General features: G+C 40.4%; 4 protein-coding genes and 9 long non-coding RNA genes across 33 annotated transcripts; 8 read left to right on the forward strand and 5 right to left on the reverse strand.

Annotated features, from left to right (window-relative positions):
- Window positions 1-8,653: 8,653 nt before the first annotated feature.
- On the forward strand, window positions 8,654-19,216 carry LOC137472661 (uncharacterized). Its single transcript, XR_010998341.1, has 4 exons — window positions 8,654-8,892; window positions 15,724-15,916; window positions 17,459-17,582; window positions 19,082-19,216. It is a non-coding gene; the product is annotated as an uncharacterized lncRNA (long non-coding RNA).
- A 2,432-nt stretch (window positions 19,217-21,648) lies between these two features.
- Window positions 21,649-34,065, forward strand: LOC137472666 (uncharacterized). 2 transcript variants are annotated; one of them, XR_010998351.1, is made up of 3 exons: window positions 21,649-24,769; window positions 26,776-26,940; window positions 32,732-34,065. It is a non-coding gene; the product is annotated as an uncharacterized lncRNA (long non-coding RNA). The 2 variants fall into 2 exon arrangements; XR_010998352.1 differs by having other exon boundaries at window positions 21,899-24,769; window positions 32,735-34,065.
- A 183-nt stretch (window positions 34,066-34,248) lies between these two features.
- LOC137472665 (uncharacterized) lies at window positions 34,249-50,041 on the reverse strand. Of its 3 annotated transcripts, XR_010998349.1 has the most exons (5): window positions 47,937-50,041; window positions 46,654-46,745; window positions 45,944-46,086; window positions 39,854-39,969; window positions 39,499-39,615 (listed from the first exon to the last, which is right to left on the reverse strand). It is a non-coding gene; the product is annotated as an uncharacterized lncRNA (long non-coding RNA). The 3 variants fall into 3 exon arrangements; XR_010998350.1 differs by lacking the exon at window positions 39,499-39,615 and adding an exon at window positions 34,249-34,615 and having other exon boundaries at window positions 45,944-46,745; XR_010998348.1 differs by having other exon boundaries at window positions 45,944-46,745.
- Window positions 34,611-38,913, forward strand: LOC137472664 (uncharacterized). Its single transcript, XR_010998347.1, has 3 exons — window positions 34,611-34,859; window positions 36,496-36,590; window positions 38,098-38,913. It is a non-coding gene; the product is annotated as an uncharacterized lncRNA (long non-coding RNA).
- On the forward strand, window positions 39,510-60,536 carry LOC137472663 (uncharacterized). 2 transcript variants are annotated; one of them, XR_010998346.1, is made up of 5 exons: window positions 39,510-39,554; window positions 41,645-42,115; window positions 45,521-47,431; window positions 51,333-51,488; window positions 55,980-60,536. It is a non-coding gene; the product is annotated as an uncharacterized lncRNA (long non-coding RNA). The 2 variants fall into 2 exon arrangements; XR_010998345.1 differs by lacking the exon at window positions 39,510-39,554 and having other exon boundaries at window positions 41,401-42,115.
- Window positions 54,636-63,373, reverse strand: LOC137472662 (uncharacterized). Of its 3 annotated transcripts, XR_010998343.1 has the most exons (5): window positions 62,908-63,373; window positions 58,452-61,120; window positions 58,246-58,320; window positions 55,375-56,611; window positions 54,636-54,874 (listed from the first exon to the last, which is right to left on the reverse strand). It is a non-coding gene; the product is annotated as an uncharacterized lncRNA (long non-coding RNA). The 3 variants fall into 3 exon arrangements; XR_010998344.1 differs by having other exon boundaries at window positions 54,636-56,566; window positions 62,908-63,372; XR_010998342.1 differs by having other exon boundaries at window positions 54,636-56,611; window positions 62,908-63,372.
- Window positions 63,374-75,177: 11,804 nt separating this feature from the next.
- On the reverse strand, window positions 75,178-78,516 carry LOC137472667 (uncharacterized). Its single transcript, XR_010998353.1, has 2 exons — window positions 76,729-78,516; window positions 75,178-76,412 (listed from the first exon to the last, which is right to left on the reverse strand). It is a non-coding gene; the product is annotated as an uncharacterized lncRNA (long non-coding RNA).
- A 6,005-nt stretch (window positions 78,517-84,521) lies between these two features.
- Window positions 84,522-138,923, reverse strand: LOC137472668 (uncharacterized). 7 transcript variants are annotated; one of them, XR_010998360.1, is made up of 7 exons: window positions 138,729-138,923; window positions 106,710-106,865; window positions 105,653-105,778; window positions 102,580-104,329; window positions 92,617-92,724; window positions 88,660-88,736; window positions 84,522-85,440 (listed from the first exon to the last, which is right to left on the reverse strand). It is a non-coding gene; the product is annotated as an uncharacterized lncRNA (long non-coding RNA). The 7 variants fall into 7 exon arrangements; XR_010998358.1 differs by lacking the exon at window positions 138,729-138,923 and adding an exon at window positions 106,951-108,102; XR_010998356.1 differs by lacking the exon at window positions 138,729-138,923 and having other exon boundaries at window positions 106,710-108,102.
- A 2,564-nt stretch (window positions 138,924-141,487) lies between these two features.
- MAD2L1 (mitotic arrest deficient 2 like 1) lies at window positions 141,488-143,863 on the forward strand. The gene is made up of 5 exons (XM_068187982.1): window positions 141,488-141,617; window positions 141,789-141,935; window positions 142,018-142,138; window positions 142,462-142,565; window positions 143,050-143,863. The coding sequence occupies exons 1-5, from the start codon at window positions 141,536-141,538 to the stop codon at window positions 143,220-143,222; spliced, it is 627 nt and encodes a 208-aa protein (XP_068044083.1). The 5' UTR covers window positions 141,488-141,535; the 3' UTR covers window positions 143,223-143,863.
- A 439-nt stretch (window positions 143,864-144,302) lies between these two features.
- On the reverse strand, window positions 144,303-175,157 carry RPL7L1 (ribosomal protein L7 like 1). Of its 2 annotated transcripts, XM_068187980.1 has the most exons (8): window positions 175,101-175,157; window positions 173,325-173,430; window positions 147,896-148,004; window positions 146,184-146,347; window positions 145,883-146,020; window positions 145,536-145,645; window positions 145,149-145,361; window positions 144,303-144,900 (listed from the first exon to the last, which is right to left on the reverse strand). In XM_068187980.1, the coding sequence occupies exons 2-7, from the start codon at window positions 173,345-173,347 to the stop codon at window positions 145,153-145,155; spliced, it is 753 nt and encodes a 250-aa protein (XP_068044081.1). In that variant the 5' UTR covers window positions 173,348-173,430; window positions 175,101-175,157; the 3' UTR covers window positions 144,303-144,900; window positions 145,149-145,152. The 2 variants fall into 2 exon arrangements, with proteins under 2 accessions (XP_068044081.1, XP_068044082.1); XM_068187981.1 differs by lacking the exons at window positions 173,325-173,430; window positions 175,101-175,157 and adding an exon at window positions 148,145-148,260.
- Window positions 171,494-181,980, forward strand: LOC137472674 (uncharacterized). 2 transcript variants are annotated; one of them, XR_010998362.1, is made up of 3 exons: window positions 171,494-173,161; window positions 175,328-175,420; window positions 180,838-181,980. It is a non-coding gene; the product is annotated as an uncharacterized lncRNA (long non-coding RNA). The 2 variants fall into 2 exon arrangements; XR_010998361.1 differs by lacking the exon at window positions 180,838-181,980 and adding an exon at window positions 176,024-176,645.
- Window positions 181,981-221,733: 39,753 nt separating this feature from the next.
- On the forward strand, window positions 221,734-280,284 carry PDE5A (phosphodiesterase 5A). 7 transcript variants are annotated; one of them, XM_068187974.1, is made up of 21 exons: window positions 221,734-221,836; window positions 241,075-241,657; window positions 242,352-242,441; window positions 248,669-248,740; window positions 249,839-249,928; window positions 251,128-251,265; window positions 251,712-251,779; window positions 255,132-255,240; window positions 256,958-257,042; window positions 259,791-259,966; window positions 261,365-261,424; window positions 264,771-264,917; window positions 266,268-266,393; window positions 267,561-267,655; window positions 270,888-270,975; window positions 272,093-272,193; window positions 272,288-272,365; window positions 272,712-272,775; window positions 272,996-273,070; window positions 273,544-273,627; window positions 274,964-280,284. In XM_068187974.1, exons 1-21 carry the CDS (start codon window positions 221,754-221,756, stop codon window positions 275,096-275,098), a joined length of 2,547 nt encoding a protein of 848 aa, XP_068044075.1. In that variant the 5' UTR covers window positions 221,734-221,753; the 3' UTR covers window positions 275,099-280,284. The 7 variants fall into 7 exon arrangements, with proteins under 7 accessions (XP_068044075.1, XP_068044079.1, XP_068044073.1 ...); XM_068187978.1 differs by lacking the exon at window positions 221,734-221,836 and adding an exon at window positions 228,387-228,528; XM_068187972.1 differs by lacking the exon at window positions 221,734-221,836 and adding an exon at window positions 228,572-228,766.
- A 4,647-nt stretch (window positions 280,285-284,931) lies between these two features.
- On the forward strand, window positions 284,932-287,077 carry FABP2 (fatty acid binding protein 2). The gene is made up of 4 exons (XM_068187983.1): window positions 284,932-285,052; window positions 285,732-285,904; window positions 286,499-286,606; window positions 286,832-287,077. The coding sequence occupies exons 1-4, from the start codon at window positions 284,986-284,988 to the stop codon at window positions 286,880-286,882; spliced, it is 399 nt and encodes a 132-aa protein (XP_068044084.1). The 5' UTR covers window positions 284,932-284,985; the 3' UTR covers window positions 286,883-287,077.
- Window positions 287,078-288,358: the final 1,281 nt, after the last annotated feature.

The raw sequence follows: 288,358 nt of genomic DNA on the forward strand, positions 1-288,358 counted from the left end.
CACAAGCTGTTGTATGGAACATTTCTTTCTTTATTTAGAAATATTTACTCAAACTTAGTCATTTTTTTACTGTTCTACATGGTCTTTACTGAAATTGATGCAGTGTTTATTTGCAGTATTTTGAAAAATACTGTATGTAGTTTCTTTATATTTTAGGCCTTTTTAATGGGAAGAAATAAGGTAGGGTTTTCTGCATGTTCTGCATTCTCTGCTTTCCTAGGGGCAAGAACTTCTGTGGAAAGTTGGAGGTAGAAGTTGATCCCACAGTACAACAAATTTGGCACGTCCCCATGGCCTTCAGATGGTGTTTTCTCTGGAATATCCGAAGACACCTAAAGGTAGGTGATAACTGTTACTTGTGTTTTACAGTTGGTAAAATTAGACCACTAGAAGTTTAAGTGGTTCACCTGAAGATCAGATAATAAATCCAGAGTGTGTTAAGCACCAAACTCCTCAGTTCTTAGCCTCTGGCAGCATAGCTCCACTTAGAAAAGGAAAAAAATCCACAAACCGTCTAATTAGTCATGGAAGGAGTGAATGTGCAGGAATCTCATACAGTTTCAATCACACAGCTCTTTTTCATTGATGCAAAGCATTTGTAGTGTGTGAGTTCACAGGGAGAAAGGGTGACTGAGGTGAGAAGTGTTCAAACAGCTGAACAAACCACACGTGTACTTGAAATTACTGCAGGGTTTGTAAGTTCATAAAAGCCTCATAACTGTAATGTTTATTAGGCAGCATAATAATTTTCCAAGGGAAATAGGGAGAGGTATGAGTTAATTATCCCTCCACTGTGCTGCATGCTGTAACACTGGAGAAAAAAAAAGATTTTTCTTTTATTTCTGCATGTGATTGACCAATATCGTGGTGATACAGAGAGGTTGTATGGCTATAAAAACAAAGCAAAATCCCCAGCAAACCAAAGAATGACACAGGGGTGTGTCATGTTGAAATGCCACCAATAGAGATAACTCATTATTAATGCTGCTACACACAGCAAGGGAGTCTTGGGGGAACGTTTTTCTGTATGACTGTACCATTTTTCCCTGACTTGCAAAAAAGCTGCATTCACACTGAAGCTCATTCAGAGAAATGAATTTGGCAGATTAGGGGAATGGATTTCAAAGCAAAATCCACAACTTTTAGGTGGATTGATTTATTTTTCTGATGTGAGATTTGTTAGGATAGTGATCTTCAAAAGTGTGATTTCTGTGGCCAGAGTAATATCTAATATCCTTGCTGGGCTTTCATGCAGCTGGGAAGTATGATTCCTTAAAAGTTTGTATTTTAGGGAATTTTTTTTTTTTTTTTTTTTTTTTTTTTTTTTTTTCAGGAAAAGTATTTTTTTCCACAAGACTCTGAAAGAAATTTATAATGGATATAAATGGAGTTTTTTAAGGTTTGGGCAGATCACGACCCACATTAGTTTGTAAAACTCCGCGTCTCATAGCAAGTAATCTAGTGTTCTTGGGTTCAGGTAATGATTCCTGGATACAGTTCTGTGATCCTGACCTCAAGCAGCATATTTTCTTGGACAAGAATGTTTTCTCCAGTAGGTGTGGGACAAAAGCTTATATATTGATCAGACCAGCTACTTCCTGATTGAAGCATGAGAATAACTCACATGTCTGAAGTGGGTAACAAATATAAAAATATCTCAACAGCTGCATGAGCTAAAAAGACATTTGCAAATAATGCCATTTATACATTCATAAAGCCTCCAAAGAGTAAGGATTATTGGTCAGTCTACTAATTTTCTAAGGGAAGTAGGTGATGTGAGTTAACCCTCTGGTACACTGCACCCACTTTGGCAGTGAAGAGAGCACCACATGGAACAATGTTTTATCTTTTTATTTGTTGATGAGAAATCAAAATCACCAGGGGAAAGCACTGAGAACTCAAATGCATTGGGAAATCCCTACATTTTTTTTCTAACTGCAGACTATTATGCCATTTTAAATAAACATGGTAATCTAGCAGACTAGTATTAAGATAAATGTTTTGTGGCCTCAGCTAAGTCCATTTCCTGCCCTCATTTCTCAGTGTGCAGTTGAGAATGGCAATAGCTGGAGCACTTGGGAGGGATCTGGACAGACACTAATAAAGTAGTGAGTAAAAAAGAAGTAGCTGATCACACCCATGGGTGGTCCTTTGCAATGTTTTGTTTACCGAAATCTCTGATATTATTTGCAACAAAAGCATTCTTCTGACAGGAGGCTGTTCAGGTTGTTCGGAAGTGTTCTGTGTCACTTAACAGGCTGATGTCCTAAAGAGGAAGATTGAGAGGGCTGGGGTTAAAATCGGATGATGTTAGAGATGATGCACTTTTCCTGTCTGTAACACAGGATATTTGTCATTTAGAAAGGTGACTGATTGCTAACCTGGTTATCTTACCTGAAAAAAGGAGTTAAAAATGGACTGCTCATCTGGGTGGATTTATTCCTGAGTGGATCCACTTTCTAGTTTGGGAGACTAAGGGGTAATGCATGGTAGGGCTTTGGACACTTGGGGTATCCATGAGATTGAAAGGCCAGGTATTTAGTTAAGCTTTCTTGGGACAGGAAGAAACAAGGCAGGCCTGGCCATACAGAGTTGTTTGCAGGCTGAAGAGAGTTCAAGTTTAGCAGAAGGTCTTAGACCACTCTAACGATTCTAAAAAAGTTTCCAGATAGTGACAGGAGACATGACAGCAAAATACCAGAAACAGCAATTCAGATGAAACAGCCCTGGAGTTCCCTTTTTTGTTTTTAACTTTCTCTTCAACATCTGTGTTTTTTCCAGCGAAACTTCTGTAATGGTGAGGTACAGTAGACAACGATCCCTCTGAGGCAATATTTCTCCTAGACTTTGAAGGAATACTGATTTGGCTTCCACAGTTTATTTACTGGCATTGCCTATGCTGGCTGTAGGAAGACCATAGCAGTGTAATACTGTGAGTAATGATGCACATGGGGGCCTGATGAGCTCCCAGCAGATCATCTGAAGGCTGATGCCATGTTGCAGGAAACTTAAGAGAAGCCCTTCAAATCATCAGGTACTTTTTCCCTCTCGGGACTTGCTGCTGCAGAGTTTCAAGGCTCCCTTTGAATGGTTTATCATTCCTCTTTGTGTCCTGTGGGAGACAGAGAGCTGTACGTAGCTGGTCATTATGGGAATCCTCACAGGTGTCTCACTAGAATAACATAAGAGATGCCATTGCAAAAAGATGGATTTCAGAATTACATGTATACAGTGGATGATAAATGCAGGTGACAACAAAGAAACATCAATAAGAACTCATTGTAGGAAAGCTACTGCACTGCCTCAGTCTCCTTCAGTAAAAGAGTGTGGTCCATAGATTTTGGTTATTCCAGCAAAGCACAGTCTAGCTCATCACATCTTCAGTTTCATTTAAACTTGCGGAAAGGTTTATTGGAGCCTTGAACTCCACATCCAAACAAAACCTTTGATAACTTCAAAACTTTAAGAGGATTTTTCCCCCCATTCACTCATTCCTGTTTAAATCCATTTCTTCCGTCAGCTGAGGACATTGGCAGATGAACTGGTACCCCTGAGCTAATATTCATTCTGGTGGGACCCCAAACTAAGAGAGACCTTGATGGGTGTTCCTCTCCAGCAGCGACCTGTGGTTCTTGGCAGCCCAGGGAAGGAAAGGGGCGACACCAGCCAGAGGAGGGTTTCTGTTTTCAGTGCACCAGCCAGATTTTGGGTGCTGCTGCCAAGAATGCAGATTTTATTAGTGCTGCAAAAAGAAACTCTGTTCAGGGGTCTTTATTTTCAATTCCAGTTTAATTCATGTTAATACTGCAAAGCATATTCTCCACTACCCTAATGCCATTTCACAGCCCCAGGTGGAGTTGCCCTCATGTTACAGAATGGAAATGGGTTCAGGGTCTTTAGGGAGTTAGAGTTATTATACCAGATTTAAAGCATAAATGGGCAAATTATGTTGGTGGGGGAGAGATGGGGTAGGGAGAGGAAAGGCCTGGGATATGTGAATTGGTTTCAGTAAGAACCAGTGTGAAATTTCATCCTCTTCTCAAGAAGACACCAGCCTTTTCAAAGTCCCCCCCATTTTTCCAGGCTTAAAGTAAAAAAGTAAATAGCTCATGCTCCCATTCGCTGGCTTCCAATGGAACCCAGAACCAGGGGGTACAAAAGAGATACAGAAATAATTTAATGGCTTGAAAGGCAATAGTTTACAAATGGATGAGGATGAGGTAGGATTGGTGCTTAAGAATTGCCCCATTTAGTTTCTTAGCAGAGGATTGCAGCAGAAGAATTTTGTTCACCTATTCCTGTCTTCACTATATACACCAAACAGGCTATGCCAGGTGCTTGAGTGAAGAAATACTTAATTACTGAAATTTTAATTTACATTAGCTCTAAACCCTCATTTTGTAACTTCTTTTAATTATCCAAGCCAAATAAACACTGAGGAGTGTGTCTCACATTAATTTAGGCCCAGGCTCAGCAAGGTAATTTAATTAAGCACCAGTGTAATTCACAGTACATTAGAAGTCCCACTGAAACCCACTTCTGCTGTTTTGCAGTTGTTTCGAAGCTGGTTTTCTTGACACTACAAGACAAGCCAAGCTTTTCTTTTTTTCATTTCAGCTCAAGTTATGAGCAGGGGAGAAAGGCAATTTGAGGTTAAGTGGAGAAAAATTTTACAGACTACTTGGGGAAAAGCTGAATTTTAAGTAGAAATTAGGGTAGAGGATCTGAAGCGCATGTGGGCTGGGTGTTTGTCAAGCTGCAGGTGGAGGTCCTTGCTGTGTACCCATTCCCAAGGAGCTGCTTGGCTGGGTCTGCCCAGGAGGGGACAGGAGGCCACTCTCTGTTAAACGCCCTGGGGCTGGGCTCTGTTGTGCCCATCATGAGGAGTGTCATGATAAAAACTTTGTTGATTGCTCACCTTGCTTGCCTGGATAGCTGAGAGTGTGCTGGGGGAGCTCTTTGCTGCTGCTGAAACTGTGGCAGAGGAATTGCCTGGATGAATTTCTGTTCAAAAGTTCTAAAGAAACCCTCACCTTGGCATTAGCTGGGTTGAAATACTTTTAAGATCCAGTTTGCTCAGAGTGTGGTCTTGTTCATGTTGGTATGAGTAACTCCATTATGTAAAAAAAAAAAAATGACGACTGCATAAATTTGAAGAGACTTGTTCCCTGTGCCATTCTTTCAAGAAATTGTGAATGCAGTTGGGGAATTGACAGATATCTGGAATATTAATTGAAAACACCAGACAAAATTTTGTATTTCTTGTTATGGCTACCACAATGTTATAACTCACTTTCTTTTAGCTTTAAATAATTATCTAGATAATTATGCATTTTGTTTTAAACCTATTAAAACCATCCTATAAAAATTAGTGCCAGTTTTCTATAACATGTAGAGGAACTTTGCCCATGTAAAATGGTTTTTAGTTGAGGAAAATACCTTAAACTTTCTGGAAGTTTTGAAACATTTTGACAGAACTTCTGATGTAATGATAGAAAAAATGCTCAAAGATTAGCATTTTAAACCAAATGTTTTCTGTGTAAAACAAGAAGAATTAATCATCATGTCGAAGGGGAGTTGTTACAACAATGAAGCAATTTATCAAATGCAGGGTTATGAATAGACTTTAAAAAGCTCTTAGCTTCTTGTCCAGAGCTGATTTTCCACAAAGTTAACAGTAAGTCACCAACAGAGTTGCTGGGAAACTGGGATACTTGCATGTAGAAAATTGTTTGGAAAATGTTTCTATTTTTGGATTTTTCAACACATAATTGTAAAAAAGACTTTTCTCTTTCTCTCTATACCCACTCCGTCTGTTTGCCTCAAATTTCTAATGGGAATGCTGCTGCCTCAAATGAATAGTGCATTTTAACTTTGCATTTCAATGTTACTGTACAAAGTCGTTATATAAAAAAATGAAAGACATAATTATTTTAAAATAGCACTGCTGTCCTTTCAAGCACTTTCAATTACTACCACTTAACTGAATTTTTTGTTAAATTTGCAACACATCTTCTGTGCAATCTGGTCAGTCTGTAGAAACTGACAGATTACTTCTGTTTCTTTATCTGCTCCAGGGGAAGTGTTTCTGAGTCAGCAAAGGAAGCCCAGCAGGAGGGAAGGCTCAGGAGAAAGACAGGCAAACCACTGATGAGCCAGTAACAGTAAACAGAAAGGAGAAAGAGCAAAGTGGAGCAGCTTGGAAGGAAGGCCCAGTTGGACACCAGGAGGAAGAGCTGAGCACTCTCACTCTGGCAGTGGGGTAAGAAAACTTAAAGCAAGCACACGCAGCAAGATCATGATGAACTTCTCAGAAACTAGCCAAATTATACTGCACAAATTTACAGTCCCTGCTACACTGAAAGTCAAAGCAGGGGTACTTGTCTCAGTCTTGTCTCTGACACTCCTGCTCTTCAGAGAGATTAATGCTGTCCAGGGGCTGGGGATGTGGAGGAAACCCTTCCTTCCTCCCAGCTGCTCCTCACATGTCCCAAGACTGCCACAAGGGGGATTGGGGTTAGGGTTCTGCTCCTCAATGAAATCAGCCCAAGTCTTCTCTGATAGGCCCCTCATTGTCCTTGTCCCTGTTCTCCAGGTTTTCTGTGTTCTGCCCACATCCTCCTGGGAGGTTGGTGCCCACAGCTGAGCCCTCTGCTTCCCCCCACCGAGCTGAGTGCGAGTGTTGCTCCATGTGTTCTACAGATGACACTTGGTTATTCTTCCCACAATGATTTTCCATTTTTTCCCAGCAGCATGATGTTGTTGACTCATATCTGTGATTTAATGTATTATAGCTCAGTAGTGAAATGGTAGAAGATTTGTGGTTTTTTTTTTTTTTTACCTTTCTGACTGCTTTAATAAAAAGAAAAAAGAGGTGCTATAGGACCACTGGCAAACTTAGTTTATTTAATTTATTGGTGTTCTCAATGCTTAGGTTGAAAAGCCACATTCACAAAAGTACCTGCTGACATCATGAATGTCACTAAGACTGGGCTGTCAGAAGAGCTGTACAGCCCCTTTTAATTGGTATCAGCTGAGAGGATTGTGCTTGACTTCAGGTTTGGTTGTCTTCACAAAATAATTCTAATCTTTTTTTTTTAATTGGCTCTGAAGTCAGAGTTCAAAAGTGAAGCTAAAAATCTAGTCCTTATTTCTCTTTTGTTTCTGCGAAGCCAAACTATTGCTGTCCTCTTGCTGTCTGTGATGCAGCAATCTGAACTTGTTTTCAGCTTAAATATTAGCTGTGTGACCAAGCCTTCTTTCTCCTGTCAACAAATTCATGTTGATGGAAGGCTCAGTTTTGTTATTCAGGCTTAAAACTCTGTTTTACCTTGCAGGTCTACACTGGAGGCATTATGTCATGAGAAATATCCAAGATAAGAAATTCTGAAAAACCATAATTTGTGTGCAAGCTGACATGTTTCAACAGCATGGAGAGGGATGAAAAGGTTGTGGGTTTTTAATTTTTTTTTTTTTTTTTTTTGTTGTGTTGGGGTTTGAGGTTATTATTTTTTTAAATTTTAAATACAGTTTGGAAACAGATGAGTGCTTAACCTCTTGAGACCAATCATATGTTAGTGTGAAGTAGCAAACTTGTGTGTTTGTTGCCCATTCCATGACTACAAGCCAAAAATATTTTGACATCACTAGTTAAAGTTTGATAAAAGGTAATTATTGGCATTGAATCACCCAAGATATTTGCCATGTTGGCTGCCTTTCAGTCCATCCCACTGAATGTTGCAGTGCTTTCTAGTCAGACATTAGAGACCATTTCACGGATGCTTACAGCAACCTGTCAAAGTTTCCTGCCACCGTATGTGCACTGACTCCATAAATCCCAGAGTATTTATTGCTGGGGCTGTCATTTTCTTCTTAGAAAAACATTTAATACTCAGACTGTATCTTCTGCACACATTCAAGTGCGAAAAGAAAAGAAAGAAAAAAGGGAGAAAAATAAAAGAAAGTCTTGCAATAGTTCATTTTCAACTCGTGTTTTGTGTTTGTGGATGTTGCAGCAGCTGTGGACTCTGCAAAGTGGAGTGACTGTTGATTTAGTCTGGGACAAGATTTTCCTCATTCTCCCACTGCTTCCTGGGCTCAGCATGTCCCAGTGTTGTTTGGGAGAGATATGGAGTCAGCTGGCTGCTTTTCCAGGCAGCATTACTCTCCCCTTGCCTCTCCCTGCAGACAGCAACTTCTGTGTGATAAGGCTAAGTTTTCAGCTCTGAACATTCATCAAAACACACCATTCCTCTAGTAAGAGCATTAAGCTGAGATCTCTGATGCATGGCCAATTTGTCTCCTGCACAATGTTCCTCTCAGTTTGCAGCTTTAATGCAGCAGGGTCAGAAATAATCAGGCTTTGAACCGGGACTGTGTGGCCAAGCACGCAGAGCAGGAAGCAGAAGGTTTGACAATTGCTTCATTATCTGTGCCATGCAGACAGAGCAGCCCACCAGAGAGCTCTGTATCCCAAATACAGTGGTGGAAATGGGAGTCAGTCCTCTCTCTCCCCATCCAGAATTCTGGGCAGTGGGCTGGACAACAGCATGAATGTTCAGAGCTGCATTGTTCAGCTTCTGAGTTTTTTTTTGTTTTCTTTTTTATTTTTTTCTGCCTCTGTAACTTATCCCTCCCTCTTTGCTACAGAATCCTCAAGGCTGATGTGCTGCTGGTTGAACCAGACACACAATATTCATCCCAAATCTCTTTTGCTTTTTTTGCCAGCTCTGCTTCCTGATTCAAACTGGCCAGGGGAGCAGCGGTTCTAACTAGGCCAAGGTGCATGTTAGGAAGTGAGAACAGGAGACTGTGAGCTCTTACCAGCAACAAGAAAAGGCTGCAGACAGCTTAGCAGCCATCAGGACTGGAGATGGATGGGGGCAGAATGCTGTGAATGCTGCTGGTTCCTTCAGAATTCCACTGGAATGGGTATTTCTGACTTAAGGGGAAAAACCCTCCCCATAAAGAATAGGGTGGGTTTAGTTCTTGGGACATTTAATGATGTACTGGCGCAGAGTAACTGTACTATAAATATAATCTGAAAAAATATGAGCTTAGTTTGGAAGCTGCTCTCAGCTAAATTATGGGGTTTTGATCCTGACCTAAACTGATCCCACATGTTCCTGTATTCTCCCAATATTTGACTGCACAGTAAATCAACTGTAATTTTTGCTTTTTATTGCAAAGAATGAACAGAAGAGATTGGAAATTATATGACTTTGACATATGTTTATCATGTGGTTTGGGATTTTTTAATATCTTTTCGGGTTTAAGATTTAAATAAAGTTTAAAACAGGTACAGAGGATCAAAACCCGTTAACTGGTATTAGCTCAGAGAAAGCAGCCTGAGGTTCACCAAAGTGCTCATTTCACAAACGTTCAGTGCCTCTACAGAGAAGAATGCACTGATTTTACAAGTATTGATGTGCTCTGCTCATATGTACTAACTGTGTGAAGAAATAGTACCACAGCAGGGAGCAGTCAAGGAGGAGGAAATATCAAGTGACTTCTTTGGTAATGATACCCACTGCTTTAAAGCAACAGCCATTGTACCCCTGGATTGTGATGCTTCTCCTTTGAAAAATTAGTATGTTCAGTATTTATTCTTTTTTACGTCTCCTAAGGTCTTCTCTTCCCTCTTCTTCACTCTTCCTTGTTGTACCCATTTCAGGGATGATGCCATAAACAAGTGTCTGCTCTGCAGCATGCAGCTTAGCCTGCCCACTTCAACTTTAAAACTTTTTGCCTTTCTGTTCACAAACACTTTTTTGTTATCTGATTTGTGCCCTCTAGCCTTTTTTATTTTTAAGATATTTCATACTTTTTGTTGTTGTACCTTGTAATTTCTTTCTATTCTTCAGCTCCATTTTCCAATTTCTTCTTTTTTTTTGTTTTAACTTACAAGTCAGTATTTATAATTCTTTTCTGGTACTATTGAAATGTGCCTGAACTTGTCTTCTTGAACTTGGCTTTCCTAATGGACTGACTTTCCCCTCTGAAACCTTAGTCTGGCAGCATGATTTTGGTGAGCTGACTGCCCACACAAGTCTGCTGCCATGTGGGCTGTAGAGTCAGCTTGTCTGAAGCCTTCCTCAGTAATTACCAGGTAATAAAAGTTAACTGCCCCATAAAACCACATGGATGAACCGTGCTATTGCTGGCTTGCCCTACTCAGCCATCCTCTTCCTGTGTGCTGGATCTTTAGGGCAGGGGAAAGGACTAGCCAGGGTCCCTTGTGCCTCTCTTCTCTGTGTTTCTGCTAACTGGTGACCTGGCTACGGGCTGTGACAATTCTCAGAAGCACATCTCAAACTAGGAGCCTGAAGCAGTGAATCTAAGAAGTTCCTATTTTATTTGTCAGGAGGGGGAAAAAAAGAAGTTAAGGCACTCCAAAGTTATCCTCCAATGCTTAACTGTTTCCTAGACACCTTGAGAAATGTTTCAGAGTAATTCTTCAAAGCTTATCTATTGCAGCACTAAATTAGCTGCTGCAGAGTGAAAGTGTCTAACATGGACTCAAAAAGAGGTCAGCTTTGCAACTTGCCTGAATTGGCCATGACTCAAACTGGCAGAACTAGTCTTAATTTTGTAGTTCAGTAGTTATGTATAACAGCTTTATGGAGAATTGGAAATGTCAGGTTTCTGCCAACCTGTTAACAGGATTTATATCACTCTTGTAAGTTGTAATTTTTACTGCTGGGGCTCTGGTATCTTCTTTTATCATGTGTGTCTTCTGCCTCATTTTTTACTTCTTGATGAGATAACAATCCCATTTGGGGTTTGGGTTGTTGTTTTTTTTTTTTTTTTTTGCTTTTGTTATAACTAAGTAACTGAATTTTCAGTCTTCTTCAGGCCTTGCAAGTATGTCTGTGCAGAGCTCCTGGGAGAATGGTAAAGTAGTTTAAAAATTTATACAGAAGGCTGTTAAAATACACGGTGGCAGCTTGGGAGGGGCGTGCTTCTGAATTGTAGAGCATTCAGAAACAACCAGAATATCTTAGGGTATCATTTAATCTATGCTTCTGGCCCAAAGAAGAGTCTTTACACTAATATTCCTAACGGAGGCTTGTCTAAATTGTCCTTGCATAATGACAACCCTTCAGCTTCATTAGGCAACCTTAAACCTTGGAAAGCTTTTCTTAATCTTGTGTCTAAATATTCCCGGATCCCAGGAATAACCTGTTTGGGATAGTGCCAAAAGAATTCAGCTTCTCTTCTGCTTGCTGCACTGATTTTCCAGAAGTGGAGGAGGGAAGCAAAGTATGAAAGGTACTTTCAGAACAAAGTGGGTATTTTCAATCCTTTTTGTCAGATGATTTTTTTTTTGTCATTAACAATACTGGGAATGCCTGCAAACACTTCAGGGCCTTTCCCCTTTGCAAGAGGCATCACAGCTGAGTGTTTCCTGCACTGAAATCAAAATCCTGAGCTTTCTGCAAGGGCTGCACATGGCCACACTGCTTTTAGTTAAAAACCAATGGGCTGAGAGCTAGGCAAGGGAGCTGAGAAGGGGAAGCACTCAAGAAGGCCTTGATTAATAGCATTCCTTAATGACAATGGCTGTTTTATGGTTTTTATAAGTACTGTAGTGTTTCTCATACATAAAAATAGACAAGATGTGGTTGCAATTAATGGAGAGCTCTTTGTTGGAGCTGTTGACTGTAGGAAAGAACCCAAGGGTTTCTTATGCTCCTCAGTTGTAAAACTAACTAAATACATCTAGGGCTGCCTTGTGTCACTCCATGGCATCTTTCAAAGCTATAATTAGCAGATATCTAATGAGTTGTGGCTATAGCATGTGGATCAGATGACTCAAATATTTACTTTAGGCCTCTGATTCTCTGTTTCTACACAAGGGAGAATAACTTGGGTGTAATGTCTAGAGACTCATTTTTCTTGGGTTGTCTTGCCTAGAAACTTCATTTCTTCCCCATGGTCTGTCAAACAGAGTCCTCTCCACTTTCCTCAGTGGCAAGGTACATGTAAAATGTTTACATCTTAAATGAGTCCTTGTTTCAGAAAGACTTTTTTTCATTAAGACTTCATGAAAACCATATTTTCACTTGCATGTTTTAGCAAGATTGTCCTGTTCTTTCCCAGTGCAGCTTTTCAGCATAGGAAACAAATCAAGCCAGGGTACATTTTTAGCCAGGGTTGTCTGTTTGAACAAAGGTTGTTAACAGCTCATGAGTGTCCAGGAAGAAGTTGTTTTCAGGACAAGAGTTTGAGTGTCAGTTCAAACGACCTAGTTTGAAGCCTTCTCATTTTTTTCAGCCCACAGGTGTTTCTTCTGTGTTCTTTCCTTAGCCCATTCGAAACTTTGAATGTAAGCTTTGACAATAGTTTCATATTGACTGTTCTTGGGCTGACCTTGGTTCAGAAATTTCCCAATTGCTCCCTCTGCTCAGCCATTCCACCATAAAGTATATGAGATGAACCAAATATTGAGCTAAATTAAAGATATATCTCTCTGTTAGCTGTGTTTCTACACAGCTGGTTGCTCCTGGAGACCGTTCAAAGCCATTCTTTAAGAAATAACTGCAGGGGTGCAGCAGTAAGAACAAACTACACCTAGACCCATACCTGCAAGTAGTGGGTTGTGGGCAAGTCCTGAAATGGGTTTGTTCCTGCAGTCAGCACTTTTCTAGGCATCTGTCCCAGGAGACCTGAACTGAATGTTCAACAAGTTTTTAATAAAGAAAGAAAAAGCATAGGGGAGGTTAGCATGTGCTGTAAGAGTGTCTGTTTTATAACAGTCATGGTTGTCACAATGAACATGATTGGTGTGCTCTTCATCACCAGCCACTCTCTTAATTCTTTAGATGGTGGCAAAGATGAATAGGGAGCAAGCTTCATCCTTCTGGAAAGCTGTGAATTTAAGCAGTGCCAATGGTTACAGGCAGTTGACTGAATCCCATGGGAGGTGCAGTCAGGCCAGCAGTGCTTTTCCTAACAGGGATTTTTCATGTGCCAGTCTGGTTTGCCCCTCAGCCCAGCTGTATTTCTCTCAGTGATGAAAACAGAAAGTACTTTTTCCTTTATCAAGCTGGCTGTGATCTGTGGGTACTGAGTAATTGGTATGAGTTACGCAATTTATGGAAAATAGGCATTACTTTGGCTCCAAAACAAATAAGTTTGTAGTTGCATCTCTGTCTATAACAATGATTTATCATGCAGTCTAAAGATATGGGGGTTCTTTGGGTTTTATTAACCACACATAAAGCTGTAAAACTAACTCCGGTGACTGGTAGGAACATGAGTTTCCATGAGCCATTAAGTAGGTAAATAATTTTTGGTAATAAGATAGCCTGCCTTATCTGTCAGTCAGGCAGATCTTATTCTTCTGCTGTCTGTCTTCAGACATATTTAATGGACTGAACTAAAGGAAAATGCCTCCTAGCAAGGATCTTGCTTGAAAGCTGTTTGTAATTCTCACTATGAAAGCTTCCCCAAAGTGATCTTTTTAGGATCTGTGTAATGAGAAAATCCAGAACTAAAACAGGTAATGAGAGTCAACTAATTACTTCAAGCTATAAGGAAAGTAATTCTGATGTAATGATTTAGGCTATCGGCCCACAGTCCAGAGCTGAGGACTGCAAAGAGTGATCTGCATCTGGGAACACAAAGGTACAAATTGCCTGAGCGTCCCTACTCCACCAGAGCTCACAGCTTCCAAAGTAAATGGGTATGGTCAGGCAAAGGCTGGAAATAGTGAGCCTGGGAGATGCATGGCATGGCCATGCAAACACTTTTCATTAGAGTCTCCCACCTTTTGGTGAAGCCCCTTGGCAAAAATATTTGTAATATTCCATCCTTTTCTTCCAAAGAGCTGACTCACGTCTGGGATCCTGTAGCTTTTCCTAAAAGGGAAAGAGTGAATTTGCTGTTGTAGAAGAACTGAATTCGGTGCTTTCTCTTCCTTCAGACCAACATTTTTAACTGAACAAGGAGAAAACTGGCAAAGAGTCTATCAGTTTTCTGTCTTGAAATTCCAAACCATTGAAAACAACAAAGCCTGTTCCTGAGTTTTCACTCAGAGAGGGACAGGGATAAATAACACGATTGCATTTGGAGATGAATGTATGAGTTAACCTTCAGGTCTTTTCAACTTGCTTGCAGCTATTCATATGAAATTATTATACAAAAAAAAAAACCCTAATTGTTTTATAATTTAAAAAGCAGCTGCAGAACTGTTTATGAGACACAGTCAAAGGCTGTTTTACTTTTTCCCATTGTGAGGGTCTGGGTATTTGTGCTGAATGAGAGGAGTGGGCTGCTCATAACCTACCAGGGCAGTCTGCTGTGGTGTGACCTCACTCTGCCAGGTAGTCTCCCCTTCATAACCTTGGAAAGGGCTCAGCAGTTTTAACTGAGATGGGATTTAATCACCTTAATTGCCTGTGATGGCTAGGAGCACTGGGAGCTGGATGGAAGGAAAGGATCCCTGTTGGTGCCCATGCTGACGCACCAGCAGAACTCATCAGTTACCTTGTGGGTGTGACAGCAGCTGCTGGGCCAGCCCGTGGCTACAGCTCCACACTGACCACTGCAGGTATCCACTCATTCCCGCAAAGAGCAGATGGCTTAGGGCACTGGAAGGAGACTTAGGGGACAAAAATTAGCAGGAAGTCAACTTCTACTGATTTTGCTTCTCATGGAATAAACTTTTATTGTTGGAGTGGCAGAGCAGCCCCACAGGTCGCTTTTTGTGAGGGTGAGATCCCTCTCATTCAGTTTTCAAATCAGGTTTTAGTTCTTCTTTTCTCTCCTGCAGAAGGCTTGTTATAGATGTAGTCAGAAATTCTAGGAGTTTCTTTCATTTTGAACACATTTACTAAATATATGTATATATAAAATTAGTGGAGCAAAGACATAACCAGTATTTGTGTACTGCTTGTGGCCATCAAAGCATAACCAGACCTGCCTTTTACAGGCAATGTGTATTTTAATGTCCTTAAAAATTGTCTTCAGTTGATTTTGAAGGTGGTCAGAGGTTGAAATACTGAGTAACACTTTTGAGAACATTATTCCAAGATACACAGCTGGCAAAGATAATACAGTAGTTTAATAACCTGGGTTATGTCTCTGTAGAGTAGATATAATTTTAAAAAATAATACATAGTCCACAATTCTTGGATGTTATAGACAGATGAGTGAATGTAGAACCAAGCTGCAGGCAGTAAACTCCATCTTTCATGTCGTCACATAAGCTTGTTTGAAGTCTAATAGCTACTTTTAATTGTTGTTCATTAACCTTTGAATTGGGCCCCTGAATAACAGGTGGAGGCTACTGTGACTAGTGTTTTGGTGAGCTAGAGCTGAGTGTAGTGTGCTGATGTGGGAATATGGTATTGTAAGACGCAGCAGCCTCAGCCGATGGCTGAACTGCAGCTTTTAGCCTGGCTGGGTTTTTTGTTTATTTGTCCAGGAGAAGGGGTATACTGAAGAAATGTGCATTATTACAACAGTGAGCAGTTGGCTGCTGTTCATATTAAGAGACAAAGAAAGTCATGCCTAATGACTAAAACAGACAGCAGGTTGCAAATTTGGACTTCATGATGCATTCCAGCCAGTAACATGGCTGGAATGACAGGAAATATCTTACATGTGCTGCCTTTGGGAAACAAGAGAAGATATGGAGGTCAAGCATGGCTCTGCTACGTTTGCTGATAAATCTTTTTCTAACAGTGCTTTTTTCTTTTCTTTTCCTCCCCTGAGCAGTGGGAAGATGAAGCAGCCTTGCTTCCACCTGCTCAGTGTTGGTCACTGCCTGCGAGAAGAATGGGCCCATCAGCACGACTAAGCATGGCTGTTCATCACCCAGCACGTGCAGAGGTGGGCTTGGGAGTGACCTTGAGCACTGCACCAGCAGCACTTGGCCAAGCCACTTATAATGTCCATCCCTTATCTCCAGGTACAATCCAACAGGCTGCTGCAGGCAGGGATGGCTCTGGAGCAGTTTGTAACTGGTGGCATTTGAGAGCATGTCCAAATTCAATTTAGTGAGACCACTGCAATGTTTGAAACTCCTGGTGTTGTTAGGGCTGACGCAGCCCCCCGTCTGTGCTCCTTGGCACTCTTGTTAAAATAAGGTGGCAGACTTCAGGAGGTGTTGTTATTTCTGTTAGCAAATCTGGGCAAGTCACTAGAAAAACAGTGTGGTAATGAAAACAGTAAAATTGTGGGGTTTTTCTTCATAAATCCTGAAAAGCTGTTAAAAATGGCAACTTTACAGCTCCTATCCAAACACACCATAATAGAACAAATGACATTATGTGGTTTCTAATATGTTGGCTGTAACTATTCCTGCTAGAATGACAAGTTAACACTGGCTGCTTTTAGGTTACTGAGGAGCAGGATCCTTGTACCAAGCAGATGTCATTTAAAAAAGGAAAGAAGTGAAGGAATAAGTTTCATGTCATCAATGGATTTCTCTTTCTCATCTCTTTAATTAATTTATTGTGGTGAGAATGATGAAGACTTTGTATGTAATCATAGTATAAAACCAGCCATTCTGTGTCAGGAAAAATACATGCTGCAGTTAAGTCCTGTTTCAGCAGAAACCAATAACCAAATTCAGAATAACTTCAGCATTATAGGTTTAGGGATGCAATCCCTGGGTTAGAGTGCAATAAGAATCTACTGGAAGCCTAGAGAATCAGCCAAGAAACACTTCAGAAGTCTGGATTTCCTGTGCACAGTGAATTCTCAGAATGTCTTGTGGCCCAACAAGGTAGAAATTAAGCTGTTGGTTTCCAGCTGCAAGTTATCGGTGTGGGGAATGGCATGGATCAACAAATGCTTGTGCACTTCCATATTTCTGGACTTTAAAGAGCTAGTGACAAGGTAATTGTTTGATAGATGCAGTATGTTATGGGACTGCTATCCAAACAATACCAACATCAATGTTTAGCCATATTGTCAGCATATGAGTGATCCTTCCTCAAATTGTGTCTGAGAGCAACAAAACCACATTTTCTCAGAAAAAAAAGTTGCATTTGCATGTTCAGTGGAGAAAAATCTCTGCTGGTGATAACACATTGCGGTCGAGTTGCTCACAATGGCTGAGTAACTTCTGCCAGATAAATGTATACTGAATTTATTCTGTGGAAACCAAGCAGGAGCTTGGCTGGCAGAGCACAGCCTTACTCAGACATGCTTATTCTCCAAAGGAACTCCAGGAACCACTCTTGAAATTCCAGCTCAATTGAAATTCAAGCTCGCATTGCTCTGAGCAACACAAGTTTACTGAGTCAGTGAATAGGATTGGTTGCTTTCATTTGAGCCTTCCTGAATGCAAATTAGAAGAAAAAAAAAAAAACCTGGATCAATAGCATTGAAAATGTCCATTTATACATTATTATACTTTGGTCTGCTTGCATTTTTCTCCGTAATCATATTGTCATAAACATTTTCCACTAAAAATATTAAGTGAACAACCCTTTTATTTTTCCAGGCCAATGAATTTTAAGGAAGATAAACTGAATAACATTTACATAAATCAGAAACTGTTGATGGTTGTGTTTCCATGCATTGGGGCCATCTATGAAGGAAGCTATAAGGCAGCTTTCATGAATGAGGTAAGAAAATGGCCAATAAAAGATCTTAAAACATTTTAGGAGACTTTGACCTTAGCAGTGTATGTCATTTTAAAGCTATAAATTAGAAGTGACTCAGCTCCTGTTATTAACAAACCTAAGTAGGCCTGAAATCTCTGTGAAGTGCCCTTAGAATAAATTTAACCTCTCCAGGTTTTCTCTGGTCTTTTTCAGCTATGGGTGCATGTAAAATATTGCATATTATCCTTTGTTTAGTGTCACTAGTTCCACACCATCCAGAAAGTGCATTTGGCTTCTCCTGGGGCAAAAAATGAGCCTAAATTGTACTTGACACTTTTTCCTGTTACAGGGTCTTGCATGCACACTTTTCTCTTAGAAAATAGTTCAGTGTTATTTGTCTGTCTTTCCATTATTGCCATTTTTCTATTTTTAACATGGTTTTTATTAGCATGCCATATTTCATGTTGAAATGTAATGTGTCCTGTGTTCTTGACTCTAGATATTGCTCTTTGAAGATGCAGATTTTCTGAAAAACAATACTATTTAAAAAGTAAACAGCTTCTTTTTCTCCCAGACTAACATGGAAAACAGTCTCTCAAAACGAGTCAATTCAAAGTTCTCCAAGGAACATGTTTAAAAATAAATGGGAAGACATTTTTCTTTGTAATGGATAGTGTATTTTTAGGTAGTATAAATTTTATAGCAGTCATAAAGTTTTATGAATTTTAACAAATGTCCTTCTCAGAATAACTTGAATCTTACTGTCAGTGTGTTATCTGGGAAAAGGTGACCAAATCTGTTCCTAAAAGTGAGAAATTTGCAAGTGCAAGGTTACATAGGCTTGGGAAGAGAGTTAAAACTCCATCCCTGCTTGCTAGTCTTGTGAGCTGTAAGATGCCAAACCTGAGCTGCAGGAAAAAATGTCCCTGGAATTGCTGTGTGTTTGTGTCCTACATGCTGGCTGGCACCCAGCCCACAGGTGTGCCTGCCCTGAGCTCAAAATCCTCCAGTCACCTTGAGGTGCCTTGCTGAATTTAATTCTAGCTACAGCCAGGGATACAAACCATATTATAATTACTGCTTCAAACCCCATTACGTTTATGGATCCAGCTTGCAGTAGGATCCTGTGCAATGACACAAGGTCTGCTTCAGCAGAAACTGGGAAGCAATGAATTTTACCATTTTTTTTCCTGTTCACTTTAAACTGTTGACATGGTGCTAAATTCAGTATGCTGAAGGTGTTTCCATGTGTCACTTCTAATAGGATACAGGTGTCAGACAATTTGAGATTATTTCAAACCTAATTTTCTTAGAGTGAAGATACAAACAGTTACACCAGAAGCAGATGTTGAGCCTTTCTCACCCCTCCAAAATGTGGTTTGGCATTCATCCAGACTGAGTCTGTGGGGAAGAGGAGAAAATTATATTTAATTTTGGCTTACTTGGTTTCCTCCTTTCAAAATCTACATGAGTGTGTAATAAAAAAACAAACCCATCCCTTTTCCCTCTGCTTTACACAGGGACTGAGTATCTTGTTGCAAACAGATGGAGTACAGGCAGGTTGGGACGTGAACGCTTTTCCACCTCCACTCTATCACTCTGTGGCCCAAAATTGGACATAAATACTGTCTTTTCCTTTTTTCACTCTTACCCATGTCTCTGCCACTTTCTTTTCTGGGGCACTGAAGCTGAACTAACAGCCAGGAAGCAGAGGGGTGTCAAGGACTGCGCCTAAACCACCGATTCAGGGTCCTGCCCCTGGCCCACCTCCATTGACCAACGTAGGGCTGGTCACTGGGACTCAGGAGAGAATCCCTAAAAGAATCTTCTGTCCCTCTGCCTTCCAGCTGCTTCCATTTTCCCTAGCTTGAAGTAAAATCTAAGCTGTACACATGGATACATGAACTACATAACTTGCTGGCACTGGCCTATCCTGAGGACAGCAGGAATTCTCCATCAGGAGCTTCAGTGAGTTTAGTTACACTTCATCAGAACTCATGTGGGTGTCAGAAAAATGGAGCTCATAACCTTGATACTACAACCTTGTAGAAAAAGACCGTACTCCGAGGCTTGTCGTGTGAATTTTGGGTTCTGCTGCTCAAATTGCCCCTTTCTGCAGCTGCTTTTAGTGAACAAATCTTGTGACTGTAAATGCCATGTGTGCTATGATGATATTTAAAGCCAAATTACCAGAAAATGCTCCACTTGAACAGGGAATTTTAATCAGTGTTTGTTGGTCACTCAAATGCTGCTGAACAAGAAATTCTTTAAGAGTTAAGAGCCACACATGTACACTCGGAAGTGAAGGATATTTATATCCCCCACCCATAGGTGCCAGAGGAAGAAGGGCACAAAGTCCTTCCACACATGGAGAGGACTCCACAGTTGGACAGACAGACACAGGGGGAGAAATGAGCAGATGGTGGACAGGAGGCATGAAAGCCGCAGCTCATCTGCATGGGGCCAGTCCAGATTGCACTGGGAAGGTTCCTGAGTCGGCTCCCTGCCGAGGCCGCCGGCAGAGGTGGGGGAATGTGATCAATAGGAGGCATCAAGTGTTGGCTTGGCAATCAAAGGCAAAACTGTGGAAATGCCACTCTGCAAATGGGGTTTCATTCTGCTGCCAGGAAGTTCTCTAGAGGCTTTGGAAGACCAACTCGGTAACAGGAAATTAATCAGAAGCGTTTTTGAGCGGCTCCTCGGCTGGTGAGTGCTGCTGGGGCTATTTATACCTCTGAACTGCAGCAATTTACCCTGCTAAGGAGCTGCTCTGATGTCACACATTAGCCACTGCCAGAACAAGTGACCTTTCTGCACAGTATGTTAAGAACAAAGAGATGAAAATTCCATTTTCCGAGCATGATCCCAAAAAACCTCTGTGCTCTTGTTAAACCAGCTGCATTGAAGAGGAGTGATTAGATCAGGCCTTTTTTTTTTAGCTTGCACCTGTCTCTCATTCCACAGCTGAGGACACACTGAAATCTACTTCCCTCCAGACCTGATCCTCTAAGAGCTTCAGATGGTAATTAAATTCATCGTTATCTACATCTACTTCTACTTCTACTTCAGGGGAAAGCCACCTGAAGGCCAGCAGTTGCTGGAACTTGCAGTAATGAGTCACCCATAGGGGAAAAAAAGCTCCCCCATTTCTCCATCCCCAGATGGGTGAGATTTTTCTTGGTTTTCACTCATATGGAAGTCAAGGCTTTGCAGAGGAGGGAGGATCAATTTGAGTAGCCTTGTGTGTCAGTCTCTTGAGAAGGTGACAACTTCACTCCCAGCTAGGAAGAGAGGTTCCCTGATTGTTCTATCAAGAAATACACAGGAAAGAACTGTGCCAGATTACTGCAGAAAAGACATAAGTGTGATTTTTTTTTTTTTCTGAGGAATTTAAGACATTTTTAGGGGAGAAACCTTGTTTCAGCATTGTCCCTGGAGAAATGGGAGCCGTCATTTTCTCTCCTGGTATATCCCTTTATTGTAAATATATTTGAAGTGCACAGAGTGCTTTGAGGTATTCCGCTTACTCCGTGGAAATGAGCAGTAGCATTTTTAATGAGCGGGTTTCATTTAAAGTATCTTCCCTCTTGCACAGGAATAACTTTTTTATTCTCTATTATTTTGCTCAGGTAATTCTTAACACATTGATCTCATCTGCCTTCAAAGCTGAAGTTTCTCCATATTCCCTCAGTTGCTCTTGCCCTGTGAACATGCACGCTGCCAGCAGTCTGATTTCTGGCAGAGTGACACAGACCTAATGGCTTCAAAATTGTCACTATTGGCATTTTTAAAATCCAAAACCATTGAATATTTCTGCCTTTAAAATGTGATGGGTGCTTGGAAATTACTGGTACTGTACAAGCAAATTATTCTTTGTACAGTCAGTCAGACATCCCAAATAATCTGTATTTCTGGGGAAGCAAAAAAGTCAAAGTAGAATTTGAATTGTTTTGTGTCAAACTGCTGTATGGGGCTGAGGCAAGACAGCATGATGCTCACTGAAAATAACTAACAAAAAACATGCATAGCACTAAAACATGTCAAAACAGGGGAATGATAATTCATTATTGTCATCACACCAGGTTTTATCACGTGGCAATTAGATGTGACGTTCTAAAAATGGTGAATTTTCAAGGGGAGTTATAGCTATTTCTTTTGTTGATTAATTGTACTTTTGTCACCACCTGAAATAGGAATAAGATTAGGTTTTTAAGGCAGATGCATTTAATGTGAACAATATCCCCCAGAATATCTTGCTACAGAATTAAAACCAAATTAAACAAGAAATCTAGAAAACTGTCTTAAATAATTTTTAGAAATTTTAGAAAGATGCCAGATTTAGCAAGGATCTTTTTTGCCTCCTAAAAATTGTTATTGATGTATTTATCTTTTATCAAAGTAAAATAGATTTTAATTTTTTTTTTTTTTATTTCAAGGCTGTACTGGAATTTTGCATAGTAAGATTTTGATTACATGATAGAAAATGACCACTTTTGGCATTCTAATCAGCTTGTGAACAAATTCCCTAAAAACTAGGGCTATGAACCAGAAAATGTTATTCATTAATTTTGTTTATGGTGATTTAATTTTAATTACAATACTTTAAAGCTATTTAAATCTACATTTCCATCATGTGTAAGTTAATGAAGCATATTTTGCAGAAATAATCAAGGCCTGGTAATACAGATCACTATAGAGTCCATAATTAAGTCTTTGAGTGTTTCAAAGTGATTTTGAAATGTGGCTTATATTGTGCTTTACGAAAGCTTTGCTTCTGTCATTGTGACTTCTCAAATGTTCCTCTGGCATTGTCCAGGTTTAATTTCTATTCAAATTCAAAGTGGAAGTGTTTGTAGTGGAGTAACTCCCTTGTAAATAAGTGTTGTCTGTAGGTAAGGAAAACAATTCATTTTCACAGCAGCTTTCCTGTGGAAGTGTAAATAAGGATCCATCTTCCTGATGTCAACGGGCCCCCAGCCCACCTGCCCCTCTGACAGCAGAAAAATGGGGTGGAAAGGTGTGTTCTTGTTGGGTTTTTTCCTGGAATAATTTATTTGTAATTGAATTCCATGTTCAAGACAGGCTTTCAGTGCCTCATGTTACAAGATGGGAGCTCCAGGTTTGCAGTGATAAGCAGGCTGCCTGCAGGCAATTAGGGACCTCAGGGCTTGCAGAGTCTAGTCACTAAAATATGTTCCAGCTCCAGTCATTGTTTAACAATCTGAATCTCTTACAGCTGTGAAACACTCCCATCAAGTGGGTCTCTGGGACTCCCTCAGGAACAGCAGGCTCTAGATATCCACCTGCTAGGAACAAAAATAAATTTCTTTGAATACTTATTTGCCATCACATTGTGTGAAGACTTAGAAAGGCTGAAGCATTTTAATCACTAATCTCCATTCATCAAATCTTGTCATTCTTAACAAAACTCTAAAATAGTTTCAGCTGTGAGCTGGATGTTGATGACACCATACCCTGTCTGTAGGTATCAATTTTGTGGTTGAGATGTGCCACACACAAGAAATGCCTGTTGCACTCAGAACAGCTCCTGCTCATGCAGAGACACCGGGGAGCTTTTCAGAACTCATTATTATTTATGCTCTTGGCTGTCGTGGAGGGAGAGCAGCAGAACTCTAATAGTTACTGATCATCAGCCTCTATTGAGCAGTATTGGAATCTCTTTCATTGATGGTAAGTCAGCCTTTGCTACTGAGAGATGGTGTTGGTTATCTTTGCTGTGCTGTGATACCGGCAGCAGCAATTAAAAAGTGATCACCTCACAGAAATATTCACTGCACAGGTTGGGTTGAAAAAACATCTTAATGCCCCTCAAACTCAGCAAGCCCTGCTAGTCTGGACTTCACTGGGATGCGAAGAAATCCCATTTTTCCTCCCTTCTGAGCTGCTTGTTTTAAAGTAGGAACTGTTTCTCTTTTTCTTCCCCCCAGATTTTTAAATTTTGTTGCTGACCTAAAAAGGAAGGAAATAAAAATTCTAGGAAAATCCATCTGTAGTTCAAACATTCTTGACCTCTTCCCTGCTAGTACTTAAAAACATTAGATAAATTAACAGCAAACGTGCTCACGACTTAAAGGTGAACTCTTAATAACTTAAAAGCTTTTAAGCTGGCAATTATTTCTAGTATATTTCATTAGACTGATTTTCCTTATCGTGTTCCTTCTTTTTTTATAAGCCATGTTTGCTTCTCCCTTCTGGAGCAACCCAGAGAGAATCGATGCCCCACTTGTGACGTTGGGCTGGGCTGTGCAGTCAGCAGAAGGAAAGGTTGCTGTATGTGGGAAAACAAACCCTGTCTCCATATGCACAAATATCCACAAATATCCAAAGTGAGCACTTCAAAGGAACAGCAGCTCCTTGCTGGCCAAGCACATGGATATTGCAGGAACACCCTCGGTGTTCCCTGCTCTTCTAGGAGACAAACTCCCCCAGACTTCAGCACTTCTCTGTCAGAGGCACAAAAAGTCCTCAAATTATTTAAGGACAAGAACCTTATCCCTCTTCAGAGACAGGACAGCATTTGGAGGTACAGAGGTTAGATTGTCTTCCCAAATCAATACAGCATGGGAACGAGAAATAAAACATCCTAGCACAAAAGTTATTTTGGAGGGGTTTTAGTTCTTTTGAAGCACAAGCCAAAGCCCTTTGCAGGCTCCTGTGGAAATGTTCACCTTAACATCAGTTCTTAATTTTTCTGTGTTTGGATCTATTTGATGAAGGGGAGAGAATAATGTTGAAATTGCTGGAAAATTGTGAAAATATTTTGACCTGCTCCTGAATTTTAATATATTTTTTTAAACCGCGTGGTTTTGACTGTGATTTTATTTGTGCCCAGTGCTGCAAGAAGGGAGACCCCAGGCAGTGCTTATGCAGAGTGAGGAGGAGACTCCTGCAGTAACCCTGCTGACCTCACCTTCTTTCTCAGTACAATTTCTCATCAAATATCCCATAGCTTCTGATATTTTTGTTTAATTATTCCCTCCCAGAGAAGATTTTTCCTCTTACCCTTAGTTCCAAGGGCTTTCTGTCTGATTTATCTTCTATTTTCAAGACTCAATGAAGCAGAAAAACAATGTTAGTCTTTGGTGGCCAGGGAAAAGGAGGAAAGCTCATGGTGGTCTCCAGATGATCTGGCCCTGACTGAAGCAATCTCCTTCCACAAGGAGGGAGCAAAGGGCTGGCAAGTGCAGGTAAAGCTGCCTGTACTCCATGTGCTAAGAAATCACCCACACAAACACATTCCAGCTTTGGCAGTGCTCAAGTAATGGCTATTACTGCTCCAGGGAGGAAATAATTAAAGCCATTTCTTGACTCTGACAGTTTGATACTGGTGGTTTTCAATAGCAAATTACCAACATCTGTACAGCAAAATTCAGCTACTGCAGCAATTATTCAGCAGGGCTAACCACAGAGGTGCTGGGAATTTTTCATTTTCTAGATGTCCCCTCGTTAGGTGTGACCTGCAATTGAGACCCAAGCTCCACACGATGGCAAACTTAGAAATGTAAACGAAACCATCTGGAAAGCTGAATATTCTGTGAAAACCCCAGTGGCAACTGCATCAAAGCCAGAAAATGAAAGACTGGAAAGACATCTGAATGGCTTTCTTAATTATGTGACAATTTCAAGTTTCCAGAGCAATTCAGAAGTAAAATTTATACAAATCTTTAGATTCCACAAAAATTAGGGTTTTTCATTCCCACATACTGGTAAACTGTTTTGCATAGTAAACACAATGAGTGTGACTGTACAAGCTGAAAACTCACATCTACAACCTGTAGCAAGCAGCACAGCACTGCAGATTTTCATTGCTGGTGAAAGAAAGATGTAGCAGAAGAACTAAATAAGTTCTATACATCCCTAAATCAAATATTTCTTTTTAAATATTAACTAGAAAAGGTAGCGCAAATACAATCAAGGCCTGTGAAATTAAATACATTTCTAGGACAGACCTGATTTGGGATCGATAATAAAAATGCATTATTTCACTGCTTATGTTGCAAATACTTGTTTTTCAGGGTTTTGTGTTATAATCCACTTTGATCATGGGTTTACTGATGTATAAAACTTGAGTTTAGTTAGTAAATTGGCACTCTGTTTTCAGCTCTGTTTCACTGTTACTGAAGCTGCAGGACCCCATCAAGGTGTAGTATAATTTGCTGTAAAAGTAGGCAGTAATTTTAAAGTAGAGCTTCAGACTTCAGCAATCTTTGGAGTGACTTGGTGGGGAATAAAAATAGATTGTGCACCTATCAGGTGATAACTGAGAGGCTTTAAAAGAGATTATAGTCTTCATAGCCCATGTCATCTAGTTAGGTTGTGGCAAAAAATCACCTATAGACATGGGACAATTAAACCCTTGCTTCCCTTTAGAGAAGAGAGAAACTTGATTGAAGTGCTAGGAAATCAGAGCAAGTTCCTCAGAGTTAGATCAATTTAATTTAGGTATTGATATGCATGTGCCGGTCAGCTCAATAATACCTTTAATTGATTGCTACACACTTATATTTTGGAGTTGATAAGGAAGATCTTACTGTAATGATATTATATCATAACTATCATACAGTAATTTCCAGGCCTCATTGCAAGCTGTGTGTTGTGCAAGTTATGGTCAGATTTAATTAGTATCTATCAGTTTCAAATCCAAACTTCAGGAAATGCAGGTCATGGCATTTCTTGTGGCAGTACAAAAGTCAAGTTCTGTGCAGAGGAATTAAGTGCAAACTAAATAGGCTGGGAAATATTTGTAGAGTTTTGAAAAGGAAGGGATTCTGCTCTGTGTCCAGTCAGATGCATGTTACAGAGGAGAAAATAGTTCAGTGAGTGTTTTCTTTTTACTCTTAATCTTCATTTGCCATGAATGTGGACAGGCCGAGCCAGGGTGTTATACTCACATCAGCAATGCCTTCAGACACTGTCATGACTGATTGCAGTGAGACCCACATGAATCAGTATTGATTGGCCACTTACTTTAAGGCTACTTAATTAAACCTAACAGGATGGCACAGCTTCCAGGCAAACCCACAGCACTGTGATTTATGAGTGTGCTGGGGAGAAAGTGGGAAGGACACAGTATAACAGTTCTCTTTACTCTGCAATTGAGATCTTTTTGTGTAAGGTGAAATTAAAGAGTTTAAAAAGAGGAGCTGAAGGAGTGCAATAAATAAACTAAAAGGGCTGTTTTGTCATTATCTAGGCTGATGGAGAAGACTTTTGGCTTTTTTCCAGGGGACCTGTCTTATTGCATACTGGTATCATCCAGGGCATCCAACATGCAGCTCTCTAATGTTAATGATAAAAGAAAATTACTTCCCTGTGACTGGGGTTGGAGTGAGCAGAAGTGGCACCATTGTTCTGTCAGGTTGGTCTTTTGTATTTCCACCAAATGTATTTAGTTCCACAAATACATCAAATTATAGTGTTTATTTACAGTATCTACATCTGGGGGAATCTGAAATGTGGGTTTTTTTCTAGAAATCTCCATCTCTTTATGCTTGGGGAGCAGTAATTTATTTCTTTATTCTATCAAGGTGTTTTAGGCAACAAGTTGTTCTTTATGTGACAGCCTTGTGTACTGTGTGTTTTTGTTTGACCAGAGATGCAGAGAATACCACTCCCTGTGTCACTAACAAAACCCTGGGGCTTTGCACCTCCAGATATTTCTGTTTCTCAATAGCCAATGCGGAAGAAAAGTAAGAGAAGTCTCCCAGATTGAAATGCCATAAGGAATTGTTTCTCATCTGCTCGTATTTACACAAAAATAAATAGAGAGAATTATGCCTTTAAAAGTTCAAGCCTTTGAATTGTGCTTAGCAGGCATAAGTCAAGAAGTCACTTGCAACACAACTGGGTTTGTTTTTTATCAGCACTTTCAATATCCTGAGTCTCTGCTTGCTATTGCAAACAGTTTGGTGAGGGAGCAGCTGAGATGCCAGAGGACAATGTATTGCTCTCTGGGGGAAAAGTCTTGGAAAACATTAAGATAAAGGCAATAATAGTTTAGAGAAGTGTGATTTAGGCAGTGAATTGGTTTTTTTTAATATTTCTCCCACAGCAAGAAGCAAGATTTAGGAGGTTTTTTTTTTACATCTGATACTAGAAGAAAACAAACTTTTTTTGTTTCCTTATTGTACTAAATGATAGTTTGTGTTTTCTGAGCATTCTAAATAAAGCCAGACAACTCTATTGTTTCTAGAGAACTTTACTGATAATCTCTTAATTGAAGTAATGCACTTGGCTGAAATCATCCACTCTATTTTAGTTCTTTACTTTTGTCCAGGTGTATCAACTTCCAAAGACTGGCAGGCATCAGATCTCTGTGTTCAAAAGATTGGATTTTTTAAGGTTTTAAACCTGAGAAGTTACAGAACTTGCTGCTTCAAGTATTTCATTTTGAAGTTTTGTCAGAAGTCTGAAAAATTATACTTCGTTTCTTGAGTTACCTGCAAGAGACCATAGAGTTCTCCCAAGAAACATGTATTTGTAAGGATTTCTTGTGAATGAAATGGATTTTATTGAATGCAGAGTAGTCCTCACAGAGCTCCTTGAACCATTTGCTTTCTCATTCTTACTCTTCACTCGTTTTCTTCATCATGTTTATGGCATGAGTGTTAAGATTCTTTGAAGGATGGTGTCTCTGACTTCTCAGGAAAGGTTTCTGTTGGAAACTTTTTCTTCTTGGAACTTGTCTTTTCCTGGGTTTTCAGGAAAGAACATGGTACAGTTGAGCTTATGAGAAAAACCCTTCAAAGAGGAGTGCATGTTGCTCCTTGCCTCTCTGCAAGGAGATTAGTGCTGGAAGAGTGTCTGTGCTTTCCCAAACATTTACATGGAGATTTAGCTGGGCAGGAGCCCCTGGACTTTTGTGTGGGTGAGAGAATTGCTGTCTTGTGATGTAGTGTTAACACAACACTCATAAACTGCAGGACTTGCTGGGATGTGTCCCTCTCCTATTAAAAAATATAGAGATATTAAGTAATATTTGTCTCCACTGCCACATAGTGAAGTTATTATGCTCTGTAAAGGCTTTGAGACTCAGCTGAGCATTCTGGTCGGGAACTGTATCTTGGTAGCACAGAAAGTCCAGTTGCCTGCAGAGAGTCTGGTATTCATCCCTGGGATAACAGCAAACTGCAAAATAAAGGAGGTACAATAAATTAGATAATAGAATTCTGTAGTGGCTATGATGATAGAGGCAATGAAAGGATTTGTGCATGTTATCAGCATTGCAGAAGTGATTGGCAGCACCTAGATTTGAGTTGTAAAGAAAGCAAGCACCAAAAACTGCAGGCTGGTGGAATGGTGTAAAATCAGGCATTTTTGGTGGAAAGAACACAAGTTCCCCAGGGGTCCAGATCTGCTGCTTCCAGTCTGTATCTTCAGGCCTGCAGAGTGATGCCCACCAAAATCCTTAGTGGATTTTTAGCCTAGAACTTGAATGTCACTTTTTAAAAAGAAATTTTTGAGTTTTTCAGCAATGGCCAGGTTGTTTTGGGCCATGCATGGAGGGTGTTCTCTGACAGCAGTGCTGGGATGGGCACCAAAGGGCTCATGCTATGAGCACACTACACCTCTCCATTTCTGTTCAGCTCAGCAGCATTGATTTTGCTTAAAGATCCTTGGCTATTTTTGTAACACACAAGTAGGTCAGTCCATCAGTTCCTGGTAGTGGAAATAGCTAAAATAGGACATACAGATCTGAAATCATTATTCTCTTCATGTATTATTTAGTGAGCAAAATCTCTGTCCTAATACTCATGTGAAGCCATCTTAAAATCAGAAGCTGTTCCCAATGGAAGAGACTGAAATAAAGTTGAGAAAAGACCTAATATTAGTATGATTTAGAGGAAGAAAAAAATCAAGAGAAGTGCAAACCAGATCCCTTTGATGGCTGAAATATGTATTACCACTGCCATAGCTGAGCAGTATCTCTGCACTCTGATTCATTTGCCATCTTTCCACTTCACTTTCACAGGCACGATGGAACAGCCCAAATTCCATCTGATCTGTAAACCTGTGCACTTCCCTCTGTAGCTGTAGTAGCAGTGTGGTGGTTTGTTTGTCTGTTTTTCACTTTCCTTCTACCAGGCTTACCACAGAATCTATTGGGCAACATTTAAAGGCAAATTATGTGAATATCCCTCAGCTCTAGTTGAATTATACATTACCTTTGAACAGAAATGAAAGGTGAGTTTATGTTTTAACTTGGGGTTGGCTGCTCAAGTTTGTGCTTCTAGGTGGGAACTGTACATGTACAGACTTGCTTTGTTTTCTAAAGTTCTGTCAAGGAAGTAAAACAAACTGGTCATCTGGCAAATAAAAGACAAATGCAGGGTGGAGTAAGTTTATTATTATTGTTATTTATTTTGTAGCTAAGCATTTTTAAGGTCTTCCATTGAATTGTGTAATAAATTGTAAATTACAGAACGTAATTTCTTAACCTTGTTTGCTAAAATGTGTGAGTGATTCAGGAACCTTTGAAAAATCTGAAGCTTGTAATTCTGAATGAGTTTGCTCTATTCAGTAATTGGAGACATGTTTAAAGAAAAGGAAAATCCTTTATTTTACTTAAGAAAGTATAAATAGGATTGTATTGTAGCCACTGCCCTCCAACCAAGCTGAGTGATTGAGAGAGTTGTTGTTTTACCTGTCTCTTGAGGCAATGAATAAATCTTAAGTAAATCTTCTAAATAATTTTAAATCACAGTCTGCCCAGGCATATTTAAGAGTGCCACGGCAGCCAGACAATGACCATGCTGCTAATTATAAGTAAGCAAACAGTTCGGTTCATTGGCCACTTCAGCACTGACCTAATTTTTTTTTCCCATTTCCAGCCAATTTACATTTAAGCTTCTTTGTTCAAGGAGTCCTTTTCCTAAGTTAGAAGCAATGGCATTTGAACACTTAATTGCATAGTGCCATAATACTTACACTTCATTTTTATTGAAAAAAACCCCAATTCTAAGTAGAAAAATTCAACCTGTGCATTTTGCTTTACTTAGGTTTTCATTCCAAGTGTTGCAAGGGGATGTCATGGAAAGAATATGGTTCCTAAGCAGCTAAGAAAGTACATTAGGAACTTGGAGATATTAAATGCATCAGGAAGAAGAAAAAAATTGAATTACTATGGTCTTTTCAACCGGAATTTTAATTCCTGGTTTTGACATTACCAGGTAAGGTTGTATTATTTTAAAGTTCTCTTTTGTTCTTTCCATGATTGTTTGTGTTGGACCTCACAGACTCCAAGCTTTTTTGTATTTCCCCAAAAACCATCAGAGCTTTTGGATATCCCAGTGGGATGTAAATTGGGGGTCAAAAGCATCATGGCATATGTAATGGCACATTCCCTTTGGAAAAGTAACAAGAAAGAAAATCTGCAGGAGCGCCCAGCCACACAGAGCAAGTTGGTGATGGATTGGGAGCAACAGAGGAGGGATAATCCAGGGCAGTTTGTTGAAAAACAGGAAGGCTGAAGATGGATGACATCCCTAGTTTGTCACAGTGCTCCTTCCACATACACTATTAAATTCAGACTGGAAATTAAGGTAAAATACTGTAGGATGTGCCGAATGTGGCTTTGCGCTGACTTCCAGTGCTGTCATCATTTCATTGCAGTATTGTTTTTAATTCCATCCTGTAAAAATGTGTTGAAAAGATAAATCAAGTTAATCAGGTATATGAATAGGCAGGACTACTGCATTTGGATTTGATAAAGCAATACCAAAGTTTCTCATTGTGCCAGCAAGTTGAAGACTGTCCTATTTCCACAAGAGGAAAAAAAAAAAAAAAGATTATAAAGAATGGGACATCAAGAGTAGTCTTTAAAAAGTTTTCCAGTAAAAAAACCATGGATTTTACTACTAGTCCAAGGTAACATGTAATATCTGCAGAAATAGCTTGTTTGGTCAAACAAAGAGATCAAAAGAGGTTTTTATTGTTGAGTTGTTGATTTGACTTTTCTTAGAAGGCATCCTGGCTGTTACATCCTCTCTTCCTGATTTTCAATTAGGTAGTAATTGCATTCTACCTTCTACACAGGGTTTCCATTTCATGTCAAAATGGTGCACATTAAAATAAAAGCACTGGGGGAAGGGAGAAAGGTCTAAGTTACAAACACCGAAGGTGGTGCTGTCACAGAGTCAGGCCCAGTGTCCACCTCAGCCCTAACCTCATCCTAAAACCACAAAGAGTTAATACTTGGGAAGAGTATAAGTATTCCCAAGCAAATAGTGGTAAAAGGAAAAACTTCTAGGGAAACTTATTTGCAGTCTACCTGTCTTAGCCTCTCTTGATGGACATTACATAAAAGTCATAACAATCACTTCATATTTATAGAGAAGAGCAGAACTCATCAGCCATATATTACTGTGCAAATTTATTTACAGTTTTAATTTTCTTTCCATTTTCTGAAAGAGTAGAATGATTAAGTAAAATTTTTTGAAGAAACAAAATAGTATTTTTTTCCAAGGAGAAGGCATAGAGATATTGCTAATAAGGCTGCATTCCTTTGATGTCAGGCCTCACGCTGCATAAACTTCATGAACTTGTCATTAGTACTTGTCAACTCTTAGGGCCTTTTGGCTTGGGGCCAAACAATTGATATAGTGGAGAGCTTCCAGCTAAAAAAACAGCCTCTGCATCTTTATCTTCCCATCCATCAGATTGTTGGTGGAAGATAGGGCTAATTTGTCACTCTACCCACTTGGAAAAGTTTGATAAATGGCTTAATTAGATTTTTTTTTTTTTTTTTTTTTTTTTTTTTTTTTTTTTTAAGAAATCACATTTCTTGAGAACTAGCGGTTGGGAAAACAAGGGCTAAGGATTGAATTAGAGAAGGAAAATATTTTTTCTTCAGTATAGATCAGAGGAAACACAACCAGGAGAAGTGTGGAGAATAAAGTTGTTTGGAAGGATTTTCATAGACAAAAAAACCCAAACCACCCTAACACACAAATGATCTGTGGGCTGTGCATCTGCCCAAAGACTGTGGCAGACTAATCTCTACAGAAATATTCACCTGCAGAGTACCTTTTTGAATATGCTGCCCCCCAGATTGCAGGGCTTTTCTGTTTAGAGCTCTAGAAAACATAGCCAGGCAGCCTTGTAGCTAAATGAATATTTAAATAGAGAATTAACTAACTCCTGTCTTCCAGCAGGCTATTGACACCCAAGGGAGCTGTGCTTTCCAGGAGGCTCCTGGGGTTAGTACCTACACCACTCAAAGCCAGGACTTTGCTTCAAATCTCATCCATCACTTTGGGGATTAAAAGAGGGCTGCTCCAAGTCCATGGATCAAGGACTGAGCAAGTCCAGGTCACAGTTTTGAATGTTCCTGCTCAGGATATGCTAAAGGTAAAAAGGATATTTGCATCTTCTTTTTTTCTTGAGGTAATTTTGTGACTTATGAGTCAAACAACCTACATTGATTAAAATCATTGGTTTTGGTGTATTTCAAACTTGAAGCCAGAAAAGGAGAGGGAAGCTGAGTAAAATTCTTCTCTTAACTGTTGCTTCCACCACTGTGTTTGGATAATTATCCTTCCACTTTGCATAATTATGGCATGTATTCCTACATGTGGATGTGTTGGTGACAGCTCCCAATCTTAACATGTTAGAGATGTCTGGGCTTTGTATTTCTAAGCATCTCTTTATGTAACTATTTCATTTGGGTCACTGGGGGAATATATTTCTCCTTTCTCTGGTCTGACATAAATTAATAAAGCAAGAGACAAACTGCATCCTCCTTTTTTTGATAAACTGTCCAGAAATTGGATGTAATTCAGAAATAATTTAAAAACTCCTTAACCGCTGGGCAGAAATTTATAATAGTAAGGAAAAGAGAAACATTTTTCAATTAAAAAGATTTAGAATCCCTTTCTCTGCCAAACACTAATCTGCAATGACACTGAGGGGTAATAGGCCTGGTGTTAGTGCTTCCCCAAGGAAATGTCTTATCTTTTGCACTAAATTAATTGCGTCTTTCTCACATGTTCTCAAGCTGTCAGTTTGGGTGTCCTGTGTAAGGAAGCTCATGATTTAAAGTTTCTGAAAAGAAAGGCAAAACAAAAGTGTTTAAACAATAGTGACCTCTTACGCCCCACTCTCCACGACCTGTTCTAAAGAGGGATAGCCATTAACATTAAATCATTCCCATTCCTGGGAAAGTCACAGGGGCAAGTTGTGGGAGCAGCCTCTGTGTGGGTCAAGTCCTGGAGGCGTGATGTGCAAGAGCACTGCAGCAAAATCCAGGAAAACATAGGGATGGGTTGGGAAAATTTGGAGGTCTGGCAAGGGCACCATTGCAGAGTTTTGCTATCCAGCCTCTCAGCACAGTTACAATCAGAAATGGTCCCTCCTGACTCCTTGGTGGCCTCTCCAACACAAAATCATTCCAGTGCAAATGGCGCATGAGAAGGGTGTTGTTCCTCCATGCCAAGGTGACAGAAATGGGACCTTGGTGACCCAGTGCCAGCTGGTATGCTCCTGGCCAGGCGGGATGGAACAGGAGCTCTTGAAATGGCAGAGGGTGGTGGAGCTGGTCCATGCCACCTTGCAGGCCATGCCGGGAGCACGGCTTCTTGGAAGTGTGAGTGCAGACACCTCACAAGCACTGGGACCTGAGGTTTGGTACCTTCCCTGAAGCAGTTTGTGAGTTGCTGACAAATCCCCAGAAGCCTTGTCTGGGCTGTCTTGGCTTGTTCTCCATTGCTGCCTTCACCCAGGCAGGAGGGCTGCCCTGGCCTCCAGCTCAGCAGATGTTGTTTGCAGAGCCACTGTTGCAGAAAGTGCCCCTGTGCTGTTCTGCATCACCCTGCTGCTGGCATCAGTTGCCAAGTGCCCTCTGTTGATGTTGGGAGATCAGAGCTCTAAGGTTGTGCTTGTCACCATGGGACATCTTTAATATAACAGGGGAAAAAAGGAGCTACAAAGGCATCTCGTGCTTCCACGAACTGTGTAGTGGTGATGCCTGGACCAGCTGCTCTGGTGAAGCTGTTCATGGACAGGATCTGCTCCCAAGACAGGAATTTCCCAGATCCCTAATGAAGTGAAAATAAATTGTATTTACAGCTTTAGATCTTCACTAGGAAATCTGATTTATCTAATTGTAGAATCTAAAAGTTCAGCAAAGTGGCTGCACATTGGGACACGAAAAGTGCATTTACAGGATTATTTTTTGCATTGAAGAGAAATCAAGCATTTTCTTCTGTATAAAGAAATGTCTTGGACATGAGGAAGAAAAGGAATATGTTAATCCCTGTGTTACCGATTTGCTATTTTAAAGTAAGTGAATATATCCAATATGTTTTACTTTATTTTAAAAGTAAGAACTGTCAGAAATAAAACTCTCTAAGTCTAGGGTCATTCTTTTTGATTTAGAGCCAGCTGTGGTTATTAATGTATTAAATGAATTCAATATGTTTTGAATTGCTTTGCCACTTGGTTTACTTGGAAACTAAAATCATTTGTAACAAAACAGACTGGTTCTAAGTCAGACCAGTGTATAAGAGCATGTAAAACTAATGGTGCACTTCAGACCATCAAAAAACAGTCTTCTGGACTAGATAAGGGACAATTATTAGAAACCAAAACTAAAACTCTTCAAGTACTTGGAAAAGAAAAATAATTACTTACACTTTCATCTTACAATTTGCAATTTAGAAAAACCCCAACTCAATTGAAAGGAAACTCAAGGGTCAGGATGAGATTTCTGCACACACTGAGCAGCCAGGAGAACTGGCAGGAGTGGACTGGAACTAACTTGAAGTTTTGCTGGAAGTCTGCTGTAAATCCAAATACAGATACAGTTTTCAGCCTGCCTAAATGTGTGCGGTAGGTGATCTCACAAGTGTTGCTTTATTTATGGATTAGATGGTTCCCAAGAACTGAGGGAGATGAACTTGGTTTCTTCAAGCTGTCAGATGTCCTTTTTTCTCCCAGTGGTTTACTACACATAGAACAGGCTCAAACACTTTTTTACAAGCATACTTTTAATACCTTTTGCAAAATGGTTGTAAATCTGCCATCAATTTGCTTGTTTATACATGTGACTTGAGAAGAACCTGTTACATTTAATAAATAGAATAGAGATTAATAAATAGCTCCTAACCTGTGCAAATCACTGTGCAGAAAGCATCTCTGGCAGTTTCTCCTAAGGCATGAAATGAAGCATGCTTTCAATACTTCACCTTACAGTAGACTGAGTTTTTTTCAAACCAAAGTCTTGAGAGTTTTTTTTAGAGCCTGAGCTGAAATCTTTACTCTTAAACTCTTCATAAAATGCTCAGAAAAACTGAGTTTTCAATACAGGTTTTCAAAATGATGCCTTCATTTTTATCCAGTGGAAAAGATTAGACAAAACAGAAGTAAAGGGTCAGATTTATTGAAGTGTAAAAACCTGTACAAATGGATCCCAGGTGGAGTCTAGTCATGAGCAAGAGTTTCAGGATTTGGTCATAGGGATGACCTGTGGGTTGCTTAGCCATGGACCAGGTTCACTTCTGGGAAGAGAAGGTGGAATCTATCCTGAAATGGAAAAATTGCCAACCTTCCATGTCATATCATGGCAAAATGATCTTTGAACATCAGTTTTAGTTATGGGCAGCTCTAGCATTGGGATGTGTCAGATAAATGGGAATTTTGTCTGTGTGCATTGTCAATGGTTTGATCATTCAGCTGTTGTCAGAGGGGAGAAAAAAAACAAAAACAAAACAAAAAAAAAAAAAAAAAAAAAAAAAACCCAAAAACACAGTGACTATTCAAAAACTTCAGTGCTTTACTGTCCCTCCAGTGAATGTGACAGTAACAGATCTTGTAGTTCCTCTGGCCTAATCTACTGACCAATGGATAAAATTTCTGTCTGAAATATCTAGCCCACTACATATTATAATAAATTAACTACACTTTCTTTTCAATACAGATTCCAGTTGTCCCTGGACTCACTAAGAATGTGAGAGGGAAACATAGTGATGAGGGGCTATAAACCCAAGGGCCAGGACATAAAGCAGAGGATATGTATGTACTCAAAATGGTTTATGTATGTTTGCTTTGATCTTTGAATGTAAACCTAATGCTTATCACAAGTTAGTGATTGGTTGCCAGAACCAGATTTGCCTTGCACTGTAGCATCAAACTTGAGGCAATGAAAGCAGCATGAGAAACAGCTTGGTAGAATGAAAAATAGCTTCCAAGCTGTTAGTGCCTTGGACTTTCTTGGCTTTTCTTTGCCTATAGAACCAGAGGTGAACATATCATCCTTTTAAATTTATTTGATAAATCTCATTCCCTTTAGGATTAAACATTCCTGAACATTTTTATGCCTCAGTCAGCTCTTTCAGAGAAACAAAAAAATTAATTCATTTATACTCATAAGACCTAATTCCCCTTGCCTGTAGTTATTGTAGCTATGCCCATTTGTGCAGAGTGACCACACTGTTACTCTCCTGTCTGCTTTGTGTACTTAGATTTTATGTACAGAGATTTTATGTGGCTCTGACCAGTGGGAAATGACTCAGCAGTGTCCTGCAGGGGTGAGTTGCATGGGTAGATGTCAAACATGGATTTAGGATGCAAAGCCAGGACACTCCTGTGCATCCTGACTGTGCAAAATCAGGCTTAACCACTAAGTACTTGTGATACTTGGGGTATCACAGCTGAATCCAGGCTAAGCTGAACACATAGAGACAAGAGTTAGCACCTCATAAATACTCAAATATTTGCAAAGTCATTATTGGCACAATGTGACTCAGCTCTCCTGAAGTAATGGGGCCATCTGATTTATACCTTTGGAGGGGATCTGGCAAAGGTGAACGGGGACACAGCACATGGGGGTTTGAATGGCTACTCTGTGGCTCCTTGGAAGGATATCTTTACTAGCCACAGTCCTTTTGGTTATCTGGCCCTCAGTCCTTGCAAAACAATTTCCTAAGGTGCCTGGGGTAAAAAAGTAAGTTTTGTGAACAGCTCAGGTTTTGTATGATGAGAGTTTGCTGTGAGATGGCTGATCACAGCAAGCAATAGCTGAAGATATTTTCCATTATTCCTGTTTGCTTTTCTGAGAGCCAGCTAAATCAGATCTGTATATTTACACAAGGAGCATCTCAATAAACAGTTCATGTGCAGTATTCAGTATCTGTGTAGCAGCTTAGAGCAGGGAAACAGATGACAGTGTGTGAAGGTGATACAGACTTGGTAGAAGGTGAATTTTTGTCCCAGCAAACCTTTGTTAAAGAAATCAGTGCTCAGGAGGAAGGAAGGAATGAATGATCCATCCCAGATCAGACAAAGCCTGAAGCACCTATACATTAGTTTAATGTTTCATCTTTTCTGTGTAATCTTAAATTACATAGCTTGGTAATGTTGCAGTTTGAAAGAGTGAGATGGCACACCAGGAAATATAACCAAAAAAATCAAGGGAACAAGAAGAAAAGCACATTTTCTGCTTCAGATGACAACTGTTTTAGAAAGAATAAAACTTTTTAAAAGGCTATCTCCTTTTTTCTTTCCTATGTCACATAAACAGATTAGGAATTCTCTGCTTGAGGAACACAAGGCTTTCTATGTGATACAGTACTGAAGTGCTGAGGTGCAACAAAACCAGTCCACAGATGTGAGATAGATCTGATTTGCCTTTTACATTGGACCTACTGCTTGGCTGCTGAACAGCCCTCCTGTAATCGGACGTGTGAAATTACACCCTCATTTCCTTTAGTGTCAGGGACACTGCTAAAGGAGGCCTCTGCCACACTCAGGTTCATTTCGATGATCATCCAAATGCACAGATGTTTGTTCCAATCTCCTCTAGTAAAGGAAGTGGGACTCCATGAGTGTGCTACTGTGACATTTCCAGTATTCTGGACAGGGCAGGATCCATGCAAAAATGCTCTTCCTTGCACTGCAGAATTAGCTCTGGCAAGGAGTGCAAAAGAGGCAGAAAATATATGATAGCAGTCTGCAATTTTTTTTTTGTTTGTTTCCAAGTGGCATGATTTGGGGATTAAAATAAGAAGTTTACATTATCTATTCTGTTCAAATTAATATATACATTTCTAACTTGTATGTTATATGTTTTGCATAGTATGGATCTAATTAAATTTGCAAGCAGATAAATAATTCCAAATGAAGTTAGAAAAAGGTGACCCATAATACTCAAGTGCTTTCATATACTGGCTTCTTATTAGATTTCATGTAGTAATTTTAGAATTTAACAGTGCCATCATCTTTCTGTTCATACTTAAGAGTTACTCCCTCAAACTTAAAATTTATTTATTTTGACTAAAATAAATTAAATCACTTTTTTTTCCCATCTATTATCAACTCAATGTATTATATAGTAAAACTGACCTCCTAAACCTTCCCAGGTAAAAATCGACTAACCAAAACAAACTGAGAGCAGCTAAAGGTGATTTCAATAGCAGACTTTTCTGGCAATTTAATTCTGTTGCTTTCAGAAATATCTCATTAGTATTATTGTCCTTAAAAATTGAACAAAATACTAATCAAGTTGAAAAAGTTCAGCAAAAGCAAAACTTAAGAACAAACAGGCTGTTGAAAGCTCCATATCTAAAATGGTTTAAGTGTCCTTTAAGAAACTTTGCTCTGGTGTTCACATACATTAGCCCCCCTATTATAACTGTATTTTGAGGAGGAAAAAAAAAAAAACTAAATCACCATTTGGGAGCTGTATTTCCTCAGGTAACATTGGTAAGGCCCATAAAATTCCTCCTGCTTAAGCCAACGTAATCTTGTGAAATCTGCAGGCTACCATGAAGCATTTATGAAAATGTGGTGCCTGCACAGGTCCTTGTGTGGTGAATGCCAGAAGTACCACCATGTACAGGATGTATTTTTAATATTGATGAAAATGGAAAAACCAAGCTCAGCCAAATTTGTGCCCCAGGCTTGGAATGTGAACGCTGACCGCCTCTCTTGGCTTACGTCCAGCAGTGGAGGATGGGGAGGTCAAGAAGTGCACAGGCTGTCAGTGCCTCCTGTGTGCCCCTGGCTACCCTCATGTCTGGCAGTCATCTTCCTGCCTCTTCTGTGTGATAAGAAAGGATAAAATTGCAGTTTAACAGAGAAAACTGAGTTTCAGCTTAGACCAGCACTTCCCTCCCCAGTGGTGGAGGCGGCACCACCAAGGAGCGAGTGATGCCACCCACAGCCCAGCCTTGTCTGTCTGTTCCTTTCCCTCCCCACTGAAGGCAGAGGAAGGTGGGATGGGAGGTTAAACCAGGTGCTTCTTTTTTATATGCTTAAATTAGGAAAAATGAATCTACCTTAGCTGACTTCCCCAGCAACATGAACAATGCTTAGCTGGGACATGATTAACTATTCCATCTGCTGGTATCTGAATTACAGATACTGTAACCATGGCTTTTGTCCTGCTGTATGACTAGGGAAGGAATAGACAAAGAATAGACTAAGAAAATTAGGCTTAGCAGACACAAACAATATGGGAGTGGTTTTTTGTGCTTGGTTGGGTTTTTTTTAACTGTTAAAAAAGCAATGTGTTCTACTTGTCCTGGAATGTTATTTTCAACCAAAGTCTAAGTTTTTAAAAATCATAAGTTGTTTAGCTCTTACTATCTTCTAATTGCTTAATTTAGTTTAGTTGCAGCTCTAAGAGTTCTTTATGAATTATAAAAGGAAAAAGAAATCTTTCAGCCCTGAATTGAAACACACTCCCTCAGTGCTGCTTCTCTTGTGGGCAGTGCATTTGTGCAAGAGAAGTGATGAATAAAAATGTCATCCTTCAGGACTAGTGACATCTCACACTGACACAGTGACTTGAGAGAACAATAGGATAGGCTGGCACATCTCCTGTAACATAGTAAATTAAAATAACCAGAATAAATACCTAAAAATGCCACCACATATCAATAAGGTATCACCAATGAATGACTGCAATTCCCACCTCCTTGAAAAGGAGAGGTTTTGTAGTTGAGACACAATTAAATCATAACTATCTTTTACACAGAATTAACTTTTACTGTTGAAATGATTGCCTGGGCTCCAGGCACACTGCCACCAAGGAACAGGCATTCCTTAGTTCTCTGCTGCTGCTTCAGCTCTATCTGGCCTAACAGACAGGATGGAGTCTGGCCTGCAAAGTTACCATTATAATGTCAACATAAATATAATTACATTTTCTCCAGCAATGAAATTAGTGCCACCAGGAAACAACATCATTTCAGGTTTCTCCTGCTGTGTTTGTATGAGCTTGGGGTCTAACTGCCAACCAGGGAAATTTGGCCTTTGTGCTCAAATAATGCAATGCTGTGCTTTCCATTTTGAGATGAAATTACTACTAGTGGGATTTGTGCCGTAGGAAAAGATTTGTGCCGTAGGAAAAGAATGTGTTGCTAAATCTTTTGGTAGTTGTGGCTGCTTTGTGTCACCACATAAAGATAACTATTTAAATGGCCATGCATACACAGATGCACAGCTAGAGCTTATGTGCATGTGTGTGTGTTGGTTTGGGATGTCTTTTAGGAACATTAGTGTGATGTGAATCATTTAAAGTGCAATTTTTATGGCGAAGAATATGAGCCTCCAGGTACCTATTCCCTGTCTCTCTGCACTCATTTTTTAAGGTTCTGGAGGTGGATTAGGGATCTCAGCAGTAAGCTTTGGGATGCTGTTCCCTGCATCTCCTTATTACAGACCCAGGCAGACCATGCTAAGGATTTCCTGGCAGGCTATGTGCCCACATTTTTCCTGGTGAAAGCAAGGATTGGATATAGGAAAAGGGAAGGACTTGGTTAACCATAGACTTTTATTCTTTGTTTTAATGTACAGTCAGATGGGAAATAAATGAATGACTAGAGATTTCTGGAGCATTTCTTGTGCATCAGGAGGTTGGCTTTTCCCTCAGCATTACAGAACACACAGAATTAGCTTAGAGTGATGGTGAAGAGCTAATTCTCCCTATAATTGTGCCTTCTGTGCCAATATAGCAGTGTTCCCAAAATGGTCTCAAATGAGATTAAAATCAACAAACTGAAGCCAATTTCTCTTACACATAGCCTTAAGCCTTTTTTTCTAAGAAATCTGAAATTATACTGCAGGATAAGTATTCCAGCTGCTGCTTCAGCAGCGTCCAACTGCAGTGATTTAGAGCAAAGCCTCCATGAAAGCAAAGGGAAATTTGTCCTTGCCCTTGCCTGGCCAGCTGGATTCCAAGTGCAAATCAAGTCCTTGTGCTGCCCTTATTCTGAGATAACAGTACAAATAGGTGAGGGTAGGTTGGCATTTTAGGTCAGATCAGAAGGGCACTTCTAAAGCAAATTTCCTGATTTCTCCCATTTACCATGCTTTTCCTTGCACCTCGCGTCAGAGCATAGGAATTGGGCTTTTGGATGAAACCAACATCAGAAAAGTACTCCAGAAGCACGCTTGCTAAGCTCCAGCCAGTTCAGACAAGGGGCTAGACTGGAAAATTCAGCCACATGTATAGTGTGGATGTGGGGTCCCCACTACCAGCTGTGGATCTGCTCCTGTTTAGCTTTCCAGTGTAGGTAGAGCCATCTGACACCCAGGTAAAACACTAGTGCATTACAGACTCTCATTTTGAGTAAATTGGAAATTTAGATAAGTAGTAGAAACCTTATAATAATACAGTACTCATCCCAAGTGATTTAAACTCAAGGCTTTCAACTCTCTAGCACAGTTTATTTCTTCCCTTCCTCAGCTGAAGAAACAACTCTGCTTTTAAGACTCTGTATTACCATATGCATGTTAAAAAAAAAAACCCAACTCTTTTTCACTATGATTTACATGACAAATTTGCTTATTTACTCCTAGGTAGATTAATCTTGTCTTTAATTACTTTTATAGAAATTACATGCTTTTAATCTGTGGTTTAGTGATCTATTACTTACAGCTGCAGTGAACAAAATACACACAGGCTGGGGGAAACACATCCCTTGTGTAGGTGGCCACTGTAGGCCTCTTTTAAATTATACCAACCCTCATGAGTTAAGGCCTAAGTAGTTTTCAGGATTTGAACAAGTAAGGACATTTTAGTGAAGGACATCATTGGCAACTCTTTCTTGAAAGTGTAAAGAGTGTAAAGCCCAAAAAACTTGTCCCAGAAAGCTTAAGAATAGAAACTTACAGGACTGTGTTCAAACACTCTGTACTGGTTTTAATCTTCCTCATGTTTTTTTCTCATTGCAAGTGTCTCAAATTACTCAAGTTGGGATAGTAGAAATTAATTCACAAACTTTTTAGGTATCTGGATTTAAATTTCTAGTTGGACCGACTTCTAGTGTGCAAGAAGTGTACACTTGTATTGCTCTTCCCTCCTGAACATCTGAAGATGACAGCATTAAAGAATTAGTCCCTAGAGCATTATTATCCACTTCCAACTGATGGGGCACAAAGAGATTTGATGGCTTCTTCAATACACTCTGGTAAAGCTAGGAAAGAAATCCAGATGTCCTGGTTCCTCATCCTGTCCCTGAACCACAAACCACACATCCCTTCCTTATTAGCGACAATCACAGCACATGAAAACAGACTATTTATATCTAAATATTTCATCTGTTCTCACTCATTATTCCCTAACTCACCAATGTAATTATGTTGGCAGGGCGACAATCTCTTTTTTCCCAGTAAGAGCAAACAGATTGTTAGGTTTTCTGCTGAGATACAAGCTGCACTAGAAGAACTCTCAAATAAATCAGATCTAAAGGACCATGTTTCCATTGAAACATCCTTGGTCAGGCAGCAATGGGAGAGAAGATTTCATAACATCTTCCTTGGCAGACTCAAACAGCTGCATTAAAAGCACTGATCAAGAAAGGTTAACTTTGAAAAGAATATTAACCCAGAATAGGTTTAGCCAAAGAGAGGAAAAAAAAAAAAAAACCAATAAAAAGGGGCTTTGGAAAGTTCTGGTTTTCGAATGTCATGCGATATTTAACAGTCCTCAGAATTTGAATAACAAGCAGCTTTGGATAGAAAAATAAGGTGGTCTGTGCAAAATAAATCCAAGATTCACATTTCATAAATATCATTGTAAGTCTCTTCAGTGATTATATATTCTCTGATTAGTGCAACTGATGCTTGTTCTGGTAAAACACTTGCTTCCATGTATGGGGGATATCAATGCATCTTGGACAGATCACAAGGCTCCTTGAGAATTTCGCTGCTGGAGTCAATGACACCACTCTGAATAAGGCAAGCACCTGGCAGGTCTTGACAGTGCTTGGGCTGCCTCATCTTGAAGTGGCAGCTATACTCTGTGTCTCAGATGCAGGCATTATAGACAGATAATGTGCATAATCACAGTCCTTTTAATTTCCCAGTGACATGCAGCAGTCAGGTTGTGTTTGTTAGCGTGTACACAATATGTACACTAGTCCTGCTCAGTAGGATACCACAGATCATTGCCACAAATCTTCAATTTTCCAAGCAGACTTAGAGCCAAGGCTGAGAGCATAACATGGATTCATAATGTTCAGGTTTCAAAAAACAATCACCAATTAACAGGAATGTTTTGGCTGGGATTTTTTCTCTGCTGACCACGTGCTTCCAAATGTAATCCTGAGAAATCTCCCCTGTAGTGGAACACAACCAGTGGTATTTGAGAACACTGGAGGGAGAAGGCAGCTAAAGACCACCATGTTTTCATCTCTTGCTAAGTCAGAAAGTCTCCACTATGCATGTGCTCTTCTGTTTTCTGTTGGTGACTTGGTGCAGCCCTACTACAGTTCTGAAACCCTCTGTTGTTTAACACCACAAGTGAAATGGGCACCATAACCTCTGTGTGGCCCTGGAGCTGCACAGGAATGATTTCCTGCTCTCTGCAAAGGAAGATGCCTTCAGATTCTGTTAAATGATAACAAATAAGGAAAAGGAGGTCTCCCCTAGTTCTAGCAATCCTATCCCTCCCACTGGGCTTTCCTAGAGGTGGCAGAGTTGAAATTCGCAGGTTTTATTTTCAGAACATGGTCGTTCCTCATTTTGGTATTTTAAAGTAAACAATCTTTGGTTCCCATGTATTATTCAAGTAGAGAGAAGTGGGTATCCAGTGCACAGATAATCAAACATTCAGCCTGCACCAGACAACCTTCTCAAATCACTTGAGAAACTTCCCTATTGCTGTTGTTATCATTCTCCATCCACTTCCTCCAATTATCCAGCACTTCAAACATAGTATCCCATGTTTTCCCCACAGCTGTGGGGTGAAGCAAGCAAGAGCTGTGTTCCTTCCAGCTCCCCTAACAGTGCTTGCCCAAAGGAGGAGAGGGAGCTGCACAGATGTTGCTGGTATCACATTAATACAGAAATGACCTGTTGAAAGTAGATTTGTTTTCAAACCTTTCAGTGAGAAAATACCAGTTTCAATGGAGGAATTAATGATTTTAACCTGCCTATCAAGCTCTTTCATTGCCAGCATGTAAAATGGTTATTGATGTTTCAAGTTGCAAGTAGTAATGTTGAGGGTATTTTCACTGCTGCCAAAACATTTACATGAAACTGCTATTGAGATCAAATTATCTTGAAACTGCAAAGCGTGCGTGGATTCCAAATTACTCAGCTGGAGAGATTGTTGCATATTGAAATTACATGGTTGAAACTCGCAAAACTCCATGATTGCTTCAGATTCACAGGGATGGCAAAAATAGCTCTTGAAAGAACTCTTCTCCTTCAGTGCAGTAAAGAAACAGACACAGGCTTTGGCTATGTTTAAACCAGTATTCCACCAGCACTTCTCTGTGGTTCTGGCTTTGGTTCCACCATCCTTCAGACACAGAGAGCTCAGTGAGAGGGGTGCTGTGGAAGTGATGCATCAGGAAGCTAAAGCACAGAGGCTAAAGAGCTGTGACCTTTTGGGGAATGGCAAACCAAAAATGCAAATTCTAAAAATGCAGTAGGCTCTCGGAGGTGCTCAGTGCTGGTAGGATCCTATTAACTATCTCACATTTGCCTTTCAGGAACACATCAGTTGTGGAAAAGACTCCAGAATATCACCAAAAAGAGGATTGGGCAATTTCAAGTCTTTGATGAACCATCACTCCAGGTATTTTGATGTACTTTCCTTTGCATAATGGTCTAAATGAACTGCTGCTTTTTTGTAAGGATTCTGTGTTGCAATGAAAGAACAATCTGGCCACATTAAAGACATCCCTAAGAAAAAAGTGCTTCCCTCAAAGAACCATAAAGGTAATTTTCCAAAAATCACAGGAAGGACTGTCTAATTTAGCACCAGATGTAAGGGGTCATTTCTCTCTAGCAGAGAGGGGATGGAGAGATGAAAACACTAAATGTAGAAGAATCTTAGAGACAAAACTAAAAACTCCTAGCTGCCGTCAGAAAAGAGTTGACAAAGAAAAGAGAGGACTGTAGAAAGAGCTCACCTGTGAGGAATATTGACTGTGGCACTGGAGCTGGGTCCTTTGCCCTTTCAGTCACTGGTAATTGGAGATTAACATCTAAATTTTGTGTGCTTTTTCCCTGCAAGTTTGTAGTTGATTTGTTCTCATTCTTGCAGTGAAATATCCTGAAAAGCAACAAAAAAAGCAATAGGGTAAGACAGGTTCACCAGATGTGGTGGGCAGTGCTTAATGGGTGTTTGTCTGCAGCAGGAAATAAGTGCCTGTGTGCTCTGCCACTGTGGTGTGTTTTATCATGGCATAAAATCACTGTGATTTCAGCATTAGCCTGATCAGCAGATACTCTGCACTGGTGAGTGTCCTGTGCATAAGTCACAGATGAGGCATTCTGAACGAACAATCTGGTACACTTTTCTGATAGAGGGAGAAGGAATTAAAGAAAGAGCCAGATCAGGAAAAAAGAAATACTGATGATTTAATCAGGGGCTGTACTTGTTCCACTTCTTTTAATGTGCACTCAGTGACATCTCTGTGAGTAAAATACCAGAAGAATGTCCATGAGCTACCACAGTGTACACATTTCAAAACAATCTAATACCTGTTCTCTGTTGCATTCAGATTAAGTGGTTTTTTTTTCCTGAGAAGACTTAAGGATTGAGGTTTGCACATCTTAAGAAAAAAACACTTCTGCAGTACTTCTGACATGGTACATCTGGCAGTGCCCTTCATGTCACCTGGGAGAAGAGGGGCGCAAGGTTTCCCATATCATCTCCTTTCTTGCCAACCCATGAGGCTTCCAGGAAGGAGATATCTCTTTGTTCTTCACCTTAAAGAAAATAAAAATCTGAATTAGTGGCCTTGGTTCAGTAGGGCATTTCAACACCTAGTTTAAAGCATCAGATGGGCTCCAGTGAGTACAGGAAGTGTGGGGGCCGTCAGAATGACACAAGCACATATGTAAATATTTCCCTGGATGAAGCTTCAAGTTGCATTTGGGAAAATGTGAAGTTACATAAAGAAAAGAACACATTAATTCCTTTTTTCCCCAACAGTATTTAACTGTATTTTTCTTGAAGTAGGGATGTGTGAAAAGCTGCACTATTGTAGATAAAAATATATAAAATGAGGTAGATTAAAGATTTGGAAATTAATTTCTCAAGAGACCTTTTCCAGTCTAGACTCTATTGACATATCCTGCCAATTTGTTTGTCTGGTCTCCCTGTGAACATAACATTTGATACTGTAGGCAATGCAAAGATCTCTGATAAGATTGCTGCTTCCTGCAGCACTCTGTGTTCACAATGAACTTCTTAAATACAACTTCCAGCTTCTCTGCATCACCCCCATTCTGCATTTTTTTTCACCACATGCTTTCTCCTTTTTGCACCCTGTGCCTTCATCCCATGTGAGACCATTCTCAGCTTCCAAACCTCCTGTGAGGACAAGGATCTCTGAGCTTCCATCTCCTCATCCAGTTCACCCTCTGCCTGCTGGATGCACACTGCTGAACTGGTAGGATTTGATTGTGATCTTCCTTGTTACCTGTCCTCACCCTTTGCTAGTTTGTACTTGGATAGGAGCTGCTGGAGGGAAAGGTGAACCTAAGGAATTAAAGGGGTTTCTACCAGAAAAATTCCAGAAATGAAGCTGATCTTCAGGGGGTGATGCTGACTCATTAATGGTACTTTTTGCAGTGCCTTTACTGCTTTTTAGTTAAGCACACAATGCAGCTCTGTAATTAAGCTACAGGCATAATATGGGACAAAATCATATATGGCTTTTTTTTGTTTTTAATTTTCTTTCTTGTAGTTATTAGTGGGCCCATTAGATGTGAAGAACAGTTGTGCTTGAATTTTGCCGTTTTAGATTAATCCATAAAACTCATGGTGTTTCCTGAAAATTATATCTTTATTGCAAGTTAGATAAAGCACATTTTTTCTGAATGCCTTCTGTAGTCCAGATATTTTGGATTGAAAAAGAAAGGCAAGCATATTTGGAATTCAAATTAAAAAATGACCTGGGAATAGGAGAAATCTACAAGCCTTGACATTTAGGGAGACCAGGCCAGTCATCCACAAGGCAAGTAATCTCTGTTTGGAAAAGTGTCTTTACACCCTCACCTCTAAGTAATGAATGAAGCTGAGTTCCAAGTCAATATCCAGGCCTGCTTATGTTGACTTTCTGTGAAGAGCCCATTACAGGATGCCAGTAAACATCCATAGGGCTTCTTTAATTTTCATCTTTCAAATAGGCCAGCATTAAGAAGCACCCTGCATATGCTGTCTCATCCCCGCCCCTCAACATCCCTGAAATGTTTGTTCAGTCATGGTTTTCAATCACCTGAGTAGCCAAGAAAGGAAGAGCAGCTGGAATAAGCTCTGTATCTTGGTGCTGCAGAATTAACTGGCTGGTTAAAATTTATTAGGATTCATTTTTTTAGCCACAGGGGCAATAAAGCATGATTCTAGCCTGCCTCTTACAGATGCTGGCACTGGTCTCAAAACAAAACCCCAAAGCCCCGGAGAAAGGCATTCTTTTAAGAATATGTGTTTCTGTACCTTGATCTCACCAAGGGGTAGAAATGTTCACGTTTTCTGTAGCAAGGATGCAGTGTGGCTTGCTAGGAATAACCTTTATGTATCCTTGTGTGCATCTAGCATTAACAAACGCTTCCCACCTTACAGATTTTCTCTGGGAGGCTTGCTTCCTCTGGCTAATAGCAAGTCCCCAGTAAAATCAGTTTGTACTACAGATGCAGAGGAGTCTTTGTCAGAAAGAAATTCCTCCCAAACCATGGATAATCATTATCCACTCTAAATTACCTAATTATCTTTTGGATGTTTTGTTTATTGTGTGGAAAAAGAAACAAAGAGTTTTCTTGCCAGCTCCCTCAGAAGTGGCCTAAATGCTCACTGTCTGAGGGAGATCACAGGCTCAGGCCGCTGTCCCATTGTCCAGCTGGGTGGCTGCAATAGCCTGGCCCCATAAAACAGACATTTAGCTGAACAGAAGCAATTAGCCCTCCATCGTGGCCCCTGCTCACAATAGCAAAACCAGCTGATGTTCCCTTAACTTGAAACAATGGGAGGACAGGCATGGGCTGTGGAACTCTTACAAGCACAGTAACTCCTTCCAGAGGGGGACCGTGAGAAAGTGGAGCCTGTAAAGAGCCTTTCAGTGGATGAACTCCTGAACAGTCTTTTATCCAGTGAACTCATCAGTCAGCTGTCTGTGGGTGCAGCTCTCTTTAGAAAACCCCAGCTCAACTGCACCATGCCAGTTTGTAGTGATAAACCTTCCTGCTGAATGATATTCTGTCTCAGCGCTGTGTTCACCCCAGTATGGATTTATTCAGCAGCATCTTTTCCCTCCAGCCCTCTTTCACATTCCTTGCTGTACTTGTTCCTCTTCCTAATGATCTGGGAATAGCAGTGACCACCAATGAGAGCATGGCAAGAACTGAATGTTGCTCCTAACAATGGCAGTGAGGCTTCACTTAAGATTCAGATGCTGAGAAAATTCCAGCAAAGAAGCTGGTGAGCTCAGAAATGCAACCCTTCCGTATGAATCCAGTAATTCGCTACCCTTTAACTACTTTCTCCTCCACTTTTGCCATCACCCCTAATCAGTGGATACCCAGAACTCAACTGCTAGCAATAAGGCTGTGTTCAATAAGTGGCAGTTCTTTAAAGCTGTGTACAGCACTGTGCCCCTTCCCACCTGGGATGTCTTCCAAGCACCTTCAGGCAATAGTTCATCACTTGCAAGTATGAAACTCTTTGAAAACACAAGGCCTTTGCCAGTGGCGAGGCAAAGATACCATTAACTTTGGGAAAACAGTCCACAGTAAATAGAACCATCTATTTCATTCAGCATCTTTGGCAACAGTCCAGTGATTTGGTTTCCAGCTGATGCCATGAGTTTTCTGTAGGCACACATTCCTTATGAGCATTGTTTCTCCTTGTCCTTGTGCTAAATTTCCCTGTAGTTTAGCAGTTTGGATACCACAGCCCCAGAGTTCTGATTTCTGCCTGGGTAGGCCTGTTGCCAGCCAGCTGCCAATGGATATTCTGTTGCTTTTGGAATTTCTTTCCTAAAACCTCATCTAAAGTCAAATTAATTATTTAGAAATAATAAATTTTAAAATTTATTATTTATAAATTTAGTATCTAATCTAAAGTCAAATTAATTATTTAGAAATTGAGTAAGAATTGTCAGTGAATGTCACAGAATGATTTGGGTTGGAAGGGATATTTAAAGACCACCTAGTCCAGCCTCCAAGATGTCTCACTTCTGCTGCTGTTACCATAGTTTGCATTAAAAAAAAAACTTTCCTTTGTTCAGCCCCATCATGGATCTGTTTCCCCATCATGTCTCCTCATTAAATCTTCTGCAAGAACTAACAGAGTTAGTTCTAACATCCCAGTATAGGATACTGAGAAGACTGGTAGGACTTCGTGGTCACTGAAATTTAACTATGATATCTCCTCAAAAGTGCCACTGGAAGAATGAGGAGTGAAATAAAAGAAAAGCCACTACATTTATGAACAAGTGGATGGTACCAGAGAGTCCCTACCCTTAGATTATCTGTCCATCCCAGGGACCTGGGTAAAAAACCAAACAGATTTACTGGTTTTATGGGCATTCTTCTCTTGCTCACCGATAGATGGGAGCAGAGATTTCTCTACTCAGGAAATGTTCAGGCTACAGTGCTTGCAGTTTTTTGTACACTGTGAGGGGCAAAAAACAAAACCAAACAATGTCAATATAGCTCATTCATGGGTCCACAGGGAGAAGGATATTGTTTTGTTTGGTAGCATACAGATGAGGTTTGTAATGGGAGTCAAATAGAAAGCAGGAGTCAGCACTCTTGTATTCTTTAACATTGGAATGCTCTGGTTTGGAATCTAGAACTGGTCAGAAGGTATTGAGTAAGTTTACATCCCTTCATTGTTATTTCCCAGATTATAAGCGTGTTTTGCTTGGATCCAAGCCTTTACAAAAGCAATTGAATGTGTCCTAAACTTCCATCCCTTTTTCTTACAAGATCAAAGAGGAGAAACTGTCCAGATGTAAATAGCTAAGCCTCTAATGAGATGATCAGTGAATTGTTCCTCTCTTGTGTTAGAAGCATTTAAATTAGACTATTGCACTTCAGGCACTCTGCCCTTATGACTTTTATAGCAGGATTGCAGCACCTAACACAAGCCAGACAAATAACTTCAGCAATTAGCTTTCAGCATAGGTCCCTGCCTTCTGACCTTTGCTGTTCATCAGAGGCGAGCCAAATGCTTTGTTAAAAAAATATTAATTGGGCCTGGCACTCCTCTAGGGCCGGGCACGTCACAAACAGTTTCTAACAGCAAGGAGCTGTTTGCAAGAAGCAATATCTTGTTTATTTTCTGCTCAACAGGAGCCTGACTTAGCCATACTGGAGGTGAAGCAAAGCCTGATCTGTGGAAACCGGGAATGGCAGTGCAGCACCTGCTCAGGTGCCACCTGTGTGACACTGTCAGGACTCCTCCAAACTGCCAGTGAAGGAGAGGAGAATCAGTTTGCATAGCCTGAGGTTGGTTGGTTTGTTTGGGGGATATTTTATTAATTCCCTCTATTCCTGCATAAATATTTTGTGCAAGCATAGTAGGAATATAAATTTAAGTGCCCCTGGAGCTATCTATAAAGACAAGGGTTGGTGGGACAGAGAGTAAAGAAAACCTCTCTCCTGCCCAGCTTTGGGACATGGGCTGGTGTTTACAGCATGTCAGCACAAACTGGAGGTCAGCTCAGTGTGAGGAGCTACCAAGGAATACCAGGGATGTCTGCAGAGGTAGAACACGGTGCTGAGGTAGGAAGAGAGGATTTCCTCTCTGCTTCCTCTCCTCTGTAGCTCACCCCAGACAGGGGCTTTTGTTAGGCAGCAGTGGGGTGTAACCAGGGAGATGCTTTGCCTGAGCTTCTGCCTGCTTCCCAGTCAAGCCCTTTATTCCTTATTTGTTCTTCTTTCACTGATGTTCACTACCATGTTCATAATCTAGAACTGAAATTTCCAGAGGCAAGCAGGATGTAGGAGCATCTGGGAGCTTTCATGAGAGAGGCATCCAAGCTCCTGAAGAGAGCCTAAAGAAAATGTACTTACCTAAACTCATTCAGTCTTCTTTTTGAGACATTTCTTTTTTATATTAAAAGTGAGTTTACCACCCTTCCTATGAACCCAGCCTTTGAAGACATAAAAACCTTCCAGAGTCTTGATCTTGTCCCAGGGTGTGATGTTGGCTTTGAGCAGCATTTCTCAGCTTTTTTCATGTCATATGCTTTACTCAAGGGGAAAGATCTCTCCAGCTCCCTTTCATGACAGGGCTTCTCTGATGCAAGACTCTAAAGTGATGATTTTTTTTTTTTTAATTCTGGCACAAATACTGCAGATATCACTACTCTTAACTTGCACAGCTAGAGTAAAAGTTGCCAAAGCTCTGGGAAAAAAAAAAAAAAAAAAAGAGAAAAATAAAGGCAGCTGACTGCATGCTAACTTTGGAAGTTAAAAACTCTGATTTGTAGTTTGGCTGTGTTCCAAATTTATCAAAGCCATGCCTTCATTCTAGTAATAAGCTCCACTAAAAACCAAACTCCTCTACGTAAAACTGACTTTTGACTTCCTAATTTACCAGTAACAGCAGCCTTTCTGAAAAGGTAGTTTCTGTTAGTGATGAGTTAAAAATTAAAATTCAAACCTTATCCTGTGAGAGGGAGCAGTTTCACACATTTTTAGACTGTTTATGGTTACAATGGGGGAGGAGTACTGCAAAAACACCCAACAAAACAACAGATTAAGATGCCCTAATGATTAAAAATTTAAGGATGCCTATGCTCTTTACCTTGTGTGCCCCTTCTGATCTGGAAACCGACAAAAGCCCTTGTGAAATGCGAGTGCAGAGGCTCCAGGCCCAGTGTGGGCTTTGCACTCAGGTGATTGGGCTTTAATGGCCCCACGGCATTTTGGTTTTAATAATTGGCTCTTTTTGTTATAAACTGTGGACTTCAGATAACAGCCATGAAGAACAATTTCAAGTGGAAGCAGCACCCTGGGTACAGACTGAGACAGAAAACATTAAGAAAAATCAAATATTTCTTACTTTTTGTAATCACCTGTCTTACAGCAATTGAGCGTTGACTGGTGTTTGCTGACAACTTGCTTTGCAGGAAAAACAAATTGAAAGAGACAGGAAGAGAGGGCTTTTCTGCATTTCTGGTAAACCTGTAGTTATGGCCTTCAATGACAGATTTGCCAACAGCAAAGAATAAGACAAATATGTGCAATCTGAAGTGTCTGGGAGCAAACTCACACGTGCCTTCACTGTACTGCTTTTGTTTGGAGAACGTTTCCATCTGGTTGAGTAGCAGGAACAGGAAAGCATTTGAAGCTAGGAAAACCACCATACTGCTGTCTATAAAGCACTGATAGGATTTTTATGTGGAGCCCTAAAGAGAATGACATGCAGTGCTTTTTTTTTTTTTTTTTTTTTTTCTTTTTTTTTTTTTTTTTTTTTTCTTTTTGCCAAGTCAGAGAGCTCAGATGTTTGCAAGCAAAACAAAATAAACTCAGGCATTGAAACTCCTTCCTGAAATGTGGCTGATGCCATGGCACGTCCCCCAGCACATGCACTGTGCACCCCTGGGCACTGCTGGGACACTGCTAATGGCACCCATGGTCCAAACTGGAAGGTAATTAGCAGAGAATGATTATTGCTGCAGCTAGAAAGTAGACAAGTAATCTTTTGGGTTTCAGTCCATTTCCTCAGTGTTTTCAAACCAGCACCTAATCTTCCCAGACCCCACTCTGTGGCTGTTCCTTTCTTCCTTTCTTTTCTTCCTCCCCCCGCTCCCTGCCCTACTTTTTGCAGGGACTGTGGCTTATTCTGATTCACTCCATTTCTTTCTTCTCAAACAGCCACAGGGCAGGCTTGCTGTTGCCAGGGATATGGTCAATGCATGTGACATTGTGCCACCAAAAACAATCCCGTTTATTTCTGGTGTGATGCTGCTGAAATCGGCGCAGCCATGCTGGGAGCAGTACACCTCAGTCAGCCACGAAATTTTGTGAGAAGAATTTTCCTTAAAGGAAGTGTTCTTAAAAAATAGCTCTCAGTGAGAAATGTGCAGGTTTTGCTCATAAAGTGGTTGTTGGCAAAGGTTTCCTTGCCAAAGTCCAGTCAGAGTATCAGTGAGGGATGGTAAACACATGCCATTTTGACAAGAAATTAGTAGGTTACATAGCACTGTGGAAAATATTAGACTTTCTTCTTCCCCTGACCTCAAAAAGCCTGTTAGGAGATTAAGAATCTCCAACTCTCAAAGGTATAGCTGTTGTACCAAAATTCAGTTAATGGAGAATAATATTTTGGGAACAAGAGAAAACACCTCTGTGGCATGTGGGGTGCTAGGAATGGATGGAAAGTTGCCTGTACAAACAGTTCAGCAACTCTGGGATGAATTATAGGAGCATTTGTAGGCGATTGCCCATCTGTGTAAAACAAGATGTGCAGTCACACAGAGGAATGATGTGCAGGGCAGACCTGTGGGGCTGTTATTAACTTGCTCCAGGACAAGTCCTGTCCCGTCACATCCTAGTGTGACCCAAGGAAGTTGAAATAAATCTATATAAGTAAATAAATACAAGAGGAGGCCTCATTGGGAGGAAACTCAAGGTATGCTATCTACATCTGTGTTTCTGTGTTTGGGGTTTATTTATACTCAAGTCAGATTTTGGACTGTTACTTCTCCACTTGAGGTTTTTTTGGCAGTTCCAGGAGGGCTGAAGGCTCAGATCCAGGGGGTTCCTTCCAGCTGCACGGCCCAGCGCAGGCCACGGGCACTGGCAGGGTGTGGGAAGCTGCAGGACTTCAAACCAGGGATGCTGTCAGGAACTCTGCCTTGCACAGCTCCCCTCTCAAGTACCAGCTGCAAAATGTCAACTGCACCTTCCTCAGAGAACACAATTAATTAAATGAGACTTAATTAATTAGTGTCAGGAAAGCAGATGTAGCAATTATGGCAGAAGTAAACAAATGTACATATTGTAAATTGTTCTGCAAAGGATTTGTTCTGGAATCCCTGTAGCCCTTTCACTCCTCCCCAGGATGCTATTGGGAAGGTCGTCAGGGAAAAATGTAGAGATAAACTGCAAATTGATGAGGAACTAATGTACTTTTATAAGTTTATATCTCAGGAAAACAATCAGCAGACAGACTCCTTTATTAACCCCTTGGGACTTGGGGGTGAAATACAATCTCGATATTTAATTTCCAGATCATGCGACATCGTGTGCCACAAATAAGTCTACTGTTTAAAGTCTGTTTAATGTGAGCGTGAAAAAGCAAATGTGGAGCCACCCCAGTCTCGTGTTTGAGTGGAGCCTTTAGACTTTATAAAGGATCTGCACTGAATGAAATCTCCCATACCTTGTAGATATGAGGATGCTCCAAGCTCAATACAACAGACACTGGAGTAGTGAAACACACTTGGAAAACTCAGATAGAAAAATTTCTGAGTTGTCTTTCAAAATCTCTTCAAGATGATAAAGAGGACAAAATAGGCTGGTTAGGGATGTAGCTGTAGAAGCAAATGGGACTAATGTACTGGAAGAACAAGTCAAGATATTAAGAAACCAAGAGTACTGTGTGTGAAAGAAAATGCATTGCACAGCCAGTGCCATGCTGAGGGGAACAGCCCCATAGGCGGCCAGGAACAGTCACTTTCTAGATCTCAACAGTGATTTTTACCCTTCACTCTGTGCTGTTGTTTGCTCTGCGGGTAATGATGGCTTTGGTGCAGAGAGGATGGGAGCTGGGATGTACTTTAGGATGTACCTACTTTGGTGAAGAATTAAAGGATTTAAGGTAGGCAGCAGCAGCCTGTGACCAGGGTGCTGCAAGAGGGAAGTTGCAGTCAGAGGCCACTGCTCTTCCACCTCCTTGTGGTTCCCTTTTCCACCAGATTATACTGATACAAGTCAGAAAGAGGGGCTTCTGTGGCCCATGCCAGGATATCTCCTTTATTTGTTCAGGTGACAGCATTTCCTGGGCAAAGGACTGCCACGTACCACGCTGCTCATGAATGCTGCTCCAGGGCTGTGGGCTGCTCCCCACCATGGTGAGTGCATTGCCCTGCTCACAGGAGATATTTGTGGATTTGGGGTTTTGTATTATGGGCTTTGTGCTTATGTGAATTTCTCCTTGCTTTCAAAAGCCAGGATTTAAAGGTGAAAAACTCTGTTTTATCATGGTGTATGAGTAGCCATTTCCTGAAGGGAATGAGTTTGGTTTCTGTTCACAAACATTCACTTCTTTAGTGCTTGTCTCAAACAATTTTTGTTCCAGTGAGTAAATGAGCAGTGAAACAAGTAATGAGAGGAGTGAAGGTGCAAACAGAATAGCTAGAACAAAGTTTAAAAATCATTCTAAACAAACCAACCCACAGTAAGATGTGTGAGGAGAGGCAGCCTGTTCCTGTGCCCAGCCATAGGATGGAGAATCTGTTCAGGCAGCTGACAAGGCAGATGGATAATCAGTGCCATGGGTTAGGACCTGGGCAGGCACTGCTGGTGACCTGGTAGTTGCTTTTGGCACTTCATTTGGAAATCTCTTCCTCATGCTTTAGGTATTGGCAGAGTAGCACGAGACCATCTTGCATGAGGGACTGGGGCAGCAGCAAGAGTGCTTGACTTTTTTGAATTTTAAAAGGAAAACAAAACCTTTAAAACAATGTTTGAAATCCCCCTTTTAAATTCTCTCTCAAAGTCTGAATTCTCCCCTTTTAAATGGGACAAAGGGCTCTTTTTCTTCCTCTTCTCTCTCATTTAAAAAATTACTTTTTTTGTGTGCATTCTAATGCATTTTAGAGTTTTTACAAGACAGCTCTGCCAGCTGTCAGCTTCCAGCTATAGCTTCTATGATCTGAGCACCTATTCAGGCAACGGTAACTTTACATTAAATAGTCAATGACAGGTTTTACGCAAAAAGAAAATATTAATAATATCCAGGAACTTAATGCACTAAAAGCCAACCAGCTCTCTGTAACATCCCATCCTATTATTGTGCCTCGTTTTGTATTTTAGATAGCACTTAAGAGGCAGGGGGGTAATTAAGGTAGTTGAGTGAAATGCTCTGATAACAAAAAACATTTTCTTGTTTGTAAGAAGTCATTGGTCAAATCATATGTCTACCTACGCAGAAATTCTGAGAGTGAGTCCAGCACCATTACTGCATTTCAGAGTCCAAGCATATTTGTAGACCTTGTACCAGTAGATGTCCACAAGCATTGCCTTTCCTGCCTCTTCCATTTGCCTGTCCTCGTGCCACACCCACACAGCGCTGCCAGTGCCTTTCCAAATCCCTGCTCTTTTTCAGCAGTCAGTGAATGACAAGCCAAAAGCAAATGGTATCAAATTTGGCCAGGCAGGGCAATGTCAAAATGAGGCCCAGCAGGGTGGTGTGGCTGCAGTCTTTGCTACCTGCCCACAGCTGAACAGGTTCCATCCTCATATCCTGTACATTCGGCTTAATTGGCCTGGCCCTTCCAAAGAGAGGCAGCAGCACTGATTTACTGCACTGTATAAATGTGTTTATAGCTTGGCACCAGCACACTTACGCTCACTATTTTCCAACATGGATTTTCAATAAGCCCTTTGCTCAAATGAGTCTATTAACTTTAAAGTGCCTGAAGGTGAAACTGAATTATGAGAGGCAAGCTTTGGGGGTTGAAGCCCAAAGCAGCTGGGAAAGGCTCCCGGAGTCTTCTGTTAGTACCTCTTGTGGTTGATACTTATATTAAGGAAAAATAATGTAGAAAGTAAAAGCAAACCTGGGACACACATGGCCTCAGCCTGAGCTGCCTTTCACTTCAGCTGGCACTCAGACCCATCCCATTCCACAGATTATTAGAGCAGCTCCCGATTTAAGCCAATGTGCAATCAGAACATAACTCGTTCCTTCCTCTCCTTACGAATTTAACTTCCAAGAGTCACATTGCCCTATTTCTGCAGTGGAGCACCACAGCCTGGGGAGAAGCTCATCTGACTGTGGTCCCTTTGGCAGTGAATTTCACGGCTCTGTTTGGTCTTTGGTGTTCTGCAGAGCTGGGACACACTTCCCTCTCCTCTCCCAGCCTGGGGGGCTGCACAGAGCTGCTTTTGGAGACTCTCAGCGCTGCCTTGCTCACTGCCCGAGGGGCTGGGATACTTCCTTGTGGAACACCAATTATCATTCCTGCAGGGACGGGAAATCAGGCAGAAAGTTTTAGCGGACCCCTAAGTACAGTCCATAATTATCTACCTGTACTTGCTCAAGGTTACATCTCCCCAGCTAAGGAATAAGACTGATTTCTAGTTGCTAATACCTTGACTTTATCTGGAATAAGAAAGTAACTCCTTAATACCCGTGGAGGAAAAAAAGATCCATAGAGAATGGAATTAAATTAGGAAAACTAGAATTTTGGATGAATGTCAGGGGTAAAACTGCCATAGTAATGTCTACTAAACTGTGGAATGATCTCCCAGGGTGAGTGAGTGATGGAGGCTCTCAGTGTGAAGAATTAAAACAGCATCAGGCAAAGCCTCAGGAAATCAGTGTCTGAGAAGGCAGCGTGGCTGGGCAGTGCAGGGACTGTGCCTGTGTGGGAATGTCCATTGTCCTTACACAGAACCTGTTCTTCTCCTGTAAAATCTGTTGTATTGCTCAGGTAGCTGTGATCTGCAGAGTATTAAATCCTGCCTGCAATTAAACTATTGGGAATCATATAGGCTGATCCAGCAGCAAGCCCTCAGAGGACACCAGTGACTCTGGCTGATGCTCCCCTGTCCCATCCTCAGCACGAGATGCCTTAAAAATTCTTCAGACTTACATGAGGTAGAACACAGGTATTACTGGACATTTCTGCTTTAAGGAAAAGAAGTCTTCCTTTCGCTTTTACAATTATTTTTATTCCAAGTTATGGGCTGATCCAAGGAAGTATGGCTACTCTGTCAGTTGGGAACTGTTCCCTTTCCACTCCAGTTACTTTTTGTGCCAGTAAAATGTTTATGTGGCAAGTGAAAAAAATCCCTGTGCACCAAGGTCAGGATGCAGTGTCTCTCTCTCTGTGGAGATCAGCTTGCATTGCCTTATTTCTGGATGACATCCATATGAAAGACTTGCAGATGTAATGAGAAGATACAGTTTTTAATTTAAAATTATGATGTGCTGTTATCACATTATTAAATTGAATTTGTGAATTTTTGCAGAGTACCCAAATTTAGGAAATAGTATTTCTTGGTGCAGTATTTCTTGGACCTGCTGTGATGAGTAAATACTGGATTGCATAGACAGTCATTCGGAGTAAAGACAGTGGAATTAGATGAGGGAAAATTCACAAACTTGCTTTGTGTAACACTCGGACACCTCCCACAGTGTGAGAGATTTTACCATCCAAAACAAAGGTGTGGACACATGCTAGTCATGACCCTTTTAGCCCTTCTCTGGAAATTCTTGTTTCTGCATAAAAGAAGAAACAGGAGCAGAGAAGCAGCAAGTGAGGAAATGCTCCGTCTCCAGTCTGTTTGGACTAAGTGTAGGAAACTGAGGTGAGCAGGGCTGGCTGAACCTGACCTAGGGTGTGCAAACAAATCCATCTCCTGTGGCTTGCCTCCCCATGAACCTGGGGAACAGAACTTCTGCAGGTAAGCAGGATTGCTTCAAAGATGCGTGGTGGCAATTCCAGTTTTCCTTTGTAACACAGAGTATGTGGATCCCCTGGATTTTGTCCAGCCACTCAGAACAAGGCATTCAGTTGCCTGTTCTAAAGAGCTCCCTGGCACCAGTCATGAGGCAGTGCTGACAGACTTTTCAAACTCTCGTGGTTTGGTCTGTTTAGGGGGAAAAAAAAGTGTCTTTTGCCACTCACCAGGTATGCTGGAGGGCTCAAAAAATAGACATGGAAAAGCAATGGCCATGGCTACTGTCTGGCTCTTCACAGATGTTGGCTTTCCTGTTCCTCAAGTTAAACTGCTGCTACTTCACAATGCACTTCATCTCCTGGAATGAGGTTGGTGCCATTCATTTGTCATCTGTATTTTTTTCTATATTTGTTGGGATTCTTTATAGTCTGGAAAGCTTATCCCCTCTAATTTTTGGTTTTACTTGACTGGCTCCACTTGCATGGTAACTCCCTTCCAATATTTCCCATCATGTCTCAGAATGACTGGGGGGCTGCACCAGGTGGGAGAGCTAGGATCTCAGTGGAGCTCTGCAGCACAGGTTCACCAGAGATGTCTGATCCAGCAAAACTCTACATCAGCCTGGGACACAAAATAGATCATTGCAATGGAAACTGAATCCTTCATTTGCTCTTTGTATTTTCTCCCTTTGCTTTGGGTTTGTTTTCTTCTCTTTTCTTCCTTTGCAATTGTCAAGGCTACATCTGGGAGTTTTATTAAACAAATGTTACCCATTAAAAGCCCATCACTGCCTGCCAGAAAGGAAAATGGCATCTTATTGAAAACAATATGTAATGGTTATTGCTGTCTTGTTGCAAGTTACGCCCTTGAAAAATATTAGGGGCTTATTTAGTAGCAACTGATGGTGAGGAACAGCCCAACTAAACAGAAAATTAACTGTTGGGTTATCTTTTACACAGCTTCCAACACCATCATACAAATGCCTGGTTTGTTGTGTTCATAGCTGTGTTTACAATTGCTTCAAGGACAAGGAACAACACTTCTACATTATGCTTTTGTTGCCTCAGTGTTGGAGTCACAAATAATTCCTGTCTGGTTTCACGTACTGGCCTTGGAGCAGCGATGGAGACTCTGGTCTTGACCAGGAGAGCAAAACTCCAGCCACGTGAGTAAGAAACCTCCTGCACACACAGCATGCCTTGGGCACTGCCTGGGGGACACTGTGCCTCCAAGGACACTTTTTACCTTAAGTTGGCACCCTCAGCACCTGTATTGCCAGGCCAAACTGCTGATTCACTCACAGGCTGTTAATCTTTTTGATGTTTCCATCTGTATCTATTTTGTATTGCCTTTTATAATTTTACCTTGTAATAAAATTAGGAGTAATAAAATAAAATTAACTGATTTTTACAAATCAAATTGGGAAAAACAGATCTTTTCTCTTCAAAATACAGCATTAATTTCTGCACACTGCAAAGCCCCTCTCTCAGCACAGACTGGAATCAAAACTGGTGGCAGAACTTGTCCTTCCTAAGAGTGAGTTACCATGAATAGGGTAAATTTGACTGAGGGTAATGGCCAAAATCCTTGACAGTCTCGGGTGTGGCAGCGGTGGATTTCCACGTGCCTCCAGCCGGGGACTGGGAGCCTTGGCTGAGCACAGAGCGCTGAACACCGCAGACGGTGCCTCTATACCTCTGGTGTCAGGCACTCTGCAGAGGTCCCATAGAGGCACCTCATCACCTCTGCCTTGACACTTCACAGCTCCTTGTTAACCCTTCTCTTTTTATGGCCCTGTAGGTAAAGGAGTTGATCCTACTGAAATATCCCTGAGGCTGCCAGCGAGGAGCTGTAGAGCTGCCTGAACACAAGTCCAGATGCACGTTCTCCGTGGGGATCGGTGTGCTCTGACAGGGCTGAAGCTGCTCCAGCTCCACGGGACAGTGACACAAAGCAGCCCCAGCACAGGCAGAAGGCTCTGAGCTGACGCCAGGCTGATGGGGAACAGCGTTTGTGCCAGGATTAGCACCGGGCCCCTCACAATCACATTTACACTCATTCTATGTGGATGGGGACTGGCTGACAATTCCCTGCATCCCAGTTTGGAAGAAGGAGTTTTGTGCTTGAAGAGGATTGTAGGATGGAGAGCCGTGAAACAGATACCAAAGCTGCACCATGGAAATTGTGGTGGAAAGTCTGTGTGCAGTTTGGAGGCACTCACCAACATGACGGTAAATGAACAATTAATAATCTCTGTATCACAAAACTACAAGGAACACAAGATACCCAGTATTTTCCTCAACCTCATTTCTGATTCCTTTTGATAACTGTTGGTGCCACTCTCTGGCATCATCACCAATCGGGCTCCATTCACTCATCTCACATCACGATGACCGTGGATGACAGCGGCTGCAGAGTTCAAAGCTGGCTGTGATTTGTCTGCAGCGTTACTGAGGGATGTGTTTGCAGAGGCTGAGCTGGGCTGGCAGGGTCACTGAGTGCTGTCAAGCTGCGTTTAGCAGCAGGGAAAGGGACTAGTTTTTTGGTTTTTTTTTTTTTTTTTTTTTTTGTAAATACTGAGGAGCTGGTCAGCACACAGAAGTGTGAGAAAGGAAGAACTGGGAAACCTGGAATATGAGAGGCAGTGAAAATCCCAGGCAGGGATACCCTCCCAAGCCTGCACTGGCATTGGGATGGCAGTCGAGTGGCACAGAGACATTTCTGGGCTGGGAATTCCAGGAGCAAACCAGGGCAGGGCAGTGAGGACAGGCTGGAGCTGCAGAGCCTTCCTGAGTGCCTTGCACAGGGAGTGATCCACAGTAAGTTCCCATGGAGCTCTGGGAAAGGGATTATGTGTGTTCCAGGAAAAGCAGGGATGCTCTTGGTGTGGTGTTGGTAATGGCAGGAAGTGTTGGAGCCCTTCCCAAACTCCTCTCTGGCAACAAAGTGGCTCCAGGCATGAACAGCCTGGCAGTGCATCTGCCTGGAGCTGAGGTAGCTCCATGGCTCCTTCAGCTCTGGGGCTTTGTGTGACCTCTTCTGTCAGGTAACAGAGAGCTCCGAGCCTCTGAGCTCACAGACCCTGGTGATTTCATGGTGGGAATTGAACCTCGTTTGGGTTCAGCTTTGCTCTTCCAGCTTCATTGGCGCTCCTTGTTTTGGGGTTTGTGGCACTCATCTGATATTCAACCATGTTATTCTCAGAGCAGAGTCAATACTTGGCTGGAGCCCGTTCAGCAGAGCCAGGGTTGGCACTTCTAAGGGGAATGGAGCAAACACAGACTTGCCCTTTTACCCTTGAGAGTGAAAACAAGGCAAGTTTGCCTTCAGAAGTGTGTTTCCTTGTGTTCCTGCAACCCCCTGTCCTTAGGTTGCTCCTTTTTGTCTTTTAACATAAAACAATACTGTCTTGTGCTCCACAGCATAGGAAATAGAGAAGACTCCCTGGATAAAAGCTGGATGGTTCCCTACTGCCTCCAGCCTTGTTCTGCAATGGATTTTCTGTGCAAAGTCCTTATAGGGGCACTGAAAAGGCTGCTGGTGGGAGGGATCCTTTCTGTGCTGTCTGTGGTTTGCAAACCCCTCCCTCCCACTCAGATCAGCAGCTTGACTCAGGTAATTAATGGCCCCAGACAGAATTTGGTGTTGGCCTAAAGCAGTTATTGCCCTCCGGCTGCTGGTTAAATGTATAATTTTTCAGTTCCACTCAGTTCTTTCCTTCCTGCGGTATCAGCCTGGCGGCCACTGCCGCGATTTCCCCTCCGTTTGCTCAGTGAGCTCCAGTCCCGGGAAGTCGGGCAGGGCTGCGTCAGGCACTGAATTCAGATCCCATCACTTCTCCTGAGAAGGGCCAGAGGCAGTGCAGGAGCTGTGGGCTGCCCACTGGAGCAGCACCTTCCATCCTCTCCTCTCCTCTCCTCTGCTCCGCTCCCTGCCGAGCCACAGCAGCGCCGTTGTCCGTGCTGGAGGCAGAGGGGCGGGGCTGCCATGGTCGGTGATGGGCAAGGAAATGCTGCTTTTTCCCTTCCAGGAGAGAACATGTCCCAGACAGAAACAGGAATTCTCCCCTGCTCCCCAGGGGCTGGAGATGCAATGGCCACGTACTGTGGCTTGGGCCTGCGGGAATATTCACCACTCTGGGCAGGATTATTGTTCAGCAGGGCACTGCTGGGCTCAGTGAGTGGGGGTGTTTTAAAAGGGGCCATTTCAGTCCCAGGAGAAACAGACTCTGCCACAGGAACCTGAGGATTTTTGGAACTCGGTGGTAGCTGAGCAAGCAGAGCTTTTCCATGCCAGTTCCTGTAACTCACCTTACAAACTGCCCAAGGCACACAGCAATCCTCAGGGCCAAGGCTGGAATCTTCCAGGGCTGAGGTGCCAGAGCTGCACGAGGTCAGGTCCCTTTGCCAGGGGAGAGAGCTTTGTCTGCACCACTCATTGTTTTATTGTCACCTCTCCTTGCAAGCACAGTAAAGTTCACCAGATATATTGGAGTAAAGCAGGGATTTCTTGGTGTTTGCCACTGCTGTTTCTAGAGAACGGGGTCTTCTGGGGGCCACGAGGAGTGAACTCTCTCTCCCGTCTTGGATACGCTGTGTCACATCTGTTTTGGGTTTCTGATTCATTTTGACAGCACCTGACACATTCCTGCCTTAAAGGTCAGAGCTGCTCCTTGCCAGCGACATCCGACAAACGGGAATATCCGTGATGGGTTAATCTGCTCTTTATCAACTGAGCCTGTGAGGGTGCTCTTGGGAAGTGGCTGGGGAGATTCACCATAAGCACTTCTGAGGCTGTCAAAAGCTCAGCCTGAGCTTCTGCTGAACCAGACTAAAAGTGATCGATGTCATAGCTGAGAAATACTGGGGGATCAAGGCAGATGCCAAGTTTTCCCAGTCACTTAGGATTACTCTGTCAATGAACCTGACTGCATAACTAAGTCTGCACAGGTGCCCTCCAGACAGAACGGGTTTTGCAGGACCTCACTGTCAAAAGAGGTACTTTGTGTTGCTCTAATATTTGTTTTTGGAGCTGAAAAATAGACAAAGGAATTTTTAAATATTTTGAAAACCCCTGAACCAACTCAGTTTATGCCATGTATGCCCACAGTGGCACTGCAGGTTTAGCTGGAGTGTTTGGCATTGTAAAATTAATATGGATGTTTGGGCTCAGAGTTTGGGAATATGTTATCATAGAATCATTTAGGTTGGAAAAAACCCCTTATGATCACTGGGTCCAATGGTGAAATACTAAATGGGCTTTGGGCTGCCTCCAAAGAAATTAATGCCTTGGTTCTTGGCAGCGCCGTGCACTTGAGGCTGTTCAAAGTTGAGCCCGGCTCAGGAGTGATGTGACACATCATCCTGTACAAAAAAAATAATCTCAGTCTATGGAGGTTCAACCTAAAACTGATACACAGGAAAACTTCACTGGGCCACTTGATAGATAAGGCTAAAGCAAACGAGCCATGCAGTGAAATGACTTCCTGTACGAGAACGTTCTGAGGAGTTCCAGCCGCTGCCAAAGCCCTCAGCGCCAAGGCTGAGTGCTGGGTGCAGTTTGTGGAGTCCCTGTGCTGCTGAGGTGACACCCACACAATGCCGTGCCAAGGAATTGCCGCAGCGTCAGAGCCACCTGGGACCCGGCTCCTGACCCCTGGCAGCAGAGCTGTGCTGGAGCTGCAGGGACACCCGAGCAGGTCATTCCCGCCGTGCCACTCCCCGCTCGGCCCCTGGCGTGCGACATCCCAGCAGGGGAACGGGAACTGCCAGGGGGAGTGAGGCCTCTGCTCTGCCGGCTCAGAACGACAGGCAGGGGCCCTGTGGGAACAGCAGGGGCTTCTCTGGGAGAGGAGACACATGGAAAATAGGGAAGGGCACCTTCTCAGCAGTTCCACAAAGGTTCCCTTCAAAGGAGCGAGCTCAGAAGGGCCCAACAGCCCCTCAGCCGTGCCCACTGGGCACCAGAGGTGCCAATGGTGGCAGCGCAAGCCACCCTGCCAGTAACTGGGCAGCACTGACAGTCCAAAGGGAATTCCTGTCCTTGTCCAGGTCAGTTCAGTTGATTTGGATGGGGAGATGAATTCCTCCTCCGAGTCCTCCTCTGTGCAGTCTGTCACAGTTGCCCACAGTCTGTGTTTCGTGTTGCTTACAGAAGTGCCAAAGGCAAAACCTTGAGGAACAGACCTTAATCTGACTCTATAAATAGCTTTAATAATCTCCTCCCTTTTTTTTTTTTTTTGGAGGGGAGTGGGGAAATCGTAATTGACTTTGGTTTTCTACAGCCAGAGTTAATCCAAAATCTGTCTCTTCAGGCCACTTTCTGGCCTTGCCTAGATCACAATACACCTTTTTCCCTTTAACTTTCTCCTTGTTGGTAAGGAAATGAAAGGAGTGGGAGATGATGTGAGAGGAGCTCAGTGAAGGGCAGTTGCAGAGTTCCTCACTCTCACCTTTGGAATAAGGAGGGGAGCATTGCCCAACAGGCAGAGGATGGAACTGGTGGAGATGCCTTGTGAGGAAGGGATAGGGAATTAATATCTGTAGAAGCCAGGTGAGTGCTGAGGGGGTAGCTGCGAGACGCACAACAGACATGCTCCCAACAAAGGGAAGAGGCAGTTTCTCCTATTTCTGGGGAATATCGGGGTGGCTGTTACTGCTGTTACCACTGTGACTCTCAGCCCAGGGCTCAGGCCATCACCAGCAATAATTTCTGCCAAGTTTTGGGGACTGCTGGATGTCTCCTTTGCTGCTCAGTGATGCTCAGCAGTCTCAGTTCTGGTCAAAACAATTTCAGTGGGAACTATGAGGCATAAAAATAATGAGACCGATTTTCACAAGGACACCTCTCCCTCGTGAGTACAGGGTGAAGTCCCAGCAGAGCAGGGGCAGCTCTCCCTGGCTGTGCTTTCTCTCAGGACCTGACCGAGCCTCAGAGTTTGGCAGGAAAGGGGCTCCAGTAAAGTGTCTCCTTTCTCCTCTTAGTGGAGCCCCATCTGCAGAAAGAACAAGGCAATGAGGTGAAGTAATTGTTTAAAATTACTGGAAATGGATCTCGATCCCAGCCTCAAACCCGAGAGCTGCGATCATTGTGTTTGCCTTCTCCTGAAGGCGCGTGAAGTTACTGCTGTGCCCCAGAGCAGACATTTGTGTGTCAGCCAGCCGTACCAGGCTGAAGTGTTGCAGATATCTCAGTGGGCAGGAATGGGGTGCCTTGGCTCACCTGCTCCTAACAACCGGATCCAATATCCAGGGATGATTTTCCAGTCGCCACGTGCGTCAGTCCCGGTCCTTAGGACAGGCTCCCAGCCCCCAGCTCTGCCCTGGCAGTGATCTGGCAGCTCTGGAACGCCAAAGGTTTGGAGCAGCCCCGCTGACCCCTGGCAATGGGTGCAGGGGTGGAGGCTTCCCTGGGCCAGAGTACAGAACCCCTGCTTGTTCACGGGTGGGAATTCCCGGGTGGAGCACTTAGGAGCTGTGGCGGAAGGAAGGGGACAGGAGCTGAAGTGAAACAACTCAGGTGAAAGCAGCAGCTGCCGAGGGAGCTGAGCCAGAGGCAGCCCGGGTGAGGCAGAGCATGGGAATCCTAAAAGGTGAACGTGCCAAGACTGACAAAGGGCAGAAAGCAAAAGTCCAAGCAAGCAAAAGACAACCTAAACCATGAAGATAAAAAGACTCTATAATTTGCCTTTTAGTAATGAAATAACTGCTTTGCCTTCCAGGAGGCCTTTGTGTATCCCTGGGCTTCTCTGTCCTCATCCTGGAATATTTGAAAGGTCTTGGGCCAAAGCAGAACAGTGTTTGAGCTGCCAGGAGCAGCACCTCATGTTAGATGAGCTGATGGGGCTGGGGAAGTGTCCACAGCCCTCGCTCTGGAGGGGCCACAGCGGGTGAGGCGAGGGTGGCCAGGGATGCTGGGATTCAGGTAGCTCTTTCTGTCACACCAAAAATCTCCCCTTAAATCAGAACTGTTTCTTCTCGTGAGATGGGATCGTTACAGTGCCCGCACTCGGTGAAATGGTGTCCGAATGGTGTTTCTGTCCTCAGATCCTCCAGGTCATTATTCCTGCTCACTGTAGTGGTTGGGATGCGGGTAATTCCTTAGAGATGGAGGTAATCTGCCTGACATGCCCAGCAGCCAGGCTGGAACATCCTCACTTTACAATCTGCGTTGCTCTGAACACAGCCCACTCATCAACACTGGATGTAGAATGAAGGGGGAATGTTGCAGGTCCGGTGGAGGTTTGGGAGCCACACCCAGACTGCCAGAGGAGCTGTTCCTCAGTGCCACAGGAGTCAGCTGGAGCTCCACAGCCAGGCAGGAGCAGGCTCCTGATCCCAAGCAGGCACAACAAGAGCCTTTCACTGACTTCACAAGGCTCGGGGCATGCGCTCAGCTGGTTTTCCTTATGGACTGAGGGAAGAGTTCAGGCCTGAGAGTACTTCCCAGTGCTGCTGGATAATCAGAACCTGGCACAGCTGAGCCACAGCAAGACTGAAACAACTGGTAAGGATCAGTATGGACACTGGGGAAACTCTGGGGCTTTTCCAGCTTCTGGAATACCTAAGAGTGACCCTGCTGGGATTGTGCAGAATATCATATCCCATGTGAAGGCTACTAGTCATTTATGGATGGAGGAAGCTCTAGAAATTGAAAAAATACTTAATTATCAACTGATCTTTACATGGACAAAGGTTGTTTTTCCCCTCATTCCCCTGCTATACTGGGGCTTTCCCTTAACAAGAGCAGTCAAGACTCCATCGAATGAATATCACAGAAAGCACATCAAACATGAGGTCTGTGTTTTTGATGCTCACTAGCTATAATGTTGGCTCACAAAAACAGAAGTATTGACAAAATAAATGTTCTTAAACAAGACAGCCATTTAGTGACCATGAATTCTGAACACTCCTGAGTTTGGAGCCACAGGTGACCTCTGAGTCAGTATTCATCATGTTGACAGCTACTCATGAGTAGCGAACACAGAGTATCACCCTGTTTCACAGCTCCAGCTCCCCAAAAGCTGTGCTATTTATTGCAGAAAGAACAAGATGCAATTTGTCTTGCCATTATCTGTGCGATAACAACGTGTGCATGCAAATGTCAGGAGCAGAGATGGCAGCAGGCTTTGGTCTGAGAAGCAGAACAAGTTGGATTTAGGGCATCCTAATGCCATTGGAGTGAGACAAAATCCAAGGTAATAGGAGCAGAGGAGCACGTGGATCCATCCAGGGATTTCTGTAATGGGAAGGTAAATATGCAAAGATCCGGCATCGGGTTTAATTGATGACTGTCATCTTTCTCCTTCTGAAACCTAGTCAGTGGCATGGCATTGGCCAGAGTTTTAAAAAGAGAATGGCATCAGGTTTTATTGATCTTACCTACGTGTAATTGCATAAAAGAAGGAAAGGAAAGCAGTATTGTTTATCTTGGTGTTTGAAGCCTGCAGACATCGTGGCTGTTTTGCATAATGCACTTTGGTATCGGCTGATGTGTGATAGTCTATAAAATGAATATTAAAGCTTCTGGCCATCCCTTAATCCCGAACACAGAGCAAGTTCTCCCCTCAGGACCAGCCCTGTCGGCTGCCAGAGCCAGGCTCCAGCCGGGCACTCCCATCCGTCTCCTCCTGACGGAGGAGAGCAGAGACCTCGCATCACCGAATCCCTGTGCGGGAAGTGAGTCCTGGGCTCGGGCACGTCCCTCTGCTCCCGCTCAGTGCCAGGGGCTCGCCGGCTGCTGCCGAGCCCCGGCTGCTGGGGCTCCGGTTCCACTTGTAAAGCACACGCCGTCCCTGAGAGAGGCAGGGCAGCTGCCACGGCACGGGAGCGCGGTCATCCTTGGGGATCATCCTCCTTCCATGGCAGCGGCAGGTGGGAGCTCCCTCACCCTGAGCTCAGGCGCTGGGGAGGAACGCCCGGATCGTCACCTGCTGCTGCCCGCTCCGGCCTGGGCAGCCGGCAGCCCTTCGGTTCCGTCGGGCCGAGCGGATCCGTGGGTGTTCCCTGCGCCGCGGGAGCGCCTGGAGCCACGAGCGGCATCGCTCGGTGAGGGGGGGGCGGCACAGCAAACCCGACGTGGGGATAACGGGATATCACATTGCTGGGATAACAAGGTATTGCAGATAGGCTACATTTTATGGCTTCGTTTCAAGGGACGCTTCCTACTTCCTTCTCCCACGTGTGTTTTTTTGCTAGTCTGAAGCAGTTCTCACAGCAGAATCACATGTGTGAGAGGTCCATTCCCTGTCGCCATCTGTGGGGATGTCCACAGTCAATTCCACGACCCTATGAAGTGAGACTAATAAATTGGGCATTTTTCCGGTCTCGGAATCGGAGTCTTAAGTCCTGTGGGGTTTTTTTTTTTGGTGGTGGTGAAGGTGAGGAGGGCTCAGGGACAAAGTCCTCCGCCCTTGGCACTTGGACCCAGTCCCATGTGGCCAGGCCTAGGGCTGTGGAACCGGGACTGCAGCGCTGTGTTTTGGGAGTGCAGAAGGAGGCTCGCCCAGGCCTCGAGCGCAGAGCCCAGGTGCTGCATTTTGGGACCCAGGGACCGAGCCCAAATCCCGTGTGCGAGTGCTCGGAGCACGGAGCCCCGGCCCGGCGCTGTCCGGGCCCGGCCCCGGGCTCACGGAGGCGGCTTGGGGCTGAGAGCAGCGCTCAGGCGCTCCCTCGTGGGGCTCCGCAGCGGAGCGGGAGCTCCGGCCGAGGCTCTTCCCGGAGCCGGGACACTCGCGGGGCCTCTCCCCGGCGCCGATGGGGCGGTGGGTGACGAGCCGGGAGCGCGGCGTTCGGGGGCTCGGACCCGGCCCCCGCCGCGGTCTCAGGTGCTGGAGGCGCCGGGGCCGTTCCCGGGGCGGGCAGGGAGGTGCCGGGGGCAGGAGGCGGTGCGGGAGCCGCGGTGTCTGTTCCCGGGCCGGGCGGGTCCCGGCCGGTGCTCGGGGACCCCGGTGCGGGCACCGCAGGCCCAAGCACACGGTGCGGGGGCGGCGCCGGCCGCGCCCGCGAGGCAGCGCCGGGCCGGGAGCGGCGGCGCCTCAGGGGCGGGCGGGGCCGACTCAGGTGCGCGGGGCGGGGCCGGGCAGGTGCGCGGGGCCCAGGGCGGCTGCGCGGGGCGGGCCCGAGGCGATTTAAACCCCGGAAGCAGCGCCCGGCCGCATTTGCTCCTCGGCGAGCGGCGGGGCCGGCAGCGGCCGGGCCGGGCTCCCTGGCGGGGCCCAGGTGAGGCGCGGGAGCCTCGGCTTCCCACCCCTGCTTCTCTCTTTCCCTTGTTTTCTCCCTTCCTTTCTCCGCCTTACCTCTCTCTCCACCCTGCCGCCCGCAAAGCCCCCATTTCTCTCTTCCCCCCTTGCTCTCCTCTTCTTCCCCGCACCTGGTCTTCCCCTGTCCCTCCCCTCCCTGCACACCTCGATCCTCCACTCTGTCTCGCCTTCTTCCTCCTCCTTACCCCACACTCTCTCCCCTCCTGAACCCCCCCTTCCATCCTCTCCCTGTCCTACCTAGTCTGACCCCTCCCAGCCCCCCTTCCTCCCCTCTCCTTCCCCCGGGCACCCAGCCCGACCGCCCCCCATTCCCCCTCTGCTTTTCCTACCTGCACCTCCCTCCCCCGCTTCTCTACAAAAGCCGACCCCGCTTCTGTTCCTCTTTCTCAATCTCCTTCCACCTTCACGGCCCCTCCTGACCCGGCTTCCTGACCTCTCCTCTCTCTGCCCTCTGCCTTCTCTATTCCCCCATTCTGTCTCTGTCCCTGTGTCCCCTCCTGCCCTCTCCTCTCGCTGCCCTCCGCCTCCCTGTAGTCTCTGTGTCCCTCTGTCCCCTGTTCCCCCTCCCTGTGTCCCCGCAGCCGCGGGGTTCGGGGCGCCGCATAATAAAGCCCCGAGGGCCGGTGGCGGCGCCCCTGGCTCGGTTCAAAAGGGCCGGGATCCGCTCTGCGGTCCCCCCTTGCAGATGCCAACTCTGCCCTACACTGCCGGGCTCCGGCTCTCCCTGCATCACACGGGGGTCAGGGCGGGCCCCTCCTCAGGAAGGGTCCTGGGCAGGGCTGGGTTAGCGAGGGCTGGGGGAGAGGGGGTTTGGGACGGGCCCCCTCATTATGAGGGGGTCCGGGGGGATTGGGGAGGTGGGAGGGGGGGGTGAGAGGGAGGGGGGGAGGGCCCCCTCCGGAGGAGGGGGTCCCGGGGGAGGGGTTGGGGCGGGCCCCCTCCGGAGGGGGGGCTCTGGGGTGGGAGGGGCTGGGGGGGTCCACCCCCCCCCCTTAGCCCTTCCCAGCCCAGACCCTCCCCTCCGGGCGGGGTCTGCCCCGACCCCTTTCTCGGGACCCCCCTCCTCCGGACAGGGGCCCCTCGGGGGGGGGCGGGTGGGAGGGGTAGCAGAGGGGGTCACGTCACTCTGAACCGTAATTACACATTTGTGTCGGACAACAGCAGTGTCCCCCCTTCCTGACCCCCCTCCCCCCACCCCCCCCCGAGGGGCCCCTGTCCGGAGGAGGGGGTCCCGAGAAAGGGGTCGGGGCAGACCCCGCCCGGAGGGGAGGGTCTGGGCTGGGAAGGGCTAAGGGGGGGGGTGGACCCCCCCAGCCCCTCCCACCCCAGAGCCCCCCCTCCGGAGGGGGCCCGCCCCAACCCCTCCCCCGGGACCCCCTCCTCCGGAGGGGGCCCTCCCCCCCTCCCTCTCACCCCCCCCCTCCCACCTCCCCAATCCCCCCGGACCCCCTCATAATGAGGGGGCCCGTCCCAAACCCCCTCTCCCCCAGCCCTCGCTAACCCAGCCCAGCCCAGGACCCTTCCTGAGGAGGGGCCCGCCCTGACCCCCGTGTGATGCAGGGAGAGCCGGAGCCCGGCAGTGTAGGGCAGTGTTGGCATCTGCAAGGGGGGGACCGCAGAGCGGATCCCGGCCCTTTTGAACCGAGCCAGGGGCGCCGTCTCCGGCCCTCGGGGCTTTATTATGCGGCGTCCCGAACCCCGCGGCTGCGGGGACACAGGGAGGGGGAACAGGGGACAGAGGGAATGAGGGAATAGGGCAGAGGGCAGCAAGAGGAGAGGTCAGGAGGGGACAAAGAGGGAATGGTGCAATAGAGAGGGCAGAGGGCAGCAAGAGCGGAGGTCAGGAGGGGACACAGGGATAGAGACAGAATAGGGGAGTAGGGCAGAGTGAGGCGAGGTCAGGAGGGACACAGGGACAGAGAGGGAATGGGGGAATAGAGAGGGCAGCGGTTCAGGAGGGGAGAGGGAGCGGGGTAAGGAGGAGGAAGAAGGAGGGGTAGAGTGGAGGGTCGGGGTGTGCAGGGAGAGGATGGAGGGGAGCAGTTGAAGGGAGGGAAGGAGAGATTCAGGAGGGGAGAGGGAGCCGGGTAAGGCGCAGGAGGGGGAGGAAGAAGGGGCAGAGTGGGGGGGTCAGGCTGTGTAGGGGGGCAAGGACAGGACGGAAGGGGTGTTCAGGAGCAGAGAGGGAGCGGCGTGAGGGCTAGGAGGGGGAGAAAAGAGGGAGAAGACGGGGAGATCTCACCTGGGCCCCGCCGGGGAGCCCGGCCCGGCCGCTGCCGGCCCCGCCGCTCGCCGGGGAGCAAATGGCGCTGGGCGCCGCGTCCGGGGTTTAAATCGCCTCGGGCCCGGCCCGCGCAGTCGCCCTGGGCCCCGCGCACCTGCCGGGCCCCGCCCCGCGCACCTGAGCCCGCCCCGCCCCTCTCCCGCTGGGACCGTCGCTCTGCGCTGTGCGGGATCCGGCCCCAGGGGCGCTCTGGGCGGGGCCGGGCCGGAGCCGGAGGTTGGCGCCCGGGTCCTGCCGGTGCCCTGCTCTGGCTGTGGCCGGCGTGGGGCTCGGGGCCCCGGGCGCTGCCGCTCCCGCTCCGGCCGCGGGGAGCTGGGGCTCTGCCGGAGCCGGGGCAGCCCCCGGGCTCCCGTGCCGGGCCCGACGCGCGGGGCTGGGCTCTGCCCGTGGCCCCAAACGCGCGGTTCGGGCTCGGCTCCGAGCCCTGAAACCGTCCCGGGCCGAGCCCCAGAGGCAGCTCCGAGTCGCTGCTTCTGAGGTCTCCACGGGGCCGGGTGAGCTTGGCACTGGGCTGTGCCCAAGGCACGCCCCCAAAATGCAGGATTGGGTCTCTCTTGTGTGAGCCCAAACCAGGCCGAATGATTCTCAGGCCAGGTTGAGCGGTTTCAAGGTCTCAAAACACAGGACTTTGTTTTTAAGGCCCTCAAATAGACATTTGGTCTCTGACTAAAGCCCTGGAAAAGCACAGGGCTTAGTCACTGTTCCTGAGCTCCAAATCCAGCCATATGACTGGTTTCAGTGTCCAAAATGCAGGATTTAGTCTCTGGTTTTAAGTGCTGAACCTGAATTTTGAGACCCCTAAATGCAGCCCTTAAAAATCTACACAGAAATTGCAGCTTATATGTCCATACTTCTGAAGTATTTAATAATTCTTCTAAATATATTTATTTTTTCACATTACTGATTTGAACACAGGAAACTCAGTATTTTCCACTTGACCTCCAGAAATACTGAAATATGCTTTAATGTAGAAACATTTTCTGAGTAATTCTAAGTGAAGCACGGACAGAATAGTGTTGGCCCATCTCCTCCTGCCATTTCCCCATGGGGAGCAAGTGGCGGTGCTGCCAGATCTTTCTCCCTGAGGAGGTACCAAACAGGAGCTGTGACCAGAGCCTGGAGCGGGGCTGGGCTGATGATTAAACAGTGAATCGGCACCAGTACTGCTCCCCAGGATTTCGGTGCTGCATGGTTTGGGCAAGACAAATTCCAGGGGTCTGGAAGCCAGGTTCTAAGAACCCTTGGGCAAGAAGGGAGGCCAGTACATCCACCTGTTACAAAAGGTGGCTGTGAGGAATTTGTCCATGCTCTCCCACTGGTGAGACACTTCTTGGGCACTGTGGGTTGTTACAGCACAGCCTGGAAGACTCGTGGCAGAACTTGTCCTTCCTAAGAGTGAGTTACCATGAATAGGGTAAATATGACTGAGGGTAATGGCCAAAATCCTTGACAGTCTCGGGTGTGGCAGCGGTGGATTTCCACGTGCCTCCAGCCGGGGACTGGGAGCCTTGGCTGAGCACAGAGCGCTGAACACCGCAGACGGTGCCTCGAGACCTCTGGTGTCAGGCACTCTGCAGAGGTCCCATAGAGGCACCTCATCACCTCTGCCTTGACACTTCACAGCTCCTTGTTAACCCTTCTCTTTTTATGGCCCTGTAGGTAAAGGAGTTGATCCTACTGAAATATCCCTGAGGCTGCCAGCGAGGAGCTGTAGAGCTGCCTGAACACAAGTCCAGATGCACGTTCTCCGTGGGGATCGGTGTGCTCTGACAGGGCTGAAGCTGCTCCAGCTCCACGGGACAGCGACACAAAGCAGCCCCAGCACAGGCAGAAGGCTCTGAGCTGACGCCAGGCTGATGGGGAACAGCGTTTGTGCCAGGATTAGCACTGGGCCCCTCACAATCACATTTACACTCATTCTATGTGGATGGGGACTGGCTGATAATTCCCTGCATCCCAGTTTGGAAGAAGGAGTTTTGTGTCTGACTTTTTATTTTCAATGCTATGGGTCTGCCTGCCCTGCTGACATGCGTTCGATCCATCCTATTCCCTTCCATTTCAGTTACAGACGAGAAAAGCTAAAGCAGCAACACTGCTCTTTTTTTCTGTTATGTTTTTGGCTTAGTCTTATCAAGCTGGGTTTAGTTTCTGCATTCATTTCACTGCTTTCATAAAACCGACTTGGCAAGTTTGGATGACTGATAAGGAATGAACTTTTCTCACCCACAGCTGCTCTGATATGATTTTTTAAAATTCCTTTGGACTGAACAAATGCAGAAGATATTACTGACAATTTTAAAATGAGATAATAAATCTCAATAAGGTTTTTGCATGCATATGTACTCCCGAAGTCTGAGTTTTACCAGAATATAATCTGATTGCTCTGAAAATTTCCAGAGGCCTCACAAGTATGAAAATATTTTTCTCAAAGTCACAGGAGGATTAAAAGTGAGAGACAGACATTATCAAGAAAAAAAAAAGAACCAAAAGGAAGAGCATCAAGTTATTTCAGTGTAAGCACCTTAAAAAACTGGCATCTCTTTTCAAGTCTTGTGTAACAAATTGTAGCTATCTGCAATTAAGTCCAGTGGGTTACAGTATCCTGTGAGATTACACATCTCTAAGGAACGTTGACAAGACCTTTGGTGTAGCAATGCAGTACTGCCCCCTCAAAGAACAAAGGCAAGTTCCTGGGATATAATTAAAGAACAATTTTGGCAGCTAGGGATGCAAATACAGACATTTCAGGTTATGCAGAAATAAGATGGAAGGCCACAGAACATCACCAAAATAGACTAAAGGAGACTGACTGATGTTTGTCCAAATGGGCCTGAAAGGAAGAGAAAAGGCTGGGAAAGAGAGAGGACAGGAGTAGCTGTGGTTCCTAAAAACCTCTCCTCTCCATCCTGATTTTTTATCTTTGTCATCTGATGATGGAGACAAAATTAACCAATCTTTTCATTAATCCTGAATCCTTCTCCTTCATCCTGAAAACTGACACCAATTATGACTTTATCTTCATCCTTTACTTATTCAGAATCTTGTTAGAGAACAGTACTTGCATATGCAAATTTGTTATTTTCACTGGTCTGTGCCTATATTCTGTGTCAAGCAAAGCTTTTCTTATGTTACCTTTCAATGGTGTTACAAATAGTAGGGTCTCCTCATTGAGCATGCTTGGTTAGCTCGATACTTCCAACTGTTCTTTATCTCTTGCTACTTTTTGATTCAAGAAGAAAATTTACTGAAAAGAATAACAAGGAAAACCAAGTATTTTAAAATTGATCACTTAATTGCTGATGTCTATCTAACAAAGCCATCTTTGGGTTATTTTGGCAACTTGGTAAATTTAGGAGGTAGATGACCTTAAGTGGGGCATTTCTGGATAAAAAACAGTCAAACTTAAGTCAAGACTTGAAAAATTAGGACACAAACTACAGGGGGGAGCCAAGTCACGAAGTCTCTTTCTCATACAGCCATAATTCACTAAGGGAGTGTTTGAACATTTCTATGACTCCAAGAGTTTGGACAGAAGGAACGGGGAAGGAAATGCATTTTACCATTTAGCCCATACATGGTGGTCTCCTCCTATTCAAAGATGTAAGCCTGAAAAATGAAGAGGTGTGAAGTACATACAGTCCAAGGCGTAAACAAGAGACGGGCATTTAAATCACTTCTATCACTTTTTGCATGTACTGATGTTTAAAACAGTATTGTTTAATGACACTGTATTTTTTCTCAGGTACCCGAGTCCCTCATTACTGCTGAAGCCATTTGTAGGGATTATTCCATTTTTACATAATTTCTGCAGCACAATGAGGAAATCCCACAATGGCTACATGAGCATTCTGGCCATTGCTTGTGGTTTGAGGTGCAGTGAGTTTCCTGGACTGTCGTGAGAGAAAATCATGTGCTGAAGGTGTAAGCCAGCAAAGAATCAGTAAATAGCTGCTCCTCTGAAGATCAGCTTATTAAGAAGCAGACATCTGAATGAAGTAAGGTTCCTGGGGCGTCTGTGGCACCACACATGCCAAAAAGAGAGGCATGAAACCTTGTTATGTGCCATGACCAAGCAAAAGGAATTTCTACCTAGGCTGGATCTGTGGTTAATATTCTGCTCTTGTGCTTTGCCCACTGAAGCCCTGGTGTGCTTTTGTTAATGGTGTGGTTCTTGTTCAGCACATTTCCATGTGAGCAACTGCGAGTGGCTCCGTCACCCCGGGCACAGAATGGAGCCCAGCTGAAATGCCAGAGGCTGCAGCTTTCTTTGTGACATGAAGAAAACCAAAGAAAAATATCACAACTTTTTTTTTTTTTTTTTTTTTTTTTTTTGCTGTGACAAAAGCCTCAACAATAGCTTCCTTCTTCAATAGAATGGTGTTGTATGGATATATTACAGCTGGTCAAAAGACTCCAAGATTATTTAGCTTTTAATTAGCTTTTTTGTACTGTTATTTTTTTTAGTGATAAATAGCTAAATGACACAGTATTTGTGTAACTTAGCAATATCCAGCAATATTCACAGCTTAATTAAATAATTCACATGCCAATCTCTAGTCATGATGCAAAAAGACCACAAGACAAATTATATAATCATAGCTCCCTTGGCCAATTTCTTGGAAAAAAAAAAGCAGGCTCTGTTGAGACATATGGCAAACAATGTTTTCTGCAAAACAGCAAACTAAAACACATCACGACTTCCACGTGGTAGGAAGCACGATGCATTTTCAAAGCACACTCTCACCATGAGCAGCAGATGTGTAACTGAGCAGCTGCACCAGTCAAACAGGGAATTCGACTACCATGAACTGAAACAAAAGGGAGGAAGGCAGGAGAAGGGATGAAATATCACAAATTCAAATTGCAATTTCCCAAGCAATTTTTTTAATTGTTTGGAAATTTGTGAAATGTGACAAATAAAGAAGTGATTGAGAATGTCCACTGCACTGAGATCTGTCTCTGCCAACACGTGCATAAGTAGGAATAAGCACTGTAATTAACTTCAGTTAAATTAGGTGACCATGCCAGTGGGAGTGAGGAACAAAGACATAGATTTAGTTGCTATAAATCTGCCAGGATTTGGGGTTTTTTTCTTACATCATGGCTTCATTATGTAATCACTCTGCTGGGATACATGCATACTGTATGTAAAAAAATATGTACAGCACAAAAATCCAGAAAGTCACTATATATTGCTTTACATTGTGTTTAGCAGACATGCTGCAAGTGAACAACTTCAAATAACAATAGTTTTCTCTTGACCAGGTTCTCTGCTACAGTGATGCTATCTATCCTGGTGTCACACAAGCAGCATTATGCAGGGCAATCTACTGGTAGCAGCACAGTGATAAGTGCGTGTCACCAGTGGGTGCCATTTGTTCATATTTTTCTACTGCATATTTTAAAAAGTGAAACCCAAACAAAACTGCCAAGGTATGATATTCCTTGAGAAGAACGTTGTTTATGTGTCTCAGCTTTGCCAAAAAACTCTGGAAACCAGTGCTTCAGTCTGTGAATGAAGACGTAGGCACAAACACTGCTCAAGCAGGGTGAAGACCACCCTTGGGCAGAAGTGTTTTGGAGCTGCAGTGGTGAAAGGATGGGGGTGTGCTTTGTTTTGCAGAACATTTGGGTGTGTATAACAGGCCTGTCTAAACAGAATTGGTGTGTCTGATGGCTGATCCAATGTTCCAAGGAGGTCCTCTATACAGAACTTTTTTCCTTCCCACTTACCCTGCTTTGTGTACTGTGCTAGATTATACTGGTTTCGTAAGTGGCAGTCACAGTTTCTGTCCATCTGGATATGTTTTGAGGCACTGTAAAGTTTTAACAATTGTGAAGGGGGAAATACTGAAGTATGCAGCCAGCCTGAAGTGGTTATCTTAGGCTTTAACCTACTGTCACCAGCAAGGCACAAAACACCCTTCACAGGCCATGTAAAACTTATTTCATTTGAACCTTAGTAACACAGCAAAAAGCATTCTCTTATGAGATAAGAGATTATCTCTTTGTGTCTGTAATCTCTTCATGAATGAAAATTGTTATAGTATTAAAGTCATACTAATATGTCTCTACATATTGAATCTTGATTCAGGACACATAACTGAATAAGATACTTGGTTAACTCTTGCACTTGTCTTATAGCTTGCTTTTAAACAAGGAGATTTTATACTTGCAATATTTTTTAGTAAAAAAAAATATTAAAATATTCTCATGCTATTTGTTATGGGATGCTAATCAGTTTTCAAAACACTTGTGCTTGTCATGTTTTTTCCATGTTTATTTTCCATGTTATCCCAGACTAAATTACCCTGTCAATCTCTACCTTCTAGCTCTGTGATGACAGATGATGATAAACATCTAGCTAGGCACAAGCATGGTTCTGCACATGAACTGCTCAGGTGCACACCCTGAGTCTGTGCAGGCCTTTTAAGGTCAGTGAGGTTTGGACTGGTCATCTTTAAGTGTTAACATAGACAGGTACCTGTGTCAGGCTCAAAGGGATCCGGGGCTTTGGGACCACGCGTCTCTAAGCTATCACCTGGGCATAGGGCACGGCTGATTTCCCTCGGAGCCCAGGCTGGCGTTTGTTCCCAGCCCAGGCTGACTTCGTGTGAAGTCAGGCCATGGCACCGAGCACAGCCTAGCGCAGGCACTCACCAGCTCTCTCTGTTCCTTCCCTGCAGCCCTAGGGGCACTGGCACTGCTCCCTCTGCTCAGCTCCTGCTCAGGAGTGGGGCAGGCAGGCTGCCCCTGGATGGTGCTGACCGCAGCTCCCTGGCTGCCTGTGAACACATTAATGGGGAACAAGAGCAAAGCTCCCAGTGCCAGATCTGTGCTGGGCTTGCCTCTGCAAGAGATTTATCAGCACAGCAAGTCCAGCTGGAGCTGGGAGCTGAGCCTTTCTGCTCTGTGAGGGGTACAAAAGGATGTGGCACGTGGCCAGTCCTGGTCCCCAGTGTGCCACTGCACTGCCCCACTGCTCCAGGCTTCAGCTCCAAATCACGCTGCTGCCCAGGTGTGCTTTCTGATCTACTGATGAACACGCAGCAGAGGAAAAGCCAAATCACACAAAACTGTCTTGTTCTGATCTATGGGGCAGTTAGCTACCATCAGCCCTCAGAGCAAAATAATACCTGGGCTGGGAACAGGGCTCTTCACACAGCACCTGAAGCAGTGCCTGCAATTCCAAGTGTGATTTAAGTCTCTGTCGTTCATGCACAGCCTTCTGGTACTTCATTCCTTGGCTACCCCAGACAGACTGATGAATTCTTTTCTTTGCCATTTGTAAGAGAGGATTGAACCATGTTGGACAGGAGAAAACCTCTTCTGCTGGGGGAGGGGGGAAGAAGTTACTGCAAGACCATCATAAGGCAGAGATGCTGTTGAAACAGCAAAGGATTTTCCTGAAGGTTCTTAGTACCCATCTGCAATAAATTTTTATGAGGGTTTGGATGAAACAGAGGCCTGGGCTAACCAGCAGGTTAGTGGTTTGGAAAGCTGCACAGCACAGTTACTGGCAAATCCTTGCTTTATCCACCCTGACAGGTCTTGCCATACTATTTATTTTTCTAATGCAATAATATAAATCACTGTCAGGTCATCAGCATTCCCACAGTTTTCCAAAGTATTTTTGTGTCTGCCAAAGGTTCCCGCTGGACCTCTAGGCCGATAGGATGCTATATAAGCTCCTTTAATGGAGCATGTAGTGCTGAGCTGTGCTCTGCTCCAACATTCCTGCTCAGTGGAAGAGGTATAAGGAATGAAGTGATCCCAAGAGTTATGGCTTAAGGACCATATTAAAGACCACCTCTAGTAATAAAATGTCTTAAAACATGAAAGCAAAGCAAAGCAGTATTTTACTTAAACAGAAGCTTTTTTTCCTTTCACTGACCACTTAAGAGAATTCTGTATGAGCATCCCAAAGTCAAGCAAGACACCGCCAGCACACTGGAATCTATGCCACACTCCTGAGGCCCGTGCTCCAGCTGAAAATAGCTCAAGTGCAACATGTGCTGGCCACGTGTCCCCCCGTGCCTTGCTACTCAGCTTTTCTTCTGGGTAACTCTTTCCCTTCTCGTTTTCCTAAACTGTGGTGGAGCACTTCCAAAAGATGTTAAAAAAGGAAATAGAATTCAGTTCACTGATTATTTTGTGAGAATCTTATTTCTCTGGGAGTTGAAGTTCTGCCTTCACCAGCCAATACCATGACAGAAGTCCTGACAGAAGAGGTGGAGTCTCAGATCCCAGGGCTGCCCATGTCATCCCACAGCAATGCCTCAGTGCTCTTGGGCTGCCCTGCTTTGCTGAATGTCAGGAGATCAGAGCTCCAGCCATGCTAAAGTATTTGAAACACAACAGGCCCTTTTCAGATCATCTCAAGGGCTTCTGAGAGTGGAAGGAAACCAAATGGCAGCTAATGGATTGAGGAGGGGCTTACCTGGGGATAAGGTGAAGGGGTGCAATAACCTCCATCCTGACCTTGGTGCTGTGCAGCAGCTTCCCTGATGTGCTTCATCACCAGGTGAAGCCTGGTGATCATCACCAGGTGAACCACTCTGAGCAAACCCCACAGATTTTCTTGCCTACACCACTTCAAGCAAAGCTCGGGGTTCTGTTAAACACCTGAATCCTCCCCTAAAACCCTTGCTTTTCATTAATTAATGACTACTTTCATCCACACTACACTCACTGATAAACGTGCCATATTTCTGTGCACTGTCCTTTCTTTGGTGCTCTGATTTGTTGCTTCCAAAAGCAAAAAGTATTCAATTTTCCAGATCTAAAACATTTCTTACTTAAATTACAGGCTTTCTTCTTTGAAAAAAATTAATGCATAACTTCTCTTTGTTTGGCTTTGTTGTGAGGGAAGGAATGGTCTGGCTGCAGAGCTGTTTTTTTTCAGAGAGCATTGGATGGGTATATCAGTCAGACTTTTGCTTTTCCTTCTTGGAAGGAAAGATAAAACTAGCTAATGAGTTGCAGAGTTTCTCTAGGTAATGGCCTCTTCATGCTTGTTGTTTAAACCAGCATATGCAGTATTATCCACAAACCTTATTAAGGAAAAATATTTTAATGTCCTTTTCTCAGAGACATTACATATAACTTTCCAGTGTAGGAGGAAAAACAGCTGAGCTAAATTTGGACTTTTTCTAAAATAAGAAAGAGACTATCAGAGTCTTTTCTCAAGGGAACCCATGAGGATTTATTCCCTGATTTATTCCCAATATATCACGTCGCATCTGAACGCAGCCATACTTTTGGTATACCATTGGGCTGGAGAAGATCTTGAACTTACAAGACTTAACATCAATACACGAGTGGTATTTCAGTGTGGAGAGAAGAAACAGCCATCCAATTTAAAATAAACCAAACAGTGAACAGAGGCAGGAAAGCTCATCATGATGAAGACAATAAATAAAGGAAACTCTACTCACCATTTCAGGAAGTTCTAAACACTAATGAAAGTAGCTGCACTGAAATACAGTATGTCACCTGAATATTCAACCTGAAATTGAAAAATACAAGGCTATGAGCTGATAACAGGATCAGTTGAAAGAAACACTGGGGTAGGAAACCAACTCTTGTTATGCAGACAAGGAAGGACTTGCATCTGAGCTCTGGAAAGCAGAGGGAACAGAGCAGTAGGCTGTGCAGCCGAGTAGATAGCCAAGAAAAATGGAAAGGAACTGAAAAACAGAAAGGATAAAATAATCCTTCTAAGAAAGTTACTCATCTCCTAGTCAGGATGGAAAGGCCACTAAGGAATGGGTTTGGAAAGCGTGACAGCAGAAATCAAATAGTCTGGTGTATTTGTAAGAAAGGTACACAGATATTCTACTGTGACTTGGCTGTGAATTGAACAGATAAGAAAAGTGCAATCAGAAGTTTCTGACAGATTTACAAAGTAGCTCTCTGTTTAAAGAGTTCATATGGTGAAGGAAAGGTAGAGGGTATATGGAAGTGGATGCAAGTTGTTTATAATACAAGCATTAAAGATAGCATGCTTTTGTTTTGTTGGCATTCAGAAAAGACATTTGAATAACCTGTCATCTCCACCAGTTGTTCCAGCAAACTTATTCCTCTTTCCCAAGGAAGCTGTGTGTGATTGGTGTCTGAAGCAACTGCTGAATTACAGTGCCACAAGTAACATGGAGTTGCTGTCTGTTCTTGTTCTCTGGCACAGCCAGCATTTTCATTTAATTTAGATTGTAATTGACACAGCTCATGCTTTCAGGTCTAGCAATCCTCAGTCTGGCCCTTTGAATTGGCCAAGGGACTCCCTGTATAAATACACTTACAGGATTTTCTGTCAAGGGATTTTCTAGTTCAGTCTCAAAAGGTCAGCACATCTTCAGTTTGGTTGATTTCTCTGAACTGAGAAAGAACACAGCAGTGAAGAAAAATCCCACTTCTCCCAGCCCACAGGCTGGCTAATACTTGAGGTGCTAATGCACCTCATTAGGCTTCCAGACTGACACAGCAGCTTGGCAGGAGAGAAAGGACTTTGTGTCCTTGATGTGTCTGTTTTATGGTACCATCAGACCCAGCAGAGCTCACCACTCTGAACATGCTGTCAGTGTTCATTCCCACAGGCACATCTAAGCACCTTGATTTTAAGTTCTAAAGCAACATATACCCCTACCAGGAAAGAGGAAAAAAAAATCAAAAGTGAAAGAAATAAATTCAGAGTCTTAATAAAACAATCAGAAGTAGAAAGAATAATGAAACATTGGAAATTATTTATGGTTGCAGTGGCTCCCTCTCTATGTCTTTACAGAAAGAAAATATCCAAATTACCTCAGCTTTCATAGTCATATTCCTAGCGACTGCAGATGAGGAACTTTTAAATGTATGTTTAAGACTGGAAATGGTTATAAAAGATCAGAGGCTTTCAAAACTCACTGTGTACCAGGTCTAGAGAGTGCAATGCCAAGAGAAATATATGAAATCTGATCTGACAGTTTAATAATTTTCCTTTGTTTGAGGAGATCCGTGTGCAATGAAAATGTACAGCAATGTGCCAGGACTAAGAGCTAGTGGAAAGGACTCAGAGGTGAAGACCACTAGGCAGTTTCTCACTGGCAAAATATTAAAAAAAAAATAAAATTAAGAAGAATTAACTATATTAAGAAATCCCAGGGAGTATGGTTTAGATTAAAGGACAGTCTTTTCAACCAGGCCGCTGGAAGGCTGATGTAGCACTGTTCCTGCAGATGTTTGGAAACTATTTCATAAACTCTGCTTCTGAAGAGGGCTTCTAAAGGCTGTTGCTCTTCCACTGCTCTGTGCCACCTTCAATTTTTCTTTAACCGAAAACAGAAAAAAAAAATTGAAACAAAAGCTTATTGTTAAATAGGAGGGATGTTTTTAAAGAAACACAGTAGAACATAAGATACTATAGTCCAAATCCCATAGATCCTGTATCTATAATAGGCTGGCACGTCTCCTTTTACCTATATACAATAAAAATGAAGTAATAGCAAATCTGTCAAAACTCAGCAGATTTAATGCAGTCCCTTGGTTCATACTGGCTGCATGTGAACCATGCACAGAGCAATAAATTGCTATACTGAAATCTTGGGAGTTCAGACCTGGTTGTGTGGTTTATCTTTAAAAGCCTGATTCAATATTATGCTCTGGCTATTGATTTTTAGCAGACAGTGTACCTGGCACCTGTTCTTCAGCCCTTCTCAGATATATTCCAAGATGGACCATGTTCCCTTGAACATCAAGCACACAAAAAGGTTACTTAAGTAAGATCTCAAGTAAGAGAGCTTGTGTTTGGGCCAAATTCTGGGCCAATGCTCTCAAGTTCTGTTAATTAGTTGTGCAACTTTTTGTTCAATTCTGACTTTCAATTGATGAGGAGCTTTGAGTGTTCTTCAAGTCAAAGAGAAGAGTTCCATCTTCTCTCAAACGAAAACAAACCTGCTGAGTGGTGCCAGTTCAGCTCTGAAAATGACAACCCCACTCTACTTATGATCTGTCTACTACATTTTCTTGCAGCAGAGGAGAAATTCTCAGTGTTGCTGTTTCCCTGCCTGCTCCCTGTTTCTGACTTCCTGCATTTTTGTGTATCTTTTCTGATTGTCTCTCAAAGACTCTCTCATGGTCTGGAAAAGGTGTTACCTCATAGCAATACCCAAGGATTTCCTTTCCACATTTCACTGTCGCAAGTGCAAGATGTGATGAGAGATGGCTCTTGTCTTAATGAAAGAAAGTGAAGGTCCCCTTGACTTCACCAGGGTCAAAACTTCACCCCTGGGGACCTGTTGAAGAAATGGGAAGGAATTTCCATTTTCACAGAGAATTTGCAACCCTTAATTGTGTTGAAACCTCAAATATTTTCTTCACGGGGCAAAGTTCATCTCTTATTTCAGATGAATGTAGTGGCTGAGCATCATCTGCTGCTGGAAATTCTTTGGAAGTGACTTAGAACTAAAACAGGCAAAAAGAGAAGCAGGGTGGGAAAGGGTTGTTTGCTATTAAACACCAACACAAACCAAGCTGGGGTCTTTGTCTGTGCCCTTCCCCCTTTTTGTTCGCACACTCCTCTTCACCCTCCAGACAGCCTTAGAATGCTAATTTTTCTAATCACTTGGAGAATGAAAACCATTTTAGAAACCAACCAAAATATTATTTTAAACCTGGTTTAATGAGACTGGATCCACACTACAAATAAAGTCCTTCTTAACATTCCCTTCTTAACATTCAAATGTTATTTCCCACACCCTATACAACTTGTCACTTTCAAATTCAAAGCAAATACTTGTAACCATTTTCAAAAAAGGATGTTTATACAAACTGGCAGGAAGGATTTATGTAGAAATGGCTTTAAATAGAAGTCTATTTGTCTATTTTCACAGATATTTAGGATTTCTCTTCACATAGCAGCAGATAATATGGATGCCCAGAAAGAATTAATGCAATGATACTGTACTGATAAAGATCTGATTGTGTTATTCTTTGTTGGGGTTTCCATCCCTTTCTGAACTTTAAGGTCTTCAATTATTTTGTTTTTCTCAAGGGTAAAATATGCATATAACCCTCAGTTAGCATTAAGAACAATGTGCAAACCTTCACACATCAAACATGTGACTATGTGCTTTTGCCTAGCCTAATGGTTTGAGAGAAAATCTTAATAAATCAACATGAGATTTCTTTTCATTTTCCTTTTTTTTTTCTTTTCTCTTTCTTACATTTTGTTGTCTTGATTAGATAAAAAATAATAGGATGCTGTCAATCTGTTTTCTTTTCAAGTCTTCTCTGTCTCTTTCTAAATTAGTTACAGCCTGCTTTTTGTAGCTTTATAGCCAGCCTGACCTAATTGAATTACCATGACTTGTGTGGCTTAAAGATAAATAATTTTATTCAGCCTGCCTACTTTTGTAAAAGTTTTCCCTTTCACACATCTCTCTATATTTTGGCATTCAGGATTCTTGTCCTCTGTTCTTTGGTAGGTTAACACAAGGTTAGTTTATAGCATTGTCCTTATTCTGACAAAAAGGCCTTTGATGCCTTTAGTCCCTGCTTTGCTCTGAGTCTGGGGGCCTTTGTGGGACACGAATGAACATTCACTGGGGATCAGAAGCATGGGATGGAAAATACAGCCCTGTGTCCATCACCAGGGAGAAATCCTCAGAGCTTGTTCCTATGCTGCTACCGCCCAAGATTTTTTCTTATTTTAGGAAAATAATTCAGAAATCAAAGCTTAAGACTTCTCTACAGATAATGATGAACTGACATAAGTGGCTAGAAGATCTCCAGCAACATAACTCTAATATGAAAATGCCTTCAAGCTGTCTGAGAACACAAATTCTTTACACAGAGATGTCCCTGATGCACAGATCCCTGAGGTTCATGCCAAGATCACTGACAAATCTTTCTACCACCCTGTTGGCCACCATTAAATACAGAAAGCAAGCAACCAGCTTATAAACTCCAAAATCCTACTTAAAATAAGGGATTGTCCTTCCTCTCTGTCCAAATGGAGGAAGATTGACCAGAAAACCCTAAGTGATACTAAATATCACTTTAGGTTATGTTCCTGTAATCGCTGCATTTTTTTTTTAATCTCACATATAACACTGAGATGGATGTACAAGGACTACCTCCATATAAATATGTCATGTTTTGGCTATGAACACTAAATAAATTTTGCAGTAGCTTAAAAATAATTCTTTTGAGGCTTATTGCAGTTTTACAAATGTAGATACAGAATCTGAAGTTCCACTTCTTGGGTCATCTGTGTGTCATCGTAATGCTGCTTAGAAGAGCCTCAAGCCCCTTTTTAAACAGGCCTCTACTTGGGTTTAAAAAGAGAATATTTGAGGTCCTTAGCAAAGTAAATTGACAGCACCAATTCTGACCTATCAAAGGTTTTAATGAAAAGAACAAACCGTGAAACTTAAAAGGAAACCCAAAAAATGTGTTTTATGAATACATGTGCAAAATTTTTGTTAAAATCAAATAAAATGCTAATATGTACCAGACACCTTGAAGTTGCTCTCCTGTGTCTAATTCTCCTGAGCTGGATTTAAATTAATCTCCCAGTACTTTGCCTCTTCCCACCCTTGTTAATAAAATAACAAAAGCAATTTCTACCAACCACACCATAAGCAAACAGTTAAATAAAACCACTTTCAAGCCTTTGCTTCACACTATTGGACACCTTTACCTATAATCACAATAATGTTCTATTAAATAAAATTACATGCATACAATTTTATTTCAATATATAAAATGTTTTCAAGTGAAATATTCAAATGCCTTGTTTCTGTATTGTTGGTCTATTTATCTGATGGCAATATTCCACGGAACTTACATAAAACTAACCTGAATAGTTGTAAAGCTCCCAGAAAGTTGATTTCCTTCAGAACAGATTATGACATTTCTGTAGGTGCAGAAAAAATCCAAATTCAGATCTTTCTTATAAACTTTTCAAGAAATATTGCAATCCTCAACAGTTAACACAATTTGAGAAAATTCAAAACTGGAGGGCCTGAGGATATATTTCTCATACAAACAGGTTCACCTGCAAAGGAGTAATTCCAAGACATACAGCTGGAGACATCTGAGTGGTTCAACCAGGCTTTCCCATTGCCCTTTTATTATTTAATGATACTTGGAACTTTTCCTTGACTGAACTGGTGTATAACTCATGAATACAAACAGACCAGTGCTTGACAGTTGAGGCAGCTGCTATCCTTGCCTTTAGCCCTACCTGCTTCCTGTGTCCTATTGCCTGGATGGAAGGAAAAGATGAGCCAGAAGAGACAGGGAAGCACTTCCTGAATGGCTCAGGCTCAGTTTACTATGGTGACTTACACCCACAGTCTGATTATTAAAAAAAAAAAAAAAAAAGCACACTGTATAATAAAGAAGGCACCAGCAGTGGATAAGAATGGCAGAAACAGACACACATAAAATAGGATAGGAAATTTGTGTGGGATATGGAATCTGTGCTGAAGGACTCAAATTGAGAGTACCTCGGCTCCTTGAGAAGTTCTTCTGAAAAAGACAAAATGATCCTGGCAACAGTGACTGGTCACTTCTGCTCTTCTTTCTAGGAAGATATAAATCTGCTTCCTTTATGTGTCCAGAGTATTTTGATTTTAAATGCTTCACAAAAGGATACTAGTATGACAGTACAACGGTCCTTGACCTCATTTCGTGTCTATAGGTAGTTTCACATTGCCTAAAAATAATAAAAGAGCAACAACCACAGATGAATTTTAGAAAATATCATTCCTTATTTACATATTTATCTTTGTTACACCCTGTACAAAAATTATGTCATAAGGAGATATGCCATGAGGAAAAAAAAGAGCACAAATCAATTCACTGGTCTGAATGTGGATCAAACGCCAACTGCACTTGGCAGAGGCACACATCTGATCATTACTTCAGCCAGATTCCAGGAAACAAAGGACAGAACATGGCACAGATTCCACTGCTCTCATCATGCACAGAAAACAGCTGATATGTTGAGGTTCTGAGGTTACAACATGTGGCTCTTCTAAAGAGCAGACTGCAACCTTGAGGGGCTTGTTTTGTTTTCCAGCTGAAATCTGACAAGCATTACATGCGAACATTTGGAAGTCATATTGTTCATTGTGCATTACATATAATTGCTTGAACTTTTACAGTGCAGTCATTAAACTGCCTTCCACAATAATGGAGTACTTAAGAGAACCTTCATCCACATGTGACCAAGTAAAGAGGACTAAGGATCTAATTCTGCAAGCACTTTGTCCTTCAGCGGAGATGCACAAGTGCCCTCTTTAAATCAGGGTGATGCTTGCAGTGGATAGGAAGCAGGCCACCCTGTGATCTACAGACACATAAACACATGCAAGGATAAAATATTTCAGGCACAGATTTACTTCACTCAAGATTCTCTGAGCAGCAGGGAGACATCTGACATGTAAAACAGTAGGGCCCAACCAATTAGGCTGTGACAAGTAAGAACCTTTCCTTAATTTGTGTCGTAGGGTTTCTATGTGGTCTGTTCCTTTGATGATTTCATGTTCCCCTCTGACTTCACTGAAACCCAGTATTTATCAACTGGGATTCTGGCATTCTTTCCAGGTGCAACAAAGGAATAGCCTGTTTGGAAGGAAGGAAGGATGATATGTGTGCCTTGTTTCTGTCTTATGGGAAGCAATGCTTTTGTAGTTCTGTTCCTCAAAAAAAAAAAAAAAAAAAAAACTATCTGTGAACAAGGAAAGTAACTATTTTATTATCCATACAAGTGTACCCTTTCAAAGCATCACAGGGGATTCAACCATTAATATCTAATAGCAGCAAGACTCAAGTATGCTGCTTTGGAAATCTGCCTTGCCATAGTTGTGCAGAAAAAGTTCATATTAAAATAGTCAAGAAAAGTTTTGAAAATCTCCCTCATCATGAATATCTTGCGTTGCCTTTTATATCTGTTGCATTCCTACCTTCCCAAAGTTAAGAAAAATAAATTCTTCTAAGCCAACATCTCCAAGGTGCTCAGAGACCTTTTGGGAGTGCTAGGTTGTTGAGATGGCAATGTTTTAGTTCCTGTTCCAGCTGGAGGAACTTGTAAAATTTTAAACTGGTACTTGCATTATTCCACTACATCAGCAAAACCAGCACCTCACGCTTCTCTCAGTAATAATTTCACAACATGAACCTTAATTTTCATATACACCCTTAAAAAAATTCCCATTCCCTTCAATCTTGTGGCTCTGCATTAAAAGAAAAGGCTAGAAAGGCTTCATTCTACTGATGGGAGTGCAATATTCTGGGTAGCAGATGGAACAGCTCCTCAAACAACTTGGTTCATAGTAAAGTCAGTAATTCAACAAAGGCTATAGAAAATATTAGTACAAATGTTACAGGAAACAAGAACTACCTTCTCATATACTTCTACCTTAAATTAAAAATTGAAAGGCCTGGCAAAAAAAAAACCCAGAAAAAATTTACAGTTCTTTTAAGTATAGGGTAGAAATCACTTTCCCTTACAGGAGGGATTTTTATTTTCTTCTTCTTGTTAACTTGATTTATTTTTATGTATCCTTAGAAGCTGCAGTCAAATTTCACACAAAAATTACTTCCAAAAAGAGGTTCATACTTCTGGACAGAAAACAAGAAAAACTCAGATCCAAATTCCTCCTTTACTTCTGTGACCTAGGGCAACTACTGCTGCCTTTTAAAGTCTGCATGCTTCTCCTGTCCCTGGTGATTGTTATTAATACAGGTTAGGGAAAGTGGTGATAAAGATCAATTCCCAACCCAGAAAAGAAACATTAACTGCTTCTTTCATGTCTTCCATAGTGAATGAGCAGCTACAATTTCAAATGATCCCCAGATGTTTACTACTCCTGGTGCTCAAAAGCAGTGTAGGTTTTCTCCAGAGCCATGTTGGGTACTTCTGGTTATCCTGCAGACTTCAACCCCTTGTCCTCAGAAGAAAATGCAAAGGTCAAATAGAAAGCTTGTGTAGTGTAGAAGTCACCAAGGAAAAATAAACCAAGGATGGTCTCTTACTATTGGCCAGCTTAAGCTGTGCCTCTGCACACTAATGCAAGGAATTCCTACAGAGATGGGTATGGGAACACTACAAGCTTGTCACTTAATTACAGAGAGATTTCATGATTCTGGTAAAAGTAAGATGGCTGAGAATTCTCACAAAAACTATGCTGTTTTTCTGATTATTTACAGCAGTGTTTTCCTGTTTCTTCTGACTCAGAGCTTGGACACAGGATAGTCCACCTACATTTGTAAACATGATAGCTAACAAAAAAATGAAAAAAAAATTTCCTCCTTAGCTAATACAGGATTAAGAATAATAAGAATAATTTTCATTCTACTTCTCTTTCTTTTGCACTTTGTCCTAATTAATCCCCAATGATGTGAAGACTTACATTTACCAAAGCTTAGTCCCACAGGAAGCAATTAATAGTGATAAAAACAGTTCTTCCCAAGAATTTGAAACAGTTTTTTATCTGAAGAGCCCAACAATTTTCCCATTATTATAACCAGGTAAGTAAAGACAGAAGAAGAACATGCCATACAGGACATTCAAGTACTTCACCTTCTTCAATGTGAACTTCTGCCCCATTCCTCTCATCTTCTGAGGAACATTGGCCAAAAGATTTAGTGCTGCATGAAGAGATGGAGAAAAAATACTTCAAACCATGGAAGGATTCAAACCCAATTTCTTACAGCTGCTACAGCATGTATGACTTAGAGAATGAAAAACAAAATGAAATTAAATAATAAAAAACAAAAGCCTCTGATCCTCATTTCAGGACAATAATTCTGATTGAGCACTTAGGTAACTGAGCTGGGCTCCTCTTTTTAATGAATAAGAAGATGCCAATATGCCCTAATTGAATTAGTCCACATGGAAATGAAACATTTACATGTATTGTTACATTTCTTCTTTCATGCCAAATAGGCAGGCCTCAAATTAACTTCTCTGCTCACATGTAATGGTCAGAATTAATCAAGTTGTTCAGTCTCTGCAGGATCAGAATCAAAATACTCTCTGAAAGACATTTTGAACAGAGGATGGAAATATTTGACCCTATTTCCTTTGCTGATAACTGAGAAGGTGGTAGGATGGCCTTGTAAACAAAAATGTGTTCCCAGTGGGAACAGCAACTTTTGGGAAAGATCATGTTATAACACAGCACAGTTCTCCCAGTCAGTGCCCTGGCTCAACATGAAGTTAATCTATATTCTACTGCAAAAATATTAAACATCTATTTCTGAACAGAACAGCACCTAGTTCACATGTGAAACATTTTCATCTGCTAGCATATAAATGCTGATGAATGTTGAATTAATATTCTGTTAATCCCTGGGTACTATTAGCCATAGATTTGTTCAAATTGAACTGAAAATCCACTTATTGAATAACTCCCGACTACATGCAATCTTACTTTTATCAAAGTCATGTTACTTACAGATCAACTTCACCCAGCTTATCAAAAACAGGTGGAAAGGCTCTGAAATGCAAACACCACAGCCAGAGATCTTCCAATGTAAAGAGGCCAATCCTTCTGCTGGGAAAGCTGAAAAAGACAATAAAGTGCATCACTGAATCTCTATTTACCAGGGAAGGCATATCTATAAGCCTTAAGAAGTAAATACAAATTGAAATCTCTCTTCCATAGCCCTGAAATGCGAAAGAGACATTAGAACTATGCTGACAACTTGGTATTGTGCTTTGCTGAGAGAAAATGGTAGAACAGCTTGAAAACAACTTAATAATTTCCTCACTGTTTCTCCCACTTGCAATTCACTTTATTTCAAATTTTCTTTCCCCATTCCAAGTCTTTAACCTTTTTGTTTTAGCACTTAAAGAAATCTTTAATTTACAGATTTCCCTTTCTTTCTCCCCTTTTTTGTAATCCAGCAATTGTTTCTGTCCCATTTCACCTTGGGGGAAGTCAATTTTCATAATGGGCTATATGGTTATAGAGGAGAAACATGAAAACACATGGGAAAAATACACATAATAATTTAAAAAGTATTTTTTTAACTTTAAGAATTGCAGAACTATCTTCATCTGAAAATCAATTTCTTTGATAGGGATCCTGCTTCCAAGAGAAATTCTATTGTTAATTAATAACATTTTGCTCCAAAATTACAAACAGTTATAATTAAACATGGCACCACTTGGTTACTTGTAACATCAAGGATTTCCCAAGTCCTCCTGGGGTAAATTGTCTTAAAAGCAAGATGGCCTTCAGAGTTTACAGAGTTCTTGTGTAGCCACCCAGTGAGGACATCCAGGGAAGCACAACAGAAACAAGCTTCCAGCTGCAAATCTCCTCAAGATTATCTGGCCAGTAAAAGTCAAAGGCAGGAATGCACAGTCCCCTTCTGCCCTGAGCGCATTACACATTGTGGTTCTCTCTAGGGATTAAGACACAAGGTCTTCATTCACTCTTCAAAAGTAGATAAAAGCACACCTTAACTGGCCATGACAAGAATGAGACTTAACTGCATGCACAGAATCAAAAGAGGATTTACAGAATTCCCAGAAAAGGACCAGTTGCCAAAACAGCATCCTTCTGTTTGCCCATCACCAGGACAGGTGGTTACAACTCTAAGATACCAACCTGAGATACTGTGGGAGACTGTGGGGCTTTTTAAATATTCTTTCATGTCCAAGATTATTAATGTATCATTCTTAGGTGCTATTTTTGTACAGATTAGGTTGTGTTTTCCATCTGGATTCTCAATGAGATTGCAACAGCAGTGTGACCTCAACCTTTTTTTTCCCTTCCTTTTTGAATTTTTTATTACTTAGCACAGATTTTAAGATAGGAAGTAATAGCAAGCTTATTGGGCTTGAAGACAATCCCTAGTGGTGCAAACTTTAGCTGGGGTGTAGCTGTTAATAAGTCTGTGGTCTAATTCCCCTGAAGTCAGCCAGAGAGCCCACTTACCCAAAGCAAAATAATCATTACGGTAAATATCCTGGGATCTGTAAAAACCATGGTTTCTAAAATTAATCTCCTTTACTCCACAAAAGAAGACTATGAGGATTATGCATCTGGGAAGTTGCAAAGAGCACTCCACTATAGGCAGTTCTACAGACCAAACTCTTCCCTCTTGCAGATTACAAAAGCAGTGGGTTTCACCTGCAGCATCTGCTGGGGAGCTGGGGAGCACTTCCTGGGGACACTTCATGCAGTAGGATATCATTTAGTAACAGCTTTTAGCAGTAAAATGACACCTTGTACCTTTCAAACACTGTGTTTTGCTGGCATAGTCTGACTACTTCCACTTGGGCACACACAGTGCCAGAGGAACTGAGCCCACAAATTGCTCCATTGTGTGACCCAACTACACAACTGCTCCTAAAATACAAAGAGGGGACAAGTGTAGACACTGTCCTGAGACAAACTGAAACCAGCTCAAACAGATGGACAAAAGCACAGGTGTAGTACACTCTCTTTCCACCTTTCCCACATTTCCCATTCTTGAGCATCCATTGAAGTCTTAAGGATGAACAACACAGTATAAGAGTGAAGAATTATGTTTTGTGTCCTTTAGATGAAATGCATAGTAGTAAATGGGAGAGCTGCTTGTTTGTAGGCAGATAAATTTTTATTTAATCTGTGATAACTGCATCTCATCAAACCACACCTGATTTAACTACTTCCTTAGAAAGTATAGATTTCTAAAAGAGAAATCAGGAAGAGTTGAAGGAGCACATGATTGTTTCTGTTTCATCCTTCCTGCAATGTTCTGGATGCAAAGCCAATTCCCTGCTTTTCAGCATGCTCTCTTACAAGGTAATGATTCTAATTTCTTAAAATGTTGTTCACCTCTGAAGCTGACCAGGAATGAAGGCACAAAGCCCTGGCTGGTGAAAGGCTGCAGATAAAGCGAGTGTGACCAAGAGCCACCAGGACACAACCTGTGCCCTGTGCAAGTGCAGTCAGCCAGGACAGCAACCAAGCAAGCAGAAAATGTGGTGCAGATGGGCAAGACAATTGCAAAATAAAATAAACAGGCTTTTACAGGAAGCAGAAAAGCAGAATGCTTAGCTTGTCCTTACATAATACAAGCTACATTTGCCAGTGAACATGCTTTCAACTAATAAAGATCTCCACTGACCACATTTTATAAGAAATTGGAGAATAATCAGGTTTTTTATGATAGAAACGAGTACATTAAGTGCTTTGCAGGAGCTCATACAATCTACTGTAACACTCTTGGCTTACTGAACACTTTGAAACAGAAACTGAGCATTTCAGCAGAAGTTAACCCAGCTCAAGAATCCTTGAAATCGGCTTTTATTCATCACCTATAGATTATCTACTCTCCTGACTACTCCTCCTTTTCTGCACTATTATTATTATTCATGATTTGGCAGCAGCCAAGAAATTCCTCTGGGCTTCAGTGATGAAGTGCCTCATTTCGACTAATTGTTTCATTTACTTTAAAAGAACAAAGAAATATGTCAAAGCACATTTACTCTTTTGAGGCCACTTTTGGATATCTGTTCCCAGTTGTTAAGATTTTTGGAACTGAACATTGTAGACTGAACTTCCAAAAATATTTTAAGTCAGAGTAGCACATGGGAGACAAGGTGAAATGAGCATCAAAGCTGTTGCATTTGTGCTGCTGCACATTTCACCTGGATGTCACTAATTTTCCCAGATTGCCTTGGCAGATCTCAGATATGACATGGGTTGTACATCATGGATTGTAAGAATGTGGTTCAGGTTAAGCATACTCTGTTTGGTCCCCCAAAAAATCAAAAATCATTATTTCAATGTGCACTTTTCCTTGGCCTGGACTGGTATCCATTTACACACTGCTCTCCAGTCTCCCCCATCCCAGTGCCTGTGTGGCTAACAAGTTAAAGCTTTAGTACCCAGAGAATGTAACGTACCTTTTTATTGTATATTTTTATGGCATTATTTCCTTACTATATCAGTACTCAAGAAGAATGTTAAGCACCATTTGAATAAACTATTGGAATCTTTCTGGAGACTATACAGTTGTTAAGGGAATACAAAATAGACCTCTGTCATTCTTTAAGCTGAGCTTCTTGTCTCACTGACAAGCCACCTGTGATGCTAATTCTGTGATATATTATAAGCTTTTGTGCAAGAATGAAAGGAGTTTGTTAGGTGCTACAGATGATTAACCACATGACAAGTAGAAAAAATAAATTTTCACCCCTTTAGTATTTACCAAATTTAAGACTAATTTGCTGTCTGTCAAACTGATATTTAAAACCAGAGGACACTTGAATTTTAAATGGCATTACTTTGAGAATTAGCCTGTTACAATAAAGAGTAGATGAATTCATTTGATATTTTTTTTTTGCAGACCACAAAATAAATAGTATTTTGTGTCATGTCCTTCCTTTACCTTGAAGCCAAACAGATTATAGTTTTTTCCTTAGTACTTGAAGAAAGCTGAGGAAAAGCTTTCATACTGTCAGTTCTATTTTCTCTTGGGAATTCACAGTGAAAGTGTCTTTCACAAACCACTTGGGCTGTAAAAAAGACTTGAGCTCCAGCTCATAGTGTAAGAAGCAAAGAGGATTTTGACACTCATAACATAACTGGAATGGAGGTGTCCAGGCTCTCTCCAGTGCCCAAAGGAAGATGTGAAATAATGGCCAAGAGCAGGTGAGGCAAGTCCCTATCTTGCATAGGTCAAGAAACAACAACAACAAAAAGCTGATATTGATGATGGCAGGACCAAAAAGAAACTCAAGTATTTCATTACAAAATGATCACTCCAGCAGCAGCCTAGCACCCTCCCTGATTCTAGGCCTGCTGGCCAGTCTAAAGATTTCCCCACTGGTCAGAAAAAAGAGTATTGAGCACATAAATTATCATTTACCCAGAGAGTATGCCCCATAAAGTCTATTTATTGCAAAGGGAGCTCTGTGAAGGCAGATCCTATAACACCATGTTTTCAAAAGGTATTTACCAAAAGCCTGTGGCTAAAGTCCAGGAGTGCAGTTCAAGACCACATGCACAGGCATCTGACAGGCACTGCATTCCCCATGCCAAGCAATCCATCCAGAGGAGCGAGCACTTGCTCCAAAGAGCAAGAACTTTGCAGTCTAGTAACCTCTCCCACATCCCTCCATCTATCCACCCTTCTCCTATTTCACATTGCTAGAGACAAGGAAATACCCCACTTTTCACTGTAACTTCTCTAGGTCCATGATTTCCTCCAGTTTTCTATTATTAGGTTTACTCAAGGCAGCTCCCCACATCAACCACCATTTTCTGACAGAGGAGAACCAAGAGCCTGAGGCTCCAGTAAAACATGCTTGTCCTATCTCAAAACCTTGCCGAAAACAGGTTTCTGCTTTTAATTATTATTCACATTACTCAACGAGTTTCAAGCAAGTAATCTTCTGTACTCGGGTACATGACACCTTTTGTGCAACTTTTGTTCCAAGTCAACAGGTTTCGTTTCTTTACCAATTTTAGACTCTTTTTACACCTCTTTGGTTTTTGTCTTTCTAGGCAAATTAATAGATCCCCTTCACTAGAGTTTGTCAATGTTTTTGTTTTCCTTCTTCTGTGTCTTTTGTACAGCCTAACTCTTCAAGTGGTGTCCCTTGACTTGATTTCACACTGTAGTTTCCTTCACATAGCATTTGCAATGCTTTGATCATTCTCTGCCCTCATCATTTTGTTCCTCCACTGGGAAACATATATTAACACCAGAAACTTTCCACTCTATGTAAAGGGCAACTTTCTCCTTGGAGACAGACACTGCCTGTCATGTTCGGTTTTACATTTTGCCGTGTTATAGACATTGACAATGAATGTTGGCTGCTTGTGGAAACTGGGGACATAATTCTCACCATAAAACATTTACCAGAGTAAACTCAACCCCACAAACAAATTGATGCATAAAAGGGGAAAAGTATAAAAGCTACCAGCAGGGCACAGGCTTATTTTATGCAGATGTACAGTTTGCATATTATGGGACTCAACAGCACTCAAGTTTCCAATAACTTCTCTTTTTCGCTTGACCAATTTTGTTCATTACTTATAGGTCCCTGCAGAATTTTGAGCTGTTATTACAAACATATACATTACAGAAGGAACACGGCCTGATATGCATAGCTGTTTAATAAGGTTTTCATCAGCTGCTTTTACTGACATTTTTCATTTCTCTCAAGCCTTGCTTTTAATGTCTCAGTCTTCATTTGATACCATGAAACAAAAGGAGTGGAATATTACACAGAATGTGTTCATGGCTGAATATCAAAAGAATCACACAATGTACTTGAAGCATGAAGCCTCTGTAGGCAATTTCCATTCCTGTTTGCATATGCAATCTAGACTGGAAACGCTTTCCTCTTTTCCTATATCAGATCAACCCCATTAAAAAAAAAAAACCTCAAAGAATTGAAAGTAATACTGAGTTATAAGTCTAATATTCAAAAATAAGCATGCCTGTTTGCATCAATTTGGTGACATTTTCCAAGAAGTGCACTTGTGAAAAAATCCACCTCAAGCTGATGTTCAAAAACCACCCATCACAAAGAACATGAGCCAAAACAAAGTGTCCCTTTATTACTGAGGAGCGATTGTAAAGTTCTAAATTTTAATTATTTGAGCTAATAAGTTTGGCAAAAAGAGAAAGCGGTTGTCTATCTTACCAAGATGTCAATAAAGTGAGGGTCTGATGGCTAACTAAGGTCCACTAGTGCCCGAGGCAAGTTTCTCCTGGCTCAAGGGCACAGCTCTGGCTCATATTAAAAAAGCACATTTTAGGTGGGGCTACATTTACAAAAGAGGGGTCTGTACTCAAAATCAAATTGTTTGTTATGATCTAACCATTAAAAAAAAAAAAAAGAAAGAAAAAAACCCTGCTAATTTTCTCAACTCACAGGTCAATACTAGTGGTGTCTCTACAGCCCTGTCAACCAAGCTTTCCCAGCAGAAAAGAGGTTGGAAGAAGATCTAGTACATTTTTTCTAGACATTTTTCTACTTTGGTGGGGTGTAACTCTTCAACATGAGATGCTTCATGATATGAAGGGAAGAAAAAGAGTGAAGCTTCGCAGCCTGTGGTCAAAGAAGGTGAAGAGAAAGTTTTCCTAAAGATGCAGTCCTGCTGCAATTACACTTGTGTTAACTTCAGTGGATTTCTATTGATGGCCATTCTTACTACACCTCTCTTTTCCTCAGCTCACAGCTTAGCTCTGCTGCATGGGGTTGGCTTTATCCCAGCTACACTTTACCTCCAGCAGCTGTGATGGATGAAGGACCCAGACACACAACCCCTTTTCCTGCATTTGGGATATGCCACAACATTCTGAGCAAATTCGGTTTCTTTTTTGGATCCCCATAAGTATCAGCAGGCACCATGAAACCTGAGCTGCTTTTGCTCAGATCTGATACCCAGCACTGCCAGAAATGGGTTATGCTGAAGTGTCCTGGACAGCTTTACAGATTGAAAATGCCAGTCCCAGCATGCCTCAGAAGAATCTCAGAAGTTGACTGTTGATACAATAAATCTGAAGACATATTCAAAAAAAAAAAAAGAAAAAAAAAAGCTGTTGTGAAGGAAGCTGGAAGAAAAAGACCAGATAGGCTAAAAAGTTTAGAGTTGGTGTTCAGTATTAGAAATACTGCCTAATAGTTTTGCCAAGACCTCTGCATTCATAGGTCATGCAGAATGCTCCAGAGAGTCTGTCAGCTAAAACAATTCCCAAAAGCCTTGCAAGTAACCCTGCTGCTTACAGATATTCCTTTTACTATCTGGGGGGTGATGCTGATGCTGTCCATACAAATACCTACTGGACTTTGTAAGTCATATCCAGTAGCAGGTCATTGCTTTGGGGCCTCATACCAGTGTGTAATCAGAAATAAGTGCACTGGTAAAACACCCATCATTCAACAATCCAACTAGATTGTCACAAAGTGATGATTAAAACAAGGCCCACATACCTGCTTTGTTGGTCACTTACTCAGGAAAGGAACAATTCTGAGCCTCTTTAGCCTTTGTTAAGGGATTAACAGTCAGATTCCAGATTTTATCTGCCTACAATGGAGTTAGTGTAGCTTCTAGGAGTATTCAGTGACATTATTTGATGCCACTTAGTTCATTTATCAGAAGGAGCAGTATTTTTGTTATTACATTTTAATTTGCTATAGCATCTATGTAAGACTGCCAACTGCCAGGTTTTGTATATGTGCTAAAACAATTCTTCTACAGTAAGGTCTAAGTCTTATTAAAATTAAATGAATATTTTGAGCATGTTGTGAGTCACCTCTGATTATTTTAAGCTTTGGTTTGTATCACCAGACCAAAAAAACCCCTTAACCTAAAAATAGTCAAGAAATATATAATAATTACTTTTTTAAAACCTGCAATTTACAGTGACATTTAACCAATTTTCCAGAGCTGCAATTTGACAAGTATGTAATTACATCTGACCAGTAACAACCACAGACACAAATAAAATGAGGCACATTGAGGCTGACCTTTCTTAATTGAACTTCGCAATCAATTATCTATTGTCTCTGTATTATTTACAATCAAGAAACAACTTATAATAATCTTCTATGATTACATCCTATTTTTCTAAATGAAAATTATATAATGGGTGCTTTAGTTTCTTAGTTGTTTAGTCTAAAGAGACTGCTCACTTCTCATCACCTTCACTCCTGCCAGGAAGCACAATCCATAGGCCAGGTGGGAAACCTGGGAGACCTGAGATGGCTTTAGCCTCCTGTACTTCAGACCACGGCCCCCATCATGAGAATGACAACACTAAGCTTTCCTCTTTAGTTCAACTAGAAACAATGGATGTGCTTTATACCTGAAAACAGCTAAATATATACAAATATATAGCTAAACATATACAAATATATAGCAAAATATATACAAAGTGCTACTTACAAATACATGAGAACAGTTATTAAGGCAACCTATGATGGAACACTTATCTCCAAGAAGAGCTTCCATTTCTAATGGAGAAGTATAACTTGCCTCCCTAGTTTGTTTTCCCCACAGACCTTTTTCTTCCATCCCCAGGTTTATTTTAGCAATTAATGAAGTCATTATAAGTCTTTCTATTGATTTCAATAGCCTCCACTAAAAGACTCCAACCCTGGCTCTGGGAGCTACTTTCAGTTCTCTTGGCTAAAAGGAATTTGTTAGCTGTGCAGCATTACACATTAATTTATACCACCAGGTCTGACAGTCTGCCTGGGAGGCAGAAAGGCTGTAATTTAATATTTGAAGGTATATTATGTTCATTAAGTGATATGTGTACATTACCTGACTGTAGACATTAACAGAAATTAATTTTCATGTAACAGAGTGCAGTATAAACTAATGAGAAATAAAGGAATGCTGGTAACCACACAGTAACAAAATATTCTCACATCCACATGTGCCCCCTGAGAATTGTTACCTCATGCCCTGCCTGATAGAGGTCTATCAACAGTGGGTTTTGTTGTCTGAGGTGACTCACCTGGAATTAGTTAATGCTTCCAAGTGAAGCCAAGGAACATTTTAAAGAGCTCAGTGATACAGTAAATCCTTACACTAGATTTACAGTATTGGCATCACATTTAACTTTAGTATCTGTGATGTTTTTCCACATTAGGTATGAAAAATGACAGAGAGGTTACAATTGTACTCTAGGACATGCCTATACTGCAACTAAAACCTCTTTTTCCTCCTCTAACCCCAAAGCTAAAATGACTTTGTCTTTTGTACTGATCCACCAATACCTCAGGATAAATATGTATATTTAAAATTCTATTCTGTAATATGCAAATTGGCGCACCACATTAAAAAACCTACTGAAATGACACAAAAGTAAATGAAAGAACAAGAGATTCTTACAAAGCAGATTGCCATTCCTAATAGATATCAAACAGCTGACTTTTTCATGGGCATTTTATTCCTTCTTTAGTGTATGCTCCTTAGGACAGATGATTTCTTATGGCAGCAAGCTCTGTAAAAATTTTCATGCCATAAATTTAGGCAAAAAGTACTGGAAAAGATCCCTAGGCCTAAAATCAATTGAATCACAAAGAAATATTTAGATTCAAGATTCTTTGGATCAGTACATGAGTGCAAACCACCTTTTGTAAATAAACATTTTAGAAAAATAATGTAATGAAAAAGAAAACATGAACACCCTGTGACTCATTTCCTTCCTTATATTATTCACCTGCCAAATTATGTATCTATATAGACGTAGATGTATCTAGAACCTTTTCTTTCATATTGAAACATCACAGCTTTCTTAGTATCCTTCATACTCTTCCCTGTTTTGCTATTGCCCCCAGTGACCTATTTCTGTCCATTTTTAAGAGGCCAACTAATCCAACTGCACCTCCTGCTAACACCAGATCTTTACAAATGCATTATAGTAACTCTGAAATTCCTGATTCCTCTCACCTTTGACTGAGATCCAGGGTTTCCAATGGCAAGTCCACGTTCTCACATCAGAAAAACAGACTGCTCCTTGGATGTATTTAGGCCTCATACATCAAAAGCAAATATCTGGCAGTGCCTTGGAAATTGTACTCCATCTTATTAATGTGAAATGGATTTTTCTACAATGTCAGCAGGAACTCACATTTTTAACAGCTTTGTGCTCCACTGGCCCTCAAGAAGAAAATGTCCAGGTTTTAGCAATAAGCACAATTAATGTATATTCCTTAATTATAATTTACATAATACCTGAAGTAATACACCTTAGTGTAGGCTTAAAAGCATGTTCCATAGAAAGCATTTAACTTCCACCCACACTTGTGTGTGTATCATGCACATGACTGAATGCATGGAACAGAAAAGCACCAATGAAAAACTACCAAACAAATAACCCTCTAACCACCTACGTGTATAATAATTTACTTTATAATAACTTTATGCAAACTTAAGCACAGCCAATCTTACATAAGCCTTCAAACCCCTGCTTGTGGGATCTGAGGATTCTCTGACCCTCATAAGCAATTTTATCAAGCAGTGAGAATTTTCAGAACTTCTTATCCTCAAAATAAAACTATGAAATCAAACTGGATAACAGAAGCAAAAGTCAGTAAAACACTAAGACTAGAGTCTAAATATTATGGAATTATTTCCATTTTTCCCTGGCTGCTTTTTCTTTTTTATTATTATTATTATTTGAAGAGATTTCACCTGGTGTAAAGTAGAATTTATTTTTTTCAGTCTGGAGCAGAACGAGACATTACCTACTCAACAACAACAACAACTAAAAAGTCTCTCCAATGTCAGGGTTTATCTGCTGGTTATCATGGAGGGCTGTGATGCTGATGGAATGTGAGTGGAGGTCCTGCCACTTTGACCACGCTGCTTTTCCAAACCTCATCCCAAATGGAAACAAAAACCAGTTATGACATCAGAAACCTGATTAATTGAGAGTGGCATTCTGAGCCTGCTGCTGGTGACCTAATGACTGGGAATTGCCCTGGAGGTTTAAAGTCTCGTGTCCACAGATATAACAAACCCGTCCAGTTAAATTATATTAGCCAACCACTGTTTACAAATGTGGGCATCACATAGGGCCTGCCCATTGTTTGGCACAGACAAGCAGACTCAGCCTGGCACCTGAAGCTGCTGACAGATTTCCAGCCCCTGGTGCAGATGGTGGCAGCTCGAGAGCGCTAATTACCGATGACATTAATGATGAGGTAACCTGTCTCCCTTCAGCTAATAAACACATGGAATATGTTTCCTATTAATTTTTTTTCCCAGATAACAAATTGTTTCTTAGATAACAAATTGCAGCTTTAATGATGGAGAGCAACAAAACCAAATTAACTGTTCTTTGGAAAAATTTGTTTTCTGCTAATTGCTCTAAACAATCAATAAGAGAATTACAACTGGCATCCCCCACTGAAAACAGAAGCAGAGGAGTCAAAGTCAATTAGCTTCCTGCAGTACAATGCATTCAGACGGAAAGAGTCATTACAACAGAGTGTAAAAGTCAAACTATAAAGTGTGCAGCTTCAGGAACAAAGCAGGCTGAGATAAAAAGTCTAACAGAGGGCTTTTACATACCTGTGAATTGTTCATGTATCACTGCAGCTTCCAGTTTTCCTTTAGATGCTTCCATGAAAGGATAAAAAACAAGGTAAGAGGGAGGCTGTTAGTCTTCAGAAGTCATGACCGAGAAACATCTCATCTACAGAATAAAAGGAGCAGATATCAGCTCTGTCTTCTGTCTTACTATAAAAATGGTAACTGCGGAAAAGCCAAGAGCTCCATGGGGGCTAGTGAAATATTCTACAGGTGGCAGTGTTAGGTTTACAAGTGAACTCAGTGATGTTAGAGGTCTTTTCCAATCTAAATGATTCTATGACCATCCATATCAGAAAAAAAATCAAGAACAGAAGACTGACCTATTCTGCTGGAATGAGTTCTTACTGCTGGTTTTTTTCATTTTCCTCAAAAGCATGGAGTTTTAGATGTGCTTTTATTTTTAGACATTATTCACACATTATTTGGTAATTCTAGTGCATTCAATTAGAAAGTAACATTTTAACACACTTTGTGCTGGACATAACTCACTTCATGTGTTGGAAGACTCAAGTCCCCAGTATTTTACATTAATTCCTTGTACCCTACAGTGAAAAAATGTGTATTTTGCCCTTGAAAACTGAAATCATAGAGCTCTATATGAGCCCCTGACTGATTTAACTTCTCTTCTGGGCCAAGTTCCTCACTATTAGTAAGGAGTGGCTCTGGCACAAGCTACTTGAATGACAGCGCTTGCCTCCCCCAGGCCTATCCATCAGGACATTTTCCTGCACAATTTCCCTACAGCAATGTCCCAAGTTTTATACAGGGTAAAAATTGCTGGCCACCCAAGATCTTAATCAACTGAGCAATGTTTTCAGCAGTGATGTAATGCTGTTTTTGCAAACACATTCTCTCCCCACTTTTTACTTTATGCTGTGGCACACAATGGAGTCTGCTCACTTTTGCATGCAAAGGCATCCAAAACTTCTGTTTAAGGCCACCTACCACTGCTTTTCCATGAGTTATCAGAAACAACACAGCCAGCCTATTGAGAAGTGAATAACAATGAATGGCTGTTCAGGGCTGGGAAAGGTTTACACACATCCTCACAGCTCTTTCTATTCAGAGCTTGTAAATAACAACAGCGCACCAGCCCTACAGCCACTCATGCAGCACCATGTTGTGACTCCCTCTGCTTCCTTCTACTTGCCCCAAGCAAAATAAAGTTCTAGTGACCTTTTTGACTACTTTATATAAAACTGGCGTTTGTGACCTCAGTACAAAGCATTACATACCTTGTAAAAAGTGGATAGTACAGTTTGTTGACCATCAGATTCCTGTGACAGGGCTTATGGTGGTTTGTCTACACATTGATGACTAATTAAGATTGTTGAAAGGGAAAACAAATGTTTTGTTTTGTTGCAAAAAACTACTAATTCAGAGACTATTCTGTTGCAAAGCAGAAAAAGGAATGAAAAAAAATTACCATATTTAACAGTTCTCAGCTCTTCTCCTTGGCCAGGATTCTTGCGGAATGAAGGCAACATTCTTCCACAGCTGTATGCATAACAACGGTAAGCTAAGCCACCTGTATAACATGGTCCATTTTCCTCTGCAAAAGAGAGCATGTGGTGCTTGGAACGGAAACTTGATACAGGAGGAAACATCGCTCATACAGACTCTTGTTTACAAAGCCACAGACAAAATTTTAAATATTGCTCCGAATGCCTTGCTTACTTTTCCAGCAGAAATGTTTTTTTTCCTGTGCTAACACAAGACAGATTTGCACGGAATGCCAGCTGAGTGCTAACATTTGCTCTTTACAACATATCCCACTACAGACGAGACCAAATTCTGCTTTCCTTCTCATTTTGGCAACTACTGTATAAGTAATAGTTGCATTGTGTCGTTCTAAATCACAAGTTTTGCTTATAATTTTTAGCATCTATCTCATGTTAGACAGCTTTTCTTCCTTAACACTGCAATCTTCATACTTTATTTACAGATACACAGGGTGGGTTTCCAACAAAACTTACGTTAGTTCTCATGACGCAACTTTGGTTCTTCCTTCATACACGTTAAGTGTTTACAGAAATGAAAGGAAATCTCTCCTCATACTTTTTGCTCATCTGGGTCCCCTGAAATGCACCGTGGAAAATGAAATTCCTACAAACTGAACTCCAGTTCATCCCTCTTCCTGCACTCTGCTTCACACTTCGCTATGCACACAATGTGGTAATTGCTTTTGCTTGACTTGTTCAAACAGCCATTTTCATGATGTGACAGCCAGGGCACTAATATATTTATGCCCTTTGTAATCGGCCAGCACTGCTTGTAATTAGGTGCAAAGTTAATTAAGTGCAATACATCTAATAACTGCCTGCCAGTAACTGTAAAGTCTGATTTAGCACATGAACTGTCAAGGTGTCAGAATGGTGTGCTAAAAAATAAGTTGTTAACAGAGAAAAATCCTGTTACAAGACAGAGAAAAGCACAGTGACAGTGAGTGAGCCGAGGAAAGGAAAAGCTAAGTCAAAACTTACTATTTCCAACAATGGGACATGACCCACCTGCATGCTGATAAATTGGGACAATGGGAAAATAAATTGAAGTATTCTTTTATTTACCAGTCACTGTCTTCTCCTATAGACAACCCTTCCCTTCAAGAGCTATACATATGACACAGAACTTTTAAAAGTCTGGAAATAATAGTAAAAGAACAGATTCTATTTTTAATAATGCATAAAAAGGGTTATAAGCCAGAGGGTCTCATTTCATGTTCACAGACCTAGTTTTGTTTCTTTTATTGCACAAAACACAGCTTTTCCTCTACTGAACCTAAAAGAAAATTCTATATTCTTCTTCTTACTTTAACTTTGATTTGCTCAAAAGTTCCCTACCCCTCCATCACTATTTGGCCTGAGATGCAAAATGTTCTTTTCCTCACATTAAGCATTCAGGGCAGCTGCAGAAGGAAAGTGTAGCTAGTCATGAGGGGCAGAAATAAAAACCCAACAAGCAAGTGACATAAATTCTCAACAGAGAATAATGCAGGATGATCTGTACATCAGGTTAGAAGATTCAGGAAGCACAACTGATGAGTTGCACATGTACCACAGCAGCACAGGGTACCTGCAGAGTTCAATAATAATCTGATTATTAGCACACACAGAGATAGATGAAGCTCACAATGTTTCCTGTAAGATAGGAAGAAGGACAGCATGGGCAATGTTCTCAAGGTATTTCAGGCCAGCAGATGCAAATAAATTGGTGGAATTTGTATATACAGAGAATAGCTCAAAAATCTTCAGAAATCACCTAAATTCAAGGGCAACATTTCTACCTTCAAAGCAATCTCCAGTTAAGCTCTCTTTTTAAAATACTTGACAGAAATCCATGCCAGAGAAGTCAGTCTTGGTAGTTTGTTATTATGAACTGATATCTGATCAGGGAAATTATGCTCTGGATTGACATGAAATTAATAATGCTTGTTGTGTGGTGCCCAATGACAAAGGTAAATGCTAATAGCTCTGAAATCCTAATGAATGCCAAAGTACTCACCCGAGCTTTGATGAGTGCTTGTGTTGTGCAATTATGCTTTTCTATAATTACTGTGAATTACCATCATGATATTATTATTCTCATATTTTCTATTCCTCTGAAATTCTCAAAATTTCCTGCAACTAAAAATGGATTTCATTTGCATTATCACAAGCTTTGATTGTTTAATGAAAAATAATTCCATGCAGACTCTCATGTTAAATTGTGCATTTAAAATTTTCCTGTTACCTAGATTATGTTGAAGTGTCCTTTCTTTAATTTATCATTTCCCTCTATTATCACAGTCACTGCCCTCACTTCACGCTACATTTCAGAGAGAAAGAAAAAATGAAAGACATTTTTACTCATATCCTCATCTTTTGCCTGGAAGCCCTTTCCTCTGCATGTTCTCCCTTTTCCATAAAATTCTTTATTTGGAAAGCTTAAAATGAAAAAAGAAAGAAAAAGAAAAAAGCTTACTTGTCAGGAAAATGTGGTAGCTATGCTAAGAAAACAATTGTTTTGGTTTTTGATTGCAGTATGGTCTCAGGATACCTTGGACTTGCATGTCAAAGTGAGTGCAGTATTAGAACCAGCAAAATCCATTCAAAAGCCAAGTCGCAAAAACTGTGGGAAATGTAGGTTTGTAAGAGTATGAAGGAGTCTCAGAGGTGTTGAGTTGAATAATTTTAAAAAACAACCAGACAGAAATGACCCTCAAAATTTAAAAGTATGAAAGTGTCCCACAATATAAAGAAGTAACCTGATAATTGAAATATTTCTTCCTGTATCTATCACTGCTGCATGAAATGTGTTTATGTTTAAATAGGTGGAGAAAAGGAGATAGAAATAGCATTTATACTTCAAAATCTAGGTCAAGTCTACCCCTAAAGTTAACTTTTACTCCTAAAGTTAACAAGAAAAAGTTAACTTTTTCTTGGTTTACATTGAAAGTTTTCATTTCTATTACAACAAAAATGGAAAATTATTTTGACCTTTGCACAGTTTTGATAGTTTCAAGAACTGATATTTATGTTTTTCAGTCTCTCACCATCATTTTGCTGCCTGCAAATTAAAATAATTCATTGCAGTATTTCTACAAAGAGCAAATCAGTTATTTTTCAAGTAGATTATGAGCAATTTTCTGATGCATTGAGAAATTATGGACTAGAAGATAGCCTAGATAACTAAATTTATATTACGTGTTTCACTAGATACACACAAAACATTATTTTCTTTTTTTTGTCTCCCTTATTTCTTTCTAACCTTTTCCAACTGCTTCCATTTTCACCTCATATATGCATCTGATTTTCCTCTCACATACACAATTCTCCTATACAAAGTGTTAATAGAACACGTGTGGTCACGATTTCACACTTGCAATATTCAAATAGCTTCCAAGTTAGTCAGAGGAAGTTTGACCATGTCCATATGTATGCTTAAGGAGATGAAAGCCTGGATCAGATGAAGGAAAACCACCTCTTTTAAAAAAACCAAAAATCTTATATGAGGTTATTTATGCTTTAATGATTTTTTTTCTTAATTTTCACCATGGATAAAAACAAATGGAAATACTTAATCTCTAACTTTATCATGATGTGGGGGAAATTGAGCCCACATTGAGCATCTGCAGATTGCATCTTTCAAGGCAGTGCTGCACCAGGAGGATTTCATAAGGACAGCTAAAGAATGTTGGGTGTCGAAGCAGGGATGCGCACTTATGAAACCACAGCCTCTTTTCCTCTGTTTGTCAGCATCACCAACCTGTTCCCATTGCTTCCTACACCATCCCAGTGGGCTGTGTAGATGTCCTGACGGTGACACACAATCCTCTCTGACTCTGCCATATATCCCAGTTCTGTGTCCAAGGCAATAGGCATGGCCGTGACACTGATCACAAGACTGGCATTTTGCACACTCTAAGTCACACGGAATGAAGAAGGGCTGTTATTTTTAGGTACCCAAAACAAGGGCCGATAAACAAGATGGAACAAGACAGGGATCAGGGACGGGACACTGCCCTTGCCAGTGAACCAACCTTCTGCAACTGGAACCACTATAAATGGAAATCATTCGAGAAGCTCCCACCCATACTTTATGGAAACTTCTACTCTGCCACCCACATGGTCACTGCCCAGTCTTACCCCTCATATGGGAAGGTCAGCAGAGATTCTGCTCATTTCAAAATTTTTCTTTCATATTACAGATCAGCTTCAAGGGCCTAGGAGAGGAGCTAATCCTACACACATGTGCCTCTGGTGAGATGGCAACTGCCCCTGGCCAAGGAATTAACACCCCTTTTAAAGCTGTCCTCTTTATTCTGAGCTTCCAAACAACAAATCAAATCCAGCATTTAGCAATACATGTTTCACATCACCAAAAGCCCTTTCAGATCTCAAAGCTGTACACACTGTCTGCTGGAATGACCCCAGGCACTCTGTGACAATTGAATTATAAGCAGTGACACCCTCTTTCCCACCCCACTGCACTGAGTTACCTCCACTGGCTACAGAGAGGACTCCACATGCTTTCACGCAGCCAGCAATGTGCTGGACAACAGCAGGAACATATTATTAAATATTTCTTTTATCTTCACTTACAATAGCCACAGATTTAACCAGCCCACAAATATTTTCCATTAGAGTATTGCAGCCACGAGGTTTCAAGCCTTGGAGACCAAAGGGGTTTTAGGTGGTTATAACTCTCCAGTCACTTTTATCTGGCCCAACCCATTTTATCCACAAAACCTTGAAGAAAATACCCAGTCACAAGGCACAGCATAAGATGAAATGCACACAGTCATCTGGGCTGCCCTGTTCCCTGCTAGATCTCTAAGATATCACATGTTGACCTTTCACTACAGTTTAGATTTTGTTTGAGGATGTCAGAAATATTTCCTGTGGTTGGAGAGACTGCAGCCAGTGAGCTGGGTGGTCCTCTGCAGTTCAAGGCTTTCTGGTCTCTCGGGAAGTGATTGAGTTAATCCATCACTGAACTCAGTGGCCTGAGCAGCCACACTACTTCACTATCACTGCAGTGTGGAGGGGTTTCCTTTCTGGATGACCTGGACTGGCATTGAGACTGGATCCTGCCAGTAAATAAATATTTGTCTGGCTTTTAAAATTATCTTTACATTAGTTTGTGCAATGCTTTACCTGTATGCAGAAAGCACTTTATTTCCTTCCCTCTGGATGGTCTGCAGAGAATGGAAGAGCAGCCAGAATGCAGAGATGTGAAGAAATTACACAGAGTGCTGCATCCAAATCCCTTCAAACATGGAAATGGTCTGATGGGTTCATACCCATTAGCACATAGTTATTCCATTTATAAATTCTTTTAAATCTACCTCGCTATGGCTAATGCAGTGACTTTGAACTGCTTTGTGGATAACTCCTAGGGATTTTGAAGAGAGAGATCTAGTCCAGGATCTGTTGCTTAGGTTATACACAGTCTTGGACTAATCACTTTCCTCCCTTGGTTACTATTTTCAATTGCTAAGTACAAAGTCATTTAAGCACAGGAAGCTGTACCAAAAAAAGTAATTATTATTAAATGATACCTTTCTTTTCAAACTCCACTAAACTGCAGGAGGGTTTTAAAACTGTGCTGCTATAATCAGTCAAAAACACAATTTTCTTGCACCAGGATGGTTCTTCCTGTCACCAACTAAACCATACTATGAAACTGTGGCCAAAAAGCCTTTTTTTTTTTTTTCCAGCCAGCTACATACAAGCTTGGAGGGATGCATGAATTGTCACTGAGTCTAGCTAGAAAGATACCAAAACACTTTGTAGTTGCATATAACTCTCTAAAATCCTTACTTGAACAACCAGGTACTATAAGGAGTAATGCACACAGCTTCAATTCCCTGGATCAAACAGCTGTGAAGTCAGGAGGAAGCTCCTGACTGGTTATTTGAATAATCCTTCCAATGGGAGTCAGACATACGGCACATACAATCGTGGCTGAATCTGTACCATGTTCAGGTTGGCAGGTGATAAGATCTTCCAGACAACCCAAGTTATGCTGGAGATGGTAGCCCCAGCTGCCTGCTGACAGAATGGCACTGGAGTCACACATTTTGTTAGTCAGCTCCCAGGCTGCAGTGTCAATCACAGGGTATGATAAACTAGGCCAGTCACTTAATTGCATTTCAAAGTGGGTAACTAAAGAATGTCATCTGTCCCAGATAAAACCTGGACTGTAGCCAGCAATCCATAAATCCCTTTGTCCTATCCTGAAAGCAGTATGTAGCAACATTTTGGAGTCTCTGCAATGATCTTTACCACAGAGATGACAGATGAGATCCTGTTAGGCAAACACCACTGGCCATGTGGCTACGACACTGAAAGAATACTGTGCCAGGACGTGTGAGCAGGACTGAAGATGCTGAAAGCTTGAAGGTCTGCCTGTCCTGCATCACATTAATCCAGTCCAAATATTGGAAAGCAGATGTTTGCAGCCTTAGACATGACCCAAGGTTACACAAATAAACAATCAGTAATCCCAAGCACAGCACACAGTTGAACAAGCCAGCACACTGATTGTCTTCCTCTGAGAAATACCTGCAAGCATATGAGTGCGAAAAACACTTACAGTCCTCCACAAAGTTAGCAATGATCTTCCCATGTAGAGAAATTCTAGGTAGTTATTTGATCTCACCTTCAAATAGTTTTACAGTTTAGGAAAAAAAGCCTTTTGCCTTAATGTAGCTATCAAACAGAACCAATATGAAACTTGCTCTGTACTACTGCATCCAAACCTGCATTCCAGTTGGGATCTTCAAAACTAACACAGAGTGAGCTGGAATGTGTGAGGACTTGTTCCATCAGTTTGATTTTTTTAAAATTTGTATTTCCCTATGTTTCCTGCAGCAACTGCTCTCACATGTAAAATGTGCAGAAATCACATAAGGCAGATCCAGGACCAGCTTATTCCTAGATTGTGACATCCCAGCTCTTGGCTTTCTAAGCTTAGCTTCTATCAACCATTTAAAGATAAAACCAAGTATCCTGAAATTCAGAAACAGAGCTTTCTAACACAAAACATCTTTCTTGCGTATCTACACACACTAACAGCATCTTTAGAGTATTTCCAAATGACACTGTAACACTAATGGCAAGGACAGCAAGTGCCTTTCAGAGCCAGGAGAGGTTGCTTTGACTCTGGCACCACCTACTGACCTAGAAATAAAAGCGCCTGGACTACGACAGCAAGAAAGGCCCCATTAATCAAGGAAATACACCCCAATTTCTTCTTGCAGTGAATATTTCTATTTTTTCATCAGCGAGACAGCTTTAACTTACACTCTCTAAAAATATTTTCTTAGCTTCTCATTACTGTTGACATTCATCAGAATGCGATGATATAATGTAATAGGATCTTTCCAGTCTGTAAGATAACCAGTACAAATAAACAAAAAGCTGCTTGCACTGACTTTGCAAGCAATTCTTCACCACACAGACACTGAGGAGGAACGAGCTGTTTAGTGTAACTGCCAGAAATGTACTTAGCTGTACAAAATACATTAAAATATGAATGCAAAAATAAAACCTCACACAAAGCTTTTGTTTAGAAAAGTTTTCTTATTCTTGCCTTCCTAAATATTTGATTTTCCCTTTCTAGACAGAAAATATTCTCCATGCATTAACAAGAAAATCATAAATGATAAGGGAATGTATTTTTTGATTTATATTTAGGCTGAAAATATTTTTCTGTAAGAACAAATGGCAACTTATCTGGATTTTAAGGTTACTGAAAAGCAACAAAGCTGAGTTTCATAGATTTTTGCCACTTTTGAAAATCACCTATTCAAACAGAATATTTGTACTAAATATATATATTTTAATATTGAAAACTACTTCTAAATGTTGTTTAATTTTTGGAGTTATGTGGAAAATATTTTGCCTTTGTATGAATATACTGACCTCACTTGGCAGGGAAACAGAATTTAAACTTCAATCAAAATGCAGAAGGACAAGTAGGGGTTACAGCAAATTCCAAAGATGAAGATAGAGGCTGGTAAGTAAAAACTGCTGCAGAATAATAAGAATTGATCACCTGTAGCTCTGAGGAATGAAATGAAGACAATGAATACTGTCTTAAACTTGCTGGACATTCAGAAGAAGAGAGCTGTCATGCTTGCAGGGCCCACTGATTAATGCTTGGCTTTAGTGTAACGTAAGATTTACTGCATTTTGCCTTAAGTGGGTAATGGAATAATCCCTCTAAAAAGCAATAATTTTCCCATGAAGTTCATAAAGTTAATACACTTAAAATCTCCAAAGAGCAGAAAAGAAACAGCTACACATCTACCTGTGGAAATCACTGGGTATAAATCATCATGGTCAAATGTGACTTCACAGAAGTTTGTTACAACAGTGTTTTACAGGAAAAAATAAATAAATTATTTTTAAATAGTGCCTAACTATACACCCAGCATGACTGGCTGAATGTGAACCCTGATTCCTGATCTCCCATCTTTTTATATCATAGTAACTTCATTGGATCACTGAATATAATTCTCACTTTATATGGACTAAAATAAAATTGAAACTCAAATGATCCTGACTCAAAATCTAGTTGTTAGTCTTATGGGAGAAGAAGCATGTACTGCTTAGACTCTTAAAATCAGTGGGAAAATGGGGAGAAGGAAAGAAAATTAATTTTGGCTGGTGGTGTGTTTGGGGTTTATAGACAATATGCTATAAAATGCAGATAAGGCTCAGACAATGAGCCAAGAAAGCAGAACTGTATCGTTAGGAGTCACCGCACAGATGGAGAATGAAATCTTTATGCTTCACAGTGCAGATCCCCAGAATGAAGATCCTGTCAGACCAGAGGAAAAGCAAGGTGTCCTTTTCTAGTTTGTCCTACTTAAACCACGTTGAAGGGCCTCCAAGAATGACTGTATTCCATAGGGATAGATTTATAAGTGTACAAAGCTCTAGGTTAGACTAGTGCACCAAAGATATGTCACTTAATATACACAAAAAAGAAACTGACTTAAAGAAAATTGAAAGCAGCATTTGGAAACAATGTGGTGATCAGAAATTTTGCCTCCGATGATTATAATAATAAAGGAATCGGAACTCACAGTGTCTTTCAAAACCACACAAAGTGAGCTGAAACATCCTCAAATCTACTAACAGCAAACCTACCCAAATCCTCTAGATTATGTACTTAGAAAGTATCACCTTTAGAGCATCAACTCTTACCACACTCTAGACAGTCTTCTCTTGAGAAAGCACTGAACAGATACTGGGTTTGGAGAAGAAGAAAATATCAGACACTTAGACTGCCACACTTGAGGACACCGCTACAACATTCTTAATATTGAACACTACAACAAAGGTAGTGAAATATTTCAATCTTCAGTTTCAACTGAAATTTTGACCTCTGAACCTGCATTTTCTCTGCAAACCCTTGGTAATACTACAGGTCAGAGGTGAAGAATTATCCACTTCAACACAACCATGAAGACAACCATTCCAACTCAGCTCCTCAGTGAATGCAAACCAGTAAGTTCTGGAGTCATGTTGATGGCTCCATGCACAGCCACAACAGATCAGTATCTGGACTCCAGGTTTTCATATCACTTCTCAGCCTCTGGGTTCCACCTGGCCGTGATAACAAAATGGCTTTCTTGCTACAGCATGCACCTTACACTTCCCATATTACCCTCAGTGGGTTACAGCTGAGAAAACTGTGATTTCTTTTGCACTAATGAAATTATTCTCAGGCTGGATTGCAGGGATACAATGCATTTCAGACATTCTTCTTCTCTGAATTAATGCACACGGGGCTACTAATGTAAGTACTTTTGACATCAGAGATATTTTTTGATGGTGCACTTCATGTTACATGGCTTCACTAGGAACACCAATGGAAACACTGGAATTCTCTATTCATAGTTTTAAGTTTCACTTTGAACCATCTGGCAATCTCAGCCAGGTATGAAGTAAATTATGGGCCTCCAATAAATTTTCAGGACATTACTACTTAAGACTAGATAAAAAGCACATTTTAAAAATATGATATAGACATTTTGAATTTGAAAGCAATGTTATCACAACATATAAAGGAAGACAATGAAAGAGGGAGGGCACATTTTGGTACTGATGTGTACTTAGAAAGAATTATGCTTTCATCCTTGAACCAGTTTTAGCATGGTACTGCCTTGGGAATACTGTGCTAAGAAAAAGGCCAGATGGGACGACATATTGGCCCAACAGCTCTTAGGGAGTAAAGTGATTTGGGGTTACTCCTATTAGAGTAGATTAATGGCATATCAGAACAGCTATGAGAAACAAGGGAAATGTTGGCTGAAGAAAAGTTACTCAGTCTTGAGAGCAAGCAAGCAGTGTGGGCTGCCAGTGAAGCAGTCCTCAGGGTATGGCATTACACAAGCGATTTCCTTTGCTATGGTTTAGGAATACACAGTTCTTACCAATGTTGGTCTGAAACATGATAAACATTGATTTGTGCTTCCATAAAAAGTCATTTCAGTATTTCCTAACTGAGTAGGAGAATTGCTTGGATAAAGTGTTATGCCATATTCTTCAAGGCTGCCAGTGAGCTGGGCCTGATTGGATGTGAAGTATTTGGGATGCCAAATTTGCATTGTCCATTAACCAAAACACATCCTTTGGTGTCAAATTTAGGAATTGTGTTAACGCAGCACCTCATGTAGGAAATTCTGTTCCAGATAGCACAGCAGATACTAACAGGGAAAAACTGGAAAAGGGAAATCCATGACCTGTAAGCAAATTACAGTGGGGCCCAGTGGATGGAGGATTGGAATGGCTCAAATATTTTGAGGAGTGAGGAGGGGGATTGAAAACTGGAAGTAATGCGAGAGAGCAAATCTTGCCAAAATATTTATGTCTCTGACCAAGGCAGGTTAGATCTTCAGATGAGAATCTGTTTGCAACCAGGGGCAGCTAATAAAAAGTAAAATTTATGGCTTTCTCATCGTAAATGCTGCCCCAGATGTTCAAACACAAAGTACATAGGTTCACCACCAAACCAAATGCAAGGAAGAAGATCAATAAAACAACATCAGAGTATCCTTTTACTGGTAAAAGTAGAGTATTTGTCTAAAGAGCAAACAGTATATGGTATCTCAAGTGGCTCCTTAAAACTCTTGCCATAAAGTTATTGACAATGTTAAAATGAGAATTGCAATATGAAGACCAAAGACTACATTTTTTACTCTTCATCTTTACAAGGAGAGAAACAGAGCAAGTCTCAAAACCTGGACAGGACTGATACTGTTCCTGAAAGATTAAGAGAAGTTCATTTAATAAGAGGAAACCCCTAAAACATGAAACATAAACTCATTATGTCCTTTTATTTGATCTGACACAATGCCACGTGGACTCTGATGTATACTCTAGCAATGAGCTATTTTCTGAATTTCTGCACAAAGAGTGACACTGCAATTACTTTACATGTGACCTCAGTGCTGTACCCCACACAGTCCTTGGCTTCATCCTAAAAGCTGATTTTGAGGCAGACATTGCTGTATCACATTTTATTTTCACACAGACATTGCTATATATTATGTATAAATACGATTAATCATTGTGCATTCTTCATATTCTACAGCCAAAAGCATCCAGCGCTGTAACTGCTGAAATGCAAGATTTCCCTTGCTGTTTGCTGAGCAAGTCCAAAAAGCTTCAGTCATAGCTGAAAATGCATGTTTCAGCTGCAAATAAGCTTTCTGCTATTATTCATAAAGTTTAGGGCTCAATGCATGATTATGCTAATCCTCATGATAAAACAGCAATAAACTTGCAACCAGTGAAAAGGTCCCTGCAAACAGTGGAAGACTAGAATAGGCTGGTGAATGTTTTTGTGGTCCAAACTTTCAAATTTTTTTTTATATTTTCCAGCAGAGTTTTCTGACTCTTTCAGTTCTGAGGATTAGGACTTCTTTGTTATATTCTACATAAAACCCAGCCTTCCCTGCTACTGTTTATTAGCTACATTAGAGAATTTTTGCTACCAAATATTCAGAGATCATGGATAATATACAGATTAAGCACATCTTGCCTCTAGTAAGTTTCTGAGGACACCATATGCCTGGTTCTCATAGATGGCTTTAGCTGACAATCTAATAAGAAAGAAAGATGACTTCTTACTTCCTGTGAGAGACTTTAAGAGTGCATCTATGGGGGAAACAGCTTTGGAAGCACATAAAAGTTGAAAATTTTGGTTCTGCTTTGCAAAGGAAATAAACATAAGTACTTGTCATTTGCTGAAAAGCTGTAAATAAGCAGACTGAAAAGAATTAGAAGACTTCTCTCAGATTTTTCAAAGCCAAGTTAGAGGACCAAAGGATGCAGAAGGCTGAGCAAGGCATGCAGGGATGAACAGCATTCTGTGGCAGTGGTTTGAGGCCCCAACTTTTGTACCATTTCTGACATTTAACATTACAGAATTATATTAACAACATTTCAATTGCTAACACTTAGTCCTATGAGTACTCACATGCATGATGTCTCCATCATTTATGTCTCACAGTGCTCTCATTATCTATAAAAAGAAATGTCAGAAATTTAGGACAGAAAGCCTGATTAGTTGTTTTATCCTTGCTGCTTTCCTCTATCTACTGGTGTTCAACACATGAGAAAATCATCTCTGGTCAGACCAAAGGTTCACAGCTAGCTGAGTAGCAGATGCTTAGGAAAACAAGGTACTTAGGGATTTACCTTTCCCTTGAGATGTCCTCTCAGTCACTCGAGAATGGCCTGCTAGCATCTACTCAGGTGCCTCTCTTCTCTTCCTGGAACAAGTACATACAAAGTGGAGTTCATTTCTCTGGGACACACAAGAAAAGGATGGGACAAGGGGGATTTAAAGACAGCTGAAGCCTACAAAGAAGCTGAGCTATAACCCTTGTTGTTTTAAGTTAAAGTAAATAATTTATCTGATCCTTTAGGGATTGATAAAAAGAATTTTATTGATTACAGCAAGCAATGACAAGCAAACAGCGCTGGGTGCAGCCGGGGAGTCCATACTCCACCAAGGCTCACCCCGCTTCCCTTTTCCCACGGTCCTTTATTCTCCCCCTTCTTCCGCGTTTGTGGCTTTTCCAGGAGTACTCTGTGCGTGTGCCTCCAGTTGCTAGGGGGTCGCCGTCTGCTCTCTGGTGGTCGTCTGGATGAAGGCTCTCCTCCTCTTCCCCTCTCGGGGTTTATGACCCTGTAACAATCTTTCCATATATGGTTACACACTCCCCGACCCTCGTTGTACAATCAACTTAAGGAGTCAGCATATCCTCGGGTTTCCTGTTATTCACAAAAAACCCTCTTCCTTTGCCTGAGTTCCTATTTAATGATGAACAAAGAGACTTCTCTTATCTATTACACTTGTACTAAGGGTTACATAGTAGTCCACCACACTGGATTTACTGGTAAAACGCTTTCTTCATTCACTTTGAGTTTCAGACTTTCCTTTAAGCAGCAGTGCAGTGCCTGACTTGAACAGCCCACGTTCTGGATCAAAATTTACTGCTCTTCCCCGAAGAACACTATTCTTTGTGATGTCACTTGTAACAATTGCACCGTTAGGCTAATTTAAATGTAGTCCAAATTTCACTTCCTTTCACATTCCATTTTTGCTGAAATGAAGTAGATGAGACAAATACAGAAACTTCAACGGGAATAGTCTTGTGCAGATGGAGGAAACCCAAATGTGCTTACTAGAGTAGGTCTTGGTCAGAGTCAAAAGAGTCCAAAGGACAGATGCGTCGTTTGTTAATCCAGCAGGAAACCCTTGTGATTACGAACTCCTAGATCTCTAAAAGGCCAGCCAACTAAAAACCATACACTCTGCTACAGCACTCAGAGTACTCCATTTGGGAGAATAAGAGGATTGCTTGGCCAGATATAAGAAAGAACAATGAAAATAAGGTTGTTATACATAAAAATCAGAGTGCATGCCCTGGAGGATGGGGAGATTTCAGCTCAATAAATCAAGTAGGAAGATCTGGCAAAGTTCTTTGTCCAACTGACTTAGAAATTTAACAAGATTACTAGGCCAGCCACTTCTTTAAGAAGGTTAAGGAAAAACAGAGGTAGATTCAAGACAATGTATTAAAACACTACAAAAGGCAAGCGAAAGTCATTAGAAAGAACCTGAAAGCAATTCATTGTGACCCCCAGAGACTATCAGCACAAGGATGGAGGAAAATCAGAGAGTATCCAATGAGAGCTAACAAATAAAAGCATAAAGTCATGTGGAATACAGAAAGCATTCAGATTTTACTAGATTTTTGAATGGATGAAAATAAATGTCTCCATTTTCTATAATTCTATCATTGTAATTTCTATAACATATGTGATACCTATACTGCGTTTAATCAACATTAACAACATTAACAACATTATTTTAAAACCTTTTTCTTATTAATAATTATTCGTATTACTGAGGAGACTCCAGTTCACAAATACGAGGAACACAGCTGCTGTCTCTAAATATAGAGAAATGCATAATTGTACCAAAAAAAAAAAAAAAAATTAGGCAACAGTACAATCAATTGTTTCAGCACACCACCTACATACTTGCTTTCAATATTTCTGTAGGCATCATGACAAAGCAGATACATCAAAGGGTGAAGCCTCTCAAGTGCCTTTGCTAACTCATGGGGAGCACCTTCTCAGCATAAAGGACATCTCAGAAAAAAGTACAAGATGTTTCTTTGGAAATCTCTGGGTGAATCAGTCCAGTGGAAGCAGGCAAAGCAGCAACTGCAGCAGAGGAGAGGAGCTGAGCTGCTGAGCCAAGGGCTCATTCAAGAACAGAAGCTGATGGAGAACAATGAAGATTTCAGTCTGGACTAAAGGAGTCACTGAACACCCTTGTTGAGAGATTATCCAAGGCTAAGTCATAGAAGTAAAAGTGGAGGAAAACAGGGGCACAAAAACCCTGCAGAAAAGGACAAGGGAACTGGAGAGGATCTGCTTATAAAGTGCTGAAGGAACAAATAGGAAAGTAGAAGACAAACTGGGATAAGACAGAGGCAGGGCAGCCAGACCAGACATGGTCTCATGCAGACAAATGCAATTGGATGGGTTAAAGGGAATGAGCAGGGACATTGACCAGAGAGGCCAGGAATGCTGGATGGAGCTTCAGTCATGCTGAATTATGAGGCAGCTGCAACAGCCACCAACAAATACTTGGCTCAAATAAGCACCATATTTAAGTACTGGAATTCAGTGGAGCAGAATGGCACAGTATAGCAGCATAGCAAAAGAATCTCTTTCTTGTTACTCCTAGGTATAAGGACTGAGTACTGAACAGCTTTATGACCCATCTGTGAGATAACACAGCAACTGGAATTATATGTGGACAGTAGAACCCTGGTTTCCAAAAAAAAAAAAAATAGTAATACTAATGCTCTCTTCATTATGCATACTCACCATCCTGAATGATTATATAATGATCACATCATTTTCTTGTTTTGATTCTTCAGGACAAGCAAGATTAAAATATTACCATCTAGAATGTTTCACTCTTCTATAGCTACAATCTTCCTACCTCTGTTGGCTCAAGAGTTACAAGGAGTAGGGAGATAAAGAAATTAAAGTTCTTTTTGTTTTCTACTTATAGAGGAAACAATTCCATGTTCACCCATGCTTGGTCCAAGGGCAGTTCTGTCATTCCAGCTGCAGTGCCAGCTCACTCTTGCACACTTATGAAAAATGCACCCTTTTTATGATGGCAATTATTTTTCAAACACCACTGAGGGTTTTGGACAGAATAATGTTTACACTAACAGTGTAATACAAAAAAACCCATCCCTGTACTGATAGTTACAAAATGACATCAGCTATCACATCACTTGGTAACCTTATTAGTTTTGAAGATCCAGAAGAGATTTGAAGAGTCACAAGCTATGTAACAGACTCAACTTTGCATCTGACACTTAGCAAAACTGAGACTCGGTTTTGACACAAGGGAAATTGGAATTTCACACATAAATGGCTGCCCAAACAAATAATCAACTTGCCCACAGTCAGATTTGATGTGGGAGGCCCTCTCAAGATAAAATCATGACTAATCCCAAAATTAAGAGAAATATGTTTTCATTTACTTATCCACATTCTGACACTCCATTTTTTATAACATAAATAAGTGCAGAAGTTATTTTAAGAAAGGAAGTAAAGATTACTAGGGGTCTATCAAGAATTACAGAAGAATGTAAAATATTTTGATCACAGGATTAATTTCTGGCTAATTCATTTCAACACTTAGGTCTTTATCATTTCTGGTGTAGCCTGAATTAATATTATATGTTTAAGAAAGCAACTCCTGTCAGATAAGTATTATCTGCCAAGAAAGTGCACTTTTTAAATATTCTTTAGTGTGCAAAAGAAATATTAGATTTCCATGAACTCATTCTTATGTTCTTACTAACAACTGTGGTGGATAGCACGTAATAACAGAGTCAGGCCAGCACAGCAGTAAAATATGTGAACACATCAATTTATAAAAACCAGCATTTGGTTATTATTGTTGGTTTTGAGGAGCAGTCTTGCCAGCTGTCACAAAATGCATAAACAGTTCATAATCTATAATAGTTCCTCGGACAGCTGCAAGACCATAAGGAACCAACTTTTATTCCTTGAATGAAATATGTTATTTTGGTCCAAAATGGACAGATATTTTAGAAAACATATTCCAAAAATACTGCAGAAAATCAAGACATTTTAAAATATTTGTGGGGTTCCAACCAGATAAAATTCAAGTTAAAGTGCTTATTACTTTCCAGAACCACTCCAGCTTCCTGTCCTCTTAAAACTGTGGTTTGCAGCATATGAAGGCCCCTAACAGCCATAGCATTAAAAAAAAAAAAAAAAACAACAAAACAAAACAAAAACCAAACAAAAAACACAACAAACACAGGAAAATCACATAAATATTCAGACTATGCAACATAGCTGTTCAGAGTTGATGTTTTCTCTTGCAAGAGCTTGTACAAACATTCTGCTCAATTTCCTATCTGTGGGAGTTTGCATCCCCCACATCCAATTTTCAAAAACAAACTCTCACAAAGCCTTATTCTCATAACAAACATCCCCAGCTACATCTCACCTAAATTTTCCATAGTGCTGAGTTTAATAAAATCTGGATTTAGCACCATTACTTAGACAAGAATTGTTAAACAGTTTCTTGTAAAGAACCCTTTTTTCCCACCTGCACTAAGAGAGGCACAAGATTGGGTGTCTTATGATTCTTTGCACAACTACAGAAAATGAGAGATTTTCTAACACAAGGCAATTTAAAGTTCAGTGATTCCAGCACATAAACCCATTCTTTTGCAAGGGAAAAGCCCCCACTGTCTACAATAATGCCTTCTATGTGTAGCATCAAATGGAACAGTTAGGGAAAAATGCAACACAATGTTCAGAAATATTTTGTTTCTGTGAACAAGTTCTAGGATTGAAAGTTTTCTAGCATTTTGATGAAACTGAAGCAACAAGTGCTTTACAAGAGCTTATTTATGACAGTATGCACATCACAGAAAACAGTTTCATGCCAAGTATCACTGTTGCAACATTTGTATTCATGTCTGAAGAATGCTATAGCTCCTGGTTTTCCAGCCTTTTAAGTATAGTAGAGAACACTAGATTGTGATTCTTTTACCAGAAACTTTGATAACAGAGCCCTATCATACTTCCTTGCTGAAGTTTGCATTGCCTTAGGCTGATCTGGAAGGCCATCTGGAAATTACCAGTGATTAATTAGCTGTGAGCCTATGGTGTGAAGAGGGCAGATGGAACAACACAGCACTTCATTGCTCCCATCCCTGCAAGCCCTACCAGTCCAACGCCCAATCCATGTCAAGGTCCCCGTCTCTTTCCAGGAAGATTGAGAAAGATTCAGAAACTCTCCAGTAATTGTCTTTCTTCAGCTGCTTTTTCCCCCAGCTCTGTTCACAACATTCTCAGTGGTAACAAACAATGTCTAAGAACCACAAAGGAAAGGAGCAGCAATGGAGCATTTTCACCAGAAGTCCTGCCTTCCTAGCCACAGAACTTAGACAAAACCATCTTGGTTTTACATTTATTGCTTCTAGACATATTCCCTAATGAAAAAAACTGCAGTATTAGAAACCTTTTTTTTTTTTCCCCTCTAATGGAACAATAGGATTTGCTTATCCCTCCTGGCTCCTGTGCTTACACACCAGATTCACTTGTCCATCACAAACACACACACATATTTACTGCCCGCGACTTTCTGGCCAAGACACAGAAGTTGTTGACCAATATCCTGGTCTTACAAACATCATAAGTACAAAGAAGCAGTTTTAGACTGAGAAGGGGAGAAAGCAATTGAGCTTTACTAATCTTTACTAATAGTGAATATCACTATCGTTATGCAAAAAAGCAAATTATTCTGTCATTCTCTCCTTATTATTGTAAGCTACTTACACTTAAAAGTTATGACAGATAAGCAAAGAGGTATCAGCTCTGCTATATAGCTTTTTCCAGCACAACAGCTTGAATTTAAGTCTCACTTCTTTCAGATTTATGTATTTAATCCATATGCATGAGCATCACTGAAAACTGCACTTCCACAGGTTTTCCAAAAAACGTGGTCATAACCAATGTCTTATGATTAACTTAAGATCAACAATATCAAAGTCTGGCCAGAAGATGGCTGGCTAAGAGAGACATTAATAATTATAGTACATTTACTATTAATGTTGAGACAGAATTTAAGACAGAAGTTTTTCAATAAATGTTTACAAATATTTCATTTTACTTGGATTAAAATGATATTTTGGTCCATATTAACATATAAGGTTCAGTACCTGTTCATCAAATTCTTTTTCTCCCTTTAAATTACTTGAGAGCCCCTGTTTTGAAACACCAAACTCCTGACTAGGAACACAAAAAAAAGCTATCTGATGTCTGCTCAAAGAAACCCTTCCTTCTGTACTGAGACCTGTAAACAGAGTTAACCACCAGCTATTTTGCTCTGTCATATTTGCTGCTATCAGCTGTGCAAATTTCAGCTTGTCAAACTGACTAGCTGTTTCAAATTAAATTTTAAATATTCCAGGAGCAGCCCAAATGTAGATCAAACCACTATATATAGTTTGTAAAACCTTTCCAGCTCATCACTACTTTCCAAGTGAATGAGTGTAAAGATCTTTTTTCCCCTAACAGGATAAACGACATACAGACCCAGTTCTGAGTCCGTACATTAAAATACTTAAGCTCGTGACTTTTCCATTAGAAGGTGAGACATTCAAGGCTTTTGCTATTAGCTAACAGTAATATACATGTATGCAAAACGTTGTTTACTTCTCCGTCCTATTCTTCTTTCCTATTCTGCCTTCTCCAAACCCTCTGAGTGGCCATGTCTTGACACACTGAACTCCACAGGTTAGACTGCTCTTGATTTGTGAGGAGAGCTGCAATAGTTAATTACAGAGCATGGTCTTCTGCGCCTCAAACATTTTGCATTTATAGGCTCCTGATATAGTCCAGAGCAAGAGGCTAACCCACATTTAATTTGTCCAACACGTTTCTGGTTAAAGTTCCATCAAATGGGTGACTGGAATCCCTCCGATTCAGCTGGAAAAGTCACTTTGAAGGAGGCGTTTATTAGCAACATTTGCCTCAGCCAGAATAGGAGGCCCTGAGGGCCTGGGTAAAATCAGTGCTTGCCTGTAACAGTCAGACTCGGCCACTCCCCACGGGCTCAAGTGTCAATAATGGGTTAGATATTAGTCGGAATTGATTTTACAGCGGGTATAAAATTAAAGCAGTGAGGTCCTTTCTAAAGGCAGCAGAGGCCTGTGCTTGGCAATGCCCTCGGGAGGGGCCCCGAGCCCGGAGCCCACGGGAGCTCCGGCAGCGCAACAGGGACAAGGCACGCAGCACACAGCACACAGGCCTTGGCGTCCTCCTGTCCCCGAGGCTGCTACAGCAATTCCGGTGAGCGTTTAGCCCTCTCCGCCGCCCGAGGTTCGCATGAAAATGTAATGCGTGCGTGGCTTTGACTGCAAAATCCCGAACCAGAATATCATTAGCTCACAGTTCTTTCAAGTGAAATATCCAGTAGTTAATTCTGAAAGGCTCTCACATTAAAACATTTTCAGCAATAGTGTGAAGGAACATAATAGGTAGTCTGTAACTACAAATATTTATTTCTCTCTTCGTGCCAAAGTTCCTCTTGTTTAAGACAACCATTATTATCCTTTCCTGGTTACTTCATTGTCCCTGAAAAATTCAATGGATATTGTTCTCAAAAGCTTTCTTGTTCAAATTTTTCACGAAACTAAAGCTCCTCATCGGAAAATATCTCTAAAATTTAGACTAAGTCTTGAAATGCTACAAGCACTTTGTAGCTGAAGTCTCAGCGAATCTCTGGTACGGACACTTTCTAAAAACAGACTAACTCATAAATCAAGGAACATTGTCAAAAAAAGTGAAACATTTTTACATTTTCCCCCTGTAGCAATCAGGTACAAATTCACTAGTCCAACTGCACTTACACCCGGCAATATCAGGTGTAAGTTTAATCTACCCTATGGAAAACCTTGAATGTCTGAAAATTATTTTCTTTTTCTTTTGAGGGATTTGTGTGGATTCTCTTATTTTAGTTTTATTTTCCATCTTTATTCCCTTCTGTCTTTGCTTCCTTTACAGCCTCCTTCTATATTCTTTGCTTTTGTTAATGTTTCCATCTCCATTTAATACTTCTTCATGGTACCTTTTGCACAAGGCTTCAAAAATTGTTTTTAAGCATGTTAAAACCAAGAATCTAGGACTTTAATCTCATGGTGAACACAGTATTTGAAAAAAAAAAAAAAAAGGTCAGACTTCATCTAGAAAAGATGGTACATGATTTTTTTTTTCCTGCCTTACTGCTCTCTCTGGGTGTGAGAGTGGAAATCACAGTGCTCAAAGGAGGATCTAGGATGTGCATGGACTGATGGACCCTGGACCTGCCCACTCCTCTTTTCATGCAGCCCAGGACAGAGCTGATATTCTGGGCTGTGAATGCACATGGTTGGCTCATGTCCTGCTTTTCACCCATTCTTTCCAAGAGTGAAGGAAAAGCTGGGCACTCTCTTCATGCGTATTTGGAAGTCCCAGGGATAAGAACACAAATATCAAACCTCTGTCATCCAGCACTATTCCACACCTTGATGTGGCCTTTCTTCTCATACTATGCTTGTGTAAGCAAAAGGTGTCCTGTACTTTCTCTGCTTTTGAGTTGCAAACTAATTTTTAAATCTTTGTTCCAAATGTGCCCTTATTTAGTAGCAGAGACCATTCTCAGTCGGTTGATGTCTTACCTACATTTTATATTCACCCTCATTCTCTTCCCTAAGCTGTCATTAAACTATGAATTGCGGGGGAGGATCTTGATAAATTTTCCTTACTGTCAGGATTAGGCAAATTTTGAGGAAACAGTGCTGGTGTAAATACACACCTGACTTTAGTGCTACGGTGCTCAGCTGGCATGAAAGTTGGAAGTAAAAAATGGCTATTTTCAGTTTCACAGTTATGATACAAGTATCATCCTCCTACCATACACTGAAAGCAAAATAAAGATGTCCCAACTTTCCCCCTCACTCCCCAGTATCTGTCTTCTACATTAAAGAAACAGCTCTGATGAGACCTTGATTTGATTTACATCATCACAGAACCAATACATTCAATAGTTACTGGAGATGATTTTTGCCGTGTCCTTGGTGCACTGCTTTCTGATGAAGTGAGCACAACACACACATCTGGTCTAACAATCTATGGAAACGCTGTGTGAGCCATGTGCTAAGGGCTGATGGAAAAATGAGACCACAGAAATCATCTGATTCTGGTCATAGCCAGCACCAAGCTGGGGTAATGCAATTAAAAATATGTGATGTTACATGAGTCCAAACACAGCAGTGTGAAATTTAATGTGCCACAAGAAATGCTGAACTTCAGTAGGTGAAGCTTCTAACAATCAAGTGACGTTTCTAAGAAAATAATTTACGGATATAACCCCTGATATGGTGAAACTGCTTAGGTTTCCGTGTCTGTTTTTTAAAAAATGTACCCATTTAAACAGATTTTCCCACTCTTATGAAATGAAGATGCTAGGTTGCTCCCTGGGATTAGGATGTCTGATTAACAAATACCTGAAGACACATTTCATTTCCATAGCTATCCCTGAAGTATAGCTTTGTAGCCAATTTTACACCTAAATATCTCTAAATATGATAAGAGCTGTTTTTCAAGCTAATAATCTAGCTAGGTATATTAAAGCAGTTTGGAGTATTTTGGCTGAAGGAGATAAACCAATAGTAATTTTGAATTATGTAAAACCAGTGTATTGAGGTGGGTTCTAAACTAGTACTTTAAATTATTAATGCCAAGACTCAGGCACAGCTTTTCAAGCTTTCAATTTGATTTCAAATATGTGGGGTTTTTTTGTTTTGGTTTTTTTTTTTTTTTGGTTTTTTTTTTTTTTTTTTAATAGGAGCAGGTAGCAGTGTTCGGTTCTGGTATTAATTACATATGGAAACAGAAAACCCGAAGTAGACCTGGTAGCATTTTAAGAATCCAGCTTTTGTGAATTCATCTGGAATTCATTGGGCTACCCCAGGCCATAATAAATTCATGCTGTATTAGCAGTAACATCATATGTACACTAATAGATGTTCTACTGAGATCAGTATTATTTAATTGACTCAAAGGATTACATTAAGATCAGTTTTCTTCTAACTGTATTTTTAACAGGGCTTTCTCCCAAAGCACAGCTTCCCACAAGACAAAATGATGACATCAGAAGAAAAACATGCATAAGAAAATACACAAAATCAGACTATTTTTTTCTCCTTGGGAAAGACACAAAGAGAATTAGAATCATAGAGTTTATCCCACATTTAAACAAATCCATGGGTTTATTATTTTCTCAGTGGGAAACAAGACATTTAACTCTCCAAAAGCGAACATATGCAGATTCAAGAGTGGTATTAAGATGCAACTTAGTGAAAGTATGTATCTTACTTAAACTGAAAAAATTATGCAAGCAATCTGTCTGTAAAGAAGTACTGAGCAGTATCACTTGCATATTTCTGTTTTGTCATGCACACTAAATAAACGAACACAAACAACATGCAGAAAACTTCACTGGTAATAGCTGCATGACTGGGAAATGGTAATTACTGGAAAAACAATACCTTGGATACTTTGTGTTGGAAAGATGTTTCTAACTGTTTTCTGTATCTTGTGAAGTGTACAGAATCACTGATGTGACTGGTGCTACCCCATAGCAACCTATGTGCAGTTCACACAAGTCTGTATTTCCTTCCTGAGTCAGCTGCTATGATGGACAGACTGCTCAGCCCTCAAGGCTCAGATCCATTTAATAGAATTATTTCTCATCACTTGATGAGAAAAAACCCCAGGTCTTCCTGGGTGTACTGGTTGGGCATCACTGAATGAAGCACAAAAAGTAAAAGTAAAGTTTTTATGCCATCCTCAGTGATGCCCTGAGCCAATGCTATGCCATAGCAGCACAGAAATGCAACCACAGACAAGGACACATGGCTAAAAGGAGACTTTGTCTCCTGACAAGTGTGTGTGGGCACACAATTAAAAGCTGATGACAGAACTTTATTGACACAAATCTTGCTATTCCAACTCATATTTTTACTTATTCTCCTCTGGATATCATGAAGAAAATAAGGCATTTCTGTTTTCCCCCGACTTTGAAAATAGCTTGGCTCTTCTGATTTTTTCCTCTAAAGAAAGAAACCACTGCAGGGAAGTGGGAAAAAAAAAAACAAAAACACAAAAATACAAACTCAAAAGAGATAAATAGAGAATACTTGGATCTGGCAATTCTACTTTTCTCAGACAGAATATTCCACCCATGGACAGCAAGCCTTGGAAGCCATCAACACTCCTTAAGTCAAACAGCTGCACTTTCTTATTGTTTTATTTCAGATCATCATCCTCCCTGATTCTATCAATCAGCTGCAGAAACAGCTCTTAGCAGAGTTCAGGGCTGTGATCACAAAATAAATAGTGTGAAGACCTAAATCAGGATTCACAAAAGCTGCTCTCTTAGGAAGCAGGAGTTACACACTCATGTATCGTGTATATATCCATTATTGAGCCACCCCTCACAAGAATTTTAAAGCTCTGCCAGACCCCTTCAAACATTTTTATCAAAATAGCAGAGGTCAAAAAGATGTTAGAGCTCTACAGTTTTCATGAATGGGGGAAAACTTACAAATGTCCATGTGGAAAAGGAATGGTGTCTCCCAATCCTCGGTAGACATCAGATAATTTACACAGGGGTTATTATGAATGTCCTAAACGGAGGAAAAGGTTGAAGGAGGCTTGCAGCTTAGCAGACCTCACTTCATCCATTTCTAAGCCATTTAAATTGTCCTGTGGAATTTTTAGAATCAATTTCCAACTGTCTCATTTCTCATTCCTTTTCTCTGTCCAGATTACCTGGCAACACTTCCAAGAATGCAGTTCTTACTACTTCAGTATCATCTCTTTCACAGTGACTTTAAATAATCAGAAGGTACAGCAACATACATGCATTTAAGGGAAGTGTAACAGCAATGAATGCTGTGGCTTTACACTAATCATCCACAACATTTCTACATACAGAAATCTGCAAAAAAATCTCAAGTGTCCCCTGGGTTAGCCTTCATGTAAAAATGGGTACATTGGAAGTTAATTAGAGACAATCTGTTTTTTATACTGAGCACTGAAAAGGCAATTCGAGTTAATGGGAATGAAAGTGATTTTTATTGAGACTTGCTTAATATGGTTACTACTATAATTCCATTTTTCATAGCAAAATAGCAAAATGGACATTAGAAGGGAGTGAACAGTGAAAGAATCCCAACTTGCTGGAATTCAATTTTCTTCCAGCAAACTCAGCCCTTGTGTAAGAGTTGTGAAGGCACTGGGGATTAATTAAACAGCATAAAAAAAAGATCTATTGAACATATGGACACAACAGAGCTACAGAACTCGCTAGTATTTACCAAAAAATCATTCACATAGGGAAAGGAGACCTCCTTTGTGGAGCACATGCGGTAAAGACCCTTGTTCCAGTGCCCTCCCAAGACACATCAACAGCCAGGGAACAGCACAGCTTCCCTTTGAAAGCAAATCTACACAGGAGATTCACTGAACTGGAGGGGGCAGAAACAACGGAGCAGCCACCAATCCAATGCTGTAAGGAAAATTTCACATCTCTGCACAACAGAGAGCAGTGAAGAGATCCTTGAACCATCTAACACATTCCCATGCATCAAAGGGTCATGCAGTGCTGTTGGCTCTGGACCCCAGCTACAATGATCCTGTACAGATCCCCAAGGCTGTTCTGGGACATGTACCCGCTTTTGTTTGTAAGCCAGCTACTGGCATGCAAGGAAAAGAGGCTGCATTTTGTGGGCAGCTAGAGTGGGGCTGTTGCAATCATATGTATAAAAGCACCTGAGTAATTAAGTGTAAAATACATACATTCATTCAAGTATCCATTTTGGATAAGGTACTAAAAAGAGAAGTCTCATGCAACAAACATCCTCCATTCTTGTTGCTTCTGATGAGTTACTGACAGACATGTGGCTCCACAAGTATTGTGCCAAAGCCTCTTCCCATTTTTATAAATTTATCCTGGTTTCACTGTTTAACTACATGATCTTGCCCTGCTGGACATTCCCATAGGGGAAGCACCATCCCTGAAGATATTCTGATGTGGGTTTTGTTGATAAAGTAGGGCTGAAGGCTTTCACTGCTTCATAAGCACATGCAATAATATTGTGTTGGCTGTGTTAACTCACCCAACTGTACAGAAAAGAGACTTAGACAGATGATGGTCAAGCCCCAAACCTCACTGACACCCAGTTTCACACACCATTATAAAACTAGTTAGGATTCTTGCCACTGCTGAGACACCACAAAGGTGAGGAGTTCTGTTCAGGGCTTTGCTTTCTTAGACAGAAGCAACCAAAGGTGTCTTCACTTTACCAAGATGCCAAACTTTGATGCCAACCCTGTGCTGAAAAACCAGATGCTGAAAGCAGAAGAACCACTGCACTCTCACTGACAGAGAAAAGGTCACTGAGCCTAACTCTAAAGAAAAATATTAAAGCAGATGCATCTGGCAGGCTTTAGTCTTCTACAGATCCCTGAGGTTTCCCATTCTGCCAAATTTCATGAGAGAATGAAGGGACTTGGAGGCTTTCTGTGATGTGTAGGAGATGGCTGGGACTGTGAATGCTTTAATGCTGCCAAGACAATAAGATTGCTTAGTCCCAGAACCTTCATGCCCAAAGCCAAAGCCTGTAAAGGTGCCCATGGTGTAGAAAGCCCAAAGAAAAAAACTGCAATGCTTGTAGAAGAGTGAAGACACAAAATTAAAACTATCAAATTGCTAGGATTTTGAGGCTTCATTCTCAGAGAAAAAAAACCTATTCGGTAAAGTTCTTTATCCAAAGCTTTCCTATCACATTTTTTTTTATTGTCTAGATGATGGGGCAGGGTTACCCTCAGTGGCTTTGATAACAGAAAACAAGGAGGAACAGCTGATGCACCAGAGGGCCATGCTGCCATCCAGAGGGATCTCAACCACCTGGAGAAATGGGCTGACAGGAACTTCATCAGCTTCCACAAGGGAATGTGCAAAATCCTGCACTTGTGGAAGAATAAAAAAAGCCTCCATGCAGCAGGATATGCTGGAGGCCAACTAGTCAGAAAGCAGCTTTCCAGAAAAGCATCTGGACAGCAGGTTGGACATGAGGCAACACTCAGTCTCCTATGAAGGAAGGCTGAGAGAGCTGGGACAGTTTAACTTCAAGATCTCCAGCCCTGAAGATATCCAAAAGCCATGTGGACCCAGTCCTGGGAAATCTGCTCTAGATGATCCTGCTTGAGCAGGAAGGGTTGGACAAGAAAACCTCCTGAGGTGCCTTCAACCAACCAACCATTCTTTGTTTCCGTATCTCTTTCAAAGTGCTGGAAAAAAACGTGTGTTATGAATAAGCACATGTTGAATACCTTCTCCCTTCTGTTACCTGGAGGCATCACAGAAAAAGGAAACCACCAGAGCAAGTGTGTGTGAGTGTGTGTAGATACACACACACACACACATATATATATATATAGATATATATATATAAAAATGTAAAACCTTGTGTGAGATAAAATAATGGACGAGCATGTAACACAGTAAATACAAATGACAAATATTTAAAACTTGACTTGCTTGTGACTATTTCACTTCATGTAAATTTACACATTTCCTACTTCCTTACATTATCCAGAACCTTGGTTTTCATTTTCCTCAGATATGGACAGATTTTGATAATTTATAAAATCTGCCAGCAAGCCAATATCAATTTTAGTATATACATGATTTAGACCTGCTTTTAGTTTAATTGACATTTTACTTATTTAAAACACAAAAACTGGCCACGGAGGAAAAAGCAGTCACTTTTAACAGGATCATGGAAATATTAGCAACAGCAGTCCGTAAATCACTAAAAATGATTTTTAGATTCTCAGGGAATGAACAGCCAGTGTGTCAAATAGAATGGAGGTTTGATGGAGAAGGAATGTGTTTTTTTGGGAACAATTATTTTGCTTCACAAAAACTAGTCCTCTTATAAAGGGCAGTCCTATTCCAATATAAGCATGGTTTTTAGTGTTCCAGTTAATAATATAGTAAGCCAAATATAAGAAAATCCAATCTCAGGCATATAAGCAAGTAACAGCACCTTTACCAGAAAAAAAAGACTGACCCCACAAAATGTCACCTTAGTGCTGTTAAAGGTACTGATAACTTCATGCTACAAATCTCAAGGGGAAATAAGGGAGACATGCAGTTCTAATGTCACACTCCCAGACCATGTCCTTCTCTTCCACTCAAAGACTGAGAAAAGAAAGAGGGAAAAGGGCCATGGCAGGGCTGAGTGGGGACTGAAACCGCCTACTCTAGAAACACCAAGAGTGATTTAACACAGCAGAAATACTCTGTATAAAGAAAAGCAAAGGTAGCACTACATAGGTCAGTATTTTGTTTCAGACTAGCTTTTATCCAAATCAGGCCATAATAACTTGCAGTCACTATTACTTAGTAGTGAGTAGTGACTGAAAAATGGTTCAGGAGCCCTCTGCAAATTAGAGGTCAAATTAAGTCAAGTTTTCTAAAACTCTTCTGAAGCCACCACATCAAGAACTGGATCGTGAAGGTGAAAGGCATGCACACAAACACAAGTTACTGCCTTGTCGCAACAGCTCAGACACCAACTACTCCGTACCTAGCAAAGAAGGTACAGCTGGTTCATTTGAGCCTTTAACATATTAAAAGTTGGCTAAATCATCCTTATTCAAAATTCATCATCTTAAGAGATGGGGCCTTTTTTCAGGTAATTTAATTATTTGCCAAAATCTTCTGAGGGTGTCAAAATCTCACACAGCTAGTAGTTTCCCATTTGTGATTTCTTCATGTTACTCTCAAGTCACTAATTTTCCTATTCTTGTGCTCAGTAGCTGTAAAATTCCGTTTATACTGACTACACATCCCTGAACAACTCTCTCAAGCAGGGGTGGCTGATGAACATTGCCCAAACACTACAATATTTTACACACCTATGTCATTTGTGGTACCATGACTACTGCAACCCCACCTTGAAGTACATGAAACTGAAGAATTGAATTTGTTACTGCATGTTTTAAAGTGTTATACAAAACTTTTGTTTACAACACTTACCCACCTTTGGCTTTACAGCATCCTGTTGAATGTTGGAGAATATCTACATAACATGTCCACTACTGCTCCTTTGCTACAGGTTTTGTTTCAGTCTAGGTTCAGTTTTGCTACTATCAGCATTTTAAAAAATATTTTTTCTTTTTTTTTTTTTTTTTAGGAAACTGCAGCTGAAACAGGAGATGGGAGTGATCACGTGCATGTCCTCTGCCATCTGCAGGGAATTTAGTTGGATTCTTTTTCCCCTCTTTATGAATAACAGTGCAATTTGTTGGGTAAGTATAATGCAAAATCACCAAGGGTAACATGTAAAAACCTGCAGGTCAGCACAGTTTTTTACAGCTTCTAAATTTGTGCACAACCTGGTTGGCCAAAATGTGCCCAAGGACAGAGCAAGATTAAGACTGCCATGGAGAGGAAATCTTGAACATCATCAGAGTAATGCAAACCTCGTGTGTGGCAGTAACTGGAGACAGCCAAGCACAGCGAGATGGAGCTTTTGGCAGGGAGAGATCAGCAATGGGGCCATGCTGGCGAGAGAAAGCTGCACAGGAGAATGCAGGGCATTCTACCCAACAACCCAGCACAGGCAACAAGCAGACAAGGGATGTCATCCTGCAGCATTTTAGGAGATTATTTAGGTAATAATAACAGGAGACAAATACCCCTCATTAACCATCCAGGGCAACACATCTTTGTTACCATTTCCCACTAATATTGTTTTGTGGGTTTTTAACATAGTTTACAATGGAAGTGTTATAGAAAGAAATGTGACTATCAATAAAAAGAAATATTAAAAAAGGTTCTCTGTCACAAGTTTCATTCAACAAAAGAAACCCCACTGTTTAAGTTTTATGGGTACTGAAAATCTCATACAAAGTGAAAATATATGAAAAATAAAGTAAAAGAAACACAAAGTAATTTGACAGCTGGACTGTGGTTCTGCACTCTCTTTGCCAGGTTTGACCATTAAAGCTCAGTCTCTTCCTCTTCCCTGCTGTCTCCAAATAGATTTTCAACTCCCTTCTGTTCTGTGGCACAGTTTCAACCGGTGGGATAAGGAATGCTGCCCAACCAAACTAGCTTAAAGCCTGGTGATGACAACACTTCCCTGGGCAGGGGAGATGAGGGTTTGGATTTCCTCTGGATGTTAATGTTACTGAACCTCAATTTTCTCACTGTTAGATGACTGTTCTTATATCATAGTGTTAAATGAGTGTGGGCTCTTTCTTCACTGTCAAACCTCTACCAAAAAAAAGTTAAAAAAAAAAAAAAAGTAGAGACTCTGTTCTTGAAAATAAAAGGATGTCAGTGCACAAGGCATCTCCATGGTTGAAGCTGCAGAAACTCAGTGTACATGAGCTTGGCAGGGACATTAAATCCTTTTGTGGAAATTTGAAATCTACATCCAAACTGATTAGCCCAAGTTCATACAAAGTCCCAGGCAAGCAAGGATGGAAAAGGAGAGTGCTGCCTCCCAGCTACTGCAAGGGAATTTCCTCAGTAGCCAGAGTGACCTGACCCTTCAGGTAAGAATCTACCCGTGGCCTACCTTCCACTGACTGTGAGATTACAACCAAGGAATAGGTTACCTTGAGCAATAATGCCATGTTTTCACTCAAATCGTATTTCAAGTAAAGAAGACTGTAAGGAACAATTAACATCAAACTGCTACTCACATTACCAAGCCATCTGGTTTCCATTTTTACACTCCTAGCAACATCAAATCATGAGGTCTGGATGAGACCATCCACTGTGCATGAGGTACAGGTAACTGCTTTGAGTTTGAATTTTGTAATTGGACTTTCAAATAGTGTTATAACTTTCTCTAGATTTTCTCCTAAAAATTCTGCTGGTGTTGACTAACAGCAAGCAGTGAATTGGATGTCCTTCTGGGCTCATGAATTACTTAAAAACCAAGTGCATTTTTTCAAATTGTACCAGCAAATCCTTTCTTCACTTTTCACACGTGATGCAGAATTGTATAAGCTTTGGTCTGTACCTGATACTTCCCACACTTACCTCAATCCTGTTCTTGTGCAAAGGCAGCTTCTTTAATGGGTGTTAAGCCATCAGTGCTAGTAATCAAATATTGCTCTGATTTCCAGATAAAGGCATTTTTAACAGTTCATGTTACTTCCGGACTGCTCGTGTTTGTTTGTGAACCAGCAGAGCAGATGAGTTCTGATTAAGGCACACACAAAGTTTAGGAGTGAAGCATTTGTCTCCATGCTATGGAATGAGACTTCCCAAGGAAGCAGCATGCACTGAGAGATGCAGGTATGGGGTGAAGAGGAACTGCTCAGGGTACAGTCCCAGCCCATGTGGCCTGTGTGCCTCATAAAATATTTTAACTCTTTTCACTATTATGACTCACTGGTGACAACTGTTCCTTTTTTTTTTTAAGAGTGGTAAGTATAAATTTCTCAAAACATACGGAAAGGGAACTTGTTCTTGAAATAAATTATGTTCATTGAAGAATTCATCCTACCACATAGGAATAAACATCCTTAGAAAGTTATTCTTTGCCATTTTCTGTCCAATACTTTGGAGAAAGATTGTGAGTATTTTTATGCCTGTTCTCAGTAATGATTATCATTCTGCCAACAGAACACCTAACTTGCCTGGAGATTTAACTCTAGGGAAAAATGCATAAAGACTCTAATTTTCAAGTGGAAATAAAAGAAATATTCATCTTTTTGCCTCAAATATTTCTAATGCCAATGACATGCTTTTCACAATGTATTTCCCTCTTCAGACATCCCAATTCTCAGGCAGTATGTAAGCTGCACTGTATTCCTTGCTGCACAATCAACTGAACAAGCCCATCGTGGTTATACATCAGAAGTGACACAATTAGAAAGCAATCACAAAGCAACAATTCCCATCTAATATGTTGCAACCACACAACAGAATCCTATCAAAATTCCCTATGGTACTGCCAAGCCATATTTACTGTGCTACCAATCTTCAGGATCCTTTTCTCCTCAGTTTCTGATGACCCACCAAAAGTCCCTGTTGATAAACCTATAAATGATAAATCAATGTTCCAGGGTACTTAAATACCCTGGCTCATTTTGAATTTAAAGCTAAATTTCCAGTAATACTGGATTAGTAAATTTAAGCTACATGAGAACTCCCTAGTTTTCCACTGATTTATTAATATGAAAACTTCAGATGTGACAGGAGCTAAACTGAACTGGATTAACATTCACCTTTCAAACTATCAACCTTTAGGATGGGGATTAAGTCGTGAAGGGGATTAAGCTGTAAAGAGCAGGATTCAGTGGATTTCACATACCATGTTACCAGTGTATCAGGACATCATTCAGCACTAAGAAGTTCTCAAGGTACAAAAAAGCTCAATGAAGTCCTGTTCTTCCCAATTCTGAAACCAGATTCTTGTCCTCCCATGTAATGTTTAAAGATAATAATTCCTCTGTTAAATTGTCTCTAATGCAACAGCAACCAAAGATAAACACCAAAACTATGAATTAAGTATCCCCTTCATTCTGGAAAAATTATTTTAAAGCTAGAAAAAGGTGTGAAACTAGTAAAGTACCTAACAGTGAAACCAACTCGCAGTACTTCCTGCCAAAACTGAAGGGGTGCAGATAACGCGTGTGCCTGCTGCCATCTCCTGGTAGTTCAGAGGTAAAACCGTCACAAATATTAACACTTTTTCTTTAGAAAAATGTCAGGTCTCCGAAGGAAGCCCTGCCCCAAAACCAGAAAAAGATACCACTTTATGTTCTACAGAAGGAGCTTTCAAAACTCTCAAAATCTACAAGAATTTATTTCACTGTACAAGGCAGCCACTACCTGGATATAGCTACTTTCAAGCTAAATGGAGTTCTAACACTGGCTTAAGCAAAGAAACATCAAAGCTCTTTCATTTTATAAAGGAAATAAGTACTCACCCGACTTATTCTAATTTCAAAATACATTCAGAAAATTAACTGTAAAAAATTTCCACATGGCATTCAAAACCAAAGGAAGTTGCTTTGGGAAGCCTACTCATCATATTACAAGTTATAGTGCAGATTATTAGCCCATACTGACTCATTTTAATATCAATTTCTTTTCATGAATACTTGAAGTTCAAGACAATCTTTCACTGTTGCACTACTCTCATTGCCTTTGGTGAAGGGCACAGCATTGATATTTGTAATAATATTCCATGTTTTACGTTTTAAAAATAAGATTAGCAAGCTTGAAAAGAAATTTTATTTTGACAGCTGACAGAAGGCACCTGTACTTACCCTGCAAAATTTAGTGCCACAAAGACTGTTTTAACTTTAATTTCATAGGCTATTTTGCTGTTCTGGAGAGAAGAGACCTGTCCACATCCTCCCAAATGTTAAAAGATAAACAAATAATGGAAATAAATTTTACAAGTGGATTATGTCTCCTAGTGTGCTGAATGACTATGGGAATGTGACCTGGTGTGCCTTAAAAAAAATGAAGGCATACCAGTGATTTGGATTGCCCATGGTTCACTGACAATTGCCATGGGGAAACAATCATTGAATGTTGCAGAAAAGCCAAGCTAAATATGGAACATTTCCCTTCACAGAAAGAGAATCCAAAAAAATTGTGTTGCAACACCAAGCTGTAACTGAGAAACTGAACAATGACTGGAGAGTTGCAAGACTTAAATCCAACTGGGATTTTACATTCCTTATGAAAATGCAGGTTTTATCGTGAGATGATTAAAGCAAGGATAGCCAATTCCTAGTGTGCCAGAATGTACAACTTAGCCTGTCATCCTGGTTCATGAGAGTCCCTCAGAGCTGGTCAGGAAGCAGCCTGTCACAAATCAGCCGCTCACCCTCAGCAGGATCCCTGGCAGAGCTGCAGAACCCTCCTCCTGCTGGACATTACCTAGCCACAAACTGCAGGCACTGTCTATGGAGCGTGGTCAGGAACACGAGGAAAGACTTGTGCGCATGTCCCATCACACCTGGCCAGGCCATGGTCAGATGGCAGCTGCAGGTTACTTACAGCACAGAAGAAACAACAAATTTCCAAAGGTTGTGCAAATTGCACCAAATGCAAAGGTGTTGGGGATTTGTTGTGGGGGAGAAGGGAGCACATCAGGGCAGAAACTGGTGCTAACCACAGCACAGAACCAGGGAGAGAAAAGCAACCCAGAACTCCGAAATGCCAGGTGCAGGAAGCTCAGAGCTCTAACAGAGGTCACCAACCACTCTCAATGCCTGCCAGGTGAATCTTGTCAGAAGTACTGAAGAAGCAATTAAGTCTGTCACTGATAAGCACATGCACCCGTGTGTGTGTGCAAACCATCCAAACTGAAGCACAGGGACATTAACTTGGTAAACCAAGAAACACCTGGATTCCTTTCTTCTGTCTGATTTTACCAGTAAGACAACTAGAGGACAAATGTGTCAAATACTAATCAAAAGCTCTGCTATTCTTGCCTGGTCTCACACTTTCAAGTTATTCTATTTATCACAAAAATGAGCAGCTCTGCAAAATGGACAAGAAGCCAAGTGTAGAAAAAACACCAGAGGGCTGGGACCATTTGGGGACAGATAAATAAGAGCACCATAGTACATAAGGTTTTAAGCAAAACAGCTGATATTCACAGCAATCCAACTTCTAAAAGTTAGGCTTTGGATGAAAAAGGCTTCCATTATTACAACCTTGGAAATATACCACTCTTACTCAGAAAATATTTTATTCAGAAGACTTATGTATAACACAATCACCAGTGAACAAGATCCAGAATAAATTTCCCCTGGTTAAATTAAATTATTCAGACCCTTTCAGAACTTCAGCACATGATTTCAGGACTATACCATTTGTTTTAATCACAGCAGCCTGAACCCTGAGGAAAACCATACTTCCTCTTAGATCAAAACTGGAACCAAGACAAAGACTAAACTTTTGTGAAAGTGTTTTATTACAATAAATAAGCAATCACACCATCAATTCACTCTCTTAGCATCTGGCCCACTGTACTGTGTATTGACTACATGGCTTTTATTCTCAGTATAAATATTTCTGTTTTGAATGCAACTTTATTTTACGACTGATCAATTTGTTTCTTTCAAGGGCAACATGGTTATCTAACACAACTATACCTTAGATGATAGTATCAGATGATGCTTTGGAAAAATCACATTCAGGGAAAAATTAATTTCATTTGCAGCTCTGCTGTGCCCAGCAAATCCATAAAGTTTCATTTTCTTGTCTATAATTGATTTTATCATCTAATTAGCTCGCCACCTTGCTACTATCCCAGCAGACTATAACTTCCCCTCTTCATATTATTAACATACTTCAACATTTCCTTGTTTTGCTCAGTCTCTCTTACCTGTTAACCTCTGCCACAGCTTCCTCCAGGTGACTGCCACTGCTGGTTGCAACATGTTCCTTGGTCTCCCTGCAGTAACAGGACTAAAGTTGTTTGACCAAGTAGCAAATTCCCTTCACCAAGGCAGCCCAACAACCCAAATGGTTCTTAAACCTTTATATATATATATATTTATTTATTTATTTCTGGTGTTACCATGGATTGAAGGAAAAATTGTTTATCCAGCTTTCCCACATTCTCCCAACCTGCCTCTTCACAGTGCTTGCAGAATAGTATTTTTTATTTGAAACAGCTACTGCATGACTTACATCATGAAAGCCACCAATAAATCATAAATGAAGTATATGTTGAATTCATACCTGGAAAGTACCATTTTTAGGTTCGTAAGGTCGAATACACCTAGGCAAAGTGAAACGCAACTCCCCACAGCTTTCCCGCGGCAGAGCGCCTCACTCGCTCCACCCCCGCTCCGCGCTCCCCTCAGCCCCGCCCAGAGAGGCAACGGCACCGGGAACGGCCGGGCAGTTTAACATAGAGGAAAAAACCCCTTCCTTTCCCGCCAGGCAGCCACGGGACCCCGCAGGCTGCAGCCCGTTTTCCATGGGTAAGGGGCCCAGGGAACCGCGATTCCCGGAGGGAAAGCCGCTGGGGCTGCCCGAGGCGGCGGAAGGGGCGGGGCCGGGAGGGGGCGGGGCCGGATTCGAACCGGGCGGCGGGGAAGCGGCGGCCATGGCGGCGCAGCAGCAGCTCGGCCGGGAGCACCAGGGCATCACCCTGCGCGGCAGCGCGGAGCTCGTCGCCGAGTTCTTCTGTGAGGGGGCCGCGGGGAACCTCGGGGACCGCGCTGCGACACAGGGAGGGAGAGAAGGAGGGTGGGAGGGGAGGTGAGCGAGCGGGAGGCCGCGTCTGGTGGGGCGACATGGCCGCCAGCTGGGGCGTCGGGGGGGCGTGGTACACATCCCTTTCCATCTAAATCGTGCAGCCTATGGAATCAACAGCATTCTGTACCAGCGGGGCATCTACCCCCCCGAGACCTTCACCCGCGTGCAGAAGTACGGGCTCACCCTGCTGGTCACCACGGACCCCGAGCTGGCCAACTACCTCAACAACGTGACCGAGCAGCTGAAAGGTGCGGGCCGGCGGCGGGGCCCTCCCTGCGGTGTCCCTGCCGCTGCTTCTCGCGCTCTAAGCGACTGCCCTGCTTATTGCAGAGTGGCTGTACAAGTGCATCGTGCAGCGCCTGGTGGTGGTCATCTCCTGCATCGAGAGCAGCGAGGTCCTGGAGCGGTGGCAGTTTGACATCGAGTGTGACAAAACTGCGAAGGATGACAAGTGAGTACCGCGATCCCTCCGTTCCCGTGCTTCCCTATCCCGAGTACCGGGGCAGGCACAGGATCAATGCCATGGACTTGTTCCTTCAAAGCTCTCTCAGTGCCCTGCCCTCTGTTTGCCTGCAAACCAGACTGAACACACAAACAATAAACGGAGAGCAGCTATCACTTAACTTTTCTAAGGACTTAAAAGTGTCACTACTACTCTATAAATACTGTAGTTTCAAACAGACTACCAGAGCTTAACAAAGATAACTATATTTAGAGGAAACAGTCAGTGCAGTAGTCGTTTCTTCTCTTACCAGAGTTTTATTATTTTTCCAGTGGACCACGGGAGAAATCTCAGAAGGCAATTCAGGATGAAATTCGCTCTGTCATCAGACAAATAACTGCCACAGTAACCTTCCTGCCACTCTTGGAATCTGCCTGTGAGTATTCCAAACTGCGCTAAAGAAAAAACACTTTTGAAAAAGCTCAGTAACTTTCCAACTTCGGAAAGTATTTTCTGGTTTTCTGAGGCTTTTTAATTATTACCCATTGTGTAGCCATCAGGTTTGTGAGACAGCACGTTGTTAGACTGAGATCAGGACAGAACTTGGTGTGGCTTAACGAACTTGAGGAAACTTAACAGGTATGCCCTGAGGAATGCAAGTTTTCATGAATAATTTGTTCCTATGAAGTGTTATACAGAGCTCATCTCCACAACATTGTAACACGCTTAAAAATTTACAACACGATTTAGTTTGTGAGAAAACACAAATGGCCTCATGTGAATATAACTTATTTTACCTTTTTTTCACATAACTAGTATCAGTGTAACTTCTGAAAACCTTGGTCCTTGTCTCAAGTTCTAGAAGATGCACTTCAAACCTGCCATGTCCTTATGGTGAATTTGTTCTCTCTTGCTCCCAGGTGCCTTTGACTTGCTGATCTACACGGATAAAGATTTGGCAGTGCCAGAAAAGTGGGAAGAGTCAGGACCACAGTTTATAGCCAATTCAGAAGAGGTTCGGCTGCGTTCCTTCACTACCACAATCCACAAAGTCAACACCACAGTGGCTTACAAGAAGGATTCTGTTCCCTAAGATGCAGGGGCAAGTTTTGTGTGTGTAAATATCCTCTCACCTTGTATAGTTTCTGATCATCACACAGCTAAGCTATGAGCACATCATTACTGTCCTCTTGATAAAGTATGACACAAAGACAACGTGCATGTCTGTGATAATGTGACACTAGACTAAGCTGGCATTTTTCAAGAGATTTAAAATGGCATTCATGGTCATAGTTCAAATCTTACTTTACTGTATGAGCTAAACTAATGGTGTGTTAAACCACTGCCTCTGCTATAAAAACTGCCTAAATCTAGGATTAGCTGCTAGAGTGGTATTATTTTTAAACTGCATTCTGTTAGCAGTCTTAAATGCTCTGTAGCAACTAAAATAATCTCATTCCTAGTGTGCCAGTTTTCATGTTAGAACCCTGGGCTGTTTTATTACCAGAAATAACCCTAAAACAAAGCAACCAAACAGTTCTTGTACTGCCCTACAATGGAAGCAGCTGTTTATCAGGAAAACTTTAAACACATGAAGCCTTTTTTTTAATGACCACTAGGCTCTAGTTCTGGGGACAGAGTTGTTCTGTGTACGTCTGTAGTGTCTGTCCAGCATTTTCTATGTTTCTATTCTTGTTTACAGAATAAAGCTTCGGGTTTTATAGTGTTCTCTAATTCAGAGTCTACAGTCCTTCATATTTCAGACGGTTTCATGAATGCTACATCCCAGTTTATAACTGTCACATAAGTAACACCCAAAGGGCATCCTCCTTGTCTTGATACTCAACTGTTTCCTTCCTGAGTCTCCAAGTGGTGTGGAGTCCATATGAAATCCATTCATAGATTAACAGTTTGCTCCCACCTAAGTCTTCAAGTAACAGTTTAAACAGTCACAGTGAACTAATGACAGTGCCTTCCATATTTGTTAAACAGCACTGGACTCTTCATGTGTTCTTACCCATTTCTGTAGTGGAAGAAATTAGGGATTTAAATCTATAGCATTTTCAGACTCTTCCATGGTTTTGTTCACTTCCTTCACTAAATTCATTCCAGACAGTGTGTTTAACTGGTTTTTCCACTCATTTACAGTGATGTAGGACTTTCTGTTATAATAATATAATTTCAGAAGTTTATTTAAAAAATATCGATTACATATACCCTACCCCATGACTGTATTACAACCTTTTTGGGTTTTCCTATTTCCAGGAAGTAATTCTCCCCAGCAGTCCCAATCTAGCAGAAGGAAAAAAAAAGGCTCTTTAAATCAGGAGCACAAAACCCTTAATTTTTAAAAATAAATACAATCCAGGTACTTAACAAGTGACATTATTCACGGCTAGGGTTTGTGCTGCAGTAACAGAGCATGGTGTTTTCTTTTGCCTGTCAGCACAACTGTGACTGCAACTACCCCTTTCACCCCCAGAAGCAGTTGCACATCAAAGAGTGAAGGCTGCAGTAATGAGCATAAAAAACACTTATATTATAGAGATGCAAAATGATCCAAGCTCATTCTTGTACCAAACAGAATTTATCTTCTTCTTTAAGAAGGGCCAGCCCAAAGTCCATCTCCATCATCATCTCTGTCTTTCTTCTTTTATAGAGGCACCAACAGTCAAGAGAAGTTGCATACAGATCACTGCATGTAGATAATGTCCATGAAAGGTACATGTGAAAAGGAACAGGTCATAGATCCTGAAGTTTTCACAAAAACCCTGCAGAATAAGGAAGAAAATATACAAGTCATATCGCCCAGGAGCCAAGCCTTCATGGAGGTGTCCACCAGCATGTGCTGATCCTAAAGGGATCACTCTTGATTAGTGTCCCCTCCTCTGAAGTCAGTTTTGCAGAGTGACAATCAAAACCAAGTGAGCACCCCCTTCCTCTTCAATGGCAGTCTGGTTGTCCTTAGGACAGGGAATGAAGGGTAAGCCTCAGAACTAACCCAGCAGGCACTGCTCACCTGACTAGTTGAGCTGACGGATGAGCTGGTTGATTGCATCACCTCTGTAGCCAGGCTTGCCCATCTCCTTGAGGAAACCCACTCTGTTCCGTGATGCGTGGCGAGCCACTGACAAGTGGAACGGCCACAGAAAGCTGGTTACTCTTTTGAAATACTTCCCAGTTGAGTAGATTTCATGAATAAGGTCTTCCAGGCAAATGATACCACAGCCCCCTGCATGAGGGGAAAAAAAAGAAGAGATGTCCAACTGTATCATCTTTCCTCACACTGCTCCAAAATTGCCAGTCCTCCAGTTTGGCAATACTTTGTCTGTCCCCACCCTTTCAGGTCAGACTGTAAACTCTCAACACCTAACTCTTTCCTCAATTTTCTCACCCTCTTCCTCACCTAAATGTTCCTCTATCAGCATGTTGTCTGTCAGAGGCACCCTCTTTTTCTTGATCTTGGCTTGGCCCCGTTTCAGGATGAGCTCTCGTACAGATTTCAGGTTAGGCTGTCTGTGCAGAAACAAAAATCAGATTCTGTAACAGAAAGACATGATGCAGAGGGAAGCCCATCCCACTTCCTTGTGCAGAGGTGGGAAAGTAACTAAGTTATGTCAAGAACAATGAGAACAGAGACAATAGCAAGTTTTTTATATAAAGATTAAGTTTTGACCATGACTGGAGAAGCAATGGATCTGTGATAGCAGCTGGAGAATCCAATGACCCCCAGGTCACAGGAAGGGTACGTACCCCCACGCCACATAAGGCTCCACGATCCGCAGCATCTTCAGCGACAGTGGGCTCAGCTTCACAAATATCCCGGTGTAATTCTTCCTCAGCCGCAGCAACTCAATCACTCTTTTCACCCTCTTAGTCACTCCCTTAATACTGAGGAAAAAAAAATTTATTAGTAACCAAATTTCTCTAATACTGCAACTAAAGGCCTCAGATCACCAGCAAGGAGATATGTCTGGATTGATCCCACTGCCTTGGTGTGGAAATGACACAACAAAGGGTAGCAACAAGGGAAGGAGTAGAGGAAGGCTCTTACTCCACAATCCTCACAACAAAGGCCAGTTTGCTCTCCTGAGGTGCCGCTGCCTGGCCAGGCCTCTGTTCCATGCGCCTCAGCCGAGTGTCATCCCGGCGTTTGCGCCACGAATCCCGAACAAAGGTCTCCAGGCGCCTGAACTGGATCTGCTTCCCCTTCTGCTGCTACAGAAAAAAGGCAAATGAAGTGAGGTTTACATCTGAAAGGCCAAATGAAATGCAGAAGTAGTGAACAATGTCCTTTCTGCTTTGGAAGCAGTAAGAAAATAAATTTGATTAAGCCCAAGGGTGACAGAACTGAGGGACAACATGAATTTATACACAATTATTATTTATGAACAGTGAACAAAGAGTTTTTCCCCAGGAAAAATGTAAGTTAAGGAACAGACCTGGGATACTTCTAGGCATAGCTACACACACAGCTCAGCAATGGCTGGGAAAGCCAGAAAAAACATGCGCGCAAAACAGATGTCACAGCAACACCCTAGTGTGACTCAAAATTACCCTCCTGCATTTAAAGCCAGTTTCTATAGTGGCAGACATGTAAAAAAAAAATCAAGCATTCAAATAACTATTAAATATTGCTAATTTAAACAGAACATCTGGCTCACCTGATAAAAAGTCTTTTCATTTTTACTAGGAAATGTAAAGGTCCTTTTTAGAATTCAACAGATATTTAAATGTCTCTCTTTAGCTTAGGAATGAGTACATCCACCAACACTCATAGTGTTTTCTCATACAAAGAGGACTTGAAAATGCACAGTATTACACAATTATATTTAAGATACTCTACTGGTTAAATCAGCAGGCCACTTTAAATTAAAGAATCTAATGTTGTGTGTCTTCTGTTCTATTTCACCTTGTAAATCAACCATGAAATTCGTTTGAATTTTCAAAGCAGGCAGACCTAATCAATTTCTCATCACTAAGATCCTTTCTGAAGTGAGAATCTTAAGGATTGACTATTTAATATTATTACTTATGCTCCCACCTTGGAAATACAGCAAGCCACTGATGCTTTTACAAATGTAAACATGGTATCAAACAAAAATGGCAGGAGTTTTGCACATAATCCTACAAGATTCACTGGAAAGCTTTAAGACAGACACGTACTGTATTAGCCGGGATACAGCAGAACAAGTCTCAGATTTGGAATTAGAAAGGTTTGCTGTGCTCTGCCAGTCTGGAAATGGCACAGTGTGCACAGTGTGTAGGACATGTAGGACATGTGCCACCCCACACGCAGAAAAAGGCTTCATGACCTGTGCTGCTCTAACCGAGAGAAATAACTCTAAATGCAACCTCAGAAAAGAACGGCTTCCATGCAGGGTTTCAACACAAAGGTGGTTTCAGACAGGGAAATCCCAGGGCAGCAGAGACAACTCAGCAGCACTGCAGATTCCCACATGGGGCTGCAAACACCTGACCACCACTGATCCAACAGGAACAATTCAGTCTTCCATATATTTCTGTTTCGGTGTAATAAGCTGTACAATTCTGTCCTCTTTACAAGGCTCAAAGGCACACGGAGGAGATGCTGAGGGAGTCAAACCCCCCTGGGAACCCCGGAGATGATCTCTGCCCATCCGCGGCGCTCGGGCACCCCCTCTCTGAGGGGCCCGACCGCTCGGATCATTTCCCAGGAGCTGCGATTCCCTTCTCCGGAGGACGAGCTGGGGCTGCAGGCGCACGCTCTGCCGGGACCCGCCGTACCTTGCGTTTGTTGAGCAGCGCCTGCTTGGCCTGGGTGGCCTTGATGGCCAGGTACGCCTTCCTCTTCTTCAGCAAGTTCTCCGGCACCAGCGGGATCCGCCGCCTCGGCCTGCGGACGGGACAACCCGGTCACATCCCGACCCCATCCCGCATCCCGACCCCTCCCGGGCCGGCCCCGTGGCCGCCCCCAGCCCGCGGATGGCGGCGGATCCCGCGTGCCCTCCATTCTTCCCTCTACGCCGCACTTACTCCTCCAACTCCGCCATGTTGCCGGGCCGCTGCCGCGCACGCGCGGGGATGGGGCGGGGCCATGGCCGCTCCCCCTCAGCCGCCCCTCGCCGGCCCGGGGATCGTGGAGTGCAGGGAAGCGCCGGGCCCGGAGGGACAGGGACAGGGACAGGGACAGGGATAGATGCGCTGCTGGCCGGCCCTGCGCTCGCCCAGGGGCAGCCACGCACGGCGAGCCCGAGAGAGGAGGAGCGGTCGCGGGGACGCGCGGTGTGACAGCCGCAGGCAGGTGGTGCCAGAGCCTCACGCTCAGCTGGGTGGTGTTGGGGTTGTGCTCCTGGTGTGCCGTGCGGGATGGAGGAGGGATGGGACTTTACACTCTGAAATCATTCTCATTTCCACTGACCGCAGTGTCCTCTCACCGGTGAGGAGCTCCAGCCTTGCTGGGAGGTTCGGTGCTGCCAGGGTTTCGCTGCTCACCTCGGTAATGCTGCAAACATTTACCACACTCTAGATGAGCCCACTTCTGTTTTGACACCTAAAACGTGAAAATCTGTATTTAGCAACTGGATCCCAAATGCCAGGAAGAGCAGGCCGTCGGTGAGCAAACCCAGCTCTCATATGCATTTTTTTATATGAGACACAAAGCAACAAGCTTATGCAATAAATAATCTGAAACTTTTCCCATAACTACACAAATTTCACCCTGACTTACAAAAATAGCTGGAATCCCTGGTAGCTCACAACAGAGAAAGTGGACAATTTAAATCTACAAATGAGCGTGCTTTGAACAGGAGGGACACTGCAAACAGGCTCTCGGGTATTCCGTCATTAACGGCCAGGAAACAGTAAGTAAGTAAATATTTGAAGCGCTGTTGCTATGAAAATCTCCCAGCACAGCAGCATTCCGAGGCTGACTTGCTAAACTTTAACCAGTAGTTATATTGTTTTAATGAATGGGTATTCAAATGTCCCTGTTTGCAGGGATAACCAAGAAAATTGTTCCCACTTTCCTAGACAGCAACCTGCTGTACACTGGCCTTCAGCACTCTGGACTCCTGCACACAAAATTTTAGGGCTCCGATTCCAAAAGCCAAGTCAGGAGATGAGGTGGGATGTCAGAGGTCCATGAAACTTCTTGACTTATTTTCTCATTCCATGGGTACAAAACTATGTAATTAAAATTAATTTCAAATCTCACAATATCTTTATTGACGCTGTGTGCAGTCTCAAAACAGCAAAAGGGCTTTAAGTTCATCACTTTCATCATTGAACTATGCCTTAGTCTGAAATCTGTCTGTAATAAATTCTTTATAAAAAAAGCCAAAGAAATTAAATTTTGCTTATTTTACCAATGATCTAATCTTGAGAATATTTTAATAAGGAAAGTACCTTGTGATCTTAAATGATGCCTATTTTCAGATCTTTTAAGGAAAAAGTTTATACAATTTGAAAAGATGCCCAGGAACTACTCCATGCACACACTATAACCAGTAATTAATAGAGAGAAAAGTTGGGTGATCCAAGACTTTCTTTCATGAAAATAGCAATCATACAGAGATAGACTAATATTTCATAAAAATATTTTTTAGAAACACTGTGGATAGATGCATGAGTTTATTATTTTCAAAATAAGCTTCTTTAAGATGGGCATTTTTGTCAGAAATCCTGCAAATTCACTGCAAAAGGAGCAATGTGGGTATAAGACTAACATAGATGGGTACTCTCAGTTAGTGGCACCTAATATGTCAAATTGAAAAGGCTAAAACATAAAACTTGTCTTTGTGTCTCCCTAGAAAAAAATGAGTGGGGCAAAATAATTCAGTCATTAGTGCCACTAATTTATCAGCATTAATGGAAAATATTCCAGTTTCAAAAGCTCAATTTTACAGTAACTGTTGTGAATAATTCCCTAGAAGAAAAGAAGACTACTAATAAAGCCCTGGCACTATTTGCAATTATTGTCCCTGGAAATGATATCTGGAGTTTTATGTTATGGATTTTAAATTACAGATTTATATCTGTCAGAATCTTCTGAGATATTCTAAAAGAGTGGTGGTACCTACTTACAAGTTTCCAAAGTGAAACATTTCTAAGAATTAAAATGTAAATTGATTTTGTTTTACTTCTAATGCACTTGGTAAAGGCCTGGCTAATGAACCCAAAATAGAAAAACTGGTTTTCTATTACAATAAACAGCAATGAAAATAATTTATTTTTCTGTCTTGTCTATAAGAGAGTGCACATGGTGGCTGCAATTTGAGTGTACAACAAATTTAATTGTATCTTTAAAAAACAGTGGAGGTAAAAATAGACATCATTATATGTGGTCTCTACAGGTCTTCATGACCTCTCTCCTTCTTCCACAGGGATGAAAAGCTGCATTTTATTTGGGAGAAAGACCAATTATGTTTGAGATGAAAGACAGTGAGAATCAGAAAAGGATTAAAACATCATAAGTGACAAGTGACCTGCAGTAATTAATACAAAATCACAGCAGAGTAGTTTTACTGGTTTGTAGGAAGGCTGAGCCCTAAAGGAAGGTGTGGCCCTGAGTGCTGACAGTGCAATAGGGCTATAAAGGTCCTTTCACTTTTTTCCCTGTTAATTTATGCAGGGAAAGTTCTGATTGGAATATTTGATTTTGCCTGCAATTATTAGTGACAACTGCCCAGTCAAGATAAAGCTACAGAGCGTCGGTATTTGGCCAGGAAATACCAGGCAGGGAAACACAGAGAGATGGAGAAGGAGGGATGAAAGTGGTCACATGTAGCTTTATCCCAAGGAAGGGGCTGTGTCCCTACACATAGCAGAAACAAAGGAAGGGAGGAGGTAGTTGCAGGATTCTCCTCATGGCACAGCAGATGTTATAAGGCTGAGTGCTAAGGCAGTGAGACAGCAGATAAAAATCAGTAAATAAAAGTGCAGCAATGTTTCACAAATTTTTCTATGAAATTATGAGCTCAGGGTGAGATAATAAGACTGGGAGTAGGATTTTGGAATTATTAGAAATAGATAAAAATATCAGCTTAATGCTCAGGACAACAGAAGAGTAATTGAAAATAATTAGAGAAGGGGTAAAGAGCAAAGCAGAAACTGGTTCCACAGCGTAGCCTCTCACACCCACATTTTGGATGCCCAGCTTTGGTCAGTCCTCTTTCCTTCATCTGTCCATCTCATACCTCCACCCACCTTCCCCCAAGACAGATTTGGAAATGATTCATAGAAAGAAGATCAAACACAGGGAATAGTTTCCATCTGTGGAGCAGTTACATAGACTGGACCTGCCAGCTGGGAGAAAGGTGCCTGAGGGAAGATAAAATAGTCAGTAAAATGATAAATGCTGGGATTCCTCTTTCAGCACAAGAGGAAGGGAACCTCAGATGAAGGTAGCAGGAGGCAGGTTCACAGCTAATAATTTGGGTTTTTTTCAGCACATGAACTTGTATTGAAGACCCAGACCTCTTAGCCACCAGAGGAGTTACACATTCCATGCGTCCCCACGCACCTCCCCCCCCCCAGCGGATCTGGCCTTTCTGCTAGCTCAGCTCTAAATTTTCCATTCAACTGAAACCTATCCCATTTTATATTTGTCCTTGCTATTATAGCCCAGCATCAGAAAAGGCAGACAGAAATCAGTTTCTTTGCCTGAATACAGAAGGGCTTATTTAATCTGAATGCATGCCCTTCTCCCCTGCTCATCTGCACTGTGTCCCATTTTCCTGCCTTTGAAGTCCATCCTTTCCAGTTTTTAAAGAGCTTTGGATAAATGAATCCTGTTCCTGCAGTGATCTATTATCAGCACTGTCTAAAAGCTAGAAGGATGAGGCAAATTTGCCAAAAACCTGAGGAGAGGTGGAATAAGTGAGAAGGGAATCAATATCTGTGTAGCTCCAGGTAGCACTGCCCGCACCACAGCTGTGGGGAGCACCTGCAGCAAGCAAAGCCCAGTTGCTTGGTTCCAGCAGCTTGGAGCATTGTTGTCCAGTTGTAACAGTGATCCATCAGCTGGCAGACTGAGACTGCAGGGGCACTCCATCACCTGGGAGAAGGGGTATGAGATGAGGGGAATGCCTCAAAAGGAATAAACCACATAAATCCAAAGCAACTGTGCTGCTCCTCTGTGATATGCTCAGCAAGACTTGATTCTTCCCTGAGAAGTTTTCCATAACCCCTGGTGGGATCAAGGCCTTTCTATATCAGGTGCTGTGTTCTCACATCTGAGAGAGTTTCTGACTCAAGAGACTACCTTAGGAAGAGCTCCTGAAGAAAAACCAGGTCCTGTTTCTAAACCAGTAAGCAGGATAACAAGACTGTCTTGCTAGTTCCAGTTTTCTATTCACATATGAATTATACTGTAAATTATTTTTTATGTATTATATAGAAAAAAGTAAAATATTTATCTTCTTTTTTTCCTTTTTTTTAATAGTAAGAATAAGCTTCTTCCTGTCAGTACACAAATCCAATAGTGAAAGAAATCACTTGGATGCAGGTGTGCTTCAAACAAATGTTAATTATCAAAATTATCAAATAATTGTCAAACTGTTAATTCTCAAAACAGCATCTCCTGCCTTGGCATCTGACACACTGAAGTTGTAGCTGAAAAATGCTGAAAAATACATGCTATTTTTTTCTTTAAACCAATTTTGTCAAGGCACTGCCTAGTCTAAGAGTTGGTGCTATGTGACGAAGCAGAGCTAATTAGGCAGGTAGATTTTATCAAAGAATAGAAGGCTCTCAAATCTGCAGCAGAGGGAAGAACCTGACCTACTTTGTGTACACCCTGGTGCTTTTATTTCAGGTGTTTTCACAGTCTCCCTAAATTCTCCATATAGCCAATGTAGAAAGGCTTTCTGTATTTTCATAGTGCTTAATTTAATTGCTTTAACTCAGGTTTCAATATCTCCCTGTCAAAGAAAAATCATTCCTCACAGTCTTTTAGACAGGCGATGGAAATGAATACCTTCAAACACATTCCCAAATCTTGAAATCTCTATTCAGAAACACTTTAATATGAAGGAATGGGAAATGATGGCTTCTGCATCTCTCGTTCTCTTCAGCTCCAGACTGGCTCCCTTTCTGGGAGATAAGCTTGAATTAAAACACGTTATCTGCAGGATTCAGTGTAGAGATAACAAGGTGCAGCATAATGATTGAAATGCACTGCTGCAATGAGATTCTGCTTCTGGTGTCAGGAGGAATGTAGGGCAGGAAGAGGTGCCCATTCTGAGGCTGGGGCTGGGGCTCAGCTCCAGGTATATACCACAGCTGTTTCCAGCTCCTGGCAGGGCAAGACCTGGCACAGTCCTCTCCTTCCCTTTGTATTCTGATTTCTATGTGGAAAAGGTAGAGGTGCAGGGCAGGAAAAAGCCAGGAAACATTCCTGCCACATCCTAGTGAGGCTTAAGAACTGCAGACTACATTGCAGCACAGACCTGTATAGCCCAGGATATGTTCTGGCCTGATATCAGATAAAGATTTAATTCAAAGAGGTCACTTCTTCATGGACACTTCAAAACCTGGAAGGCATTGCTGTAATTCAACCCTGTTATCTGTTTGCAATCCTTTGAAGACACCTGGATTTAGTGGTGTTTTTTTATTATTATTATTATGGATCACCCACCAGATGGTTTCAATAAAAATACTTTGGATGATGAATAGCTCATGAATTCCTGACATCACTTTAAAGGTTTGCTTTTCTGAATTTGCATTGTGGAAGTGCTCCCTTGGGCTCCCTTGTGTTTTTTTGTTGCTGATTCTCTTCTCCAGTTTACAAGACACCACATCTACAAGCTGCTTTCTGAATAATCACATCTACCTTTGAGGTGTGGACATTTCTGCCAGAACACATGGGCCACTTTCACTGCTTTTTCTTTCTACAAACAGAAATTCACTGACAAATTAATGGAAGGTTTCCCATATGGAGCTAAAAGGGAAATTTGGGGGATTTAGTGAAAAAAATGGAAATATTTTTTTCTTCATTCACCCTAATTAAAATTAATATCACTTTGGAGCCAAGTAACCCCAGTGACTGTAAGGAAATGAGTACTTCACACCAGCAGCTCTCTGAGCTGAGACACTGCTGCACCTATGGCCCGTGTGATCATGGACTGTTCCTGAGAAGAGCCCAGATGGGTTACAGCAAGCAGAGACAGCCAGCCATGCTTTAGCCCCACTTGTTGCTGTTACTAACTTGTTTCTCAGTTTCACTCTACTTCTAACTATGAGATACTTGTCCATTGTCTATTTTCACCTTAGGCACAGTCTCTTCAGCTTGACTGTAATTTCTCAGCACTTTCTTGCAGCCCCTCTTTTAATGACACAAGTTTTATTATACAAAGAAGTCTGACCAAGGACTGTGCATCTTTAACAGACTTTTCCAAACACATCACACCCTTACTGCAGCAGTGGCATTAATATTCCCTGTCACACCTCACAGTCCTTTGGGAAACTGCACTATCTGCCAGTAAAACTTTTCTTCACGTTATTCCCTAAGTGGTCACTGAGTGCTTTACACAAATGCATACAACAGGAAACATTCTTCCTGTTCTTTTTTAAATTCGATTTTGAATAGAAATATCTGTTTTGTTGTTTGTATGCTTGATAGGTTCTGTGGCTGCTGCTCATAAGCTGTGAAATATTCTCTTTCACCCCTTCCAAATTCTATTAAAATCTAGTGCTTAAGTTACTGTTCCCCAGAATTTAACCCATTTTATTAAGTTTTAGATGCTTATTTGGTTTCTAAAATTTATCATCCATCTCCTAAATCTCTTTCCTTGCTCTAGCATACCCTTTGGAAGACACATGGCCAGAATATATTAAGAAAAATAATTACCAGTGGTGCAAATATAACAGTTTTTCTTTGTTAGTCATTCATTTGATGCCTGCAGTTCTAATGCTGGTGTTGAGCAGAAATTAAACATGGTATCTGTAGCAGAAGGTTTATTCATGAAGCATGAGAATATCAGTCCATTGCAAGCCAGCATACTTTTGTACCTAGAAAACACCAGTAGCTTCTTATATTTTTGTATTTGTGGTATCAGAGCTCTTCATAGAGATTTCACACTGTATTGACTGGAGAGAGCTTCCCTTCCTCCCAGAAGTGCATTTTAAGCTGAAATAGCAGCTTTGGCCACATGTTCTGACAGAGTGTGTATTTCATTACTTTCTGTCATCAAGCGCTGGGTCTTTATTATGCTGACTGTAAAAGGGGATAAAAAATAGGACTATGCTAAATCTTAGTTTATATAACACTAATTTAATAGGGAGCAATTAAAGCACAGCTAAAATAGAAACATGCCCTTTAGCCCAAAACTTAATGTCAGCTGAACTTGTGTTCTTTCCAATATAACAGGAGGCCCATGCTAATTCTGTAAAAATGAACTTTTAAAGTTACACTTACTTAATAGTAGCATATTCATTAGGACTAACAAAAAAAAAATAAAGAAAAGAAAAAAAAATGCTGAAGCTTAAATCTTTAAGCAAAAATATTCCCACAGATATATTACTTGCCTAGGAAATTATTCACACTTAAAAAGCTATTACTTATTGGGATAGTCATAATTCTTTGTGAGCTTTCCTTTTTTCATTTTGGTTGTTTTAAGCATGTTACTTTTGAGAAACTTAGTCTCTTGATTTCACTGAAATCTGAGTTAAGCAGTTTCTTGGGAGATAATTTACAAGGCAACTAGTGTTGTTGTTTGTGTTAAATTAAGTGTATGCAATACAGGTGATGCCTCGATCAACATGACCGTTGGACTCAAAGATCCCATCTCCACAGGTGGGCAGTGAAATCCCAGCCTGTAATGAACAAATTTATTGCACACAGTAGGTAAATATTTGTTGTACCAAGTCCCATAGTTGCTCCTCTATTATTTTTTCCCCAGTCTCATTAAGACTGCATTATAGCTTAATATTGCTTTATTGTCTGCACTTTGCCAGCACAGCAGCACAGCAAGACTGTTACTTGAGGTTTAGAAACACTTTCACACTGACATAGATGAAAGCAACTCTCAATTCTTGTGGAGGCAGAACAAGAGAAAGAATAGATGACCACAGAAGCCTGGCAAGCATGAAAATGATCCTTGGCTTTTACAGTGGGACTGAAAATTCAAAAAGGCACCAAGGAAGCATGGAAGAAACAGCCCTAGAAATGCATCTTCACTTACCAAATGTTACTGCACCAACTTCAAAAATCTTTGCAAAAAAATAAGCACTGTCAAAAGAACTCTGTTTCTCCAGAAAAGCTCTCCACTTCTCTGAGTGACTCAAGGGTTCACTTGCAACTGAGGAAAAACCTCCTGTGGTGGCCAGTTCTGTGCACTTTATCACCAGCTCTAGGAACTTCCCATAATTATGCTCTGCAGGTAAATTACCATCAACATAACAAACACATCCAGACATTAAACATGAACTGAGAGGCATCTGGGATCTTTGAAGAGACAGAAAATGTAATTTGATTAGACTTGCTCTGAAGACAGCTATGAAAGAACTTCCTGATTGAGAGGATTTTGCCCACATGTCCTCCCAAGAATAATACCAAACAATAACTGACATTTCTGCAGGGTCTTCGGACCAAGGAGCTTATAGAACAGAAGTGGAATTGCTTCCAGTTACCCAAGTTTTTTTTTTTTTTTTTTTTTTTTTTTTTTTTTATGATCAGGGCCTCAAAATCAATGCTCCAGCTTGAAGCTGTGCCTCTTGGTAGGGCAGCATGGTGCTGACATTCATGTCACCCATGGCAAAATTTGGGAAGACTGTGCCTGACAGACAAGATGCCCATGATCATTCACCCACTATGATATAATCCAAATCCTCTGGGACTTGTTCAAGGAGACTTGCTTCACCTCCTGTGCTTTTCACACAGGAGTTAAAGGCCATAAGAGTAGGACCCAGATCCAGCTTCTTCCTCCATCTCTTTCCAGCAACCAAATTTCAAGTCTGAGCACACTCCTGTGGACTGTTATCTCTGAGAGCAAATTAATTACAGGCACATTGGAAATGTGAGCAAATTAAAATCCTCTTGCTGTATATATTTGTGTCCTCTGGTCTGAATTTCCTGAGAGAAAATGGACAATTAAAACTGCACAGAATTCCTTAGCAACTGCAAGTAGCCATGCAGGAGCTGGCACATGGCTGTGAGGAGGCAGCCAGAAGCTTGTGAAGGAATAATTGAAAGGACTAACAGGGAGTACCATATGCTCACAATTCAGATGTGGCCACAGGCAGCACAGAGCATGTAGCCAGGCCAGTAAGGGCCACAGGTACCAACAGCTCTAGGAACCAAAATAATCCCTAAGGAAAGAGCAGCCATATCTAGGACATGGGCATCACTCAATGAAGAATCAGGACAGATGAGTCCTAGAGGATTTTGCTGCATCTGTACAAGATATTTCTGCAAATCCAGCTGTGAGTGGCTGGGGATGAACCAGGGATTGTTCCTGTGCCATAGCCACCACTGTCTGCAGTGCAGTTTTAAAGCTAGAACACCCCACTTTTGTGGGGTTTGTGCTAAAAAAAGGACTTCTAACTGGCACATTGACAATGAAGATATGTATCTTGCTCTGATGCTGTGACAGGCAGTAATGGAATATTATCTGTGGGCAGCACTGCCAGGAGCCCCTGCCAGCTCAGCTTTTAGGGTCCCATGTGAGCTGAAAAGATGGTCTTGTTAGGACAGATTCCTCATGGGAAAGGAATAATTTTCCAGGTCCTGCTCAGAAACACCAGAGCTGTTCAAAGCCTGGCCTGGAAAAGAAGAGTTATGCTCCTTCACACTGGCTTGCATGTTCTTATATCTTACCATATATCTAGAAAAAACACACTTGAAGAAATAAACTCAATTTTAAAAAGCCAGAGGTGTGGTGTTTACTGTTAGTATGTCCTTTTACTCAAAGATAAAGGTTAAACTCTTCCCAAAGTATCTGAACACCAAAGAGAAAGCTGCTTTTGTGACAGCAAGTCAGTGAAGATGTGAGACTTGACTCTTCTGGATACTGAATTCTCTTCTCTGAGCTTGTAGCCAAGAAATGGACACTGGGAGAGCCTAAGCCCTGACTGCACAGCAGAGGTAAAGCACTGCTTACCCACTATATAAGGAATAGATCTCCAGGCCTGCAGCCTCAGCAAAAGGAGGAAGACTTACTAATTAAGTACCATAAATACAGAAGTATTTATGGGACATGTTATATAACACTCCTTCTTGAGCTTTGTGCCTTCCCCTGCGCTGACAAACACCATGAATCGTTTTATCTCTCTGCCTCTTTATATTAAAGGGAATCTAATTTTAAGAACAGAAATTGGGCCAGTATCTTATGATTTAAAGCTATAAATTAGCATTCATATGAGCAAAGGGTTTGCATCGTGTTCTGTTTCCTGTTTCTATCCTACCTTCCCTCCCCCCAAGAATATTGTGCTTTTTTTCTGTTTGCAGACTAATGCTGGAAGCAAGAGTAGTTCCACAATTTCAGAATGCATTTAAGAGAGAACAAATATATTTTTCAAATGCATTAATTGGAGAATTACACAAAAAGGCTTAAGTAATTTTTATGATGGTTGAGGTAATAGATGACATCTGCTTTTCCTTGCAAATAAATGTCACATAGCAAGCCTAAAATCCTAAAAGATGCGAACAACTGCTAACCAAAAAGAGGCCAAAAGTTGCAGTGGAACAAAGTATTTTCTTAATATGCTGTAGGGAAGACAGTCTGGCTTTGCCTGGTTAACATGAGGAGATGATATTAAATCCCCATATAATCCTCAAGTTGAAAGAAAATGCAAATACAGGGAAACCTCATCCCAGCCCATCCGGAAGAGTGAACACAGCAATGATGCTGCTGTCTCAAATACATGACAAATGTAAGACAAATGAACATGACAAATAGAAGACAATAACACATATGTTTTGGTACAACAAAGGTTTTTGCCATTTTCTCCAGAAAGAGGAGTGTTATGATAAATAAAATTTCTACCTCTGGGCTTTAAAAACAGTCTGTGTAAATCATTTGATTTATAGTTGCTGGGTCCTGTGTTGGAAAGGAAGAGAGGGCTAGCCACATAGGAAGTATCCAACAAAAAGCCCGTGCTCTGGGAGCGCATCCCTGGAGTACATGCATGGGAGGGAGCCAGCTTTGTAGCTCTGTGAGAGGTTCAGCTGGCAGCACACCAGGAACATTTTGCTCCCAGCTCGGAGTGAGTATGTGAAGAGGTTGGAAAATAGAGCACCTTTGCAATATGTCATTTCTCAGCGTAACTAAAAGCTGTCATGGCTTGAGGGAAGAATGTAGGGGGAAAATGGAGCAGGAAAGAAAGCATTTGGAAAATACAGGAGGAGAAAGAGTGTGAAGACATGGAAGAAAAAACAAGAAAAGGGGGTTAGAGTAGGTGAACAAATTAAAAGAGAATAAATAGGAGAAAAGACAAAGAAATAGGAAAGGAGAAAAACAAAGATTTTGGAAGTGGAGTGTCGGAACACAGAATGTCCCTTGGACACTCTTGGATGTTCCGGGCCCAGGTCAGAAGCATTTGAGACCCTGAAATGCAGCCAAAGACCCCTGTGGCTTTGAACCTGATCCATGGAACAATTTACCAACTTTGCAGGAAGAACAAGAAGTCACAAAAGATTAGATATTGTAGTAGAAGTAGTCACAAAGTGACAGGAAGAGTTTTTGAGTGCTGTACAGGGGGGTTTTAGGCCTTGTACAGAGGGGTCTGAGTTTTGTACATGGGGGTCAGAAGTTCTAAGATGGAGGGACTTGGGCAGGCCCTGTCCTCTTTCCTTCTTCTTCCTAACCTCCATGTTCTTGGTGATGTTGGCACTCACAGATTGGTTTAAAGTAGAAAGTCACTATTCAATATAGGTGATGGGCATTGGAGAAAAACTATAAACATTTAACATGTAATATATGATATAAAAGAGGGCACCAGCCCCTGGGTGTTGGAGTGTGCCTTTGCCTGACTGCTGAACGGACCACAGCAGCTCGGGGAGAAAATCTTTTAGATAACATACAATAAACTACCTTGAGACCAGACGACTGAAGACTACTGAGTCTTTCTTTGGAGACACGGGTTGGAAGAGAGACTTTACCACCATCCCGGGCTCACCCCAACCAGGGGTGAGTACCGAGAGTGGAGTGGATCAAAAACTTTGGAAGTGACCATGTTTGGGGCCCAGCAGGGCTTCTTGCAGGAGCAAGTCTTTACCTGATCAACTCAAAGGGCCTACCTGAGTTGATTTTCCCCCAGCCAAGCCTTATGTTAGGTTTTGCTGCCCACACATGTCAGGGTCTTCATACAAGGAGCTCCATGAGGGAGAACGTGTCAGGGCTGGGGCAGGGTCTCAGCCAGGAGAGGACACACAGCCATTTGCACCTGTGTTTTATGGGTTATTTCCACTGTACACAATAGTCCTGCCCTTTCACAGATAGCACAGCTGTTAATTTGCACTGCTACTCCCAATCTACTCTGCCTTTGGTTTCCCTGTTTTTCATAGGACTCATTTCTCCATCTCTTCAGTGGATACCTTTCCTTTCCTTACCATCCCCTCTTTTACAGCCTGGAAAACACAGCTTTAGAGAGGAAAGTAGAGCAGTTCCCCAATACCTACTGGAAGCACAAGTTTGTCTTTCCTCCCTAGGCTGTGGGGAGCACTGGTTCCCAGAATAAGCCCAGTCCAACAGGACGGGCAAGGAAAGCTGGGCTGGGGCAGCAGCAAGGCCTGGCGTCTGGCTGGAGTGCAGAGCCACCCAAAGACAAATCCATCTTGGGATTGCATTCAAGGCTTCAAAATCTGCTTTTGTTTCCACAAGGAATTAAAACAAACTCTTTCAAATATTTCTATGACACAGAATTGTGTTGAAACATCTGTTTTCTAGATGAAGATATTTTTTTTACTCTCTTAGTTTGGATATGACCAAGGACTTTGTCCTAGATCCTTCCAATTAAATATTTTGTTGTGAAAGACCATGGCTGTTTTAACTGACCTTTTCCTCAGGTCACTGCTCAGATATGATACATACAGAATACCCAGTAAGTAACTGAAAATTCTCTTTGTCTCTTCTATGTATTTGCCTACATATAAACTACCTTACCCTCCCTCAATAATGAAAAACACAAAGAAAGGTGCCATTTATTAAATTGTTAACTGAAAAATAATTTGGCTGATGCATGATTAAAAGATACTTCACAACCTTCTATTTCTTTATTCAAGGAAGAAAGGAAACCTGAAACATATTTCAAGCTCTATTTCACAAGGGTTAATTTAATTCTTGGCAATGCAACTGAAAATTATTTCAGATTCAAAGAAAAGCTGGGCTAGGAGAGAAAGAACCAACTTGCAGGAAATGCAGCTTTTGGGGTGAGACCTGAGAATGTTGTCTTCTGAGCTGCTGAAAGCATTCCACATACGAAAGGAATACTAGGTATTGGGGTTCTAGCCAGCACCAAAAATATGGAAAATGGAGATTCACTGGGGGTATAAAAATTAGTTTCATGCTAATTTTTTTTTCACTTATGTTTCACCTATAGAAGTAATTTATCTTCGTAAAAACCTTTTTTCAAGAGGTCTGTTTAGGCATTCACTGTTAAAACCAGCAATGTTAACCTACTTATTCTTACCACTGTTTTAGTTCAAGTAAAATAAAAAAAAAAAAATTATATTTCAGATTTGTAAGCTTTCCAAATGGAAAGCTGCTACATTATGATGAAAGTTATTTTGAAATATTAAAAAAAATTATTGCTAAGGATTAAGAATCTGCAAAGCAGTGAACTGAAGACTCCTGTTTTTTCTTATTGAGGAGACTGAACTTTAAATTTCCACGGCTGTTTTTCTTACCCCCTCATCTGTGGAAGTCTTTGGAGTCCTGTAGGGATTCTAAGGATAAACACAGTGAACATTTTGTCTTTGCTATTTCCTCAGAAGAAGAGAACTAACTTTAGAGAAAGCATTACTCACTTCTGTGATCTATCATTTGAACATAAGGAATAATATTAAACATTTCCCAGAGGAAAACAGATTTCAAGTCCATTAATTTGGACAAACTGTCACTGTGTCTTCTTGATGTCAAATCTCATGTAGGAGCTTGATTTCAAGAATGGTCTTTTGTGGAACCTGCTCAAGGAGTTGGAATTTGAGCTGGACAGAAAGAAAATGTTTAAAAGCTTTCCCAATTTGTAAGTATTATTTTTGTAGCCGATTTCCAAACACTTATCCATACAGCTTTTGTTGATGCTTCACAGCCAAGCTGAGCTCACACAGTGCTGGGCAGTTCCTCCTTTCCCTCATGTAGAGGCATGGAGCCAATGGAAAAGAGGGAGGAAACCAGCAGGAAAATCAAATACCAGGTTTGCTTCTTCCCTGCCCCTCCATGGCCAGCTGACACCACACAAATACCTCTTAATGGTACCTCCACACATACACCATTCCTAGTGCTTCTGCTGGGAAGTGCCACAGCTGCAAGCAGCACAAACCAGCATCGCTAAGGAATGATCTGTGTTTCTGGAATACTGGAGAATTTAGGAGCACAAGCCAATTCCTGAAGTCTTTGCAGAAAGCGGTTTCACTGCCAGTTGTGCTGGACTCACGATACCCTTGTTGGACTTGCAGAGAGATAACCCAAGTGGAGAAGAGAGTCTGGGCTTTGCCTTAGGATCAGAGGAGCACTGGGAAGAGTCCCTTCCCCACAGGGGCACAGCAGTCACTCACCCAGATCCATTGCTTTCTTCCTACAGTGTCCCTGTTGGGACTGCATGACTGCCACAAGCTTAAATCTCTTGTGTGCCCCACACAACATTCCTGGCAAAATCTTCCTTCTCAGGGAAGAGTGTGATAGGCAGATAGATCAGAGATTGATTTTGATATCCCAGCCTAAGCTGAGTAAAATGGGAAGGGTTTAAAGAAACAACAACATAAAAAGCATTTTAATAAAATAGGCAGCATCTCTACAGGTCAAATTTCTACCTAGATCTCCCTTTCAGAAAAAGATTGTTCAGAACAAAAGGCTGTTGTTTCTCCCTTGTGTGCACTCCTGCTACTGAAAAAGCCCAAGTCAAAATTTCCAGACCTGAGTGCCTAAGCTCATAAATGAGAAGTCAGGCTCCTAGAGCAGATGTGAGGAATTTGCAAGTGACCCCAGGCAGGAGGCACTGACCCCACGGAGAGGCAGGCTGCAGCTCCAGGTGCCCCAGGTGACTCTGCACGAGGCTGGGCCCTGGCACAGAGCTGCACCCACTGCCAGGGCAGCCCTGCCCAAACCCCCTGCTCAGGACAGGACGGTGCCATTTATTTTGGCTGGAAAGGAAGCTGAAAAGAAAGAGCCTAAGAGATGTCAGAAATTAATAACTTCTCCGATCAAGGCTCCAACCAGTTCAAAAAGCTTTTCTGCTGACAGTAGGTTGTTTTCAATGCTAAGAATGAAGTATTTATCTTTATCCTTTGATGCTGTGCCATTCATACCAATAAAGACACAAGAGTCCTGAAAGGGATACTTACTAAAACAAAATGCCTGTACAAAATTAATATTTTTTTCTGTTTGAAACCACATTGTACACACAGATCCTTTGGAGCATTTTAGAGACAAAAGCAAGAAAAATAAAGAAAAAAAATTTGAAACCATTCTGTTCCTATGCACCAAGCAGTAATAAAAAATAGAAAATTTATGTCAAAGTGAACCGCTAAATGGGTAAGCTTTCTGTAAATCAAGCCAATACAAATTTCATAAAACTTTCCTTGTTAGAGGTACAAACCATCCACTAAAAGAATAACATTGTTAGGTCATAATATTATCATTTGCACTGCTCCAGCTGAAAGTGAAGTTGCCTATTGCATTGAAACAACAGTATCAGGTATCACAAGGCCGTGTCCAGCACCATGACAGCACACTCCATGAAGGCAGCCTGACTCTGGGAGGTGTCATCTTAATTACAGAGGTACTGCTGAGGTAGTGTTTTCTTCCAAGCATTAGGTTACTGGTGCACTGAAATTATTAAAAGGGCATCTACAAAAGTGAATATCAGTTTACTGTGGTTTCCTAACAAAAATAATAATTAATCCTTGTACACTGTGCTTATGTGTGGAAATTTAACTTGGTCATTCAGATTTTTACATGGCGCTTAGGAATGGGTTAACCATTGCAATGGGTTGGCTTTGGGGTGTCCTCATCTTTCGCTTAGTATCTGCTTAAAAGCAGCATATTAAAAGTAGTTCAGATTATGGATGTCAAGATCAAGATCAACAAACAAACCAAGACTCATTATTAAATTCCCACAGTGCTTTTATCGTCAAATTTCAGAGTCAACAGACTTGTGAGCATCTGGCAGCTGCACAAATGACAAATCATGACACAAAGCTTTAGCTGATATCACATGAAGCTGACACTCCAGGGCATGGTGAAGGTCACAGTGGCAATTTATCAAGAGTGTAACTCTAGTTGTTTTCTGTCATATTTATGTATTTGGAATGTTAAGATAAAGGAAGTGAATGCTGAGGTTGTTCTTGAGCATAAAAGATAAAACATTTAGAGGGACCACTCTCTACCTGCTTTGTAATTTCCAGAGAGGTCACAGAGGTTATCACAGGTCTCTGCCTTGTGCCAAAAACTACCAACTTGTTATTGCATTTAATCTGTAAGAGACATTTTTATGAAGTGACCCATGTTCAAGTGCTCCCAGATATGCAGTAGTAGGTTCTGACCAGAGTGAGTGATGTCTGTGTCCACCTGACTGAGTCAATCTTTCTTCAGAACTGCACTGACTTAGGGCCATGTTTTGAGAAAAGCCTCATACCCAAGAACTTTAACTGAAGCATGTAAACAAAAGCATTTTATGTGGTTCATGACAACACCACCTTTACTCACTTCTAGAATTAGCTTGAACAGACATCCACCTTGAATCCCAGTCCTGCTGCTGCATTAACCAATCATTAAAATAAGGATGCATCTAGAGATTTCATGCAGCTCATCCTGAAGTTTTCACCTCCTGTCTCCTGCTGTCATTCCTCATTAATGCAAGGACAGAAGCTCCCTACTTCTGTGCCTTAAGGCATTTAGTCATATATCAAAGCCTGTTTTCCTTTTTCAGCCAAGAGAACTCTTGAAAGATACCATCATGGGAATCAAAGTAGGGCAGCAGATAACTTGAGGTTGTATCATAATGTTCCAAGGCCACTGTTTGTAGCTTGGCATTAAAAGATACAGTAAAACTTTTCATAAATAGCTGCAGATTATCTATTACCTCTCTGGAACCTAAAGCACTTGCACACACTGGAATGATGGATAATTTCTTTTCCAAATATTTTCTAATTTTTTGGAAGAGTTTTTATAAAATCCATAATTTAGGTATTACAAACTAATATACTCTTAAAAGGAAAGGAGGAAAAAATGTCTAAGAAGACACAAAAATCATTCACAAATGAGCTTGAAAAGGTGTCAAACTGTAGAAAGAAATGCAGTGCAAAAGTAATTTACTGTTTGCACTGGGGTCTAAAGATTAATATTTCAAATATGTACGAGTGGAGCATTCCACAATGTAAACTATCCACATCCACAGAGTGGTGTTTGTCCTATAGTAACACATGGAAAGGTCAATTCCTATTGTGCTAGTATGGAACAGATTGAACACAAGCTGTTTGAGGAGAACAACAAGTTTGAAAGGTTTTCATCTTCAGCTGCTTCTAAAATATGTCAGCTGCTGGGATTGTTGTGTTTTAGTATGACTTTCTGATTTATGCCTTCAGAAGGAACCCATTACTTCTGCAAAAATGCAATGACGTGCCAGCTCCTTTGAGCAAGAGAAGGCTGCAGCATGAGCAGGAGAGGAAGCCTGAAAAAAAACCCCACATCCGAATTCAACTGGTTTCTTATACAAGGCCACAGGTCATAGTTACTCTCTATTAAACAAGAGAAGAAGAAAACTCGGGTCTATAATGAGCATTATTTTAGAGAAACTATTTTTCTAGCTATTCCAAGGAAATAAAAGAGCTGAGGATAATTAATGTCCTCATGTCCACAGAGATTCACCGGTGCTCGAAGGTAAATACAGTCTCAAAGGCAACTGGAGGGCAGGCCACTAATCCTCCCCTGCACACACCTTTTGATCCCAGCAGTGTGGAGAGCTACCAGCAGAAATGCCCAGAGCCTGCATTTCTCCACAGGGTGATTAGGATTTTATATGCTCTGTGGGAACCTCAGTAAATGGAACTCCCTCCTACCCTCATCTCTTCATCCATCCCCACAGAGCGGCACAAAGACTCTACTGTGGCTGTATTGCTGTTTTAGTCTGTCACAAAAGCCTGAGGGCTTACAGTTGTTCCTTTTCATATTTTCTTTGTAGACTAAATTACATGACAATTTATGATGTAAACTGATGCAGAGAAACCTCATTATCTGAGGTGTGCCAGGAGCCAATATAAATATCAAAGCATAGAAGCTGTTGCCTTGTTTGTGATATATTAGTGATAAAGCCTGAAAGCCAAACCCGCACCTCACAGCACAAAGGGCTCATAGAAAAGACACTACAAGAGACTTCGTCATCAATTAATTTGCATGCTAATTTACAATAAAATTGCTTACTGGAAGAAAGGAGAGGACACATCAATACAGGTATGTTACAAGTGCTGTGGTGAAACCTGTTGTTCACTGTCATTTGAAATGATGGGACTAAGGCTTTCTAGAGGGGCACATGTGGCAAAAGACAGTTTACCCTTCAGAAAGATCTTTCTTTCCTAGCCAGAGAACACTCTGGTACAGGTGCAATTTTTGAAGCAGCCTTCCCAGGCCCTCCAAGAGCAGCACACGGGCTTTCCACCACCAGCCTGCTGTGATTTCTCTCCAGGTGCCAGCACCCGCACACAGTCACAGCCGTGTTTTCTCAGGATGACCCTGCTTCTCCCAGCCCGTGGCCAAGGCAGTGCAGAGGACAGAGCCCTGAAAAGCGAGACCTGCCCTGTCCTGCTCACCATCTGTTGGTGGATAAAGCTGTAACTCCATCGGCTTTCAAGCAGGGGCCATCTGCAATTCAAGCCTGGCAGCACCTCGAATGCATCAGCAAAGCTGGCTATTTGCTATTCAACCATCTTTTCAAAGCTTTTTACTTTTCCTAGAGATTGAATTATTTGCCGATTCCTTTTTAATTATTATTTTATGTTATTTAATTTGACAGTTATCTCTGATCAAAGCCTGTGTCACAAGGCAGGACACGGAAGTGAGAGAAATGTTGTTGGAGCCAGAGCAGAAAGCGTTTTTTTTGTAATTCTTTCTTCTACTATATTTTTTTTGATTAGCTTTTAGTGTTGAAAATTAACTTAATTTGAACAAATCCATTGCACTCCTGCTGCAGAGAATAGCAGTAAATAGAAGAGTTTATATTTTGGAAGCAGTAAATTCAGATCAAGTGGGGCAGCAGAGACTGGTTAACTTCTGCTTTGTCTCCAAAAAGTGGGGTTTTTTTTAGTAATGAGGTGGTTTCACAGAACAAGCCTCTAAGTCTGTACAAAATTTCACATAGAGGACCAAAAAATTCTCTCAGTTCCAAGGACAGAGATGAGAGCAAATTAATATTAATTTTCCCTTTCATTATCACAGTCCACCTAGAGCAAATACGAGCAAAATGGAATCTAACGTGGCTCATGAATTCAGGATTTCTACCATGACCTCTCCCACACACCAGGGAGCAGCAGCAGCACAGGGAAAGGAAGTAGGAACACCTCTGCCAGGTGGCAGCTTCCTCAAGGCCACTTCTCTGCAGCAAAGAGCTGACTTGGTAGTGCCTCAGCTCATCAGCTTGCTCAAAAAATACCAGAGGGAGCAACAAAATTTTTCCCTGGTATTTTCAGACAGCATCTCTTTTGAATAACATCTCCTTTACTTCCAGTAGAGAAATCCTAGTCAAATATGCTAAAGTATGACACTTGACTGGGAACATAATCCATTGGCCAAATCTCTCCTCATGGTTTTATGGATCTGGTGGAGACATTTAGCTCACACCAGCACCTGATGGCCTCAGGTGAATAATAAGTGCATTATCCCCTCATCCAATACGTGGTTTGATGGGCAAAAGTGATTTTATTTAACAAATCCTGGCAGAGGATCTGCTTAAGAGCTTACTCATCTCATGGAAATCTAAGTAGAAACTCATTAAACAAAACCCAATGTATAATAATCATTGGCATTAATCAGTGACTTCAATGAGAAGATATTTAAGAAACAGTCAAAATAGCTGTGGGTAGAGTAAGTACAGGATTTTGTGACAAAAGAGAAAGGGAGAATCATGCTTGTTTATTGTATATTCCCATGAGAACCTTCTCCCTTGGTAAAGATACCCATATTAATACAGGTTATAGAGGGGTGGAAATGCAGAGCTTCCGAGCTCATTACACCAACCAAATTCTGAAATAGCCTCAGCCCTGTGTTTTATATGAACAGTGAATGCTCCAACTCACCCAAAGTCTGCAGACAACTGAAGACTGAAGAGCAGGGGAAAACACACTGCACTCATACATTTACTGATGGAATGAGTAGAACTGAAAATTAATACTGATAAACTCTTTTTTTAGGCACATGCTTCTTTATCTGGGTCCAAAGAAACATCAGGGAGGAACTTCTGGTTAGAAAACTAGGCCAGAACTAAAGCAGCTTTTCAGTTTGCAGTAGATGCAAAAGTAGGTTTGATCAAATTGCTCCTTTTGGAATATTACACAGGATATCTTTTACTTTTGTGAGCTGCTTGTATTATAATCAGTTTGACCACGGATTATCTTTTAGCATATATAATGCCTCACAAAGTGAAGCTTCCCCCTTTCCCCCAGATATGATGGCATCTTCCAAATTTTATATCAAGGCTAACAATGTAATCTAGATCATACTGGAAATAAGAAAAGTGCCCTGAAAAGATGCAAGTCTATAATTCCAAATTATAAAGTCCCTAATTAGGGGAAACATTCCCCTATGGGTAGATTGTTGCATGTAATCCTACAATAGCATTTCCTACACTTTACAGAGCATTTGTTACTGCTCACCACCATCTACAGTAATGTGGCTGTGGTGCAATTCAGCACAACAATGCACTTATTTTACTGTACAAACATGTTAATCCTCTACATTTGCATTATGCAAGTGAATTAAGAAAATTTTTTTTTCTTTTTTCCCAGAAAGGTTCATTTACCTTAAGCAACACATAAATTTTACCATGACAGGGAAGGACTGTAGTCACTTGGCACCAAGGAGTGCATGGTGTCAGCCTTGTTCCCACTCTGAAGCCCTGCTGACTGATTAGGTGACTTCAGCAAGTCTCTGAGGTTTTAAAAAATCTCAGATATACTCATATTTCCTTGACCAAGGGATTTGCTCTTTCTCTGGAGGTTTCCAATTTTAGATGGCTCTGTAACACTTCTCAAATATTCTCCAAGTAAAACAGGGCTGTCACTCAGAAAGGGAAGTTTCTAGGTGCATGGATCACTGCTGAGCTGAGGAACACATGTGATTCTATGGAACAAATGACATGCCATGGCATGGTGAGCATTTCATTGGCATAAAATTGACATAAAACAGCATATTTCATTGGCATAAAATAGCTTCATCCTGCTAAAGGAAAGAGCTGCAGTTACCTCAAAGAAAACTTTGAGTGCTTTGCTTCCACATAGTAGCTGTCTTTTCAATAAATCAAGAAGATCTTTATAGGATTCCCTCTGTAGACCTGTTATGGACAGGAAGCAGCTTCTATTTTAAATTAAATAACTGAAAACTGTAAAGAGTGAGAGTCCCTCAAAGATTTCAGCATTTTCTGTTGCTAACTTAAGGCAGTCTCTTTTGATTAAATAATCAAATTGTAGGGGCAGATTCTTCATCCAAGGTCTCTCAATCAATTACCAAATAGGTCTAAGAATTCAATTTTTCACAGGTAAGCTAAGGAGGTTATCCAATTGTATTTCTACACACACATGCACTGGCACACAAAATTGGAGCATTTGTGTGCATGAACTCAGAAAGGGTAAGAATGACAAACAGGTTCACCTTCCGTTATTTAGACCTGAAATCTTTGGTCCTTTGTCATCATTGGTCCACAAAAACATGATTTAAAATTGCAATGGAATGAAACAGACTCATATGAAAGAGCAACTAGAACTTTGTTAGTTTATTTTCAGCACACACCATGTCTCTACCTCTCTTCTTCAGGGATCAGAATAGATCAGAATAGACCATAATAGAGTGAGAAGCACTTCTTCCACTATTCCTTTCCTGCCTGAAGTCAGGAAACACTGGAAATCTCAAAGGAAAGACCTTTTCCAACAGCAAACCTTTAGGTATGCCTCAAGTGGAGAGTTTTGGATAATTACCTGTCCTTGGGCCAGATTTCCCTAGCAACTCATTGAACTCTACTCTGTTTCTGAGCTTATATTTGCCTTCATCTAGGTAAGCATTTCTTCCTTTACTCTAAATATATCAGAAAGCGCAATAGTCAGAAATACTTGAGAGACCGAGGAGCCCAAGACTCCTGAAAATGGGACCTAGGTGTTTGATAATTGATTTTTTTTTATTAAAATCCTAAGCATGCAAAGATTAGCTTTTAAAGGTTTTTATCTCTTTTGCATGCAAAGCAGTGCCTAGTGTGGTTTTCAGAAAATGTCTAGGTAACTAAACTCCTTCAGAAATGTTTTTATTGCTGGTTAATTTGTTCTGAAGTCACAAGGAAATCTTCTGGAAAGTTATTTATATCAATAGCTATCACACTACTGAAGTCATCCAACCTAATCATCCCCAGAGAGCTGCAACAATGGGAATTATAAATAGCAAAAATATCCTGGATATCATCTCCACTATTTTAAAAACATTGTTTTCATAGAGAACAGTAACTAAGAAGAAATCTCAGGACATAAATTATCAGAATACATGCACATTTGTCACTGCCAAGAGGTCTTTCCAAGGGCCAGGCGCTTTCCCCTGAGCTAAAGCCATTTCATGCTGCAAAGGTGTAACAATGGTCTGTCATTCTCTGCCTGGCTCCCGGATTCTCTCTCATCATATTATGCAAGGGGAGAGCTGAAACTGTGTTGATAGATAGCCTGGAAATGCAATCGGTTAGACAAGGTAACCAAAAGCACTGTCCTAGCTTCTGGATAAAAGGAAAATTGCATCCAAGGAGTTGTTTATTTCCAGTCTGTTTGCAGATGGATTCATTTTGCCATTTTCTGCACTGAAGTTTAAGGGTGTCCAGGACAGACTGACCTCCACAAGGTCTCTTCTATTTGTTTTCTAACCTGCTTCCCCACACAGCACAACTCCAAAGTGCCTTAGATAATAGAATATGCATTATTTTAATAATTTAAGCATTTCTTTATTTTGGTGGAGTTACATACTTGCCTTCTCTGATGAGCACTGCCTGAGAAAAGCTGGGATCTTGGACCCTTTTCACTGTTTTGATAGCATTCAGAAGATCCTCCAAATCCAGATAAAATCAACCAAAGATCTCCATACTTGTTGTTCCTTACATTAGTGTATAAAGTTTCTAATGCAGACAAAAATTGGAGTGGTTAATCAGATGGCATGGAGAAAGCCCTAACTCCATAACGTGTGAAAAGTTATAAAGCCAAACTTCAATATCCAGGTTGAAATTTCTTCTTCGAGTCGGTAATTTTTTTTTTTAAATGAAGTTTGGTAGAAAATAGTGCAGCCATTTTTGGAACAAACTTAGTGTGGGGCGGTTTCGCCAACATTCATATATTTCATCTGTTTTCTGAAGAGCCATAGTGATTTATAAGAGGAGCTTGAAATCTGGCAGTGAGACTACCCCCAAGCTAGAATGGTATCTTTGTTCTTAGGAAAATCCATTCCTTATCAGCCATGTTAGAGGTTACAGAAAAATCCTGGTTGGTATTTACAAAGCAGAAACACATTTTGATTTTCTGAGTGTTTCAATGGGAGTGTGCAAGCCCTGAGCCTGCTGAGCTTCTTGTCCTGGACAGGTACTACAAGTCTGTAGGCACAGCTCAGGGCAGGTTTATCTTGAACAGAGTTTTTGTTTTCTTACAGCAAAACTCTGACATAAACAAAAAAGCATAACAGGGAAGGAAAAGCTAATTAGGAATTAGTTGGGTATTAGAGACTCCTAACATTATTAGACAGCATTAGAGCTTTTGAAACTCAGCCTGCACAATAATAATTTCCCTAGAATTTAAGGACTTATTCTCCAGTTGTTCTAACTCATCTCTATTAATATCACTGGAGTTACATTAGTTTGCCCTGACTAATATCCTTTAGTTATGCAGAGCAAATAAAATTATATAACTGTTCTTTTAAAGTCATTCTCAAACACCATTTGAAAGGCTCCCTCAGTACAAAAAACAAACCCCAAGCACAGGACCTCGATACAGCCCTGAACTGGTTGCACATTCCATATTAAGGGTCAATAGGAGTTTCACAAGGATACCCTCGGTCACTGCTTCCTCACAGCCACTTTGGAGGGAGGGGAAGAAAGGGTTTCAAAAACATTCCAGATTTCAGCCGAGTTTTTGTAGCTCTGCAGACACGGAAGTCGCTGAAATGTCCAGAGGGACAGCCTCAGAAAGCCTGTGACCTTCTATGACAAACTGGACCATGGCATTTCAGAAGGGATTTAGCTGGGATTGTTAAATATGTGCCAAAAAGAGAACTGCTTCTTGGATTTTTTCAATCAAGTAGCACTCTATTTGGACTGGAAACAGCCTGTGGATGAGCAGGAATAACCATTAGAAGGCAAGTGAAAAGTTTCAAGCAGATACTACGGTCAAGGAAGAAACAACACAAAGGTATCCGGGCAAGTTTCCATACTGACTGAAGCAACACTTTTTCCCATGACATCAGACTCAAAACAACCAATATATTATAGTCCATATGTTGATTAAGGAAAGCCCAAGCCGTGCAGAGCCATGCACCAGCCTTCAGAACAGCGGCTGAACAAAAGCTGGATCGCTTGCAAGCCATGGGAGTTAATCAAACAAATCAAAAGCCTCAGGTTTTCGGGATAATGCACCTGGGTCAGACTTCTCAGCACGATGAGGTTGTGAATCCTGAGGTAAGACTGAAAGCAAACTGCCTGGATCAAAGCTATGCAGTCTGACTAGATGACAAGGGCAATAAGTAAACAGTGCTTTGAATATGCAGCAGCCAAAAGACTCAGAAAACTGTAAAGTTTGTCGCAGATAATGTGCTCAGAGAACCTAGAGTTCTCTACCTACCTGAGGTCATACGGCATTTGCATGAGAAATTTGGACTTTGGAATGGTTTGCAGTCAGAGTTCAGAAGAGCTTTTGGCAGGTTAAGCATGTTCCCAGTAAGATGATGCTGAGGATAAACATGCAAGAGAAACATATAAATGCTGTTTTCACAAGAATAGTGCCGCTTTCTTAGAACTGCCTGTATTTTAGGGAGGAAGGCTAGAATGCAGTCCTGATGGGATGCCAATACAATCCGTCGAGAACAGTTTGTAAATCACACAGCTTAGCAACTGAAAAGGACATGGTACATTTTCAAATATGAGACCAACCAGGACCACGTTCCTCAGGAAAGAGGTACTTGTTTAGCACGTATTTATGCTGTTCACAAAAGGATTGGGAGTTTAACTCTTACTGTGAAATGGCCTAATAACATAATAATTACTGCATACAGCTGAATTCACTGAGATATTTTATCAAACCTTCAATTATCTGACCCATTGATCCTCTGTAATAAGGAACAGAAGGGCACCTTTGATCTTTCTCATAGAATTTAATAAGTCAAAATTAGAAAAGAGCCCTTTCAAATGAGGACAAATTTGACTATGAGGATAACTAGGCAAGTTGTTAAATTTTAATTGTGTTTTAACAAAATTATCTATGCTCATAGGTTTCATAGTCACAACAAATCAGGAAATAAAATGCTGCATTGTTGTCACTGGTAGATTAAAGTGGCAGAACATAGGTTTATAGAAATATTAAGGGAAAAGATAATTTCTTTTTTTTGCACAGTACTGAACAGATTCACACATCCAGCAAGAAATGCCTTGTTCCTTAGCCAGACTTGAGAAAATGCAATTTACTTAATGATTTTTTTTCTGTTTTAAATTATGGATATAGTTAAAAGAGTTGTCTTCTAGTTCTGTACATCCATTTTTATTCCCTTATACTGTTTCCCAGTGCTTAAATCCAGGAATGACTTTTTTTAGTGTCAAACTACACAGTTAAATTCTCGGCTAAAAAACCCATCTATGTAAACAAATTTGGCAAGCACAATTCTTCATCACTTAATTTGGGTCTCGGAAGACATTTCCTTCAAGATAGTTCCTTCTCCACAGGAATCTTTAGACAACAGTAGACTAAATTAATCCCAGGTATTGTCAAGAAAAGAGGCACTGAAATGTGTTGCTTCCAAATAACAGCAACCCTCTGGAGACAGCTGCTACAGCAAGCTGTTATCTGTCAGGAAGATCCAAGACTCTTAGTATTAGTGATGAGCTCCCACAGCTCTGTGGGCTTCACTGTACATCTGCCACAGTTATTTGGAACACACAGTCTTTTAAAAATTGAATCTTCCTGCCAACTGAGGTGTGTTAACTTCTGCCTGCTTCTGCTGAGCTGATCATCAGTGCCTAAATCCTAAGGGAACACTTAACAGCTTTCTTCAGAGATCTCTCAGTTCTGCTTTGTGGGAAGCAATGGTGGCATATTGGCCAAAGTTGTTGCATGAAGATCACAAGGGTTTTGAAGAGAAAGAATTGCACATCTTTATAAAATTACCTGGATTTTAATTATCTGATTTAGTCTCTAGGTCCAGTCTGAAACCACTGGTGTAGAAATCAAGGACCTGCCATTTTTCCATACTCACTTGCAAGTTACGCAGGGTATAATGCATATCAATGCTGCTTTACAGCTCCAAAACAAAAAAAAAAAAAAAACCAAAAAAAAACCAAAAAAAAAAACCACCAAAAAATCCAAAAACAAACAAAAAAAAAAACCACTGGGTATTTAACAGCTTACCTTAAGATATAGCAAACAGCAACTTGGCTTTCACTCATGACATCCATCCCATAGGTTCATGAAATTCTAGAAGGAAAAAAAGTAAACTAGTCCTAAGCTAATCCTTAGGAAGTCATTCCTGTGAAACTATGGAAAACAAATATGAGTAGTCTGACAATTATCAGCCACAAAAGTTATCTTTTAGCCCTTGCTCTTAATTTTAAGTTGTTGTTGTACATTCCCCTCAGTGTGAAGAAAGAAGAAGAAGGGAACTCAGCCAGACCCAACTGGGAAGAAACATTCGGAACCTGGTGACAGGGACTTGTATGCAAGACTGACAGGTCAGTTGTGTTTTCGACAGTGCTACACTTCTGGTCTTCGATGCTTAATTCCTGATGTATGCACAAGGGATGCAAAGGTAGAGACAGACATGGTGCAGTTTAACCTTGCATTTACTGCGCTGCAGTGAGTACCCATTCCATAGGAAAAATCTACCTTTCTAATCTTTTATATGATTACCTTATTAGGATCTTGATTAGGGCCTGAAAAAAGCACTGATCACTATTACAAACACTTTGTAGGAGCTTTCTCTGTGTTCTTATTCCAAACTCAGGCAAGTAACCTCTGCTCATTTAACAGTAAATTGTTTCAATCACAGCAAGAACATTTTTCATTAATAATCAGCACAAATTACCCCAGTTTTGTTTCACTGGATGTATGTAAAACATCTCTGTGACTTTGTTTTGCTTTCAGTAGTTATGCCATTGGCCATTAAAACCTTTCAGCTCCACAGATCATAGTTTCCACAATTTACCTAGAGATTCTGTGAAACTTACTTGAGTGTAAATGCCAGTATGATTTAATAGAAAAACCAGAGACTTTCACATTTTGTTTCCTTGTATATTTTATGCATATGATTGCTTTTCAGATAATATTTATTTTAGTGTAGGAAAAGCAATTGAGTGGTAGTAAAATGTCAGGAAGCACTGGGCAAAGAAATGTTCTGTTGGGCTGCAGCAGCTGTCAAACATGTCTTCTCAAAAATCCTGAAAACCATGTTAGCTGCTACATCTCAGTTTTTGTGCACCTCAGCAGCTCTTCGTTCTGGCTGGAAGCATAATGCTCACAGCATTCCGAGTTTGGCCATAGACACGTTGTCCTGGAATTGTAACAGTGTATTCTTTGGGGTCTAGTCAATGCTAAACTAAGTTTCCAAATGTTTCTTGGCTCAGCAGCCATTAACTGGACCTTGAACTTCCCATTTGTATTCAGTGGCAGGGGGCTAAACCTGCCATCTGTTTTGACAAATGTTTTCCATTGCCTCTGCATAGCTGACAGAAAACGAGTCATATTAGAAGTTAAAATTCTCTTTCTGAACCACCAAGAGTCCTCAGAAATTCCATCAGAACACAGCTAATTGTAATTCTGTTTGCAAAAGATTTTAGCTTTTCAAGAGCTGCAGGTCTTAATATCTCCTAGATCCATATCACTTGTTCTCTGAGCATCTGCCTACTCTTCATTCCTTTGGGGCAAAAATCTTTACTGAGTGGAGAATCATAGCTGCAGGCATTCTGGGGAAAAAAAAAAAAAAATGCCAGCATCACTTCTACTTGTGTTTTCTGCACTTTTCTCCAGCCTGAACAGTCCCAGCTTTTGGCAGAACCAGGAGAGTTAAAGAAGCTTGGTAAGAGTTGCCAGTTATGATATTAATAAACAAAGAAAGTGTCCAGAAAAAAGTAGTAATAAAAAGCTACAGTTCTTGACTTTTAGTGAGCTTTTCTAGAGTCTGAGGAAAATATGTCATAATCAGACACAATTGGTCTTGCATAAATTCTCCTACAAGATGTGCATTTAAAATATTTGAAATGGAGCTGAATAATTAATTGACGCTACCACTACAAGAGAATAAAGGAAAGATGAAAAAAAAAGGATGCCTAGCTAAATGAGCTCTTTAAGTTTGAGCAGATGAACCATGTCAGCATGGAAAAATGCTCTTCTTCATGTCACATGTAACAAGACATCCTACCTGTGATTGCTGCCATGTGCCACAGAGCCAATGTGCATATGAATAAATCAAATGCTATGCAAGACATGCAATTAAGTTCAAAATATTTGGTTTCAGATCTGTTTCAGATGGGAAATTTATCCACACAGATGTAGCTGTCACTTTTTACAGACTGGACTGTCACTAACAGACTGTAGCTAACAAAAAGCCAGGAGAGAAATATTCCACATCTTTTTCACATGGTGCATTCAGGTTCCTGGTCATACTATAGGTTCAGCCATTGCATATGAGCCAGGAGTCTGTCTGAAGTATCCTGAGAGACTCCCAGGCTTCCCCTGGCAATCACCCACCCTACCAGGGCACAACAGAGAGGGTTTGCTCATTCCAGATGCATCAGTGGTGTCTGTGCCATCCTGTGCTCCACGAAGCATTAATGGTTTCCAGATGTTGGCTCAAAAGGCGCTGACAACTCTTGCACCATTAGAGTATCACACAACAATATTATGAGAAGGATCAGAAACATGGGAGAATTTTACAGCCTTTGGAATCTGTAGTGACAAGAAGAGCAAAATATGATGCTGCTGTAACACTGAACTTGCTCAGCATTACTGCCTAGCATCTTGTCCAGATCAGGCTTGTGCTGCAGCACCAGAAAGGGAGCACTCTTTGAATTCACTGTGCAATTTCTAGCATTAGTTATCATTCCTGAAATGCTGTGTAATTACTTAAGTAATATCATTAATAAGTATTAGTAGCTAGGTCTGGTTGAAAATGATACATTCATTTTATATAAAATAGTGAAACTTCATTTTCTCTTTCAATGTATTTAAACACATCAGTTTCCTTTCTGAAACAAAAAATTCTTCCATATTTGCCTTTCCTACTTGTCTTCACTTACAAAATCACACTGAGAGAAGAGAAAAATAATAAAATTTAAAAACTGGTCATATCACTAATTTTTAATCATTATCAGATTAAATGATAAAACTTTCTTTAGAAAAAAAAATATTGGCAAACTTAAAAGTATAATCTAGAATTTGAAAATACAACAACAATAGTATTTAAAGATTTGAAACAGATTTTAAGAGGATTAATTGAAGCTTCTCCTAGCATATCTGAAAGATTTTAGACCCTGGGAAAACTGCTATTTTTCAGAAATATCTCAAATATAAAGAAGAATATAACGAGTTCTTCATTCATCCCATTTAGAAATTATTCCCTCTTCTATGAAAGCAGAGACAACAACTGTTGATATAAATGACAATAAAAGCAGCCGCTGATTTGTGGCTGTATTTGTATTTAAAAAGGTGACTATGTAACAGCCAGTAAACACAAAACATGAGAAGAGGAGGGAAGCCCAGTGATAGTAACCATAAAACATTTAAAGGGCAAAACTAAGAAGAAATATGATTTGATCTGTTTTCGTCCATCTGACATTTTTATATCCACTTTTAACTAACAGGTCATTAATATCCACACAGATGTAAGCAAGGGAATTTTGAGCTGAGATATCTTGTTCAAAGCAATAAAAGCTTTATTCACACTCTGCTTATACCTCAAACATTTCATAACTTGGCAGCCCTGAGCAAGTACTCTGAGAGCCACCAGTCCAATTGCACAGAACGGAATCAGTCAGCATCTGTTCAAAAAAATCCTTGCTCTGCTATGGAAAAAAGCAATTATCATTAAAGTTTTTCCCTCAGAAAAATCTGGCTACACATGAGGGGGAAAATCAGATAGCAAGCTGTATGCAATAGGGAGTTTTATTTTTCCCTTTTTGCCTTCTAAGTAGAAGAGATTCCTTCAAGTGAAGTCCTTTTGCAGATTATAACTTCCTAAAGAGCCACAAGAGGATTTACTCATCCAAGTTCCCTTAATGCAGTCCTGTCCTATCCCGAAACATTTTTAAATGCTGAGATCAGCAGATAGCAAGAACACATGTCAGAAGAGATGTGTACTTTTTCATTCAGGGGAAGATACCAGGGAACACTTTTTCAAGTCAGCTATTTGCAATTTGTCAGAAAGTCTCAGCTTCCCACTTCAAACAATGGTTTCTGCAGCTGAATTTCTTCAGTGCAGACTGTGCTTAGAAAACAGAATGTAACAGAAAATAAGGAGGATTAAAATGTTAGAACAGTATTTTTACCAGCATAGTATTTTTAATAATTTTTTCCATTTTCTTGACAAATAAAAGGGGAAAACTTGTTTCTGAGATGACCCTGTTTTTAAAAAGAAAAGAAAACAGAATCCCAAACAGAATGGTGCCTTCTCAACCCTAAATCAGTTTGCTTCATGACTTTAAGTTTGTAAAGAATATTTCTATAAGGTTTGCATTAAGGCATGACTAAAGTTGCGATTCTCACAATACTCATAAGACTAAAAATGTCAGTGTTCCAAATATATGCAATGATTAAATCTTCAAGAATGGCTTCACTGACTTTGAGGTCCCCAGCTCTGATTTTCACAGCTTTTTATTCTAAAAACAGCACTATGGAGCTGATGCTGTAGTGAGTCTTATTTTGAACTGGGCTGAAACTAGTTAAGGCTTCTTTTATATCTTTCCCATACTAAGAAGAGGATCCTATAGTACCTAAATCTCATGTGATTTTATGGCCTGTTGGGAGAGTCCCAGTGTTTTCAGTGGGAACAACAATTTTAATGCAGCATTCTTTAAAAATTAAAGATTATTCCTGAGGGTCTTTAGCACAATAAACAAATGTTAATATAAAATACACTCCATGTACACAGAATTATTGTAATACAGAGTTGGATCAGCAATAATTCAAAGAAAAGTATGCACAAAGAAGAAGCTGATAGGAGACACAGGCCAGGCTTTGGGGAGCCTGACTGAATCAACAACATGACTAATGGTGTGAATCTCAGAAGAGAACACATCTTTGGGAAGTGCTATTTTAAAGACCACTGGTGAGAGCAGGAAAACTGATGACTTACTTTGTCAAAAACATCTCTGAATGTCCATGCAAGTAGATAGCATTTTCAGGGTATATGAAAATCAGATTGTTTTCTGGGCTGACATCAGTCACTGTCCACGGATCAGGCTGTGTGTTGTGTGTGCCCTTGGTGAGCTCATCTTTCCACAACTCCAAAATATGTTGTGTGATATTGTGGCCATAGACATCCAGTTCAGCAAATATTATTCAAGGTCGAACACTTTGAAACAATGCGAAGACAGCCACAGCTATCAGAAAAGTCTGGGTTTAATCACAGACTGCTCAGATAATTGACATCCACATCAGATTACTTAGGGTCCATGACTTACCTTAACATTTCTATAAGTGATGTTCTGTGTTTAACAAACTTAGCTCATCGTCTGTGATTTCAGTTTTGCTTGGAAGCCTCCTTGAAAGTTTGATTTCACTGCCACTTGTACATGCATTTTCTCTCTGTTAAATGCTAAGTTAAACTGATTTGCCTCAGACAATTCCTGAGGCTAAATTTCTGCAGGGCTCTGGGCTTTCCCTGTCTTAAAAATTTATGGTCTCACCTACTTAAAATCTAAAGTGGTTTCTAGTCACCATGAAGTTTTTCATGTGCCAGTGTTATCACTTAAATAATCTCTTCTCACTAGCATTTACCTTCTGCTATGTAATATGTATGACACATCACCTGTCTTCTAATTTATTAGCCTAAATATAACAAATTTTTCTATCTTTTCTTATGTGTCAGACGAGCTGGTAGATTCCATCAAGCTATCTTTAATATTTCATTTTTATGTTTTTCTCCCATTTTCAGTTTCCTGCCAGGTATCCAGAATGAGTTTTGTAGGCAAAGTCAGCGGCAAGACTTTTTGTCTGTGGCACATGGCACGGTCTAAATAGATCACCAGTCCCAGTCAGGAAGAAACAAGAGAGCACTCAGACTTCATGATCTAAGTGAATTCAGAGTAATATCAATAAGTCAAAGGTGAAAATAAAGGAATCTTTTTCCTTCACAGAATTTATCAGTTCTTATCCTGAAAATTGTTATCCCTCAGTTCTCTTGCTGTTCTTTGAGACATGTTCCTGCAGGAGAATATTTTGTACCAAATGATGAGCTCATGTTGAGAGCAGCCCTCAACAAAATTTCCAGATGGCATATGAATTATAACCTTCTATCATGGACTTAACAAGCCGTGGGCTGCTGTTAGTTGTCACTTCCAGGTTTCAGTGTTGTTTATATGCCACTAATAAAACCTGCTGTTCTTAATAACAGAGCAGAAAATTTTAATTTTTAAGGGATACACTTGGCACTCTACTTTCCTTCTCCCTCCAATTACATTCCTGCCATGACTCTCTCCTGTGCTTTTCAAATATAATCAGCAATAGGTCAAATCTTAATATTTTATTGAGATTTTCTTCATACCCTTTTCAAGCAAAATTCTTTGAGGGAAGAACTACATGCCCAAAACCCTTCTGCTGTATCTGTTCATTACTGAGAACATATTTTTTTCCTTTCGTGGTTATTATTGTGAAGCAAATTCAGAGTCCCTTGTGAAACATATGTAAAGAGAACATGCACAATATGAAAATGCATTTAATGTTTTATTATATTTTAGCTGCCTGTTAGGTATCTCACCCCAGCCAGCAATTTATAATCATGTGCAAGAGGCAGCTTCCTGAATTTTGCATAGTTTAGAAATAGCAAAGCAGAAACAACATGGTGAGGGCAATTACTTTTAAACAATATTAGAGCAGAGCTTAGCGGATCAGTGTAGCATCTGCAAAGTTCTGCCCATTAAGAACTGCAAAGCCTTCAGATGAGGCCCTGAAGAACATGAGCTACATGAATTCAGCCTGTTAATTGCAGAGCTTTTATTAAATTAGATGTCGGATAATTGTAAAGCAGACATTGGAGTTGTGTCTTCCAGAGCTGCTTGAGAAAGCTCAGGGTATATAAAACAAAATAAAACATTCTGGTTTACTTGACCAGAAACAAGACCCTGGTGTCAGCACAGTCTCAGCCCAGGACTCCTGCGCTTCCCCAGAGTTAACGGGAGCACTCAGCACCTCGGGCTGGCAGGGCCCAGGCACGGCCCCAGCTCCCTCTGGGCTGGCCAGACCTGTCCCCATGGACTAGGAGAGCCCCGAATGCAGGCAGTGTGTGCCAAGAGAGGTGAGGGTGCTGAAAGGCACCCCTGCAAGGTGAGGATGTGCAGACCTCCCATCAGCACATTCCTCCCCCCACAGCAGCATCCGGCACAACAGGCCAAGATTCGTGACCGCAAAACAGCCTGGCCACCCCATCTATGGAGGGGATCTCCAAGGAAGTAATTTTAACCTCAAGGCCACACGTACAGCTGTAAAACATCTACATGGCCTGGAGGGAAGGCTCCCTCCTTCAGCCCTCAAGGCTTTTCCCAGCACAAAGTGCAGCTGCTTGGGGTTTGTGCTGGGAACAATTTGGAGTTACAGCTTTGAAAACCCTTCACTTTTTATAGCTATTTGAAAAGTAAATGCAACTGGAATTCACCACAGAGAGGTCAGGTAACCCAGCAGTGTGGTTTGCACGCTTCCTCTCAACACACATCAAAGGCAAACCCAAACAAAAAGGCTTTTCTTTGCACTTATAATTGGCACTGGGCAGAGGCCTGCTCTCTTATGCAGGCCCCTGAAAGAAAAGTAACCTGATAATGCAAGCTGGAGACGGACAATTCAAAAGAAGTCATGCACCCCAGCAGCTACACAGATGCCTGGCGTGGCCATTGACCCCTTCAAATTGATTAGAAAGTAGAGGAGAGAGGCACATTCAGAGCAGGTTACATCAGCACAGCCTGGCAGCTCCAGGAGGGACAGTGTCCCTTTGTCACCAAAAGCATCCCCCTAACAGCCAGCTCTGCTCAAGCCTCAGTCTCCTCACCTACATGGTAGGAAAAAAGTTATCCTGGCTCCAGGAGAGACTATACATCATGGACTTGGATCCCTAAGTTCCAAGTGGCTCTTTTAGGCTCCAACTGCAGAGTAAACCTTTTTCTCAGAATGTTAGTCATGCTTAAAAGACAAATACTGCATGAATACATATGAGATTCCAACATGCTACAGCTCTGCATGCAAAGTAGAAATAAAATCCTAGTAAAGCTAATTTTTAGACTGTCTCCCTCTCAGTTTCTGGGAGTAACTCCTGCTTTGCCTTTAGAAATCTCTTCTCTGACTCTATGCACTAATACAACTGGAACTATATGTATATTAAGATGTATGCACAGTACATTCCTTTAATCACACATAAGCTTCCTGAACTGTATTATTTTTCATCTGTTTTTTTGAGTAAATAATACAGGAAAAAAATGCTGTGTTCTTCCAGTGTTTTGGAATGTGTATTTTGGGGTAAGAAAGTATTATGTTGGATTTACTGTACTTTGGTAATTCTGTCTCAGTTACTCATGATCAAACTCAAATTCCCCCAGCCAGGGGGAGGGTGGAAATCACAGTAACATGGTTACATGGGGTTACATGGTACAAATGGTATTTACAGTTAGCTATTATCAAACAAATCCTACCATCAGTGAGACAACCAATCACTGAAGGATGCTAACCAAATTCTGTATTTTCTGTGAATTAAATCAGCTGTCCTGGCTTTGTTTCCATACACTGGCAGACGTTATATACCTACTGAATTGGTATTATTAGGTTAAGTTTCAGCATTTGGTTCTTCAGGATATTTTGGAGCAACTGCATTCAGAACAGCAGAGTGTAAGTTTTGGAGTATTTTCCATAACGTTAGTGATTTTAGTCAGATTTTAATTCCTACAGGAATGGTGTTATTTCATTTAAGAGGAACATCTCTGCAGCAGCTCTTCTGGCAGAGACAGCTCCTTCAGGAATCTCTTGTTTCCATACATATTGGGTCAGCTTCTCTCAGGGGTCAGTCCTGCAAACTCTTTTTGGGCCTGGGGAAAGCAGTGTTCTCTTTTTTTGGACAGTAAAATCAGACAACTATAACCCATTTCTTGATTTTTATTTTTTTAATAATTTAACTCTTTCCTTTTGCAAACTGATTTTTTCTCACATATTTTTCTGCTGTGAACAGGCTGTGAAATATTTTATGTCTTCAACACACATCACAGGACATCACATCACCTGTCCCTAGCAGAAGGAATTTTCAGACTTTCACATCCTATTCAAGCCCCTCAGATTTTCATGCAAGTAGCTTCAGCAACTACTCTGATAACACCAAGCTTCCTGAAAAACATACCAGCCAATAGAGAGAGTTTCCCCAAAAGTCTCATTCATTCACCCAAAAATTATCATTTTCCTCACTCTTTCAGAAGTTTGAATCCTTACATAATCCAAATTGCACAGAGCAAAAGTGATCCTGTGCTCAGAGGAAAGCAGAGCTGAAAGGTCAAACAAATCTCAAACTATGCTGCCTCAAGCCTTTCTGCTTCCAAAGGAGTGGCTAATGACTTGTTCTTTGGGAAGACTGGAAAGAGTTCAAATATGAAGGCATGATTAAGAGAAGAAAAATCTTCCACACAAATTACAGCTTCCACGCTTTTGGCCAAAATCCATAACACAGCTTCCAAGGGCAGCCCGATGACTTTTCAGTTGCCTTATGCTACACAGGGTCAAAAGGATAGATGCATGCTATCAGCTTGCTATTTTATAAGCTGGAAAAGAGAGAAATTGGATGGGCAGGCTGTCTCGGAAATTCTTTTGGAACATAATTGGCACTAAAAGTTTTCCCAGAAGAAAATTATTCCAGTTTCAAAATTTTCTGAGATTGAGGACTGCATGCAAACTATGCTTCTCTCCAGCTCATCATCACTACTGTCTCCAGTGCCACCACAGCTTCAAAAAAACCTTCAATAGCACAGGAAATTAGAATAAAGTAACAAATTCCAGCACTTTTTAAGCACCATGCTCTGCATGCTCTCATTTGGCAGCCTTCTGCCTTCCAGCACTTTTTAGCATGCTTTTCTCTCTGCATTTGTTTGCTGCCTTTTTGGCTGACACAGCCAGAATTGCTCACACCCATCCCAACAGCATCCACAGAGCTCTCCAAAGTGAGAGCTTGTGCGTTTACTGATGGTTGCCCAATGATGTGGAGAGTTTCAGACCCTGACAATCCCCTAAGTATTGCCAGGTGAGTGAGAAACGTGTGAATCTGTGGTGAGGGCATGAGAATTTTAGTGAACAGAGCAAAGATACACAGTAACAAGGCATTGTACTGCAATACTCAGAGCTGAAGGAATAAATACAGAAATTTAAGAAGGAAACATCAGGATCACTGTTACAATTAGGTCCCATCCATCTTTCAGGGTTTGTCACCAATTCAGTGGATAAACCCCACAGCTCTCATGATTCTCCTTTGTGCTCCTGTAGGTTTTATTCTTTACCTTCACACTACTTGATCCCAGGAGCAATTCAAGGGTGAGGCAGGAGGAAAGGGTGCAGAAAGTATTCCAATGGCTCCAGCTGGAAGAACAGCTCCTCTGAGAAAACATCAATGTAGCTGCTGTATTTTGCATTTGATAACATCTTGTTCCACAAAACTTGGAGAAATGATCCCGTTTCATTGATGTGATAAAAAGTAATTGGAATCACACCTGTCTTTTTCTGCATGGATCATGAACAAAAAGAAATTGGGCCAGTGTTTGAGGTTTGACAAGCACTTGCTGGTTTTTCAGTCACTGGCTTTATACAGCTGTGATCAGCAGCACGTTAGGGAAGAGTGGAGCTGATATAGATATTTCCAGTTCACGAGCTGTAGTTAGATCTGTAAGCATGAATATAAATCTAAAGACCTGACACCCAAATGGCCGCTTTTGGGCGTATTTCTGTTTACTGTCTCAAGAGCCTTCTTTCATCTCTTGTAAAACTGTGTATCTCATTCAGATTAAACCCTGGGATAAATTCCTTGTCTTTCCACTTCCCGCCCATGGAAATGATTTAGCTGCATTATACAGCAGCTCCAAGGACATGATCCAGAGATATCAGAAATGGCAAAAACTTACCTAAGTAGCAAACAACCAGCGCAGCCAAGGTCACACAGAACTTTAGCTTAATTTAAGTGCCTGGGCTTCAGTTTTGCCCTCCAAGCAGACAACCAAATATACAGTTTGCCTTAACAGAATTGAAGACACTTACAAGTGGAATTTCCTTTTGGATTTCCTTATTTCCTCACAAGAGCACTAATAGATTATTTCTCAATTACATTCTGCATTTTGGCACAGTTTAACAGAGTGGGAGGACAACAAAGTCGGGTCCTGTGAGGGAGGAATACAGCAGGCAATGATCAGAACATGGATGTGACTGCAGCCCTTTGCCTTTTTTTTTCAAAGCAAAAGTTTGTCAGAAATAACTGGGAAACGGAGAGTGAGAGGATGAACAGCCTGCAGGAAGACTCATAAGCAGGATAAACAACATAATGCAGTCAAAATCTGGCATGTTCTGCTATTTCTTTACCCATATTAAGAGTCAAGTATCGATTACATACTTGACTCTAACAACATACAGCACATTTTACAGAGTAGCTCCAGGAGTCCTCAAATCACAAACACACCCCTGACATTCTCCTGAATAGAAAGATAGATAAGCGACTATTCCTACAAAAAAAGCAGCAGTGGACCAAAACAAAGCTGAGAAAAATAAAGCCTTCTATAATATCTTTAAAAATTGGTTTTGAAACAAGGAATGTTAATATATTAATCATAAGTTAAACTTCAAGTAAAAATACCATCAAGGAATGTTGGAAACTCTAACATTTAATATTTTAAGAAAAAGACAAAAAGAAACTTTAAAGTTTAAGGTGGAATACAAATTTGTTTTGTGACTTGGGGCCATGTCTTGTCTCCTTTGTGCCTCTATGAGCCCAGCTGGAAAGTGTAATAATAAATTAAAAAACACAAAAACAAAACGCAGGCCTGCAATGAGATCCAGATGCTCCATTAAACTGCTGTTCCCCTTAAACACCTTCCAAACCATAGCTAAATAGAAATACGCCTGACAGCTGGATTTTAGGCATGCCTGTGAAACCATGGAACAGTCTTAATCTGTTTTCCAACAATTAGAAGCTACCATGCCTCTTCGGGAACTGGAACCACATCAGCTCCTTCTATCCATAATAAGGTAATTAGAACAGAACTACAGGGATGCCACCTCAAGATTAAAGGATCACACACTTCATGATTCTCTGTTTGCACAGTAACTTACTGTGTGGTTTACCTTGGCCAGGCAACGTGCACGCTGAGACTGCTGTGTGTTACGTGAAATTCAATCTTTCCACTGTTCGTATGTCTTTTCCTGGCTTTTTAATTCCCTGCCTTTTCTGAACTTTCTATGGGGTTTTCTCATCTTTAGCTGTTTAGATCACACCATTTTACCAAAGGCAGTATGTTGTTATTGTATGTACTTACAAAATGGTGATTGGAGCTGAACCTGGGCATACAAGAAATTATGCTCAAGTGTCATTTACTCAAGATATTTTAGTCAGAGCGTTAGCTGGATATATTTTAGCTGCACAAAAAAATCAGCAAAAATGGGAGAAGACTGTAGGACTGCCATGTAACTAAAGACTGATACCATCACAGACACAGAAGAAATTAAACTTGCATGAGTGTCTGCAACACCACTGCTTTGTGTCTGTGGTGTTTGGCTTTGCTACAGCAACTTCCTTTCCAGTATCATTTTTGTAGGAGGCATTTGCAGTACATACTACCAAACACTAGACTTCCTGCAGAACATTTGTCAGTTCAGCTGGCTCAGATTGCCCTGCTAGGATCTCAAAGTGAAGAAAATAGCATGGGGTTCCTTCAGAAGCAGTTTCTTCTCAGATGTTAAGGATGTGTCTGTGAAGCTCTGAGTGCTGTTGAAGAAGTATTCCACTACTAATGAAAGTGCTCAGTTAAAGTGTGACAGCTACAGAGGAATGCCTTCCTGCAAGCACATAAAGGGTTCCCAGAGCATCCCATAAAATGAGGAATTCCTAATGCTGACCTTACTGCAACCTGGGAGAAGTGCTGATGAGCTCTGCTGGTGTCCTTGAAGGTTATTTTCTTGCCTCGATAGAAAAAAAAAATCCTAGTGAATAGCTTTACCACTTTTCTCTGCAAAAGTTACAACCTCAGCATAGGCCAGAAGCAAATATGTCTCTCAGAACTCATTCTTAAATTATCATCATCTCTTTTCTAGGTGAGCACAGTGCCCCACACGCTCTTATTTCTTGTTGCTGGTAACAGGATACACTGGCTCCAGGAGATTTCAAGCTCAGCATAACGGCACATGATAATTGCCATTTTCTTTAAAATATCCATCACCACTTCAGTAGATTATCAGGCTCACAGCTGAAATAACAGAATGTGGTTGCTTCCCAAAGGACATGGAGAGTGTTAAAACATGACATTGCTAAGTGGCAAATGACAAAAGACAACCAAGGGAATGAAAACTGATTCGCACTAACTGGAATGAAAAAACTGCAGTCACTGCCAGCGTGCCGAAACCCATCAGAGCCCTGAGGCATGTGATCCATAGGAACATGGCTTCTCCCATGCAATTCCCAGACTCTGCAGTGGATGGGCCTGTCGTCTCCCCAGGCGCAGCGCCACAGCTCATTGCCACCTGGTGGCTGAGAATGTTTAATACAGCCCACCTTGACTCCTGGGCTTTGCATCGTTTCAAGAGTGTATTTTTAAAGTTTACTCCCTCGTACAGACCAGCCCCTTCCCGTAGTATTGCATGGGAATGCATTAAACACCCACATCAACAACTGCAACCGCAGCTGAATTTCTGTTTACTAGAAATGTCTAAGGTAGCATGTTGCCAAAGTGATTCCCTGTTTCCAAAGCAATGTGAAATCACAGTATAAGTTTACAGCTAAGAATGGCATGCAGCTAAGTACAACCACCTGAACTGGGACTTGCACCTCAGCAGTTGGCCGATGCTTATATTTTACAATGAAAAATGTCATAGAATGTTTTAGATTATTCAAAATATGGTCACAGGCATTTACTAAGAGACTTTCATCTCTGCTCTGCATATGGCTCGCTAACTTAAAATTAAAGTGAAAGAAGAAAATTGATACAGGCCAAAAATGAGCTCTATTTTTATAATAGCCTAAATCTTGATCCTTAGAATCTACTACAGCTTTGTTACAGCATCCTAAAAATTACTACATACACTTTTGCATCTATATTTCTCTAGCTGGCCTACCCCTAATCTACCCCATCCAGAACTGGGCAGCTGTATAGCTGTGGCCAGACAATTGCCAGTTCAGATGCCAAAAAAATGCCCTTTAAAAGAAAAAGCCAGATGTGAATACCAAAATGTGCAAGTGTCCAAGTGAAAATAATAAAATCATAGGCTTGACCTTGCTCCATCCATTCATTTTGGGCAGAACTTGCCTAGAAAAGCTAATGGGTTTGACCTCAGTTTCAAGAGATGAAGCTAGATCATGTGGAGCAGGGCTTTTGATGTCAGCAAAGTTATGCCAGATTTACCCCAGCCTAGCCAAAGTTAGAATCTAGCCTGAGGGCAAAAACATCTTTTAAATTACCCAGGCTAGTCCTCCCCTGTGCAGGTTTGTAGCTGCATCACAGTGGCTGTTCTCCTTTCCCTCTGACTTGGAGTATTTCATTGCTTCCTCCTGGCCACAGTGCAGGAGAGATGCTCAGGGTCACAGTTATCATGGGAAAGTGAAGGGAGCTTTTCTTACAGACTTCTAATATGATCCCTTTTTCCTGCATTTTCTTCTAAGTGTTTACATCTTCCGCTCAGCAGAACCAGGGAAACTCTGGAAAGTCATCGAGCAGTTCTGAAGTAAAAAAATATGAGAGATACAGGTTGTATTTACTTTGGTGATCTTGAAAATTTGGGTTCTCCTGCCAGTCAGAGGGATTAATGCAAGCCTAACTATTCAGGAAAGGAATATATTAGTGACAGAAGGGGTGATGAAGTAGGAGTAGAAAAATCCCCTAGATCAAGTGAATAGAAAGCAAGTTCATGATTGGTTTTGACTGCCAAAATATCTTCCTATACCTGCCCCTGCTGATAATTTAGTTAATTACATCCCACAGTGGTTTTAGTCCCTATGGAACCACACAGAGCATTTACTTTCCTTTGCCTTGAAGCACCAGCTCAGCACAGGAAAGCCGAGTGTGCTGAAAAAGGCTTTCAGGCACACACTGGCAGATGCACAATCACTGGTCACAGCAGCTGGGACCCAGCTCTGGCCCCAAAGCCTTTTGAAGGCTGCCTGGGAGTTGAACTGAGTGGCTGCACTGAGCACATTTCCCTGGGGCTCAACAGAGAGGCACTGGACAGGCTGGGAAACCTCGAGTCAGACACCAAGAATATGACTGCAAAAGGCCACGAGCATCCTGTTCTAATGTCGACATTAGCCCAGCCCGGAGCAGGGGAATGGGACTAAATCACTTCCTGAAATCCCTTCCAACATAAATATTCAGAGATATTACCAACATCTTTAAAATTTCACATTTTTTTAAAACATTCGTTAAACACAAATAGCAGAATGGAACCTCTCCAGAAATAAGCTGTGCACTCTTAATAAGCATACTGTAATAAAAACTTTAAGTGAGCTTTGAGTGACCATTAAACCCATAATAATGCACTTTCCTACAGACAGCAATAAAATTGAGCACTAAACACTACAGGCAGAACAAAATCATTTAGCATAGATGCCTTGAAAGTTCATTATTAAGATAAAAACAAAGGACATTTGTTCTCCCTACATGGGGTGCCATATGAAGAACTCATTCCCACATTTCTACTAGACACTGGTTTAGCTGAAATTAACTCCATGTTTAGGAGAGCAGAGTTACATATAAAGCTTCTTAGAAGTTGCAGGAGAGATCTTTGCCTAATAGAGAATATTGTAGTAGGCTCACATGCTTTGTTTGCAGCTTTTACAATTAACAACACAAAACACTGGCTACACAATGAGGAAGTTATACTGTAAAGAATATTGTTTTCTGGCCAGGTAGACAAAGTTCCTTTTGTGATACCATAACCTTGATTTGTTTGCTTTATCACTGTTTGTGTACTCTGCAGCTCTCTGTTTTCAGACTTTTCCAATGACTGGTGTGACTTACAGCATTCCTGCTGCAATCACAGATTCATGGATGAAGCCTGCTATAGGAAGTAAAAAAGTCCATGATCAGTTTTCTCAACGTTGCTTTGCTTCAGGAACAATACAAGCCAGTCAGTTAATAACTGCTTCCAAAGATGGGTAGACACCTGAGGGAGGGAATGGAATATTTATCTTAATCAGAGAGGAATATTTATCTTAATCACAGAGAATTCATCTGTCTCATCCAGAAAGGCCAGTATTTCTGTGACAGAGGTTCAGACATACACCCCACCCCAAACAACCAAAAGTTCCTGCTGACACAGAGCTACATAAAATCTAAGAACAAATTCTTTCCATTTTCAATTTGATCAGCAGATGCATCAAACTTTTTTCTCCCGTGTGTTTACCCTATTGGTCTACACCAAAAGTGAGGTGATGTACCTTGCACTTCCAGCCCCTTGGTGTTCTTTCTATATTATAAGTCCAATTAGCCTTAACCCAATAAATAAATATTTCCAGTCCTGCTGCCTTCTCTGTGTCCTGCCCAACTGCGATGACATCACAGTGACAGCTCCCGGCACTTCGAGATGATGGGAAAGTATAAACAGTGCTCCATCTGCAGTTCATTTGCTCTTGCTGTGAAAAAGGGACCAAAACAAGCTCTTGACTGATGGTTGGTTTCCACAGTTTGGTGGCAACAGCTTTGCAAATGAACTATTTCAGGCAGGAGCTGGTGGCAGTTATTTGATAAAACGCAGCAGTGCTGATAATACATGAGGGTTTTTTTAACGTGGACTTTGTAAATGATAGGATTCAAGGACAAACTTGTCAGGTCAAATCTGCCCCAGGTGCTGAATGTGTAAAAGCTGAGAGGTAGAGATTACTGCAGGGAAGATTAATGGCACTATTAACATGACTCTGTGGAGCTACATAGCTCTGCTCAGAGGAAAAGTTTGGGTTGCAAGCATAGTATATTAAGTCTGGGTATGCTCTAGGCATATTTTTATTCCCTTCTGTGTACAGAGATGTTTTATTTCAGAGTTATTCAAATATACTCAAGCTGTATATGTGAACTTTAAAAATTAACACATTTCAAAAATTCTTTTAGCTAATGAATCAGTTACAAGGTAATACAAGAAGTTTGCATCAATATACCTTCTATTTAACATTATCCAGCTAACCTGTACTGAAAGTGCAAAATACTCACAGCAATTTGCACAGCTGCGCCCTGTAACAGAACATGTTTTCCATGCAGCTGCAATGCAATTAGTGTGTGATATTCTTAATTATTATAATTTCAAATGTGTAAAACTGAGCTCTGATTCTCCTCAGGAAAACCATTCTAATAGCTCATCAGATGTGAATAGAGAGCACACTTTTTGTGTCAAACAATAAGAAAATTTGAAGCCATTGTGGACAATATTCTTTCCTTCTGAAATCAGCCAAGACTCTTCTCATTTCATTACTTCCCTCATTTACATTGGCTGAAGGGATGGCACCTGGGGGAGGCACCAGAGAGAAGGGCAAAAAGGTTTTTGTTCCCCTGACTTCAATTCATCCTTAATTTACAGCTGGTCCTGTTGCTGCCAACACGGTCAAGAAAAATTTTGAGATTTGCTAAGAGATTTTAGCTCATCTTTCTGTCATTCAACCGTATCAGTTTCAGGGACTAGAAGCAGTTTTGGGGGAAACTGGATTGTGAGAACACAACACAAATGTTCCTGAGTTTAATGGAAAGTTCATGGAATTCCGTTCACTGAGCTATTTTTCAGTCATCCCTATGTTTGCAGAGATGGATAAATGATTCAGTCAAACATAAACATAATAAATTTTGTAATCTGTTGAATAAAGGAGCCTTTTTTTTTTCCTGATCATGGCCTGAGGTTCGTTTGGGGTTAGTGGAAATGTACTGTGATTAAAGCACTGCACATCACCAGAGCAACATCCTGTTCCTAGGTCAGCCCATGAGGATTGTTCCTTGCTATCAGTTTGCAAAGTTCCTGAATATTCATGAGCTTTATTCTCTTCAGATTAGGCTGAACTCTTGCACTAACTCTGGAGGCCAGGCTGTGAATATGCAGTACTCAGATTTCTCATCTGCAGAACAGTTTTCTTTACATCACAGAGACCTGAGAAGCATGAATTAAAATACCTCCCAGGCAGGGAAGGCTTTTGAAGAAAGGGGTATGTAGGGGCTGTGCAAATTCACCCAGTGTGTGCAGGGGTTCTCGTGCCTTTTTCCCCCACTGGAAGTTCCTGGCATGTGGTGTGTCCATAATTGTATGGCAGGACTTTACTTTTGATTGGAGCTTCTTCTATTTCAGAATATTATAGGAAGGTAAAGAAAGAGCTTGTTGGTGTGTAAAGTTCATCACTGCTTCTCCATTTATCTCTCAAGTACCTTGCAGAGCTCCTAATTGAAAGCTTGAACTTCTGTACTAATTCATTGAAATATTTATTTTAGAGCCTTTTATTCCTTCTTTTTGCAGTGAGCAACTGGAATTGCATCTTTTGTTTTTACTAAACCTGTATTGATAATGGCAGCCTGGATATAATCTCTCCTTTCCAGCTGGTAACTGCTTGTTGCAATCCCCTTGTACACACCAGAAATGCAGGAAGAATGAAGGCCGTGACAATATTAAGCCATGTGCCATTTTTTGTCTGGGTATGAAATTTCAGGATATCTGCTGAAACCCAAAATGGCTGAGTAACTCCACCCATCTCTCCTTTCCTCATAATTATTTACATGGAACCATCAGGAGACAGTGTGTCATAATATCCATTCATTCTTGCAAACCCCAAACAAGGAGAGAGCTGAGCCAGGACTAAGTCAAACATACAGAGAAAGAGACAAGTACATCTGGCTGGGAATAAACAGCCAGCTTTTTGCTTCCTCTCCTGGAAGCCTTCTTGACTTTTGTTCTATCTCAGTTTATCCTCTCAGAGATGAAATGGCCTGCTTTGCCATTTGTGCAGCAGTTCAAAGCATCCTCAGATTTGGGTGTCATTAAAAACTTAAATGTTCAAGAGCAAAAGCAGAACTGATTTTCAGAGCTGACAACCCATTGCTGTATAGATGAGCACAGGCTGAAGGAAAGAATCCTGATTGTATAATCAGTTCTCCATCTACAAAGCCAATAGCAACAGGGGTGAGAATGATGAGCATTCCTCACTGCTCTTTTAATGTTTGAATCACCCTGCATCGTAATGAAAGAGAGCTTGGGGAAATATACACAACAAATTGAATCAAACTGGAAATGCTGTTTGTCTTCAGAACAGACTTGGGAAATTAATGTTAGAAACCTTAATTTATTTTATCTGTCTCCATGCCATGGTAACTTGCTGTGTATTTTTAAGTACAATAAAAAGTTCAGTTTATTCTTCTCTGAAGTTATTCTAATGGAGTCAGTCATCCTCTTTTAACAAAATTGCAACAGAACATCACAAAAACATTTACTGGGGAGGCTGAAGAATGGTAAACAGAAAGAGACTTAGGATTTAATACTAATATTTGTCATATTTGTCTTAGATGAGTAGGTACATTAAGTTATTTCTACTGACTCCTCTAATTCTAAACTTATGTTCCAGACAGAGTTCTCAAAGATATTTTTACCAAAAGGAATTAATTTTCTCAAAATTCACTCAGTCACATTTAAAAACTTCATAAAGAAAAACTGTTATAGAAAGGTAAAACAAAACCAAGTTTATTCTAATGTTTTAAATAAAAAAGTTTCTCTGATTGTAATTGATTATTCTAAAATTAAATCATACACAGCAGAAACATGAGGGGTATTTACAAGGTAAATGCTACCAGAAAGATAAAATCTAAGTATCAGTGGTTACTTTCAGTGGTCTGTATATGACCTTTATTTTGTTAATTACAGTCAGTTAATTAGCATTAACTCATAGAAATTAATTTTATAATTTTATCTTTTACATTTCTTAGTTATAGCTCTCATCTTTCTCCTGGCTGAGGGGACTGAGCCTTCTTACAGAAAGGATTTCCAAAGGTTTCCATAGTTCACAAATCCTGCAGCAGCAGCTCCATGTCTGCTCAATTACTCTACAGTTTAACTAAAAGAGAATTTCAAGAAAAGGTGAGAGTCTGCTTTTGCAGATTTCCTCTGCACATCTGTCCAGACTAAATCCAGAGTTCTTTTGCTTTTAGCACACAGGCTTGGAAATAAAAAGCTTGATAGTCAAAAGGTCACAAATATGAGTGTTTTTCTAGAACCAGACCTGTGTGGATAGGCACTCACTTTTACATAACTCTTCCAAATTTGAAAGAGCTCCCAAATGTGTAAAATTAGGAACCTTTTTTGTCTGGTGGCCTTGAATGAACTGGGCTTGCCCATAGACAGGGTCCAAAGATTGAAGTTAACCATATTGGGAGGTTTTATATTTTTTGTATAAGAAAACTTATCTTTCAGCTACATTTACCCACCTCAAACAATGAGATCACCACAAATGTATCTGCCTTGCTTTGGGAGTAAATCAGACACTATTTATATCGAGAGCTATGAATTTTTACTGCCGAGTAACACAGGACAAAACAAAGGAGATAAAAGAAGAAGAAAGTAGTTCATAGCTTCTGATAGTTTGTGCCTTTTCCCCATCCTGGAAAGTTTTACAAACAACTGTTGCTTATTGCTTTATGGGTTTGAGAAGTGAAATCAGTGATTTGAAATTTGGCTTGAAGACACTTCCCAAATCCTGTACTTAAGCTTTAATGATGCAACAGTAATGAAAGGGCAGGAAATGCATAGATCATTGTAAATAAATACTATGATGTGCCAGGAAAAATGTGGAAGAGAAGTAATGAAAGACAAGTGTTCTATCAGGATTTAGTGAGTTCCATCTCAGACTGGCACTAGCACAGTGAAATTCACCCACTATGAACTTGAGTAAAGCTGCAAGGAGCAAAGCTGTGAGCTTTTCTTTTGTACTGAAAAGGTTTTGAGAAGATACTTTTCAGGAATTTATCTTAATGAAAAAGAACTACGTTTCCCTGCTTGCACTCTCTCATTGTGATTTTAATAAATTAAGGTAAATTGTTCCAATTAGATATTTTTCTGAGGATTTTTTTCCATTTAGGGGGAAAGAGATGACTGTTCTGAGAAGGATTTTGTGCAGGCGTTTCAGCTGTGCTGCTGGAAAGGATTAGAAGCAAGTGAAACAGATCTTGAATGTCAACTCATTCTCTTTATGTTTCAGTGCAGTTAGGATTGGATAAACCTGAGCAAATTGAAGTGTGTGCATACACACATCCTTCTGCTTATGGAATGTAAAACTCCAGGAGAGCTGAAATATTGTGACGAGAATAAATACAGAATGGCATAAACAGATTTCATTGCACTTGGTAGTCCTCAGTTAAAGCTTTCGTGTATCCACATAGTGCCAGCCCCAATAAAGACAGCATTTAACAAAACTGAATGTAAAGTCCAAACCTAGGATCCAATTACATTTTAATGTATAAATAAACTCTGGATGCAAATATTTCATTGCTAATCTGGGCACAAAAAGCTCAAGATCTGACTCTCTTGCTCAGTTTCCTGCAGATCAAAGAATGCCCTAAACTTTGTCATTATTATTTTAAAATTCTCTTAATTAAACTCAGAACAAGCTGTAGCTAAAAGGCCATAATTTAAGTGCTTTAGACCACGGAGATGCAGCTCTGAGGAAAAGTGTGTTTTTCTGTTGCTAGGGGAACCCTTAATGTGCTGTGGCACCAGGAATGTTTGGAAAAACAAGAAATGAAGCAGAAGTAAGTATTCGGTAATGAAAAACACGAGAAGATTAAATCAAGGTCTAGAACTCCAAAGGAGGGAGAGCCTCAGCATTTTTTAAAGAGTATTTTAGAAGAGTGGTATAATGTCTGTTTAAAATACTTATTTAGAAAAGTAATATTTAGCTATTTCAGGGGGAAAATTTAGACCTGAACTATTGCCAGAGATTGCTTAAATTAAAGGACTAATGGTGCTCTGAAGAGTCTCAGATGTCTGATGTCCAATCTGTGGAAAGGTGTGGACTGGGATGTTCCACAACATTTTCTCAGAAATCCAGAAAACGTTTTCTGAGAAAACATTTTTCTCAGAAATTCATAAATCTGAAGTTTTTAAACTTCGGAATTTATTATAAATCAGATCTCAAGAAATCTGTCAATCTTATATGCGTGGTTGTGCCGTTTTGTACAGTAATCTTCTCCCAGGGAAATACAAAAATCCTTTTGAACTTAAGCCTAAACAAAGACTTTCTCCATTTGTTATGGATTGAAACCATTGCTCTAGATCAGAACCAATAGTTATGGGGGCATAGCTGAGCAATGCCATTTATACCCACAGAGTAGATAATCCATAAAAGATAGAGAAATTAATGTCAAGGAAACAAGTTCTTGTATATCTCGAGTAGAACTGTGTGAATAATTGAATTTTTGGCCAACTAATCACACTGTGTCACTTAATGTCACTGAAGTATTAAGTAAATATAGCTAAACCTAATCTCAAGCATAGTTTGGTATTCAAAATTACACTATCTGAATTTTGAAATAAAACATTTTGACCGGTCTCAGAGAAATCTACTTGCTTGGGTCAAAATTATTTGAATAAACAGCCTGAGCTTACCTCATCCTTTCATTGCCCTGATATTATTTTGCTACATATATTTGAAAATATTACCAAGCAGAATGGTAGGAAAGCAATTGTGATTCAAAAGTATTTTATACCCAAATGATTGACATAATATATGTTTAATCATACAGGAACTGAGCACTGCTTGATAGAAATCTTCCTGTCTCTCACAGCATCCACAGAGCAATGCTAATTTACACCAGATGCACATCTGGTCTGGCCTGTGTAAAGAAGTTCTTGAGGTGGAAATTTAATATTTAAACTAGTACAAACCTACAGACTTCTGCAATAAAATTAAATTTGGGTAAAGGATTAGTTGCTACTTTCATTATCTACTAACGGAGGCTTATTTTTACAGCAGACAGAAATTGCAAATAATTGGAATTGATATTTTTGCTGCTACTGCAGTGTCAAAGTCATTACACCCTTAAAGTATTTAGCTCTGAAGTGGGTGAGTGACATGGCTAAATATGGTGACAGAGTGACCCAGCACCTCAGGTTTCCTCCCTGCTTTTCTACAAAAGCTGCACACAGACACATCCATGAACTCTTTATAAAGAGATGAACTTCGATATATCACAATGCCCTTAAGAAGTCATAAACCCTGAAAATCAGGGAAGGTGAGAATAGAAATATTTACCATATCAGGTTTTTTTTTATGAATCAAGTGCTGCTGAAGATACTTTTGGGACCAAGGCTTGAGCTTAGCAAGTTCTTAAAGAAAAATAGCTTTTGTATCAGTCCCTTTTCCTCTCTAACTCCCCCTGTTCTGCTGCTTTTTCTTCCTCCTTCTTCTTCCTTCCTTCTTTTTATCCAGATACAAGGGGGGGAAGGATAAGATGAGGCTCAAATTATGACTTTTTTTCTGCATTTGTTTCTGTTTTCAAAAAGTGGGACTAGTCCTGAGGACAGGTGACTGGCATCCCCTCATTGACTGAAGAGGATGTAGAAGAGCAGCATGGTTCACTCCCTACTGTCCTGCCTTTCCTAAGCAAATTTTATCTTCCCTACCCTTAATGGAATTTGTCTGGTGTTGCTATTGATGGGTCTGAGTGATCACAAGTTTTAACATAAGACCTGAAAAAGATAAACAGAGAAATAGAATATTCAGCAGCCTTGTAGTTTTCTTTAGTTTCCACCTGACATTCCAGAGATTTAATTAAATTTCTCCAGTTTTGGCCACTGTTGGGAAGTGTGATCAAACAGGGAGGGATCACTGGAGTTTGTGAAGTCCTTGCCTGACCTGAGGCATAGCAATGTGAGAATGTGCTGGAAAGAAAACTCCTGTAGAGAGCCAGAGGATACAAGGAACAGTGTAGTGCATCTTCACCCCCACAGCAATGAATACCTACAATACTCTCCTCATATTATTTCCCTTGGATTAGTCCAACCTTTTTTCCAATGTGATGGCTGTTGGGTAATGGGGGCATTTAGATAACAGCTCTTATCAGCCTTACAGCTCCTACTTTTCTCTGTAATGGTCTCTGAATGGCACTGCTTCCATATCCACCTTCAGTGTACTCTGAAAAAAATACATTGTGGAAGGATGGTGGTGGGAGAAACAAAAGGTATTCACTATCAACAGGAAAGGAATAATTCTGTAGATATTTATTTGTTAATCTATCTCAGTCTCTATGTGCTGTTGCCTGCCCAATGAATGAACCCATGTAGAATTAGCAACATACTTCCCAAAGCTTAGAGATGAGATAATGTTGCACTGGAAGTGTGACTAGCACGACTCTGGGTGCTGAAGAACACTACACAACGAATTGTTTATGCACTTTCAGCAACAACAGCAGCTGGAATTTTTACAGGGATGACGAAATGCTGGAATATGAATGGTTTGATGTCCTTTCTTAAGAATGGATTTGATTAAAAGACATCAAAGCACAGACAAGGACTTCATTCTGTATTAACACCCCTTTGTTACCAGGTTTGAAATATCAGCTGTTCCTATTCCTTTTGGTTTAATAATTTTTCCTTACATTTTAGGCCACTAACTAATTAGCCCTAGATTTGATAAGGGATCTTCTAGCACATATCCCTATCAGTTTGTCCTTCATGACTAACTATCAGGGAACATTCAGCACAACCTGACTTCACAATTACAGAAACCTATGTGGGATATTAAAAAGCAGTCTATGCCCTTATGTCATTAAGATATATTATTTTCATGGAGGTCTGAAAAAATCCTTGAAATATTCATGGAAAAATGTCTTTCCTTTTGGATGTTTTGAGCAGTTATTATTCTGTTAGGAATATCTGTTAAGTGTGATCAGCATTCCAAGTTCCTTTTTAAAAAAATCCAGAAGAGTTCACCATAACACTAAAAATTCTATAACCCAAACCTGATAATCCTCTAACAAAAAATTGTGGAATTATCCTGACTATGGAAGATTTCTGCCAAACAAATAGAATAGAATACAAAACAGCTACAAAAATTATAAAGAAGAATTGACCTTTATGTGGACCATTTGGCTAATTTTTCATGGTATTTTCCCATGTTTTCATGCCTCATTAGTCCCCATGATTATGGCTTTAAATCTGTGCCCAAGGCCATAAGAGTGAGTATGAAATAATGAATCTAGGTCATGTCAGTGGACAGGACCAGACAGGAAATCTATGTGAAATGCACCCAATTTAGTAGAGTTTTCAGCACCTTCTATTATTGAAAACTATGAGAAAAGCAGTAAGTTACAATTAAGTTACATTCTGACAGATTAAATATGCAAACTGGATGCTCAGTACTCTCACTCTCAGCAGATGGCTAAAGCATTGCCAGACAAGTCATATAATATTCTTTTTTATTTGGTATTTCTGGATCCTCTGAAAGAGATGTCTTTGCTATTTAGTACCAATGTGTCTTGTGGAAGAATTTCCCCTAAATGGTTAAGAAAGAACACTGTCTCCTCTGAAAAAACAAGTATTTGCTAGAGGTACTGAGAAAATGGCTCTCCAGTTACCTGAACATAATTCCAAGAACCAGCACAGAACTTTGGATAGTGAACCTTGTGCATTATCTAACAGCTTGGTATATTCACCTATTTCAAAGCCTATATTCCTTAGAGAAAACAATATTTTGTCCTAGTTTATTATAATATTGCCAAAAATCACAAGAGATTACTTTAAAGAAAAAGGGCACAAACACAAATGAGGCATAAAGCCTAAGCAGTATTTTGCTATGTATTCTATATTTACACGGCAGCTATACTATAAACACAAAGTACACAATTCCACAATCCTCAAAAGAAAAGGCAAGTGATCTGGTTTTAATTTTAGGTTTTCTACATTTATATCTGGGAACTGTATAATTCCAGGAATTACAGGTTAAGTTGGAGGAGAAACAGGAGCAACTTGCTTTGCCAGTTTAAAATAGAGTTCACTGATTTCAGGAATAGTTTCTTTTTCACATGCTGAGACTTCTCCTGAGGGAATAGCTCACTGATACAGTAAGGACAACAGGAGCAAGATGTCTTCCTACAGTGTAAAGTCAGAATAGCAATGACTAGATACAAAAATTTGTAATTTAATGCAAATTTAATTGAAAGGACAAACATGTAATTTAATTGAAAGGACAAACATTTTGAAAGCATGTTTCCAAAATACATCTGCAACATAACTTGTCCTTTTATTTTATTCATTGTTCCATGAGACTCGTGGCATTATGTTTTATGGTTGTTCAACTCCAGGTACAAACATTTTCCTGATGAAAAACTGGCGGTTTTTTTTTCAAAAAGCATAAGCCAAAGCCAGTGTGGAAAGGATCTCCAGCATGGATCCAGTAAAACAGTGCACTGCATCTCTGCAAGTGACAGCAGTAGTGAAATATGATAAACATCCTTCCTCCTCAACCAGTGTTGCTTCAAATGAATTGAGATTGTACATGAGGTATATGATTTTCATGGTCAAATCTCAGAATCGTTATTGTATATATTTCAAAATCTATGAATAACTTATCAGCTGCTAAATTCATGGTTTCTGTGCCTAAATTACACTCTATACCTCTTCTGGTACAATTAATATCAGTGGTCATGGTAGTTCCAGTGGAATGGAAAAGCTGTGGAACAGCAGCTCTGGCAGAAACAGACACAGCAATAAGGTCACAATGTATGGAGGGACCAGCCAGCACTGGGCTTGCTGCACAATAAAAAGCAGAGTTTCCATAGGAAATGGAAAAACACCCAAAGAAATATCTGTTAGCAGAGAGGAAAGAAGATCAGCCAGGGCCTTTAGGATCCCTATTTATAAGAGCCTATCCCTGAGTTCTCTTTTGTGAAGGTGGCTGTTTTTAATAGGAATGACAGACAAAGGTCTAGTCATATCACACAAGAAGATTTGTATACAAAAAAGTATCTTCAGCGCTTCCTTTTCTTTGTCACAGAAAGTATGGAGTTTTGAGCTATGCAAGATGGATGAATGAGGACGTGGTCTTGTCTTTGGAGTTTACACTGTTCAGCTTAAACTGAGGATATTTTCCAAAAGCATGTGTTATGTATTTAAGAAAAGAAGTTCACTGTGGGGTGATGGAGATCAACTTTTTTTTTTTTTCCTGGAAGAAGCTTTGTTTAGTTTCCATTAAGTAATGAGCTGCTAAAGGATTTGCTGCTACAAGAATCTGAAAAAAAAGACACCTTAAACACACTACAGCAAAGTATTGTCCTGTGGGACAATTCCATGGTACAAATTGGTGCCAGTAGGCATTCCATCACCGAGATATCAACTAGAAATAGCTAAGCACTGAAAATTTGTTCCAGAAACTTTCTTGAGAAAATTGTTTTCCTGAAATACATAATCATGCTTATTTTTTTACATTCCAGTGTTTTTACTGGTTTGGTAGTCTTCACAGGAGGCATGAATCACAAACTTACAAACAGAGAGCATTTTGCATTCTTTTTTGTGGAAAAGTTAGGCCCTAATGTTTTTTGCAAGATAGACCAAGGGAATATGCAACATGAAGATTGCTTATTTGAGTTTCATCTACATGAAAATGAGAAAATTGGATACTTATATGGTTAGAGCTAAAACAAAAGTTGTGTCAAAAATATGTTCTTTATTCTTCACTTAGCAATGTAGTAATTTATTTTATAGAAACAATTATTTTGACTGGAATACTCTATGAAGTGTGCATGACTCAGAACAGAGGGGCAGTGGAGTCAGTTGAATTTCATTCTGAGGAATTATTGGTCAACATACCACCCAGCCTTTATACTTCAGGAAGTTTCTCTTTGTTGCAAAAAGATAACCAATGTCAGCCTATATGAAATTTTTCTGAGTGCTCAGTATTCACAATTCAGCATCTAAGTTGTTTGCTCAACTTAGTTCCTTGATATTGTTTCCTCTTCCTGACCGGATAGCCTTCAGGACTAAAATTGTTTCAAATATACTCAATCTCATCATTAAACTAATCTCAATTTCAAGTCCTACAGTCACTTTCTGCAAACATATTGTCACAACAAGCAAATAAAAATGAGTGCAAGCATTTGCTGGGAAAAGGGTGAATATTTTCCTGTAATGCTGTTGCATTGCTCCAATCATCTGGTCTCCCATAAAATATACCAGCAGTAAAAAAGTGATAAACAATTGGCCAACACTTATCCACTTATTTAGAAACAGTTTCTTGGTGAAGATTTGTGATTAAGACTCTGCATGTGTCCTCAGCTGTAAGTCAGGATATGTATTTTATGCAGCCACACAAGAAGATCTCATCTTTAGTTCCTACTTGTGGAAGTAAATCGGGTGTGGTGCCAAGACATAGATCCTTGCACACACCCTGTTCTCTGAAACCAGGTCTCTGAGGAGCTCACAGCACTGGGTTTGGCCTTACAGGAATCTTGTAGGGTTCTAACATCAAGCACTAGAACCAACCCCAATCACCGAAACTCCACATGTGCTTACCTTGCATTCTGTGTGCTCCAGACTTGCTGGAAGCCCTCAAATTTCAGGTCAAACAAACTGCAGTGAGCTACAGGCTGGCAGAAATAAATCTGGCTGGCTTCAGATTTACATTTCACTGGAACAGCTTGGCCCTCAAAACACTCAAAGGGAGGACATCAGGTTTCAGGGCTCCCTGCTGACAGCCTAGCCTTCCACACTGGAATAGTTTTCAAGCAGTTTGAACAAATAACTTTGCAAAAAAATTACAGATTAAAAGAGCTCTTCCTTGCCAGGGCATCACAAGAAGCATGATAACAGACCCAGTTCACTTGTTCTGGAAGTGAAGAGCTCACCAGCTCAGCTTGTGACACCTGTGTAATGGGAACAGTGCTGCTAATTTACCCATTTGCACAAGGATTTTCCTGGGTGAGCTCCAGGAAAGCATCTACTGTGAAGACAAAAGATCAAGTTCTACATAAATTTAGTTTAGGTCACTCAGTATCACTCCAAAATCTTTCTGCAGGACAGAAACACAAGTATTACTTGTAAAAGGGCCATGAGTATTTGTACAAAGTCTGGGACTCCTTCACCTCTGGGCTGTTCTAAGTGCTTGCCAACTTGTAGGATCAAACCTGATATTCATATAGAAGACAACCTGGAGCTGAGACATCTCTTTCTGCTTTGAACTGGGGTATACAGCTCCGTCCTCCAGAGACAAAGTTTCAACATCTGTCAAAAAAGGTCTGAAAGTACTATTTTTCCCTAAAAGGAGAACTACAAAGTAAATTAGTTAACACTTGGAAAGGATTTAGGGTTTCAGTAAACTAAGTACCATGGAAATACAGGGTGCTGTGATCCCTTTCTAATGGAATATTTTACCATCCAAAAGTGTAAATTTCCTTACAAGTCAAACTCTATTCCACTATTATTCCATGATATTCTTAAAAACAGACACCATAGGTTTTTCCTTGCATTTCTTACTTCACCCAGATAATCCTCCACTCCTTCTGCTTTGAAAATAATTGAGTACACTAATGGTTCTGCTTCCACCCTACAAAACACTTGGAGTTTTGCACTTCATTCTTGGGATCTTGTTGTATAGGAAGTTCTAATGGTGACAGCAATGAAAGGAAACAGCCCTTCCGAGTTGTGAACTCCTAGGTGAGCTGCCTTTGTTTTCTGGAGTCAAAGCATGGTATGAATGTTCTAAATTAAGAATCAAAGCATTCCATATCTCTGAGTACATGCAGAAATTAAAAGCAGGAGTTTATAAAATACTTCAAGCCTTTGAACAACAGGAGAACATCACAGCCCATTCCACAATTTTGGACTGGTCCATTACCATTTTATGTAATATAAATATGCATATATGACATATATCTGATAAACACCCCCACATAACTGTGCCTTTTTTAAAAAAAAGAAGCACTTTACATGTTAAAACAAAGATGTAAGTAGCAGGGGACAAATCAAAACACCAAATGCAAACACTCGTAAATTTTCAGAACTTTGACATCTTAAAAAAAACTTGCATTCTGGATCTAAGCATTCTCATACTGGCCTTGAATTTACTGGGTGGCTGGAGACTTTAGAGTGGATGAAATCCAGTCAGCAAATGCTCCAAGTTTCCAAAACTCAAATACTTACCTGAATTTGAAGTATATCATGAATTTGTCTTCATACTGTAGAGACAATATATGTTGCATTTGGTACCTAACCATTAAATTATGCAGACTTTTAAAATGCACAAGTTTATAATATAAGTTCCTCCAGAACATCCAGACCAAAAGAACATTTCTTGGTATTTTAATTCTATATATTGAAGAAGAAACAAACCAACATAAAATATGTTATTTTAAATGTGTGCTTTCAAATGTTCCCCTGTTTACTGTATATTAAGCAATTTTGTTCAAAATTGTATTATTGAGAAATAAAGCAGAAAGTAAAACTATGAATCTTAGATATTTAGCATTCATTAGTGCTATGTCTGTAATACTGTCTCATATCACAGCAAGTTAGGGAAAAAGGATGTCCAATGGGAGTACAGAGCTGAACAGTTATGTATCTTATCAAATGGGAGGATGTATCAAATGGATATTCCACTCGGGTCTGTCCCAGCGCTGTTCAGTGCTTTCACTCCTTACCCAAAGGTCACATCACAGAAGAAGCTTGTTTGACCTAGAGACAAATGAAGCCTCATACATTGCCAGTACTGGAGGTCAAGAATAGGATTCCACATAGTTGTGACAACCTGGAGATATAAATGGAAAACTCTGTATCTTTTTTGATTTCTATAAGTGTTATCACCACCCTCAGGAATAATAACCTGCACAGAAAATGTGGAATAGCTGAGGAGGGAGAAATTCAGAGAAAAAAGAGCATAGAAATGACAGCTGAGAGCAGACAGGATGGGAGTTAACAACGTCCTGCTGCTGCCAACACAGAGTGTCATTCTGGAATGTGGATAGCAGACAAGTTTGCAGAGGAACCCTTTTGCTAGAGCAGCACTGATAAGGCTTTAGCTGGATGGCTGTGGCTATGTCAGGGACCACACTTCAGGAAGTCCATGGACTGGTCAGACACAGTCCCAAACATAGCAATAAAAATGATGAAGTGATCTATAAATTATGAATTAGGGTGGAATATTGGAAAAGTGGAATATTTAGCCAAACAGACTGAGGAAAGCCTTGATAACAGTCTCTCAGACTTGTAGAAGGCTATTTTATGTGTCTGCAGAAGTAACAAGACAAAATTCAAGAAATACTCAGGTTACATCATCAGAAACATTTTGTAATGAAAGGGCCATGAACAGCAGGAAAATTTGACTGAGGTTTTGTGCATCTCTACTGAAGATTTCAAGACAGGCTGACAAATGTCGGCCAGGAAGCACCCAAAGGTTGCTGCTTTTGCCTTGTATCAGGTGATTTCTTATTCTTTCCAGCCCTACAGTCCTGTGGTTCTGTTTGCTCTTTATCCTGTTTAATTCAAAGCACTAAAAGTTCTGACACACACCACACTGTGAAATACATTTGATCTCAGTGAGCCCAGAATATGTTTCTACTTATCCACCTTCTACTTTTACTGTCTGCTGAAGGCAAAAGACAAATTATTATTGTTCTCATTCACCCACTTGTTTTAGTGAAATGTCAGTTTCTCAGCGATGATCTAGAAACTGAAAGGCTCAAGCCTGTGGGATGTGAACATTGTGGTCCTAAGTCAGATGGAAAATGAAGGTTAAGAAGAAACAAACACATACTTGCTATTTCAGGAAGCATTTCAGTGTCTGGAAGCTTGTTCAGAAGGCTTGTTTTCTTGTATGGAGAGACTGAGCTGTACGTGTTTCACTCAGGCAGAAAGACAACAGAAAATTAATCTTGAACACTGTCATAAATATCTCCAAAACATTGTTTGTTGTTTAATTTACAATTTCATATGACTGGTACAGCTCAGACTGAAAGGACAGAAATGATGCAAATAACCACAAGAACTAAGAAATGCCAGCAATGGTATCAATCTTTCTGTGGAGATTTTCTGGAAGCTTCATAGAAAAGTTGGATTGTAGGGAAATATGTACTTTATTTCTTTTTTTTTTTAAACCAGGCTGAGTTTTATATCAAATGTTCATCCAGATCTCATTTGGAGCTATTACAGGGATTAGGTGAAAGGCATAAGCTGTAATTACAAGACAAACCACACCAAGCCAACATGGGCATTGTTCAGGAAGTCATGCCAAATGACATCCCAAGAGCATACAATGTGGAGAGAGGATTTGCCAACAGTTTTAATTTGTGAGAAATGTTCTCAGTATTTTGTTTCACTTTGTTTGTAACATGTTTTTAAAAAATGTCAGCCAGTTACACAGGGGCTGGCTGCAGTCCAGGGGTGAAACTCTGATGAAGAGGGCCATTAGTGAAAAATGCCAAGCTCTGGGTTTCATGTCATTAATATTTATGACACAGTGTGAAGAATCTTATTTAAATGCCACTCTGTGTGTGGGTTGGGGTGAAGGAAAAGAGGGATGCTAGGGAAGGAGAGTTACAGTATTTATGCTAAAGTTTGCGGGCATCTTGACAGGGAACAAAGCCCTTGACAGACACTGGGTAGCAATAATTAGTCTAATGTTTGGATAGTTACACTTTAACTGACCTCTGATTTTAATGGCACAAAATTATAAAAATTACTGTTCTGTCAAGCTGCCAAGTAAAATGCATTTAGCTGTGTATTTTGGAAACCAAATATAATTTTTTAACCATCACCTATTATTTTGGGCAAATCACCTGAAGTGGATTGAACTTCAAATATTTATTTCATGCTAGCCTGCTCATTCTGAAATTCTGTTGTGATTTCAGGCAGACAATATGTTTTGTTCAGTACAGTGCTATAACTCCTACCAGTGCCTGCTGAAGTCCTGGTACCACAGAATACAAGTTCCAAAGTGACAAATTCCTCCCTTTGCAGAGAGTGGGAAAGAAACCCTGCTGCCAGGGAGTGCTGCCCTAGACCCTTCCTGAGTCACACGAGGTGGTGAGGCACTTTCACATCCAGAACTTCAATAAGCAATGGGGTTTGTGCACTTACTCGATTCATATTCAGAATTTGGGTTTCTCCACAGTGAAACTCTGTCCTGTTTGTGTGACTGCCCTGGGGTGACAATGCTCTGTGCTTTGTCACATGGCTGCAGTGAGTCCCTCTCATGTTTTTATAAAGTTCACATAAGATTTGCATGAACTGTGTAGCGAGTCGTTGTCTCTCTGTTTTTAATGCACATTGTCTCCTCCTCTTGACATAAATAGACCGTTTAATTTCCTAACTTAATTCCTACAAACTGCTGTGTTTTTTCAACTTATGTTGTTATGTCAAGAAATAAATGAAGTGCACTGTACACATCATATTTTTCACGCAAGTGTCTGGCATGCATATTGCTTACATAAAAATACAGCAGTGTTTAAGAAAGAGAAGAATTTAGAGGGAGCTGGTATACGGGATCCATTTTTTTAAATCCTTGGAGATTCTTTTTTTTTTTTTCAAATTACAGTATTTCACAGGCTAAAAAGAAAAATCTGCTGTTCAAAACTCAGAAAACCATCAAGTGAAATCAAAGTTATAATTTTATACAAAGGAACACTGCTATTTGTAGCACTAAAATATAAAATGAAATACTATTGGGATTAACTGCTGAAAATTTATTTGAATATGTGCTAACAGAAACTAGGTCATGCACTGTTACCCAGGAAATGTATCAGCTTTGAAGTCACTATCTCCTGTTTCTATTTAAAGAAGGTCAAAGCTAAGGTTCAGCAGGAATCCAGGAACTTTTAAGGCAAGGATGAATTAACTCATGTGGCATGTTGTCCTGAATTATTGCTTTGTAACGATATCCATCTAGAGTATGCAGTAACATCCAGAAGTTAAGGATAGGTGATTGCACTTTGCATCTACACAATCAGCCCTGAAATAAGAAAGAGCTTGGTTTCTCATTGACTTTTAACAGATAAATAATGACTGTGGAGAAATTCCTCCTAATTAATTTTAATAAAATTCTAATTAGTGGAATATCCCCTTTTGCACTCCTCTGGTGGCTCTTTAAATCTGACTTTCATACATTTGCCAGCCTCATCTCAGGGTCCATATTGATAAATTTAAAAATGCTTCTGGCCTTCCACTCCTCAGTGGAAGGAGAAAGAGCCCTATTTGATATTCCTGGGAGGGCCATGTTCAAGGGGCAGTGAGAATCAGGGCTGACTGGAGGGCTCACCCAATGCTGCTACACTGCAGCAGTTTAAAGTTAAAGGGGAGGCTGCCAAGCATCTGGAACTGCTTAGCTTTTAGTGAGCTTTTTCTACTGAGCACAGAGATTATCTTATCTCCTTTCGACCTCAGAGCAACATAGAGACGTGTTTTTCAACACAGCTATTGTTAGTGGGATTGCTACATTCACACAATTGCATCAACCGAGTTCCTCGGCATTTGATCCATTTCCTGCAAAGAGGGAAGGTCTTTGACTTCAGGCCTAACGAGGGAGGGTGACTGCAGGCTGATCCCAAAGTTGCTGAACACTGATGATCAGGACATCTCCAAATCAAGAGCTGAGGTGAAGAGTTCAGCTAAGAGGGTCCCTGACTCCCAAGAGCTGTGCACCTCCTGGGAGGCACCAGGCCTCTCCAGCTGCCCCGGCCATTAATGCGAGCCGAGGGTGCCCAGTATTTTGCATAACCCAGCTATAAATGCATTACACTTAACTGCATAATCTCAGGGATAAGGGAACATCTGTCATCCAATAGCAGCAAACACCATCTGCTTTTGTATCACCATATTTCTACTTACTTGAACAAATGGAGCTCAAGGCACACTGGGCACTGCTTAAGAAAAAGCAAAATGTATTTAGACTTGTTACTTTGCCCTTTTGCACATTTGGAATAGCTATAATGAAAGGCTTTGCTCACAAAAGCTTTCATTAGAGTAATTTAGTATTTGTGCTTTCTCTGCTATAATTTCAGAATTATATCATTTTTCTCTAACCAGCTCATGGAAACTATCCGAACTAGTTATGAAATAACTCACCTCCCATTACTCCTGACCTTAGCCAGTAGCCTACATCCTTTTTCAAGATAATAACAGGAGTCTTTCTTGATCTCTTCAGCTCCTGCCCAGAAGAATGGCTGGTCCAGCCTTCTGCTTCTCTTTGCTTGCTGGTACTAAAAGAAAAGAAATGCAAAGATGGCACAGTATCAGGCATAAAAATCTTCCCTAGAAGACCTCTGGAATTTTGCCAAAAGAAATTTACAACTGAGTTGGTCTGAACACTTTGTACTGTTCATAATTTATAGTGATTTCTTATTATTAATAATTTTAATGTCTGGAGGAAAATGGAATTATACTCTACTGCATTGTGGAGTCAAATTTTAAAGATGTTCAAATTATCTGACTAGATAATTGTTCCTCTTCTGGCTTTTGACTATGACTGTTCCTTCTGTTACTTGATTAAACAGATAGCAGAGCATGTGTCCTGGTCTGAAGTAGGAAATGGTTCTTTAGGAAGCTTTGGGAAATCTATCACTTCTCTCACTACTCCAATGTACTCCAAAGGCAGTTAATGATAACAATTGATGCTGTGCTTTCCAAATTTAGCCCCCGAGGGATTGATGTGCTGAGTGTCCCCAGAAGAGTACTTGACTGGAAAATCAAACTTAAGGACTGGCATAGAAAAGGATGCTCGAGTAGGCCAAATGAACCAAATATAAAAACAGCTCCAAGAACTAAGAGGAAATTAGTGGAGAACTAGAACAGCTCATAAATCTAGAGAGACAAAAATATATTTGTCTGGAATCTTGGAAATCAAATTCAATTTGTATCTAGCACTTGGTTGAACTTTTCAGACAACATTTTACAATGTTTGCCATTTGCTATACAATTTATACATTTTATTACAATTTATAGAAACAGTCTCTGTTTCCCTAAATATGTACAGAGGCAAGGCCTGTAGAGAGGTTTTGTGCATTTTTGACCAATTAAATCCATGCAAAAACCCCCTGAAAGGATAAAGCATTTTATTTGAAATGCCTTTAAGCTCACAGATGAAGCCTTAAAGCAAACAGCATTTCTAAAGCCCCAAAGTCTTCATCAGAGTTCCACATCCACATCTCTGTTCTCACCACAAAAATGAAAAGTGATGTCTCAAGGTAATGTTTAATATTAGTTATGTCTCACAACAGCACTTGAGAACCTGAATAACTGTATTTAGGAACTGTGCAATATCTGGAATATGAGGCTATCTTAGAGGTTTAGGTTATTAGCTCCTAGCAGACTGGGGGTAGGAGGAGAAATAAGTTCTGAGAGATGAAATGTTAAAGCTCTGGGTTGAATTCCAATCCAGCAAATGACACAACAGAACATGTTAACTCCTAAATTATCACAGAAACTGGAGCAGCCTCTGAAGTGAGACGCATGTACTTGTGTGTCATTGTTCAAAACTATCTTCTAAGTCTGGAGAATGAAAGAAAGCTTTGCATCTTCTTGCAAGTTGAAAGAAACTAGAATTTCTTTAAATTCCCAATGAGCACATCTGGAATAGCCTCCAGTATTTTGCTGCCAAATTTCAGAGCCAGACACTGTGAGGTTTCTCTGGTTTTATCTGCACCACGAGCTGTGGTACAGCATGGACATAATTGAGCTGTTCCTGACCACTCTGCCTCAGCTGCTGAAAACAGGATCCTTATTAGTGATGACATTAGTGCAAGCTTGTTTATCTCACTCTCTCTCTGCTGAATTACTACCATGCTTCTCAGAATGTCTTCTCAGCCTCAAATTAAATTGCAAATTATAATCTAAATTAAATTGTTCTTCTTTCCTGGCTATCTTTGGTTTCAAGAAGGCCCTACTTCCCAAACAAACAGTACCATAAAGCCTTGGAAAAAAAGACATGGGGAGAAGCCACTGGTCTTCTTTTGGCTGAAAATCAACTGGATAAAAAGGTTTCTGTCATGATCATACTTCTAGATTACCATCCTCTAATATTTTTTGACATAAATCAAAGGTAGTTAAACCCTTAGAACATGTACTTCAAAATAACCCAGGTTACTTTAAATATTACTAAAAGTATTTGTTGGTTTTGGTATTTTTTTTTCTAAATGAATGCTCTTTAGCACAAATTTCATAAATACTTATGTCATCAAGTTATAGGGATCAGTAACCTCTGCTGAAGAAAAGACAAGTCCAGATGAGAAACTTTAATGAATCTGCACTGGGGGGCATTAACCTCATTGCTGTAGTTTGCTGGAGCCTGAGCAGGGCCCAGCTCAGCAGCCTTACTAAGGATTGGCTGACAAAAACAAGTTCTGTGTATGGGATGTGAAACAAGTCAGGAAAACATCCTTTACAAGGCTGCATGGAATACAGGCTATTCCCTTGGATAATCTCCCATCATAAACCATTTCATTAGTATGGAACCCTTCAGGGCCTCTCAAGCACTCTCCACCGCTGCACAGCCACCAAGGTATGTTCTATATGTAATGTGTGCTGAGGCTGTGCCACGTGGGGCTTTTCAGTGTTTTCCCCTAAATAGAAAATCTTCTCTGAAAACTTTTTTTGCTTCAGTTCCTGGAAAGAATTATAGGGTGCTTTGTTTTTAACTTTTCGTAGAAGAGAAGTTCCAAAGTGACAATTTCATTCTTGCAGTGGGTAAAAGGAATTTGAACTTGCCCTAATAACTGAGTACTTTAGGGCAGTGTTCAAAAACTTTTGAGATAAAGATATAGATAGAGATGATATAGATAAGAGCTTTTCCAGACTTTTCAAAAGACTTAAGGAATCTTTCAGAGATCACATGCAGTAGATATGTACTCACTGGTAATGAAATAACAACCTGTTTTCTCCTGCTTTTTGCAACTAATACAGACTAAACCCCTTCCCCTCTTTCTCTAATGCCCCTTATATTCTTTTACACCTATATTACAAAAGCAAACAAACTTCTTTGCAGTACAAGCCATAGGTGGATGATACACTTTTAATTGTGCTTGCTGGGAATATCAAAGCAGGCAGTGCAATCCTTCTTACTTCAGCAATAGGAATAAACCCTTGTTTGACATTTTGCTGATTCCTAGATGATCTCTTAGAAAAGATAAATTGCCAACTTTCTCCATTTCCAGTCACTGACATATTTGTATATATCAAATGAGAATAAATGAAAAAATAATGATTCAAAATCAGACATCGGTGTTCTAGCATAGAAGGCAAGCAAAATATAACCTATGACAAAGTAGATCCCACATATTTATAGTGCAACTTCTGACCAAATTCCACTGGATGACACTGACAGGCTGGTGCTTCAAATCCACGTTCAGTACATGTGTGATTCATTTACTTCATCCATATGGGATTCTGAATTTTTATTATGAATTAACAACACTTTTTTCAGTAATAAATAAATAAACAGTTATAACAAAAATAATCCTAATTTGTGACAGGGTAAAAATGGAAGTAAGGAATTCTGACTCTTAGTCTATCAAGTCAGTAAAATTAGCCAATTACACAAAATGGCAGGAAATCAGAAGGAACTAAATCCCTACTTGTATCCAGGAAGGAATTGCCCTGCTAGGAGCCCTGCTCATGTAACTGAGACCTTGAGCCACTACAGAACTCAGCCTCTTTCTCTGGTTCACAGCTCCAGCTTTTCCCCCCTCTTTCCACAGCTGTATTATTTCTGGTCTGTGCACAGCAGATGTGTTAACAGTGTTAATTAGTGAGATGGAAACTCTCCTTTTCCATGAAGAAGCCAATTCAAAGAGCAAGTCTTTGAACAAGAGCAGGCTGGGTGAGAGTGGAGTTCTGGCCCACGCTAAGCCCCTCATCCCGCGTTCCTCCTGCTATCCTGGCAGCATGAGTATCAGGACGGAGCTGATGGCCAGGCCCCACCACAGCTTGCCCGTGCCCCTTGCACTCTCCCTCCTCCCAAAAGTGCACGGCAGAGCACCCTCTGACTGAGACCAGCCCTGGCAGCTGTGGACATGGAGGGAGAAGAGCTTGCTTGGGGCGGCCTTGCCGCCCCTCTGCCGACACACGCCTCTATCAGAAGGTGACAGCCACAAAATATCAAAAACAGTTTTTCCTCTAAAAAACTCCCTGCCTGTTGTTTTTTTTCTCCAAACATAAGTCCATCTGCGTCTTCCCAAGCGATGGACGTGCGGTGACATCTGCGTCACTCCGAAAAAAGCATTTGTGTGTTTGCCTCTCACGGGAAGTGGGAATTGCCAAGAAATACTCATCAAGCCCCTTTGTTGTTTTTCCCTTTTTGTACCTATTATTTCTGAGCAACCTCACCAACGCAAATCTGATTTAAGCTCACAGAGTTATGGAGAATAAGTTTCTTGAAGCATCAGAACAAATATTCTTGATTCCAGAGGGTATCTACCTACTTCCTTAGATCACATCGATAACCCATATCTATACTCAGCTCTCACTGACATTACTGTACTTCCTGTGTGGTAGCAAAGTTCTCAGGGCTGCTCTTAGGACTCATACAATGTATTAGTCACTCAGAGATATTCAGACTGATGGACACCTCTAAGTATTCCCAAGACAGCACTGGAGACACAGACGAGACCATTTCTGTAAACTATTGTGGGACAGAAGCAGTAAATATGTTATTTTAGAAAAAACTGAATCTGGTGGTTCAAGAAAAACAGTAACAGCTTTTAAAGCAAAATTGCGAAAGTGAAATAACACATTACCATCATTCAGATTTGGTGCTTCCTCACAGTTTTGATGGAAATACCACTTCAGGTGCAAATCTCCCAATGAGAGCAAAATGTCATCATCAACAAGCTTCTCCTTCATAGCACATTTGCATAAACACAGAGAAATCCTGGTGAAATTAGTCACTCTAAACATACAGGGTAGAGAGGAGAATTTGACCCACAAATCTGCTTCTCAGATTTAATGTCTTTTGCAGTCATGAAGAGAATATGATGGTGAAAGGGATAGCAAAGAAGTATCCAGGTACCTCTGCAGCCATTTCTGCCCCTGAGCCTGTGATGCTCCTACTGAATTCTGCACTTAGTGAGGTCACTGATGGGCATGAATCTGCACATCATATCCCATCCTGATCTCAGAAAGATGAAATAATGGGCCACTCCTTGCCATAAAATACCTGCCTTTCACAATTCCACCTCTTTTGCGTCACTATGATAAATTTATTTCAAGGCAGCTAACAAGTACAAAACATTTTGCTTCAAATCTGCAAAATATGTGAGATTTTCCTGAGGAAAACCAAGCCACACAGTGACAACACTGTTGATTAAAAACACAACACCTACCATCCAATGCAGTTTATGACTTATCACTTCTGTGGCAGGAGGGACATTATTTTGATAGTGGGGATGATAAATTATGGAAAGAAATTAAAATCTTTTATCCAAACCTTTCAGATGTATCCTTAAAAAACCCCCATCAATTCTTCATTGATTTTGCTTTTTCTTTGGAGATTGCATTTGTGAGTTGCAGCTCATCCTTAACTAATAACATTTTACTTAGACACAAGGTAATTGTAGCATGAAATATTTGAAATTATGAGATGAGAATAAAAAGTTAACAAAATTTAAATATTTTGACTTATCAAGACCAAATTATCTTTTCATTCACATTTAAAATTTTCTTTACGTTCCCTGAAGTGAGAACTTCTGGCTCAATAGTCAAAATGGGCATGGAGCATAATTTCATAAATATTGTTGCTTATATGCAAAATCTTCCAGATTAGTAAGCAAAGTCACAAGTTTATCCATCAAATGAAAATCTATAAAATCTTGGCTAGCAGTGGCATTATGTAGCAGGTTGATATTATCTGAGACAGCTATCTGGTGGAAAGAAATCATCTTTCTACAGGAATATTTTTGGTGTTCACAAGACTTCTGTTTTACAATCACATTCCCAAAGCACTAGAAAGTTAGGGGAAGAGACCGATTTCCTCGGAGGGATTCCTGTCTCTGGGCACTAGTAGCTTTTTCTTCCAGACAGGATTACCCTGTGGGAGTTGTATGAACTTTATTTGAAGGACACAATTTTTGATTCAGAATAGCTCAGACTGTTCTGAGCTGCAGGTATTTTGAAAATAAAACTAGGTTTCCATACAAGGTTAAAAATATTCCCTAAGCCCTCTCCCACATCAGATTGCAGGAGTTGGACACTACTGTCCTGTCAATACAGTCAGTATATTTTTCAGGAGCAAAATACAAACATTGAGTTAGAACACTTAATATAAGTTTGCTAAGTATTTTTACTTCCTTTCTTGGTCATGGTTCTGAGAGTGTTTGTTTAAATGAGGTGGAAAATGAATAGATTCCCCAGACTTCCCTCCACTGCCAGCAAATACAGAGCTCACCATCGTCCTTTGCATAACATGTGGTAAAAGGAGAAAATTTAGATTCCCCTGTTAAAATCCTCATTGTTTATCACTACCTTGCTTTTTATTTTTCCTATAAAGGGATAATTATGGCCACTTCAGTTTGTACCGACTCTTGTAGAGACTTTGAGAAACATCTTTGGTTTAAATTCTGTGCTCTCATGAGCTGGCATTAGTCCCGAGCTTTCCTACCACCCTGACAGCAATGCTGAGGAGGAACAGGGACATTGGCAGTGTGCTGTGGGACTGGCCCAAGGGTGACAGCTTTTATTGGGGAGCAATTTATACACAGCAAAAGTGTAGTGTTGAGAAGAGAAGGATGCCACTCCAGCCTCCCGTTTCTGCTGGGCTGTGCAGCTGTCTGGAATGGCACATTAAAAAGCTCTCCGAAGAGCAAGCTGTGCACCGTGCTCTGTGGATGAGGATCATCCTGCTCTGTGGGTAAGGATCTTGGCCCCAGCACTGACAGATCAATTCCTTTCAAAGCACATTAACACTCTCACTTGCAAATAAAAAACTTCTTTCCTTAACTTCTGGGATATATACCTTCCAAGAAGGAATTTTAATGCAATGTGCACATATCATTTCCTACCAGATTCATGGAGATACACTTTACAGAGAAAGACAACAGTATTAACGATGCATTAACCTCATATCCCTTTTGTATGAATTTCTGTGTCATCCTGGTGTGTCAGACATCTGTGAACGATTCTGCTAAAGCTCTGGAAGCTGGCTACAAACTAACAGGCATCAGGGAAAGCACCTGTGCTCAGGACAGCAGGGTGTATGAATGGTGCTGCTCCTCTGCCTGTGGACCCCAGGCCACGCCGGCTGTTTGACAGGATGAATTGGAAGGCAGATCAATGAGAGGCTCTGTGAGAGAGGCCATGGCACACTCCCAAACCAGTTTTTTTTCCCTTCACTCCCCTGCTTTTATGCACTGCTCATATTGCTTCAGTTATTTAACTTCTTTAATCTGATAAACATTAATAAAGAAGCAAGTTCTCCTCCCAGCACTGAATTTTTTAATCATTTCTGTAGGCAGTGAGCTTACAGTCTGTTCCTTTGCCAGGGTCAGACAGCTCAGATTACACAGCCACCTTCCTGCATTAGCACCCAGGGATTTATGGAGAAAGTTTCTATTCTGCTTTGTAGTCATTGAAAATCAACAGGACTGGCAGCACAACCCGCTTTGTTGTAATGACCTGTTCTGAAGGGAACATTGTTGTTGATTACTCAAATGTTTTTACCTTTAATGGTTTTCTTTAAATTGCTTCATTTCATTGTGTTGTGCTTAGCTCACTGGAGCTTACTAATCTGCTCCGCTGAGGAAAGAAGTATCGGTTGTATTTTTCTCATTTTTGAAATAAAAACAGATTAGGTTGAATTCAAATTACCCATTTTACCAAGAAGGAAGAATGTAAATATTAAGAAAGCTTTCCTCATCATTTTGAAGGCATTTTCTTCTCTATTTACAGCTCTTTTTAATTGAGCTCCATGAGCATTTGTGTGGGCAAAGCTGTGTTGGCATGAACAGTACACAGAGAGAATATCAGGCCTGTAACAGAGAGTTGCTATCTCTGAATTACATTCTTGATTAAATAAACCACTTTTTGACAGCCTTAGAGTTGCCTATTAAAGGTCAAGACATTCAGTCAGAGAACAGAAACACTCTGTACAAAACACAAAGGCCTGGTCCGTGTCCCACGGACCTTTGCTAAGCAGCACAGGTCTGTGAACAGAAGAGAGTGAGATCAAAAGGGCAGCAACAAACCAGAAGCAGCAGCATAGTCAGATAATGATGGCTGTTGCAATTGACTCGTGTCTCTGAGTGCTGCCAAAGAAGTTTCCTGAGGGAGATGTGAAGAGGAGAGGGTATTTTGCTCTTGCACTAGAGTGTAAGGTATTTTCACGTACTGGTGATGATAAGAGCAAGGACGAAAGGGAATATGGTGAAATGTGGTGAGGACACCAGACACAACAGAAAAGATCTTTACTCTGGAGCTGGAAGCTGGAAGGTCGATGTGCAGCGGGACATTTCTCCAATTCCTTCCAAAAGAAACTAAAACTAGGAGGGCAAAATTAGGCAAGGTAACAAAGTTATGCTGTCTCCACACTCTTCTTGCAAGTAGTGGTTAAGATGTGTAAGCTTGATGTTAGCAGAGGAAAAGGACCAAGAGAGCAGAGTCTGAAGCAAGAGAGCTGCTTGCTCTGGGAGCATCAGAATAAACCCAGCTGCATTTTTTCTATTTGTATTTTGTGGCTGCCAGTTTTTTAAGTGAATCATATTAACACCTTCCTGGGACTGTGCAGAGCTCCAATTGAAGCACCAGCAGGCTGCTGGTTCTCTGCTGCCTGCTGGTGCTGTCCCCTCCTGAGATGGTCACTGACACCCTTACTCTTGATGAAGGCATGAAAACGTTGTCTCTTCTCAACAGGACACCTATTTTGTTTTGAGATGTTCACAGTACTTTGTTATGTTTGTCTTTCTACTAGATGTGCTTGATGCTGGCTAGTAAATTTGAAGGGTCCTGGAGTTGCAGGAGCTGATAGATTGTCAAAGAAACAGATAAATATACAAACTGAAAGATATTTTAGATATTTCACCCCCATCTTTTGTTAATTACCTTGTACTAAGAGCTTCAGAAATTATTATATTTTATATTACTATTCATGAACACAACTCTTCAGAAACAGCAAGAATCCTGGGGGAATTAAAAAAAAAAAAAAAGAAGAAGAAGAAGAAAGAAGCTCTGTTTTTGAATAAGGGAGGTTGTGTCAATCCAAAGCTTTTCTACTGAGATGTGAAGGGGCCAAACAGTCCTAGAGCTTTGAGCTACCTGGAATGAAAAACAGCCAGAACATGCAGGGACCCCTGAAGCAAGTAAGGCCTGTTAGCAAATGGAAACAACAGTAACATGCATGTTTCAGCTCGATGCTCAGCTCGGCTGTATCTTTGGTAAAATCTACTTTCTGCAAGTTTTTCTGGCTGGAAAGCACTTGGGAGAACTTGCAGCGTTCACTTTCAATTTTACCAGCTTGTTTAAGAACAACTTGTATTTATTTCCTTTCTTTATTAGTCACTATAAACATTATAGAATTCCAGTTCCTGTTCCTTTTGTTTCTATAGATATATTTATATCCTTTTTTTGTTATGCACTTTCCATTCTAAATAATTCAACCTCTAGCAAGCAATAGAATTACAAGATTACAGGAACACTAAAATTTATTTTACCTGGTTGCAATATTAAACTCCATGTATCAATTTAAATGAATATTAGTCCATAGAAAATCAACATCTTTCAACCTCACAAAAAATTCAAAACCACCAAGAAGATTGATTTGTTTTTGTTTTTTTTTTCCTTTCGAAGGTTTTCATTATGTATAGCTCTGTATTCCCTTACCTCCCCTGAGTACTTTTAAGTAGCAAAACAAGGTCAGACTTTTATTCCCACACAGAGATCAAGAAATTAAGAGTCAGCCACTAAGTATTTAGAGGGAAGACCTGTGATTTGTCTCCTATAAACTAACAAAAATATTTTGCCTAAGACAGAAATGCTGGAAGGATAAGTCAATCCACATCTGAAAGACAAAGAACAGATTAAAAGAAGACATACATGTATCAAAAGAGCTACTCTGGTGAATTGGTAATTACACGTATGGTTTCCTTTACACTGAAAGAATCTGTGGTGGCAAATGCTTCCTGATTTCTCTGGGTTTTCAGGGCCTTAAAGCAGAGAAAAATATGTGATTTAGGGAGCCTGAAGTAGCTGTTTTCCTGTTAATACAGAATGCAATCCTGTCAATACAAGTTAAATCAGCTGTGAGGTTTTCCTTACAAAACCCATAATTCAGCTGTCACAGAAAAAAGAGATGTTGACAGTTCTAATCAAAAGGCACATACTGCAAATTCTGACAACAGTATAAACGAATCTGAAGTCTGCATAAATGTACTGAAGTCCAGTACTGCAATACTTCCTGCCCATGCTTTTATCTGGTAATGTCTCTATACTGGCAGTGTGTAGGCAGCGTAACATACTCATAAAACACAGAAACTCTTCTACATCACTAACAAAGGAAAGCAAAATGGCAGAGAGATACTATGCCCCCACAGCAAAATCCTGCTTTTCAGTCCATTTTACACCTCTGTCACCCAGTCTCACATGGAAAGGAGGAAAACAGCAGGGAATATGTATATGCTCAGTGCAGGATGAACTGAGGAGCCAGGCCGCAGCCTTCAAGCACTTAGCTGTCCTCACAGGCTGGCCCATGCTGTGTCACTTTCCATTTCCTCGGGGGTGCTCGTATTACTGTTTGAGCCCTGAGAACACCACACAGACTTGTTTCCACATAAACATTTTACTCTGGAAATAAGTAAAATTAATTCAATAAGCTCGAATAAAAACTGGGTTTTTTTTCAAGGTTCTAAAAAGAGACCAGGCTTAGAAGCCAGAAATCAGGAATGTCAGGCACAACTGGTAGCTCACAAGCAGCTGGAAGAAGTTTTAGGCTCATCAAGAGCCTCCTTAATATAGTTCCATATTGGAACATTTTAGTAAAATTATGTGCTTATTTCCATCCTGCTGCCCCCATATTCCTCACTCTTTCTGGCAGCTTTCTTCGCACAGAGTTCAATTCTGCCCTGCTCTAAAATCTGCAGTGAATGCCTCAAAAGTGGGATGCCACAGCAATGAACAGGCAGGGCTGAACCAGCCATTTTTTGTGGGGGCTGAATGGCCGAGGTTCACCTTCACCAAACCCAGGGCAGCAGATTAGGCAGCCACCAGTGAGGTACACACTGTTTTCAGATACTCACATTATCCATTTGGGAGCAAAGGTACCAAATGAAATCTGCCACGTTGTTGACACAACTCCTCCTGCCTCTCCTAGGAACTGATACAAGCTGCCAGAAGTGAGTGTGCAACCCTTGTGGCTGTAGATAGAGAGATTAAAAATCAGCTCCCTGGTGATTCAGAAGACTAAATGTAATACTAAAACCAAGAGACTCATTTGATGTAATTTTAGCTGTGATAGAAACTTCTTCTATACCTTAAATGAAATCCCATAAACTTTCTATTTTGCTATAGCTACCTATAGTACAATACCAGTGACAACTATTGCTGTCCTCACTGATCTAATGGAAGGACAACAATTAATATAAAAGCTCATAAACTATACAAATGATATTTGGATTCCAACAAAAATGGATTTAATTCATCCCTTGCATTGGTTTTACAGCCTCAAATGAAATATCAACTATGCTAAAGGCTGCAGAAACACATGGCCATGGAAAGCCCCTGCCTCAGAAAACTAAGGGTGTGCAACCTGCCAGTGATGAAATGTAAGTAGCAATTTCAGAAATTGTGATAAGTACCACAATTATTGTGGTAAGTACCACATTTGGTCCCAAACGTGAAACCAAAAAATTCTCATAAAATTCTCATAAAACATAGAAACTCTTTGACATCACTAGCCCATACACAAAACCCTGCTTTTCAGTCCATTTTGCACCTCTGTTACCCAGTCTCACATGGAACCAAATGTGAAAAGCTAGGTACTTATCACACTTTGGACCCAGCACCTCTTGCAATACTAATTTCCTGAGAAATACAGCCTCACTTCCTCAGGAAGGCAGGGTGATGCTGACTCCAAGGTATTTGATGGGAGAATCTAAAAATCCATTCCACTGTTTTGCTCTAATAGTTTTCTTCCTTTATTTACCAGAACTAGTTACCAAGTATCAAAAAGGTTTTGAAAACTCCAGGTGCTCACATCAGCTAAAGCTTTAAAAAAAAGAGATGAGGAGGAATGAATAGGCACTGTGGGGAAAACCCCTCCATGAGACTGCTGATGATTTGGGATCAGCAATGGTACATTGTGAATACTCTCATTCAGATTCCCTTGGCCAAACAAACATCAACATCACAGATGTCTTCAGGGATAGGCATGAAAAGCAAAGGAGAACATGGAAGTATCCTGAGTATGCCATACCCCTCCAAAAAAAAAAAAAAATCAAATGGGATAGTCAGAAACGGACACACACTCCTGTTTCTCCTCCAAAAAAAAAATCAAATGGGATAGTCCAAAATGGACACACACTCCTGTTTCCCCTCCAAAAAAAAAAAAAAAAAAAAAAAAAAAATCAAATGGGATAGTCAGAAATGGACACACACTCCTGTTTAACAACCTCTTTTCAGTCTGACTGTTCTCATACATTTTCTTCTTGAGTATAATTAAAATTCTATGCAAATCCTTTATATTCATTTAGCAGTGCTGCAGTGAGCCTTAGTTACAAACTAATGTCTTACACATTTTTCTTTTACATTGTTCAGAACAGTGAAAATTTAGTGGTTATACCCTTAGGTTATAATATCAATGTTATACATAAATAAATTCTATTTACTGTATTTACTGTTTAATTTTTTTGTTGCTCTTTCACAATGAGATTAACATTTTCCTTCAATACCAGAATATGTCTGTGCATTCCTAAAGTGCCCTGAAAACAACTTTTATATCCACTGCGTAATACTCTGTACCACTAAAGTATTCCTCATGTGATATATTAAAAAAGAAATTCATATGTTCACTACTAAGATTCCAAAACATCAGAACTAAAATAATATGTGTACTTTTTGTATGTGTACAGTTAAACAGGTATGAACCCAAAACCTAAACCCTAAAGGACAAAATTTAAAAAAACCAAACTAAGCAAAATATGTCTTGAAATTCCACATAAGATCCCCAAGACAGAGGAGAAGCAAGCATTGTTCCATTATTTAATAAGGAAATTGCACATCATTTTGCCTGACATCAACGTCAGGGAAACTGATGGAGAGGCTGGTACAGGAAGAAATCAGTGTACAATGAAAGGATGATAGTACAATTAACGCCAGTCAACACAGAAAATTAGTTTTGTCAGGAATAAAAAAACCTGCCTATTTTCCCATAAGACCATGAATTAGTTTGATAAAGTAAACTCCTGTAAGATTTCATTAGGGCTTTGGCTCACAAGTCTACAGGGTTTTTGATAAAAGCCCCAGCAGTGTATACTATCAGTCTGGTCCATACTAAATGGACCCAAATTGTACTGAATGGTCTGAATAAAAAATATAAAATTATTGATGGAAAAAGCTGCAACTTACAAAAAGTTATAGAGATAGAAATAACATGATGGGCAGACCCTTAAATAGACCAACTAAGAATACTTAGTGAGGTCTGGCCTATATTTTAACAGAGAGAAATCTAAGTTTTCCATTAAAGGAACAAAGAAAATTTCATTTAAAAGACGGGAAATTATTTTTGCAAAGAAGTTACTGTGAAAATAAAGGAATAGTACTCATAGGCCCAAGCAGACACATTTCCAGAGCAAAGTGTAGGCAAAATTTTTCTTATTGTCCAAGGTGGATTAAACCATGACACAGGAGCTGGTGCTACTACACCTCTCTGTTGTTTCAAAAAGATCATTACTGGGAGAATGTCCTGAAAAAACAGCTCCAGAAACCCAAGGGTTTTACTGAGAGAAATGATACTCATTTGTGATGACAGGGGGCCTTCAGATACCCCACTTGTTAGGTTAACGTGTGAGAAGTCCAACAGAAAATTGTGGTACATGAGTACAGAAACAGGAGAGTGAATGCCCAAATTGCAGTGGTATGTACTTGAAAAAAAAAATCTGACTAATTTTTCATTTATATCATTTGCCACCGAGTCTCCATCTCCAAACAACCACAACTAGGAAAACAAGCCCCTTATAATTTGACTCAATATTATCTGTAAGACTGAGTAGAAACCAAATACTTAAATTCAAAATCACAATTACTAGTAAAAGTACTAGTAAGAGCAACTGCTAATTGAAAATTACTATGTTACAGCTAAGAAGTTCTTTAAAAATAAGCTAAGTGTCATTGTAAATGAAGAAAGGGTTTGATATGCCATTGACAAGGGCCTGGAATGAATCTGCCCTGCACATTTCCTACTTACCCTCCATCTCCCAAGCAAAATCCTCAAACCCTATGCATACATTATCCACCAACATGTTCACCTACCTGCACCAAACCCCATCACTGCCCAGACTGGCGCCCTTCAGCAAACATGCACTAAGCTTGGCCAAGTACACACTGCAGGACAGGCACAGAATTCAGCTTGATAAATTGGAGATGTATTACAAGCACAGGATGAAATTAAAACTGTTTAAGAGAAAGAAAATACAATTAGGCAGAGGTAAACATACAGGCAGCACCTGAGTACATGGCAAGTATATAAAAAAAGGGAACAGAGAATACAGAAGTCAACAATATCAGGCTGTTGCCAAGAAGGCATGAGCAAGGGTGACAGTATTAGCAGGAACAGAGTTTGCAAGGAACCCAAAATATTCCTTCCACTTCACTGGAATTTGATCTGTGTTCAGATGGATTACTTAATCCTAGCTTAGTGAGACACTGCAGGAATGGGAGAGATGATCTAGGGAATGCCCAAAGAGAAAATGAATGATCAGAGGACTGGAAAACATGATGTTCAAGGAAGAACTGAAAGATGGGGCACAACTTAGCTTAAAGGAGAGAAGGCTGAAAAAAAGAGGGAGACTTTCTAACAGCTTTCCAACTTATCCTTAGACTTCCAATAGAAATCAGAAAAAGTTCAAATTTGTGCATACTGGTAGATTTACATATCAAATGATAACATGTTAAACTCAAATCCTAACTTACATTTTTCAGGAGATAAAGTTTCACAGTGTTTTCCAGACAAATATCCATGCATTACAAACAGTTTTGAGAAGCTGCTGCTTTCCTGACACAAAGAATAATTTTGCCTGGTACTTTGATTGACTCAACAGCTCAGTCACATTTAAATCAAAATAGGAGGAAGCTACTATTTTCCATGGCTTCCTGTAGGACATATGCACTGTTATCCCAGAGGAGAGGGCAGGTTATGCAATTGCTGAGCAGCTCTGAGGAAACATTTCCAGCAATTATTTGGAAAGGACCGAGAGAATAAACTTATAAGACATTCTCATCATTTAGTGTTTTCATCACTAAATAACTATTAGATTTTAAATTAATTGGATTTTGGTTACTATTTCACTCTCCTTATGCAACGGAATGGAAGGGGAATGGAAACTTGCCTCACTAGTATTAGGATTCTTCCACTGCATGTGTATGAAAGTGGTGGCTAATAAAGAACTAGAATAGTTTCCTCCGCCTTATCATATTCTAGCCTCACTGGTCATATAGTACAGTCCTAAAGCTGATTTAGGAGCCAAAATGGACCAACTGTTTTCCAGATTTAAGAGATGGTAGAAAGACAGCCAATTCCCACTTCATAGCAAAGCTAAATGCTGCTCCAGTTCATCTAATAAGTCAGACAAGTTAACAATGTTGACATCTGAAACGCTATTTTTTTTCTCTTTTAAAGGGAAATGAAATAGAATTCTATTACTTTCAAATCAATTTAAATAAACATAGGGTTCTTTGAGCATAAATTATCACATAAATACTTTTATTCTGGTTACATTCTTCCTTATTTATTCTTACTAATTATCCTGAGTTAGCAGAATTCCTAATTTGTGTGCCTTGAGAATACAGAAAAAACCCCATTTTTTTATCTCCTTACGTGAAAATATTTGCAAAACATCCAATGAAAGATTTCAGCTAAACAATTTCTCCATCCACTAGTCCTGCAGTAGCATGGCCTACTGATGGAAAAGCTTCCTGGCTTTGACACTGAGCTGTCAAGCAGCTTCTAGACTTGAACTAGACATTTTTATTTGTGTATCATAACTACAAGCCCTTCTCAGGTTTAGAGCTACCCCACATCAATTCTATCCTCTGAGCTCTGGAAACAAACTGGAAAGCTGGGAAAGAGCTAAGATACACAAAGCTTTTTCAGAGCACTTGGGAAGCCAAAATTATGGAAGACTTTTTCCACTTCGACCATTCATTCTTTGTTATGCTTGGCCTTCATCCCCTCCTGTCACCTTAAAAATGAAAACAACATGTTCATTATTATTCATGGAAATTCATTGGATATGGGGAAGGCATCCCTTTCCCCCCCCCCCCCCGCAGCTGTTCAATTTTTATTTCTTTTGGGAAAGACTATACTATTCTTTGCTTGGGTAGCAATCCTTTGAACTGTTGCTTTGCCACAGAATTCACCACTGATCATCAGGAAGATATGCATTTGCCTTGGCTTCACTGATTCTTATCTGCAGGCTAAATATGGGCCCCAGCAGCAGCAGCTGCAGCCACGGGTCCCAGCTCCTTGTGGCACAGAGTACAGGGATGCTGGATGCGCCTCAGCTGGCCTGGTATTTAATGTTACATGTTTACAGTGCTCCTTGGTGCAACCTCTGTTCCTGACTGGGGCGTACTGGATGTTACCACAGGATAAATGCTTATTTCTATTAGTGCTACTCCTAATTACATGAAATGAGATGCTATCTATTGCAGCTGACATAATTGCATTGACTATTACCTTGTTATTCTCCTATGAGACAGAGAGAAAATACTATCCTACTTTTTAAATACCAGTAGTTAAATTATATATTTGTATTTCTCCTTTTGTAAACAAACTCTTTCTACCTCTTTACAAAAAAGATATTTCCATGTGTGTCGGTCCTTGTGTTTCCTGTCTAGATCACCTCTGATGATTCTGCAATTACTTTTCAAGACTGGATGAGCAGTACCATGATCAGTATTCCATATGAGACCATTCAGGGAATGACATTTCAGTTACTTATAAAATCTGCATTCTGTAATTGTATGTTTTACCTACAATTGCTATTACACTTAAGCATTTTAACACAGTGTCATTTTCCAAAACCTCTGCCTAGCTTAGGAGCTTTAACTGCCATATCTACTGCAGCCTCAGAATTCTTTTTCTGAAATGAAATGGTTAATGCAGAAATTTTTGATTTACACAATGGGTTTGTTTTCTTTTTTTCTAACATACCACCGTTTCCAGGTTTTGGCACTAAACATCTGCTTCATTTATTGCCATGTTGTCTGTTTATGCAGTTTGCTTGGTAATTCTGTGTTTCCCTGTTGAAAGATTTGTCTTTGCCTTGAACAGCAGCTTGACTTGTGCTGTGTGTAACTGGCTTATGCTTTATCTTCACATTTGCTCTCTGGTCACCATGCACAGCATTTCCCCTGAGATTGCCTTTACAACATGTTCATGTAAAACCTCCCTTTCTGTGTGCCTCATATTACATACAAACTCTCACAGCCAAAAGACACATATGTCCAAGACAGTGCTACACACAGATGTGACACAAAGACACAGAAGATAAAACTTTTCCCTTGAGCTCATGGACAGGCTTTGAATCCCTTTGCTGTGAAGTTCCTGCTGCAGCCCCTTCTCAAGCTGCAGAACCCCACCTCTCTACATATGGGAGATGTCTCTGTATCAGAAGTCTATATACACCTGAAAGGGGGCTAAGAGCAGCAGAAAATATTTCATACAATAGCTCTCAATTGACTACACAGGAGATTAATTTGCAAGACTCTGTATATTCCCTTCCCCTGAAACATTCTGCTATTTGTTATCTTACCTTCAAAGACACTGCACATGTGGCAACACAGGAAGCCATAGATACGCATTAGACTTTGTGAAAGGTGTTTTGTGAATGCAGAGTATAAATTATTATAAACGTCTGCACATGCATATCATAGAATGGAACTACAATACATGAAAGTGGTGCTCAGTGTTAACCAAAATCACAGTCCCAGCTGTCTAATTTTGAGAAAGTAGGAGCTGTGTGTTGAGCATCCTCAAAGCTAGGCTGTGCTTGTTCAGAGTCTAAAAGGGATCTAACAGCCGCTCTGTAGGCATTAACGACTGTAAAGCCAGGGGTTTAGTACTCGTATGCAGGCTGAGGTCTGTCAGAGGTCGCACATTGACACCCGACAGCGGAACCCTCCAAAGTGACGCTCGATTTGTCAAAAAGACACTTTTTCGAAGCAGGCGGGGCCGCGGTGGGGGTGGAGCCGGCTCTGCCCGCTGCGGGACCGGCAGCCGGGCCGGAGATGCGCTGAGGTGCCGCGGGCCGGGCTTCCTGCAGCCCGCACACCTGGGAGCGGGGCGTGGGCGGGGGCTGGGAGCTCAGCGCACCGCAGCTGTAAAGCGGGCCGGGCCGAGAAGGCAGCGCTAGCAGCCGCGGCGGCGGGAGCATGGAGCGCTGCGCTCCCCCCGCGCTGGAGCAGGAAGCGGTGGAAGCGTGGCTGGACGATCACGGCGACTTCACCCGCTCCTACTTTGTTAGAAAAGCTACGAGGTAAGACCGGAGCGGCGGCGGATAGAGGCAGTTCCCTTTTTTTTACAGGAAAACCTCAATCTTTCCCATTTCACTTTGCTGCCTCCAAAGAAAATAAAAAGAAGCGACTCCCACCCCACCCCCGCCGCCCCCGCTCTCGAAAGAGCAAGAACTGAAACCACCACGCAGCAGCTCCGTCCGGCTGCCACCGAAGGACACATGCGGCTCTTCCCGCCGGGCTCTCGCCTTCAGCCCCCGGTCCGCGGCCGCTCTGCGGCGGGGAGCGCCCGCCCGGCACCGCGACAGCTCAGGGAAGTTGTCCCAGCCCTGGAGCTCCCTGTCCTGGGCTTTTAATTATTTGTGTTCTCCTCGGTTCAAAACAGACATGGTCAACTTCTCGTGAGTAGCGAGCAACTATGTATTTCGCCGCCCTGCGAAGTAGGTAGAAGCCTCAAAAAGCATCCGATGTCTTTGGGGAGGGCGGGTTATGTCAGTGCTCAGTCATCTCAAAACAAAGGGCTGCCCTTCAAGGGCTCCGTCACCCTGTGAGTTCATCACCTTTTTGTGACATGAGGGCGGCCCCCGGAGCAGCGAGGGCCACGGGTTAAGCGCTGATGAGCCGAGCGCAGATATTCGAGACCGGAGCTCCGCCCGAGGAGGGAGGCTTAGTAGCCCGTCCGGTGGGGAGAGCGCCTCTGGGACGCTGCGCCTTCCCCTGGGAGGGAGGCGGGGGTGCAGCCCTGGCAGGGCTGCGGGAAGGGAGGGGATCGCTGCCCGGATGAGCGGGGTGCAGCCCGGGCAGGGCGGGATCGCTGCCCGGGGAGCGGGCGCGCTGCCGGCAGGGGGCGGCGCGGGGCCGGTGGGCGCCGCCGCGGCTCGGGGGCGGCCGCTCCGCGCTCGCCCCTTCTCGGTGACGGTTCTTGCAAAGAACCCAATGTTGAGGACCTGAAGAACTCGTCTGGGCATTTCCCCCCCTTGGCTTGACATGCTGCCTTTTGGAGATAAGACGAGGTATTTGCTCACTGTTGTCACACACTTCAACAACGGGACTTCAAGTTGACTTGGAGTAAATTCGGCTATTTTTAGAAGTGGAGTCAGGTTTCCATTTTGAATATTTTCCGATAAACAAAGCCGTGGGGATGCAGAGCCAGGGCGATCTGCAGCTCCCACGGTATATCTTAGCAGGAGCTCGGGTTAGTAAATCCGTCGGTTGGCTCCTCGGACACGGCGTCTCCGCGGGCTCGCTGCGCTCCCGAGTCGCTCGCACCATCTGCTCACCGATGCTGATTTGCTTCTTCCCCGTGTCATTTGGCGGGGATGGATGCATTCTGAATGAGGTTTTGCTGCTGCTGCTCCTCTCTGCATGGGATGGGGCGGTAAGAAGAGAAATCCCCATTAATAATTGACTCGCAGAGAGCTAGAAAGCTTCGGGGTCACCTGCTTGCTTGTGACCATCTGTCAGGCAGCCCCCTTTCTTCTGCTGCTACTTCCTTAGGTTTATTAAACAGGGGGAAAAAAAAGCCTTTAAGATATCACTTAAATGTTGAATTTTTTTATTTTTATTTTAAGTCTGTACATAGGTGTAGCATGCATAGATAGAAATCGTTAACCTTGATGCTCTCCAGAACACCAGTGCATGGTGTGGCACTGAAGGGCAGCTTGTTTGCCCAGGAAATAGGGTGCTAGCAGCTTTGAGAAGTAGCATTTTCCCAGTTCAGCCTATCACACTTCCTTTGGAAACTGGCTGTAGTATTGAACAAATAGGAATGCTAATTAATAGTAACCACTGTGTCAGATTTGTTTTCCCCATGGACAGGATGGGTTAGCTTTTTTTTTTTTTTTCTCCCACTCTGAGGCACAGTTTTGAGTTCGTGCCGTTCTGAAAGAGGCAGTACTTCAGAAAATACAATTCAGTCGCATCTCCATGATGGCAATGCCTCTGCAGTTAGAGAGGGGTTTGTAGAAAGACTGTGGTCTTTTGAGCCCCGGCTTTGCCAACAATTCTGTGATGTTTCTGAAATGATGGAAATATTGCAGTTGTCCCAAAACTCTCTTCTCTGCTGTCTTGCATGGAATGTTCTTTGTCTTTATTGTATAAATAGAAAACTATATAAAATAAGGAATACCTCTGCTATATGTAAGTTTGTACTTGAAAAGACAAATTACTTCACTGTATATTGGTTCAAAGATGATAAAATGTAGAGCTGAGTGGTTTGAAAGAACAGCTGTACTTTTTAAAGAGGTTTAGTGTTCCACTAGGTAGTGTTATTTAGGGCTTGAAAAGAGAAAATCCTAGCGTCTAATACTGCGCTTTGTTTTAGCTGAGTCTTTGCAGAGCAGCAAACATTGAACAAAGACTATGCTGTTAATGTTTTTCTACTTAGCATTGTATTTACTCTCTCAAGTAAAGCAGGGTTCCCTGAGCTAGTTTCAACACTTTTCTGATCATAATTTACTGCTTCTTTTTTTTGTTTTGTTTCATAATATGCCAAAGTTCTCACAGGTCCTGGAAGCAAAAGACCAAGAAGTTAGTTAATCTGGTATTTTGCAGAGCACAGAGGCATATTCAGCTGCATATTGTGAGGCACAATTGCTAATGGATAAAGATAGCTTGTATGTCTGTTTCACAAATATTTCCACACAGGAAAAGATCACCTGCTCCATCATTTATGACTGTGTAATACAGGCTGTTTCCATTCACATGAATGAGCTTTGAATTAGAACCTAATTTAGCAATTTTATAATGAGTGTTGAATTGTTAATATATTTTTTCTACAATTAATTAATTACCACAGTGTTTTATATGGTAGTTCTGTTGGTAGTTTCCAGACACAAAGAAGTTTTAATTAGGTGTTGAAACAATACTTAGAAGATGTATGCTTTATGATTTTTTTTAAGTATGGTGTTAGGGTTATCATCTCACATAGTTAAGTAGTTGCCTTCTGATCCAGTTTGAATAGAGCAGTTTGAAATTAGTATCTGTTGTTGTGATTTGAATAAAAGTTGTATTTTTGTGGTGAGGTGGCACTTTAAAAGATGTTTCTTTCTATTCACAATTCGTTCATAAAGTGACGACTGTTGGAGTCACTGTGCTCCCCAGTCCATGTCCTGGATTCTTGGAGAGAAGGGCTGCAGGTCATCAGCTTAACAAGTGTGCACCTGTGTTCCTCTCTCTCCTCCAATATGTTGCAGAAGATGAGCACATTCCAAGGGCTTACACCAATTATTTTGATCTGCAATGCCTTGAGGTTGGTAGTGTCTGCAGGAAGGCCACATGCGGGCCTTCTTCCAGGCTGGGCTGGCTTTATGGATATTCTCCAATAAAACTGTGTTGATTGACTTCCATGTGAGCAGTGCGACGCTACCATCCTACAAGTGTGTAATCCAGGTGAATAGCTTTGAGTCCTCCCTCCATTGAGTAGGTGAATGAACTGGGATCCCATGAGTAGGAAGGTATGGAATCAGATATTTATTGCTTTATTTTGTACCAGGGAGGTGAATGGCATGTGGAGGCAATATAAATAGCTGTTATCTGTGAGGTGCTGTTCCAGGATGATCAAAGTGCAACACAACAAAGGGGAAGTGTCACCGGCACACTCGGGGACGAGATGAATTTGGTTCACTCAGGCTGTGCTGGCTGACTAAACTTCTGGCTGGAGAGTTTGGTACCGCGCACCTAAGGGTCAAGAGTTTTTAAATGCCTTGCTCCTATGAAGTTTAAGCTGCTTTTTTTTTTTTTTTTTTTTTTTTCCTCCAGGTCTCCTTGTTATTTTCCCTTTACAAAGTTTTAGAATTGCCTATCATATTCTGGCTTCACAGAAACATTTTCAAGTAAGGTGATTCTGCTGTGTTGCTGCAACTATGATTGTTCTAACTATATGCTATAAAGTCATAATCTGCTGGGTTTTGGGGTCACACTTATGGCTAAATTCATTAGCCTTTTTGTCTTACTGAAGTTTTTATCTTTTTACATTCCTTTAAAAAAACAACGCATGCATTGCCGTGCTCTAACATCACACTTATTTCAACCCGCTATGGAATATTTCTGTACTTCTGACTTCCTGTTTGTCTCTTTTTTTAAAAATACGGGAGTGATTCTTAGTCCTCCTTGCACTCAGAAACAGCAGGCTGCCAAAACAGCCAAAGTAAAATTTCTCCTCTCAATTAGAAGTAACTGTATTCTTACAGGCAGATTTTATCTGATACCATAAATGTATGGTATGACGAAGGCAAATTATTGACCCAAATCCTATATGCCCTTCAGTGGAAATAAGATTATTTTGTTATAAATACATGACTTATTAGCAGGTTTGAGAAATATTTACAAATTAATTAAGGTGGGGCTGTATTTGGAAAAATAAATGTTCTTAACAGTATGGTACTTCACAGTGCTTCACTGAGGATTCCAGAGCTGGTGTTTACTGGGAAACTGTGCTAAAATTCAGGTATTGCATTACTTGAATATATCAATTACATTTATTACTTGGAGAAAACCCAAGCACAGTTGTTGGGGACTTCTTTTTCTTATTGATGGCTGGTGGACGATCAATTTGTAATGGGCTGCCTGCAGTACTACATTAGTCAGGACATTTACCTTCTAGTCTCTGTCTAGAGGGCTTTTTAAAATGTCTTTCAGTCTGAGCCAGCTATCTGAAGTTGAATCTCCTAAATATTATGTGTCATATGCATTCTGTGTATTGGTGATGTGTGTCTGCTAATTTTTTTATAATTGAATGAAAATTCTGATTTTCAAAGACAAAGCTATTGGAGGTTTTCTCTACTGAAATGTGCTGTGGCCTGTGTTTTTCTTTAGAAGATGTTGCATACAAAAAAAAAAGTAATAATCCTAAAAAGGCACAGATATGAACTATATGCACTCCTAACATGAGCTTGGTGAGTAGACAGTGGATTGAAGGACCCCAGTAGCACAGAATCCTGTGCAGATAGTTGGGATATGCTGAAAGGGGACTGGCTTTTCCAAGTTACCCAATGTAAAGCATTTACAAGAGGTCTGCAGACCCACTGATTCTTGGGACCATGGCTTGAAACCCACAGGAAGCAGTAGTGTTAATGCAGGGGATCAGAATATTTTTTCCCATTTACTTGGTTTTATTGGATGTTTACCAAGCTTTTCTGAGAACTAAGTACAGGAAAAAAATCAATTTCTGTGTGAATCTTGCAAAGTTTTCTTGTTGGTATAATGATGTTCATAGTTATCCCACTTATAAATAATGTATCCATATCCTTCCTTATGCCTTTCATGAAAACAGCAAAGCTTTAAGATGGTCCCAGAATATTTTTAACTACTGATTCAAAAAGCATTCAGGAAGCTGAGGAATGTTACCCGTATTCATCAAGTTGCAAATGTGATTGACTACTTCTGGCATTTGTTGTTGGAAATAAAGTGAGGCGAGTGCTGGAGTATTTTGAAAACAGTATCAAAAACAGCAATTACTGTAGACTGAAGAAATTGTAATTTGAGAAGTGATAAGAAACCATTTACTAGCAATTTACATCTGAAATTCCTCCAAAGCTCTAAACTGAACTCCTACACAGAATCTTTGTTATGGAGATGAACTAGTCAGCAGAAACTGTGAGGAGCTACAAGGAGAATGTGCTTTCACTCAGTTCTGCTTGCCCTATGCGATAAAGAAACAAATGGGTGTGCAGAATACATGAATTAAATAACACTGGTAAACCTTAGAGGATGGGTAGAAAATAAGATGGGGCAAACCACCCTGGCAGTTAACATCCCCTTTTTGCCTCCTTCTCTTTCAGGCTGACTATTACCATATTACAGTACTTTTGATCTTTTGATCTCCTCTGCAGGAGACTCAAGAAACTTCAACACCTTTCTTTAATTTCTAAGTTATTGAGAATCATAGAGGTTCTGTATTGGAAATCTTATGAAGAGTCCTCATGTGTGGAGGATATAGGCAGTACATCCTTGACTTGAACTAATATGCTACCATCTATTTTCATTTTCACTATTAAAAAATTTTAGTTTTGTCATGGAAAAATATAGTTAATAAGAGCACAGTATAGAAGTATTTTTCCTACTGGAAAAGAAACATACATAAATTTATATTGAATACTTTTTCATTTATATGATTGACTTTAAGAAAACTGTATTTTAAAAAGGTCATTAAATACAAAAAGAGCTATTTGCAAAGTGCCGGAAAAGAAGGCCTACTCAGTTAGCCCTCACGGATAACACAATGGTTGTAATTTCACATTGGGTCTGGCACTGAAAATATCGCCACAAAATTTGCTTAGTAAAAGATAGATATTTTCCTACTTATTTGTGCTTTATGGATAACTCACCCCAGCAGAGAGAGCCTCTGCACCTCTTCAGTTATACCTAACCTCTGGTTTAGGAATTCAGGTGGAAATGAAGTAGTGCTGAAGATCTACGTGAGGTCTCAAAGCTCGTGTGAATTTAACTCTTAATCCATTTTTCACTGAAATTACTGGTATTGTCCTACTGCCTTCCCAACAAAACCATTCAGTACCTAGTTATTTTTATTTTTTTCTTTTTTTGGGCTTGGAGCTAGAAGCAAACACAGGAGAAATAAAGGTCAGGTTATAGAATTTTAACTTTAATCCCCAAGGGCTTATTCTTTCTTTATAGTGCAACTAGAAAGTCTCTTCTGTGGAAGAAAGCTTTCTTGTAATAAGTTAGTTGAAGTTAGATTATTAAAGAAAACTTGAAAATAGCCAAGAATAGCCTGTCAGTGTTAGTTTTCCAATTTGAATACTTTTGCTACAAATAATAAAGCAATCTCTGCCTTCTATTTAAAAAAAAAATGAGCATTCAGACAAGATGAAAACTGCATCATTCTAAAAAGTTATTTCAGTCTCTCATGAGCATGGTTTGAATCAAGAATTAATGTTCTAAATTAAGAACTGTATCCAAACAGAAGTCATTTGTGCCAATTGAAATGTTTAAAGCTAAATGTACGCTAAATTTAACCGAGTTGTGCTGAAAAACTGGCACTGCCATACTTGGTATTCCAGAACTGCTTGCCTACCCCTGTGAGAAATGGCATCTCCACTAACTGTAATTGGGAAGGATTTAAGGAAAAACATTTAGTGTTTTGTCAATCTATGCTTTTAGTCAGTTTGAAAACACTTCTTTTACAGTCAGTTTACTGATTCCATCTAATGAGGCCTTATGCAATTTATTTCAATCTTTCCATTGCTAGAAAAGAGACAAAGCCACTTAGAATGTGATTGTGGAATAGGAAATACTAGAAACAAAATGGGAAGGCAAGTATAATATCCAAATGGCTTTGCATTTCAAACTCCTTTGCTAAAACCGAACAGTTTTGGAGTTTTTGCTAATGTCTAAATTATGTCAATATGCTGGGGAGAAACCTGAAGACATCTAGTGGTTATTTTATGGAAGGCAATTGAGAAAGCACTTATGAACTTTAGCCTGAAATACTGATTTCAGCATTGTCAGCATTAGGCTACAGGAATTCAGACACTTGAAAGCTGGCATTTTCTAGTAGGCAAGTTTGTAATCCCTCTCCTAAAGTGTTACAAATAACTGCTGCTTTGAATGAAAAATTAGAAGAATGGTCCACACAGCTACTAAAACATCATATGTATATATGAGTGGTTTGTGAGTGACAGAGAAAGCGGGATTATTTGCCATTTTACTGAAAACTACTTATCGCTGTGTTCTGTTATGGAACTGCAAGTTTTATGCTTTCTTTGTGCAAGGTAAGTAACACGCAGCTTTTACTGTTGCTGTTGCATCTCAGTGTTACCTTTTCAATCTGTTTTTTGTACATCTTCTCCAAAGGTGCCAAGCAGTTGTGCTGAATGGTCACATTGATGAGTTCTTACGTAGGCTATATGTAAGCAAGACAATCGCAACGTGGCTGTTAAACACCTTCACTGTGCTGGGTTGTTTTTTTTGGTTTTATTTGAGAAGTCTGCTGTGTACTTTGAAGATAATCACAGTGAAGCAAAGATGGGTGCAACAAATTATTTAATATTCCTGGTGTATGAGTAGCATAGTGATTAGTGTTGTGTCAGTATGATTTGATGAACATGGCACAGGAAATACAGCAAAGTTGTCTTCAGCTCTACATGTGCCCTCCTGCATGACCTGGCTCAAGACATGTTGCTTCCTTGTGTCTGTGTTTTCTCAACCATTGATTTTTTTTTTTTGTTCTTATTGACTATTAATACTGAAAAGCTCTTGCTCTAGGGACAGGTCTACTTTCTGTGCAGCATTTAACAAACTGGGGCCAAAGTCTTAATTCCTCTGAAGCTTGCAAGGTCTCATGTACTGCAGATTACGTGTTCTTGTATATAAACAGTGATAGAGGGGAGGATCACACCATCTTTTTCCTTTTTTCCTTCAATGTTTTGCCTGCTATTGCATTTTTATCCCCTTCTTAGCACAATCGCTTCAAAATTCCTCTCCAGTTTTGTCATCTGCTGATGCAGTCACCAGCCAAATTCAGCAGTCACTACTGTCATTTTTTATAGAGGAAAGATTGAATTTGGCGGATAGGAGTGACTAAAAAATAGTAACTTCATATTCTACTATTCCTTTTCATGAGCTCTGGGATAAATTGCATCTGTCTTGAGTGAAGGTTCATATTAAAGGATCATAGTGCTGAGAAGGTTGCATCCTGGTTGTGAGGCATATGGGTCCTGTAGCTCTTCAACTCACAGTGATTGCCATGGTGGGATAAGAGACACTGCACTGAGATTAACTGTCTGCATGGATCACTGTGGATTGGTATCTGCTCCTGCAACTTCTAAACTACAGCCAGGATCTTGTCCTTACAATCAGCTCTTGACAATGCCAATGCTTACTGAAGACTGCTCATATGAATAGTCCCAAGTGTTGGTTTCTTCCTGTAGTCCTTTCAAATGACATCTTAATTGTACATGGCACTCGTTGCTAATTTCCAGGAGCCTCACTCGTGGCTCAGGATGTCTGGTGTCGGATATCTGCTGAGCTAATTCTGTGCTATGAGAGTACTTGTGTTAGTCATAATACCCTTCTTGTCATGCATTGTTAAATAGGACTGAGTGTCAACAAGCAGACGCATGTCAAGACACCGAGAGATTTTAAATAGAGTTAGAATACGTCAGCTCATGAGAAATGCTGGTTCTTCCACCCATGTGTGTAACTGGGTGAGTAAAAGGAGCTAAATAGTTTCCTTGTTAGAAGAGGCATTTGGGAAAGGTCACTGCACACTGTTCTTTTACCAGTTGAATTTGAATGGCTTTCCTGTTGCCCAGAGTAAAATGCTTAAAAGGCTTGAAGTTGAAAGCCATGCTATAACCAGTTTAGTTAAGGATTTGTTGTTGTTGTTAATCTAAAGAGCTTTCTGAGAGTCATGCACTATGTTGGCAAATTATTGAACCATCACCCAAGAGAAAATAAAGGACAGGAATATGTTACTCATAATTATTCAGCTCCACATACAGTTCTGTTCAATGTTTAAGTGCTTCATAAACAGTGCTGATACCCAACAAGTAGTTCAGTTCTTGTTAAACATAATTCCTTTCATGTGAAAGGTTTTACAGCTGTGTTCCACATCCTTCAATAACCTCCATAAGAAATGGAGGTTATTTTACACAGTAAAAAGGCAAGAGGGTAAAAAATTAATGATCTCAAGGCCACAGTTTGAGAACAGGTATTAGCATTCAGAGTACATTGTTCTTACTGATTGCTATTGCTACACCATTAAGGCCTGGGGAAATCATAACACGACACTGCAGAATAAATAAATTGACAGGTTTCTACTGATAAATCAAATTTCTGCTGTAGTTTTTTCTTTATGCATGAAGGGTAATGGATTCTTTCTCTGCCTTGCATCTTGTATCAACATATCCACGTATGTAAATTCAGTGTAAAACAGGAGAAGGGAAAAGGATAGCTTTTTATAGTCTCCTTTCCTCAGGAATAAGTAGGCAGTGAATCAGATTGCTCTGCAAATTGCTGTTGCCCAACAACAGCACAGGTTCATTTCCAAACGTGCCTTCAAATATGTGCATTTTCAATTGCATGGCTTCTGAGCCTCATCTGTTGTTGGAGAACACCGTCCATCTGGTACTATGTCATTACTGCTACTTTTCAGTCTTACCTTCCATTAATGCCAGTATTCAGAAACTAAGTCAGCACACATGTGAATCTGGGTCAAGTCAGCAGTCTTCTATAAACTGTAAATTTTTCTATACCTACCTTCTTGTGTCGGAGGTTTACATGCCTCCAGCTGGTATTTGCAGGTTCTTTACTGCAGTCTTAGTGCTGGATGATAGTTTTCTTTTGGAGAAGCTAAAATTTCCAGGTAATTTTTTATTTTGAAGAGATCAGAGTAAAACAAAAAGGACCCACATATATAACACATCTGCTAACAAGAGTTAGCAGCACTGATTTGAGAGGCTGTACTGTATCTACATACAGATGTTGGTATCTTTAGCTTTTTAATTTTCTTAAGGATATTTTTGGTCATTTTTGGTCATTTTAATTGAAAAGGTTTATTCTTTCTCCTTCAGTCTAATAAATGAAAATTCCAAGTGCAACCAAATGCTAGCATCTTATTTGGACTCTCAGTGAAACAACTTTTGCACATGTGACTCTGTCCTATGCAAATCATATTAGGCATTGCAATAATGAATGGTCACAGTTCCCACATTTAATGTTTATCCTGTTTAAGTAAAGGAAAGTAATATTGTTGAAGTCAAATTTCTTATAATATATTAGTTGTTCTTTGCTTCACTGCAAGAAACACTTGCATGAGGTTATTGCACAAAAATAGGTATCACTGCTTTACTAAAGGAGGATCATTGGTTTTTAATAATTCAATTTTATAGCATTTTTTTGTTTTTTCAAATTTTATAGCATTTTGTTTTCCTGCAGTTGAGGTCTCCAAATGGTATGTGATTGAAGGAACTCTTTCAAGCTTTCCTAATATAAGTCAAATGAGTTTCCTTTTGTAGATGGCTTGCTATTAAAAATAATATTGTTGGACTTTGGATTTTAATTGATCACTTTGCTTTAAGGGTTAATTGTGCTTGCAATATTGCATCTTACAGCAAAGATAAAGGTGTGCTGTAAGGAAAATAAGATTGTACAGTCCTTTTCATGTGTCATGTACACCGATGCGTTGTAACTGATCAGCGGCTGACTAACCTGACTCAGTTCTGTGGCTTCATTCAGCTTCACTCACAGAATTCCTGTGGTCTGCTGAGCAAATAAAAAATATCCCAAATTTAAAACATGACCACCATGAAAGGTTTCCAAAAGATCAGACTTGTTAATAGGATTTTTGCTGTTCCTAGGCTTGTATGTTATGTAATACAGCAAAAACCCATTTCTTCTAAGAGTAGGGCATTTGCTGTGAGGAATCCTTGACACTGAGCAAATAAAATAAAAAGCCCTGTATTTAAAGGAAACCCAATCAAACAAAAGATAAAAAAAATCTGAAAGAAAAACCCCTCCGATTTTGGATGAGAAAATGGTATAATGATAAAAAAAGTACACTCATGTTATGATGATATGCAGTATTTAGCAAGGACATTATTAGGGTTGGCTTTCTAGTGCTAAGTTAATTTGAGAAGCACAGTTAAATACTTGAGATGCATGGCACTTTTTGATTGGTGGTGAGCACTTAAAAATACAGCTGTAGGATTTTTCAGTATTTGGGGTTGAGTGTCATCTGCAAGGAAAGGAAATAGGAGAGATGCATGAAAACAGTCTGTTCTTATTTTGGAGGGGGTTGAATTGGTAATAATTGTTTCTTTGATGGTTTTTAAGCAAAGCTTTTATGCTTGAGTCCAACCAGCATTTTTTATTAACTTGGAGGGCAGGGAAGTTAACTTAAAAACATTATATTGGCAACAGAAATATAGGAAGGACTGCAGGTCTGAGAGAATTAAAGTTCGAAATTATTTTTTAGAGGCTAAAACCAGAAAGTTTTGTCTTCACATGAATATATATGTCTTATACAGAAATCCAAATCTTAGGAATGGAAAGGACTGGAACTTTTCAGTCACAAAATGACGGTGTAGACTTCTGATCTGTACTCTGAAAGCTACAGCATAAGTGGTCCTCCTCTGCCTTATTCAGGTATTTTGTCTAGGCAAAAATAGCTTATTTTTAACATTTTCTGCCCTGTAACTGCTTAATCTGGGCTAAGTGCTGCATAAAATTGGAGAATATTGATATAGAGGAGTCTAAAGGTGCATCAGTATCCTCTGTGTGAAAAGGTTTAGTTATCCTCTCAGTGTCAGCTTCCAATATGTGCTAGAGGACTTTCAGTTCACGTCATTTGCTGTGTTTTTTTTTTTTACAGAGAAATGGTTAATGCATGGTTTGCTGAGAGAGTTCACACCATCCCAGTCTGCAAGGAGGGAAGCAAGTCCCAGAGCGAAACCTGTGCTTGTCACCAGCCTGCCTGTACTGAGACCACCAACTCTGGGACACCAGCAAGGAAAATCTCCGCTTCTGAATTTGACAGACCCTTAAGGCCTATTTTTGTCAAGGACTCAGTAGGAGCAGTGAGCTTCCTCTCTGGCTCTGACAAGAAGGAACAGATGCCTCTGCAATCTCCAAGGATTGAGACCAGTGCAGGGGATCAGTGCTCGAGACTATTAGAACTTGTGAAAGATATTTCTAGTCACTTAGATGTCACAGCGCTTTGCCATAAGATCTTCCTACACATCCACGAGCTGATCGCAGCCGATCGCTACTCGCTGTTCCTGGTGTGTGAGGACAGCTCCAACGAGAAGTTCCTCGTGAGCAGGCTGTTTGACGTGGCAGAAGGATCCACCCTGGAAGAGGCTTCCAACAACTGCATTCGCCTGGAGTGGAACAAGGGCATTGTGGGTCACGTGGCAGCCATAGGGCAGCCTCTCAACATCAAGAATGCCTATGAGGTAAGCCAAGAAAATTTATCTTCAGCAATTCTTGAAAAAGAAGCTGCCACATTATTAGCTGCTGAAATATTGCCATTTTAGTGCCTGTATTTGGTGCTGTATTGACTTAAAAAGGTCAAGATGCAAACTTGACACTATGGTTTTGGTCATAATACATGCATTATAGATGCCTGTGCACACAGAAACATGAAGCCAGGACTAAAAAATGAAAGTTCTGTTGAGGTGATTATTCAAAGTTCAATACTGAGGTGAAGAAATGAAACAAGCAATCTCTGATAAAAGCAAAACCACAAACCATGTTTATGAAACTGTTCCTCTGTGGGCACAGATCTTTTAATTTATTTCTGTAATTCCTTCTAGATGATAAAAGGTAAACTAGGGATGGTTAATCCATGAGCGTATTTATTATAATGATGGTCTAGGCTCAAAAACAAGGCTTCTCCCAGGGTTTGGGGTTTTTGTTCTTTATAGCAGCAGTCTTAATCTATTGGCGCTCATTCCACACAAATGCTTTTCTGTTGTTAACACACTGATAGGAACAATTTTATATAATTTTTGGCTGGTAATGAAACCTTTGTTATCCTGGGTGACAGTCAAATAAAATATTAAACTTTTCTTAATCTATTAACCAAGGAAGAAAAAGAACTGGTCTTTATGCTAGTAGTCTAATAATTTCAATTTTTTCTTGTATCAGGATCCAAGATTCAATGCAGAAGTTGACCAGATCACAGGATATAAGACTCAGAGCATTCTCTGTATGCCAATAAAGAATCACAGGGAAGAGGTAAGTTGCAATCTTGAGATCACTTCATGTAATATTATTTCCAGTCATGCTGATGCTTTAAACTTTCATTAGCTGGCAGTCATCATCTTCCAACCATTTTTTTTAAGTAAGATGACTTATGTTTGTTTAGACTCTCATTTTATCTTATCTAGTTGAGTAATGTAAGCCAGGAAGAGTTTAATCCCAAATGCAGCAGTAGAATATATGTATTTAACTCCAGAAGTGCTGTTCCTGCTTCCTGTACTCGGTATCTGTCAGCATTAAAGATCTCTGCACACTTACTGGTCTATCTCAAATTGTGATTAAGTCACTGTACTTCAGCTTAGCTTGTATCTATATTGCTTAATTAAGAGGGCATAAAGTGGGTTTTATCATTTTCTAAAAACCTTATTTTTTTTACACTCTTTCAACTCAATATGGTTCTTAATTTATTACTTATGAGCTAAGTGCCTGACATCAGGCATTGAAAAACACATGGTGTCAATGTGATTCAGAAAAGTCATCCTCAAGTCATAACTTAAATCACTCTTAATTTGAAACAATGTGAATCTGCTCACTGAACTCTTGCCCATATTTCCTGTTCATGCTGCTTCTCATGGGAGCTCTATCATCCTGTCTCATGCTATTGTAGTAGGGAGAATTCTTATTGTGGGCTAACAACACCTTCTTGCCCTGAGTATTTGAAGAGGGAATTCAGTAAAGTCCATGAAAGCCAATGAATGAGGAAAAGAAGAGATTCACTCTTTTGGAGTAAGGAAAGTATGGTTGGGTTTTCTTTGATCCTGAATGTAGTGCCCTTTAGCCACATCACCTGTTCCAGAATACTCATAAAATATAAGGCTCTCTACACACTGTGGCAGAGCTTTGAAATGGAGATTTTTCTCTCCTGGAATTCATTTATTTTTCAGAGCATTTATAGTTTGCTTCCAGAAAGCTGAAGCTCCCAAAAAGAAAGGCTGCCAAGATTGATTTGAAGACATCATACCATCTTTCACTCCTCTTCTAGAGTGTCACCTTGACTTCTACTGCATTGAGCCTTTTTTTTTTTTAATTAAATTAATGTATTAAACTCCTGCATTAACTTGTTTATTGAATCTTATTCTAAACGACCCAGATGATTGGCCAGTATTTCCTTTCTTCACATACTGCAAATTTCAGCTTAAATTATTTTGTTCCATTCTTCCAAGGACAGCACTTGATCCTTTCCTACTCCCATTCCTGCTTAAAAGTCTTCCCCTTTCTACCTGGCAGCAGTCACTGCTGGCCCTGGGCCAGGAAATAAACAAAGCAGATGCCATGTGAAGAACTGTCAGGGATCAATGGTCCATGTCAGGCTGATGCAAGGCTTCCAATTTCACCCAAGCCATGCCATTTTCTTTTTGTCAAATGGAAAAAGATGGCATGCCCCACAGAACCGGGTACAGTAATGAGCTACAAAGCCCTGCTGCCTGGGGAGTGTGGAAATGCTCACTTCTCACCAGGTGCTGGTGGTGGGTGGGGAAGCAATGAGAGCTGCAGTCTGTTTGTCCAGTCCACCATGACTTAAGGGCTCAATAAACCTGCAATGGGCCATGTCTTCAGCCAGCTTCCTCCTTCTGGGTGCATCAGCAAGTGGAAATGAAGTGGGAATTTGTTTATTTTGACAAGTTCAGCCAACATGAAGTTTGAGGAGTCTTGTATTCACAAGCAATAATTTGAAGGTGTTAAACTGTAAGATTTCTTACTGGAAAGGATGGCAGTCCCTATTTTTTTCAGAGTTCTACAGTCTCTACCAGAAGGTTTTTCTCATTCTCGCTGTAACAAATGACTGACATGTTTTTGGAGAAACGCTGGAGTCAGTGGATCAGTCCTTAATTTTCCACTTGCATTCTGCTGCTTTTTCTGTTTAAAAATCCCCCAAACAACAAAACCAGAATACTGGCTCCTCTCTGTTAAAATAATAAATAGATAAAATTTTAAAATCCCCAAAGCCCCTCTAGAAATATTGAGGCTTGTGAATGCTGTCTTAGCCCAGGATGTCAGCAATCACAGTCAAAAGATGATTCTGGAAGACATCCAAAAACAAACACTGAGAAAGAGGAACAACTGGGGCTTTCTGTTTGTTTAGTATTCGTTCTATTTTTTTAAAAACAAAAGAGTCAGTAATGGAGAGGAGGAAAATCTCATGCTGATTACTAAATCCTCTGGGCCTGCTGAAGTACGAAGATTTTTCCAGTAGATGTTTTTCACATTTGCCTATATTTCCACGAGGCATGTGAGAAACCAAAGTCTCATTTAAAAATAACAGCTAGTAAGAAATTCCATAAATTAAAACAATTTGCTTCACAGAAGAGCTCATGGAAAGGACCCAGGAACTAGTAACAGTGAGACACATTGCAGTGCAGTAAGAGGACTTTACCTTTGATGTAGTTTTGTAGATACTTGTAAACAAACAGTCATTTTGACAGGACTGGATAGGGAATAGACATCCTTACTCCATTCCTCAGCTTAAACCAACTTATGGAGCTCTCCAGCAGGTTTGGGATACTGGGAGAATGGATGGTTTCTGAAGCACAGAGCCACCACAGCTACCGTGCATCTCCAGGAGTTACACAATTTTCTGTTACTGATGCTTTTTTTTTTTTTCTCCTTTGAGCTGGACATAGTAATTTTCATAAAAGGTAATCTCAGTTTAATTTCTACTAAAATCGGTAGGATTTTGTCATATGGAGCTTTTAGCTGAATTAACTGAGATGTCTCTCCCAGGCTGGGAGCATGTAAGATTGAATTTCCCAGTAACTGGCTAGGGAAATGTCGGGGTTTTTTCTGGCAATGTTTACTCAGTTGTTTGGTTTGTTGTTTACTGGGCCCTATCTCCTGTCACTGGGAAGTTCTTCCCAACAAATCAGGGGTGCTACTACTTAAAACAGCCTTTGAACATCCCCTGTTGAATTTTATGGTGTAAAATGGGACCGGGTACATCACCTTTAGCCAGCTAAGTTATTTTCTCCCCCAGCAAACCCTTCAGATAGCACACATCCCAGTCATTGAAGGATAGAGCAAGCCTAGCCAAGCTGATTTTAAACAGACTCAGTTCCAGCAGCAGTCTTGCTGCAGGATTATGGAGATGAGTAAGTTGCTTCTTGGATGGATTTTCAGCTTATGCTGAGACGCACATTATAGTAGCTGGACTGCTGCAAAGCGTGGAGGCTGCTGCTGGCATGAATGATAGAAAGGGATGTGAAATTTTTGTTGATAAAAAATGAAAGTCTGTAAATACAGTTCTGTCATTGCCTGATAATTATAGAAGCTTGAATCCAACCTCTACAAGTCCAGGTAAGCAAAGTCAACACACTTTGTCTTCTGTAGTGGGTATGTTCTCTTATCAAGAATGTCAGGTTTCCCATTTCTGTTACCTTTCTTTGGCTTTAATGTAATTTTCCTTCACGTGCCAGCAAAGTAAATAAAAAATATATCTCCTTAAGAAACAATATTAATTACATCAAAAGTCAGCTCAAGTAAGAACCTACTGAAAAAGGCACCAGCTGCCTTTAGAGCTGGAACAGCTTTTACAGAGTTAGGCCTATAAATTTAATGTGCAAAAAACTGCAGCATGAAACCATCCATATAAAATCCAGAGCACAGTCATCAGCATTGAAGTCATCAGTTGTCACCCACTAGGCACTCTAGGTAGCCTGCTACTTTTAGAGGCAAGACTCAGCTATTGCAAGAAAACAGTAAAAATTAAGTTATCTGATGATTAGAAGAAATATCTCCTTGTAATGTGGATCAGGATATATTAAATTGGAGACCTAGCACAGCTAGAAAGGAAAGGCTAAAGAACAAGTAGAGTGCTGGAAGATCACCTATGTTACCAGCAAGAATACAATCAGAAAGCTGTGCTCAGATGTGGTAAAACACACGTGGGCATATGAATCAGCAGTTGATGGAAGGTTTGTTCTTCTTTGGGACTGAAAGTAAGGGAACAATTCCATCATCAGAATTGCTTTTTGTCTTTGTGGTCTATGTCTGTATTAGATGTTCTGAATGGAAAATAGCAAAGTACTTGGTTTCTGATTCAAGGGGAATTTCCTTCTGCTCACCCCTAATGCTCTTTCAATAGGGCAAACCTGGAAGAAGGATCTTGTTGGGAACTGCAGGACTCCTCTAGATAAACTGTGTTCTATAAGCCCACCTGCCTAGTCCAAATAGGAGGAAAAGCTCAGGAAAAGGAGCTTGTAGCACTCCACAGTACACTGCTTATTCAGTGATTAGGCCATAAACTCACAGGTGCCAAAGCATAAGCAGCCCCTAATGACTTCAGTCTTTCCCTTAGCCTTGGTATTATTCAGTCCAGAGTATTAACTGAAGCTTTTTTAATTCTGTCTAGCTAAGCCCAGAGCAGTTGGTCACTTTTGATTGAGTTTTTCTGCTTGTGCAATCATAACTCCCAGCTAGAGATCACAGATTTAGCCTATTGTTATTTGTGATTTATTCAGAATAAGTTTTAAAAATGAGGATTTGAGTTTAATACTGTGCTTAGTATTCTCTAAAATGCAGGCATATGTTCTCCGTGGCCCCAAATGCTACCACATGATTGACTTTTGTCCTAATTACATAATTACTTTAGTAACAGGAGCAGATCCTCTCAAGTTTCCTACATCTTCTCCTAATTACCTGGTTGCAGGCAAGACTCCAATGGCTAAAAAATGCCTCTCTGAAATTTTTTCTCATTACTGTCTCTGCACAATATTCTATGGAATTTTGAGAAGTGCACTGAAATTTTAACTGACATAAATGAAGCCAGAATTTGGGCCAGTTTCAATTTTAAAACTATTCACTTTGTATGAAAAACAAATGGGCACAACACAAAGTTGTTTGGAAGCTTAGAATGCCACTGAAACAGCAACTAAAAAGAGGAAGGTTTGCATATGCACAAAATTTTCATCTTAATCAAGTCAACGTGAATTTTTAGCAGGTTTATTTTCCTCATTACTTCCTCCCCCTTCAGTTAAAAGCCTTTATTGAAACACCTTCTCAAAGATCTAAAACTGATCATTGCTCTTGGAACACCTGCCTTTGTTAATGTATCTGAAACCTGGAGTGCTGATGAAAGGAGCCTAAATAGACTTTTTTTCTGTATTAATATGGTACTTCTACTGTTTTGTTATAACTTTTTTTTTAGCACTGCACACTTTCCTTTCATGGAGGGGATGTATTTAAACAACCAACATGAAAGTACTCACCTTTTGGATGAAAATCCTCTGGCCTTGTTAAGATTGTCTTAGCTCATACTGGATCAAAAGTGGAAAAAAAATTAAATCAGCACCCAGGGAAGACAGTGGCATGAGAAGAGGTCTAAGCATTAATCTCTGCACATGTAGATTAACATAAAAGCATAATCATTGGTTAAGGGGTTTGCTTTCATTCAAAGTCTGCCAGAGGAGAATTCATGCTGGTGGTATACTGTTATTTACAGAAAGGAAGTCCATTGGATGAGAACTATTCCTCACTGAACTAAGAGGTTGACTGTGGGAAAAATGGGGTTGTATAGAATGGAGCTGACAGTTGAGCTTTATTTCAGACAGGCTTTTTTGAGCCCACAGTTGGCAGTGATTCATGTTAAAGAACAATGGCCTTACTTACAGCATCAGTATTTTGGGAATGCTGGGCTGAGAGACAGTAAATTGTCTTCTCTTCCATTACAAAAATAAAACCACGTCTTCCACCAGTTTAGCAGTTACAACTTTACCATGAATAGTTAAATACAACTCTTTAAACATGCTCACCACACAGTGATAAACACCTCTGATAGTGTTTATCCTGAAAAAGCAAGATGAAAAAAACCAATCATTAGCATTTTGCACTGGTTTTACATTAATTACACTTCAAACAAAGGAAGTTCTTTGCAGATTTTTCTATCAGTTTTTGTAATCATACTAAAAAATTGGAAAATATCTAAATATTGCATAAATATATTGCATTATAATTTGTCAGATTAATACTTTGTCTCAAAAGAAATGGAAACACAGAATTATATTGGGGAAAGTCTAAGGTCTTCAAATCTTGTAATCTAGGAAATGTTTCTGCATGGGAAGAAACATTTATTATCCTAACAATTTGATTTAATATTGAACCAAACAAATACCTGTAGTGATCATTTATTATCTTGTATAAATAGGTCTAGAAATGGAATCCAGTGACAGACACCTAAAAATTACATTATTTCTCCATTTTGAATACACTAGGTTGTTGGTGTGGCTCAAGCAATCAACAAGAAATCTGGAAATGGCGGCACTTTCACTGAACAAGATGAAAAGGTATAAAAGCTGGATGTTTGTCTCTTCTGTTTTCATAGGGGAAGGGGGATGGATATATTTTTAATTTTCCTGCTGCTCAGAAATTTTTAAATTATTAAAAATGAAACATCTGTGAGAAAGTGAACATTCCTGGAAATAGTGCAAATATATTTCTTTATAAGGCCATGAGAAATGTGGATGTGAAATAATTTAATTTCTAGATCACCATGTCATATATCTCTGAAAGACAGGCTTACTCTACTGGAATGCATTGTAAAACACTTTAATAAATTTCAATGGATATAATTTTTAATTACTTGGTTCTAACTCCCCTGGCAAGCCCAAGAAACACAATTTGAACAATGACATTTGTGGAGTGATTCTCCTTTAAATACCATGTCACTTCTCAGTATAGCATTTGCAGGAAAAGAAAAAGCTTCAGATAAATTATGAATATATGAGAGAGTCAGGAGAGCAGACATTGAAATGGATGCCTAATTCTCCCAGTGCGGTTCCTTTCCAAAAACTTTCAGACTTCACGTTCAAATTGGTGGGGGAAAACCCAGGCTGTGCTCAGGCTGAGGAAGTTGACTTAAAAATCAGCAATAAAAGAATCGGAATTCATCCTTTCTCTTTGAAAACTTCCCCTTTAAGACAAAATGCACTTTGAGTATTTGTAGGATTATCAGAATTAATGTCATCCTGAATGAGTAAAAAACTGTGGGTTTGCTATGTTAGAAAACTTTTATTTTCACTTCCCAAGAGATTGAAGTCCCTCAGAGAGGCTGGTTATTCTTGTCATCAGATTTTCTAGCTAAAATATGCATTTACTGCACAATTATTTTTTCCTTGAAGCTGCTTTTCAGATGAACCCTACTTGTACCAAGATAATGATCTTCAGATTTTAGCTTAATAAAAGGAGAAGGGATTCTTGAGGAAATATGAAAATATGAGTAGCTGAAAAAACCCAGATCCTGAAGGTGCAGTTGCCAAAGATAACAAAAATATAAATTAATACTTCAGAGTGAGAACAAAACGTTGCAGTAGCTTATCTTTGAATAGAGTTCAAATGCTGTGGGACATTATCTCTGTGAGATGTTGATGTTCATTTGTCTCTAGGATTTTGCGGCGTATTTGGCATTTTGTGGAATTGTTCTTCACAACGCTCAGTTGTATGAGACGTCTCTGCTTGAGAACAGGCGCAATCAGGTAGGGCCAACAGGTTTGTCCCAAGGATACACAAAGTAGGAGGGTTTGCAAGTAATCAGCGCCTTATCTTCCTGTTTCTGATGTGGTAGTTATTCCTTGGCTGCTTTTAATCCCTGTGACTGAATGCTGTGTGTCTGATCAAGCTCTCACGAGCTGCACTGGGAAGAGGCTGGGCACATTCCAGCCTGGGCTATGACAAATAGCCTGTCTAGGGGAAGCAGGTAGAGCCATGTCAGAAGATTCATTCTATGTTAATATACTTGATATTACCTGCAGTTATCCTGCGGTTCACCGTATGTATTAAACAACCAGAGGTGTCAGATTCCAGAAATTACAGGCAGAAATATCCCTGTGGAATAGCAGAGGGCATTACAGACTGTTCTTTTAGGCTGTTACCACTATAAGAGTCACTAAGCATATTTTCAGTAGTGATCAAATGGAAAACTGAATTTCCTTCTGATTGCTCTAGCTCTCCTTTGCTGCCAGCTTGGTTTTGATGGGTTATTAATGCCATGGCCTTTATGGGTGAATATGCTTGCCCTGTATCATGTGATAATGTTTCAGAGAAAAGACCAGATAGCAGTTCTTTTAAAATTTTCCTGGTAGATCTGAGTTTCCAACTATCAGTGTTTGTAAATTGGTACAAATTTGGATAGTTTATTAAATGCCTTCATGTTTCTTGTGAGGGGAAAAAATATGAGCTTATATGAGCAGCTAAGACTTTCAACAGCAGCTTTGAAAAACGGCAGACTGTATCTAAATGATGTTTTCACCAAGTAAGTTAATTAGGATCTGTTAGAATTACAACCAAGAACTGTGTTCAGAAGTCTTAAAAAATATAAATATCAGTGGTTTGAGAATACACACATGAGCCATAGGAAAATAGGTTTCCTAAGGGCAAGTAACTCTATTGTCTGGATTTCACAGGTTTCATTTGACCTATTAATGCCTAAATCTATTCTGCTTCTCTGACTGAAAAGATCAGACAGCTTATTGTGCTATTTAATTCTTCCATAAAAAGTGTCAAACTGCCTAATACTGAATGTTACCTTGAAATCTGTGAGAGCCAAAACTTATTTCTGGTCACAGGCATAAAAATTGTCTTCTCTGATTCAGGGGAGAGGAGAAGACTCAGACATCGGTAACAATAACTATTGCATAAATCACAGTCAAACCCTCACAAATGACCTTTTCTTCAGGTGCTTCTTGACCTTGCCAGCCTGATTTTTGAAGAGCAGCAGTCTTTGGAGGTGATCCTGAAAAAGATAGCAGCCACTATAATATCCTTCATGCAGGTGCAGAGGTGTACCATCTTCATAGTGGATGAAGATTGTCCGGTGAGTATGTTTATTCTGTCTGAAGGCAGAAGTGTTTATTCCCTGAGAGTGATGGTGGCTTCCCTCTATTCTCATATGTTCTCTTGTCATTTCATTTTCAATCTTTTCTTTCATGACATCTGCTCATGAGAAGCTCTGGCCTTTGTTCAATTAAAGAATTTCTGTGCTGACATATAAATTTGGCACAGCATGTAAATACTGGCATTTCTTCTCTGCGTCATGACTAGATCAAGACACTTCAGTGATACTTAAAGTTGTATCAAAAGATACCTTTACAGTAAGATCCAGTATGCTTAATGACATATGTGGAATTAAGCTAAATTTTACACTTGTCTTTAGTACAGAATAGGCCTTGATAACTGCAACATGGTTTTAATGAGTAATACTGTTCTAAATAATGACAACCTTATACACATGTGTATTCAAGCAGCCTCTTGATATTCCAGAATACGTTTTCTAGTGTCTTTCACATGGAATCTGAGGAATTGGAGGATTCAGCTGAAAATCTGAAGAGGTAAACCAATTAATTCTGACTTTTGTCCATCCTAGGAGATGCTTTTAATATTATTTACATAATAACGGGCTTATTTCTGCTGGATCCCATGTATTACCGCTATTTTTATAGAGCAGCTTTTTCCCTGAAGTGGGCCAGCTCTCTTGCCTTAAAAAGGTCCCACTGAGCAGAGCAGGAGTAGGGCTTGATCTATCCACTTTGCCAGTCTAAGAACATACTTGTATTTCAAGGCTAAGCTATGGAAATGCATAGAGGAGCTGCTCTAAAACTGATTTCAAACAAATCTGTGTGGATAACCATGTTAAAAAGGGGACATATGCAAATTAGTAGATAATAACAAAAATAATGCTTTTAATAAATTATTTTAATCATTATCCTCAACTCATAGATAAGGAAGATGACTCAAAGAACATGTCTGACTAAATCAAGACTAGAGTCCTAAAGTTCTAACTCTCACTCATCTTTGGGAAACCACTAAGGAGTTCAAATGGGAGGAAAAAGAAGAGATAAAGAGCTGAATTAAAATGCCCAGATAAAATAGCTCCCAAAGTTAGCCTGAACCTCTGTATTGAAGTTTGAAAATTACTGTCTCTGTCATCAAAAACAGTTGTTTCAAATACTGTCAGAAAGAGACACAGTTGTGTATAAAATACTCTACTAAAGATATTTTGTGCAGGGAGGAAACAGATTTTGAGCCCGTTTGATGTTGTTTTGCAGTAAATATTTGAATCCAATTCCATATATTAGAGAATGATGTCCAAAGTGTGTGACTTGAGCAACTAAAAGCTGTTGAGCTGTGTTACAGTTTTAGACAGTGTTCAACCAGAAAGTACAGAGGTACAACAGCCTTGTAAGATTACAGGTGAAAAAGAAAATTCCTCTTGAGTCCTCTTCTACTCTGTAAGAAGGGCGCCTTCCTCCTCATTATCTGTTTTATGGTGACTAGTTAACAGACTTAAAATGTTATTTACTGCTTGCATGGGCTGCCAGGAGCTTATTTCTCATACCTGATAGGGAAGAGGAATCTTGGAGGCTTAGTTGCCTATCAGACTCTTGTTCATGAGACAATGCAACTAGGCCTAGGACTGCACTGTGAATCAACCATTGCAGTTACAACTTCTACTATGCTTGAAGAGCACAATTTCAGGCAAGAGCAGCAATATAATGACATGGATTAGATGGGAAGTATTATTTCACATAATATTTCAGGCTTGTTATGCAATCAAGGACACTGAATCAAGCCCCAAATCAGACTGTTTTTCAGAATTGTGGGGCATTACCTTGTATGTGTGATAACAAAAGAACAATTCTTCTCCTCCAGCCCTGGAACCATCCTTACACCAGGAGGATAACTGTCATGGTTTGACACTGGCGCCATGCCAGTGCCCCCATGAAAATGCACTTTCCCAACTAATTGCTGTGAGATGCGATCAGGAGCAGAGCAGGCCCAAGCTTGATAACAAAGGAAAAAAACTTTATTAAACTACTACCACTATAAAATCCACAGACACTAAATCCAGGATGAAGACCTTCCAAAACAACCCTCCTCCTCCCACCTAATTGCCAAACAAACCCACAATGAGACACCACCCAGGATCCTGATCAAGTTGCCACCCTTCAGATAATCAATACTCAGTCCATCAAGGGAGACAGGAGTCTCTCCTGTGCCACAGACCCCCAGGAAACACAATTGCCACCCTTGTGTTTCCATGTCACACATGGCAACCGCCCAGAGAAAATCTGCCATGGTGACACTCTCCTTTCCATGTCACAGTGCTCTCACCACCATGCATGGACAGACTGTTCATAGGGTTTCTTTAAGGATGCTTTGCCAAGAACCCAAGAAAAACAACAGTTCAGCATCTCATCTTGGGACTACAGTCCCCCCCATTTCCCCCTGGGGCTGAGGGTCTAAGAACAGAGATCATCTTCTTCTCTTCTTCTTCTGTGAAGACAGAGGGCCTCTCCACACCCTCTTCAACTTTCCTCTATTCTCTCCATTCCTCTGTTGGTAGCCACTGAAACAGGTCTCTTGGCCCACCACCGCATCCCCCTAAGTGCAGTCTCTGTCAGGAGAATTTGGTTCAGTCTATGGCTAACAAGAAAAGTCCAGCCACAAGCCACTCCATCATCTCCTCCCACCTAAAAAATTCTTCTTCTAACATCTCAGGTCCCAGACTGTCTCTCTTCCACTATAAATCAAGGAAGAGTAATATTTTACAAAGCCTTCATTTTCCAGGAAAGGGTTAAAGGTTCAGACTCCCCGGTCGGCTGAAATCTCTGCTTGGAAGCCAATTCCTAAGGCCAAGACTGGGCACTTCCCCCCTGCTTCTCCTTCTCCTCCGCTGGCAAAGTTACAGGTGCCGTCCGGACTTTCTGTCTCTCTCCACCCTTCTGTCCAGAGGAGCTGGCTCGGTTCCAGTCCTTCTACCCCTCAGCTCACCTCGACCAGGCCTCATGGCTTCCCCTCCCCCACTCAGCCCATGGCTGGGCAGGGGAGATCTGCACAGCACCCTGACCGGAACCAAAGAGAGCGAGCTCTTGGGAGTTCCTGCTTTTAACCCCCTGTGTTCTCAGAGGCGTATCCATACCTTCAGTGGTCACTCCAGGTGCCAATATCCAAACCTGACCACTGATTGGTTTGACTCAACTTCCTGAAAAAATTCACTTCCATGTCAAACCACGACAATAACGAAAGTCAAGCCAAATGTTGGAGGGAAACTGCAGGAGCTTGATGGGAATAGGTCTATAAGTAGGATATATGTCCTCCTCCAAGGCAGGCGAAGGGTCTAAGAGAATTAAAGTACCTTAAATAAATTGTGGCTAAGAAAGAGGAAATGGTTGTTTCTGTAAAGATAATTTATATTCTGATTTGGAAATGAACTTGGCAGCACTTAGCAGCACAAAATTCACAAGTAATACCTGCTGCAGTCTTTTGAATTAATATGTGATGTTCATCCAGTATTGGTTTTTCAGGAGTATTAGATTTTTGAATGCAGTTTGTTTTCAAATAGTTCTGTTTATTTCTATATTAACCCAGCTGTTCATTCTTTATCCTTCATCGATGTAAACTGTAGGGAATTGCTTATTTCTTCAGTTTGATGTTCAGTGTTAATGTTGAACATTAAAGAAATGGTGGAAAGCATGCATCAATCCTGCAGTTTCTTGATGACAGCTAGATTAGGATACAGTATTTGAACTCAACTCCATTATATATCTATTGGTTGTATCTATATATCCTTCTCTCATATGGGAAAGACATTCCTATTACCCGCCTGGCAGGTAATAATAATTAATAATGAAATTACTCACTTTTATACAAAGCTCATCATAATAATGTTGTATCCTTCAGGGACCATGACACAAACAAAATCAATTACATGTATGCTCAGTATGTCAAGAATACGATGGAGCCACTCAACATCCCAGATGTCTGCAAAGACAGAAGATTTCCATGGACAGTAAGTAAAATAAGCTTAAGTTTGAAATTGAGAAATGGAAAATGTTGTTGTTTACTATTAAACCTTTTTTGCTTTCCTCTTATTTCTGTCAAGTTGGCTCCAGTTAAAATGGTGTAAACACACAATGAGTATTGGGAGGCTCTCAGAAATTCCTTCCCTTTTATCCTTTTCCTTTCCCTTCTAGTTCTGACAAAGATTAATGTTATCGATGCAAGTTCTTTGCTGCAGTGGAGATGGATCAACTTCACTTTCCTTTGGAAGCTTTTGCCTAACACTTCCTCAAGTGTGAGCTGGTGATGCAGTGGATGACTGAGCTCAGGGATACTGGAGGGTGAGAAGGGAAGGTCACTTGACAAGGTTCAAGTTCCAGTCAGGTTTCCTTCATGGCCATCATCACCAAAAAGCAAACTTTTAATTGTTTTTTCCCATATTTTCAATGCAGAAAATAGAAAGATGACTGACCTTACTATTATGTTTAAGCCTGTTAGCAAGGGGGTAATGAGAGGGAGAGGAGCTACTATGGTCCAGCATATGGCTTTTTACCAAAATTTGTTCTGAGATAGACAACAAAATGATCAGAAAAGACAGTGCTCAGTGTGATTGTTCCAGTCAGTGGAAAGAAGGGGCCAGCTCATGGTGGGGAGCTGGGTTGTTTCTCTTTCTTTTCCTGTGCAGGGTTTCTTGGATGTTCTGGAGTGGGTTTCTGTGATGGATTGAGTAACACAGGAATTGAGTTCTCAGACTCACCCTGTCTGAACAGCAGGACTGGAAGTACAGACAGAATCCAATGGATATACTTTATAGATTGATAAAGAAAGAGATGATGATTTTGAAGACATTTTAAAATAAAATTAATACCCTGAGAATCATCCAAATAATTGTTTGTTGGAAACAGGCTGTTCAGTAGGGTTAGAGTTACTAGAGTTACTTTGATTCTTTTTTTTTTTTTTTCCTGGAATTAACCTTATGTATGTAAAAGAAACCCATAAAAGAAAGCAATAGGGCTTTTAGAAGGAATCTGGAAATGTTTTTCAGCAACACTGAGACTGCACTTGCAGTACGGCAGGAGCAGGGCAAGGCAGGGCAGTAGGATAAATGTTTTGAAAGCTGATGCAGCCTGACATGAGGGAAATACCAGGTGTTGCCAGTGCCTTAGAAACCTTGGCTTGCCTCATTCTTTGGAGGACATTCAACAGCACATTTACCTCATGAAAATCCTGCCAAGATACTCTCTATAGTCCTTGCACAGCAGCAGAGAACAAAGCAACAATACAGAAAAAAGATAACCTTTTGATCAGAAATATTAGTGTGCCCATTTCTGTTGGTGCCACACACAATTAGAGGTCAGACCAAATGTACTTCTCAACAACTGCCGCATGATTCCTGGGGCAGTCAGAGCAGAGCTGTGGCCTTTTCTCCCCAGGTGTTTGAAAAATTATCTCCTTGTTCTGTCCTTCCACTCCCCCAAAAAAATTAATTTTGTTCTGTGGGAGAACAGGACATGCCTAAAGTCCTGGGAAGAGTGCAGAATGCTGACTCAGCTGTAGTAGTTTTCCTGCCTGCTCTTTGTGGGCAAAATCATTGATCACCTGGTTGCTTTTTGAAGGAAGATGTAAGCCAAGAGTAGTTATAGAGCCCAGCTCTACAGCTTTTTCACTTCAGCCGCCTGAAAAACAGCTTTTAAAATTGTAACTGTATTTTTCTGTTTGTTTAACAGAATGACAATGCAGAAAATGTAAGTCGGAACATAAAGAGTTTGCTGTGTACACCAATAAAAAATGGGAAAAAGAATAAAGTGATAGGTAGGTATCTTAACAAAAATAATGCTGTACATTTCATAGATAAATTTATTTATCCATAGTAAAATCACAGCAACATGCAATCTCAAGCCAGGAGAGAAGATCCTTAATTATCATGTTCTCAACTAATAAATCTACTGCAAACTTGAATATAAATTACTCGCCTAATAAGCTGCCAAAGAGTAGAGAATGAGTGTCAGCCTTTGTTCTTGGCATCAGTAAGCCCCACAAGCAAATAAAATAAAATATACTGATTCTTAGATAGGAGAATGGATCCAATTTCATCAGCTTTAAAAAATTTGGCAAGTAAAAATTAAGAGTTCCAAGCATGCCTTTTTAATGACCTTAAAATAATTTTCTTTGAGAATGATGACAAAAGTGCATGGCCCAATTTATAGTAGTAAATATGATGCTCCTTTTTTGTGAAAACAGATTTAGTTTTTTAACATCTGAGGCAGAAAGAGAAACCTCATCTTTACCTAACAGAGTTCTCTGAAATTTCTTTTGCTATTAGCTTCTTTCATGAGTTTTTATTACTTTATTTAAATATTCTAACAAACCCTAGAAGACCAAGATGAAGATTGAACTGTGGAGCTCTAATTAGGGATGTTTCACCATGCTGTGAGCTATTGATAAAACAGTTGCATCTGCTTTTTTTTTCTATTGAGATTTTCTATTGAAGTTCAAACTGAAAGTTTCAGTCAGGCCATTCATTTAGGTGGGCTTTTCAAATCTGAGTCATTCTCACTGGGAAATGTTCTTTGAAGTACTTTATGGTTTCACAGCTGCCTCATGTTCAATTATTTAATAGGGCAGGGTCAAGAAGTTGTCTTTGGGATAGTTTCCAGAAGTTCCTTTACAATACTTCATAGCAAGTATGACTATTAAAAGTCTGGTTTCTTTTTAAAATTATTTTTAAGATTAGGATACCCCAAGCCAGAATTTGGGAAGTGGGATGGGGGTGAGAAAAACTGTCCACATCAAACCTGAGCAAATCTAGTGAGAAAGATGAAAAGAACTTTATTCTCCTGACTTGTGCATTTCTCAGATATGTGGTAAAAGCTATAGAGAATCTTGCTGTGATTTTATAGCTGTCCCAGTTAAAGACTTTGGAGTTCCTTCATTTGTAATCAATGGACCTCTCAGTGCTTTGGGGAAGCTTTTGAAAGAGGTTAAAGAGTCTTAAGTAACACACAGTATATTTACTACAGTTGTCCATTTTTTAAAGAGACATTTATGTGCAAATACTGTGTCTTTTAAGAATTTATTTACTTTTATGGCATATTAACTTTTGAGTCTTAATCTTGTGTTCATTACATCATAGTTGCTATGGAAATAATTATAATGTCATAAGCTGAACTAAACAGAAATCTGAAGGTCAGTTTCATGGGATTTTCCTGAAGAAGTCAGCTTCTTTTTTCCCAGGGAAAGTTAATCTTGTTCCTTATTTGAATGAATCACTTTCTAACGGGATTATGTGGTTCAATGATCCATTCCATTCCATCTCATTCCATAAAGGTTCAGAATTCTGTTTGCCATATTCAAATACCTCAACCCCTGCCATTACACTTAATGGCTACAGCTGTATTGGTCTTGCTCTTTATAGAGGAGACTCTGATACAAAGTTCCCCAAACAGTATGCCATTTGGAAACAGGACAGTGTTGCATTGTCACCAGATAGCAAAACTTGTGAGGCCAACATTCTTCTAAAACCACAGTTTGTGCGTGCTGCATTTTTTCCCTAGTTTTATTATCAGCTGTAATAGGGAAGATGCACATATGGTAACTTTTTTTCAGAATTTTTAATTTGCAGCTGGGCTATCTTGGCACTTGGCCAGGAAAATGTAGCTTTTATGCTCATGGGAGTGAGAAAATATTTGGACTCTGTTAAGACAGTACTCATCACCAAAGACAACATATTCCTGTAAATCAGGTGCTTTAATTTATATTCTGATCTTAGCAGGTAAAACTAAGGGCAGGTGTATTTCTCTATTTCCCCCAGCTCACGGTGGTGTCAGAGATTTAAACTACTGCAGCAAGGTGTGGTAGAGGTTACCTGTCAGACTTCTTCAATGACACATGTGCAGAAAGGCCCAGAAATTCTTAACAGAAAATTAACAAATGTAAATATCAGCATGTTTGAACCTAACAAGCTGAATTCAGTCAGATGCTTCTCAAGGAGTTCAGTAGTGTTTGCAAGAGGCTGTAATTCAACCACATCCTCAAAAAATGGCCGAGTGTACTTCAGCTTTGAACCTCAACTTGGGTATTCCCTGTTTAGCTCATTTACTTGAAAAAAAAATCTGAGTACTGGCTCAAATGAGGAAGTGAAAACTCTGTGTACCACTGTTCTGACTTTGATAAATGTTCTTTTGGCATGGCTGCAAAAATTTAATTAGCCTCCAAAGGACAAATTGTCTTTAGGGATTAAATCAATCTAGAATAGTATTAATAATAAAAGTTAGGATGAAAACGACCCTAGAATTTCACAGGACAATCAAGTCTCTAAAGCCCTACATTTTTGGTTTACAAATCCTAAGAAATACTTTTGAATTTACTATGTACATATAATATTTTAACATTTAATTTATAATACATTGGAACTACCCTTGAGGGGAAAAAGAAAAGCATTCCTATGTGTCACTTATGTATGTTGGTAGTTTAAACTGTAGGCTTATCTGTCCTAAATTTAATTCCTGATGGTGATACATTCTCTGTATTACTTCCTTTTGTTTCTGTGTCCTGACATAGGGGTTTGCCAGCTTGTGAATAAGATGGAACAAAACTCAGGAAAAATCAAGGCTTTCAACAGAAATGATGAGGAGTTCCTGGAAGCATTTGTCATCTTTTGTGGCCTGGGGATCCAAAACACACAGATGTACGAGGCTGTAGAAAGAGCCATGGCCAAACAGATGGTCACACTAGAGGTGAGCCCAAATCTAGGTGGTCCTTAATGAGCCCCAAACAGATTCTAATGTTCCCCAAACCCTCTCTATTCTACATGTAAGTGCAGTTACTCACAGGGACACTCAACAGAGATTGTTATCCCTCAGGAGAGCAGCATTTGGACTGTTGAGCTGCTCAGGAATTTTCTGCTTGTTTCTGACTCTGCCAGCAGACTCTTTAATTTGGTATTGTGTCCTAACTTCACTCCAGAGATTTAGTGGGGAGCTGGAGGCATGTCTTCCTCTCCACAAAGCTGCATGCTGGCAGCACAGTGGGTGCGTTCTGTTGCGTAGGAAGAGGGAAATGGTTTGGCAGATTAAGGGGCTTCCTCTTCTTGTCTGAGGGGTTTTGTGATGATTTTGGCTCAGTCCTTCAGACAAACTAGTGTGAGGAGTTAACAGCAGCATTACTGTAGGTTCTCAGCAACTTTCTCAGACTCCATCAAACCATTATCAAGATGAACATCATCTGGTCACAGCCTTTTAATTGGTTCCTGTTAAGCTTCACAGCTGAAGAGGGCTTTAATCTGAGAAAATGAATTACTCAAGGGTGATAACTTGAAGCTGAAAGTGGAAAATGTGTAGACTTTGGATCTCCTAACATCCATTATGTAAACAGAGTATTTGCAAACTCCTAAAATGGGATTATGTGCCCTGTGGCCTCTAAAAGAAACATTACAGTTCTCAAATAAACCTGAATTAGGTCATGTTAAATAAAAACCTGGTAAAACCATTGTCCAAATCATTTGCTTATAAGGTAAATTAGCAATTCTGTCTCCCACTGTAGCACTTTATAGATAATATAGGAAGTTCCAGCCAGATTATAGGTTAGCATATAAAATGCATCCTTTACAAAAGAATAAAATTCTGTAACATTTTCATGTTGTATGTTCTCAATGGTTAAAATATGAGCTTTTTTTTTTTTAAATTTAAAATGAATGTATTGTCTTTCAGACTTTTGTGCCAAGTTTCAGTTAGGGTAAAACTTTCCTTTTATGTCTGAATGAACTCTTGAAAGAATTACTATGCCTATAATGTCAGGCTCATAATAAGAGATGTTTTGTGTATTATTTGTCTTTGAAAGTGGGCCATGAAAACTTTCCAAAGAGAAAATCAGAGTTCTTTGCTTTTTCATAGAAGCTATTTGTTTTCTTGGCCTAATTATCTCGAGACGATTCTGTGCTGTGGGAGATTTGTAAAAGATGCAGATATCTCCTCATATGCATTCAGAGAGCTTCCCTAAAACTGGCTCAGGCCTTGCATGGACAGTAGATTTCATCAGAAAATGCAGTGGAATTCTGAAAAATCTGCTCTAGGAAAAGTACCTTGTTATCAAATGGCTTTTTTGTTGTTCTAAGGGCTGCCTTTTTCTTTCCATAGGTTCTTTCATACCATGCTTCTGCTGCTGAGGAGGAAACGAGGGAGCTGCAGGTAACAGTGGTAATTGAATTTTTTACTATTACTTTAGAAATACTGCTTTAGTAGAACAACCAAGAGCAGTCCTGTATACAGATGTCATCCCTAAAGGGGCAGAAGCATATGTTACAGAAATAAAAATGACAGTGAAGCTCATACTGATGGTTTCCTGAGCTGAATCACATAAAAGGGAAATATTACAATGTCTACAATAAGAGACAAAAGCTGGCCAGAGCACTGTGAGACCCAGACCTGTACTGACTGATTTTTCTCAGGAGTTTGAGACACTCACTGGTGCAATGTCAGTATCAAGCTCATAATGAATAAGTATTCCAGAAGGAAAATGCTGAAAACTCTCCATTCTGCAGCTAAGTCTGAACGCTGTATATCTTACAGCTTTGGTACCTTTCAAACATCCCAAGTATGGGTGCAGCTTTATAGCCTTACATATAAATTCTGTATTGAATTTTTAATGCGATGATGTAATTTTTTAATAGTTGCTTTTCTGTGCAGTGTCCTTTTCTGCTCATGTTTAATTCTGTGTTTAGAAGCCACTGCCTAAGGAATAACTACAGCTAGGATTTCAAGTGCATATCAAAGCACAACATGTGCTTAGTTTCTCCAAGCCTTGAGCAGTTATTCCAGGGAAATAGCATCACCCCTGCTGCACAAAAACAAACAGGAGGGATGGAGAGGAAGGAAGGCACAGGGACTACGAGCTGGGTAGCATGGACTGGTCTGGCCAAGAGACACAACAAGGTGTGAGACTAAGGATATTTCTAGAATGGTGTCACGTGGATTTCTGAACCTAGCTGAACTACAGCTAGGATTTCAAGTGCATATCAAAGCACAACATGTGCTTAGTTTCTCCAAGCCTTGAGCAGTTATTCCAGGGAAATAGCATCACCCCTGCTGCACAAAAACAAACAGGAGGGATGGAGAGGAAGGAAGGCACAGGGACTACGAGCTGGGTAGCATGGACTGGTCTGGCCAAGAGACACAACAAGGTGTGAGACTAAGGATATTTCTAGAATGGTGTCACGTGGATTTCTGAACCTCAGTCCTACCACACTACTGTTCATCAATAAAGAACCATAACAAGACCAGAGTGCAACTCCTCTCCTAAGGTTTCTCTTCAAAGCTTGTGATTCCTCTGTTACTGCTCAGTGAAACAGAACCACAGCAAACCTAGAACTGGGCCAGTGTCCACTGGCATGGCTTAACTGTCCACAGCTTCCTAGCACAGTCCTGGCCCGTGTCAGCCACCATTCTCTAAAGTGATACCAGAGCACAAGCACAGGCCTTTTATCTGCACTCATAAAATTTTTATTTTAGTTTTTAGTTTTTGCACTCGTATTGTCATATAAAGATGGCCAAAATAGTTTGATTTTTTTTCTGGATATACCTTTTGCTTCTAAATAATCCAAAAATAGATACTTATCAGGCAGTTGGACTAGAAGATGGTTGTAGGGTTCTTTCAACTGGCAGTATATTCTATTCTATTAATTTTCTGCCTTATGGAATAGGCTGCAGTCAAATTTTTTACTTTAATCATAATTTCCAAATACTATAGAACTGTCCTGTTGCATCAGTCACCTCCTTTGAGCCTGGGTACTGTCTACAGCCTGTGTTTTATCATCCAAAGCAGGTGAAACAAAGCAAAACTCTTTATAGTTGCCACACAGTGATTCCACGTTTTCCGTAGCCTTCTTTTTGCTGCCAGTGTATTTACAGAAACAATAGCTCAATAATTTGAAATTAAAATAGCTGGTGAACTTTCGTGCTGTAAAACAGGAGGCAGAAGGCTCCAGTGGCTTCCTTAAATGAAAAAGGAAATAGCTAGTTAAACAACACTATAAACTGTTATGGAGTGCAGGTTTTTATATTTCAGCTGAAATGAAACTTACTGTTGTGGCTGTTAAAGACAGGAGGTCAAGGAAGGGAAAGATAAATTATGAATGAAGTGCTCTTTGAAGCTCCCTCTGTGTCCTTGCAGCCCCTTTCCTTGTGAAATCTCAGCCTGCAGTTGCAGTTATTCAAAATTATGTCAGTAGCTTTGCTGAACAGTTGCATTATTTACCACTGAACATGCAGGCTTTTCACATGCTCACAGCTGAAATCCCACATGAATCCAATCAGGGACACAAAATCAGTGGCAGAAAAAATGTGTAAGAAGGGTGCATTTTTTTTTCCCCTGTGTTAATACTCTTTTTCATAATCTTCTGTGACTTCCTGATTCTGACACACAAGAGAGAGGACAGTGAACTGATATGGAACAGAAGCTGCCAGCCATAATTCTATGGATTTGCTTGTTACATGCACTAATATTGTAGACGATGACAAATGCTTCCTTTTCAGTTCCTCAGCCTTCTGGGACACACTGGAGAAATGTTTTTCCCTAGAATTACAAAGAGGAAGATAAACACAAAGGTTTATTTACTTCACCATCTCAGATTTACCTGATTTTCTTTGGACCACACTCATATTGAGGTGAAACAGCTCTAAAGTAGTAGCACTGAGAACCCCACCCTTTATTCTACTGCAGAAAATGATACTAAATTTTGTTATATACTATAAGATTTAACATTTATTTTGTTAGTATGAGTTAATATAAGACTTAGCATAACTTCAACAGTGGTATTTTGAAGGGCAACTCATAAATACTCTGTATTATATTAACTAGAAAAGGGATGGAATATATTAAGATATTACTGACAATTAAAAACTCAGATTTAAAAACATACAGGACAGTGGGTGTATTGTGTACCTTGTAATTTCAAATTTCACATTGAAGATTTATGGTTGTATGCAAACTGCACTAAAACCACTGACCACAGGTTTTAAAGATTATTGACCACAAACAAACTCTAATTTTTCAGGTTTCTAGCCCTGAGAAAGCTCTGCCTGTGGACATGTTCTGACTCCCATTGTGCTGAATGTGAATTCTGTTAGCAAATCTGTTTTACTGACATCTCTTTCCTCACCATTTTTAGAAAAATGCCAACAGTTACAGATTTTGCTGTCTGCATATCCATAAAAACAAATATGTAACTCCACTGCCCTATTTTCTCCTTCTCCCAGTTTCATCAATACTTGTGGTTACAATTTGCCTCTGGTGATTTAGATAACCAGACTGACCAGGTAATTCTATCCTTGTTCTCTTGATCTATGGAAAAGTGCTTGTGAAATCTAAGGTAATAAGGTAATGTTACACAAGAGAGGCATGGGAAACTAAATGAGAAGCAATCATCAGTTTTCAGTTTCACATGAAGGTAAAATTGAGTGTCTCTTTTTAGTCTGTTGAAAAAGCAGGTATTTGTTCTGCTTTCTCTGCCCTACTGCTAAGCTGTGTTCTCTCATTCTTCTCCAGGCTGCTGTAGTGCCATCTGCACAAACTCTCAACCTGACTGACTTCTACTTCAGTGACTTTGAGCTGTCAGACTTTGAAACAACACTGTGCACAATTCGAATGTTCACAGACCTCAACCTGGTGCAGAATTTCCAAATGAAACATGAGGTATGGTTGCTGCCAAATACTGCCCCACAGAAAGAGACAGCTTAATTATTAGGTATTCAGAGCAGTGAGATGATCTCACTGTAAATAGAATTGGACATCTGTATTAAGGAGTAAAACTAGAAAGGCATATGAAGAATTGGGGTCTGTCCTCAGTTTGGTTCTACTGAAGAATTAATCATTTTACAGTCTATAATTAATGGACTGGAAAACAGAATACGGAGAAGGGAGAGGATAGCAACTTCTCAGAAAGTGAAAAACTCTTACAAAGAGGACAATAACATTGTTCACTATGTCCATATGAGGTAGTAATTATCTTAGTCTTTCCCTACAAAATAATAGATTAGAGATTAGGAGGAACTTTGTGGTTATGGAGACAGTAAAGACTGAAGTAGATGATAACTGAGATGGGCTGTGGGAGTTTCTTTCCCTGAAGGTTTTTACCAATGCATCTGTCAGATCAAGACAGGTAAATGGAAAAATCTCTTCAGCCTCTTCCACTCAGTGCGCACAACATCTATTTGTAGAAACCTTCATTTTTAAATACCCTATTTTTGCTTTATAACCTTTTCAACAAAACCATCAAAATTTATATCAAAATGCAAGATGAATTTGTAGGGCTTCATAGGCAAACACATTAGTTAAAGTATGTATTTATTTTCTAGATCAGCATTTTATAGACCAATTTAGATTAGTAGTGTTCAAGGGCCACAAGTGCTGTATTACCTAATCTGATCTCTTGAATATCCTAGTACTTAGCTTATATAAAATTTTATAACCCACAATTTCTAATACTGTTGAGTAAAACATCCAGGACATGCTTTTTTCCTGCATAGAAAAGAAACTACCCTGCAAATATAGTAATCTTTCTATCATACTTATTCGCTTTCCAAAGTCCAATTCTGCTTGGGTTTTGACAAGCTGAGAGGAGGGAAGAGCTGCCTGTTCATTTTCAAAACATGTCTTAAGAGGATTCAATAACTAAATAAATTTCCTCTATCAAATAAACATAAACATATGGAATGTCATCATAAACAAGGGTTATTTTCTCCCAGCTATCTCAACATACCTCAGTTTCTGAATTAACAGCAGTGCTTCTGACATTAACATTTATCCCATAGCAATAAAACCCCAAACCCACAAGTATTACACACTCAATTAGGAGCTGTACTAGTGAGTGTAAGCCTGTTCTTATCTATGTTCACAGTTTACAAGTGTGTTAGATTTGAACTTGAAATTGAATTAATTGGGGTTTTTTTTAGTAAGAGATTTTCCAAGTGGGATTAAGAAAGTTTGAATGTATTAGAAATCTGTTCTTACGAAAAAACATCTATGTAATGCTGTTTCTTAAAGGTTCTCTGCAGATGGATTTTAAGTGTGAAGAAAAACTATCGGAAAAATGTTGCTTATCACAATTGGAGACATGCCTTTAACACAGCACAGTGCATGTTTGCTGCTCTGAAATCTGGGAAAATTCAGGTACATTTCCAGTTCCTCTATTAGGACAAATTCTGTAATGATGCACAGCTCTGATTGTCATGTCAGTAAGATGTTCATTATTCCATGATACTGTCAGTGGAATCTTCTGCTGAAGACTTCTGGATATGAGGGTTTGGTTTGTGAAACTGCTGCCATGGTTTTTGCTCCGTGGTTGAGTTAAATCCTCTGGAAGTGATTATTGGGATGTTCCCAACGAGAGTATCTCAAATAAGGCATGTATGTGGTTATGTCCTTTTTTAAAGTTAATGCTTATGCTACAAAAAAGTCAAAAAAGAGAGAAAAAAAAGCTGACCAATTTTCAGGATGTTTCCTTAAAATTTTCAACAGGAATTTTTAAAGTTTAAATGCAGAGCTGAGTACAGCTTTAGATACACAACAGAACATAGAAATAAATATTTAAATGTTCTTCCCAAAGCTTTTGTACAAATTTTCAACCTTTCACTTAAAAAAGACACCTGATAATTAAAAAAAAAAAAACCCTAATCATTCTGATTAGGGCTAGATGATCCTCTAAATAAATAAATTTTAAATGCTTCCAAACAGGTTTTTAGGTTTTGGTTTTATATTGTTGTAGGAAACAGAATGTTTCTGTTCATTCTGAGTAAACATGTCTTTTAAACATTTGTAGGCCAAAACCCAGTACCAATGAGGAAGAGGCATTTCTTTCCTCTACAAACTTTATCTCATTAATGAAAATGACAAAAGGTGCTGAAAAGAGACCAAGGCAAGGACATCCATCTTCCATCCCTTTTGGAATGGACATGGTAGTTTTGCTCTGTGTGCAGTCAAGCAATCTCTGATGATACTGAGAGTTTGCCTGCTATTTTTGGAATCCTGACAGTCTCCATTACATTTTCCATAAATTGTTTATTCTTAACTACACTGGATTCACTCCCTGCTGATTCTCATGTCCTAGATTCTGGAGTCTGAACAGCATTGAACATAACTCAATTTTTTCCTCATTTGAGGGAAAAAGCAAACATTGAGAGATGCATCTTCCTAGCAGAAACACAAAATCAATCATTTCCAAACCGAGTTGTCTTTTGACTGTACTAAGAACACGTCTCATTACTTAGAAAGCAGGCGTAAAGCACATTGTACTAAATAAATCCATGACTCACTTCTGGCATTACTCTTTGCATACAGAGCAAACTGACTGACTTAGAAATGCTGGCTTTGCTGATAGCAACTCTGAGCCATGATCTGGATCACAGAGGAGTGAACAACTCCTACATACAAAGGTAAGTGGGTCTGAGAGAAGTTAAATAAAAACAAGTGAGTGCCAAACACAAGCACAGAGCTAAATTAGGTACAACCTGACTGCTTTGATGTGGGGCTGTGCAAAGGAGCAGGTTTTCACAAAACAGAAAGTGTAAGAACGGGCAGAACCATTCACAAGTCCACAGATGCAGATGCACAGACTCAGTTGCTGACTAACTATGATGGCAGATGAAGTGAACCCTTTGCTGTGAAGGGACAAGATCTTCCTACTCCCAAAGTCCCCTCCCCGATTTCCCATCAAGTGACAGCAAAAGGCTGCAGCGTCCAAGGGACAGCATGTAGGAAATGGGCAGCTTTTCAGATCATTCCTCCCCAACCCAGCTGTTCGCTTCTTGTCTAGGCCAACAGAGCACTGAGGTCTGCACCCCTCTGGTTCAGAGATGTCTCCCCACGTTTTGAACTCAGATTGTTTTGCTCTTGGTTAGCCATGTTTTTCCAGAATTCTAAGTTGTTTAGAATAATAAAGTCACATCAAAAATGTATGGTTGTTTTGCATTGATTGTGGGTTATCTGTACTCGTTAACTTTGATCCGATCTGGAACTACAGAAAGGCCTTTACAATACAAAAAGGCAAAATATATTTAAAACACTGAAAAATGTTTACTAAACAAAATATTTTGGTTTGAAAGTATCAAAATAAAATATCAGAACAAGTCTAAAATTTTCCCCATATTTTAATTTTTAACTAAAGATACAGGGTTTTTTAGAATTTATCAGTAGTTTGAAATCTGCCCAATCCAGTGAATTTGGTATCACTTCAAATAACATACAAGTCTTCAGCTGATTTAAAGCGTAGCTTAATGTGACTCCTGTGATATGGCAGTGTGTCCTGGTCTCACTAGAAATGGGCAAAAGATACTCAGAAATGTGCATCTTCTTCTGGCAGAGCTGGAGAATGGTTTTGAAGTGACCTGTGAAGAAGTGATCTGCTGTTCTCGCTATGTGTAAAGTAAGATAGTAGGGGAGGAAAAGCTTGTTTAAGGTACAGAACACTCAAAGGCAGAAAAAAAGTAAGCTGAAGCAGAACACCTACGTTTCAGATTTATGTGTTTGGAGTAACACTGACTGATGTGTAAAGAAAAAAACAAAACTCCACAACATTAGAAGAGTGATCTTTTCCTAGCTTGGTAATAGAGGATTCCAGCAGTAACTGTAGCCTCACAGTGATTTGAACTAGTTAGCTATTTTTTGCTTTATTTATTTAAAAATAAATTTCCTGGAAGACATCTGGAGATGCGTCATCTCCTCTCAAAAATGTCCTGGGAAAGTGTCGTAAACAGCAAAATCTAACATTTACACATGCTGTAAAGCTGAGATGGCTGTAGCCTAATAATTCCTTTCTCAATAGAAAGTTCCATAAAGTTATTTTTTTTAAACCTAAATATAAAAGTTATTTCTGGGAACAGATCCCTTTTGTTCTTTCCTTTAAAGCAGGGAGGGTGGATATTCAGTGTATGATTCTTTTCTTAAGCAGCTGGGTTTCAAAAATTGAAATGGTCCTGGCAATAGAAGTTATAGAAAGGGAACTGCTTGAAGGCCTTCTGGTAGTTATGGAGGGGGGGGTTATTTTCTTCTTGCTCCAATCCCATATGCAAAGTAGGAAGCACAGAAAGCTGCATAACAAAACCCCTGTGTTCAGAAAACCACAGTGCCCTTTGGCCTGGAGTGGGGGTTTGACAGAAGTGCCATGACAGGAATTGGACCTGAATTTATTTCCAGCCCCAGCCGTGGTCTGCGTGTACTAAGTAAGCTCTAGTTTGGAGCAATACTTGGGAAGATAACATAAGAGATTTCTCACATATTTCTCTCTCCAGTCAGGATGAACTCTGGGACACACAATATGCATCCCACTTCATTCAGTGGGAATTTCACCCAGCATGTGTTGGCACCATCCTGTCGTTTGTTTCCTTACAGAAACACATGAGTACATTTGCTCTACGCCCCTTTCGTGGTGGTCTCAGAGGTGGTGCTGGGCAGCCAGCCCATATTCCTCAGGGGCTTGCATCCTTTAATCTTCCTTTCTGGGTTTTTGTTTGTCTTTCCATCTTTCTCTCCACATTTTTGTGCTTATTAAATCCCCAGAGTCTCCTCTTATGATTTTTATTTGAGCCTCTGTGCACTCACTCACACAGGCACACAGGAACCCAATCCTGCAGCCACTAACTCTTGTGAATGGTCTTTAACCATATAAAAAATCTCATGGAATTATATGCCAAAAGAGCTACTGACATGATTAAACATTTGTAGGTCAGATTATAATTAGAGTAATAGATCCAGGATCATCAGCAAAATAAACTTCCAAAAAAAAAATCCAGATTTAGTTGAAGAGATTACATGAGCAATGTGGGACCAGGGGTTGAAAATTAAGACAGAGCAGCAGAAACCAAGAACTGTATTATGCAACAAGGAACAGGGAGAAATTGGAAAACCTCAAGAGAGGAGTTTCTCTACTTTGAGTAAAGCTATTCAAACAACAAATTCTATTTTCTAAACTAAGATACTTTTAAGTTTTGCACTAAAGTATTTTTAAGTTCTGCACCTACACAATTGGTTTCCTGCTATTTTTCGCTGCCTGTAGTACAATCAACATCACTGCTGGCCTCTAAGCAGTTTCCCTTTTGGATTTTACCCTGGGCAAAGGGTAGGTAACAATGTTACAGTAGTTTGGTCATGATGATAGTGGTGATGAAATACCAGTACAGTTACTAACACAAGGAAATTACTTGATTAGCATTTTGGGCCCAGCACCATATTGCACTGAGGTCAGCAGGAATTTTTTCATTGGTATCAGTGGGTTTCCTATTAGGTTTGCATTACTACTTATAAGCTCAGCAGCTGAGCTGACTAAATATGCCAGGCAGGTTAACATCTGGTTTAAGAACATTTAAGAACATGTTGCAGAAACCAAAACTGTCTCCTAAACTGCGCTTGTGAATTAACTCTTCGGGTTACCTTTGCTTTCTATAAAGGAACTTTCACTCCTTATGAAACCTTGTATTACATGGTCACTCCTTGTGTGCAGCTGGTCTCTACAAGTAGAGCAGGCAGAACACCAGAGCTGCAAGTGCTGTGACAAAGGAACAACATTATCTTTTTATCCATATTCCTACAAAGAGGGTGTTAAAAGGGAAGTTATTTCTGGATCACTAATGTTTGTCTAATTTGAGTTCTCCATCTTTTTTTTTTCCTCAGAAGTGAACATCCACTGGCTCAGCTCTATTGCCACTCAATCATGGAGCATCATCATTTTGATCAATGCCTTATGATCCTGAATAGTCCGGTGAGTGCCACATTCCTATGTATGCTGAAGGAAACTATTTTACTTTCTATGTTTAGCTTATGGATAGAATCCCACCCTTATATGTTCTTAAGTGCTCTTTATTCCTTTTTGGGTAAAGAAAGCAAATGCAGCCAACATGGAAATCACAGTTCTGTTGCTGAGAGCCCCCAAAGCCTTCCAAGTGCTGCCTGATAACAGCAGCCTTTCTAACATCCTTCTGAGTACCTGCTGCCTTGGACCAAAGGAAACATAAAGCTTTGTGCCATTTTCACGACCTCTTGCGAACCACCAAACAAACCCCAGTCCTTCCTCTCACTTCAAAAAACGTTCCAGGCTACACATACACAAAGCAGCCCTGATGAGACCAAACCAAACACTGCTCATGTTGACATTCCAAAGTGAAGCCAAACCTAAGTTTAGTAAATATGCAAATAAAACTACATTCTTCTGGTTTGATGCTATTAACTAATTCTCAAGACCAGTTATTTAACATTCACAATCCTTTCAAAGAACTGCTCCTTTTGTGCCACAGGTTGTACTTCTGGCATCCTTTGTATTGTAGTGATCCTTTCCTATTTGGGTAGGCAAATATGGAAAAACAATTGAGGCGAGATCTATTTCACCAGCTCTATAACACTTTGGTTTAATAGGGGGCTCCTGAGCTCATATTTCTATTTAATAACTTGTTATTTATGCTGCTTCATAGGAGGAAAATACTTTCATTTACTAGAGGTGTATGGGCAGGTACAGGAATCTCCTATAATTCCTCTGCTTCAAGGAAGGGAAGGAAGAGGAAAGAGAAGCTGTGATACAGCCAGTCACAAATTTAATTTTAATGAATGAAATGTACTTGAAGGCTTTGATGTTGCTCTGCTTGCAGTTTCATTTTGTAATAGTCAGTGATGATGTTGCTGCTGTGCAGCTTTCTGCCATTACTTGAGAAGACTGGAAGTTTTATTTTTAAAATAGGGCATCTGCAAGAGGAAGGAAGGTAAAAAAGAATGACCTCACATATCAGCAAGCAGCTCACAGTGATTTGGTGACTTCGAGACACTTAAGCAAACTGGTGTGCTGTTGCCCATTTTACTGATAGCACTGTTTGGCTTTTTTTGCAAAGGGAAATCAGATTCTCAGCAGCCTTTCCATTGAAGAATACAAGGCTACATTGAAAATGATAAAACAAGCCATTCTTGCCACAGACCTGGCACTATACATCAAGTAAGTCAGAAGAAACTTTGGCTGAATAATTGCTGCTGGGTACTGGCATCATGTCAGCATCCTGCAAAATCTTTTTGTTTAACTTCTTTTTAAGGAGGAGAGGAGAATTTTTCGAACTTCTAAGGAAGAAGCAGTTTAGTTGGGAAGATCCCTCACAAAAGGAGCTATTTCTGTAAGTAAAAGCAGAATAATCAAGAAATCAGTTAATATTACTGGGTACCTAATTTCCCATGCCATGTTGCTGTGGACTTCATTAAACCCAGGAGGTCTTTGTGCTCTGGGCCTGTACAAGCTAGCATTGTTACACAGATCACTGGACTCCCTGGGTCTGAACTACTAAGTGCGCAACCTGTATAAGAAATTTTGTTTACTAGCATGTGGAGTTACATTTGCTTAAATTTCACTTGTTTTTTCTGATTTGCTGTTCCTTGTAATTCTATTTTACTAGTCACTTGACTTGGTGGCTACATACATTTCACATAGAGTAATTTATTCCTTTCTTTCTGTTTGTTCTGCAGAGCAATGCTGATGACTGCTTGTGACTTATCAGCCATAACCAAACCATGGCCAGTTCAGCAGCGGGTAAGTGTTTAATTTTTGAGATTTCCTAAATGCAAACTGCATTAAAATTTGTTTCCTCCACCCAGTCCTTATTGCAAAGGCAGTGGTGGAATGCTGAGCTGGAGTCTCACAATGTGTGTAGGGGGCTAATATGATATATCCTAAGGAGAGATAGGAACCACTCTTGTGTGTAGGTAGCAAGCAAACTTTTAGACCTCTCAATGAGTGAAATATCTTACAGATTGCTGAGCTTGTGGCTACTGAGTTCTTTGATCAAGGAGATAAAGAGCGGAAGGAACTCAACATAGAACCCACAGTAAGTGGCAGAATCACCTCTTGCAAAATGTCTTTTGTAAAGAGCACTTAAAATTTCTCCCACTGACCACACTATAGGACCAGCTCCTTCCCTGTTTTCCTAGTAGTCAGTTTTGTTCTGTGGTTCCAAAACACCAATAGTGTGTCATTATCTCTGAACCAGAAGAACAGACCGTATGATTTTCTTTAAGTCGGTATTACTAAATGGGCTACGAAATACATTCCTAAATTGGTACCTATATGCAGCTATACAAACCCAGTAAGTTTGCCTGGTTATTTGGGCTCTGTCAACCCAAAGCCAGTCTCCCGAGGGAAGTCATGCAGTCCAATTCCCTTCATTGTAACACCTGTAATGATACCCCACTGTGCTGAGCTTGCTGTGCTGCTTTTTAATTTCAGACTCTCTCTTCGGTTTTGGTTGGGTTTTTTATTTAATGCATTTAACTACAGAGCTTGTTCACTTATTATCTGCAGGATCTAATGAACAGAGAGAAGAAAAACAAAATTCCCAGCATGCAGGTTGGATTCATAGATGCTGTTTGTTTGCAGCTGTATGAGGTATGGTGCCTAAGGAAGAACAGCAAATATCTGAAACTAGAGCTGCTCACTGGCAGACACAGCTTTATAATTAAAATAAAAATCAAATTAAAAACTAGCCCCTTAGTTAGAAAATATTTTTATTTTATATTACATATGGTTCATTATTCTGTTGAATAAATTATTATTTTAGTATTTATAATTAGTTGTATATTTGTCTGATGTTTTTTGTCACATTTTTGTTAAACCTAGTTAAAATGCTATGCTCTGTGCAATTGGTGTTATGTCCTTAGGTTGTATTCTGGATTATCAGGGAAAGTCACAAAACTAATGCTTTGACCTCTAAGGAAAGAATGGTATCCAGGTAGTGCATAGACAGAAGATGTTTAAAAGTTTTAAAGAATTCAGAATTCATTATACAAAAGGTGATATGCTATGTATAAGAAATTGACCCAATTATAACACTTCTCATCCCATTCTTTTCCTTCTCTTTCATCACACACCAAAGCATTGCATGAGATAATTCATTTAAATGCTTTTTACAAACTGGTCACAAACTGTATGAGAAGCTGCTTGGTCAAATGCAGTGTGAAAAACAACATAATGATTTCTGGGGTTTCTTTAAGCCGGTACAACATTGGAGTGAAAGTCTGTTTATTTGAATTGTACCAAGTATTTTATAGAAACCAAGGTGAGATTAACAGAAAATCGAATCCTTAAGAACCTCGCAGTGGAAGGAACACGATGATTACTTGAATTTTTCCCTCTGACAAAATTAGCTTTTCTGAAAAGGATGCACATTTCCCAGTTCAAAGGAAACAGGGATAGAGAAAAGGAGCTAGCTGCTACTAGCTGCTGTCCCTGAAAATCAAGTGCTTCTATGCTGTAGAAACTGTCAGGAAAATAAGGCAGCCTTTGCTTTGAAGCCTCAGGAAACTGTTTCCAGTAGGCGGTAGGTCATTGAAAGAAGATTTAAGTTTCTCTGCAAAGGTACAGATTGGACAAACAGAAAACTTTAACAGAATGCCTGAGCAGACTTGAATGCCCATTCTAGAGCCTGAACATCTATATTTCTCCCTGTTAGGGGGGAGCTTTACCTTTCTATTTATGAAAAGACCAGAAAAACTGGAATTATTTACTCTGAAATATGCACCGCTGCTTGTATCTACAGTTACCAAGTGATCCTTGTCCAAATTGTACCCATGTCTTGTGTTAGCTAACCAGTGCATTTAATGATCTACAGGTCTTCCTCTAAGTTCAGAAATCTGAAAAAAAAATACAAGAGATGTGATTCATCCTTCATTTTTAAATTAAAAATTGAATGCAATCTGATTTCTGTGTTCTCAATTTATTTCAGGCCCTAACACACGTGTCAGAGGCCTGCTCCCCTTTGCTGGATGGCTGCAGAAAAAACAGGCAGAAATGGCAAGCCTTGGCTGAGCAGCAAGAGAATCTGATTAATGGAGAAAGCAACCAAGGCAAACGGAACTGACATGCTGATTTCACCACCACAAGCTCAAGTTCATGTAGGGGACACAGTAATAGGGGAGTACTGCATTTTGCTAAACACTGTATGAATCTGGCTTATGTTTTGCCACTGCTGTATTATTTTTTCCATATTTCAAGATATAGCATGACTGTGAGAAGCCAAGGTTATCTGAAGACAGTGTGTTTCTCTTATTACATTTGACTGAGATGGAAGAAGACCTGCAGGGGTGGTTTTTGCTACCCCACCCCACAAGAAGGTACTGGTGCAGGCACTGACTGTGCCCAAGAGCCTGTTGCTTTACAGATATACATAGTTGTTTTTGTGATCATGTTGTGGCTAGTATCTGAAAGACTACTGCATTTTGCACCTTTTCTCTCCCTCTTCCCATCTTGCTGTTTTATGTTACAAAAGTATTGAGCAGTCTTGCCTGTTCTCTTTCCAGAGGTTCAGAGGAAAGACTGGAACTCACTCTGGGGAGCCTATTCCAAATAAACTATTGCTAACCTCTCTCAGAAAGCAGAACTGGGCTCTGAGGTGAAAAACCACAAAATCTGTGCACCCAGTAGAGTTTGTTTTTTTTCCATATTAGATGGATGTCTTAGCAAATGTGTTATTCCAGCTGGAGAAATTTCTAAGACCCCTGTGAATTACTAGGCAATGGGAGTCTCAGGAGTTCTGTGGTAGAGGTGTCTGAGCTCTCCATGCCCAATGGAAACTGCTTGAGACCAATAAAACATCCCAACGTAACGACAGGCTGCCATGGAAGAACAGCTCCCATAGAAAACTGCAAGAAGCACACACAGAAACGGAAACAAAACAGGATTGGTTTTGTACGCTGGCTTTAACTTCATTTGGAAGTTGATTTTAACATCATCTAACCAACAGACTGGATCACAGGCAGAAGAGAGTGACTGCAAGGGCAAGAGGTGAAAAGCTGAATCAGAATGATGCAGGAAGAGCACAATCCTGGTGACCATCAATGACTGATTCTTCAGGCCAGTGTTACTATGAAATGGCTGTGACCACTTTCAAGAAAGTTTTATGCTAACATCTCCTAAAAATCATTTTAACATTAGTTAAAAATGATGAATCATAGTGTCTTTAAGAAATAGGAAAAAAAAAATAATACCAAAAGCAAAAACAGCCAACACTGCTACAGTGATTTGCCGTTTGTATGTGAGGCATTGATGTTCTGCAAAGTAAGAAATCAATTAACTTGCACTAGTAAAAAAAAAAAAAAGTGTATTATTTAAGTGAAGATGATTAATAAAAATGGTTTTGAATTGGAACCAATTAAAGAAAATACACACATTGGACAAATATCAAAAGAGGAATACAAGGAGGGTACTATTCTTTAGATGGACATGATAAGGACATGAATGCCAGCATCCTAAAATGCATTAGCAGCACCCATAACTTTGGCTGCACAGAGACACACGAAATGTTCCAGTTTTTTAATCTGTAATAATTATTTTTTAGTTAAAATCAGCATTTGGCAAAAGTAGCACATTTGGCAGTGGACTTTGAAGTGAGGGAATTTAGTTCTATCACAATATTCCAGGAAATTCTAGTTGGAAACTGCAATAAATTCTTCTTCCCAGGAGATTGTTGACCCAACTCGTAAGAGTTGGTCAAAAAGATAAAACTCCCCCTTTTTATCAATTTCTTCATTTAGATAAACAATGCCAGAAGCTAAGAAAAGATGAAGCAAATGTTTCAAAATGTTTCATGATATTGACTTAGAGTCAATATTTTTTTAAATGTAGAACAAGGTATTGACAGCAGCATTTCTGCCACCCTAAATTATTTGTCACTGATTAGGTCCTATCTCAGACTTCTCTAGTGAGCACCAATAATAAATGATTGCAGCTGTGAATTTGAAAGCATTTTTCTACAGAAGTATTTCTCCTTATTCTGTCCCAACAAATTAAAAAGAAAAAAAAAAAGGATGGATTGCAACACTCATTAAGAATTCCAGGACTGCTGTTTTGCAGTACTCTGTGTATGTATCTTTATGCATACAGTCTGCAGGTGACAGCAGCCTGACCCTGCCAACACAACCCTCCAAAAAAGGGTTTTACCTACTTTTTGATAAATAGAAAACTTTGCTTCAGGATTTGCTTAGTCCTTGGATAGTCTTTTCCTTGAGTGCTTGAGATACTGAAATATTATGCTCACTGATGAGATATGTATTTAATATAAACAGGAATAAAATATATGTATATAAAGGTGTATTCTTGCTATTATGGTTGAGACTAGAAACTCATGGTACAGCAGATACCTATGATGATATTGCAGTGTAGTGATATAACTTTGACATTAATATTCCAGTATTTCTTTGCTATATTGTGTGTTCAGCAAAGCTTCATTATAACTAAATTTACAAATGCTATGAAGGAGTGCTGGATTCATACCTTTGACTTGAAAAAAAGGGCATGATGTTACATTTTTTTAAAGGTTCACTTAAAATGAACAGTTATACAGTATGTGCATATATTTAATTATATATCTGTACACATTTATCACATAGAATCTTTTCCACCATAAATGTTGGAACATACATATAAATACAGTTCCTAGTAAATAAACATTTAAATATCATAACACACCTTTATCTGTATATAGTCATACAAAACCAAAGCCTTTAAACTACTGGTTTAAGAACCTTAAAAGCGTAGAGAGTTATATTTTATGAGATTCAAAGTCTTTACATAGTGTTTTACTCTGCCTGAAGGCAAAATCAAAGTGTGTCATGGCTTTGTGTGACTCAATGGCAGAAGTTGCTCCTTCCTTTCATAATGTAGATTGTGGATGATATGGGAAAAAAACACCCCAAACCTAACCTGGCTACAGCAGGTTTCCTGCTTGACGTTCACGGTCTTCAGAATTCAACCTTTTCAAAGCCAGCTGGTGGATTACAGCTATGCAGCTGTCATTATTTCATCATGAGCTGTGTGTCTCATTATTTCAGTCTGCTCTCAAACACATTATATTGTCTAGCTGTAACAATCAGTGTGGCTTACACAAGAAACCAGCTGAAATGGAGTTTATCACTGTCAGTTCAGCCTTAAGCCCATTGAAACCATTGTCACATTTGAGATTTAATCTCTGGGTACAAGAACTTGTCCCGCTAATTCTTAATACCACTCTCACTGAAGACAACTAAGTTAGTATCCTACTTGATCTCAGATACAAACGTGTTTTCTTTCAAACTCAGTCCACAGCACAGTTTAATGCTTAAAGTTATTTCTCAGTTTGTTCTGAAAAAAATTACTTGTGTTAGTATACACAAAATTACTGATTAACCCTACCTCTTCTGATTCCAAATAACAGTAAGGCTCTTGAGCTGTAGGTTCTGTCTCTTCTAATAAATTAGCCACACATGCAGTATTAGCTGTAGAAGGCCTAGGTTTTCTGTTATCTCATACTGTTAAAGAAAGTAGGGGGGAAATAATGTAATGCTGACTTTGGAGATGGTGTGAATTTTTAATTAGAAGCAGTTTATAGTTAAGAGCAGGCTCCTCATCTCTTCACTGAGTGCATATACAAGTGAGCTACTGAAAAAAGGAAACAGTTAATTTCACTGATGATCAGCTGGTTTCTCCTCAGAAGAGAGAACCAAAGCCTGTTTATATGCATCACCCCCTGACAATTGGACACATCTTTTGAATTTCAACCCAATACATTTTACCTGGTAGTGACATGAACTGACAAATTCAGGGCACTTAACTAATTCATGCATAAGGTTTGTCAAAACTACCAGGTAACTGATTTTTCAACCCATTATACAAAAATATAATGAAGAATCAGGTCTAGGCCCTTAAAATTAGAGGAGTGATCCAGCTGCTGTCCCTTCCAGTTACTGCATAAGAACATAGCAAAGACTTTTTATGGGAAAAAAATTGCCTCACCTATAATAAATTCACATGTTTTTATAAAGACCTCATATTTCAAACAAATTTATATAGTAGTATTCATTCAGAGTCTTATTTCTGTGATGCTGCAGGTTTTTTTCTTCATGTTGAATTACATGCAGTTTACATTCCACAAGGTTTCAGCTTTATTTCCCAGTTTCCTGCTGTACTTTTTCAGGGGCTTGGACTAATTTAAAACATAAGCTTGAATAGCAGAATGAGTTTGGCCAGAGTATGGTAAATAATGAGGGCTAAGTTATTTTGGTTTGGACTTTGACAGGAAGAAGAAACATCACAGACTCTGTCCTGGTAATTAGTGACACTTGCTAAATGCAGCAAATTGTGACAGCAGGATATTTCATCTTGGTCATTGTGAGGTGAATGGAAATTGCATGAGAAAGTTTCTTCTCCACATAAGGAAGGTTGTTCCACAGAGGAAACTCATATCTGAGTACCAGTGTTTGTAAATGTGTATTTATGTGACAATGCTCTGTAATTGCTGGTTCCCACTAACTCCCACAGCACAAGCTTGGCATGCCAGGGCCTCACGCATGCTCAGATGCCCACCTGAAGTCAATATTGTGATTCCCATTTACCTCAGGGGAGCTGGGTTGTGCTGTATAGAAAGTGAAAGAATGGGTCAAATCCATCTTTTCTTACCTGTAAAGAGGAACCAAACCCTTATTCTTGGTGACAGCTGCCTCACCTGCTCTTTGTTGGTTCAGCTATTTCCACTGATGCCCAAGGTACCTTACAGATGTAACTGAAGTTAGAATTTGAATCCTCTTTGTATTCACATGGCAGATACCTGCATGTGTCTCCTAAAGAATGTAGTTTGAAATGCACTGTAAATAGTTTTAACATACATTCCTATTATAATTTAATAAAAACTTTAATCACAGTCACTAGTCACTAAGTTGGTCCATTTGTATTCTTCTATCTTTTAAAAATACCTGAACAAATATATAGTTTCTGGGCACAGTATTTTTATACTAGGTTAAGGGGTTTCTCTGTATATTATGTTTTGCCTTTAAGCAGTATTAAAGTCTTCTAATTATCATGTGTTCTCTCTTGCTTCTGTCCTATGACTTCTTAGAATAAAGCTAGTTACACTACTTAAGAGAATCATTAACCCTACTTACTGTACAGCTGCTAGAGAACATAAGGGTCAGCTTATTTTCTGTGGTCAGACTGCTGCTTATTAGTTATTTCTTCATTCTTCTCTTTGTATTGTTTTCATGCTTTTTAAAATAAAAAAGATGATGTCAAATTTTACTGTTTGTTATAATTAATATTGTTGAGGTGTAATTTTCAATGCCTGATTCAAATCATTGCTTCTGTAAATTTATATTTCATAGTAACTTTTCTATGTCCTAGAAATCCTGAAGAGAAAAATATCTGTTAATATCAAGATACTTCTGAGTACTACTGAGATCAGCCAGCAGTAAAGTAGTTCTTGTTTCAAAACCACAAAAAATAATTCATTGCCACTGACCACTAGAGAGCACTGGAGCTGCACCTCCTGAGAGCTGTCAGAAACCAGTTTATTTCTGACGGAAAGCAGAACCAGCAAATACAAGAGTTACACAGATGTATCCTCATCCTCTGCCCCCATAGATCAGTTCCTGGGGAATATCAATTGCAAGAGAGATAGAAATAGTCAGCCCAGTGACCTCAACCAAAACTGTGGAAAAAAATTTTTTTTTGACAACCAAAGTCTCATCTTGAACAAACTGCTGATTCTAGAAGTAATTCTGGACCAGTGGGCTTCTTGGCAATTTCTCTTCTTTGCCTATTAGGCACTTCACAGCAACACTTCTGGCTTGACTTTTTTTAGCTCTAGGCAAAACCAACAAGTATGTACACCCCTGACAAACAGCAGGCTCATTCATCAACTTATGAAGGGCCAGATTTAGCTCAGCACAAAACACAAGCACTGTTTGCTCAAAGCAACTGCAATGTATGAGTGCAACAGCACAAGTGCCCGTGCATATCTGCAAACATCAGATCATTATTTGCTGCTAGGACTACAACCTTTCCACCCCCTCACCAGCCCAGTCATGCTGCTGCCCAGCCTTTCTGGCCTGCTGGAGGTTTGAATTCCCTTCTGAGAAGTGGCAGTGCAGCAGGAGCGCTGGGATCCATTTCTTACCAAGCCCTGGAAAGAACACGACCTTGAGCAAGGGCATTTTTATTGAAGAGGTGAACGAACATCACACGAGGTCTTTCTCTTCTTGTACAGATCTGATGCCTCATTAACAAATGGAAAAGACAAAAGCTCTTTCCTCCAGCCACACTTTTAGCAGCAGCGGTGACAGCTATTGCATTTCACATTCCCATGAAACCTCGCCCTTTAAGATTTTTAAGAAAAACCTCACATTAATGAGTTTGTTCTGATAGTAAGCTTTAGGGACAGACTTATGGAATCTCACAGTCACTGAGTTTTAGAACAGTAGCATTTCTTAGCACACACAGAACTTTAGAACCACTTCAGTTGAAAAATACCCCAGTTCATAATGGCTGTGAAATGGCTGAAAAATCTACAGTTTACATAGGTTTCCCTTGTTTAACACCATCAAATTGTAGGAGGAAAACCCATGGTTCTATCATACCAATAGTTTACACGTGATATATTTGCATATAAACATTCAGGATGCTTTTATTTTCATAGTTAATGAAATCACTGGCAATTTATTTTACAATATATAGAGCTTATTAATGAAAGGAAAGTTCATTTCACAGATAAGTAGAGGGGTTAATTTGATCAAAGTCACATGGAAAGTCCATTTCTGAGCTGGAAAGAGCACCAGAACCTCAGTGTTTGTTCTGCTTTTACATGAGACACGTGATGCCCAAACTAAGAAAGGAATTTTAATCTGCAACCATCTTTTCCTTTTGCTAATACAAATATTTAAATATCTTAGCCATACAGGGTGCTCTCTTGCTATAATGCTGCACTTCAGAAGAACTCTGAAGCTCGCAATTTTCAGATTAAATTTGATTCAAGCCACTAATCCAGATAATCACAAAAAACTTTCATGGAGTTTGGAACTATATTATAACCAGGAGAAAAAGTTCACAATAAGCAAAAAAGTTATGTTGAAATGAGCTAAAAGTGCAGTTCAGATTCTGGAGAAAGTGAAATGACTGATGCTGACTTTCAATACTGTACATTCTTAGTTCACTGGACTACAACTTGACCCCACTCTATGATCACATTTCATATTCTAAACAAAAAGAAATTGGGGAATACAGGAATATTCAGATATAAATTTAAATACCCTTTTAAAAGCCTGACAAAAAGCTCCACAGGGTAACTGGCATATCAGTCTCTCTGTGGCAAGTGTTTAATGGCACTAACACTCAGAGATTCATTGAACCTTTTCTGGAAAAGCACACTTACTTTTATTGGCAGTTGTTCACTGTTGCCCTTTTTTCATTGAAACAAGGCAAGATTCTATTATTCTATGTAATCCTAGGATTCACTTTAGCATATAGAAGCTGACAAAGTAAATATCAGGCTTGTTACTGTTTTAATCCTAAATTTTGCTTCTAGATTTTTTCAGCCTGGATCTTATTAACTCCTGCACTTCAGTTCTCTCCAATAAAAAACTCTCAACAATGCAGCACTTTATGGATCAGAGCCATTACACAGGAATTAGAAAGCAGTGTATACAGACAGTTACAAGCAAGCTTTAAAACCCACAGCCCACTGCTAACTAATCACACAAATGGATCTATACTCACTGGAAATTTCTAGATAATCCTCAAATGCTGAATTCTCTTGCTGAAGAGATTTCACATTAGCAGCATCCAGGAGATTCTCCTTGAACCAAAATAAAAGCAGAAATTTAGCAAACAGGCAGCCGGAGTAAGGCAACATCTAGCTCATGCAGGATCTAATCCTGCTGCAATGCAAAACCCATCTGCAATATGTACTTTGAATTTTTTTTCTCCAAGACATGGCATTAGTTAGGCTCCATCAAGCTGCTGGTTGCTAGGCCACCCACTGCTAGGCTTAAATTGGCTTTCCTGGCATAGAATTGTCTATTTATCACATTGATACAGAATTGAGTATTGTGGTTCAAATCCTTAGTGAAACTTCCTAGTAAGGAATCCATCTTTTTATCAGGGATTAGTCTCTTTTTATAGAAATGAATATTTTCATGAGTATATTATGTTTGTGCTGGCACCAAGCCTTAACCAACCCAACAGTTCTACTGTTCTAGCTAATCTTAGTCAGAACAACTTGAATTTAAGCCACTAAGCAATAAACAGGGGAGATGAATACAACCCACTGCAAAAGCCTTTTTGTCACCCTGATCTTTGGAACTTCACTGTAAATTGCCATCACAATACACCTTGCTTCAATATCATAGATTGGCAGGATGAGGTTGGCATAACACTATAAGTTAATAATTTATTGCCATCCACCTTATCTAAAGATCAAACTTCAAAGTTAGTAAGTTTGTCCATTTTCAGTGTTCTGAAGCTGGCACATTGGAGAAAGCCACAAAGCCAAGAACACCCTTATCTTTCAAAACTGTCATGAAAAAAGCAATACTAGAAAACAAGATTTCAATGCACCATCAAAGAAAAATTTGTAGTTCTGAAAACCACACAAGGAAGAGGGAAACAGAAGAAGGAAAAATGTTGTGGAATAGTTCAACTAAGAAAATTTACAAAACTGATTTTAATTGTGATGTTAGAAGGAGAACGAGCTACTATAAGAAGACAAAAGAACTCTAAATGAAGTGTAGATTGTATGGTTCTAGTACATGTAAAAAACCAAAGTCATATTTTGTCATACTGAGCAACTCACATTATTTCAGACCTCAATTTTCTACCAAATACAGCAGAAGCTGCACTACAACCACTGCCAGAAGGAACCTTTCTGCAAAGACTGTAAAGGGAGTTACCAGTTTTGTTATGTAACAGCTTGGATGAACTATAACTCAACACTGGGTGATTATGTATATGTACTACACAGATCACATAAGACTGCCAGTGATAACTACAAATGACAAGATACACACCAGTGCAATAAAAACAGATAATCTGACTCTCAGAATAAAGTCTGCCCATTTTCTGAGCTGGCAGATGGGCATGCCTTATTGGCACAGCACAGGGCATAAGGCAAAATATTTTTTGAGTTATTCAGGTTATCAAAAACTGTGTGAAATTGTGGGAAAAAACCTCCATGTGAAAACTACACACAAAAACCTAAATGTTGTTGTGAAATGCACATTGTGAGGTACTTCCCTCATCACCCTTAGGAGTAAACAGCCTGAACACCTCCTATCTGGCTGGTTTCTTCACTGAGTGTGTTATAATGAAGAAAATTTGTAGATGCTGCTGAGAATTTAAACTACATATATTTAAAAATGATCACATCAATAGAGACTACCATCCCAATTTTCACAGCTCAGTGTTACAGGTGGCAAGAGGAGAGTTTTCTGAAACAACCTGCAGACATTCAGTAAATCCTCTGTCCCATGCTTGTTATGCTGAGAAGAGCAGACACCAAACAAATTATAATGGACAAAGTAGAGACTTGTGTTTGTTTTTTGGGGTAAATAATATCACCTCCAGTTGCCTGAAGACTCTCCCACAAGCTTGAAGATGCAACTGAGATAGAAAATGGCAAGCAATATTGTTAGTTTAATTATTAGTTTCACTAGACACCTGATTTTTACCCCACATTGTGGATAGAATGAATGGATTAGCAATTCTTAATTGAGATAAGCAATAAAGATTCTGTCATGATCTGGGGCCAGTAAGAGAGATTCAGCAAGCAGTGTGGTCAGGACTGGGAATTTGATTAAACTACAGGAAACCTCTCCTTGGAGAGGTCAGTGTATCAGTTGAACTTTACTCAGCCTTGCCATCCAGTAAATTGCTCTCAAGATAAGGCAGTCCATAAATTCCCTGTGCAAAGACTCGTCCCTGCAGAGCAGCCCTCCTGCAGGCACAGCCATGGCATTCGACGGCACTTGGAAAGTTGACAGAAATGAGAACTATGAGAAGTTCATGGAGGCACTGGGTAAGGCTCACCTTTCTAATCCCTTCTACAGAGAAAATATCACTCCAGCTGAATACAAACCCAAACTTTCTGAGAACTACCTTCAGGCCTGTCCTTTCACTCTAGGCTGCTCTGCCCCTGCATTTATTTTCAGAATATTCTGAGGTGGCGGGGGGAAGATGATGAGAAATGTTCTGATTTTAATTACACTGAGTTAATCTTAAGCATTTTAAGTAATTCCCAATTTATTTCAGCAGAAAAAAAAAAAGAATATCTAAGTCTAGATTTGAGGAAAAGGCTCAGACAACCTGAATGGATAAACTTGAAACTGAATTCTATAGCTGGACTATTACTTTGACAACACCAAACCAGTTTAAAAATTCAACAGGGAGGAAATCATCATCCTTCAATTTCAGAGAAACACTTGATTCAAGTAATTCTAACATCCCAATATTTACTTGATGTTTGTACAAAGTGTGAATTATATGGACATAAATCTAACTGCTCCAGTTAAGACAGTGATTTGTATTATATGTGTACTAGTGAACATGGCCTTGATGAAAGCTGAAGGACAAATATTTGGGTCAGAATGCTGGAATAAACTCACTTGGCCACATAGAATTGATTTAAAAAAGATAAATATGATGCTCCAGAGGTTTGGGGTTTTTTTTTTCTGACTTTTGTTAGCTGATTTTTTTAGGTGTTGGCATGATGAAAAGAAAGCTGGGAGCCCATGATAATCTGAAGATCACCATCCAACAAAATGGGGACAAATTTAATGTCAAAGAAGTCAGCAACTTCCGAAATATAGAGATTGAATTCACTCTGGGAGTCAACTTTGATTACAGCCTGGCTGATGGCACTGAACTTTCTGTAAGAGTCTTCCTACATAGTTCAATATTATTATGTGATAATGACTTCATAATGTGCAGTTTGAAGATGAATAATTTGTCTTCCTAGTTTTTAATTTAAATTCTCCTTCTGAATTACATTACATTTTCCTGAACCTGACTGTTCAGGAATGCTTGCAGCTTACACACCAAAGCACAAGGGAGTCTTTACTGTTAAAGGTTCAACACTGTACCATGGATCTCAGGGTTCCAGAGAGCCCAAAAAGCAGAACAAGTAGCAATTTTCACAAGATGTAATCCAGGTGATTTGCAATTTTACTTCTTCTAATACTCAAGTCCACCACCTAGAGTGCAGAGTGGGTATTTGCAAGAAATTACAAGTCTCTGTTGATACAATTATTTAAAATAAGGTATATTGACCAGTAAAAACACCTAGGTTGGCTATTATGCATTTAAATAAGCCAATGGTTTTATTAAAATTTAATTTTTACAGCCTTTCTAAAAAGCATTATTACACTGTTTAAATATTTTTTCACTTTTAAGCATTCTACAGCCTTTAAACCAAATCAGTGTCATAACTGTTGCAAAACATTTGGGGTTTTTTTTCCCATCATAGGGTGCTTGGACCCTGGAAGGAAACAAACTTGTGGCCGCATTTACCAGAAAAGACAATGGAAAGGTACTTAAAGCAACCAGAGAAATCGTGGGTGATGAACTCGTTCAGGTGAGTTAAGTAGTCATTTACACACAAGTTTGCAATAGAATCAACACAAAAAGTTTTAAAAGCTTTTCTAAAAGTAGAAAATATTTTCTTCAAGCTAAATAACTTCATTTGTCTATAGTTAAAATTCTCAGTTGCCTCTAAAAAAATTAAAAATCTCTGAACTGTATCTGGGAAATGAAACTTTGCAATTCCAGCCACTGATTTTTCCTTCCTCATTTTTAACAGATCTACGTATATGAAGGAGTTGAGTCCAAGAGATTCTTCAAAAGGGGCTAAGCACTTCAGACAGAACTGCACAACAATGAAAGAACAATAAAAGACCATTTTCTACACATCCTCTGTGTTGTTTTCTTTCCCTTTCCATCCCCTCACAACACCTCCCTAGCTGCAGTTACCCAGCCCTGCTGAAAACATGGGCTGGTTCATTATGTTACTGCTTTGCCTTGAATGAACAAACTCCCATTACCAAACGCTCAAGTGTCTTTTGTACCAAGTCCCACCGAAGTGTCACAATACAAAAGGCTGCAGAAACTATTTTGCATGAGCAGAACTTCAATTTTTTTTGCACAAGCTCTCAAATGGAAATTTAGTTTCCTTACAAAGGTATTTATACTGAGAAACAGCGGTGTATTTAACATTGTGCAAAATTATGGGAAAACTAAAAATAAACAAGATAATACAGACAAGGCTTATAAGGGAAGTACTATCATTGTTTTGCCCCAAACCTCTAACATACTTCATTTACTATACATTCTTAACCAATACTTGCTACATAAAGACAAATCCATCCTTATTTCTATTGACAGAACTTATAAAGGAAAACTGCTACCATTAAGTGCTTGTTTAAGAAAAGTAAGCTCTGTTCAGAAGCACCTGCTTGCAATCTACCTTATCTCTTAATATCTCCTAATATAGAGGTTAAAAAGGGGTAATAGCTACCAAGAGAAAGGTTTTGTTTCACACACTCCTGGGTTTCTGGTCATTCTTCTGGACACGAAAATGATAGCCCTGATTTCAATATGGAGTGCACTGGAAGGACTGAGGGGGGCACATCCCAGCTGTGAGTATGGCATCAGGTTGTGCTACTTCATTTATTTTTATTTACTCCTGCAGCGGTGTGTTGTGCACATAAAGCACAACAGAATACACTATCTGCATTAACTTTTCCACGTTTGTTCCGTGCACACGTTCCAACTAACCTTCAAGGAGAGGAGTGCATCTTAAAACAATTTTAATTTTCCTGAACTTCTTCACAACAGGATTCCCAAAATGTCTTCTAGTTTTTCCTCAGAGCATCATTTGCTCTCCAGGGAACCGCACGGGACGCATTCGTCAAAGTTTATTTCCACACAAGCCCCGGCACAGGTGGCAGGACAAGACCAACACGGTGTAACAGGACTGACCGCCTGCTCTTCCCCAGTGTCCGCATCTCACCTGGCAGGAGCAGCAGCCAGCAGCGCCCAGGAAGGAATGTCAGTCACCTGCACTGGGGAATCCACAACAAGCATCACTTATTCCCCAGAACAGAGGGTCAAGCAGAAATATTATCCGTGTCCAACATCTTTACCTCAAGAGCCCACCCGACAAGACGGTGCCTGAGGCGGGGATTGCGGGGCTTTGGCTGAGGCGGAGGAGCGGGGCGCTGCCTGAGGCGGGGATGGGAGGCTTTGGCTGAGGTGGGGATGGGAGGCTTTGGCTGAGGCGGAGGAGCGGGGCGCTGCCTGAGGCGGGGATGGGAGGCTTTGGCTGAGG

Source organism: Anomalospiza imberbis, chromosome 4, assembly GCF_031753505.1.
Source record: "Anomalospiza imberbis isolate Cuckoo-Finch-1a 21T00152 chromosome 4, ASM3175350v1, whole genome shotgun sequence".
Lineage (NCBI taxonomy): Eukaryota > Metazoa > Chordata > Aves > Passeriformes > Viduidae > Anomalospiza > Anomalospiza imberbis.

What these genes read in the sequence shown, in the direction of transcription:
- RPL7L1 (XM_068187980.1), bottom strand. Translation starts at nt 173,347, where the DNA reads ATGCAAATGCCGTATGACCTCAG. An exon ending in TTTGTTGTGAGGATTGTGGA is followed by an intron (nt 146,021 to 146,183) that starts GTAAGAGCCTTC and finishes TTTTTTCCTCAG; the next exon opens with TATTAAGGGAGTGACTAAGA. An exon ending in GAGCCTTATGTGGCGTGGGG is followed by an intron (nt 145,646 to 145,882) that starts GTACGTACCCTT and finishes GTTTCTGCACAG; the next exon opens with ACAGCCTAACCTGAAATCTG.
- MAD2L1 (XM_068187982.1), top strand. Translation starts at nt 141,536, where the DNA reads ATGGCGGCGCAGCAGCAGCTCGGCCGGGAGCACCAGGGCATCACCCTG. An exon ending in CGTGACCGAGCAGCTGAAAG is followed by an intron (nt 141,936 to 142,017) that starts GTGCGGGCCGGC and finishes TGCTTATTGCAG; the next exon opens with AGTGGCTGTACAAGTGCATC. An exon ending in GCCACTCTTGGAATCTGCCT is followed by an intron (nt 142,566 to 143,049) that starts GTGAGTATTCCA and finishes TCTTGCTCCCAG; the next exon opens with GTGCCTTTGACTTGCTGATC.
- FABP2 (XM_068187983.1), top strand. Translation starts at nt 284,986, where the DNA reads ATGGCATTCGACGGCACTTGGAAAGTTGACAGAAATGAGAACTATGAG. An exon ending in GAAGTTCATGGAGGCACTGG is followed by an intron (nt 285,053 to 285,731) that starts GTAAGGCTCACC and finishes TGATTTTTTTAG; the next exon opens with GTGTTGGCATGATGAAAAGA. An exon ending in CTGATGGCACTGAACTTTCT is followed by an intron (nt 285,905 to 286,498) that starts GTAAGAGTCTTC and finishes TTCCCATCATAG; the next exon opens with GGTGCTTGGACCCTGGAAGG.
- PDE5A (XM_068187972.1), top strand. Translation starts at nt 228,663, where the DNA reads ATGGAGCGCTGCGCTCCCCCCGCGCTGGAGCAGGAAGCGGTGGAAGCG. An exon ending in GACCTGGCACTATACATCAA is followed by an intron (nt 272,194 to 272,287) that starts GTAAGTCAGAAG and finishes CTTCTTTTTAAG; the next exon opens with GAGGAGAGGAGAATTTTTCG. An exon ending in CATGGCCAGTTCAGCAGCGG is followed by an intron (nt 272,776 to 272,995) that starts GTAAGTGTTTAA and finishes AATATCTTACAG; the next exon opens with ATTGCTGAGCTTGTGGCTAC.